At 45.5% G+C, this 284,496-nt stretch overlaps 5 protein-coding genes, 1 long non-coding RNA gene and 1 pseudogene across 26 annotated transcripts in view; 4 read left to right on the forward strand and 3 right to left on the reverse strand.

Annotated features, from left to right (window-relative positions):
* Positions 1–2,039: 2,039 nt before the first annotated feature.
* Positions 2,040–53,654, reverse strand: Mcm3ap (minichromosome maintenance complex component 3 associated protein). Of its 3 annotated transcripts, none has more exons than XM_052744629.1 (30): positions 53,438–53,654; positions 51,363–52,683; positions 50,913–51,136; positions 47,650–47,728; positions 47,321–47,465; positions 43,940–44,133; positions 41,547–41,686; positions 40,676–40,873; positions 40,111–40,379; positions 37,958–38,120; positions 32,731–32,891; positions 31,612–31,853; positions 31,103–31,302; positions 30,268–30,368; positions 29,700–29,831; positions 29,129–29,242; positions 26,044–26,196; positions 22,983–23,180; positions 19,345–19,413; positions 19,127–19,261; positions 16,604–16,757; positions 13,435–13,693; positions 13,125–13,222; positions 11,700–12,090; positions 10,829–11,086; positions 9,833–9,962; positions 8,865–8,987; positions 7,637–7,840; positions 5,502–5,658; positions 2,040–2,329 (listed from the first exon to the last, which is right to left on the reverse strand). In XM_052744629.1, the coding sequence occupies exons 2-30, from the start codon at positions 52,573–52,575 to the stop codon at positions 2,171–2,173; spliced, it is 6,063 nt and encodes a 2,020-aa protein (XP_052600589.1). In that variant the 5' UTR covers positions 52,576–52,683; positions 53,438–53,654; the 3' UTR covers positions 2,040–2,170. The 3 variants fall into 3 exon arrangements, with proteins under 3 accessions (XP_052600589.1, XP_052600588.1, XP_052600590.1); XM_052744628.1 differs by having other exon boundaries at positions 53,247–53,654; XM_052744630.1 differs by lacking the exon at positions 8,865–8,987 and having other exon boundaries at positions 53,247–53,653.
* LOC128114543 (40S ribosomal protein S24-like) lies at positions 33,673–34,529 on the forward strand (annotated as a pseudogene).
* A 655-nt stretch (positions 53,655–54,309) lies between the features above and the next one.
* On the forward strand, positions 54,310–60,021 carry Ybey (ybeY metalloendoribonuclease). 3 transcript variants are annotated; one of them, XR_008219798.1, is made up of 5 exons: positions 54,310–54,593; positions 56,307–56,435; positions 57,478–57,546; positions 58,269–58,379; positions 58,762–60,021. XR_008219798.1 is itself a non-coding variant. In XM_052744631.1 (4 exons), the coding sequence occupies exons 1-4, from the start codon at positions 54,384–54,386 to the stop codon at positions 58,846–58,848; spliced, it is 495 nt and encodes a 164-aa protein (XP_052600591.1). In that variant the 5' UTR covers positions 54,310–54,383; the 3' UTR covers positions 58,849–60,021. The 3 variants fall into 3 exon arrangements, 2 of the variants coding, with proteins under 2 accessions (XP_052600591.1, XP_052600592.1); XM_052744631.1 differs by lacking the exon at positions 58,269–58,379; XM_052744632.1 differs by lacking the exons at positions 56,307–56,435; positions 58,269–58,379.
* Positions 60,022–60,128: 107 nt separating this feature from the next.
* On the reverse strand, positions 60,129–73,137 carry CUNH21orf58 (chromosome unknown C21orf58 homolog). 2 transcript variants are annotated; one of them, XM_052744633.1, is made up of 8 exons: positions 72,949–73,137; positions 72,115–72,151; positions 70,966–71,039; positions 69,949–70,116; positions 66,945–67,056; positions 64,581–64,696; positions 64,042–64,321; positions 60,129–61,539 (listed from the first exon to the last, which is right to left on the reverse strand). In XM_052744633.1, the coding sequence occupies exons 1-7, from the start codon at positions 73,006–73,008 to the stop codon at positions 64,082–64,084; spliced, it is 807 nt and encodes a 268-aa protein (XP_052600593.1). In that variant the 5' UTR covers positions 73,009–73,137; the 3' UTR covers positions 60,129–61,539; positions 64,042–64,081. The 2 variants fall into 2 exon arrangements, 1 of the variants encoding a protein (XP_052600593.1); XR_008219799.1 differs by lacking the exons at positions 64,042–64,321; positions 64,581–64,696; positions 66,945–67,056; ... (2 more) ...; positions 72,115–72,151; positions 72,949–73,137 and adding an exon at positions 62,089–62,531.
* A 9,839-nt stretch (positions 73,138–82,976) lies between these two features.
* On the forward strand, positions 82,977–192,300 carry Pcnt (pericentrin). Of its 12 annotated transcripts, none has more exons than XM_052744634.1 (46): positions 82,977–83,169; positions 85,217–85,429; positions 90,118–90,213; positions 90,685–90,940; positions 92,683–92,738; positions 93,180–93,354; positions 93,904–94,040; positions 97,749–97,860; positions 100,132–100,372; positions 101,413–101,500; positions 105,956–106,133; positions 107,770–107,987; positions 111,430–111,887; positions 114,259–114,823; positions 116,259–116,465; positions 128,654–128,805; positions 129,271–129,422; positions 129,681–129,913; positions 132,071–132,233; positions 132,812–133,024; positions 136,997–137,029; positions 138,507–138,736; positions 139,251–139,367; positions 139,473–139,496; positions 142,245–142,448; positions 143,795–143,965; positions 148,529–149,392; positions 151,112–151,291; positions 152,737–153,420; positions 154,609–154,705; positions 155,016–155,176; positions 156,589–156,753; positions 159,239–159,406; positions 160,987–161,179; positions 162,233–162,455; positions 162,628–162,778; positions 167,934–168,614; positions 173,402–173,646; positions 174,801–174,903; positions 175,186–175,359; positions 186,412–186,531; positions 187,255–187,487; positions 188,413–188,489; positions 189,245–189,386; positions 190,323–190,450; positions 191,890–192,300. In XM_052744634.1, exons 1-46 carry the CDS (start codon positions 83,113–83,115, stop codon positions 191,928–191,930), a joined length of 9,579 nt encoding a protein of 3,192 aa, XP_052600594.1. In that variant the 5' UTR covers positions 82,977–83,112; the 3' UTR covers positions 191,931–192,300. The 12 variants fall into 12 exon arrangements, with proteins under 12 accessions (XP_052600594.1, XP_052600596.1, XP_052600595.1 ...); XM_052744636.1 differs by having other exon boundaries at positions 151,112–151,273; XM_052744635.1 differs by having other exon boundaries at positions 139,476–139,496.
* A 10,145-nt stretch (positions 192,301–202,445) lies between these two features.
* The window catches only part of Dip2a (disco interacting protein 2 homolog A), an 84,314-nt gene continuing 2,263 nt past the window's right edge, over positions 202,446–284,496 (forward strand). The window contains exons 1-38 of one of the 5 annotated variants that reach the window (XM_052744646.1): positions 202,447–202,663; positions 220,619–220,690; positions 226,567–226,683; positions 229,175–229,294; positions 231,008–231,235; positions 236,399–236,527; positions 239,194–239,313; positions 241,183–241,380; positions 244,053–244,144; positions 247,400–247,510; positions 248,767–248,890; positions 249,205–249,314; positions 249,716–249,818; positions 251,195–251,259; positions 251,409–251,502; positions 253,587–253,706; positions 255,513–255,627; positions 256,863–257,002; positions 260,045–260,181; positions 261,085–261,165; positions 261,817–261,944; positions 265,472–265,586; positions 267,441–267,642; positions 268,258–268,367; positions 268,442–268,522; positions 269,847–269,970; positions 272,087–272,208; positions 272,349–272,460; positions 273,880–273,989; positions 274,708–274,838; positions 275,840–276,008; positions 276,350–276,520; positions 277,677–277,706; positions 278,673–278,734; positions 278,938–278,995; positions 280,547–280,621; positions 283,339–283,513; positions 284,192–284,315. In XM_052744646.1, coding sequence (XP_052600606.1) covers positions 202,573–202,663; positions 220,619–220,690; positions 226,567–226,683; positions 229,175–229,294; positions 231,008–231,235; positions 236,399–236,527; positions 239,194–239,313; positions 241,183–241,380; positions 244,053–244,144; positions 247,400–247,510; positions 248,767–248,890; positions 249,205–249,314; positions 249,716–249,818; positions 251,195–251,259; positions 251,409–251,502; positions 253,587–253,706; positions 255,513–255,627; positions 256,863–257,002; positions 260,045–260,181; positions 261,085–261,165; positions 261,817–261,944; positions 265,472–265,586; positions 267,441–267,642; positions 268,258–268,367; positions 268,442–268,522; positions 269,847–269,970; positions 272,087–272,208; positions 272,349–272,460; positions 273,880–273,989; positions 274,708–274,838; positions 275,840–276,008; positions 276,350–276,520; positions 277,677–277,706; positions 278,673–278,734; positions 278,938–278,995; positions 280,547–280,621; positions 283,339–283,513; positions 284,192–284,315 — 4,466 coding nt within the window. In that variant the 5' untranslated portion in view covers positions 202,447–202,572. Of the gene's footprint in view, positions 202,664–220,618; positions 220,691–226,566; positions 226,684–229,174; positions 229,295–231,007; positions 231,236–236,398; positions 236,528–239,193; positions 239,314–241,182; positions 241,381–244,052; positions 244,145–247,399; positions 247,511–248,766; positions 248,891–249,204; positions 249,315–249,715; positions 249,819–251,194; positions 251,260–251,408; positions 251,503–253,586; positions 253,707–255,512; positions 255,628–256,862; positions 257,003–260,044; positions 260,182–261,084; positions 261,166–261,816; positions 261,945–265,471; positions 265,587–267,440; positions 267,643–268,257; positions 268,368–268,441; positions 268,523–269,846; positions 269,971–272,086; positions 272,209–272,348; positions 272,461–273,879; positions 273,990–274,676; positions 274,839–275,839; positions 276,009–276,349; positions 276,521–277,676; positions 277,707–278,672; positions 278,735–278,937; positions 278,996–280,546; positions 280,622–283,338; positions 283,514–284,191; positions 284,316–284,496 lie in introns of those variants that run through there. The other 4 variants (XM_052744647.1, XM_052744649.1, XM_052744648.1 and 1 more) reach the window with 4 other exon arrangements.
* Positions 229,829–231,175, reverse strand: LOC128114550 (uncharacterized). The gene is made up of 2 exons (XR_008219801.1): positions 231,063–231,175; positions 229,829–230,460 (listed from the first exon to the last, which is right to left on the reverse strand). It is a non-coding gene; the product is annotated as an uncharacterized LOC128114550 (long non-coding RNA).

Consider the following 284,496-nt stretch of genomic DNA (forward strand, 5'->3'; position numbering starts at 1 on the left):
TAATTTATTTTGCAATACAATTCAGTTCTACATATCAGCCACGGATTCCCTTGTTCTCCCCCCTCCCGTCCCCCTCTATAAGCTATTTTTAAGAGTAAATGTAGCTTGAGTTTTCCTGCCTGGCCCACAGTCAGGGCAAATCTCTCTCACCCGCCAGTCCCACAGCCGCCCAACCAAGTAAACACAGAGACTTATATTGGTTACAAACTGTATGGCCGTGGCAGGCTTCTTGCTAACTGTTCTTACAGCTTAAATTGATCCATTTCCATTAATCTATACCTTGCCACATGGCTCATGGCTTACCCACATCTTCACATGCTGTTTGTCATTGTGGCGGCTGGCAGTGTCTCTCTGACTCAGCCTTCCACTTCCCAGCTTTGTTCTCCTCCTTGTCCCGCCTATACTTCCTGCCTGGCCACTGGCCAATCAGTGATTTATTTATTGACCAATCAGAGCAACACATTTGACATACAGAACATCCCACAGCAAGTAAATAAGAGCAGGTCACTTCTGCCTAATGTTCTTCCACAACTGAGCCTCCTGGCCTGTTCCAACTAGTGCCTCTAGGCTTTCATCATGCCCTCTCATGTATACTACACTTTCAAAACACAATCTGCCTGCATTATGTGTACCTATACACATCTTCCAAGATGTATGTATGTATGTGTCTTAGTTAGGGGTTCTATGGCTTTGAAGAGACACTATGACCATGGCAACTCTTATAAAGGAAAATGGGGCTAGCTTTCAGTATCATAAGTTGAGTCCATTATCATCAGGGTAGGACACAGTGGTGTGCAAACAGACGTAGCACTGGAGAAGCAGCTAAAATTCTACATCTTGACTCTCAGGTAACAGGAAGTAGTCTAAATCAGTGGGTGTGGCGTGAACATATATGAGCCCTCAAAGCCTACGCGATCCACAATGACACATTTCCTCCAACAAGGTCATACCTACTCTAACAAAACCACACCTCCTAATAATGCCACTCCCTTTGGGGGCTATTTTCTTTCAAACCACAGTGTGTGTGTGTATGTGTGTGTGTGTGTGTGTGTGTGTGTGTGTGTGTGTGTGTGTGTATGACTGTTGGTTCTCCTGATGATCAGAGTTGACCTTGTCCCTGTATTTCTGATGTCTAGCACATCAGGGACAGCGACTTTACTAAGAGAATTAATCATCTATTACAAACAGTACAAGCAGTTAATGGATTACCAAGGGAGGGAGAATCCGTTTTCTCTGTGGGGCGTTTACCCACCAACCCCACAGCTCCCCAGAGTTTTCTTGAGTGTGAGCAGCAGGAAATATTAAATAGAAGGATTTATATTGCAGAGAATATTGCAGAGATAAACAGAAAATAAAGGATAGCCTCGAGAGGGCCTAGAACCTTTGCCAACGGGCCCTGTCTCTGCCCCAGGGTATTTATAGAGATGCCAAGGGGTGGAGCAAAAGACCTCCCCCCAGCACAGCCAAGTGCAGACCATCTCAGACACCTGCACTCAGGCCCGTGGTCCTAATCATTGTCCCTATGCGGACCTGCTGAGTAAAGCCACGAGGAACCTGAAAACGGGCTCCCACATTTCTCCAGGGAGTAGACCTGTAATAGGTTCTCCAATTTCAAATAGACAGCCCTAAATGCATATACATATCAGCAACATTATATCAGCAACATTAAATGGACTCAGTAAAGTGTGTGTGTGTGTGTGTGTGTGTGTGTGTGTGTGTGTGTGTGTGTGTGTATAGATAGATGGATGGATGGATGGATGGATGGATGGATAGATAGAATGATAGATAGATAGATAGATATGTAACAACAATTATAGTAGAATAGGTCATGAATTCCAGAGTGTGCAGGGGGGAGGGGTAGAAATGATGTAAATACAGTATACTTATACATGAAATTCTCAAAATGTGTTTGTATAGAAACCAGAAAGTTATAAAAACTTCCTTAGAGTATTTCCTGGGGAGTTACAGTCTAATAAGATAAAAAACCAAATACTATCAAAGACATCACACAGCCTTTCATTCAAAAACTAAGAAGGACCTCAGATGATTCAATGGTTTATTTGCATAATTAATAATCTCATTTCCAACAGGACATGAAGCATCTGAGCATAACATAATTTGAATAAAAAGAAACGATTATGAAGAAAACAACACTTCTTGTGTCAGATTGTTAAATGTCCACCATGTCCAGCAGTGCAGAAAGATGGAGCTCAGAGGCAACTTCCTCTTCCCTTGAACTTCGGATCAGCCTTTCCAGGTACTTCAGCCTTCCAGTTAGAGACATGTCCGATGCCTCCGAGAACTGCAATTGCTCTCCTGCACCTGCATTCTAGATGAATAAAAAAGAAGCCAAAAGTAGTTATCTGTGAAAACATTACATCTGATTCATGTTTACATCATTGGAGCCTGTTGGACTCAACAGAATCCCCACTTGGTATCTATCCTACATTTTTCTAGCTTCATCTACTACACATAAAGAGCCAGTATTCTATGGACTGATTGGTGAACCAGGCTCCCACCTTGGGACATTTGTTGATTATACATACAATCAATAACACAGTGAAACTTTGTACATTAAATTTTGTAATGATCTGTCAATTTCTTTAGAGAGAATTAGTGAAAGAGTATAAATAGTTTTGAAGTGTGTGTGTGTGTGTGTGTGTGTGTGTGTGTGTGTGTAGTTGAGAAAGGCTTGAATGTAGTTTGGAATAGCCTCAAACTTGCTATGTAGTAGAGGCTGGCCTTGAACTCATGATTTTCCTGCTTCCATCTCCAAAGTGCTGGGGTTACAAGTATACATCACCATGTCTCACAGTAAGTCAAAGAGAAGATTACTTTAAAGTATTAACCAAACTTACAAGTGGAAGCAGTATGTTGTCTTAATTGACCTGCCTTCCTTATTGAGATGCTTCCTAAACTACTCCAGAAACACCTCACCTGTCCCGCAGCATGTATGTTCTGTTAAGCTGCTTCTGCTTTCTTAGCCCCCAAGAAAAACATGGAGAGGCTTTGGAGCCCGGAAGATCTGGCTTTGAAAAACTATTCTAGGGTGTAATTGACTTCTGTGAGCTTACCTTCTTCATTTATTAATTTTCCTTATGAAGAGTTAAGAGCAGAATTGAGTCTGGTCAATGCCAAGGTTCAGAGTTTTGTGGTCCCACAGACAGGAATTATTGTTCCCTTTTGTGCTGGTTGGTTTTAAGCTAATGTTATCATGGAAGAGGGGACCTCAACTGAGAAAATGTCCCTTCAAGACTGGCCTACAGGCAAGCCTGTAGGATATTTTCTTATTTAGTGATTGATGGGGGAGGACCCAGCTCATTGTGGGTCCTGAGTTCTATAAGAAAGCAGGCTGAGCTGGGAGGTGGTGGCGCACGCGTTTTAATCCCAGCACTTGGGAGGCAGAGACAGGCGGATCTCTGTGAGTTTGAGGCCAGCCTGGTCTCCAAAGGGATTTCCAGGAAAGGTGCAAAGCTACAGAGAAACCCTGTCTCAAAAAAAAAAAGAAAGAAAGAAAGAAAGAAAGCAGGCTGAGCAAGCCATGGAAGCAGCCAGTAAGCAGCTTGCTTCCTCCATGGCCTCTGCATCAGGTTCCAGGTTCCTGCCCTGAGTGAGTTCTTGCACTGATTTCCTTGGATGATGAACTACAAACTGAAGAGGAAATAAATCCTTTCCTCCCCCACGTTGCTTATGGTCATGGTGTTTTATGACTGCAACCCTAATTAAGAAATTAGTTACCAGGCCTTGGGATATTGCTGTGACAGATGTGACCTTATAATTTTTGGAGAATTGTGGAAATACTCTGGGACTTGGACTAGAAAAGCCTTTGTGTTCAGAGTTTAATGAACTGCTTTGGGAACTTAGAAAATAATGCTGAGAGTAGTGCAGATGAAAGCCTGGCTTGTGAAGTTGGAGAGGGAAGTTTGTGAGTCCCTCAAATACTCTATTAGGGTTGTCTGTATGATATAGTGAAACCTTTGCTTTGCTGGGACAATGGATGCTGGTCAGCTGGGGCTGAAGAATCAGCTATGATTAAGAAAAGACCAGCTTCATTGAGAGGAAATCTGGGAAGTGTTTACTCAGGATCAGCACACAGAAGCTGTGGTCCAGAGGGAGCTGAGGCTGCATCTCATGTTGGCAGCTGAACTTGGTAGTGTAAGACTCTCCCAGGTCATACTGTTTAAAGGCATGAAGGGGTCATGAAGAGCAGCTGAGGCTTGGCACAGTGAGAGGCCGGGGCAGGCCACTGGTGCTCTCAACCACAGTAAAAGGCCCAGGATTGAAGGGGTTATGGAAAGATAAGGCTTGGTACCATGTGGCAGGGTTAGAGTCCCTGAAGAGAGCCCAAGAGAAGTTGTTGGTGAAGGAGCAGCCCGGCTGCAGTGGAGACCCAAGCACTGTGGAGATGACCACCAGGGACAGCAGCAGCTGTGGAGTGGAGCCAGCCTGAGCCTCCAAGACAAACTGCATGTGCTGTAGACAGCTGTCTAAGCACTTCCAAGGAGCTCAGAAGATTGTGAGTGAATGCCAGAAATCTGACAGCAAGCTTTCACTGTCTGTTGACTCTGGGTTCACCTGACAATTATGACTGTGCCCTTATTCTTCCTTCTTGGAATAAGGAGTACATAACTTATTTCCTACTTTATGAGTGCCCATAGTTCAGAGACTTTTTTAACTTTCAGAGACTCTGGAATTTTGAAGACTGGATATTTACAGAAACTTTGTATATTTTACAGAGATTCTGGGTATTTTAGGAGAGCCTTTGGATAGCCTTTAGATAGACAGAACTTTTAAAGGGTTTAAAAATGTTGAAATGTTTTTTGTTTGTTTGGTTTGGTGTTTGTTTGTTTGTTTGTTTGTTTGTTTTGAGACAGGGTTTCCCTGGGTAGTCCTGGCTGTCCTAGAACTCACTCTGTAAACCAGAAATCCACCAGCTATAGAAAAATAGCTAAGACCCGGCCTTGGTTACTCTCTGTTTAATGCACATCATTAGTACGCATTTTGTTCGGTTCTTTCTTTTTTTGTTTCGTTCTTTCTTTCAGTGAACTACGTAGCCAAGGATGAGCCTGAACTTCTGATCCTCCTGCCTCCAACACTGGCTTTTAGGTAAGCAGTTTATTCAGCACTAGGGAATGAACCCAAGGCTTTCTACATGTTCGGTAAGCACTACCAACTGAGCTACATTCCTAGCCCCCTATTCAGTTTATTGTGTTTAGGTCTACTCTCCATTTATTTCACAGGTAGGAACTCAGAAATAGTTGGCTCTCAGTAACACTGGCATATCAAGTTTTAAAGGTCTAACTTCCATGTGTTAATGTATCACATGATGAATCTGACAGTCTCTCAGTCTTACTGTGTAGCCCTGACTGGCCTGGAACTCATTGTGTAGACCAGGCTGGCCTCAGACTCTTGGAGTTCTGAGATTAAAGGTATGGTCCACTGAGGCTGGCACCTTCTCTCAGTCTTTAATTCTGTACATGCCAAGTGCACCCCGTTCTCACCTGAGGACTTCTTGCTGGAGATGTTTTCACAGCAGTCGGAGTTTTGATAGCGTCAGGGGAAGATATGAGTGTCTGAGGAAGGTAGAGAGGAAGGCGAGTTGACTCTGTGAAGGCCTGAGAGTCTTGAGACAACCACTGCTGAAGTTGATCTTCAAATCTGAAACAGTACGAGATCTCAAAATGAGAAACATCAGAGCACAGAAAAGCAAAACCGTAACTACCGCTCATTTTACTTTGATTAAACTTACTGCTCTGTGTGCTCATGTCATTTTACTTTGATTAAACTTACTGCTCTGTGTGTTCATGTCATTTTACTTTGATTAAACTTACTGCTCTGTGTGCTCGTGTCATTTTACTTTGATTAAACTTACTGCTGTGTGTGTTCATGTCATTTTACTTTTATTAAACTTACTGCTGTGTGTGTTCATGTCATTTTACTTTTATTAAACTTACTGCTCTGTGTGTTCATGTATAGATGTGGATATGGATGCCCACGTGGAGGTCAGAGGACAACTGTGTGGAATTTTGGGGTTTATTACAAGATTGACAGTATTTAAATACTCGTGAAACTGGATGAAATTATGGAGGAGTGGGTAGGCACACAAGCAGCAAAGATGAAGTCCAGAGAGTAGGTCTGACTGCTAAAAAACAGGAAAATCCCTGAAGGGGGCTCGAAACAAGGATGAGAAGCTAGGATGTGATCACTGACAGGGATTCAAGTGTGCGGGCTACAAAAGACAAAAGGGACAGAACAGTGACTAACACAACTGTTCTGAACGAGTCTTACTGTTAAAGGAGAAGCCCGCAGTGGTGACTAGAGACAAGGAGGCCACATCAGAGAGATGCGTCAGTATGCCTGCAGGTTCGTGTGCTGACATGCATGATGGGGGGTGGGAGGTGGCAATGTCTCAAGAGTCCTATGGGTAGAGTGCTGGGAGTAGGCTGGAGGTGAAATCGCAACCCAGGGGAGAGCAGCAGCGGGAGAGGTACGGCAGGGACACCTAAGTACTCCGCTGCTGGAAAGTGTGGCAGGCAGTGGTGGTGGGAAGACAGCCCTTACGAACTTCTGTTTCTCAGTAAAACTGAGCATCCAGTGAGGACAGAGGAGGAAGGGAGTCAGTTATGCAGAGGAGGGTCTGGACCAGCTCCTGCCCACCTAGTATGAAAAGATCCACTGAAGTCTCAGGCTCCCCGAGGGCAAAAAGGCAGTGGCCAGCCATGGTAGACTAAGCTAAGTAGACTTAGCTACACATATTTCCCTCTAGAAAACTTAACACAGACTTTTAAAATAATAAACAGTGAAGCCAATTTCAAGTGATAAAACTCGGAAACATTCTATTCTACCTAGAGCACAGACATCGTTTAAGAGTTTATTGAAAGCCTGGAAGAAGCAGAGGCGAGCTAAGCCACCAGCCAAGGGAAGCCATAGGATATGAAGCTAAATTATTTTCAGAGCCAGGTAGTGGTGACGTACGCCTTTGATCCCAGCACCTGGGAGGAAGAGGTAGGTGGATCTCTGTGAGTTCGAGGCCAGCCTGGTCTACAGAGCTAGTTCCAGGCCAGAGCTACACAAACAATCCTGTCTCGGGAAAAAAAAAAAAATCAAAAACAAAATTATTTCTAATTATGTATAGGGGTGGGTGTGTTGTGTGTGTGTATACATCTGTGAGTATGCATGAGTGCTCAGTGAAGTCAGATGTGCCAGATCCCGTGGAGCTGGAGTTACAGATAGTTATGAGCCATTTGATGTGGGTGTGGGTACCAAAACTTTTTCGAGACAGGGTTTCTCTGTGGTGTTTTGGTGCCTGTCCTGGATCTCGCCTGGCCTGGAACTCACAGAGATCCGCCTGGCTCTGCCTCCCGAGTGCTAGGATTAAAGGCGTGTGCCACCACCGCCCGGCTGCAGCAAGTGCTCTTCCTCTGAGTCATTTCTCTAGTTCCAAGCTTTTACTTCATAAATGTCTTCCTTCCTTCCTTTTCTTTTTTGAACTAAAGTCCCATCATTATAACAACCCTTGCTGGCCCAGCTGCCCCTCTCCACCCCTGGCTGTCTGACGTAACTGACCAGCAGTCCGTCTCCCTCTCCTTCAAGAAGCGGAATGAAGGGCACACACGCACAGGAAGGGGACACTCGCCTTTTGTTCTCTTCCTTCTCCTCCAGCAGAGTGCTGGACAGACACTGTGCCAGCAGCTCTTCTGCAGAAGCTCCACGCATCAGCTCCTCTGTGCTCAGCGCCCCCTCTCGGCCACTCTCTTCATTTTTCTTCCCTTTATGGAGCAGGTGAGGCAGTGGAGTAGAAAAACGGCTTGTAGGAGGATGAAAAGACTTCATCGCCGAACTGAAAGCACAAGTGTGGAGTCCTTCTGGTCAAGACAGATGCAAAGCACACAGACACAGCTGGACACGTGTTCCCTCTATGGAAAAACGCTCAAGATCCATGCACTCTATTGGGTGGTCTATGCCCATGTCAGCCCTGTGCCTGCCCTGGACTTCCCTCAAGTCAGGGAGTATGGCCACAAGACAGCAGCTCTGATACTATGTGCTACACAGTGATTCTCACACACATCAGGAGACGCTGCTGGCCAGGCGTGGTGGCGTGTGCCTTTAATCCCAACACCTGGGAAGCAGAGACACAGTTCTCTGTGTTCAAAGCCAGCTTGGTCTACATAACGAGTTCCAGGCCAGCCAGGGTTACATATTAAGACTCTGTCTCCCCCCCACCCCCCCAAAAAAAAAGGTCAGAAGAAAGACAGAGACAGAGATTATTGGTCTCAAAAGTTGCACTATCTAGAGGCACTGGGCGCTTAGAGCTGCTTCAACCTAGGGCTTTGTTTCTTATACCTGTCTGTCTGTTTCTCTCATGGGTTTATAAGATTTATTTTATGTATATGTATATTGGCCTGTGTTGAGTTTATGTATACCACAAGCATGCAGGAGCCAGAAGAGAGCATCAAATCCCCAAGAACTGGAATTCCAGGTGATTGCAGATTGTTGTAGAATATTATTTTAAGATGTGTGACATTTGCTTATGCTGTAAAACAGTTGTTTAAGATGCAAAGGTGTGCTACATTCTTTGATGTTGCATTTGTTTAACTTTGTGAAGCTGTGTTACTTTGCCTGTCTGAAACACCTGATTGGTCTAATAAAGAGTTGAATAGCCAATTGCTTTTATTTTACTGGGGTGTTTGTTTTGTCAGCTTTATGGTAGGTAGCTGTGGCGGTTAGTTTGACTGTCAGCTTGAAACAATGCAGCCTCCTCTGGGAAGAGAGTCTCAGGAAGGACTGTCTAGAACAAGTTGGTCTGTAGACATGTCTGGGGGGGGGACTGTCTTGATTCCATCAGGAGCTGTGGGAAGACTCACCCCACCATGGGCAGCACCACTCTACTGAAGGAAGGAATCAACATGCACGCATTCATTCCTAGCTCCTGACTGACTGGCTGCTTCCAGTTCCTGCTTTGACTTCCCCAAGTGATAAACTGCAATCTGGAATAGGAAGTTAAGATGACCCCTTTCTCCAAGTCTCTTTTAGTATTTTACCACAGCAATAGAAATGAAAGTAAGACAGTAGCCTAGCAAGTATCATGGTACACATGTAGACATCAGAGAACAATTCTGTGGAGTCAGTCCTCTCCTTCCAACTTGAAGTGGATACCAGGGTTCAAACTCAGGGTGCCAGGCTTAAACAGCAAGTACCTTCACCTACTGAGCATCTATCTGACCCTGAGTTTAAGTTATGAAGTTCACTTCGGGGGCCCCAGAGATGAGCTAGCAGTTGACAGCACTGGATGCTCTTCCAAAGAACCCAGGTTCTATTCCCAGCACCTGCACGTAGACCTACAACTGTCTGTAGCTTCAGTTCTAGGGAATACAACGGTGGCATGCAAGTGGTGCATTGCCATACAAGTAGGCAAAACACCCGTATGTACAAAATAAATAAAAACTTTAAAAAATTATTTCAACACTTTCTGAAATGACCACCTGCTTTTCTATTGTAGCAGCAAATTTTATTAACAGATTTCTACTGCTGAAACTGTTTATCCTGGGGCAAAGGCTACTGGGGAATGTAACTTGTGTGTCTGTGAACTAGGTTTATGAGATGAGAAACTAGCTTTTTTTTTCTGCCTTCTCCAATTAGGGTTGACCTGAGTTCATCTGATAAATGGAGGGAGGTGCCTGTAACTACTCTAAAACGTGTCTATGCTGTGGGAATGACTTGTGCTTTGCAGAGTTATCAGAACTGGTCCATAACAGGATAGGTTTAGTGTTCTCGATGTGGTACAGTATGGCTTACAACAGTGACAGAAACACACACTGAACATGGACCTCACCGTCTTGGACTCAGCTGTAGCTCCCTCTGTGTCTGCAATCTGGCTTGTTCCCATGACAGCGGAACATTATATTTTCTTAAACAATTTTTGAAAAAATATACACATATCTGACCATCTTCACTCAGCGCCTCTGAGAAAACAGCACAAAAAGAGATTAAAATGTATGTAAATATCCATACATATGTATATTCATGCATGCTTGACTATTCATTCATGCAGACTATGGAAGGGTTAGGAATAACTCTCAGAACCAGGGAACCCCTCTAAGTAATAACCTAGGATGCCATTTCAGGGAACGGAGTTTATGCTCTCCTAGAACCTTTTTTAATTTTTTTTTATTGTTTTTTGTTTTGTTTTGTTTTTTTCAAGACAGGGTTTCTCTGTGTAGCTCTGGCTGTCCTAGAACTCACTCTATAGACCAGGCTGGCCTTAAACTCAAGAGATCTAACTGCCTCTGCCTCCTAAGTGCTGGAATTAAGATGTATACTACTATGCCTGGCATTGTTTTTGTTTTTTGAGACAGGGTGTCTCTATGCAGTCCTGGATGTCCTATAACTTGCTATGTAGACCAGGCTAGCCTCAAACTCACAGAGATCCTCCTGAGTGTTGGGATTGAAGACATGGACCACCATGCCCAGTCAAACCTTAGCTCTTCCCCAAGTTAAGTCCCCTGGCAATCACTGCCCTTAAAGAGAAGTGCTAAGGAAAGGGAAGATGGGACACAGGGAAAAGAAAGAGTGTCAAGAAAACATCTTTCAGACAGTGATGGTGGTAATGCATGCCTTTAATCTCTCTACACAGGAGGCAGAAACAAGTGGATCTAAGTTCAAGGCCAGCCCAGCCTATCTACTTAGTGATTTTCTAGCTTGTCAGAGCTACATAGTGAGACCCTATTTAGAAAAAAAAGCAAACACAAACACAACTCCCTCTTTTGCTGAAATCAGAACAGGAAAGTCTCATGAAGACCCAGCCCCCAGGGCACTGAGTGACAACTACCTGCTGTGATGGGGAGCCTGGGAGGTGTCCAGTCACTCAGCTTGTGATTGATGCATAAGGTGATGATGTCATCCCACGGGATCTCAGCAACTGAAGGCCCTGACTCCTGGCCTGGAGAGAGGCTTTTGCTCTTCCACTTTTGGTATGTTCTGCACAGCAGGTTCTCCACCTGGGACTGGAGGACAGGCTGCGTCTGGCATGAGCTGGGAATCTGGGAGGTATACTGAATGACCATGGAACACACAGGGAGCCAGGGCGCTGAAGAGAAAGTTACAGGTTTGACCAAGAATCAGTGAACATGAACTATTATTAATGCTCTGTTTCCTTAGTAGAGGGCTACTGTGTAGTTAAGAAATATGGAGAATATGTACGTAAGAATCCAAGCTCTGCCAGCGAAATAGTAAGCAGGCTCCATCCTTCCCAGTGCCATTAAAATAGGAAAGAACACAGGTTTGAGCCAGCCTGGGCTACCTGTGGAGTCTGCATCAAACAGACCACAGGCCTCATCCCCCAGGCAGAGTCAGGCTTTAAAGGAACATTGACGTAAACCAGCACGTAAGTGCTGTGGCCCTAGCAGCATCAGCAGCTCAGAGCCAGTCACACAAGCCTCATAGATGTCAGCTAGCCCGTCTCTTCTGGTGAGAGGGACCTGTGGGACAGGTAGGATAGTCTCAGGACTGTCGTGGAGAAAGGCCAACAGCTCCCACTCCATAAAACCCTGTTCTCTTCTAACTCAAAGGTTGGTGTAGGCGGGTGCACAGTAGAGGTGGACTGTGAATTTCCCACTGGAACCCACCACCTGGTACAGTGTCACTAAAACAAGAAGGGAACAGGAGTAGCCCTCCACTCCTCCCGCAGAGTGGGTACATACCCCCTGCAGGTGGAAGATCCATCTGCGGAAGCTGGAACCCAAGCACAGTTTGCTTCAGCCAAGCTAGATGCTCTGGGGAGTTCCAGTGCAGATGAGGAAGCAGGTGGCTGCCCCCCACCTCGGCAAACTCCGTGACAGGCCAGGAGATGTCACACAGCTGCTCAGAGGACACCACAGAGGCCAGGAACTGCAGCACGCTATTGAACAGCTCAATGATGGTGCTAGGCTCTTGGGAGGCCAGGCCACCCAGGCGCCTCTCTCTTCTGTCGTGGAAAAACCGACCACTGAACTCACGGCTGATGCCATCCTCAACATACTGAATAAGGGTCTGGCAGCAAAGGTTCAGGGCTTGAGGGCATCGGGAGACCAGCCACTGGACTGCTCCAGAAACCTGAGGAACAAGACAATCGGGGGAGATAGTCAAACAACTCGATCATTTTAAAAAACAGTTTTCTAAAGGGGCTTAGCCTTTTTCCCATGGCTGTAGAAGAAAAGCATCACAAGAACAAAATCTCAGCCACTGCAGAGAAGGGGCACAGCCCTCTCTGCACTTGAGTTTGGATTTCTAGAGCCCTGGAGATATGCCTCACAGAGGACCAAAGAGGAGTCCCCAGTATTATCCAGCTAGTAAGGAGAGGCTGCAGAGCCCTCCTGGAAGGACCTAGGACTTCACCAGGTCTTCCTTCACCGACTGAAGCAGAGCCACACTGCCTTATTCCTAGAATTAGCAGCTTCTCGGAATTCCAGGATGCTTCACAACCTGCAGTTAGCTCTTCCTGTAGTACTTGGTTTGGTTTGGTTTTCATATAGTGCTGGAGATACAACCTAGGACCTTTGAGATGGCAAGTGGGTGTTGTACCACTGAGCTACACCCTCAGGCCATATAGTTAGTTTTACTATCCCTATACTTCTTTTCCTAAATAATTTTCAGCAGACCTTTTTAGGAAATCTCAAGTAATATTATTTCTCTATATTTTCTAAGAGCAATCACTCTAAAAAAATTAGATAAATATGACATTCAGATATAAGACATTTTAAATTCATAAAAGCAAAGTCAAAAAACTTATGTGAGCAATTTAATATATTATTGAAAGCATAACTATGGGCATTTTTAAAATTTTATTTTTATTCCTGCCTATATCTTTAGAAAGGTATATGTATGTATAAAACATGCGATTAAAATGGAAATCCCTAATAAAAGCTGGACATGATGGTGCATGCCTATAATCCCAACAGAAGAAGAATAGGCAGAATGATCAGCTCTAGATGACCCTGGCTACCTAATAAATTTGGGGCTAGCCTGCCCAACATGATACTATCTCAAAAACCAACCAACCAACCAAACCACCTACATAAACTTCAAGATAGATTAGAAGAGGGGAAAAATAAGTATGCCAATAGACATTTAAAATGATGGAATTTTACCTTCACTGTGCCTTGTAAATCATTAACAGAGTCAGGAATCTCAACAATAATGTAATCTGAAATCAGCTTAGCTGAAACCAAATCCTGTAACATCAGACCTTTAAGAGAAAAAGAGGAAGGTCCCATGTAATAACATTCACTTGCATCTGTGACACATCCCAGGGCTAGTCTTGGCCCACCATGCAGTGGACAGAACAAATTAGGTTCTAGTCTCAAAGGTTCCCAACCCTGTACTGCCTGCCATCCATCAAACTCAAGCTCCACCCACTTATTGAAAATGAACACCATGAATGAGACTTCTTTCACAAACCATCCTCTGCTTCCTTCCCCACAGAGTCTCCTTTGGAGCTGGGCACGAGAACCACCAGTGGAAGTGCAGGCTGGAAGGGCTTGGCCTGGAGGAGCTGCTTGAGCTGCAGCAGAGCCGACAGCCAGTACAGATCCTCCTCTGCTACGTCCTCACTCTTCACTCTGGGAGGAAGCAGCAGCATGAGCCCACTGGCTCCCAACAAGTCCTTCCGTTTCTTCACAGCCTCAAGGACACTGTCACTAAGGGTGCCACGGGCCACCTGCAACAGAATCAAAGACATCAGGATGACTGTACCAGAGAACAAGACATAGCAAGAACAACTAAAATGTTCCATTCACCATGCATTCACTGCACCCTGAGAATCCTTCAAAGACAAAGCGGGGCCAGGGATGGTGGCCTTTAATCCCAGCACTCAGGAGGCAGAGGCAGGCAGGAGCCCTGTGAGTTCGAGGTCAGCCTGATCTACACAGTGAATTCTACATAAAGAAACCTGCCTCAAAAAAAAAAAAAAAAAAGACACAGCTGGGCCAGCCCCCCATGAAACTGCCTAGTCAACAGATAGAAAAGCCTCCAGCTACATTTATGTTTGACCACCTAACTGTAACCTTAACAACTCTGAACAAGTATAAAGAGGTTCAATCCATAATGAAACAAGCCTGCAGCAGACAAGAGATTCAGGCATATGTCTTAACAGCAATGAGGAAATGGGACCAATCTCTGGATAAATGATGCAGAGGAAGCCACAACAAGGCTACATGGGTACTGGTCACCTCTGACCCTGACCTGAGTATTAGCAGCTTCATTGGGGAGGAATAGAATGAGGCTTTTCTAGAAACTGAATAGCCCACAGAATAGATACCCAGATCCAGACATCTGGGAATCCCCCTATAAAGGTCTGCTTACCATTCAGTGACCATCTACTCCTACACAAACAGAGCTTCTGGCAACTTTTAAGGGCCCTGTTCGGGCACAGCCAGCCAGCCTCAGCTAAGATGTCTGAAGAAAGAGATTCCAACATAAAAGAGACCCAGAGGAGACAGCTGAAGCTCTTAACATCTAGATCCTTAGAACCAAAAGCACTAGACCCCTCCAGAAATAAGGGGATTCATCTGGTGAATGTGCTATACCAAGACTATCTTTCAGAATACAGCATATAGACACAAGATAGACACAGGGTAGAAAGAATAAGATGTTCAGAGGATCGGGCTGGGGAGATGGCTCAGTAGTTAAGAACACTGGCTACTCTTCCAGAGGACCCAGGTTCAATCCCCAGCACCCACATGGCAGCTCATAACCGTATGTAACTCTAGTTCCAGGGAATCCGACATCCTCATACAGACATACATGCAGGCACAACACCAGTGCACATAAAATAAAAATAAATAAGATTTTTAAAAAAAAAAAGATGTTCAGAGGATCAATTCATGTCATTCAACATCTGTCTAATAAAAAGGTAAAGGAAAGAAGAGCAGGCATCATGAGGGACTATTAGGGAAGAGGAAGGGAGTCAAATGGGACAAATAAAAATAGTACAATGATATCTACATATAAAACGTTAAAATGACACCCATCGTTTTTTACTGCAACTTAAAAAGCAAAACAAACAAATAAACAAAAACCCATAAAATTGGCCCAGAAGTAAAATAAGTCTCCATGTCAGGAGATTACATGCCTAAAACTGGCTATAGTCAGAGCTGCTACTCAGGGGCACTGAGGCAATGAGACCACAAGTTCAAGGCAGCTCAGAAAACTCACTAAGACCCTTAAGACCTACAAACTCCTTAGAAAAGCCTGGGTGCGCAGCTCAGAGGCACAGCACTTTCCTAGCATGTATGCGGCACCAGGTTCATTTCCACCACTGCCCAAAAACGAAGTCTCCAACCTCAAGGACCTGCTAAGCTCACACAATGAATGAGGGAATTTGGCACACTTGGCACTTCAGAGAAAGTTTTCAGAACCCCATGGACAGAAAGAAAAGGTTCCCAAGGAAAATCACAACAGCAGTGGTGAATACTAACAAGAAGTAAAATAATTTTCTACTTACAATTCTACAAACCTAGCTGAGTAACAATAAAAAAGGAGAGGATAAACTAAGTGTATTTTCAGAGACGAAAGGAATCAGAAAATTTCCCTCCTACATACCCTTTCCTCAGAAGCAGTTAGAGGACACACAGTGTCAGGCAAGGGACAAAACCAAGAAACGGTATTGCTACTGCTGCCGACACCAACAGCTGACAAGCCCCAGATGTCTGCCAGGCGATGCTCTAAGCATGCTACATACACAAAGTTACTTCAAACTCAAGGGCCTGATGAGCAGAGCCACAGCATAGTAAGTACACAGTGCTGGAAAATTTAACTATTTCTCTCAGTAAAATAGACACAGTGAGAATATTGTGTTTAAGTGGCATAGGGATACTAAGACACTTCTCAAGATGAAAGAGTTATCAGAAGTAGAGTAACAGGGATAAATGATCATTAAAAAAAATTGGCTCTAAGGTATGCTATTTGGACAGAGGCGACACCTTGAGTCAAGCAAAAAATAAAATATAAAGTTATAATATAGCTTGTATCATGTTCTCAAGGAGGTCTGTGGCAGCCAGGGCTCCATGCTGTAGTCTGAATCTTGATGCCCCTTGGAAGCCCATGAATTTAAAGCTTGGTCTCCAGCCTAGGCACTATTGGGGGGTGATGGAGTCCTGAAGAATTGGTGTCTGGTGGAGATTCTAGGTCACTGGAGACATGTCAGCCTCCCTCTCTTCTCTTCTGTCTCTTGGCTGTCAAGTATACAGTCTTGCTTCCGCTGTGTGCCCCCCATCCACCCTGCTACCATGATGTGCTTCCTCAAAAGAGTAACAAGATCAGAGACTGAAACCTTCAATACTACCAGCAAAAGTCAACTTCCTCTCTTAAAAAACTGATCATCTCAGACATTTCTAAGTGACAGAAAATGAATATGCTGCTCTCTTAGAATATAAACTAAAACCTTACACAAGTGGATGGCTATAGTATATTATCAAGTGTAAAGGAAAACAGATAATGGCATTTGCTTGTGATCTTCTCAAAGGCATTTAAAACCACTTTTGAGAATAAACAGTAATTTATAATTCAGTACTGTCTGAGTAAAGGAATGAAATCATGATGATAAGTACATGAAGTGACTGTCACTCACCTTTATACACACATTGACAGAAACTGTTTGGTCCCCTTTACTACTGAATGCATTAAAAACTGTGAGTGTCTGGATATCACCAACATTATCATGTGTATTATCCACCAGGCTGTCATCTCCCGTGAACTTGATCTTTAACCAATTTTCTAGTATTCTGTAGATAAAAGAAAATACCATTTGAATGAAAGTGTAATTCTAAAATAAACTACAGAAATCTTCAGGGAAACAAGAAAAATACTATATGGATACAGAGTGAGACATCAAGTCTTGCAGTGAAGCTGACCTGGAAAAAAACAGGTTTTACTTTAAAATGGAGTTCGGACCTCTACTGAGTTATCTGAGAAAGTGGAAAGACACCGTGCAACTGGCTCGTTCTAGTGTGATCTAAAATGGTGAACCAAAAGGGAAAGGACCTGAGCAATTGAAACCACCCCTGGAGTTAAGTACCCACTGCAGCCAAGTGTGGTGGTGCAGCCTTTAATCCCAGCACTTTGGAGGCAGAGGCAGGTGGATCTCTTTGAGTTTGGGGTCAGCCTTGTCTACAGAGTGAGTTCTAGGCCAGTCAGGGTACATACATAGTGAGAACTTGCCTCAAAAGACCACCAACAACAATGAAAAACTATTGTACAGAATCAAACTTCTCACAATGGGCCTGCGATACAGCTCAGTAGATAAAGACACTTGCTGCCAAACCTTGTCAACCTGAGCTCAATCCCTAGAACCTAAATGCTGTAAGGTAGTGTTTCTCAACCTGTGGGTCACAACCTCTTTGGAACGAAATGACCCTTTCACAGGGGTCATCTAAGACCATCTGCATATCAGATATTTACATTACAATTCATAACAGTAGCAAAATTACAGTTAGGAAGTAGCAACAGAAATAATTTTATGGTTGGAGGGGGGTCACAACATGAGGAACTGTGTTAAAGGATTACAGCGTTAAAAAGGTTGAGAACCACTGTGGAAGGAGAGACCAGGTTCCTGCAAGTTTGTCCTCTGATGTCCACATGTGCCCTGTGGCACACAGGTGCACAAACAAAACAAACAAGCAAAATATTCTTCAGGGCCAGAGAGATAACTCAGTAGTTAAGAGTACTGGCTGCTCTTCCAAAGGACCTGGGTTCAATTCCCAGCAAACACAAGGCAGCTCACTCCAGTTCCAGGGGACCCAGTGCCTTCTTCTTCTGGTCCCTGTGGGCACGGCAAGCCCACGGTGCACAAACACACACGCTGGCAGAATACCTACACACACATAGTTAAAAAATTCTCATGCCTGAGTCTTTAAGAATTGCTACATGACACACATTTCCTAGGGAACTCAGCAAACAGGATGATTGTTAGTTTAAAAAATGAATCATTCAATTACTTTTAACATAGGTTTTATATTAAGAGAAAAAAATGTTCTAGAATAAGATAAAGGTGATGGTTGTAAAGCCCCAAATAAAAATCACTGTGAATAAAGTTTATAACATGTGAGTTACATTTCAATATAGCTATTAGAATAAAAATAACTTAACCTGTAGCTGGAGGGTTTCTGTTCTGTTTGGGAACTGTATATGTGAGTATGTCCACACTGACATATAGATTGTGTTATCGTGTATACATGCATGTGGAGAGCCAAAGTCAACCTTGGTTATCACTCCTCAGGGTCTTCCCACATGACCTTGGACCATGTTTGAGACAAGGGTTTGAGACAGGGTTTTTCAACATGGGCTGGGGTAAGCGGCTAGTGAGCCCCAGGAAACTGCCTTTCCAGTGCTGGGATTATAAGAGTGTGGCTACTACACTTTTTTACATGAGGTCTGGTGCCCAAACTCAGGTACTCATGCCCGCACATTTTAGTTCAGGTTTCTCCACAGCCTCTATTTGGTGTTTCTCAGAGACAGGTCTCTTAACTCTCACCCAGGCTAACTTCAAACTCATGGCAATTCTCTTCTGTCAGCCTTCAAAGTGGTGGGATTACAGGCATAAGCTACTCTATACCAGCATCATAGTTGCCTTAAGACTATAATTTCTGGAAGCTATTTGATTACAGAAAATAGTATCATGTCTGGGCAGTGGTAGCGAGGCCAGCCTGGTCTACAAAGCAAGTTCCAAGACAGCCAGAACTACACAGAGAAACTCTGTCTCGAAAATCCAAAAAGAAGATATATCATATTATTTTTCAATTTCTTAAAATGTCAAACATTTTTTCCTAAGATGAAACAGATAAAGTATAGCAGACAAAGTACAGACTAATTCCTTCCAAAATCTTAAATGTAGTAGATACGAATCAGGATACCATACCATAGATTTAAATAATCCTCAACTCTTAAAGCTTTGGGACTAAGACTATATATGGAATAATGACAAAAACCTAAATATCATGAGCGAAACAGACTAAAACATAAACCTTTAGTGTCCATACATACAATGAGACAAACAGTCCCACCAAGAACCACAATTCTGCCTGTCTACAACTCTCAATAGAGAAGTCCTTCTCCGTACTAGCATCCAAACTCTCCACTTAGAAAACTTCCTGACCTGCCAGGACTCTCTGCTGTCTGCTCTTCTCCATCAGGTAACACCAGCACCAGTTTCCAAAATACTCGATCATGTTTCACAGGGAGGTGCTCAGCCACAAAGGACGGTAGGTCCAGAGGTGCCCATGCAGCGTTACTGGAAGAAACAGATCACGGTGAGCGAGCTACTATACAGTCCCCAAGCAGGAACAATACAAACAGTGAGAACGACCGACAGACCTCAGAAGCTGCTGGTGGAAGTGCTGAACCTTCATTTGGTGAGTTGTTTTGTTTCTAAGCCGCCTCAACCTACAAAGAATACAAAAACAAAGACACCAGGACTGCAAAAGGCTATTTCAACCCACAGGAAGAAATCAGTAGTGTTTACTTCCCCCAATACCAGGAATAGATTACATCTTTTTGAGTCACTGGCCAAAGGGATCCCATAGGCCTCCCTCAAACATTATAGGCTACTGCCAATGCTATTGGTTGCCCCCACAAACCTGATGGTAAGACCCTACTGCTAAAGACACCACATACTTTTCAAACATGGAGAAACGGAGCTGGTGCTCAACTTCAAACTTCACCCCTACTGATTAGGAAAATAGTGCTGGAAGGTACTATATAAACTACAGGAGGAGAAAAAGCAATCACCAATCTTAACAAGCTACAAACTCTGTGGCTCCAAGGGCAACCTGCCTGTAAGATACATCCATGGCACGATAGTGGCGCAAATGTAGCGGCTGTAACCAATAGTTTCTGCTTGGATTTAAAGCTTGCTCCATGAGAGGGAACCCATACCCGGCACAATTAACGAGGTCAAGAACCTGAGACTACAGAGGTCATGGGCCCTTGGGGAACGTCTATTATTATTCTATAAAATGAATATAGGAATAAAATGATGACTAATGACATACTGCTATCCCCATAGATCAGTCCATCAATCAGTCCTCATCAGAGAAGCTTTCTTCGAGTAGTAGGTAGTAATTCATAGAGACCCACAACTGGACAATAAGCAGAGGGTGAGAGACTGGAACCCTCAGCTCTAAATGGGATGTCTCCATCAATTTCCTCCCCTCAAGGCTCAAGAATCTATATGCAACAGGAGGTGGGAAGACTGTTAAGAGACCAGAGGTCATGAATAACTGAGAAAACAGCAATTCTCAGGCATGGACAGGACTGATAGCAAATATAAACTCTTATAGACTGTATGTAACAGCATGCACAGGACCTACGCAAGTTGAAGCCAGACAAAATGCCAGCATAGAGAAGTGGAAGTGGGCACAATGTTCAACTCCTGATCAAGAAGCTATTTGTAATTTATAGCTAGTGGGAGAGGGAAAATTGGTTTTCTCCAATGGAGTGACACTGTAAATCAACCATGCTCCAGGGCAGGCCTCATGGTCAGGAGTAGTTGACCAATAGAAAACAGACTTCATGGGTTTTATTTTGTTATTGTTATCTTTTGTTTTGTTTTTAAGAAAAAGAAAGAACATGAAGTTGGGTGGGTGGGTGGTGGGTGGAATCAGGGAGAAGTGAGGAGAGGGGAAAGAATACGATCAAACTATACTGTACAAAAAATTAAAAATAAATAAATAAATAAATAGTATTTACTGATGTTTCTGAGTGAAGAGTAATTGTCAATGTTTCCTGGTGGAGAGCATTTAGACTCTGATAAACTAACAGGTCATACAAACCCACCAACTGTCTGATGAACTATTCACAGTGAGCTGGCTATGGGAAACAGACAAAAGTCCTACTATTCTAGAACATGCTCTCACGGGAGAGAAGAGCCTGTGATGGCTAGTGTAGTTCACAGAACACGCCTATAGGCTGGGAATGGTGGTGTACTCCTTTAATCCTAGAACTTGAGAGGCAGAGCAGGTGGATCTTTGAGTTGGAGGCCAGCCAGGACTACATACACAGTGAGACCTTATCTCAAAAAACCAAACCAAACAAAAAAACCAGAAAATGTCAATACAGTGGGCAACATAGCACGTGAGGAAGAACCATGATTGGAGCTGCTGTCTCATTCCAGTGGCCATAGAAAATGAAACATGAGCAAAGATTTGAAGAACTGAAGGCTTAACAACTTCTGGAGGGCAGCAGAAAGTGGGGATAGCCATGATACAGCTCCGCCAAGCCTGGCATGTTTGGAAAGAGCAGTGGAGTGTGGCTAAGAGGTAGTGTTTAGGGGGCTAGAATGCTGCCTCAGTGGTTAAGAGCATATACTGCTCTTGCAAAGGACCTAATTTCAGTGGCCAGCACCCACATCAGGCGGCTCACAGCCATCTGTAACTCCAGCTCCAGGGAGATCTGACACGTATGGCCTCTGTGCACACTTGCATTCAAGTACACACACAGACACATACACATAATTGAAAACAATACAAGTAATATTTTTTTAAAAATCTTCAAAGTGGGGGTAGAGTCTAGCTCAGGGTACAGAGACTTAGAAAGCATCATGGAACATTAACAAGAGGTGACACAATCAATGGGGTATATCAGAGGACCCCTTTATTATGGGTGGAGGAAGATTGCTTCTAGCCATAACCTAGGGAAAGGCTATGGCAGAAAGAGAGACCTGTTTTGACCCGAGGTACATTCCAAGATGGCACTATAGGAGGGTGGACCTTAAAAACAAAATCAAGCCTAGGATTATGACCAGCAAAGGTAAGCACCAGGCTTGCTTTTAATCCCAGTACTCGCAAGGCAGAGGTAGGTGGGTCTCTATGAGTTTGAGGCCAGCCTGGTCTACAGAGTGAGTTCTAGGACAGCCAGGGCTACACAGAGAGACTTTGTCTTGAAAAACTAAAACAAAGGAACATAGGGCAAAGTTAAGAAGGCTGGTAATACCAATGAAGACTGAAGCTGAGAAGAAAAAGCAGGATTGGGAAGGAACTCACAAGAAACAATGACTTCAGGAAGCCAGACCATGTGTCAGAGCAGCCATGGGTCGGAGTAAAGACCCTAATCCCTGACTTCAGAGTATGTGCCTGACTATCTTCCCCATTTACATACAGCACACAGAGATGACCATGGGATCTGATGAACCAGATGAAACCTTAGAAGGAAATGCTCAGAGAGAAAGAACATCCTGTGGTGACCAGAGGAAGAAGAACCAGATCCCATCCAGGCAGTGCCTATGGCACCTCCACACTGTCTCCCTAGGGCCTGCCCACTGGGAGGCAGGATGGCTTTGAAGGCCCCTAGCAAAAGATGACATCGACACTGGGCCTGAAGAGAAATACCAAGCCCAAGATGGCTATGACTGGACAATTAATTTGGAGCTTAGGAACTGGACCGCTCAAGAACTGGGAGGAGCAGCAGGGAGGGCCTGGCTGAGGGAGACACGGAAGAAAGGACACTGCCATAGAAGAATACAGAAGGTAGACTATGAAGGAAGCACAGTGGGAGCAGAGTCTAGAAGTAGAAAGTTAGGGTAGACCTAGAAATCACTGATTTCAGCTGGGCGGTGGTGGCACACACCTTTAATCCCAGCACTCAGGAGGCAGAGCCAGGCGGATCTCTGTGAGTTCGAGGCCAGCCTGGACTACAGAGTGAGTTCCAGGAAAGGCGCAAAGCTACAGAGAGAAACCCTGTCTCGAAAAACCAAAAAAAAAAAAGAAATCACTGATTTGATCTAAGTATACCAACAGAACCTGAGTCTTTCAAGGTCATGCCAGACTTAAGCCTCCTTTCCTATCGGTGGACAAGTCACACATTCCCAATCGTGGGAAACACAACCCTCAAGATGCATTCCTATGTCTGTCCTTACTTTCTGGTTCCATCCATCTTCATCCACAAATACATCAGTCTAACTCATGCTGAAACTAATTGGGGTACAGAGTCCCAAGGACATGACGCTAAGCACTGACCTGGTACAGGAGATGCCTACTTTCCCTGCATGGCCCAGGTCCAAGAGGCCCTTGGCCAGGTTCTCCTCAGCAATGGGGCACTCTGCACTGGGCACTAGTGCCTGCAGTCGGTCATTCATGTCCACACAGCATGGTGCTGCTGGGAAGGCCCGCATCTGACGCCGGAGTTTCTTCCGGGCTGCAACAGCTTCCCTCCACCTACAGACAAACCAGCATAGCGTTATTGGATGGTGTGTGTAAGGCTCATTCCATGGGGGAAAATGCAAAGTCCGTTATAATAACATGGAAACATGGTTACTGTTTGTTGTAATTTTTTTACATTGATTTAATTTTCATGTGTACGAGTATTTTGCCTGTGTACATGTATGTGCTCCTTGTGCATGACTGTGGATAGTTGTGAGCCACCATGTGGGGGCTGGGAATGGAATCCAGATCTTCTGCAAGAACAGCAAATGTTCTTAAGCACCAAGCCATCTCTCCAGCCTGGAAATGTAGTTTAACAATCTAAGTTTTTTTTTCAGCAAGAGTGCTTAAAATGAAAATTAATTTCAATTAAAATGTGGGCATGATAAAAAAAAAAAAAAAAAAAAAAAAAAGCCGTGAGCACTGAAACTGCCAGAATTAAGAATACTGACTTATCTCTAAAAGCTAATTTGGATACAAATTTAATATATAGTGACCCCTTTAGCCCAGCAAACAGGAATGTATCTACCAATAACATGCATGTGAACAGACGTGTAAAGTGTTGATACAAAGGAAGTCACTAAAGCACTGTCACAGCCACAGAGAGCCATGTGAGATTCAACAGAGGACCAGTCACTTACGGCACCAATACTCCCACCCGCACAACGCACTGCTACCAACAGTGATAGGGGAGCTTGACATGCTACCAAGGTTGGGCCTCCACCTTTTATCAGGGAGAATAAAGACTTGGATCGTTGCTGGCTGCCAAGAAGAAGTCTCCAGCCGGGTGAGTGGCGGTGACTTCTGGGGAACGGACAGGCTCTGGCCTGGGAGCTCTTCTCCTCGTGTGGTCCTCTTTATGCTGTTACCAACGTCAAGGACACTAGCACTTACTTTAAATTTCACTGTACAATGAGTCACCCTGCAACGTACATAACACCTAAACGATGAGCTTAAGTAACAAACACACAGGTGCTTCTGTGCTGCTGGGCCACTGCCTTAAATGACGACCTTTTCTGTCCCCACCACACTGAGATTATGCTCATTCTTCTCGTTGGGGTCATTACAACAGATCTGGGGTACTCTACTCTGCTTAGTTTGAATATATTCTATTTGTATATATGTCTCCATAAACTGATGATTTTCTGCTATCAAGAAACTCAAAGTTAATAGCTAGACTTAATTTTTTTTTACTTTATGACATTTCAAAAATGGTATGAGTTCAGTAAAAAAAAAAAAAAAAAGGAAGTTCAGATTTAATTTCCTAACCTAAGATTTCTTAAACTTTTTCTATTTATAATCCTTTTTCAGCCGGGCGGTGGTGGCGCACGCCTTTAATCCCAGCACTCGGGAGGCAGAGCCAGGCGGATCTCTGTGAGTTCGAGGCCAGCCTGGTCTCCAAAGCAAGTTCCAGGAAAGGCGCAAAGCTACACAGAGAAACCCTGTCTCGAAAAACCAAAAAAAAAAAAAAAAAAAAAAAAAAAAGAAAGCAAAAAGAAACTAGACGGTCTCCTTCCTACAAAATGAAAGACTTAAAGCCAACAAATAAATTTAGCCGGGCGGTGGTGGCGCACGCCTTTAATCCCAGCACTCGGGAGGCAGAGCCAGGCGGATCTCTGTGAGTTCGAGGCCAGCCTGGGCTACCAAGTGAGTTCCAGGAAAAGGCGCAAAGCTACACAGAGAAACCCTGTCTCGAAAAAAAAAAAAAAAAATCCTTTTTCACCCAAGAAATGAAACCTTCTGACTACTGCCATTATTTTATTTTTTACAGCCCTCATAGTCAGGTATACAACCCCACACTTAAGAAGTTTGCCCTAGACTAGTGACAGCTATACAATGCTTTCTCAGTATCACTAGAAAATCCTGTACAACTAGCTACTACCCAGTTAGCCGAAAGCAAACACCCAACACTGTAGCGTGTGTTATGTTGCTAGGCTATGACTGGGAAGGTCAGGAATAGTAAATGCATTTTTGTTTATTTATTTTTTTGTTTTTACACCCCAACCAAAGTTTCCCCTCCCCCCCCCTCTTTCCAGTTCCTTCTCCCACCTCTCCCCACCCCTGTAAATGCATTTTCAATTTACAGTGAATTTATCATGCGGTAACCCATCATAACAAATATCAGTGCTGGGGGCTGGAGAGTTAGTGCTGTGGTTAAGAGTACTTGTTGCTCTTGCAGAGGACTCAGGTTCAGTTCCTAGCACCATGACAGTTCCCAACTGTTTGTAACTCTAGTTCCAGAAGATGTGACACCTCTTCTGACCTCCTTGGGCACCAGGCATGCATGTGGTGCACATACATACATGCAGACAGAACACTCATATACATAAAAAATTATAAATCTAAAACCTAAGTGTTTTGTTTTTTGTTTTTTCCTAGACAGGGTTTCTCTGTGTAGCCTTGGCTGTCCTGGAACTCAAACTCAGAGATCCACCTGCCTTTTACTTAAGGGTGCTGGGATTTAAAGGTGTGCTCCACTATCGCCTGGCAAGTGTTTTTGGTTTTTTGGTTTTGTTTTTTTTTTTTTAAAGAGAGTATCAGTACTTAGGTTTGGGAGATTCATCCATGATTTATTTGTTTAACACGTATTCAGACATTTTCCTGTGTCTAGTACAGGCAATCAACATCAAGTATTGTATAAATATCCGTTCAAATACAGGACAGCCACCCTTCCCCTAATCAAATGCCTTGAGAACATAAGACACGCACGTATAACCAACTGTTTTTGAAAGTCTAAGCCTACTTCAGATACTCACTCTTTACAGAATATGCTGTGAGCCTTTCATCACAGGCTAATGGAATTGACAGCTCACAGATATTGAACCTGATACAAGACTTCCATGTGGGTAGCTAACTTCTGTAAGAACAAAGAACTCACCGTTGAAGGTACTTGCAGAAGCACTGAAGTTCCTGGAGAGTCTCTTTTGCAGCCTGGAAAATTTCCTCAGCAAGAAACAAATCCACCAGGTGTGTACAAATGGCTTCACAACAGCGGGCTGCGCGGACCTTTTGGTCTGTCTCTACTGCACTCCTGGAATACAGGGCAATTATCATAGACGCTGCTGCACCAAGGCTTACTGAAACTTAAGGGCTTGCTTTAAAAATGCAAGCGTCTAGGCTGGGAATGTGGTAGAGCATCTCTCCTGGTTAGTTTCTCAATTGAGAAAATGCCTCCATCAGATTGCCTATAGGCAAGTGTATAGAGCATTTCCTTGATTAATGATTGATGTTGAGAGCCCAGCCAAATGGAGTTGGTGCCATTTGGCTGGGCCATGTAGGACACATATTCCTGGAGTGTATAAGAAAATAGGCTGATCAAACAAGGAGGAACAAGCCAATAAACAGCATTCCTCCATGGCTTCTGTGTCAATTCCTGCCTGTAGGTTCCTGCCTTGAGTTCCTGTCCTGACTTCCTTCAGTAATGAACAGTGATGTAGCAGTGTAAGCCAAATAAACCCTTTCCTGCCCAGACTGCTTTCACTCATGGTCTTTATCACAGCAACAGAAACCCAACTAGGACAGCATCTGCCTAGCATGTGCAAGACCCTCGTTTTGACTGATGTACCCACTCCAAAAGAGCTGGAGTCTACTTTTATATGGAAATATAATTAGCATGTCCACTATAAGAGGAAGTTTAAGACTTTTATTTTTACATAAAAGTAGACATCTGAAAAGGTAAGTAAAAAAGAAAACTATCAAACAGGGTGCCGGATCAAGTTCAAATAGGCCACTGTTCCAATTGGGAAATAAACCTTTAACCCATCAAGGTATGGTAGCCTACACAAAAGTTCCTAATGCCCAGGAACCTGAGGTGAGAGCACCACCTGAACCCAGTAGTTGAACTAGCATTAGTAACAAAGCAAGAGCTTACATTCCAAGCCTACACACATACTCTATTTAATTCAGTGGGGAGGGGGATTCCAGTGCGCCACGGGTACATGTGGAGGTTACAGGACAACTTCTGGAAGTCAGTTCTCTTATTCCACTATGTGGTTCTGGAGATTGAATTCAGGTCACCAAGCTTGGCAACAAGTGCCTTTGAATTTGAATTTTTTTTTTTTTTTTTTTTTTGGTTTTTTCGAGACAGGGTTTCTCTGTGTAGCTTTGCGCCTTTCCTGGAACTCGCTTTGGAGACCAGGCTGGCCTCAAACTCACAGAGATCCGCCTGGCTCTGCCTCCCGAGTGCTGGGATTAAAGGCGTGCGCCACCACCGCCCGGCTGAATTTGAATTTTAAATGACCACTGAGACCATCCAAAGTCTCATCAGCAATATCAGGTGTCTACAATTAGATGTACCTTACATGCACCCTAAACACTAGTGGCCTAGGAATGGTTTCCCTCAGATAAATCACTCTCTCAGACGGTTCTCTTTTTTAAAGACGGAGTCTCACTAGCTAACCCAAATTGACCTAGAATTTGCTTTGTAGCCCAAGCTGGCCTCAAACCTATGATTCTCCTACCTCAGCCTCACAAGTACTGGGATGACAAGCATGTACCACTGTACTGAGACATAAAAAGAAGACAATGTTAAATGATGCATGTGTGTATGCCACACATATGTGGGTACCTGCAAAGGCCAGAAAAGGGTGTCAAGTCCCTGGAGCTGGAGTTACAAGTGACTGTGAACATCTGATGTAGATACGGGGAACTAAACATGGGTCCTCTGGAAGAACAGCAAGCAATCTTAACCACTGAGACATCTCTCTGGCCCCAAAAAGCAATTTTTAATTAAAAAAATTCAATCGAGCAAGACAACACAAAAACTATCAAGCACATAAGCCACAGAATTGAAGTAAGCTTAAATAGAGAAGACTCATTTCCAGGAACTCATCCCTGTGGTGCTAGAGACAGGTCAGGACTAAGCTAAACTCTAGGACGGCCAAACCCACGGGCACTTTCCTCATTGTCATCAAGCCCTTGGTTTTATCTATCCTAACATTTCTTCCTGGGATTGAAAATGAATCTACTAGCTGGGCATGGTGGCACACACCTTTAATTACAGCACTTGGGAGGCAGAGGCAGGTGACTTTCTCAAGTTTGAGGCTACCCTGGTCTACAGAGTGAGTTCCAGGCCAACCAAGACAACACAGTGAGATCCTGTCTCAAAACAAAAACCAACAAACAAAACAACCCAACATACTAAATTAATCCCAGTACATGGGAGGGTGATGTAGAAGAATAACCACATGTTCAAGGCCAACATGGGCTACATAGTGAGTGCTAGGCTATTCTGGGCTACTAAGTGTGACCCTGCCTCAAAGAACAGACATACTTGCCATCATTTCGTGAAATCTCTTCCTTCTAGGAACTAGAGAAACAGGATCCCAACTAGCAAGAATAGAAAGAGCCATCAACTGAAAATATACCACCTCTGGGTGGGCTCCCCACCTACTGGGAGCTGTAATGTACGCTGTGGTCTACCACCTTCATGCTATCTCAGGGAAACATAAGCACAAGGATAGGTTTTCCTTTACAACCAGCACCCTTTCCTTCCTGAAGCTCAACAGTAAAATGATTAAAACTCTTAGGTGAAAAGTCCAAAGAAATCTTAACATATACAAGTAGAAAGGTTCTCTTACTTGAAAAATAATAGCATACGGCCTGGTATAGAAGGGATTCTACTAGTAAATTTACTAACAGACACAGCCCATGCCTTATGCAGGGTCCACGATAAGGAGACTGAAGCAGAGGGCCTCCCTATTAGAACAGCATATTACATTTGGCTATCTAAAAGATAAGCTTTTCATGGGGCACGGTAGTGCATGCATTTAATGCCAGCACTTGGGAGGCCAGACAGATGCAGCTCTGCATGTCCGAGGCCAAGGCCAGCCTGTCTACAGGACAGACAGAGCTACAAAAAGTAACCCTGATATACATACACACACCACAACTGGCTTGGCCATGGTGCCTCCTTCCTCCTACCGCACTCCTGGCCCTCAGGAGGACCCCAGCATGTCACTCACTTTAACTCCTGAGAGCAGGTCTCCCACACACATTCCGTCACCATGAGCTCTGTCAGCTCTGCAGCCAGGCCCTCACTCAGCTGAGTTAACACCAGTTCTCTCTCTTGCTTCAACCTATGGGCAAAAGAAAAACAGCACAAAGGTAATACTTAAGAATAAAAATAAATGAGGGCCAAAGAGATGGTCATGGCTAAGAAGGCACAGTGCTCTTGCAGAGGACCTGAGTTCATGTCCCAACACCCACATGGAACTGTTCACAACTGCCTGTAACTACAGCTCCAGGTACCTGACACCATCTTCTGCCCTCCACAGGAATCTGCATTCACATACATATGCCATCGACCTCCCAACAGACACACACACACACACACACACACACACACACACACACACACATACACACACACACACACACCCTAGCTTTCTCTTAGTCAAATCATGAGGGTGCTGAATGGCTCATGGGTCAGATAGTGAATGGCCAGTCACACAGTGAATAGCAAGAGGGGTATCATAGGTGAGGGCTGGTACAAACTGACCTCCGGGCCCAGCTACAGGAACAGGACACACCCACCTTTCCTCTTCAGCCTGTCGCTTTTCTTCCTCTCTTCTCCGCCTTTCCATGGATACTTCTTCAGCAGCAACATGCCTCAAAATGCCTGTGGTCGCCGCTGTTATCAGATCCTCCACGGCAGCGTTAGAAACACTTAACAAAACAAAGCAGACGGCATTCAAACACAGAAAAAAGTAAGCCACCATTCACGCTTGCCAAGTGAGATCTGTTTCTGGAACGCAGAGACAGTTCAACACATGAAAGCCAATCGTACGTAAGTAGGTAGGTAGGTAGGTAGGTAGGTAGGTAGGTAGGTAGGAAGGAAGGAAGGAAGGAAGGAAGGAAGGAAGGAAGGGAAAAAGAGAGAAAAAAAGGTCAGGAACAAGAGAAACTACATCCGCCTAGAGAATAAAGGAAACATTTAGGTCTTGGAGAGGTGCGAAGCCCTTGGACTAGGCACTGTGGATCTTAATCACATAGAACTGGGTCTTGCTGATGAATGAGAACAGCTTGTAAGGAAGGGTGTGACTGTCCCCAGAGATCAAATAACAGCCGAGCAAGACAGGCTGGCAGGTCAGGTCCCACTCACCCCAGAGCTGCAGCTACGTAGGCTGCTCCAGCAGAGCTGACTTCCTCACAGTCTACTTGAAGAGCCTCCTGGATGAGCTCGTCCACCACCTGCGCCAGGTCCTAAGGAGAGACCAGCACAGGAGTTAGGCCAGGTTGTCTGCCAAGGCAGACATCTTGGGAGAAGCCTTCTCAGTGGACATTTGTGAAAGTTTTTCAGTTTTCCTGGTAAAGCACGGGGACCTTAGTGCAGGGTCTGCGCAGTTCTTCAGGGAGACCTCTGAACAACAGAAAGGTGCCTTCCAGAGGGGCTAGCTAGGGCAAGCCTGCTCATGACTGCCCTGTAGGTGGTCATAACAGCACCGTTATACATCATTTCCAGTTCACATCAAAATCCTCAAATTCTGTGACCTTTAGGCTTTCCCTCAAGACTCCCCAATCCTCCAGTAGGTCTAGTGAGACACAATCAAGTCCCCCACTTGTGCAGCAGACAAGTTCTGCTCAAAACGAAAGCCACCCTCTGTCTACAGGCACAAAGCAGTGCTGTGACCCCACAGGCCCTGGTCAGCTCAGCCACTGGTGTCACACAGTCTCAACAGTCAGAAGAGACATGCCGGGTTCAGCTCGGGATTGTGGTAGGAACCACTCAAGTGCAGTTCTGACTGCTATGATGAAGACGGGGTCCCTGCAGCTACCCTGAAGGAATGGCCTTACGTCTGCCACCCGAGGCTATGACCCTGGACAGGTCCTCTCCCGCACCTTCCTGATTCTGGCTCCTATCCAGTGAGACCAGGCAACACAGTCCCCTCACACAAATGTTTACAGACTTCATGACGCTTTACTGCGGAAGACCCTACCGACTCAGAGTACACAGGTGCAGGCTTTGGAGGCAGCAGCTCAGGCTGCATGGAGGACTGGAAAAGGCCGGGGGCCACAACTGGGGCCAGTGGTGGGACGCGAAGCACTGGTGTGGATGAGGGTGCAGGAGGAGGCTGTGCGAGGAGAGTCAACGGTGGCACATCTACCTCGGCCTCATACTCCTCTCTTCTCCCACCACCTAGAAAGAAAACACACCGGAGCTTGTTACCAGAACCACATAACTACAATCTCGACGAAAGGACCAGAGCTATCCAAACCCGAAGGAGGGGACTGCCCTCTTGACAACCATCCTAAGGGTATATGGCAGAGGATGATACATGCTTTGTGTGGAAACTGTATCATGGTATCATAAACAAGGGTGTCAAAACTCCAAACCCAGGCAAAGTGAGAACTACCTAAGCATCTGGCCAACAGCCAGGCCTCCAAACACAGAATCTTCTAATGACAGGGAGGCTTCAAGAGGGAAAATGCACTACAGTTCACTCACCTGCTGGGTCTGCACCAGATCTCTGAGTGCTGATGGGAAGCTCCGTAGCCAGGCTCTCTCCAACGTATTTATTCTGTGAGTTAAAGCTGCACACAGGTGTATGGCGAGGTACAGGAGGCAGTGGCCCTCCATTCACGACTTCTCCAACTGACACAGTCAGCTTCTGGGCAATAAACACTGACTTCCAGGACTTGGATAATCCCTCTGGTTCCAAGAATGCCGACCGATTCAGCTCAACACAGCTACCCAGACCAGGAAGAGCCCACAGAGAGAAGTCAGCAGGGAAAGAAGACAGCTATGCCTCCCCAAACCCAGCTACTGGATCCCCTGATTAGAGCAAGACTGGACAGATAAAAGAAGAGAAAGCTTCCAGCCTCGGGGAATCACCGGACCCAGAGCATTAACAGCCATGTGTGGAATGACACAAACCAGTGTGCTCCTCTTTCAGTGAAGACTTCCCTGAGGACAGAACTAGAAAGAAAACTGCAGTGGGCTGAGGAAACACAACCAAATGTCCAGTGTAATGGTGCCATTATTTGGGAAACAGTCTGTGAGCATCAAGGGCATCCAAGCCCTGATTACAGGTACAGAGTACCTTGACACAGCCTACTGGACTTCCAGCTCTGCTGCCAGGAGTGCAGGGGCCAAACAGGGGTAGACAAAGGCAATCTTCAAAGAGCAGAGGAGAAAAGTCCTAACCTTTATCTTTAGGTTTTCTGCTAACTGATGAAAAGCAATGATTTGGGAATGAAAAAGAACTTGGTCTGCTTCTTTGTATTCTCAAATCCCTGGTTGTGTACACATTTAATCATACTACTTGGGAGGCAGATCTCTGTGAGTCTGAGGCCAGCCTGGTCTACATAGCAAGTTTCAGGCCAGCCAGGGCTACATAGCAAGACCCTATCTCAAACAAAACAAAACAAAAACAAAAGAATGAACTTGGTCTGGACCCATGTGTGCCTTGGGAATATTCCCTAGGTTCACAGTAGGGAAGCAGTACACAAAATAGGCCTTCTCAAAGGCCCAACAAGTAGTCCTTTATCAGAATTTTAAAAAAAGTGTGTGTGTGTTGGGGGGCGGGGCAGAAGAGACGTGCACAGGTGCAGTCTCAGCTCTTACCCATCAGCTACAGTGAGGCCATGGTAATTGAGGAAGTTGGTTGCCTCTTCACAATCTCTGAATAACAGCATGCGTACGACACCATCCAGGGGGAAGACAGTAGAGCGTTGTGTGCTCACAGTGTATGCAACATTGAGTGCTCGGAGGGCGTCCTTACGGATCTGAAAGAAGCCATGACAATGTAGGCTCAGAGGGAAACCCAGTTCAATGAAAAGTACAGCCAGCTGGCCACACAATCACGAGCTCCTGCTACAGCTCAGTCCTATTTCCCTATCTAGTCAGAGCTCACCCTCATCTCTCAGTGCTCATATTCCCTCAGACTGCCTTTCTTCCCTACTGTACATAATTACTACTAAATGTACTTTATGCATTATCATCTTTAGCTCTGGTTTCTTTCCTAGCACATCAGTAGTGCGGAAATGGGAATTTTGTTGGTTTTGTTCCCATTGTACACTGAGCATTAAGAATACAGTCAGGCAGAAGGGCCAGGCAGTGATGGTGCACACCTTTAATACCAACACTTGGGAGGCAGAAGCAGGTGGATCTCTGTGAGTTCAAGGACAACCTGGTCTACAGAGCGAGTTACAGGACAGCCAAGGCTACACACAGAGAAACCCTGTCTCAAAATACAAAAAAAAAAAAAAAAAATCCAGGTTCTACTTATTTAAAGTTGCCTACAGCAGTCAAATTATAATAACATTACTCATTTAAAAAATAATAACAGCTGGGTGGTGGTGGCACACACCTTTAATCCCAGAACTCAGGAGGCAGAGCCAGGCGGATCTCTGTGAGTTAGAGGCCCACCAGTCTACAGAACGAGATCCAGGACAGGCACCAAAGCTACACAGAGAAACCCTGTCTAGAAAAAACCAAAATTAAATTAAAATAAAATAAAAAATAATAACTACTCTCTGCCTCCTTGGCTGCTCGAGGACCACCACCATGAATGACAGAGTAATGATCCGGACCAGGAAGTTAATGGCGAACCAACTGCTTCAGAGGAAACAAATGATCACTGATGTCCTCCCCCCTGGGAAGGCAACAGTATCAAAGACAAAAAGTCAGGAAGAGCTAGCCAAAGAGTACAAAACAACAGCAGATGTCACCACCACATTTGGATTCAAAACATCTGGGCAGTGGAAAGACAACTGACTTTGGCTTGATGAATGATTCTCTGAATTACGTAAAGAAGGTTGAGCCTATACACAGACTTGAGAGATACGGCCCTTATGAGAAGAAAAGGACCTAAAGAAAACAAGGAGGAACGTAAGAAGAGGATGAGGAAGGTCGGGGGGCTGCAAAGGCCAACAGTGGTGCTGGCAAAAAGTGACCCAGAGATTGGATAACAGCAAAAGGAGTGGAGATTCTGCAATGACTTGATCTGCTGTAATGGTGCAAATTTCTAAGGAGAGGACAAATAAACTGCAAAAAATTTAAAAAGAAAAAATTTAGTAAAAAAAAAAAAGTAACTCTAAGTTCCACTTGACAAACGCACAGAATTCCCTAAGAGGTAGGTCATTAGTAATGTTTTCATTTGTCCCAGAATTTCGGCTGTGTTGGTGACAGTCAAATCTAACAACAGCAAGCAAACTGGTCAAAGACTCCTTGCTGGAGCTAGAGTGTAGACATGTAGACAATGGAACAAGATCAAGTGCGTGTGACTTCAGCCACTGGATGTTTAAAAGAGATGCCAAAAGCACACACTGGAGAAAAGAAAGCATCTTTAACAAATGGTGTTGAGAAAACTGCATGTCCATGTGCAAAAGAATGAAATTAGACCTGTCACTATCACCTTACACACACACACACACACACACACACACACACACACACACACAAAAAAAAAAAAAAAAAAACTAGCTCCAGCTTGATCAAAGACCTAAATGTGAAACCTGAAACTGCTAGAATAAAACATAGGCAGTACCCCCTACATGTCACAGATGTAGGAAAGGACATTCTGAACAGGACTCCACCTGCCCAAGAATTAAGGCCAACTGACAAGTGGAACTTTATAAAACTAAAAGCTAAAGAAACAATCAACAGAGTGGAGAGGAAGCCACAGAATGGGAGGGATCTTCGCCAGCTGTACATCTGACAGAGGATTAATATCCAGAATACACGAAGAACTCAAAAACAACAACAACAAAATTGACCCATTAAAAAAATGGACCTGGAACATGAACAGAGTTCTCAAAAGAAGAAAAAAACATGGCTAAGAAATATCTTAAGAAATGTTCATCATTCTTAGCAATTAGGGAAATGCAAATCAAAACAACTTGGAGATTTCATCTTTCCCTAGTCAGAATGGCCAAGATCAACAAAGTAACTAATAATAAATACTGGAGGAAGTGTCGGGGGAAGGAACTGTCATTCACTGTTGGTGAGGTTGCAGATTGGTCCAGACATTATGGAAATCAGTGTGGAGAAGTCTCAAAAATAAACCTACCATACGCCCAAAGACTTGACATCACACAGATACTTATTCAGCCATGTTCAATACTAACCTATTCACAATAGCTAAGAAAAAGAAACAACCTAAATGTCCTTCAACTTGCAAATGGATAATAAAAATGTGATATATATACACTACAGAATACCATTAAGCTATAAAGGAAAATGAAATTAAGAATTCTGCAGGCAAAAGGAGGAAACTAGAAAAGATCATACTGAGTGAGGTAACCCAGACTTGGAAAGACAAGCATCGCATGTTTTCTCTCATCTGAGGAGCCCAGCTCCAAATCTTCAGGTGTGAGTACACAGCCCATAGTAACCACAGAAACCAGCAATGCAAACGAGAGCATTGCGGGAGTAGAGTGTGCAGGAGCAATAGGGAGGGGAATGGCCGGGTACAGGTACAGATGGGAGAAAAGGAAGAGAATGGGAACTCCAATTAGTGAGGAGGGAAGAAAGAGTATACAACAATAAAAATGTCTGAAAAAGCTGTAAGGAATCCAACTATCAACTATCTACCTAAAAACACCTGTAACAGCAGCTGGAGAGACGGTTCAGCAGTTAAGAGCATTGGCTGCTCTTCCAGAGGACCCAGGTTTGGTTCCCAGTACTCATGTAGCAACTCACAAACTCCAGTTCCAGGGGATCTGACCCCATTCTGCCCTCCATGAGCACTACATGCACATGGTACACAGACATACATGTATGCAAATACTCATACACTTAAAATACAAAAAGAAGTAAATCTTTAAAAAAAAAAAAAAACTTGGCAGAGAGGTGAACATCTTTAATCCCAGCACTTGGAAGGCAGTGGCAGGTAGATCTCTGTGAGTTCAAGGCCAGCCTGGTCTACATAGAGAGGTGCAGGACAGCCAGAGCTACATTGAGACCCTACTTCAATAAATAAATAAATAAATAGATAAAAAAAAAAGTAGAAATACCTATAATACACTTAAGTTAGTGTATAAACAAACATATATAGCTTAAGTAAAAATTTCCCATCTGAGCTTACAATGTTCCCTCCAAGAACCAAAGAGCACAATAGAAATGTCAGCACCAGGCATGAAAAGCCCTTCTGGGAGTTGTTGGTCAGGGTTTTCCAAGAGACTCCCAAAACATTACAAGTTATTGCTATTGCCTTTGGTTGCTCCCCAGAGGTAGAAGGTTAATTCCCTACTGCTGAAAACACCATGCAGTTTAGACACAGGACCCAGAGGTCCCTGAGCTGAAACTGACCTGAATGCTTCTTCCCTGAGAACTAGCTTTCATAGTACCAGAAGGCGCCCTTGCAAGCTTCCAAAAGCAACCAACAGTGCTACTCAGCTATGACACATATGAACCAATAACCCTAGGGTAGTAGTGTCACACACACCTTGGTGGTAACCAACAGCGCTCTAATTTGACCTAAGGCCGGCTCAGTCAGAGAGAAATCATGCCTGGTACAGGAAACCTAGCCAACTACCTAGGGCTAGTAGTCATGGATCTTGGAGGAGAACCCATAACTGCTGCTTTACTAAATATTTGTCCTGTGTAGGTAGTTCTTACCCCTCATTGAGGACACTTCTCTTTGCAGCAGACAGAGACAATTATAGAAAACCACAACCAATCAAAATGCAAAGTTGTTGAGTCCAGTCCCAAGGGGTCATCTACAATACCACTCCCACACTCAGGGAACACTGTGGAAGAAGGGGCAGAAAGGTTGTAAAAGCCAAAGGAATGGGGAGTTCGTCACAAGATTGTGTCTACTACAGATAGCAGAAGCTACATCCATGAAGTCTCCCCAACATGACTATTATACATGAGCTGAACAAGGACAACAGATACACTAATGTGAACAGGGAAAAGCCAAGGAGGCCTCAACCCTATACAAAGAACTACAGGCAACTAAAGAATGCTAAGAGTGGGAGGGAAGAAATAGTCTTCCTCAAGAAGAGCATACCAACTGATTATCTAATACCAATGATCAGCCCTGAAAACGTATATACAAGTAAAATTACCCAGACTGAGCAAGCTATCCTTATATTTAGGAGTGTGTGTGTATACAGACAATAACCTCCAGACAGCCCCTCTCCTATCATCAGAGGCCAAGCAGAATCACTCCATGCCCAACTGAAACAGTATGTTCATGAGAAGGGCACACTGGGGGAAGAGTCACAGTACCAGTTATTTCTCATTGTGCCAATATCTATATCGGTTATTTCTCACTGTGCCAATACATGTAGAACTTATAAGAAATTCCTTAATTTAAAAAATAAAATAAAGCGGTCTTCTGAATGCCTTTGTAGTCCCAAGGCAAAGCACAGAACAGAGTAGAAAAACAGGACTTGGATATTTACTGAAATGAACTCAGCATCAGCAACCTAACACTCAAAAACGGTTGGTTGGTTTTGTGTTTTCCAAACAGTCTCCCTAGGTTATCCTGGCTTTCCTCTCAAAATTTTTATTAATACCAACAATTTCAAAGTTAAGGATTTTGTACACTATAGGATTTGTGGTTTGGGGTTGGTTTTCATGAAAGATGATAGTGTTGAACTCAACCTGTCATTAAAAGATCTCTGTGAGCCACAGAACTATTCCCATTGCATGGCCGCTCTTAGTGGAGATCCATGGTAGCCCATCATCCATGGTTAAACCAGAAATACCCTGCTGGGCTGTGACAGGCTCCATGAGTTGACTGCTGCCTGCCCATTTGGAAGAGTACAGGAAAAGGGGATCATGTCAACACCTCAACAGTTACTGCTTTTGTTCCTATGTTGCTAGCAGTGGTTCGACTCACCTGATTAAAGTAACAGTGTAACAGGCATGCATTCAGGTAAGATGCAGACTGGACCAGTTTGAAAAATCTCACGAAATTATTACTGTTCAATGCAGCAAAAGCCTGGACAGCAAAGTTCACCTCGGGGGAGTTCCTAACATTAGGGTGGAACTGCTGAACTTCCCTGTAAGTTAAGGAGGCACAAGCGTTAGAATGGTGATTTAAGTCACTCTGATAAAACAACTAGATTTCAGCAATACCGAGACGGGGAGTCTAAATGGTGACAACCACCGAAATCTAAGTTCCAAAATCAGAGCTGCCACTTGCACACTCAACTGATACACACGGGGCCTCCTTCCTCTATCTTTCTTCCTCTTTTCTTTTTGAGATAGAATCATATGTATCCCAGATGGGCTTCAAATTCACTCTGCAGCCAAAGATGACCTTAAACTTCAGATAGGATTATAGCGGTTTTAAGAGCTTTTCTTTAAAAGATAATAAACTGTGAGGCTGGAGAGATGGCTCAGAGGTTAAAAGCACTTGCTATTCTTGCAAAGGACCCAAGTTCGGTTCCCAGCACCCAAGTCAGGGAGCTCTCAACTGCCTATAACTTTAGCCCCAGGATATTTGACATCCTCTTCTAGTCTCTACAGGAACCTGCATTCACATGCATATGCTTACACATAGACACACACTACACACAATTAAAAATAATAATAAACAAAGATCTTAAAAAGATGATAAACAGCTGGGTATGGTGGATGCACCTTTAATCCCAGCACTTAAGAGGCAGATCTCTGAGTTCAAGGCCAGTCTGGTATATGGAGCGAGTTCCTAGACAGCCAGCACTACATAGAGAAACCCTGTCTTGAAATAATGAAAAAAAAAAAAAGCCGGGCAGTGGTGGAGCACGCCTTTAATCAAGGGCACTCAGGAGGCAGAGGCAGGCGGATCTTTGTGAGTTTGAGGCTAGCCTGGTCTACAGAGCGAGTTCCAGGACAGGCACCAAAATTACATGGAGAAACCCTGTCTCGAAAAACCAAAAAAAAAAAAAGAAAAGAAAAAAGAAATAATGAAAAATAGCTGGGCAATGGTGGCATATGCCTTTAATCCCAGCACTTGGGAGGCAGAGCCTGGTAGATCTCTGAGTTCGAGGCCAGCCTGGTCTACAGAGCAAGATCTAGGACAGGCACCAAAGCTACACAGAGAAACTCTGTCTCGAAAAATTTTAAAAAATGAAAAATAAAATAAAATAGGGAATGGGCTATGGTGGCACATGCTGTTTGTCCTAGCACTTGAGGAACAGAGGAAGGCAGATCTCTGTGAGTTAGAGGCCAGCCTGGTCTACAGAGTGAGTTCCAGGACAGCCAGAAATAGAGAGAAACCCACCCTCAAAAAACAGCTGCCCTCCCCGACAATTTTTTTTAACTGCATTATTCAAACTGGGTACAAATGTTTGTCATATATGAAGAGACTACCAGCCAATTTCTATAACTTGTTATCTGCTGTAAAGCTTAAACCAACCATATATATAGGCCTATAACAATAGGTTCCTGTAGAAAATATTAACCAAAAAAAAATTTACAGTTAAGCATGGCAGTGCACAGATATAATCCCAGCACTCAGAAGGCAGAGGCAAGAAATCTCAAATTTGAGGCCAATTTGGGTCACACCCCACATTGAGATTATGTCAAAAGGAAGAGAGAGGAAATAAAGGAGGGGAGGAGGAAGGGAGAGAGGGAAAAAACACAAAACAACTAATTTCAATATAAATAAGGGATTTTTGCAACTGAAAGAAGGCAGTGGTTACCAGAGTTTAGCTTACCAAACATGGGTGCAGACAAATCTACAGTTTTCCTTTCTTCTCTAAAGGTCTACTGAAATATCAGCCCAGCATTTCAAATTCTCTCACTCCAGTAACTTATCCAGTTTGATTTCATTTAACTTTCCTTCTAACTGAACTGCTAACGACACTAAGGGGACTTCCTACCTCCATGTCCTAGTCTCCCAGCTGTGTCACTGAGAGGGTCCTTCTCAGAATGAACGTGAAGGGATTACACATGGCATGCTGGTCTCAGTACATGCTGGCACTCATTTACCCCTGGCTCAGTGTGGCAACTGCACCATGGACTTTCTAATACATCAAAGCCCAACTTCTAAATCTGAAAACACACCTCAAAATGTCTCCTTTGTTGAGATTGAGCAGGACATTATAGCCCTGGAACTCTGCTTCACTGGCACAGAAAACACCCTTGTTCCTCAGGTCCTGGTACATCTCCTTCAAACTCTGTAGACACTTGGTCATATTCTCATTGTTGATCTTGGCATCAAAGGAGGACATGGGCTCCTCACACATGAAGTGGGCACAATGGATATGAAACCGTGTACACTTCTCGATCAGAGACACCGTCAGGGGATCACAGAGGTGCTGCTGTGTGATGTCCTGTTCAGATTAGAGGGGAGGATTACACATGCACACATGCACTGATCACTACACACAAGCTACATACACACACGATCCATGAAAAGTCAACTTTGTTAAAAAATTATGCTGATGAGTAATTCAACATTTCAACTTGAGACTAACCCCACGTAACACAATCAAATACAGTTTGTAATGGCTCAAATAAAATTATATTTTTGTTTCAGACAAAAATAACTGTATAAAACAAAAAGTTAAACATTCAATTTGTGAATACACATGGATTTCCTAGTCATTTGACTGGGGGGAGACGATACCTTCCGTATACCCCGAGTGCGGTTCCACACGAAGTCGTACCAGTCCCGAAGGCTGCCTTCCTTTTGGTCCATGATCTGGGTCACCAAGTAGTCCATGGTCCTGCTGAGAACTGCTGAGGGCCTCAGCTCATGCGGCAGGGGCTCCTCCTGATCTGCAGAGGACCGACTGTACTCCTTCACAGCGGCTGCATGGTCCACCTGGGGGCAAGGAGTGGGGACAAACTTTCGTGGCAGGCTTTTTGACCTTAAAACGCAGGAGGAAATCACATACACACCCACGTGAGATCAATGCTTGGGAATATAGTTTTTAAATGAAAATGCTCTGTTGAAGGTGACAAACTTTAAGGATAATATAAATGCAGGTAAATATAACAAGGAGTCCAGAGTATCACAGGAGCAGGAATGTGTGAAGACCCATCTGCCTACCCCAAAGCACAGACACAACAGGGGCTTCAAGGAAGAACACATGTCAAGGTCCACATTAAAAACAAAAATAGTGCCTCTTGGTGGTGGCGCGTGCCTTCAATCCCAGCACTTGGAAGCCTGGTCACAGAACGAGTTCCAGAACAACCAAGACCATACAGAGGGACCTGTCTCAAAAAACAAAATCAGAAACAAGCAAAAAATAGAGACCCAGCGAGATAGCTCAGTATGGGTAAGGGCACTTGATGACCTGAGTTCAATCTTCAGAGCCCACATAGTGAAGGAGAGAACCAACTCCTCTAAGTTATCCTCTTACATACACGTGGCACACATGCGCATGGGCACACATACACATTTACAGAGTAATATATATATATATACATATTTTTAAAAATCAAAATCAAAACAATGAAAAAAAATAACAAAGCTCATTAGGACACAGCCCTACCTGGTCAGTCCCTGGGACCACTTCAAACACGCTTAGCTGGCTCCGGGTCTCCCGCAAGTACCGCTCCTTCTCAGGACACATATCAGGGCACGTTCCAACAAATGCCCTTGCTTTGTCCAGATCAGTCCTCTTCACCCGAGCTAAAGATAGCAAGCCAAAGGCAACAGTATATGTACCATATGAGTACTAAGAATTCACAAAAGTGTAGTTTCATAAAAGGAAAAAAGAAAACAAACAAACACACTGCCTATAACCCAGCACTCAGGAGGCTGAGGCAAGAGATTCTGTGGCCAGCCTGGGTCACATGAGTTCAGGATAGCACCTACATGGCACCTCACAACTGTCTGTGAGCTGGCTTATCAAGGGGACCTGGCCTTCTTGGGCATGAGGCATACAAGTGGTATACAGCCATACATGTAGGCAAAGCACTCATACACATAAAATAAAAACAAATTTAAAAAATTTTGAAAACAGACTGAGCATGCCATCACTTCCACTTAAAGATATATGCTCTGCCAGCATTCTGTAATTCTTATCATGGCCTCAGTAGTAAAACAGGAATTTAATCAAAGAATAAATTCGTGGGCTGGACACCACTGGCGCACACCTTTAATCCCAGTCTTTGGGAAGCAAAGGCAGATGGATCTCTTTGAGTTTGAGGATAGCCAGGGCTACATAGTGAGACTATATCTCAAAATAAATATATAAAATTTAAAAATTAAAAGAATTGTTAAATACAAATATTCAGAATATACCGGTATTCTAAGATTGTCTCAGTATTCAGAATTATATAATGTAAGTTAGCTGGGTGCCCACCTGAGTAAGTATACCATTATTTTTACTCACAGAATGAAAGGTTTTGAAGGAAACTTGACAACATACCATATACACATTTTAGTTACACTTTTAAAAACTGCAATAATTAGTATAAGTTTATTTGAAATTTTTTGTTTTTGCTTTTGTGACAGGGCACCACTACACAGCTCAGGCTATCTTGGAACTCACTGTGTAGACCAGAATGTCCTGCCTCTGCTCCAGAGGGCTGGAGTTGCAGAACAGCACAATCATCCCAGGTTATGGGAAGGCAGATATGTGCGACCCAGCCAGGCTTTCCTTGTAATAAGTGTGCTAGATATTTTTATGTCAACTTGACACAAACAAAAGTCACTGAAAGGAGGGAACCTCAATTAAGAAAATACCTCCACAAAAATCAGGCTCTAGGCAAGGCTGTAGAACATTTTCTTAATTAGTGATTAATGGGGGAGGGTCCAGTCTATTGTGGGCGGTGCCATCCCTGGGCTGGTGGTCCTGGGTTCTATTGAAAAGCAGGCTGAATAAGCCATGGGGAACAAGCCAGTAAGCAGCACCCCTCCATGGCCTCTTCATCAGCTCCTGCCTTCAGGTTCCTGTCCTGCTTGAATTCCTGTCCTGACTTCCTTCAATGATAGACAGTGATATGGAAGTGTAAGCCAAATAAACCCTTTCCTCCCCAACTTGCTTTCTGGTCATGGTGTTTCATTGCAGCAACAGAAACCTTAACTAAGACAGTAAGTTTATTAGAAATGTAAAGATCACCAATTCTATAAATTATGGCAGCAGTTTTCATTATCATCTTAAGAAAGCTCTGTGATTATTACAATTATTCTCAGCTTTTAAAAAGAAAATTCTGCCAGGTGTGATAGATATGTGTAATCCCAGTATTCAGGAGGCTGAAAGAGGAGAATTTTAAGCTCTAGGCCAGCATGGGCTATATAGCTATTAAAAAAAAAAAAATACACTTGAAAATTAAGAAAAAAATTGTAGGGGTAGAGAGATGGCTTAGAGGTTAAGAGCACTGCCTGCTCTTCCAGAGGACCCTGGGTTCAATTCCCAGCACCCATATGACAGCTCACAACTGTCTGTAACTCCAGTTCCAGGATCTGACATCATCACACAGCCAGATATGCAGGCCTAACACCAATGCACATGAAATAAAAATAAATTTTTAAAAAGAAAAAAGTTAAAAAATAAAAAGAAAAATTGTAAAGAGTACATGGATTTTCACTATATATTTGGAATGTTAATTTAACATTGTTTGAAGTAATGTATTCACAGTTGAACATTCCAAAGGGGAACAATGCCTGAAATGGAGCATCATCTCTCACTTCTGCCTTACAAACACCTTTTCCCTCTCTACCAACAATCATTGTAATTCCTCATATACTCCTATACATATGTAACATATGCACTTATCACACATTAGTACACACATAGCTCCCACCTCCAAGAAGTCATACTAGTCATAGCACAGAAGAAATCCCAAGTCTCAATGGACATGAAGCTGCTGTGGCTCCTCAGAAACTGCCTCACAACCTTGCCAGGGACTCTGGAACTTTCGTCTCTGTGCACCATACCTTGCCGCATGATTCGGTCTCTCTGGTCCAGAAGGCGGTACTTCTCCTCAGACGTCTCAGCCACAGTCCCTATCAGGATGCTAAGAGACGACACGCATGAAGAACCAAGGCCCTCGGGGCCCTCAGATCCAGAGTCAAAAGGGTCTGCCTCAAACTGGTGGATCTTTAGAAGGCTTGGTTTCTTCACTGGAGAGCTACAGAGAAAGCAACACATTCATGGCCCCTGTATCATTTCCACTTCTGAATCTTTCAAGACTTTTTGGTTCTCTAAAGCTAAGAAAGTACAGCATCAAAATCAAAGAAGCCAGCCAGGCACAGTGGCATATGACTTTAATCCCAGCACTACAGAGGCAGATTCAGGGGGATTTCTATGAGTTTGATGCCACCCTGTCTACATAGTGAGTTCTAGGACAATCAGAGCTGCAGGTAAGACCCTGTCTCAACTCTCCTCCCCTCAAATAAAACAAAATAAATAAAACAATGAAACAAAGTTGGTGATGAGATTTCTTTCATTTTTAATTAAAATAAAAAAGTAAAGCTGTTGCTCCAACAACTTAAGAAGGCTGACACAGGATTGCTTGAGCCGGTCATCTGAGGTTAGGCTGAGCAACTAGCCAGACCGACCCTAAGAAAGGGGGGGCAGTGTTGAAAACAAAGATGTTAGATTTACTGGCTCTTAATAATTCTGAAATATTTCATACTTAAAAAAAAAAATGAGACAAGGGATTAGAAATGTAACTCAGGTTGGGAGAGCCCTGGGTTCAAGCCTCAGCACTTCATACATCGGGTGTGGTGGTACATGCCTATAGTCCCATTACTGAGTAAGTGGAAGCAAGAGGTAAGGGGAGTCCAAAGTCATCTTCCACTACACAATGAATACTAGGACAGTCTGGTGTAGGTGAGACCCTGTATCAAAAAGGGGGTGGGTGGGGAAAATGATGCAATAGAAGACCCAGGCTAGTCTGAAAGAGATAAGACCATGTCTCCAAAAAAAAAAAAAAAAAAAAAAAGAGGGGAAGGGGGGAAGGGTGCCGGAGAGATGGCTCAGTGGTTAAGAGCATTTGCTGCTCTTACAGAGGACCCAGGTTTGGTTCCCAGCTCTCACACAGTGGCTAACAATTGTCTGGTTAACTCTAAATTCCAGAGGGTCTGATACCCTCTTCTGGCCACCTCCAGCACTGAATACATGTGTCATACATACAGATAAAACATGTACACATGTATACAAGCAATTAAAAACTAAAGCTAGAGAGATGTCTATTTTGAGTATTATAAATGGGTGGTGCAGAGCTTGGCACAGATCGAGCATTTCTTCCTGTGTTGAAGTTAGGAGGCTTTTATTGCACTTTTCGGATACTGTCCTTTAGATGACGGAGAACCCACTGACAGTACACTCCCATGCTCTGAGAAATGGCTCTGACCCGATCTGCTCTGTCAGTGGGTTCACAGTTAACTAATGCATTTTATTCTGGATACTAAAGGCCATGAGAGGCAGGGTGATTCTAGACAAGGAACTGCTAAGAACTAGTGGCTGTAAATGGGATCAAACCTGCATACTCATTCAGCACCAAGTTCCAAATAGCAGCTTTTATTCTATGGAATTTGACGCCCTCTTCTGACCTCTACAGGCTCCAGGCATGGACATGGTAAATAAACTTCAAACACATAAAAATAAGAAAGGTAGAGGGGGGGAGGGTTGGCGCACGCCTTTAATCCCAGCACTCAGGAGGCAGAGCCAGGCAGATCTCTGTGAGTGCGAGGCCAGCCTGGTCTACAGAGCGAGTTCCAGGAAAGGCACAAGGCTACACAGAGAAACTCTGTCTCAAAAAAAAAAAAAAAAACCCAAAGAACCAAAAAAAAGAAAGGTAGACAAAGTAATGAGCAAAAGCAGGCCAGCAACTACGCTGTAGACTACAAACCAGAATGTGAGAAAAAAAAGGTATTGGCCAAAAGACTAACAGGATTAAAAGAGACCTGTCAAAGCAGGTCCCGTGTGAAAGAGGATGTCCTGTATCTCAGACCACCTAGGGGATATGCTTCAGGGAAAGAGTTCCTTAGACAAACAAAAAGGTTATGCTGAAGCCGGGCGGTGGTGGTGCTCGCCTTTAATCCCAGCACTCGGGAGGCAGAGCCAGGCGGATCTCTGTGAGTTTGAGGCCAGCCTGGGCTACCAAGTGAGTTACAGGAAAAGGTACAAAGCTACACAGAGAAACCCTGTCTCGAAAAACCAAAAAAAAAAAAAAAAAAAAGGCTACGCTGACTGAGAAACAACCAAGCCTATACCAAGTGCCAGGGCACCACAGTCCAAAGAGAACCCATCTACTGAGATAAGCTGGGCTACCTAAAATCATGCAGAAACCATCAGAAGTGATTAGTAGGGATGTGTACTTTTTATAGCCAGTTAGACTTTCTTTTTTTTTTTGAAACAAGGTCTCACATAACCCAGGCTGGCCATCAACCTCCTGACTCAACCTAAGTGCTAGAACTACAAATATGCAGCCAGCGGTGGTGGCGCACGCCTTTAGTCCCAGCACTCAGGAGGCAGAGGCAGACGGATCTTTGCGAGTTCGAGGCCAGCTTGGTCTACAGAGTGAGTTCCAGGACAGCCAGGGCTACACAGAGAAACCCTGTCTCAAACAAACAAACAAACACTACCACAACCAGTTCAACTGGACATATAAAAGGGAAAGTTATCACGTGTGCATTTACATGCCAGGGGTGTGGGACTGAGAGAGACAGGAGAGGAGACATGAGGATAACTTGAATAGGGCACCACCACATTCTATGCTCCCTATGGAGTGGGTGGCCCTGTACAGACAGAGTATCTGTTGTGCTAAGTGGTGTATATACACACATGTAGACAAAGGCATAAAATAAAAAGAAATAATTTCTGCTTGTTTTTGAGACAGGGTTTCTCTGTGTAGTCCTGCCTATCCTGGAACTTGCTCTATAGACCAGGCTGGCCTTGAACTCCAAAATCCACCTGCCTCAGCCTCCTGAATGCTGGGACTAAAGGCATGCACTGATACCACCCAGCTAAATATTTTTTTTAAGTAAAGGACTAGGACAGAAATAGTAGCTTTGTGATAAGGCTTTCCCTGAGAAAATCTGTTTGAAGTTAGGCCTGCACCAAAGAGGGCTTTCTCAAAATCCTAGCTCCTGGGGAATATCAGAATAAAACAGAATTGCCCCTGAAGCTGGCAACTGCTCAGATTGGCTGTCCCAGAACCATCCCTCTGACCATGCTCACTGTCGGGGAGGGGATTCAAAAGCAGCTCTTCCTGTCCCTGCCCCACAGCCCCTCAGTGCCTACTTGAATGTCAGAGCTCTCCTCTACTTCTCTTCTTTTTCACGACAGTTATTAAGAAAGGTAAATCTCACCTTTTATTTAGCAGGCTGCCGGTTGCAGGCCTCACTATGGGCTTGCCAAGAGGGGAATGCTGAAAGGGGGGGTCCTCTATGCCTTGGCTGGCTTCACCGTCACCAAGCTTCTTCTCCTTCAGGGAAAAAGGTTTTTTGCTGGGACCTGAAGACACAAGGGTCAGAACAAGGTTTAGAGAAACAACGATGAGATGTAGGCTGCAGCTGGAGCTAGCCACCGCGCTGGAGCTAGCCACCGCGCTGGAGAACACCGCGCTGGAGAAGACACACTTGAACGTCAAGGGCCTGCACAGAGCATCGGACCATGGAAACGATAACTGAAAACTCACTTATTTTCTTCTTGTGCCAAAAGATAACCACGTCCTTATGCAGACCTTTCCCCTTCTTCCTAGCCAGGGCTGCAGAAGCCTGAAAAACAGTTTACAACCACCAAATATAAGGTCACGTGGAGACCAGAGAAAATGTAAGTGAAAACTCAAATGCTGCAAAGAGAACAAACTACTTAAAAAAAACCCGAAGGAGGGCCAGCAAGATGGCTGAGCAGGTAAAGGTACTTACTTGCCTCCATGCCACAAGACTGGAATTCAATCTCTTGGACCCACATAGTGGAAAGAATGGACCTCCGAAAACTGGTTCCCTGACCTCCACATGCACCCGCCATAGCACACTAATGCCCCCTGCCCACTCCCATACACACACAGGAGAGAGAATATAAATGTTAGGGGCTAGAGAGATGGCCCAGGGTTCAGAGTGCCTGCTGCTCCGCTCTTCTGGAGGACCCAAGTTGGGTTCCCAACACTATCAGATGGCTCATAACTACCTGTAATTCCAGCTCCCAAGAGATCCAGCGCCCTCCCTCTTCTGGCTTCCTTGGGCATACTCACAGACACATAAACACAAAATTTTAAAAAAAAAGGCTAGGTGTGGTGGCGCACCCCTTCATTCCAGCACGCAAAGGCAGAGGCAGCTGGATCTCTATGTGAGGCCAGCCTGGTGTACATAGTGAGTTCCAGGATAGCCAAGGATACACAGAGAAACCCTGTCTTTTAAAAAAAAAAAAAAAAAAAAAAAGAGTTCAAGGTCACCCTCAGCAACACAGCAATTTTGAGGCCAGCCTTGACTACATGTACATGAGACTGTCTCAAAAACAACAGTAATTAAAATATATGCACAGATACACATAACATTTTATTATTTTAAGGTGTTACTTTTATTCTATGAACACCAATGTTTTGCCTGCATGTATATAGGTGAATAGTTTGTATGCAGTACCTGAGGAGGCCAGAAGAGGGCACTGGATCTACTAGAACTGGAGTTCCAGACAGTTGTGAGTCACTATTTGGGTGGTGTCAACTGAACCCCAGCCTTCTCTAAGAGCAGCAAGTGCTCTTAACCACTGAGCCATTTGTCTGGCCTCAAATATACCATTTCTCAAAATGTGGATCATAAGATATAGCAACTCTGTGCCCAAGGGGGGAAAAAACTATACCCCACCCCCACCCCCACCCCCCAAAAAAATTACAGCAGGGATGCAAACAGATACCAATACACCAATCATTCACAGCAGCCCATTTTTAACAACAAAAGAATATATTAACAAAATGTGGGCAACAGAACAGTAATCACCTATCAAAAGGAATCAAGTTCTCATCCATACTACAATATGGATGAACATGCCAAGTGAAATAAGCTATATAAAAAGAAAAGTTGTATGATTCCACATACATGAAATACCTAGAAGAGGCTGTTGTTGTTAGTTTTTGCTCTACCTGGGGGCCCACCACCTAGCTCCCAAATAAATTCACACCCAGAGGCTTATTCTTATTTATGAATGTCTGGCCTTAGCTTGGCTAATTTCTTGCTAGCTTTCCTTAATGTACCCCATTTACCTTTTGCCTCTGGGCTTTTCCCATTCTGTTACTTCTGTATCTTACTCTTTCTCCGTGGCTTGCTGTGTAGCTGGGTGGCTGGCCCCTGAGTCCTCCTCCTCCTCTGGCTCCTAGATCTCTCTTCCCAGTATACATTCTCTCGGCCTGCCAGCCCCACCTATCCTTACTCTTGCCTTGCTATGGCCATACAGCTCTTTATTAGACCATCAGGTGTTTTAGACAGGCACAGTAACACAGCTTCACAGAGCTAAACAAATGCAACATAAACAAAAGTAACACACCTTAAAATAATATTCTACAACAACAGGCAAATTCATAATGACAGAAAAATAGAGGTAACCAAAGGCTGGTAAGAGAATAGAGAAATACTTAGTGATTATAGAATTTCTGCTTGGGATGATGAGAATATTCTGGAAATAGATAGTGGTATGACTGCCAGGCATGGTAGTGCACACCTTCAATCAGACCACTCAGGAAAAGGGAGAAAAAAGTCAAACATTCTAGGCCAGGGCCTGGAGCAATGCATCAGTGGTTCTGAGCACTGGCTGCTCTTCCAGAATCAATTCCCAGCACCCATATGGCAGTTTACAACCATCTGTAACTCTAGCTCTAAGGGATCAGCATCCTCTTCTGTCCTCCACAGGCACCAAGCATGCATGTAGTGCAGAGACATACATATAGGCAAAATAGTTATACACAATAATTTTTTCTGTGTAGTCCTGGCTATCCTGGAACTCACTGTGTACACCAGGTTGGCCTCAAACTCATAGAGATCCTCAGACATGCACACCCAAAGTCAGGAAAATGAACACCACCATCTCAACCTCAAGTGAAGAATGAGATACTTAAAAAATTATTTCAGCAAGCATTTCTAGTATGGGTTGTATATATAGTATATATAAATTATATATATATGTATTATATATAATATTCATTATGCCATTTCATTAACATCACATGTTCATTACCCTCTTTATTACCCCCTCCCCCTCTTCAGATATTTTCCTCTTCTTTTAGGATCCCTTTTCTAATTTCATGACCCCCCATATATATCATTTTAAACCTACAATGAGATATTTAAAGAGAAAAGAATGAGATACTTGAGTGCTTTCCCTATAGTCCATCAAGCAAACAACTTATGGATCAAAAGGGGGGAGTTTAGAAGTGACACAGTTGAAACTGGAGAGAGTCAGCAGTTAAAGAGCACTGGCTGCTCTTCCAGAGGACTGGATCTGACACACCCCAGCACCCACACGGCAGCTCACATCATCTGCAACTCCAGTCCCAGGGGATCTAATGCCCTTGTCTGGCCTCTAGGGCACCAGGCATTCGAGTGGTGCTCAGACAAACATGCAGGCAAAAGACCTATACACATAAAAATAATTTTAAAAAATTTTCAAGTTACCAAGGACTCAGAACACAGCTCAGTGGTAAAGTGTTTGTACAACATCCTCTGCACGAAGGGAAAACATGTCACAAAAGCCGGGCGGTGGTGGCATACACCTTTAATCCCAGCACTTGGGAGGCAGAGGCAGGCAGGCGGATCTCTGTGAGTTCCAGGCCAGCCTGGGCTACAGAGCGAGATCCAGGAAAGGCGCAGAGCTACACAGAGAAACCCTGTCTAGAAAAACCAAAAAGAAAGAAAAAAAAAGTGTCACAAAGTTCAAATCTGGAGCAACAAGAAGAAAGCTGGGAGTACTCACATGGTCGAAAAAATGCACCACGGCGAGCTTTTTGCTGCGCCTGGTGAAGACCCGCTGTACTTTGGCAATTTTGCTGAAGTGCTTCTCCAGGGTGGCCCTGTCATTGAGATAGTCAGGGATGTTCTTGCACTGGATGGCTGTCAGTTCGGAGGGGGACAAGCCCCCCAGGCTGTCAGTGCTCTCACTTCTTTTGCTTTGGCGCACAGATGTTCCCCTGAGAGAATCTAGGAATTCAGAAAGCAGACACGTGAGTTCCCTGGGTAGAACACTTCCAAGCAAAAGGAGTCACGACTGTGTACAAGCAAAGCAAGTGTCCACGGATGGAAGGCGGCCTCAAGGCTCTACGGTAGGATCTCTAATATCTGGTGGGGCTTTAAATCAAGCTAACACCAGGAAACACACAAGAGCTTGGCAGCAGGGTATCCTGTGTTGCACACATCTAGAACTCACCTTCTTTTTCATCTCTACCTTCTGTTTCTTCCTCTTTATTCACAGCAGGAAGCCGAGAAGGTACCAGGGTAGACTGACTTCCTCCTGAGATGGCCATGTGGTCACTTTCCCCAGACTCCACAAAGCCACTTTCCTTTTTAGATTCCTTGCTGCCCAGGCGACCTGCTTCTTTATTGCTTTTGAAGACGTCCTGAATCGTCCGACCAAATAAAGTGCCTCCCCGAGGTCTATTTAGGCGGACAGGTCGTTTATCTGGAGGATGGTCTCCCCGGGACAGAGGGTCTGAGTCTTCTGCTGCCTCATGGCAGTGTCTCCTTGGGGAGCGATCCTGGTCCTCTTTCCTTTTTAGTCCTTTCAAGGGGGTAGGAATTGGCTCCACCAGAGAGATGGCTTCCTCACATCCTTGACGGTTGCCTGTTTTGTTGCCTGGGAAGGGCTCCCCCAAAGATCCAGATGACATGGGGAAAGTGGAGAAACTACTATTGGAACTTCCAAATACTGATTTAGGTCCCCTCTTCTCTTCCTCTACATTTTGGTTAGATAAAGCAGGGGTAAGGACAGATGTCGTATTACTGTTAGCTGGTTTTGAAAAGACAAAATTTGAACTAGTCACCGAACTATTTGTCACCTGGGGAAAAGAAAAAGGGTTCAGGCCTCCAGACCCACTACTAATGGGATGGGAAAATGTGAAAAATCCAGAAGCAATTTGGCTCTGGGTTTTCTCTGGCTCTGACTCGGCGGCCCCCAGTATTGGTCTGAATACTGCATTTTCCAGAGGTTTAAACTTGAATTCTGTTTTCCTAAAACCAGAGCTTGCTACTTCTCCAGTTTCTGCCCCAAAAGCAGAGCCACTTGGGAAAACTCCAACACCAGAGGGTGATTTAAAACTAAATCCTGTATTTCCCGGCACAGATGAACTTGAAGGCCCAGAGGTAGCTGCAAAAGAAGGTGTGGATTCAAGACTAGTAAACAGTCCAGCACTTGAGGTTTGGGCGAGTCCAAATGTTGGCAATGAGGAAGAATGACTTACTCCAGAGGGTGCTGCAAAGTTTGATACCTGTGAAAATCCAAGGCTCTTTCCCAGTGTGTTTTGTCCAAAAAGAGAAGGTTGACCAAATCGAAATGGTGACTTAGTCTGAAATGTTCCTGTGGTACTAGAAGATACGGCAAAGGCACTGGACTGCTGCCCACTGAAGGGGTTCACCGGGTTCATCTTCAACCCAATTATCTTAAGTCAATAAATACACACTCTGTACACAATTAATCCACTTCCTTAAACTATCTGTTGCTTGGGGATGCTCTCCTTCATCCTCAGGATAACCTGAAAAACAAAAGTTCAGAATATGCCAGCATATTTTGCTACAAGTCTTAAAATCACAGATACTCTAAGAACACTTCTTCTTCTTGTTCTTCTTCTTTTTTTTTTTCCTCTTCAAGACAGGGTTCTCTTTATAGCTTTGAAGCCTGCCCTGGAACTCGCTCTGTAGCCCAGGCTGACCTTGAACTCACAGAGATCAGCCTGCCTCTGCCTCCCGAGAGCTGAGATTAAAGGCGTGCTCCACCACCACCCATCTTTCTAAGAATAATTTAAAAGGCAAACGCACAATGGGCCGACCACTCACAGAACCGACAGGTTCTTCCTGTTTTGGACACAGGGTAAGAGAGTACAAATCAATTACTGTGAATGGAGGTTTAAAGGTTTGTTTTGTTAAGACAATGTCTCACTTTGCCCAGGCTTGCCTCAAACTTACTACACAGTCAAGCACAGCATTACGTTCCTTTCTCCTGCCTTAGCCTCACTACCGTTGGGACAACAGGCGTGCCCCACCGGGTCTAGCTACAGCTAAAAAAATCTCAGTAATTAGACGGAAAAACATCACTTACACCAGATTCTTGCGATCTCCAAGGCCAGAGAATTACAATGTAATACTGTAAAATTGTCACTGGTTTGGTTTCCTACCATCTCATTTTTCTCCCAGTAACTCGAACTTGAGATGCCTTGCCCTGGCCTAGATCTAAGTTTTGTTTCCTACGCTTGCAATACTCAAGAAACAAGCCGTAGGGTCGACAGAGACCTTCGGGCGAAGATGGCGAAGCCAGGCCTTCAGCAACTCGGCAGGAACGCAGTGAACTGCGGAGACCGCCGCAGGAGCGGTCCCGCCAGATATCGCCCTGTCGCGAGCGCCCGTATTTATTCACAGTCAACATCCGGTCACCACCAGGCCCAACCCACTATATCAAACAGGCTACTGGCGGCCGGCCCTTAGATGTGTACGGCGGACATCAAATCCGACGGACCGACTTCCGGTCTTCAGCATCCGGCTTCCGCTCTCTGGGGTGTGCTGCTATTAATCTTCCGACAGGCGATCTGCCTGGTTCCCGGCTTCCCGCGCTACCTGCTTCGGTAAGTGTGTGGTGATTTCTTGTTGTGTGGCGTAGATGCACCATGTTCGTGCTTGGATCTACCCAGCCAAGTGTCCGAGAGACGCTGGACCCACAGAGACCCCATCTTTTCACCCACGCTCACCCTTACCTGGTCCTACACCATAGCAACCGCTCCAAAACCACCTTATTCTGCCCACTGTGCCCAGTCTACCGTGTTTCATAGTTTCCTATGGTAAATGTAAATTCCCTTAGAATTGCCGATAAATTCCATCAAATAAAGTTTTTGTATGTATATTTATTTATTTTTTATTTATTTATTAGTTTCTTGAAACAGTTTCTTTGTGTGACCCTGGCTGTCCTGAAACTAGCTCTGTAGACCAGGCTGGCCTTGAACTCAGAGATCCTCCTGCTTCTGCCTCCTGAGTGCTGGGATCAAAGGCGTGTGCCACCACAGCCCAGCAATAAAGTTGATTTATTGTGAGTACGTATGTATTTTTACATAATTTATCACTTTCTACTACTGATGGGTTCTTTTCTTGAACTCTGACTGCAGGTTCCTTCCAACCCCCCCCCCCCCCACGCTTTTTTTTTTTCCGGAGCTGAGGACTGAACCCAGGGCTGGATGTTCTTCCCAAAATGAGTTTGGTGATTAAAAATCTGCAGCGGGTGGTCCCCATCAGAAGAGTACCACTTCGCAGGAAGATGGATATGGTCCGGAGTATTTTAGGAGTGAAGAATTTTGACCTGGGGATCATCTGTATTGACAATAAGAGTATTCAGCACATTAATAGGATCTACAGGAAGAAAAACGTCCCAACTGATGTGCTTTCTTTCCCCTTTCATGAGGTAAAAGAATGTGTTCCTCACATGTAGCCTACCTTTCTTCCAGAAGGGTTCCTGTTAGTTATATTACAGATATGATTATCTCTGATTTTGGAATTTTTTGAAAATGCATTGACATCTGGCCTGGTGTACATGCCTTTATTCCCATCTATTCAGGAAGCAGAGGCAATCACATCTTTGTGAGTTCAAGGCCAGACAGGTCCACATAATAAGCCCCTATCTGCCAGGCAGTGGTGACCCATGCCTTTAATCCCAGCGCTCAGGAGGAGGAGGCAGGTGGATCTCTGAGTTCGAGCCCAGCCTGGTCTACAGAGTAAGTTCCAGGACAGCCAGGCCTACATAGAGAAACCTTGCCTCAAAAAACCTAAAAACAAAAACCTGTATTAGTCAGGGTTCTCTAGAGTCACAGATGGAATGAATATATATATAAAGGGAATTTATTGGAATGATTTAATAGGCTGCAGTCCAACTAATCCAACAGTGACTAGCCGTGAATGGAAAGTCCAAGAGTCTAGTAGTTGCCCACAAGGCTAAGTATCTCCGATGGTCTTCGAAACAGTAGGCTCCAATGACAGTGAAGGACTGGATGTACTGACAAGGTGAGGGCAAGCAGGTGAAGAACAAAACCTTCCTATTCCTAGTCCTTGTAGAGGCGTGGCCCAAATTAAAGATGGGTCTTCCCGCCTCAAGTTCTGGATCAAAGGTGTGTGTCTTCCAGCCTCAAGATCCAGATCACAGGTGTGCCCTCCATTTCTGGGTTGTAGTTCAATCCAGACATAGTCAAATTGACAACTAAGAATAGCCATCACAAGCCCCTATCTCAGAAACAAGCAAATTAAAAACAAAAGAAGTGAAGCAATATGGCCTATGACCCATGCCCATTAAGTTAGTCTGTCCCTAAACATCACAATTCCTCTATGCAGGGACCACTCTCCCTCCCTCTGTGCTATCAGGGAATTCAAATAAGGGCATCTGCAATTTTAAGTGTACCTCAGTAGTGAATGCTTGGATAGAAAAATGGAAAGTAAAAACTGGTAAACATTTTCAACAAATTACCTTGTGATAGCTATAAGTAACTACATACCTTCACCGATTGTTAGCAGCATAAATTATAATAATCCTTTTGAGCGGGCGGAGGCGGTACATGCCTTTAATCCCAGCACTGGGGAGGCAGAGGCAGGTGGATCTCTGTGAGTTCCAGGCCAGCCTGGTCTACAGAGCGAGATCCAGGAAAGGCTACAACAGAGAAACCCTGTCTTGAAAAACCAAAAAAAAAAAAAAGACTTAAAATGTGTATATGTCATAACTACCAGTATCACACCTACAGAAGTAAATCCAAAGAATAAAGAAGGTACATGTGTCTAAATGTTCACCTTATTGATTTCCTTAATGGGAGAAAAATGGAAGCAGGCAAGCAGGTAAAAAAAATGTGATTGTGTCCATATGCCAACTTAACTATATAGAATTCAACTTACTTTGGTAGGGATAATAGAAATGGAAAGTAAATAATTTGATGAGATCACAGCATGTGAGGGCCATTGTGTGTAATAACTATGTATTCCACCCCCTCGGACTCTTTGATGGTACTTAGCCTCCATCGTGTGGTTTGAGCATCCTGTGGTCAAGAGTCCTCTGTCCTCTGCTGGACAAGTGAGCCACATCCTTGTATTTGGGCTACTGTTTGAAAGGCCTCCAACTTTGTTTCCTCATTTTCAGAATCTGAAAGCAGGTGAATTTCCTCAGCCATACTCACCAGATGATTATAATTTGGGAGATGTTTTTCTAGGAGTGGAATATATCTTCCAGCAGTGCAAAGAAAATGAAGATTACTATGACATCCTAACGGTAAGCGGGGATGCAAAATTACATGTGCTTGCTAACAAAACTCAAGCCATAGAGAAGGTTGAGAAGGAGACTCCTATGTGCACACTAGTATCCACAGGTACCTTTGTATTACTGCCTCCCCTTTCTTGTATTTAGCCTCTCCTTGCTGGGTAACCTTTTTTTTTTTTTTTAAGAGATGTAGGCTCAGGCTAGAGGGATGACTCAGTGGTTCAGTGGTTAATAGGATGCACTGTTCTTCAGAGAACCTGAGTTCTAGTCCCAACACCCATGGGGTGTTTCACAGCTGCCTGTAACTCCAGCTCCAGGGAATCCAATGTCCTCTTCTGGCCTCCCAGGGCATCTGTACTCATATGCACATCCACAGACACAGGCACACAATTTTAAAATAAATAAATGAAAATATGTAGTCACTACATCGCCTAGGCTGGTCTTGAACTCTTTTTTTTTTTATTTTTTTTTTTTTTTTGGTTTTTCGAGACAGGGTTTCTCTGTGTAGCTTTGCGCCTTTTCTGGGACTCACTTGGTAGCCCAGGCTGGCCTCGAACTCACAGAGATCCGCCTGGCTCTGCCTCCCGAGTGCTGGGATTAAAGGCGTGTGCCACCACCGCCCGGCGGTCTTGAACTCTTTGGTCCAGTTAATACTTCCCCTCATCCTGCTAGATCTGGGACTACAACCATGGGCCACTCTTCCTCCCTGCTTAATTCTAATTAGATTCCCAATACTGCCTCAACAGAGATAGTCAACTCTCTTTACCTATGCCCAGGCTCAAACAGTGTTGCTCCACACTAATTAAGTGAACTGTGGGAAATGTTCCATTTTAAGATAGGAAGGAACTGAGGATAGAATGTCGCTCAATGGTGAGCACTTGCCTAGACAGGAAGGAACTGAGGTATTTTAATTTCTGCACAGTAAAGCAACTGTATGTCCTGCTCCAGTGTCCTGGCAGAGGACAACTCAGTCTTACAGGGGTAGTCTGTGACCCTGAAGGGGCAGCTTTCTGGTAGATTATCCCCTGAGCTGACTTCTCATTTACTCTAACAGGTGACAGCCACCCATGGACTCTGTCACCTTCTGGGCTTCACCCACAACTCCGAGGCTGAGTGGCAAAAGGTAAGAGCAATGCCCGTGCAAGGGGCTTCGTGCTACCCACAATGTAACCCTAACCCCTAGGCTATTGCCCAGGCCCATGCACCTCATCGCAAGAGACAGGAACTATGGCCTCCATCTGTGTGGCCTAAAAAAATGAGGTAGTAGCTGGGCAGTAGTGGTCCAGACCTTTAATCCTAGCACTAGGGGAGGGGAGGCAGAGGCAGGAGGATCTCTGTGAGTTCGAGGCTAGCCTGGTCTACAGAGTGAGTTCCAGGATAGCCAGGGCTACAAAGAGAAATCCTGTCTCAAAAACAAAACAAAAAACAAAACCAAACAAAAAAAAAAAGCTGAGGTAGTGTTTTTAAGTACCTGGTTCCTTATGATACTTGTATAGTTCCCTGCTGAAAGGCACCTGAACAGACAGATTAAAAGCTAAATTCCCTGAAATGCTTTATTGATGGGGGTCAGGAGATGCTTAATATTTAGAAGAACCTCACACATACAAAAAACAAACAAAAAAACTTACCTGTCAGTTGGCTACAGGTAATGTGAAGCAGTGGTTCTTCTTTTTCTAAAGGCCAATGAGTACTACATTTATAAAGTCCTCTACGGTGTCTAATAGGCTTAGGTTATGTTTGTAGGCAAATATTCTATTGCTCAGAATGAACTTTAAAAAAAAAAAAAAAGATTTTCTGTTTATGTGTGTGTACCTTCATGAGTTTATGTGCACCATGTGTGTGCAGGTACCTGCCGAGGCCAGAAGAGGGAGTTGATTTCCTGGAACTGGAGTTGCAGTGGTTGTGAGCTGCCTGATGTGGATGCTGGGAGCCAAACCCAGGCGATCTATAAGAGCAGTAAGTGCTCTTAATTACTAAGCTATCTCTCCAGCCCCCATGAATAAACTTTTTTTTTTCTTCAATTAAAAATAGATCCCCTTCTGGCTCTGCTACCACCCAGCTCTTTCTATGCCCACTCTCTCACTGCTCCACACTTCCCTGGTCCCCTTGGGTATCCCAGCTTCTCCCCCACCCTTTGAGGACCCACTCTCTGCTGTCCTTACTCCTTTGTCCCTCCTGTCCACCCATAGCTCTTTCCGTCTCTGTTCAGGTGCTACCCTTAGACTTGTGCAGAGCTGAGATGGGGGCTTGTGCAGAGGGTGAAATCTGGGCGGAGTCTGGCCCAGGACAAGGGTCCCAGGAGTGCCCTCTTGTCAGCTTGTGTGCTGCTGTGTTCCAGATGTACAGTCAGGAGAAGCTGGTGCTGGAGGAACTAAATCGCTGCACCGGAAGCAGGCTCCAGCCCCTGAGCAGGGGCCTCTACTAATGCTTCGATGCCCTGAGATAGCGAAGTTGATGAACAGAGTCCTGCCCCTCCAGGGCGGCTCTCTGCCGGTCATGCCATCCTGGATGACATCAGCCCACACTAAAGTTTAGTCCCGTGAGTGGAAATTGGCTTCAGAAAGTACCGAAGAGGTGTCTGACTGGTTCTTGCTCTGTTTAGAAGACTGTCTTGATTATTGTAAACAGTAGTTCTAGGCCATTTCTAAGAGAAGAAACACGTAAGTTCTGTATGCTTCTGTGGGTTTCTAGTGGCAGAGTTTGGGTGGACTGCCCTGTCTCCCTGAAGTGGAACCCACGTCTCAGAACACTGAAATCTGTTCTTCCTAGGAGACCGGGCACCTGCAAGAGAAGCAGACTCAAAAGGGCAAGGCTCCCACCCCAGCCCTCAGGAACTCTGTGACCTGAACCTTGTTTGCGCCACTCCTAAGAGCTACTATATGCCCTCACTTTTCTTAAGCCATTGGCTACAAACACCATAAGAAAGCCCAGTGACCTACAAAGCCCGTCTCCCAGGGGCCAGAGATTCAGTCAGGCCCATCTCCAATCCCCTTATCATTGTTGTTATTTTAATTTGATGTATGTGTATGTGTATGGGTGCACATATTCCACAGCATGCTATGGTGATATTTTATTTGTACTGAAATGTGATTTTATTTGTATGTTAATAAAGTTGCCTGGGGGTCAGAGCTAATAGCAAGCCATAGCAGAAGCCAGGCAGTGGTGGCACATGCCTTTAATCCCAGCACTTGAGAGACAGAACTAGGCAGATCTCTGTGTGTTCAAGGACACAGCCAGCATGGAGACATACGCCTTTAATCTCAATACCAACCTTCAAAGACCTGGAGGTCTGTTTAGACAGGCAGTGACTAGGAGGTCATGTGGTTGGGTTTACAACCAATGAGAAGGCAGAACAGAAAGTCAATAAAAGGACAGACACACAGGAGGTAGGTCTCTTTCTGAGGGAAGGACAGTGGCAGCTAAGGGTAAGAAAGGCAGTTTTAGCTGGGCGGTGGTGGTAGGCCAGCCCGGTCTACAGAGCGAGATCCAGGAAAGGCGCAAAGCTACACAGAGAAACCCTGTCTCGAAAAACAAAGAAAGGCGGTTTTAAGTCTCAGCTCTCAGCTGCTGCTCTGACCTCTTGGGCTTTTAACTGCAATTGGCTCTGTTTCTTATTTAATAAGACTGTTCATCGACAGCATGCACGTGTAGGTTAGAGGACAACTGGGCGAAGATGGCTCTCTCCTTCTATGCTGTGAGTCCACAGGTTGTCAGGCTGACAGAAAGTTTTTACGTCTGAGCCATCCCACTGCCATCGCGTTGGCCCTTGTGGTCCTGCTGCTGGGGCTCCTCCTACTGGCTGTTAGAAGCATGATACCTGCTCAAGCCCTGGAGCGTGGAATTCTGGTCAAGTTGAAGTTCAGCTTTCCTGGACATGCTGAATACCTATGCAAGTCTGGACCACTTGTCTTCCCAGCATGTAGCCAATAACCTTGGGTCTAGATAGGGTTTTCTGACCCCTCTGCTGTGTCTACCCTCATCTACCTGTGCCGGCCCATTTTCTCCTTCACAGTCATCTAACTTGTTTATCATCTTTGGACAATGCTTCTGCGTTTCTTTTTCTTCTGTTTGGTATTTCTGATCTGGTTTGGTGGGTGTTTTTTTGGTTTGGTTTGGTTTTGCAGTGCCAAGGATGGAATCCAAGGCCTTGCCATGCTTAGCAAGTGCTCCACCACATTCCCAACCCGTTGCTCTGCTGACCAAATACCTGAACCCAGCCACTCTGGGGTGGCTCCCAGCCTGTAGCGGCAGGTTCTGTCTTGCTGCTCCAGGAGGTCCTCTGTGTTACTTTGTTAGTTTGTGTTTGTTCCAGAATCAATCCCCCACTTCTGCCAAGGATCTAAGATTCTGATCAGAGTTACATGAAATCTATGGATTGGTTGCTAATGTGAAAGTTCCAGCCCATGCGTGGACCTGGTTGCTCACATCCCTGGGCCATCTTTAAAATCTCTAGGGAGTGCTGTACAGCTTCTCAGGCTACAGGTGTGCACAACGTGCCCTCAGTCCCCATCACCACAGCTAAGGGGCATGGCCAGGAAAAGCTTCTTCCCCCAGCCACTAGGGAGCCCTAAGCCCACTACAGAGAGGCTGCTCAGACTCTTCAGTCTCCCACACATGGGCCTCAAACAACTGCCTTGACGGGGACTAGGAAGACTGAATGTGAGGGTGCGTCCATGCACGCTTCCCCAAGCCCATGGTGCTCATAGAGCCAGGGTACTCGGAGTGCTGGCATCCTTCCTCCTTGTTAACCCAGCAACGCCAGGCCGTCCAAGACAAACAACATCTGTCAAATGTCTTCCCTCTATCAATAAATTAATAATTATATGAGAGAAAAATCATGTTAGAAATCATCATGAAAAAAGGAAATTGTGTGAGGTCTTTAATTGATGCTTTTAACAAAAACTAGATTCTCTGAATTCATACCCTAATGCACACTGAAAGGTGGTTCTGTAGGAAGGGGATGTCACCACCCTGAAGCTTCCTGGGGAGTGTGTTGCATTGTCTTGTTCATCCACATGGACATCTCATCACTGTCTTCACTGTGTGGAAGCCACGTCAGCCACAGGGAAGGTCCACGCAGGGTTAACTGGCAACTCGGAACCATCTTGCCTCTGACCTGTGGGGTTCCAAGGATTCAAAAGCAGAGACCAGCTTTTTTGTTGGCAATGTAGCAAATGAAAAAGCTTAACCTCAAGCAATGAAAGTTACTATAATACTTGAAAATAGCATCTGCAGAGGCAGGTGGAATGTGGCACTCCAGTGATCCCAACAACTAGAGAGGCTGAGACAGGAGAATTACAAGTTTGAGGCCAGCCTGAACAACTGGGTGAAATATTGTCTCAAAGTGGTAAAAGGGCCATGAATGTTAACATAATGGAAGAGTACTTGGCTAGTGTGCTCAAAATCCTGGGTTCAATCAAGTATCACAAAATAATAAATCTTTAAAAATAAAACATTAAGCCAGGTGTGGTGGTGCACTCCCAGCCAGCACTCAGGAGGCACAGAAAGGTGGATCCTTGTGAGCATAGGCCTGCCTGGTCTACATAGTGAGTTCCAGGACAGCCAGAGCTACATAATAGACCTCTCAAAAAAAAAAAAAAAAAAAAAAAAAAAAAAGAACAAAAGCCATTAGAACAACAAAGAAGTTAGACATGGTTAGCCTTACCCTTAGTCTCAGCACTCCGAAGTCAGAGGCAGGTGGAGCTCATGGAATTTGAGTTCAAGGTCACCCAGGACTACACGGTAAGACCCTGTCTCAACAAACAAACAGAAAAAGGAGACGGGCGTGATTGTACATGCCTGAAATCCTAGCAGCACTCAGACTGAAACAGGAAGACTTAAGTTTGTTGTCAGCCTGGGCTCGAAAACCAAGCAACAACGAAACTGAAACCAAAAGGGAACCGATTTTACCAAAACAACAGAAAAACACCAGGAAGTCAAGGAAGCATGCACACATACATGAAAAGAACCTGACAGGACCAGGGGACAGGTGGGACAAGGAAAGCCATCATCCTCCCTTTAGGAGCCAGGGTTCAGTCTGTGTGTGGCTTCTGGGAAAATGCCTTGTAAACTGTGTGCATCCATCCATATTTATATATACAGCCTGCAGGCCACACGTGTTCACACCTCATACATGTTTCTTGTGGTTTTTTTGTGTTTTTTTTTTTTTTTTTTTTTTGGTTTTTGTTTGTTTGTTTGGTGTTTTTCGAGACAGGGTTTCTCTGTCTGGCTTCGGAGCCTCGAACTCACAGAGATCCGCCTGCCTCTGCCTCCCCAGTGCTAGGATTAAAGGCGTTTCTTGTGATTTTTATATGTGTATGGGTGTTTTGCCTGAACGTGTATATGTATACCATATGTTTGCCTGATGTCCTTGGAAATCAGAAAGGACATTGAATCCCCTGGAACTGGAGTCACAGATGTACTGAGTTGCCACGTACTGGGAACTGAACCTGGGTTTTCTGCAAGAGCAACGAACGGTCTTAACTCTTAACCATTGAGCCATCTCTCTAGCCCTTTCTTGTTTGTTTGTTTGTTTGTTTGTTTGTTTTATGTGACAGAGTCTTTCTGGCTGTCCTGGAAATAACTACGTAGACCAGGCTGGCCTCGAACTTAGTCATCTGCCTGCCTCTGCCTCCCTAGTACTAGGACTAAAAATGGGTGCCACCATGCCCAGCTCCTGATTTTATTTGTCATTACATGTAATCAATCAGCCATGGAGGTGGGGTGTATGCACACCACAGTACAGTTGTGGAGGCCAGAGGGACAACCTGCAGAAGTTGGTCCTTCCCGCCACCACCCCGCCATGTCCTGGGGATAAAACTCAGTTATCAGACTTGACAGCAAGCACTTTTAGCTGCTGAGCAGACTTGTTGGCCCTGCATGTTTTAACTGAAACCACATCACACGTTCTTCAGCTTGCTTCTTTCACTTTAGAGTGAAGTGACCGTTTCAGGCATGACAATCGGGTCTTCCCCAGTTACTGTATTTGACTTTCTCCTGGTTTGTGTGTGGGCATGTGTAGCACATCAGGGCCTCACACGTGTTCAATAGACTGTCTGCTACTGAGCTCTGTCTCCGGCCTCAATTTGACTCTCATTCCAGCCTTCCATAGGAATGTTAAAGTGTGTATGTAGTTCTAATGATTTATTCTGATCTGGAACTGTTTTTCTTACAAGTCTTCCATAATAAAATGTGTTTCACCTGGGGGAGGCCTTGGTCGCCTAGCTTTCCCAGATGGCCCTGGAGAGTAATCAAGACTGGAAGACCATGATGCTTCCTGAGATAGGCAAATGGCCCGACCCACCTGGAAAGGCAGCATGGTTTTCAGTGCAGCTCCAGGGGAAAATCCAGGGTGTCAAATGAGGGGTGCCCTGGGACCTGGGCTGAGGTGAAGGTCACTCTATGGAACCAGTCCTGCTGGGCTGTCAAAAGATCTAAGACACAGCTTTCCCAGAGGGTGACATGGCTCCACATTGACGGGCAACTGGGGCTGAGACCTGCAACTGAAATTTTTTCCTGGCTCCTTCTAACTAGCCACAGTTCAGTGGTCTAACCACAGGGTGCATGTGCTCTTCAGCACACATTGAGGAGTGGTGACCAGGCCCATCTTTCCACTTACCTGCTGCAAGACACTAGCTTCCTCCCTCTAGACTTCCGTGCTAGGGGTAGCTGGGATGGGAAGTAGTCGGCTCCGTCAGGTGGCTCACAGTGGGCAAGAAGCTGGCTGCATGTGGGAGGGCAGTGGCTGCAACCACTGGAGGCCACCCCGAATATCCGGAAGGGGCGCCTGTGGAGGCAGCCTGCAGCTGGGTGGGGGGTGTATAGTGGTGGTGGTGGTGCACTGGGGGTGGCTTCTGCTTTTCAGCTCGCAAGACTCCATGGTGTGCCCATCGTTGGTCCTGACAGAATACACAGCCAGGTCAGGACTGCAGCATCCTTTCCCTATACCTGGGCCCAAACTGTTGGGAAGGGCCGCAGAATGTGATGGGAGTACAACCTGGACATAGAGTTCTCTGTGCCCCAGCTACATTGCTTATTCCTCATGCAGAGGGACTGGGGACATTGCCTTCACCACATACCCACAAGCTAGAGAAACTCTTGCACCAGTACCCAGGAGCATCCCCCAGCCAATGACTAAATCTCAGCACCCAAACCTACCTGGAGGGTAGTAGCACGTGGCCCTGTGGGCCCAGGTGGCAGAGCTTTGAGCATCATGTTCTGCATGAGGATCTGGTGCATCTGTGCATTCTGCATTAGCATCATCTCCACCATGTCTAAAAGGAGAGTCAGGTCCTTATTCATATGTTGGCACCTGATGACAGGCTCTACTCTGAAACTAACTGCCCCTTACGCTTGTTAAAAGCAGGTGTGGAGCCTGGCGGCACTGGAGAGTGTTCGGGCTAATGGGTCTGTGTTTTTATTAAGGAGGAAAGGGAAGGTTAGAGGTAGAGAAGACAAGGGAGGTCAGGTGGAATAGAAAGAAGCTGAAAAGATCTCCCAGTCTCCAGAGGGAGGGTAGCCCTGCCCAGCCCTGAAGTGATTTGTTACTACAGTACAGAGTGCGTATCACTCAATGACACACGTGCCTGGCAACATTCTAACTTTTGACAGCGTAATGGACAAACATTAGTTTTCCCCCACAGCAACTAGACTCTGTAAACAGAGTATTGGGACTCTGTCAGCCTCCCTAAAGAAACATCCCCCAGGGCCACCTTCTCAACCAAAGGAACAGCAAAGCCCTGAGTCTCAGGGTGGGGCTCAAATAGAAGCACCAGGACCTGGACAGCCCAGGCCAGGCCATAGGAGCAAGGTAGGAAGCCAGACCTCTGCTGTGACTCCCCTGCAAGACAAAGACAAGTCAAGAGGCTAAGTGACAGTCCCACTCAGAACAAAGACTCTGGGAGCTTTGGGTGAGGCCCCCACCCAGCAGTAGCAGTGGGAGGTGCTCTGGAAGGGAAGGTTGCCTAAGTCAAGCTGTTTGGACGCCCTTGTTAGAGTCTGGCAGGACTAGATAAGAGATCAGATATCATCATCCATGCTCTGTGATATCATTCAATCCATCACTGGCTACAATGTGGATACGCCTTAGGTACAGTATACTAACTACACTAAGCCAGTCACAGACAAAAATTATACGACTCCAGTTACATACTCAAACATGTCAAATTCAGAAAAACCAAGAAAAATGGTGGCTACAGAGACTGGGGGAGGGGGGATTTCAAGTGTTTAAAAAACTTGTTGGGCAGTGATGGTGCGTGCCTTTAATAGCACTTGGGAGACAGAGGCAGGCAGATCTCTGAGTTCAAAGCTAGACTGGTCTACAGAGCTAGTTCCAGGACAGCAAGAGTTACCAGAGAAACCCTGTCTTGAAAAACAAAAACTCCTTTAATTATTTGTTGTAGTACAACAATACCATTTAATTCACACCACTGAAATGTACATCTGTGGTGGTTTGAATGTAACTGGCTACCATAAGATCACAGGGAGTGGCACTATTAGGAGGTGTGAGCTTGTTGAAGTACATGTGGCCTTGTTGGAGGAAGTATGTCACTATGAGGGTTGGCTTTGGGGTCTCCTATGCTCAAGCTACACCTACTTCAGACCACTTCCTGTTGTCTATGGGATCAAGAATTAGCTACTTCTCCATTCTCAGCTCCTTCTCCATCACCACGTCTGCCTGCATGGGGCCATGTCTCGCCATGATGATAATGGACTAAACCTCTGAGGCTGTAAGGCACCCCATTAACTGTTTTCCTTTATAAGAGTCGCTGTGGTCATGGTGCCTCTTCACAGCAATAGAAACCCCAGCTAAGACAACATCTAACAAATAGTTTGTGTGTGCTTTGTTTGTTATTGTTAGTTTTGAGACAGGGTCTCTCCATGTAGCCCTGGCTATCCTGGAACTGCTAGAGATCTACCTGCTCTGCCTCCCAAGCACTGGGACTAAAGGTGTGTGCCACTAAGTCTGAAAAAGCCATTTCTTGTCTGATCTTACAGCCCTCAGTCTCTGGAAAGGGCATCTAGTTCTTTGTTAATTCAGACGAGCCTCCAGCCGATCAAAGCCCCACAGAAGCAGAAAATAAACAACTCACAAGTCTCAGGAAGTTTTTGAAACCTACCAGATATACAAAGTACCTCCTTCCACAGTTATATAAGCAGTAAGGAATGCTGAGGAGTTCAGACCAGCCAAGCCGCCTGGAAGAGTTGGCCTGTTGATTTGCAGAGCTCTGGGATTCCAGCTTTCCTGAGTCATTATCCACCCTGGGGTGGACTTTTGGTGATCTGGCTGCCTGTTGTCCTTGTTTCTGTAAGTAACCCTAATAAACTCATTGATTAACCAAGTTGGACTTTAGTGGTATTGTTACCCTTGTCTGTTACTGGTTCTCTATCTGGGATGAACAGATGTTTATGTTGCATCTCACCAGGTAAAGGGTCACCCAACACCTACTTACAAAAATATTTTCCCTTTCAGTATATAATTTCACAAACCTAAGGTAATAGCAATCTAGAACACATACGCACCTTCCTTGATACTTCCCGATCTTTGAGTGGGAAAGGCCTGAGGAGGAGAAATCTGTGCAATTAGTGGCTGCTGGGGTAGCTGCTGAATGATGGTGGCAGGAGGCTGGGGGACCTAAGAAAGGCCAGTTGATTAGTTATATGAATGTATAGTCTTCACAAGTATCCTCCATCCATCCATCTGCACACTTAACCATCTGCTGTGGGATGTTCTGTACGGCAAATGTGTTGCTCTGATTGGTCAATAAATAAATCACTGATTGGCCAGTGGCTAGGCAGGAAGTGTAGGCAGGACAAGGAGGAAAATAAAGCTGGGAAGTGGAAGGCTGAGTCAGAGAGACACTGCCAGCCGCCATGATGAGAAACAGCATTTGAAGATGCCAGTAAGCCACGAGCCATGTGGCAAGGTATAGATTTATAAAAGTGGATTAATTTAAGCTGTAAGAACAGTTAGCAAGAAGCCTGCCACGGCCATACAGTTTGAAACCAATATAAGTCTTTGTGTTTACTTGGTCGGGTCTGAGCGGTTGTGGGACTGGCGGGTGGCAGAGATTTATCCTGACTGTGGGTCAGGCAGGAAAACTCTAGCTACAACCATCCATCCACCCACCCAATCATTTATCCATCTTCATAGCTCATCCATTTATTTTGCCCTCCTATCTATCCACCTATCCATCCATCCATCCATCCCTCCATCTATCATCCTCCTGAAGAGAAATTTAAATTATTAACACTGTAAGTTAAATAAACAATTGAATAGAAAATTTTTTACATCTGGTTATCATTAGGACTTGGTCTTGTTTTTTCGTTGTTGTTTTTGAGACAAGGTCTGCCTGTGTAGCTCTGACTGGCATAGAACTCACTATGTAGACCAGACTGGCCTTGTGCTTGTGGTGGTCCTTCTGCCTCTGCCTCTGCCTCCAGAGTATAGGATGTAAGTATATACCACCGCATCCAGCATGTACATGATATTTTTAATGTTTCTCATGTTTCCTACCTTCAGGAATGTAGTTAATGTCTGGTTAACTTTGCTTTAATAGACTTAACATTTGATGTGTCTTTTAACTTTTATGCATTTAGGCAGGCGTGTAGTGGAATTTCGTGGTGTAGGGAGTCTAGGGGTAGACCTGCTTGATGCAAGTCAGGTGACAAATCTTCCAGGGTCTTGGCTATTGTAGTACCATTACCGACTCCGCTAATTACTACAGCTCTCACATATATGGCAGGACATATGTGGACCTTGTGCACAGATAACCTCTGGTTTCTCTTCTGAGGGAAGTAAATGTGCAGCAGTTTCAAGCGAACACCAGAGAGACTTTTAATCCTCCTTAAAAGTCTAGAATGAACTTGCCCCTTCTTTCTATTCATGGAGTCAGTGGCCTAGACCATACTTGGGAGCTTTCTCCACAGAGGTGTAGTGAATTGGGGCTCATGGGCCACGTGGGCTCAGTTGTTAAAAATAAGAACAGCCAGAGACAGATGTCAACATGCATCCTTATCAGTAACCATTTCATGAAAATCAAAATGCATCCTCCTGTGTTACAAGGTATTTCTCTTCTTTTTCTCTGCAAATATGTAAGAACATGAAACTGGCCAGGTTGTGGTGCATGGGTTTAATCTCAGCACTTGGGAGGCAGGGATAGGAGGCAGGATCTATATAGTGAGGTAAGCCTGAGTGAGTCCTGGCCTGCCAGGGATACATAGTGAGGCCGAGCCTGTCTTAAAAACAAACACAATGGTCCTGACAACAGGTAAAAACACAGGCTAGCCGGGCGGTGGTGGCGCACGCCTTTAATCCCAGCACTCGGGAGGCAGAGCCAGGCGGATCTCTGTGAGTTCGAGGCCAGCCTGGGCTACCAAGTGAGTCCCAGGAAAGGCGCAAAGCTACACAGAGAAACCCTGTCTCGAAAAAACCAAAAAAAAAAAAAAAAAAAAAACAACCAAAAAAAAAAAAAAAAAAAAAAACACAGGCTAGAACATCTGGAACCTGGGTACAGATAGCTCACCAGCAAAGGGAGTTCTGTGGGATCCATTCCCTCCACTAAGTGCTGCTGCCTGTTTTCCTGCCCACAGGACAGATGTCTTCCAGGTCACCAACATGTCCAGAACTTTTTCTCTTGTGCCTATTCTCCTTATTCCTGCCCTGAGTCCCAAACAAATGTCTCACCTGGGCCTCCTAAGTCCTATGCTTAAGGATATTCTTTCTGAGCCAGCGGGATGCTTAGCAGGTAAAGGTATTCACCAAGAGACTTGGCAACTTGACTTTGATCCCCAGAACCCATATAATAGTGGAAAGACAGAACCTATTCCACAGTTTTGCTCTCTGACTTCCACATATGTACTGCGGTACATGTGTCCCACATATGCATTCCATGCACACACACACACACACACACACACACACACACACACAAACAGTACATACAATTTAAAAAGTATATATCATTTGCCCAAGACGTCAGTTGATTTCTGTTGCTTGTGACTCAGAATGCTGTGTGCAGGCCACACCACATAAAGCTCTCAGAATGGTATACCCTGCTGTTTGTAACTCTGTCCCTAAGTCAAGGGCTTAAGCATCCCTGGTCACTGTGAGGGATGTGTATTAAAGGGTTGTGCTTCTCTGAATTCAGGGTCCACTGGTGCTAAACTCCCCTGATCCTTCCAATGCAGCTGTTAGATGGGTCCATCCTGAGAGTTGGCCATCCCTAAGCCAGTCCTCCATGTATTTCCCCAGATGACCCATGGTACCATGGGCAGCAAATGAAGCTGCTATTGGCTCTTAACAGATTGAACCTCTCCAGAGCTCTGGCATCCTGCTGGGACCTCCTGGAAAAGAAATGAGAGTGTCCTTGGCCTCCCTTTCTGGAAGTAGGAGGGAAGGGAGAGACACCTGTGGCCTCCCTGATTGGAAAGCCTGCTGGCAATACGGTGCACTTCTGCATGGCTATGAAGTCTCATTTCTGACCCTCCTACCCCACTAGAAGCTGCTGTTACCCAAGAGCCCTACCGGGGCCTGGATGATCCTTGGTGGCTCTGGTGGTCGGGGCAAAGGTGGGGAAGCAGCAGGGAAGGCTTTCACGGGAGGCACCTCTGGGTTCAGGGCTGGCACCGTGGTTCTCTCGTGTGTCCTCCTCCAGGCATGGGCTGGGGAGTGCTCATTCATCAGCTGCTGTTCCTAAAAGGTTGACAGCCTGTTGGTTATAAAGCCATCAGCAGAGGACCCTGATTCAACCTATGAACCTCACTGGGTGAACAGGCTCTCACCAGTATGGTTTCCCCATGCCTCACCCCTGCCAGGGACTATGGCACCCAAATGTTCAAGGCGGAGTCCCTGGAACTAGGGATCTTTTTGTCCCTCTTCCCAATGTGACCATATTGAATAAATCATTTTTTCTACTCTCCACTGTTAATTTGACTTCTAATTGACTTATTGAGAATGGGTGGCCAAACTGGACTTGGGACAAAGGTTATGACCCCAAGTTCAATAATACTCCTTAGGAAACACTTGGAAATTCTGATTCTCTTAACATGTACCAAATACTTGTAATATGTTTCTAGCTGTTATTGTTTCCCAGCCAACAATCTAATGGTTCTTCATGCTTGTAGGTAGCTATCCCACTGTGAAAAGAACAAACCTCTAGTCCTAGGGGATTGTGGGGATGACACCCATACAGATGCTTCTACACATGGCCACTTCTTGCTGCTGGCCAGTTTAGTTTATGTGAGCTCTGTGTCCTGTGGGAATGGGCCTTGACTCATTGCCTGCTCTGTGACAGTGACCTAAGCAGTTTCTAAGCTCACATACTGCCTATACCTGACATTTACCTTCTCTAATGTCCTCAGAGAAGTGATGGGCTGGGAGTATTAGTCTCTTAAACGCTCACAGTTTCAGTTACCAGCCCCCGATTTGCAAGCATTAGCTAACTGACCCCAGGAGTACAGACAAGCATTTGTTGCAGTCTCCTAGCCAATGTATTAGCCCACGGAGAGTTAGGCCCCGGGTTAGGCAGGTGGACAGGCCTACCCAGAGTTTCTGTAGAAGGTCTTTCCTTCTCCTCAAAGCACGCTGCAGGGCAGTGTCTGGCTTTTCCTGCTGTCCTGGGTGGAGAAGGCACACATCACTGAGGAGTATATCCTGGCTGGTAGCTCTGGCGGAGTGCCCCAACTTCCCGGCACCCTGGGATTCAGAGTAGTCTGGAGCCTGCTGAGCTCATATCTGTCATAAACATCCATTCCAAAGAAGGAGGGACCAGGGCTGGGGCAGGGAGAGAGGGGGCTATGGTAGAGAGGGGAGGACTTGGTTAGTCAGCCCAGTGCACTTTCTTGGTCCTGAAAGGCACTGAAAGTCAATAGAACAGCTCTCTCTTAGTGCTCCAGCATTCTGTACTACAGGAGGCCTCCACAGGCCCAGTCATGCCTCCATAGCCCTGGCCTCAAGCTGTCTGGAAAAGACAGGCATGCTCACCAACTGGAGGGAGAAGGTCTTACTCCAGAGAAAGCTCTGGAAAGAGCATGCTTGCCCTGGCATCCTAATGGAGCTGGGATTTTGATGATGCCTGGACAGCTTTACCTGGGACACCCTTTGGCACATGTGTGGCCATTGGGTTGTGTAGAGGTGCCCTGGATCATGTGGCCTGGTTTGCCAATTTCCATCTAGATTTGAGGCTCCCAGGTCTGGCCAGCTGCAGTCAGTGTTCCCAGAGTTACCCACAGTATGAATACTCCATGTTTTAAAGAATAAGGCATGTTCCTCTGGCCTTGGATCCTCATTCAGATGTCCATAAACCCATATTCTGGTCCCAGGTACTGAGAAGGATAAGACTGAGCTCCTGCCCATCCCTGGAGTCAGAGCAATATGAATCTGAATTGGTTGGGACAATTTTTGCACCAAGCAATCTGTCACATGACCCCTCTGTGCCTATATTTCCTCATTTATGAGATGTATTCCCTTTCTCTCTAAGAGTCTTTGGCGAAGGGTGCAGCATGTGTGCATGCATGTGTGCATGCCAGTGTGTGTGTGTGTGTGTGTGTGTGTGTGTGTGTGTGTGTGTGTGTGTGTGTGCTGTTTTACAGGTGAAAACAAAAGCCAAGGCCTGCTCTGTGCTCTGCCTGCCACACCTCTGATCTATTCTCCTTCCTACTTGTATGTGCCCAAGCATCTTAAAGCTCTTACCTGCTCTGTCCATGCTTTCACGTTCCTGTTCCAGCATCTGTGAGGAGGAAACTGTGATGGGGACTTGGCTCCAGATTGGTGAGTGGAGTCTGTGCTGCCCACCTGCCTGTGTAGCTGATATTCCAAAAGCTATAGGAGTGGTCAGCACCCCAAAGGAAGTAGGGAGGGCAAGAGGCACCTTCCAAGTGAGTAGATGGGGCAAGGGTCACCATTCTATTAAGGATTATTCCGGTCATGTTCTCAAACATAATGCATGCCGTCCATCTTAAACCCAAAGTGGTTTAAGGGGCCCCAAGGTGATGATCTGTTGAGACACAGTAGGACATCCTAATGTACACTGATGGACACCAAAGGGTTTCCCTGCTGGAACCCAAATGGGACATCTTGAAGGGCTCCAAGAAGGATGCTCTGGACAGATTTCTGAGTAGCAACCTTGCAGAGACAGTTGGTATCCAGGGCCAGCGGGGCCCTGAACTAGGGGTTCCAGGGTTGGTAATAGGTAGGAAGGAGAAGAGGAACAATGCAGGCAGATATGGGCCCTACGCTTCATTGCTTGCCAGGGCAGGCATGTTGGTCATTGATCACTGAGAATTTCATAGATGGTCGAAAAGGTGGAGAAGACTAGGCATGACCGGGTTTTTCCCTGGGGATGTTGGGCTCTATCTCCACAGTGAGGAGTATCCCTTTAAACACGAGCCTGGAGGTACAGGAACTTTATAGGGATATGCCCCAGAAGTACGCTTGCTGGAGGGACAGCCTGCCTCCTGACTTTGAGGCGGGAGATGAGAGCAAGCAACAGGGGTTGACAACAGCAGTGGGTAGGCTCTGTCTTACCTGTTCCAGGACTTGCAATGTCAGCCGGGTCATCTGATCTGTCACCGAGGAGTCCAGCATCCTAACAACTGTATAAGAGGCCACCGAGAAGTGCGAGGCTGAAGTCCCACTCTGCCTTGGTTACATGCAGCAAAGAGCCTCCTTAGGGGTCATGTTGCCTCAAGACAAGAAGAGAAGAGTAAATAAGAGATTGACTGTGCCTCCCTGGACTCCAGTGCCAGAGCCTGCCCTGGAGTCTGTGACAGTTGCCACTCTGTGGAAGTGAGGTCTTGGGTTGGTTGCTAGGATGCCTCTGGGAGTCCTTCCTGGGCTCTGTGTCCAGTAAATGGGTTGCCTGTAAACACTGATCCACAGGCGTGGCCAGGCACATATCAGCGGGGAGGTAAAAGGCCAGGGGGACATACTTCAGATTTCCTCCAGCACCACTTACCCAGGGAAGTAGTGCAAAGGAATGAGTGAAGGACTCCCCATCTCCCGGAGATCCACACCCACTGTTGTTACAACCAACCCCTGTTGTTGCTCTTCGCTAATCTCCTGCCTCCGCAAACTGCCAGGAGAAGTTCCTGCTTCCAGAGCAAGCCTCCCACCCCCACCCCCCACCCCCCCAAGCCCCCCCAGTCTGGCTTCTCAAGGAGGAGCTATGACTTCTTGTTTGATTTTTTTTCTACAGCGTAGAACTAACTACGTTCTAGCAGTTTCCAAAGTCGGGAGGCAGGCTGTACCTACCAGCAAGTGTACTTCTGGTGCACAGCCCTATAAAGCTGCCTCTGTGACACTTGGTCCTTACTTGGAACCTTCAAAGAATAAAGGCAGTGTGACTGGACACCAGGAGGACCATGGGAAAGGAGCCTCCTGGGGGTTTCAGGACATTTTTTTGTAGCAGAGGCTTTGGCCAGAGAGGGGTCAAGTGCACTTCCTAAGGGGGCGCCCGGCCAGAGGGTACAGACAAGAGTAAAGAAAAGGAGGTCACATATGGGGGTGGAGGCTCTAAACCAAATGGGGTGTAAATCAGTGCCTCCTCTTGAGGAAGGAGATGAAGCTAGGCCATAGCAGGGTCTAAGCCCTATGAACCTGAGAGACAATCAGGGTAGGGTCAGCACCCCCGGAACCCAGCTAACTCTGGACACCGCATCCGATTGAAGGCGAGTTAGAGGGGCAGACATAGACAAGGAAAGCAAAAGCAGGCCCCCTGAGATGGTGGCTTCTTTTCTCAGAAGACATTGCTAGGAGAAACAGCAAGGCATGGGAGTGGGTATCATAAACGGGACCGATAAGGGAAAGCAGGAACTATCCTCAGTTGGGACATCTATGATGTTTTCCCTCTGTTTGACTTGGCCTGTGGCTCTCTGGGAGTTAGTGCCTTTCTTATGACATTGTACTGAAGTCATAACCTATCAACACAACTTACCCCTGCCATGCTGACCCTAGAAGCAGCAAACCTGTTTCTCTGTTGCAAAATGCGCATCCTCTTTCTGTACTGGCCTCTCTGGTAGGAAGTTGCTAGGCACAGTAAATGTTTACAGGGTAGGGAGCCATATCCAGTGCCTGTGAGAGCATCCGTGTAACTCACTTCAATAACTTTTAATACTAAAAATAAATTGAAACAAGATCCAAGTGCTATTCTTGCAGAACTGCTTTCACGTTTATAAACGGCTTTCTGCGGCCGTTGGCTCAGGTGAACTGGGCACATGCTCCCCCATTGCCAGTAGTAAATGGATAAAAAAATAACTTTAAAACTCAAGATTCTGGTATGACTCGGGGCTTTGGTGGTTCTTGGGAAATCTGATCTTGCTGTCTTTCTGGCCCCTTCTTCTAATGAGCCTACTCTCTCATTTGCACACAACTGCCAATTCTGAATCTGGGAGTCGAGAGGATTCCACTCACCAAGGAGGACTGCCATTCGGCCCAGAGAAGAGTACTTCTTTGTGGTTTCCAAAACTTCCTCAAGTTTTGTTTACATTGCAGGCACTTAGGTGCGTGGTTTCCACTGAGGCCGCCTGACAAGTCTGTTGGTGAAGTTACTTCTTTGCGTTAAGGGAAGGAATTGTTTCTGCTTTTGTCTGAGAGGAGGGAGGAAACCCAGTCATGCAGACCTCCACAATAAACCATGTTCAGCCGGAGGTGTGGGTAAACTGAGCGGAAAGTACCCCAAACCCACTGATCTACTATCAAGAAGGCGTTCAATGCATTAAGACAGTGGGGTTTATCTGAAGAAATAAGAGAGGAAAAAGCTCAGGCCTGCCCTCCTGAGCCCCCATCTTTCTTTCGAGGTCCTCTAACTACAGAATTATAGGGGGCTGTGCTACCCTGCTCGCTTCACCAGCCAGGGCTGCAGCATGGTTGAGTTTTGTGGATGTTCACTTTTTTCCTTACCGGGAAACCATCAAAAGGTACTGAAACAGCTTAAAAAACCGTCAGTGCCCAGACTCCACCCCCGCCTGCCCTAGGAACTACACTTGCCAATGAACAAATGGCTCCCCATTCCTCTTCATAAAGTGTTTTGCAACACCAAAAGGACCCTCCTTCCCTGCTGAGAAAGGGTCCTGATATGTAAAAACAGTCTGGAGGTACGGCTTCATGTGATGTTTACAGTATCAAAGGTTACTGGTAAAGACCCCCTCAGCTGCACCAGGTGTGATGTGATTATAGACCTTTGACTTTAAAAACCATTTCCTCAGCCAGGCGGTGGTGGTGCACGCCTTTAATCCCAGCACTCGGGAGGCAGAGGCAGGAGGATCTCTGTGAGTTCCAGGCCAGCCTGGTCTACAGAGTGAGATCCAGGACAGGCACCAAAACTACACAGAGAAACCCTGTCTCGAAAAGCCAAAAAAAAAAAAAAAAAGAAAAGAAAAAAGAAAAAAAAAAAGAGGGCCTCTTTCTGTGTTGATTGTAAGGGAGGGTACAGTGAAATCACGGAACCAGGCACTGTTGGTGCAAAGAAAGGTTTATTGGGGAAATTCACGGTGTGATGGCAATCTCTTGAGAGACAGAAAACAGCAAAAGGTGGAGAAAGCTTTGCCAGTTTTAAAGGGGTGTGTTTGCAGTGGGAGGAAGCATGTAAGTGGGAACAGCCCGTAAGTTAGAATGGTGGTGGGTAGGAGGGTCTGAGGTGTTTTGTAGGCCAGAAGAGCCTTGGAGCTTGTGACACGGGTTACAGGTATGTGTTAATAGGAAACTTGATACCCCATTGCTGGAGGTATGGCTATAGGGGTGGACAAGGAAAGTAACTGCTCTCTCTGACAAACCTGCTTCACAAGTTTATGAGAAATGATTTTTTTCAGGCTCGCTCTTTCTTTTCTTTTCTTTGCTTCTTCTTCTTCTTCTTCTTCTTCTTCTTCTTCTTCTTCTTCTTCTTCTTCTTCTTCTTCTTCTTCTTTTTCTTCTTCTTCTTTTTGGTTTTTTTGAGACAGAGTTTCTCGGTGTAGTTTTGGTGCCTGTCCTGGATCTCACTCTGTAGACCAGGCTGGCCTCAAACTCACAGAGATCCACCTGCCTCTGCCTCCCAAGTGCTGGGGTTAAAGACATGTGCCACCGCTGCCCGGCTAGGCTTTTTCTTTAACTGCTAGCAATCCTTCTGTTCACCTGGTCAGAGTCCAGCCTGAGCTGAGTCTGGACTGTCATTTAGGAGATCGTGAATGGCGCTGCCATTTTGGGGGCCGACTTTGGCTCTAACAGTGATGTCATTGGAGATTCAAGTGTATGAAAAGAAGATCTTGGATGCTAGGTTTAAAACATTTGGCTGCCTTTCTGCAATTGCCTCCAGCTCTGTAGCCTCCAAATGGGTGAGAGTAAAGGCAGTGGAGGAAGATTTGATTATTAAAAACACAGATACTGCCCAGGAGCTCTGCCTTCCATCCATGAAACTGCAGCGCTCAATACCAGTGGACCCCATCAAGGCCTCCCTGGCTGATTACACACTGAAATAAGGCTCCAAGAAAGAAGAGGATGCTATGGAATAATCCTTTTATACACTGTGAAGATTTGTCACTCAAATTGGTTTAATAAAAAGCTGATTTGCTGATAACCAGGCAGGAAGTATAGGCAGGGTAACCAAACTAAGGATGCTGAGATGAAGCGGGGAGTCAAGAGAGTCATGAGGAGACACAGAGAAGCAAGATGAGCATGCCATACTGAGAAAAGGTACCGAGCCACATGGCAAAGCATAGGTAAGAAATATGTGTTAATTTAAATGTAAGCAGTAGCTAGAAACAAGCCTGAGCTATCAGCTGAGCATTTATAATTTATATTAAGTCTCCAAGTCAGTTATTTGGGAAGTGGCTGCCAGTTATTTGGGAACAGGTGGTCAGGAAAGGAAAACTCCACCTACAAGAGACAGAGAAGCAGTGAGTCCTTGGTGAAGCTCCAGCTAGTCACAGCAGCTGCTTCCTTGACATGCATTCACCTGAACATCCAGCTGCCCTCACACCATATCAAAGAACTATAAGGAATGCACAGTATCCACCATTCACATTGTTACTCTATGCAGGCAAATACACATCTAAGTAGTCTTTCTGCTCACTTGTCACCTTAATGCATTTAGTGTTTTGAATTATTTGTGTGTGGTCTCAGAACTGAAATCAATACTGAAGTCTTAAGTTTTGATAGCCTGTGGAGTGCTACATGAAGTTTGACCTAAATCTGTTTGTGGGGAAGATTGCCTGTAGAATGCCTTGTTCTGATTATTTGACAGGATAATCCTGTGTATTTAAAAGTTCTGCATATATAACAAAAGAATGTCAGGCAAAACAAAAACAGAGTGGCTGCTGCTTGATGTTGGGGTTACTTCTTCCCCTCACCCCTTGGAGGAGGAAGCTAGCCACTTCCTGCTCTCCAGCATGTGATCCTCACTTTCCTGGCTTCGAATGCTGCCCCATTCTCAAGTCTGACACTTTCGTTTTCTCCACATTGGTCTTCTTCCCAGGACATTCAATTCTTTGTCCATCCTATGGACTGAACTGAGTGGTACTCCTTGATGACCACCCCTTACCCCAGACCCCTACAACATTCTGAAAGAACAGCGAGTGCCCCAACCCCCAAGGCACTGCTCAGCCCCAATATTTTAATTTTTGATTATATCTTAAAGATTTATTTTTATCATTTCAAATTACGTTGTATACATACATTATGTGTATGTATGTGTCTATACATGAGTTAGTGCTGTTAGGATCAGAGGCATCTAATTCCTCCTGAAGCTGGTATCATATGTATGCAGTTGTGAGTTGCCTGACATGGGTGCTGGGAACCAAACTCTGGTCCTTTGCAAGAGCAGTAAGTAACCGATTCTGGCTCCTGGTTTTATGTCAACTTGGTGCAAGCTAGAGTCTTCTGAGAGAAGGGAACCCCAGTTGAGAAAATGTCTCCCTAAGATTAGGCTGTAAGCAGGAAGGTCTTTATTTTTTATTTAGATAGGGTCTCTCTATGGAGCCTGGCTGACCTCAAACTCAGAGACCCACCTGCCTTTGCTTCCCCACTGTTGGGATTAAATCATGTGCCACTACACCCAGGAAGGATTTTCTTAAGAAGTGAGTGATGGGGGAAAGCCCACCCATTGTGAGTGGGTGGGCATAGCCCTGCGTTCTATACCAGGTTGAGCAAGCCAGTAAGCAGTACTTCTCCATGACCTCTGCATCAGCTTTTGCTCCCAGGATCCACCAGTTTCAGTTGCTGCCTTGACTTCTGTTAATTGCCAGAGGCCATGTCAGAGGAGCAGTGGATGGCAGATGAGTTTAGGAGATGTCAGCCCACCGGAAGGAGCCTGCCCCCCAATCTCGGTTGGGTGGGACCTGGGCACCACAGACCCTGGATTGTCTTTCGACCTGTGGATTGTTATTGTGGAGATGGCTTGTACCATCTGATTGATAGTGGTGGTGTTGGCTTATGCAGAGTTTTGATGAGTGAAGGTGGATACAGGGAGGTGTTGCACAGCTGGGGCCTATGAGTTTCACTTAGGGAGCTGCAGGGATTGTAGCTCAAGTTGATGATTAAGAGAAACAGTTGAGTCCCCGAGCCAGGCTGCCTCAAATTCCTTTAATCTTAATGTTGAAAGACACAGTCACAGGTTTCAGTGTGCATCATTAGCTGAAACAAAGCCTTATACTAACTTGAGGTTAAATCAGATGTTTTGATAATAGCCTTAAGTGAAAAGCCTAAAAAAACAATTTAAAGTTCACAAGGATACATAGCTGAGGTCAAAAATATAAAACAGCCCAACTGTTACTAGCCGACGTATTTTCTTGCTAGGGTTGTTTGGTGATCAAAAGTTGTTGTGCCCAGGTCGCAAGACCCCCAAGCAAGTACACAGAGGTTTTCATTAAAAAAAAAAAAAAAAAAAAAAAAAAAAAAAAACAAAAAAAAAACAAGCAAGCTTGGTCTGCAGTCCAGCATCCAGCACAGCAGGTGGAGGAGAACAGCCCTGAGCACTCACTTTAAGGGGTTTATATAGGAAAAGTTTACATGCAGCTTGGGATTGGATGAGGGGGCTAGGGGTGAGGTAAGCATAAGGTTACTAATTGGTAACAGGATTCAGGGTATCTATAGGGACATAAATTTTTATTCCCTATGTCCTGCTTTTGTTGATACATTCATATTTATTGGTGCAGTCCTACTCTCCTCTAAGATCAACTTCTGGTCGGTTGAGTCCATTACTCCCCTTATCTTGTTTTGCCAAGTCCAGGATACATAGATTTATTGTCCCAGCCTTAAGTTCAACTTCTGATCACTTCTAAAGCTGCTGATCAGCAAATACCTTTGGAGGAGGGGAGGGTGAAGCATCTCTTAAGATGGCTACTGATTTTTCCCTTTCAAGGTGATGATTAATTCCTTGTACCCATTCTTGCCCTCAATCTCCTGATATAAAAAACTATTGATGAATGGGTATGCACCCTAAAGATCTAAAGTACAGCTGACTGATTTTTTTTTATGTATAAAAGTTTAGGTTTGTGATTCCTTTAAGAGTGTATAGGGTAGCCAGGCAGTGGTGGCACATGCCTTTAATCCTAGCACTCAGGAGGCAGAGCCAGGCGGATCTCTGTGAGTTCAAGGTTAGCCTGGTCTACAGAGCTAGTCCAGGACAGGCTCCAAAGCTACAGTGAAACCCTGTCTCAAAAAACCAAAAAACAAAACAAAAAACCTGTATAGATAGATATTAGAATGAACAGTTTTTTTTTTTTTTTTTAAAGAGGTGCTTTGACCTTGAGGAATCCTTACGGAAAACAGTAGTTGTTCTGCTGAAGGAGCTTTGCAGCCATCCCATGACTTTGGTCACAGGATGCCTCAGGCACACCTGAGGCTCTTGTATTTTTGTGTATTACACACGATACATAATAAAGGACTAAAGTCATGGAGACACGTGATGCTCTCCTTCAGTAAGACACGTAACTTAAGATTAGGGGTCTTGGTATGAGGAAATACTTTGTGTAACAAGCAATAAACACACCATTGTATGGCTGTTTGGGGTTCAGTCCATCAGAGAGGCTGGACCTTCCTGCTGTCACAGAGGCCTTAACATTTCATCTTGGAGTGCCTTTTTTCTTCAACCAACAATGAAAGAACAAGGAAAGAACACAAAAGAATAAAGAAGGAAACCATTGCTGGGCGGTGGTGGCGCAGGCCTTTAATCCCAGCACTCGGGAGGCAGAGGCAGGCAGATCTTTGTAAGTTTGAGGCCAGCCTGGGCTACCAAGTGAGTTCTAAGAAAGAAGCCAAAACTACACAGAGAAACCTTGTCTCAAACGAGGAAACCATCAAGAGAGAGTGTGAGTGTCTTTTTTCCTACCCCCTCAGATAGATGTCTTAGTATGTACTGATACCATGGATTCCTTTTTGAGACCTGTGCTGCTGGAGGCTGGTCCCACAGGCATCGATAGTTAATCAACTGTGTGTGATTCAGGATATGTAAGGCAAATAAACCCTTTCTTCACCAACTTGCTTTTGGTCATGGTATTTCATCATAGCAACATTAACACTAAGACACACTCTAAACCACTAAACCATTTTTCCAGCTTCCAATATTTTTATTTCCTATTATTTATTCATTTTTGAGACAGGGTCTCACTATTTAGCCCTGGCTAGCCTGGAATTCTCTATGTAGATCAGGGTGACTTGAAACTAATAGAGATCCACCTCCCTCAGTCTCTCAAGTGCTGAGGCTATTAGCCTGAGTGACCACACCCAGCTCCAGGCTACACACACACACTCACCCCGGGAACTAGAGACGGTTCAGTGGTTAAGAGCCTACTGCTCTGGCAGAGGAGCTGAATTTAGGTCCCAGAACCCACACCTGGCAACTCAAAACTGCCCTGTAACTCCAGCTTAAGGGGATCCAATACCTTGCTCTGGCTTCTGAGGGGATCTGCCATTTCCACCGAGACTCTTATTCATTTTAGGTGTTTTTTTTTTTTTTTTTTTTTTTTTTTAAGATTTTAAACTTATGTGTATGAATGTTTTGCCTACATGTATGTAAGTGCACCACATGTGTGCTTAGTGCCCTCAGAAGCTAGAGCTGAGCATCAGATCTCCTGAACTGGAGTTACAGACGATTGTGAGCTACCATCCCATGCTGGGGGTCAAACCAGGGTCCTCTGGAAGAGCAGCTAGTGCTCTTAACTGCTGAGCTCTCTCTCTAGTCCCCAGTTTTTAATATATAAAATATGATCCCCAAACATTTAAAAAATATTGCATTGCTCTGCGTGGCAGTGGTGCGCACCCCTTTAATCCCAGCACTGGGGAGGCAGAGTCAGGTGGATCTCTGAGTTTCAGGCCAATTGGCCTCGGTTAAGAAAAAAAAATTGCATTGCTCAAAGAGACCAACATATCTTGAAGGACAGGTCAGCCCAGAGGGAACACCCCACCCTACCAGCATTTCATCAGTGTGAGAAACACTTCATAAGATTCCTGGAGACTCTGAGTAAGGAAAGTGAAGCAATTTATTAAGTGAGAAGGCAAAAATGGCTGGACGCAGATTAGGTATAAAGTAGTTTTTATAGCCCTAAATGCATTTCCCTGTGTCTGAATTCTTCATTGCTAAATCCTTTAGGGAGGTACAATCTTCCAAGTGTTATCCTCTCTCCAGATTCCCCATCCTATTGATGCAGGACGCAAAGCCTTATCTAACATATATACAGGAGCTCAAGATCCCCTCCTTTTTCAAATACATTGGCTTAGTCCCATAACAGCCTGTTACTTTTCAACCTAAAGATAAAAAGTGTTCAGCAAGCAGGCACTAGCTGTTGGCTAGGGAAGACAGGACCCTAATCCTTCCTGGTTATCTGTGATGCACTGATGAGTTCTAAACGCGCCTCTTATTTAAAGTGGACCATAATTGATTTATTTTCTTACACCAGGGAGACTGTTTCCAGGTAGAGTCGCAATCAGGAGCCTCAACACAGTGATGCTGTGCATGAATACACAACGGCCCTCAGTGGCAACTCCGGGCCCACTGGGGACACCAGTCCAAGTTTTAGGTGTTATTCAGTGAATAACTCCGGTTGTACTCGGCTCTTGGGTTGAAGACAGAGGTCAGTATTTAGGAGGGGCAGAAAAGGTTAAAGCAGGGCCGAGGAGGTAGGAAGAATCTAAGCCAACCGACTGACTGACTGCACCAGTGGACCAAAAAAATTCACAGCACCCTCCCTAGGAGAATTAAAAGGGAGGCTAGCGTCCTACTAACGCTGAGGAACTGTGGGGCTTAAGGCGAGAGCGGATTCGAAAAACGACTTTTGCAAGGTCTGCGAAGAGAGTGGAAGGCGTGAGCCCGAGGCTTGGACGGCCGCTCGCGTGTGAATCCTCCTCCTGTCGGGAGGGGGCGCTAGGCAGTGCCGCCGCCGGGAAACGGTTTGCGCGAACCTTCCCGCCGGACGGTTGACGAACAGCCCCGAGTCCCGGGAATACTGCATCCCGCTTATTGGTGTTGCTGAAAAGGGTGGGAGCGTCAATGCACCAATTGGAGGCCGGAGAGAGGGCGCTCCGCCCCCGCAGCGTCACGGGCGGGCGCGTGCGCAAGTCGGCACACGGCTCCGGATTGGCGGTGCAGCGGGGCGGTGCTGACAGTTGCGTGTGTGGGGGTGGGGACGCGAGTGGGTGACGGGAGGGAGTGTAAATAGAGCGAAGGAGGGTTCGCGGCTGTCCTGCCCCCTCCGAGCGACTCTCGAGGAGCCCCAGTTGGAGATGGAAGAGGACGAACAGGAGCAGCGGCGCAGGAAAGTGGAAGCTGGGAGAGCCAAGGTAGCGTCCTTCTCTCCGCTTTGCTGTGGAGAGAAATCCTAAGGAGGTTCTAGTGCTCACACTGCCGCTTGACGAAAGCGGTGGTGGCGGAGCAGTGGAAGCTGCCGAGTGCTTGCCCTTCCCGCCGCTTCTCCAGAATACACTTCCTAGCCGCCGCCATCTTGAATCCACCGCCCTCGGTCTCGCCCCGCCCCGTTGCAGCCCCAGCCAATCAGCGTCTGAGACGCACATGCCTCGTAGGCGGGCCGAGCGCTGTGGGCGTGCCCTGATCACCTAGCATTCCTGGTTGTTGTGCTTCCGGTGGCCGGGGCGGACCTCTCCAAGGCTTTTTAAAAACTGCCTTCAGACTTCGTTTTCCCGGGAACCAAGAGCTTGTGCTCCCGTGTGGTGTTCTGGAGCTGTGTTTAGTTGTTCGCTCTCTGGCAGGGCCCTGCAGCTGCGATACTTCTGATGGTGCTCTTTTTATCTCCCTCTGCTCCAGATTTCGATTTTGTTTGATACTCTACCCTGGGAACATTTGTGGCTGTTAAGATAGTTGTTTAAAAAGTGATGGGGACCTAGAGGAATTGAAGGTGCGAAGGTTTTGGAAGTAGATCCCTGGCACCAGCCATGGCTGTGGCACCAGAGGATAGTTCCCCATTCTGTCAACCTAGGACTAGGTATAACCACCGTGAAACGGCTGTGTTGATTTTGTGATTCGCCTAGTTACCTAGTAGGAGCAATCCTTCATTTGAATCAACCTGCCCCCCCACCCCCCACCCCCACCCCCTGCGCGCGCTAACATACAAAATACATACACAGTGGAAATGATAGCACAGCAGTATCAGATAGCAGGTGACAGCCAGAAGACATAGTGGTCTTTTTCCCTCTGATAGGCGGTAGGTGTGAAGAGGGATGTAGAGATCCCCTCTTCTTTTTATAAGCCAGACACGTGACAAATGAGGGAGTACCGAGTTCAGCATTTCAACTTGGGGAACTGGTGTCTGCGCTTGAGTGGTTTGTGAACACCAGTAGATGGACTTAAGGGAGAGGGAGACTGAGGAGAAGAACCAAGACTCCACCGTTCAATGACCATAGCCAGAGAGTAGGTCTGTGCTGCAGAGGAGAACTTTGTAACAGATAGTTACATTTGATGGAAGACGGCAGTGGATGAGAACAGAGTTGGTACAGCAGGGTGTGTGGTCCTTCAGATTTCTTTTCACACAGATAAATGGCCTTGTTTATTTTCTCTGCCAATGAAATCGTGTGTTTCCGTGTTCATTGACGGGGCACATTTGCTTGTATGGCCATGGCTGTTTCTGGAGGGACTTAGGTGTTCCCCTGTGAAAAGCTCGAGCTTCCGCGCTTGCTTTTTGAGTGGGGTATGAGTGGGAGATGGTGTGTGAATGCAGTCGAAAATCTCGTATTTGAGGCACTGAGAGAAGCTAGGCTGTGCCTCTGACTGGCAGGCAACATTCCCTGATGGTCCCTAGTGCTTTGCTGAGCTGTGTCATGAAAAATAGAACATCGGATTCCATAAAGGAAGATGCTAGAGTGACCTGGCTTGATTAAGTTTTTGCTATTTCTGTACCTTGTCTCAGAATCTATGGCAAGGAAGTTTTGGCTGGGCGATATATTTCTTCGATTAGAGAAGAATGGGGGCAAAGAGGGAATGGGGGCAAGGAGGGAGCTTTATGTAATAGTACGAAGGTTTACATATTCCTTAGTTAAGCTCTCAGTGTATTAAATGGATGCATTTTTAAATTTTCTATAAACTGCCAAGTATTAGAACAGCTATTCTTCTAACCAGCCATATTTTTTTCTTTTGTCTGCATCTAGGCATAACTAATAGTCATTAGTAGACTCAGTATAATTTGGAGTTCAATGCCAAGGTCATAGATGTCAATGAAGGCAGTGTTTTATGGGAACGTGGTCCCTTGGCCTCGCGTGGCCGAGTGGACTGAGCTAGCTCAAACTCCATGCTCCCCACCAGCGTGTTGACTCTGTGGTTTTGTTACTTTTTTCTCGTCTACCTCTGTTTCTACTACTTCTCTAAATTTTTTCGCAGCTTGCTAGCTTCCGACAGAGAAAAACCAAAAGTGACTGTCCGAATTCGAAGAAGAAGACGGCGAAGAGGAAGGGGTCGGCTGTCGATGCGCCTGTCCAGGAGGAGGGTCCGGTAGCCCCTCCAAACAGTGAGCTCCCCCTCGGAGGGGCTGCCTGCGAAAGCAAGTCATGCAGTAACACCCTGGAGGGGACCAGAGGGGCCTTTGCAGCTCAGGTAGATTTACTTCTCATTATGTTAATGTGTTGTCTATCTCGTAGTTATCGCTGTAGTTAATTTACTAAAAGTGGCCTAAAGTAAATATATTATGTAAAAAGTATTATGATACGTAAATGAATGGCTTGTCTTTAAAGTTTATTTTATCTATTATGGTGTGTGTGCGGACACCCATGCCGTGCTGCTGTGCGTGAGAATGACTTCGTGGAGTAGGTCCTCTCCTTCCACCTCTGTGAGTTTTGGGGATTGAATGTAAGTTGCTTGGTTTGTACGGCAATGGCTTTACCCAACAATGGCTTTAACTCGACAGCCCCAGTGACTCACCTTTAATATGATTTTGAAGAGTTTGGACTACCGTTTAAAGACAAATGTCAGTTTGGTGCTTTGCTAAGGGACCTTTACAGGGACAGCAGTTTGTGTGTGTGTGGTGTGGTTCTGTGTGAGTTCTCTGCGTGTGACATTCCTTTACCTACTTTTGGATGCAACATGTGTTGTCTTTCTACTTTACTAACTTCCTGAAGGTAGGGTTAGGAGAAAGGGAGGGGTGTGGCAGAGATGGTGTGTAGCCAAAGGAGCTGGCCTCTGGCTGCTTAGGTCTATGAGTTGTGGGAAGCACACCCCGTGACTCCTTCATCCCTCTAGACCTCCAGACTACTCCTAGGTGGACTTTCCTTGGAACTCCTGTGCAGATTGTAAACGAGGCCGTAAACTCAACTTTCTCTTAATCAAGTAACCATATGTTTTGACTGCCGTATTTGATCATTGCCAGCACATCAGATGTGTGATCTACCTACAGATTTGAAACTTTATTTCTTTTGAGAGCTGTAAGAACTTACTTTGGTATACCCTCGTGTTCTGGCAAACTGGAACTCTCTAGGGGTTCCTGCTTGTGCCCGGGTTACCTTCTCTGCATGGTGTGTTCTGTGGGCCTGGCTTGGCTATTAGCTGCCATTCGTTGTAATTTTTCCCTAGCCTTTCTCAATGGTAGAGAAACTAGAAGCTGTGTTGACTGGCCCCTGATTACTTACTACCTGTGGTACTGTTTTGTGTGTCTCCTGTTCAGGCTCTTTGAGGAGAAGCTCCTAATGTATAGCTAACATTTTCTAGTTTTTAAAATGTTTAAATCAGGGCTGGAGAGATGGCTTAGTGGTTTGGAGTACTTGCTGCTCTTGTAGAGGACACAGGATCCTAGCACCTACGTGGTGGCTCACAACCATCTTTAAGTCCAGTTCCAAGGGATATGGCTCCCTTTTCTAATCTTCACAGGCACCAGACACACATATGGTGTATGTACATACATGTAGGGAAAATGCTTGCATACATAAAATAAAGAAATCTAAAAATTAAAAAAAAACCCTTTAAACAGAGAAACTTAAAAAAGACATAGCATACTCCTTTAATTCCATCACTTAGGAGGCAGAGACGGTGGATCTCTGTAAGTTCGAGGCCAGCCTGATCTACATATCGAGTTCCAGGATAGCCAGAGCTACATAAGAGAGACCCTATCTCAAAACAAAACAAAACACCACAACCAAATAAAAACAAACACCCCCCCCCCCCCCCATCTAAGCACAGGATACTCAGGAGCAGTCGTGTTTAAGGCCAGGCTGAGACACATAATTAAGACGCCGCCATCTCAACCAAAGCCAACAGCAACAAGTTGTGCTTTCAGTGTGCTGGAGCACACACTGAAAGAATGCTGTGAGCTAAGGAACTGTGCTCAAGTCTGCCCTCTGTCTTCCTAACACCTTTTTCTGTCCAGAACTGATTGGCGTTCTTGTATTGACTCCCTGGTCTCTTCCCATCTGTGATAATCTCCTAGTCTCATGAGACACTCTTAAGGAGCGCCAGCAGGTTATTTTGTAGAATACCTATGAAATGTCAGTTTGGATCTGTCCTCATGATTAAGTTCAGCCAGTGTTTCTGTCAAGAACATTCCTGGCAGTGTGTATCTTTTCAGGGACTGTGGGTACTTAACTCTACACCCATCTGCTAGTATTTAAAAAGAGGTTTTATTTTATCATTTTGTGTGTCATGAGTGTTTTTGCTTGGAATATGTTTGCCACATGTATGCAGTGCCCTTGGAGACCAGAAGAGGGCATCTCATCTCCTGAAACTGGAGTTAGAGTCAGTCGTGAGCCACTATGTGAGTGCTGGGGATCAAACCTGAGGTACAAAAAAAACAAAACAAAACCCAGTGCTCTTAACTGCTGAGCTACTGCTCCAGTGCCTGCCATACCAGCTCCCCCCTCACCAATAAATATGTGGCTTTTATTTCCCTGTGTTCCTGGAAGGCAGTTACAGGTACGTTATTAGACTGCAGGTTGGCGTTTCCTGCTGTGGGATTGCCGGTGTTTGCTGCCTGGTGTGGTTCCTTGCCGTGGTTACCTGAAGCCTTTCGTCTTGGTGCCCTGCACATGGTGGTGTGTGTTTTCCCTGTCTTTCCACGATCCCTTTAGCTCTGTCTAGGTTTTGAGTTTCACAGAATATGGGTGAGCCGTTCTTCTTTTCTCACTCTCTCCCTTCCTTCCTCCTTCTTCCTCTTCCTCTTCTTCTTTCTTCTGTTTGAGACAGGTTTCCTTGTGTAGCCCCCGCTGTCTTAGTACTCACTCTGTAGACCAGGCTGGCCTTGAACTTACAGAGATCCGCCTGCCTCTGCCTCCCGAGTGCTGGGATTAAAGGCGTGCGCCACCACCACCCGTCGATGCTCTCCATTTTCCTGAAAACAGAATTGTATTCTTCATTGATGAACAAAACTCCACCGTGTGTGTATACACATTTTCTTCGTTCATTGGTTGGTGGACGTTTTGACTGTTGTAAATAGTACTACCCTAAGTAAGGGTGTCCAGGCCCCTCTGTTGTTTGTGTGTTGACCATGGGTCCTATGGGTATGTACCTAGGAGTTGCATAGCTATAGTTTTCTTTGAAGACCCTCCATACCGATTTTCATAATTACTAATTTATATTCTCACCAACAAAGTAGAAAGGTTCTTCTTCCCTCACATTTTCAAGAGCATTTTTCTTTTTCTTTTCTTTTGAGATATGGTCTCTCTATGTAGCCCTGGATGTCCTAGAACGCTGTGTAGACCAAGCTGTTTTTGAACTCATAGAGATCTGCCTGCTTCTGCCTCTGGAGTGCTGGGATTAAAGATGTGGGCTACTGTCCCAGATTCTATTAATTTTATGTGTAGGAGTGTTTTGCTTTCATGTATGTCTGTGCACCATGCACATCCTGATGCCTGTGGAGGTTTGGAGAGGGCATTGGATCCCCTGGATCTATGGACGGTTGTGAGTTGCCAGGTGGCTGCTGGGAATTGAACCCAGGTGCTCTGCAAGAACAAGTGCTCTTACCTGCTAAGCTATCACTCTAGTCCCTGTTTAGTTTTTTAACTTTTCTTCCTAAGCCCAGATCTCTTCTCTTTACTAGATTTCTCATTCGGGTTGTTAGATTTCTGGTTGCTTTCTAGTTGGCTTTTAAAAAAAAATCCTTTTTGAGGTAATTCTTTTTCTCATCCTCAGTACTATTTAAAAAAAAAATATGCCAGGGGTAGGGTAGGATGGTGGTGGTGGTATACACCTTTAATCCCAGCACTCTGGAGGCAGAGGCAAGCGAATCTCTATGAGAAACCCTGTCTCAAAAAACCAAAACAAAACAAGATTTTCTGGGGCCCTGGGGGTTAGGAGAGCATGTGTGTTCGTGGCTCAGAGTGTGAGGGTCGGAGGACAGCTTTTCAGGAGTCAATTCTGTCTTTCCACCTTTGGGAGATGGTGTCACTCTTGTTTCTGCTGCTGTGCTGCCCAAGTGAGCTTCCAGCAGACTCTCTGCTTCCTGTCCTGCACAGCTGTTGGCATTACAGATGTGAGCTGCTATATCTGCCTTCATAGGTTCCAGGGATAGCACTCTTACCTTCTAAGCCGTGGTGCCGGCGCTCCCAGGTCCTCTTCTATTTTGGTACTGAGTCAGGGTTTGGCTGGCTTTGAGAGTGAGCAGCGCCCCTGCCTCAGCTCCAGAGAGCTGAGGTTGCAGGTGTGTGCTGTGCTTCGCTTTTCTTCTGATTTGCAGATTGAGTCCAGCTGTACAGCCTGTCCTGGTCCAAGCTCTGTAGCCCAGGGCGGACTTGGACTCAAGATCATCCTGTCTTTCCCTAGAACTCTGTCTTTCAGGTGGCATGTTTTCACAGTTTGCCCCTATTGTAGTATGTGTTAGTATTTTTCCTCTGTAGCTCTGTAATATTTCATTGTAGTGAAGTCAGCTTTCCACAGCAACAGATTCAACCAAATGTAGATTGAAATATTTGGGGAAAATTGCATTTGTATTGAATGGGTGCACATTTTTTTCTTTCCCAAACAACACAACAAAACTGTTTACATAGCCCTGACATTGTTAGGTGTCACAAGTAACCTAGAGAGACACCTGGAAATGATTTGTCATTTGGAGGATATAGGTAGGTCACGTGAAAATGCTGAACTATTTTGCCCATTCCTGAAGATGCCAAGAGACAACTGTAGGCTGTTTTGTTGATGTGTTCATCTATCACAGGCTGTTTCTATACTTTGTCTGTCAGGAATAGTGCTGCTGGGACTATTTATGTACTGTCTTTCTCAGTTCTCTGGTGTATTAATCATTTCTTAGATACTGTTTTCTTGTGTGAATTCTCTAGGCTACGTTCTTTGCTTTGCTTCTCTAGGAACAAGAAGACACTGAACTGGATGAGACTGACCTGCAGGCACAGCAACTACAGCAGCAAGAACAGCAGCAGGAGCTGCAGCCACAGCCACCCCAGGTGACCTGCCCCGCCTGGCTGTGGCCCTCAGCCTTCACAGGGTCGTAGCCTGTGTTCTGCTGTTCTTAACAGGGCACAGTGGGTCCTGGTTCTGGGGATGGTTGCAGGTGGGAGAGACTTTTTCCAAACTAGACAGATGGGGGCTGTGGCTAGCTGTCTCCTCTTGTTTTGTTATTTCCATGTTGTCTTTCTGAGTCCATTCCCTAAGCAACTGGAGGGTCATGTGTAGACACCTGGGGCTGGGAGTCTGTCACGGCTGTGATGTGTAAGAGATGCATTTTCTGGGCTTGCTGTCAGTCATAGTGTTTTAGCACGGAGATGGGATGGCATCTTTATTGTGTTACATGCTCCCTTTTCTTCTTTGTCTTTTTTGTTTTCTGTTTTTTTTCTTGCAATTTCTGCTTGGTGTGGCCCTTACCTCCCTGGTTTCTGACCTGGATCTCATCAGGCCTGGTTCCTCTCTGCCTGCAGACAGCCCACAGCCTTGAGCTCGAAGCTCTGCGCCTGAGCCTGAATAACATGCATACAGCACAGCTAGAGCTGACGCAGGCCAACCTGCAGAAGGAAAAGGAGACAGCGCTGAAGGAGCTGCGGGAGATGCTCAATGGCCGGCGGGCACAGGAGCTGGCGCTGCTGCAGAGCAGGCAGCAGTGTGAACTGGAGCTGATGCGAGAGCAGCATGCCCGGGAGAAGGAAGCAGTGGTGCTCCGCTGCGGGCAAGAGACAGGTACTGAGCAAGGACAGGACGGACCGTGGGTCCCCACTTTCTTGGTTTTTCTGGTTGTAGCCTAGCCTTTACCAGATGAGTCATCTTTCCAGATGACCCCGCCCCCCAACACATACACATTTGAAGCCACCTGCTGAATTTCCAAATCACTTTTACTTAAGTTCATGCTCCTGTTTTTATCGCTCAGGAGGGAGGTGAGCCATCCAGTGGTTCCTCTGTGTCGGCCAGTCCTTGATAGTGTTGGGACCCAGGCCCCTTCAAGCACAAGGAAACCTGACTGGGTCTGTGTTGCTGGCTGGGCAGTGCTTGGGTTTGGCATGGCTATTCCCCTTAGATGTGATGATGTTGCAGGTCTGCATGCTGGGTCAAATACACTCTTAGTCCGCTGTCTGCTGCCCATAGGCCAGCCCTCAGTGGACTTTTTCCTTTTAGTTAGTTAATTATATTTTGTATGTATGAGTGTTTTGCCTGCATGTATGTCTGTGAGCCACATGTATGCCTGGTGCCTGTGGAGGTCAGAAGAGGTCAACAATTGTTCCTCTAGAACTGGAATTGCAGGTGTTTCTGAGCTACCATGTGTGTCCTAGGAGTTGAACCCAGGTCCTCTGGAAGAGCAGCCAATGGTCTTAACTGTTGAGCTTTCTCTTCAGCCCTACATTTTTAAAAAAATAAATATCAGCTTTATTGAGAATTAATCCCGTGTCACATAGTCTGCGTATGTAAGCGGCATGGTTTGGTAGCCTTTGGTGTACCTGCTAAGTTCTGTAGACTTCTCCGTAGTAGAAGTTGAGAGCATTCATTACTTGGAAAGAGGGCTTACTGCCTACTGGGTGAGCTTACTTCTCTGCTTGCTGCTCCAGCTTCCTTGTGATAAACAGAAGCATCATTCCTAGCTGTGGCTCTGCTGGAGAAAGCCTCCTCCTCTGCCTGACTCTCCCCTCAGCATGAAGGACCAGTTTTCTCTTCCCGATGCCTTCTATAGACACTTTGGAACAAAATGAACGAATGTTTGTGTTTTCTTCTCTCTTTCAGTATAAGATCTTCCATGCTTTTCATTCCGGTCGCAGAGGCCGCTCTTCTCTGTGGCCTCGGGTTAGGCCTGCTGTCCCTAGGGGAGGAAAGCAGAGGACTCAGTGGTGCTCTGGGGTGTAAATCTTGCTCTCGGAGGATGGATCCCAGCCCTTCAGTCACCCTTAGAGTTGTCTACTGCCACCTTGTCCTGTCCCATGCCTCCTGTCCCTGCTCTGCTTCTCCGTCCTACCCTCCCTGACCTTTACATCTGGCTCTCCCTAGGAGCCTCCTCAGCTCCCGAGGCACTGCTGGAACCTATCGGCTTGTGCTTCTGCTTGAGTTGAGAGCTGTTGGATCATAGGACAGTTTCTCATGTCTTAATATCCAGTACCTTACTTTGACCCTGGCACAGTGGGCACATGAACTAAAACACCCCGCAGTTCTCTTGTCGGATGGTTGGCCTGGGTTTGGAGGTGTCAGTGATGGGACCCCAGCAGCTGATCTTCAGCTGTACTCTCAGAACCTGAGTGACTGGGAATTTCAATATTCTTTATTTTGATGTGAATACATTTCTTACTTAAACTATTGTCTAGACATCTTGTTGTCCAGTGTGCAATGGCAACTCTCATGAGTAAATGGCAGGTACTAGATCCCCATGTCTCCTGGGCAGTAAGGTCATGGAGAAGGTTGAGACTCTGTGGTCTGAGCAACTTGTTACGTTTGTTTTGCAGCTGAGCTGAAGGAGAAGTTACGTTCAGAAATGGAGAAAAACGTCCAGATGATAGAGGTGTGTAGTTGATTGGAAATACGGTTCATGTGTACACTATTTTACTTTCGCACTCCACTGAACTGCCTCTCACCTTGATGCAGATAAAATCAGTCCAAGGGAATTGGAATGTGCTGGTAGAAAGTGAATTCTTTGTTAACTGTGTTTTTAGCAGGCTTATTTTTCTGTCTGTGCTGATTCCTGAAATGTGAAGCTTCCCAGCCACTCTTTTACATAGTTGAACCTCTTCCCCATCTTCATGGGCTTATATCTGGGGGGTTGGGGGGAGGAAGAGGTAAATATAGCCAGAGGTGTGAGTGTGGTGGATGCACCTAGGTGCTAGCGAAGTTGCCATTGGCCCCTTGTAGGAAGATGGGTTCAGGAACCTTTGAGTGTGATTTTATGAGATACCTAACATTCAGAGATTGGTTGTACCACAATCTACTTTTCCTTTTAAATTAGACTCTGAAGCAAGATTGGGAATCTGAAAGGGAGTTATGTTTGGAAAATCTCCGCAAAGAATTGTCTGCAAAGCACCAGTCGGAAATGGAGGGATTGCAAAACCAGTTTCAGAAAGAATTATCGGAACAGAGGGCTGAGTTGGAGAAGATTTTTCAAGCCAAACAAGAGGCTGAAGGTGAGCCCCTGATTACAGTGAGCATGTCTGCGGGGCTGAGTGTCTGCTACAATGCTAGAGCGAACACCCTTGCAATGGGACTTGCCTTTCCCACCCTTGCTTTCCAGCACAAGCTGCTGAGGACATATGAGGTCACGAGTACCCAGGAGGTGTTACGGCTGCTAGCCACTGCCCAGCCTGTTTCATAGATTCCTCTTGCATATTCAATTACTAAATTATTACTGAAACAGTAGAATGGTAGCTGCTCACTTTTGATACTCCAGATGTTATGTAACATAGTGATTCTTGTGAGTTGAGATGGTATCTTCTTGTCTGGGCCTGTGTGCATCTCCCGTCCCTCCATGGGAAGAACACTGCTCAGCTTTGCCTCTGTTGTACCATCGCTGTGCCCCCCTGTTCAGACCTTCTGGGGTGCCCAGGATGGAATGTGGTGGGCACAGTAGTCTGTGTGTGAACTCTGGGTTTGATATGAAATGCTGGTCAGAACTGCTGCTGAAGAAGGAAGCATTGTCTTGTCATAAGCTAGGTGACCTCTGTGCTGCTTTCTAGTTTCCCTGAAGAACCTGGAGACTCAGCACCAGGCAGCTGTCAAGAAGTTACAGGAAGACCTGCAGTCAGAGCATTGCCAGTATTTACAAGATCTAGAGTCGAAATTCAGAGAGAAGGAAAAAGAAAAAGAGTTGGAGGTAGGCAAAAACGTAACTTCTTGGTTGTTTGATTGTATGTGGGCATGGGGTATGTGTGTTTGGGCGTTTGTAGGTGCAAACATGGGTACATGTGGCTATTCACGTGTACACAGAGGTTCATGTCAGGTGTTTCTATTGCACTCTATCTTATTTTCTGAGACAGGATCTCTCGCTGAACCTTGAGTTCACTGATTGGCTAAACTGGCTGGCTGGCAAACTGTTAGAGTCTTCCTGTCTCTGTTACCCCAGCACTGGTGTTACAGTACTTGTTGGAGATCATCTGGGTTTCCTGGTGGCTTTGCCCAGCAGAACTGCATAAAGAGGATGATTGGACCACAGGCTGAGTGCAGGTGTTTGGAAGGGTCTACACTTGGCTGTATTGAGAAGGGGGAGGTCCTTTGCTCCCCCCCTTGGCATTGCCATAAAAAGCCCTTTGGAATAAAGTTCAGGGCTGGTGGGTTGAGACCCAGGCCCTCCCAAGGCTATCCTGTGTTTCCTGTCTTTCCTCTCGTCATCTAGGTATCTCCTTTTAGCTAATATTTCTCACTTCTCCCTACTCAAGAGTACCCTGGGTCATAAAAGTGGCGGCTGGTCTGCCACAAATACTCGTATTACACTCAGGTTTTTTTTTTTTTGATTCTTCAGCTGAGACAGCGAGAAAGATGATTTATTTTACACGAATTACACTTGGCCACAAGTGAGAACAGAACTAGTCCAGAATGCCATAGGTCCAGGGCAGAGGGCCAGCGGGACTGTTTTGGTTGTAATAAAGGCAGTCAACTCTCAGGTGGTCTATGCAGGCAGATGGTGATGTTCAGGTCCATTGAGACTTATACGGACAGCAATTAGGGAAAATAAGCCAGAAGCTGAAGTTTGTAGTGGTGTGTGCAGAGATTTACGGACCTGAGGAGATGAAGTGTTGAGCCCTAAGGGCTTTAGGAGGCCTGTCTGGCCCCCTGGTGCTCCAGGGCCTGTACCCTCCTCAGGCAGAGGCCAGTCTTGTGTGTTAAACCTACCCTGACCTCACATACCCATTAGCAGGGCAGGCCCACCTCACAGTCAGTGGCAGTGTTACTGTAACCCAGAGCCTGCAAAGGCCTTGTCTTTCCATATTTGACCATGGGGCCGTGGACACATGAAGGTCGTCCTTCAACCCAGCCTTCCTGACCAGCTATTTAGCCCTGGCCCAGGGCCTCCCCACTGATTATTGGAAGTATATATTCTGGCTTAGAGAGAAAAACTGACCTGGGCAGGAACAGGAAGGAGCACATGTCTCTGAAAGGAAGGCAAAAAACCAGACTATGTGCAGACAATACTCATTTTTAAAAAAATAGAATTGCTGGGCGGTAGTGGCGCATACCTTTAATCCCAGTACTCAGGAGGCAGAGGCAGGCGGATCTCTGTGAGTTCGAGGCCAGCCTGGTCTACAGAGTGAGTTCCAGGAAAGGCACAAAGCTACACAGAGAAACCCTATCTCGAAAAACCAAAAAAAAAAAAAAGTCTTAAGTGTTAATTAAAATATATCGTCATTTTTACCCTTCCCTTTCTTCCCTCTAACCCCTCCCAAGTCCTCCTAGCCCCCCTTACTCCCTCTCAAATGTATGGTCTCTTCTTCGATTATTATTGTTATATACATACATGTATATTTTATTTATTTTTTTTAAAGATTTATTTATTTGTTTGTTTGTTTGTTTGTTGTGTATGCAGTATGCCTGTGTGTCAGAAGAGGGCACCAGATCTCACTCTAAATGGCCGTGAGCCACCATGTGGTTGCTGGGAATTGAACTCAGGACCTCTGGAAGAACAGCCAGCGCTCTTAACCACTGAGCCATCTCTCCTATATTTTATATATATACATAAATATATAAATACAACCTACTGAGTCTGTTTAGCTGACAACTTGATATTGAATAATTAAGGGTCTCAGAATTCTAAAGGCTCTCAGTAGTCATTAGTTGCCTATAGTTCTTTGTCTGGTAGTGTGGCCTTCCATGTCTGTCAGGGTTGTCATTGTTGGGTCTTGTTTAGGCAGTCATATTCATGAGACATTGAAAATGAAGCTTCCCTGTCATTTCTGGGAGACACAGTTTCACAGCAGACTCCCTGCTCTTCCCGGCTCTTCCAGTCTTTCTGCCCCTCTTCTGCGGTGGTCTCGGAGCTTCCCTCAGGTGTAGGAGTTGTGTTGTAGACGTATCTATTGGTGCTGGGTACCCTGCAAATCAGTCATCTGTGTGGACCAGTTGTGGTTTCCTGTGATGGTCTCTGCGGGAAGGAGAAGCTTCTTTGAATGGGGGATGAGAGAGACACTCACCTGGGAATATACAGATGAGTCTTTAGAATACGGTTAGGAATCACGCCGGCCTGGTAAAGTGGTGCTAGTGGTAGGTTTTCCTCTAGAGTCCATGACCTCACTAGCCGGGGTAGTTGACTTTGTTTCTAGTACCAGGCGTGTTTTCCCTCCTGTTGAGACAGTCTTACAAACAATTAGAGAGCTGCTGATTACCGCCAAGGTATGAGCACCGCTGTTGTACCTTTAGGAGTACCTTGAGGGGCTGGCCATTGTGATTCATAGGTGTCACAGCTGGGTAGGATTGTTGATTGCTTCCCCACGTTGGGAGCTTGTGTGGCGTCTTCTGGAACTATGAAAGCTAGTTCTTGGGAAGGTGGCTTTCAGGTCAGATCCAGTTGGAACGTTCTGAGTCATGGGTCCAAAGTACATGGTGTCCAACAGTAGTCTCAATCATTAGTTATTTTCTTTCTATTGTATTGGCAAGTCCTTATGCTGGTGAGGCTGCTAGAGGTGGCCGGCCACTAAGGCTCCTGCTGGGTGCAGCCATCAGCTGGTCGAGGCCTTTGTGTGGAAACTGGAGGTGCATATCAACCTGAACCAGGGCTTCACTTTGGCCTTGGTCCTGATGACAGCTTCTTTGTTCCCAACACCTGAAGATTAATTCCACAGTTAGGAAATAATTGTGCTGTGTAGATGTGTGAACTCTTTGCAGTGGTTTGTACCCATGTTTAGTATCAAAAGGTTAGGGGGAACCTACTTCATTAATGTGAAATGGGGACACCTCCTTATTTTGTGTAGGATAGGTATGTAGTTCATGCTGTTTTCTGAAACGCCTCCAGATAACTATGGAGTGGAACCCATTGAAATCTTTGCCTTGGAGTTCCACGAGTAGTTTCAAAGTGGCCCCATCGTGCTCTAAGTGGGTACCTATGGTTTCACAGTGTGTACACATGGGGTATGTGATATAGACGTTTACAACCATAGTCCAGGTAAATAAGCAGGTAGGCATGCTGTTCCTAGGGCATGTCTGGAGTTGAAGTTGCACTGTGAACAAATTTACTTACTTTTAATTTTTATTTTTGAAACAGTGTTGCTTTGTTGGCCAGGCTGGCCCTGAAGTGCTGAGCTCAAGCAATTTTTCTGCTTCAGATTCTATACTAGCTGGGATGACAGTGTGTGCAGCGCTTTTGTTTTTTAATCTTGGCCTTGTTTGGTGGAAGTTGTTCATACTGCTTTGCTTTGGTTGTTGCTTTTGCTGCCTTTTGAGCCTTAGCCGTAGGTTCAGGATCCGAGCTCTATGTAGTTCATGCTTCCTTGTGAGCTGTGAAACCCTAAGGTGGCATTTTCAGAGACAGCGACAGTAGTACAGAGCCTGTTCATCTCCTTTGCTTCCCTGTGAACGTCTCTCTTCTTCACAGTTAGAGACTCTTCAGACATCCTATGAAGACCTGAAGGCTCAGTCCCAAGAAGAAATCAGGCGCCTGTGGTCCCAGCTCGAGTCTGTGAAAACCAACAGAGAGGAACTGAATGGTGAGGAATTTTGTGGGATGTTTAGAGCCTTCGAAGCTAAGCTGTACAGATTTCCATTTCTTTCTTTCTTTCTTTCTTTCTTTCTTTCTTTCTTTCTTTCTTTCTTTCTTTCTTTCTTTCTTTCATCTATCTATCTATTCATTCATTCATTCATTTTTGAGGTGGTGTATTAGAACCTAGGGCCTTGCACATTCTTAGCAAGGACTGTACCACTGGTCAGATCCCAGCCCTGAAACTGATTTTTGATTGTTGAACCATAGAGTTTACTGATGAGAGAGAGGAGGGGGGAGGGGAAAGAGAGAGGAACGGGGGGAGAGGGAGAGAGAAGGAGGGAGGAAGAACACAAACTTGTGAACTTGCTTGTACATCTTGAAGATGATATATGCTTTATATACAAATGGAGATTTGGACTCTGGAATGCGTTTGCTCCTCTTGCAGAGAACACATCCTTAGTTCCCAGCACCTTCATGGCGGTTCACAACCGTATGTAACTCCAGTTCTAGGGAATCTGATGTCCTCTTCTGGCCTTTATGGGCACTGCATACACATACATACATGCAGACAAACACTTATAGACATAAAATAAGAATAAATCCTTAAAAAAGGAAAGGAGATTTGTATATAGAGAAGTTTCATAGGGTCCCCCCCCCCAGCACATCAGCTGAATGGTGATCACATGACTGTGCCCCTGATAGTACAGGTTCCTCTGATAAAGTGTCCCTCATGTGTCAGCCTTACCTTGCAATGTTACTGGGTGATACGACAGCAGGGTGATTTTTAGCAGGTTTTCAAACTCCAAAACGGGGTCTTTATGCTCACTAATACGTGGATCCTGTGAGCTTCCCCAGGGCAGCTGCTGTCAGATTCCTGTGGCTCTAGCTCCAGTTTGGTGAGGTAACAACTGAGTCTCCAGGGCCCAGCAACTGTGGCTGCTTTTGCTGGAGGCTTCTCTAGTCTCATCCTTCCCAGAGTCGAGTTCCCTTGCAGACCCCGGTCTCAGTTCTCTCCTTTTGTGTCAGGAACATCTCTGTGTAGCCAGGTGGACATGGCCACTCAGAGAGCAGGCAGAGTCACCTGTGTCTAAGGGTAGAGGTGGCTAGGTCCAGTTCAGGCCCAGCAGCCTTGTCCCAACTGACACTTTTTTCTTAGTGTTCATCTGTAAACAGCCTTTAAGACTGCACATTGCCCTTGAGGATAAATGTTGTTTGGATCAAGGAACAGTTATGAGAAAGGACTAGAAACAGGGACATTTGGCCAATTACCCTTTGTTGTGTGATGGCAAGTGAGGCCTGATCTCCACTTTCTAACCTTGAGCTCTGTTCATGGCCAGATATTGTAGCCAGCATGTCATTCCCTTAGGGTCCTTCTGTTTCTAGAGACTAGAGAAGAGGTGAGCTGATAGATCTAGCAGTGACACAGAGACTTCTTACTAGTTATGAATGCTCACCTTTATATTATTCTTGTTTCTTGCTAGCCCTTATAACTTAATCTGTTCCTCTTCATCCGAGCTTTTTACCTTTCTTTGTTTTTGTATGTTCTATTCCGTGTCTGCTGGCTGGCCCTGGGCATCACCCTCTCTTTCTCCCCATTCTCTTCTCTTTCTTCTTCCGGCCTAGATTCTTCCTACTTATTTTCTTTGCCCGCCAGCCCCACTTGTTCCTCAACTGCCCAGCTATTGGCTGTTCAGCTTTTTATATGACCAGTCAGGTGCCTTAGGCAGGCAAGATGAAACAGCAACACAGCTTTACATTGTTAAACAGATATAACATAAACAAAAGCAGCACACCTTTACATAATTAAACAAATGCAGCATAAACAAATGTAACACACCTTTACATAGTTAATATTCCACAACACCAGTTGGTCGCATTTGCTGGGTCGCAAGCTTACATGTGGTCTTTGTTGCTGTGCAGAAAATTATCACTTTGATAGCCTCAAAATACGAGCTCCAAGAAAGTATGGGATGCTGTGTCTGTGCTCACATCCAGATGTCAGCAGCTGTGCCTTGCTCCAAACCTGTTTGTAGAGTCACTGAGATGGTAACAAGATACAGTTCTTTGTTGCTAGGACCATGTTTCTTGCCACAGCCAGTTGCTCTGATTCTCAGTTGCTTGGCTTTTTAAGGGGTCCTGAAATGCTGAACGAGCCGTGAGGCAGGAGGCTCTTAACTATTCATGAGGGGTAGGCCCTTCTTAGAGCCTGCTCAGGGACGTTGCTGTTTCCTGCTTTGTGTGTTTCACTCGGGGTGATTATGTATTCCTCCTGTTGAAGGGTCATGGGAGCCGCTGCTGGCCCGAGACTCTCACCTGGAGGAGCTGGAGCATCTACGGTCAGACTTCGCTCAGCAGCAGCAGCAAGAGAGAGCCCAGCACGAGTCGGAACTGGAGCACCTGAGGGTCTATTTTGAGAAGAAGTTGAGGGATGCTGAGAAGACATACCAAGAAGACCTGACCTTGTTCCAACAGCGGCTGCAGGAGGCCAGGGAGGATTCTCTGGAGTCTGCAGAAATCAGGTAAAGGAAATATTATTCCTGTTCAGTGGCTTTCTGAAAGGTGGAGGGGCCTTGGGCTAAGTTTGCACCTCTTCTGGTTGTGATCTCATACTATTGGAGTACACAGAGCTGGTTTTTTTGTTGTTGTTTTGGTTTGTTGTTGTTACCTTGGCTGGCCGGGAACTCAAAGAATCCACCTGCCTGTGCTTTCCTAGTACTGAAATTAAAGGTGTGTACCACCATGCCAAACCCAGTAGAGCCAACGTGTAGTCCTGTGGTTCAGTCTCACTCTCCTGTGTTATAGTACTGGCTAAGCAGCGTTTAGACCTAGCATCATCTGGTCCTTAACTAGATACCTCTGTGTGGTTGGGCCCAGGGACAGGATGGGCAAGAAAAGGGTATACTAAAGCTTTTATTAAAAAAAAAAAAAAAAAAAAAAAAAAATTTCCCTCTCTCTCTCTCTCTCTCTCTCTTATTTTTGGTTTTTTTGAGACAGGGTTTCTCTGTGTAGTTTTGGTGCCTCTCCTGGATCTCACTCCATAGACCAGGCTGGCCTCAAACTCACAGAGATCCACCTGGCTCTGCCTCCCGAGTGCTGGGATTAAAGGCGTGTGCCACCACCACCCGGCTTAATTAGAAAAATTTTAATGTTTATTTATGTGTATGAATGTTTTTCCTGCATGTATGTATGTATACCACATACCCATGGAAGTCAGAAGAAGGTGTTGGCTCCCTTGGAACTGGAGCTACAGACGGTTGTGAGCCACCATGTGGGTGCTGGGAATTGAACTCAGGTTCTTTGCAAAAGCAACCAATGCTTTTAACCACTGAGACATCCCTCTAGCCCCCAAAGCCTTAATTGTTATTTTATTTATTTTTGTTGTTTTTGAGAAAGGGTCTCACTGTGTGGCCCTGGCTGTCCTGGAGGTCACTGTGTGGACCAGGCTGGCCTTGCACTCACAGAGATTCGCCTGCCTCTGCCTCCTGAGTGCTGAAACTCAAGGTATGTACCGCCAAGCCCAGCACACTAAAGCTTTTATATGTGTCTTCTCTCTCTTTAGTTCATCCTGTGTGTTTCCGGAGGAGACATCTGGCCGAGAAACAAAGGAGCCGCCTGACCCACTTGATCATCAGCTTGAGCAGCCACAGGTGACAGGCTGTGTGTTGAATCTGAGAGAAGGTTGAGAGTCCTTCGTTCTACCTTAGAAATCGGCTGTCTTTCGCCTCATAAAACCTGTTGTTCTGCCCTTGTTGCCTCCTCACACAGAGGAGGACTCGATTTTCCGTCTTCACAGCCTCACTCTCACCTCACGTGTGTGTCCTTCCTCCTCAGTCCTGCTGGCTTTAGTCCTCTCGTTTCCCAGCTGTCACGGGGCGGCCTCTGCCACCCTGCACACCTGTCAGCCTCCGCGTTGACATTCTGACAGGTGTGGAGTTAGCTTGTTGGGTTTTGGTTTGTTTGTTTTTCATTTTTCTTTATTAAGAACTTTTTTCTACTCACTCCACATGCTATCCACAGACTCCCCCTCCTTCCTCCTCGCCCGCTTTGTGTGTGTGTGTGTGTGTGTGTGTGTGTGTGTGTGTGTGTGTGCGCGCGCGCGTGTGTGTACCACAGAATGCCTGTGGAGGTCAGAGGACAATTTTTGTGAGTGTGATTTTACTCTTCTGTGAGCATGTGGGTCCCACAGGTAGAAACCAGGTTGTCGGGCCTGGCAACAAGCATCCCCACCTCCTGAGCCATCTTGCCGTCTTCTGGAACTGTTTTGTTCCTAGTCACGTGTTAAGTATCTTCTCAGTAGTCTGTCTTTGTTCCTGAACTGTCACCATGTTTTCATTTCTGTCATGTTGAGCCTCTGGGCTAGCCTCTGGGCTAGCACTATCTGAACATTTCCAAACAGGGCTGATGGGGCCTTCCCTGACTGCAGACCAAGCAGCGGCCTCCAGCACGTGCAGCTGTTGAATATATGCATGTAGCTGTGCACTGAGGTCGCCTGATGGTATTCCCTGATGTTCCAACAGCCCCAGAGCCTGCTGTACTGAGCAGTGCAGTCTTCAGCACAGCCCTGTCCTGGCTGCAGGCGTGCTCCGCCTTGTCTGGCACCAGCTTTTGATGTGAATGGCCACGAGTGATTGCTCTCTGTGATGCTGTGTTAGTTGGCTTGAGGCTGTTGTGACAAATCATGGGCTCGGGACTTAAAGATAACATCCAAGATCAAAGTGGTACAGCTTAGTCCTTTGTGGGATGCTGCTTCTTGACTTGCAAATGAAGTGCTTTTCCCAGTTCCTCGTGTGTGTGTGTGTGTGTGTGTGTGTGTGTGTGTGTGTGTGTGTGTGTGTGTGTGTGTATGTATGTATATGTATGTATATGTGTCTGTGTCTGTCTGTCCTGATCTTATTGATCATCATCTTTTCATCTTTTGATTTTCTTGCCTTTATCTCCCAAGTGTTAGGATTACAGGTGTGCACTGTCACACTTGGTTTTATGCAGTTCTGGGGATCAAATCTTACATTTGTTATGTTATATATGTTAGATGAGTACTCAATATAAACTGGGTTACATCTCCAGGCCCTTCATTTCATGTCCTTATAAAGCTGTAGTCAGCAGGATTATGGCCTGCTCTAATGTCCTTCTTCTTTCGTCACCCTTTACACACCCCATCTTAAACAGTCCTATCCTGAGGTCCTGGGGATTAGGACTCAATATAGCTTATGAACTTGGGAGGGAGACACAGCTCAACATATAACATGTTTTTTCCAGCCCTTGATATCATTTTTGCTATGAATAACTGGTTTCTCCTCGCTCTGGTAAACGTGACAGAGCTCCCCTGTGTTCCATCCTATACCCATTGGTGTGGCTGCATCCGGTGGCTCTTGTTAACTTTCTGTGGTGTGAGAACCTCACACCCTGCATGGACTCTTTTTCATGCTAGATGGAAGGTGAGGCCTCTGAATGTCAGGTTCTCCTTTCATGGATATTCTGCCTGGTTGGACTGTTCATTGGCCTCTGTGTTTTCTGTCATCTGTAGCTCTTGGGAGCTTCATGACTGACTTCAGAACAAAGCCCAGCGTTCTTATGTTTTCTCATTAATCCCATAGCTGTGTGGATTTTATTTTCTGGGTGGGTTTTTTGTTGTTTGTTTTCACTTTGCCAGATTTCAGGTAAACTTATTACCATTTTGATCTTATGTGTGGAGGTCAGAGGTCTGTTTGTGAGGGTCAGATCTCTCTTCACCATGTGGGTTCAGGGCAAGGCTATAAGCGCTTTTACTTCCTGAGCCATCTCTGGCCTCTCTTTAATGCTTAAAGATGTCTGCATCCTGCATTGTTTCTATTGTCGGTCTGTCTGGATCTCTGTTTGGTGTTGAAGGCGGGTGTTCCCTGTGCATGTTGGTGACTGTGACCACTTCCTTCATGTGTACTGTGAATCCCATGTATCCGAGTGAGCTCCGTGTACTAGCTCAGAGGTGCACTAAGGGGACTGGCGGCATTGGTGTCATTCCTGGGTCGTTGGACTCCTCCATTGAAGGTTCATTTGTCCCCCACTGGGGGCTTCTGCTACCTTTGTTACCCAGGGAAAGGAGCAGGAGGAAACCACCCCCTGACGCACACACACCTCTCGGCTTCTGTGCCTGGGGACCCTGGTGTATGCAAGGAAAGAGTGTGCTGTCCACTCGGTGGACTCTGCCCTGAGCCTGCCTTTCCTAGTCTGAGGCCTTCCTGTCCGCCATGAGCGTCCATCCTGGCTTGGTCCTTCTCTTTCCTGGGAGTCCCAGCTGCAGGGTCTCCTTCTGCAGTGTGACTTGACATTGATTCACCGCTCTTCTCTGCTTTTGCTTTTCATACGTTTATCAATAACATTTTTCTAAAAATTATGTTTCAGGAAGGTGTAGAGATACAAATGATGGGTTCTATGTTTAATTAATAAATAAATGCATGTAAGTATGATGTAAAATGTTGACAGGCCACAGTCCTCTGCAGTTTTCCTGACTGGTCCACCATAGCTGGGTAGTGGACATCACCAAAGTGTGATGCTCCTTGTCTGAGTGACTGTCTCTTGTGTGCACATTTCTTAGGTTATTCATGAAGCTGAGTGTCTTCTCACTTGTGTATCATCTATTATTCCACTTGTTATGACTGTATTCCATCTCTTTGCTCCTTCTTCTGGTTTGAATATTTCTAGCACTCTTCACCTTTGTCCTCTGATAGGGTGTTTTTCATTCTTTTGCTTATTGGGCCTGAGAATCTCTTTCCTCAGAGTGGGCCAAGGGATCCTCCGTGACTTCATCCTGCTTGCTTATCCCCTTGTTTACCCTTAGTGGACAACACTGTCCCACGTCTGCTTATTGTCACAGGGCCAAATCTATCTCATCAGTTTCATGATATTCATTCTCTAACAATGAGAATGTAAGTCTTGTTTTAAAAGGTAATTTGGGCTCAGTAGAAATTCAGGGTGATGACTTTTTAAGTTTTGAGGAAAATGGGTCCAATGGCTACGTTTTCAGTATGTGCTGATCCATCCGTTCTGTCATGATGCAAGAGTGCTCTGAACCTGCAGGGCAGAGCCTGTTCTTAGGGCTGGGGACTTGGCAGCAACTAGAGATCCACTTGGGTTGCCTCTTCCTTTTTGTAGGGACTGTATCCTTGCCCCACATCTGAACAAGTCCAGAATCGGGCTCTGAGAGGGATGTTCAGAGGCAGAGAGGATGCCATAGAAGTTGGAATCAGGAAGTGTGGAGGCCTGTCCTACCTCCATGTGGCTCATGGTATGTTTGAAACAGAGAAGTGACAGTTATGGATCCCAGGGGCAGTCATCAGAGATCTCAGGCCAGAGCAGGTTCTCCTGAGAGACGTGGGGGTCGGCTGCAGGAAGGTACTGATTTGAGACTGAGGCTGACACAGGAATGGGACCTGATGTCTGAGGTTGTAGGAGAAATGCCTGTGAGGGCAAAAAGTGATTGAAGTGGTGAGCTGAACTTCTGGACAGGCAGGCTAATCCTGGGAGGTAAGCAAGAGAGAACAGACTTTAGGAGGGCTCTGATCAGGCTGTGGAGGGACCGCTAAAATGGCCCTCCGTGCTGCCTTGAACTGACTCGGGCCAGGGCTCTGAATGATAGGCATCGGAATAGTCATTATTAGGTGACACATCACAGAAGTACAGAGTTCGAGAGAGGCCTAGGCTTAGGATAGGAGACTGGACACAGGAGAGATACTGAGGACAGGGAGACAACTGCACTCTAAGGGTGGAGGGAGGTGCCAACAACGGACAGTAGAGTGGACATCAATAAAGGGAGCCCATTAGATCCTGTAGGCACCTAACTGTGAGGGAAGACCCATGGGTAGGGTGGCTTCTACTTGCTGCCATGGCCTCTTGTGCATGCTGTCCTCGGGCTGTAGCCACTGCTTCTGTGGGTTCTGGAATCTGGTCTGGACAGTGGTGGATGAGAAGGAGTACTGTGGCGTGTCTGTACCAGGATCCTTGTGTGGTCTAGTGAATCTAGCTAGGTTTATGCTTTCCTTTGAACACAGCAGGAAGTGTCTCAAGAGTAGTAACAGAGAACAGGGTGATGGGGCTCACTGACTCACCTGTCCTGTGTGGTCCTTTAGGAGAACTCGACAAGTTTACAAGCAGGACTGGAAGAAGACCGCAGGCATGAAGCCGGTGTGTTGAATTCTTCCCTCGATTTCCAACTCAAGGAGGACAAGTCGCACAGCTTCCACCTGAGACCCGAGGAAGCCGAACAGGAGAGACTCCCACCTGTGCTCTCCGACCAGCACAGCCAGGGTGTGTCCCATCTGCCCCTCCAGGCTCCTTATTTTCCTGCCAATGCCAGTTCCTGGGGAGTGTCTTGGGAGAAGGCTGCTGCCTTCCTCGTGTTTTATGCCCACTGAGCACCCGCACATGTGGCTGCTTCGGCTGGAATTAGTGGTATCCATATGAAGACCATGAGCCTGCACAGTGTAATACAGACCCTTGCTGAGAGGATTCATCCCTGAGCGAGTGCTGATAGATAGGGCTGAGTTGGGAGAGGGCTGGCCTTAGCGGAGGATACCGGCCTGCTGTGGGCTTGCTCTGTCTACAGAGATGGTTTTCTCCAGCCAGGGTTGGGTCTGATGGAGCTGCACACTAGGCATAGGAATTGACATCTCGCTTTCAAGGAGAGACTTGCAGTAGCAGCATGCAGCACTGTAAGTGACTGCTCACCTAGAGGAGCTGATCTTAGCCTCTGCTCTGCTTCTTCTGGCCCAGCACGATGGCTCAGCCGGTCAGACCAAGGTTGTGGGTCACCCAGGGAGCATGAGGGAAGGAGCTCCTGTGGGGTGGCCTGGAGGGAGTAGCGTAGGAAGACTCTGGTTATTTTAGAGGTGTGGTCCCACAGGTCTGGATAGCAGTCACTCCCAGTGATTGTAGAGGGGGGCAGCAGAGGCCAGCTGGTGTGAAACATGGTGACAGTGTCTCCATTGCTGTTCAGCCTCCTGGGTACAGCCTTGAGGGGAGGGGAGGAAGCCAGGCTGAGGGCCTGGGCTCAGGCAGTGGTGGGATCAGTGTCTACACTGCTGTTGTGTGACATGAAAGCCTGCCTTGCCCTGGAGCTCCATTCATCGTTGGACAGGGCAGGGTGAGAGGGCACAGTCCCTTACTGCTCTTGTCCTTGCTGTACCAGGGACCTCCACAGATGCCATGACATGTTCTGTCACTTGTGCTGCTTGTGTCCATGCAGTCCCTATAGCATGACTTGATGACTTGTTCTTGCTCCAAACCCAGGGCTTGTGCCTTTGTTTGCATCTTCTGTAGAGGAAGATCCAGGCCTGATTTAGAGGAGTCAGTGTGCCCACCTCGCACACTCACCTCCAAGGTGCCTCAGCTCAGGCTCAGTTCCAATGCTGAAACCTTGAATAACCTGTGCCTGTCCCTGTGTGTCTGATGCTGGGCATAGGGCTCATTCTGGGTGACCAGCAGCAGATTGCACATCATGCCTGACCTTAAGAAATATCTTGGGCTACCTAGGTGTATGCTGTATAGACCCCAGGGAATGCCACAACTAAGGGTAGGCCAGGGTTGTACTCTGCAAAGAGGACACTGAAGACCTGGTTCCTCTCTAGTCTCGAGTCTGCACCAGATTTTTTTTTTTTTTTTTTTTTTTTTGGTTTTTCGAGACAGGGTTTCTCTGTGTAGCTTTGCACCTTTCCTGGGACTCACTTGGTAGCCCAGGCTGGCCTTGAACTCGCAGAGATCCACCTGGCTCTGCCTCCCGAGTGCTGGGATTAAAGGCGTGCGCCACCACCGCCCGGCTCTGCACTGGATGTTTAAAGCTGAGGTGTCCTATTAGATCAAATCTTGAAGGTTGCTGCCATTCTGTTGGTGCCTGTCTGTGGATGACACAGTCAGTGATGCTCTTCTCTCTCCCTTGTTCCCCAAGAGCTTGCACAAGTACGTCTCCAGTATGTACAGGACATGGCTTTGGAGGTCGATGCTCAGGTGGCTGCCAGAATCCTGACTTTGGAAGCTGAACACAAGGTTAAACTTTCACTTCTTCAGACTGAGCTCAAGGAAGAAATTGAACTCTTAAAAATAGAAAACAGAAACTTACAGGAGAAACTTCAGCACGAGACCCACCTGAAAGAGGACCTGGAGAGCGTGAGTAGTGACCCTCAGCAAGGCTCTGTATTCTTTCGGAAGGCTTGTGGTCTGTGTGCACAAGGCGGTCCTCAGGACACCCTGAACTATGCATGGCATTGCTATAGGAGTGTGCGCACCAGATGCCTGAGGAAAGAAATGCAAGTGGGTTTTCCAGAAAGCTTCGTTAAGGTCTGGTACCCAAGGGCAGAGCCAGTTTGGCTCCTTAAGGAAGTGGTCAGACATCCTCATGGATCCTAGGAAAGGCACTGGCAGTCTTCTGATCCTCATGCCACTGTCTTCAAAGTATGTCCAGATTCTTCACATCCTTCATGGTGATTGTTCAGATCCTGAGCCTCCCCCTAGGCATTTGTGAGTTTGAGACAGTCATTGTCATACCATTATGGGCATGGACAGAATGGGAACTGTCAGCCTCTTCCAAGTTACAAAAGGGCTTCATTATGCAGCCAGTGCAGCTCAAGGAGTGGGAACTGGTATCTCTTTGTCTTTTGCTGCTTGTATGTTAACTAAGCCGTGCTCTCTTCATCATACTTTTAACATGTCTGAGAACATGTCTGCCCTCAGACCTTCTGCCCTCCTCACGCCACTGTTCTTTGTGAATGACTTTGGATTTTCATTCTTCATCAGAAAAGAGCTTTAGAGAAGTCTTTTTGCCTTCAAGTTTGATCACCAAGTTGCCTTTAATATTAAGAAACTGGTAAGGACTTGGACAAGATAGAACTAATAGAGCCTTGTGGAAAGCTGTGTGAACCACCCAAGCCAGCAGCTATTCATGTGCTGGCATTCTGTAGTCTGTGGCCTGTGATCTTTCCAGACACTGGACTCAAGACAGGTTCTTAAACAATAGATGCTTGTTTCCCTGTTCACATTTTTATCTGAAGAATCAGTTCAAGAAAGGAATGTGGCCAGGCATGGTGGCATACGCCCTTAATCCTAGTACTCCTGAGGCAGAGACAGGCAGATCATTGAGTTTAAGGCCAGCCTGGTCTACAGAGTGAGTTCTAGGACAGTCAGGGTTCACAGAGACACCCTGTCTCAAAAAAACAAAACAAACAAACAATAATAATAAGTGGGTGTGGAATTCTCCTATGCTAATTTTGTTAAGTTTTTGCTTTAAACATTTTGAAGTTCTGTTATACACTTACTTGTTTGTGATTATAGCTTCCTGGAAGATTTACCTTTTTATTATTAAAGAAATATCTCCTGATTCTCTTTGCCTTAAAATCAATTTTCTCTCTTTATTGGTATAGTCATGCCAACCTTGATGTTCATTAAAAAAAGGTTCTGGCGTAACAGTCTTGCTAAATTATGGAGTGCTAGGATTACAGGTGTGTGCCACTATGTTGAGTAAGCATCGTGTGCTTTTCTTAGCTTTTTGTTTTTATATCTTTTTCATTTAGGTTAGTGAATGTAAAGTGTATTTCATGTAGATTGTATTATTAAATATTAACTTATTTTGATAATCTCTGCCTTTTAATTATAGTGCTGAGTCTATGAACATTTAATGCAGTTATTTGATGTGGTTAGATTTAGGTCTGCCATTTTTTTATTAATTTTCTGTATGTTCCTCTGCTCCTTTTTTCTCACCTTTTGTGCCTCAGTTTCCTCGGTGTTAACGTCCGTGTATGTTGTTACCTCAGCAATAACAATGTTACAAGATTTGCTCTGAAAAGGCAGGTATTTGAAAGAAACTAAGGGAGCTGAGTATGGTAGTGTATACCTTTAATCCCAGTATCTAGTACTCCAGAGGCCGAGGGGGGCCTGTGATCAGGAGTTCAAAGCCATTGTTGACTATATAGTAAGTTTGAGGCCAGCCTGGCTTAAATTTTGAGACCCTATCTCAGAGTAAACATAAAAACAGAACAACAACAAAACCCAAAAAAATAAATTGAGAAAACTGAAAGCTATTATGGGAAATAATAGTCTTGGGCTTTCTTAGCATTTCTGGTGCCCTTCATTCCCTCCTGAGGATCTGAGTCCATATGTACATCGTTTTTCCTTATTTTTAGAATTTTCTTAGCATTTCCTGTTTTTTGGGTCTTTTGCACAAGTTTTCTTTTATTTAAAGTCTTTTTTCCATCTTTATTCTTAATATCTTTGCTGCAGTAAAATGTCTTTGGTGACAAGTTTTGTTGTTTTGGTCAGGGTTTTAAGTATTGGTGTAGCGATAACGCCTGCACTACCACCACCTGTTCACCATGTCTGAACGAGGGGCTGTGGATCAAAAAACAGAGACAAGAGACAGCAGGTTATTCGCCTCAGCAGAATGCCGAATGCCGTTTATTGAAAGAGGGAGGAAACCTTAAATACAGGCTTACAGCACAATGGGAGAACCCCCAGAGGGCAGAAGTTCGCTACCGATGTTCTACATTCTTGCATCTAAGCTGTTAACACCCAATATGCAGGATACACCAACAAGGAACTTCCCTTAAGCGTTCAGGAGGGTGGAAACCGGCAGGGAATCAGCATAGGGAGGACATCTGGTCAAGGTCGGCAAGCAAGGCAACGGCTTTACTCAATGTGGGAGGAGACCAGGGCCCTACATATTGGTTTGCACTCTGTTCTGATGATTCTATTATCTGCCAGCTTAGGACTGTTTGGAATTGATTGTATTATCTCTAGCACGGGTCCCATTTTCTGGTTTTGTTTGCTTGTTTTATATCCTCTAGTTTTGTGTTACATCTGGATATTGTAGGGGATATCTTGTGAGATTGGATTCTATAGGCTTTTGCAATTTTGTTTCAGCAGGCAGTTATCTTGATGAACTCAGAGTCCACATGCCATCTCTATTTGGGATGAGTGTTTTGACAATTCTTTTAGCTTTAGCCTGCCTGCTCTCAGAGCCCGTTCTACGTCTGCATTAATTAGGGTCAGCCTGAGTTTGGACCATGTCTGGTGTTCTACTCAGGAGTTGGTCTAATTAAGATTTGTTTACTCATTACCAGAAAAAAGGAACATAGGCTTTAGTTTGATGGAGAATTGTAATCACTCTCACTTTCTTTTTTGACATTAATTTGCTTCTTATTAATGGTAGAGTTTATTCCATACTTTCTTCTTTAGTGAAATTTAAGGTATTTACCTATCCTCAGCTTTTTAATTTATCTTCCTATTTAAGTGACCTTTAGAATTATTTAATTTATTATAGATCAGATGACTTGCCTCTCTTGGGTCCCCCTTGCAAAGGACCTGTCGGTCCCTCTTTGCTCTAGGTGCATGTGATTGCATGCCTGTGTGCGTGGTTTCAGGAGTTGGATCTTGTGGAGGAAGAAAGCACAGTTTTACTTTTGTTTATTTTCGAGTATTTCCATTCCCATCAACCTAAGATGTATTCCCACTGCTGTGTTTTAAAATAAGTTGTAAAATCTCCATGTTCAGGGGTCCACTGGGAGTCATTGCATTCTCTCATTTCTTTCCTCTTACATGAAATCATGTCGTCTTATAGGTCAGACATAGTCTAGTTGAAGACCATCAGGTAAAACTAAAGACAGCTGAGGAGAAGATTCAACTACTGAAGCAGGAATTCCAAAAAAAGGAAGCAGAGTGGGAGCATTCACACGAGGACCTAAAGAGAGAAGCTGAAGAGAGATTAACCTCCATGTTTCTTGAGCTAAAAGAAAAGGCCGAGTCTGAGAAACAGTCCATAGTAAACAGATTTGAGCTTCGGGAGTCTAGCATGAGGCACCTGCAGGACCAGCAGGCGGCCCAGATCTTGGACCTGGAGAAATCTCTGATGGAGCAGCAGGGCCGTCTGAGGCAGCTGGAACAAGAACTCACTAGAGATGAAGTTCTGCCCTGTAGCCAGTGTGGCCAGGAGCCCCTTGTGGCCCAGGATGAGGAGCACGTCATGCTCCTCCGTGAGAAGGAAGACTGTGCCCTCCAGCTGATGATGGCCCAGAATAGGTGGGTGATGTTGTGGAGTGGTGGGTTTGGTGTGGAGCCATTTGCCCAAAGTGCTGGCAGAGGCTCAGAGGGACCCAGGAGGGTGTAGAGTAGATCTTGGTTGGGTAGAAAACCTGGAAGAAGGTGGAACAAGGTGTGCTATACCCCATTTTTACTACTAAACCAGAAGAGAAGGCTGTGCTCCATAGTAGGTATGCTGGGAGTAGTGTGGTCACGTTCTCTGCGGAGCTTGAGTGCCTTGCACGGACATGAGTATGCATGCATCCTGTGTGTCTTCCTTCTTGTTTGCTGCTTTGTTTTTGAGAAGCGGTCTCCTTTTATTGTCCAAGCTTGTCTTAAAGGTACACTACAGTCCTCTAGCCTCAGCCTCCTAAATGCTGTAATATAGGTACATCTCATCATATGTAGCTTTTATTTTGAGACACAGCCTTCTTGTGTAGGCTTTGAAGGCCTCATACTCTCTGTAGCCCTGGCTGGCCTCTGACTCCTAATCCTTCTGCCAGAGTCTTCTGCCTGCTGTGATTATAGATAGATGCACTGTGCCCATTTATGCTTTTATTCTTTGTTTGCATGTTTTAAAATTTCAGTGACAGATTTTTGTTACAATAAACTGAATTTTGTTTTTTATTATTTTTAATGTTTTCATGTATTTAAATTCTTAAAAATTATTTTCTGTGTATGGATGGTGTTCTGCCTATATGTATGTCTGTGCACTACTACCTCTGGAGGCCAGAAGAGGGCATCAGATCCTCAGGAACTGGAGTTACAGACCTTTTTGAGCGGCCATGTGGGTGCAGGGAATTGAACCTGTGTCCTGGAAGAGCAGCCGGTGCCCTTAACTCCTCAGCCATCTCTCCATTCTCTCAGTGACAGACTCTTTTTGTTTGGTTGGTTTTTTGAGACAGGGTTTCTCTGTAGCCCTGGCTGTCCTGGAACTCACTATTTAGACCATGCTGGCCTCAAATGCACCAAGATCTGCCTACCTCTGCCTCCCAAGTTCTGATTAAAGGCATTGCCACCATCCCTAGCATTCAGTAACAGAATCTTAAACCTCACTTATGAGGTCTCATGTGGACATGTCCTTCATTGAGATAAGTGTTTTGTGTGTCTTTTCAACTTAAGCATGTTGTTTTTAAAGGAAACCTTTCCTTCTCAATCACATACTTCCTGAAGCTGCAGATTTAGAATATAAACAGACTGTTCACCTCCACTGTGCCAGCTCTTCTGCAGCCCCCAGGCCTCAGGCTGCAGAGGCTGGTGTGTACTTAGGGGACTGTCGAATCTGCTGGTGGTTTGGCCCCATTTTGTTCTCCACCTTCCCCAGCTCTCAGCATCAGGGGTGCTAAAGAGTTTGAGATTCAAGTTTAGGTGACCCATTCTTGTCTGGGTCAGATCTCCAACTCCACAGGACCTTCAAGTTCCTGTCTCATAGAATCCTGCAGCAAACTACCCTGTGGAAGACCCATGGCTGAGCAAGTCAAAGCCCTTGGGCCTGGGAGATGCCTTAGTGGGGAAGAGAGCTTGTTGTGAAAGCATTAAAGACCATGAACTTGACTCCCTAGCACTCAGTGTAAAAGCTAGGCATGGCTGCACATGCCTGTAACTCCACTGCTTGGGAGTGAAGACTGATAAATCCCCAATGCTCACTGGTCAGCCATCTTAGCTAAGAGTGGGCTGGTTCAGGTTCAGTGGGATACTCCGGTTCAAGGGAATGAGACAGAGATCCATAAAGATACCCAGTGCCCTCCTCTGGCCTCTGCATGTATGTTTGTGGTACATATGTGGATAGAGACACCAACACAACACACATGTGCATGCGCACATGCTCTCTCGAAAGTCACTGCTTGTGTAGGTAAACTTAACAAACTTACCATGAAACATAGCCTTTTCCTGCCAGGGACCTCGGCACTATCTGATTGGTCACTGTTTTACAGGTGGGATCAGCTCCTCTCCTTCAATTACAGCTTCTTTCTCCCTTGGGCTTTCTGCCCTCCTTCCCCTGGCCCCTTGGACTGCCTTGTGGCCCTGTTAGGTAATAGTCTTCCCTGTCAAGGTACAGAGAAGTCTGGGGTTAAATGCTGTCACAGGTGACCTGTGTTTGAGCCTGCTGTTTGAGATCCTTCCTGTAGGGATGTGTGTGCAGTTTCCCTATGGGTGCTGCATCTTCCCACAGTCTTAAGAACTGGTAACTCCATGGCACTTGGCCTTGGAGTTACTCAGGCTTCATATGGCCCCTGGGTTTATCCTAGGGAAGGTTCAAATCCAGAACCCAGGCGTCTCTCTGTGGGAAATGTATCTTGTGGCTCCGAGGGGCTATGTACGGTGTGGCCATGTGCCCTATTGGCTGTGTTCTCCTTGAGTGTTGCCTCAGGTTTTTGGAAGAGCGCAAAGAGATAATGGAGAAGTTTGCCAAGGAACAAGATGCTTTCCTTCGAGATGCCCAGGAGAAGCACATCCATGAGCTCCAGCTCTTGCAGCAGGGACACCAGCAGCAGCTTCAGGCCCTGAGGATGGAGCTCGAGAGCAAGCACCACTCTGAGCTCGTCCAACAGCTCACCTCCCTGGAGAGCAAGCAGCAGGTACTTCTTGAGACTCACGTGGCTGAACTGCAGGTAAAACACAGCGCTGAAATTCGCGCCTTGGAGATGAGACATTTGTCAAACTTGGATGCGTTGGAATCCTGTTACTTGGCCGACGTTCAGACTCTTCGGGATGAGCACAGAAGGGCTTTGGAGCTTTTGCGAGCAGAGCTTGAGGAACAGCTCCAGAAAAAGGACTCTTCTCACAAAGAGATTTTGACACGGGAGTTGGAAAAACTGAAACTGAAACATGATGAGGAGCTTCAGTCTGCAAAAGATAGCTTGAGAATCGAGATGCATGCCAGACACACAGAGAAAGTGAAAGGCCTGGCCACTGACTTGCAAGCTCCACAACAGGTGAGATGCCGGGGACCTTCCTTGACTTGGCAAGTCTCCCTATTACTCATGTATTGGCCACATGTTATATGTGATTGGGCATTTATGGACATGCGTCTCTGTGTCTTGTTTACACATCTGAATGTGTTTGTGAATCACGTACCTATGTCTCTTGGGCCTATGTCGGCGTCCTTGTGTATATGGGTACATCTCTGTTGGCACATACATGTTTGTGTGTGTGTGTATCTGTACCTCATAGTTGGTTGATAGCAGTGGTGATTTATGGTCTCACTGTAGATGGTAGGTAACAGTCAGTTAGGGGTGTTTGGAATTCAGTTCACATTCACATTGATTGGTCTCCAGAGGTCTCAGGAGCGCCCTGAAGTTGACCAGAGTCCCTCCTAAGAATCTTAGTTTTTGAGACGACAGTAGAATGATCTGATTTTTGTGTTGTACATGCAAAGCCTTGGTTCTCTTTATTTTCTGAAATTCAATGGTTTGGGGTGTTTTTTGTTTGGTTTTTTTTTTTTTTTTTGGTATGAAGAGCAAGATGTGATGGTCCTTTTGGCTGGTACTTCAAGTTTTCTATGTGAAGAAGGAATTTCTGGCAAACTTAGAGTTGGCTTGTATGTATTTGCAGGACACAGGAGTCTGTGATCATGAATAAGCCATACCTACCAATTTAAAACCCATTTAGTGTGCTTCATACTTCCTTTGCCCTCTCTAGATGGTGGGCTCTGTCTTCCTGAAATGGATTAGGCTGTGGTAATGCATGGAGCAGCTGGGAATGCCTACTGTAGGTGTGCATCATCCTCGTGTCTAGGTTGACCTAGGGACTGCAGCCATTCTACTTCTCTGGACTGCTTTAGAGAGCTGGTTAAGGCTGCTGGGAGGTCTTCACCTCAGTCTCATACTCTGGAACTGCGACTTTGGTTTCAGTAGATTTCTGTTCTCCCTTGCCACGAGCCAGTACAAGTTAAGGGATTAGACCTTGTTCGCAGTCCTCAGATCTGAACCTGTAGGCCATAGTGATTCATTTGGTTTAAAGAAAATTGAGTTCTGGGCTGGAGAGTGGTTAGTACTTGCTGCTCTTCCAGAGGATCCAAGTTTGGTTCCCAGCACCCAACTCCAGCTCCAGGGGATTCAATACCTCTGGCCTCTGTTGATAAGCTGCTCTCTATACCTATTCCCACATGCAGACACACACTCCATACGTAATTAAGAATGGTAGAAATACATTTTAAAATAAAATTAAATTCTAAGATAATATTTTAAAAGTAGAAACATACGAATCTCACACAAATACTTACTAGAAATCATGACTGAACTTTATTGGTGGCAGAATTATAGGAAGCATTTGGAATGTTTACCACTTTCTGCAAATCTTATGCTCTTTGGGATGGGGAAATCTGGGGTATGCCATGGCTTAACACCTGTGGAAACTCTCTCTGGGCAGGAGGAATTGGCTGTGGCTCTGCACAATCAAAGGTACCCGCTAGAGAAGGATGGCAGTACAGCCTTGGGTAGCGTGGGTGCTGAGGTCCTGCTGCACCAAGCTGTGCCTCAGGAGCTGGGAGACACACACACTGTTGAAATGCAGAAGCCCCAAGCAGAGTTGGCCAAACCTCAAGAGCTGCAGGCATCTCAGGAACAGGCTGCACAGGTAAGCATTCCCATGTATAGTCCCATAGGGTGACACTTTCCAGTGAAGCTGCACTCGCTAGGGCAGGTAGTTGATGACCACCATGGAGCCACACTGGTTGTGGGTGCTAGGGTCTCTGATTGAGCTCAGCTCACCTCAGTGGGGAGTAATGTTTTGGTTTTGTTTTGTATGTATTTGTATATGCATGTGTAAATGTTTGTTTGGATGTGGATACACTTGAAGAATGTCTGTGTGTGTGTGTGTGTGTGTGTGTGTGTGTGTGTGTGTGTGTGTGTGTACATGTACATGTGGGGAGGCCAGAGGTTGATTGTCGAATGTCTTTCTTGATCACTCCCTTTTATTTATTGAAGTTGAGTCTCTTGTTTGAATCCAGAACTCACTGGTTCAGCTAGTCTAGATGGCCAGATGGCTCTGAAGATCCTGTCTTTGCCTTCTGCATCCTGGAATTATAGGCAAGCCCTCTTGCTTTTATGTGGTACTGGAGATCTGAACTCACAGTTAGGGCAAGTACTTTACCTGCTGAACCATCTCCCCTTCTTAAAAGCAGTATTTAAATGCCTGCCCACAAAGACAGGACACAGTAGGCATCAATTGAACTGCTGATTCCAAGTGGAAAGAGTAGAGAATGTGATGGAGCAAGCTGCTATGCATGGTTGTGACTGTCGACACAGTACACCTGAACACTCGTGGAAATTTGTACACACAGTATGGTTTCTTCTTCAGAAAATATCTTATGTGTCTTGTCATATCACATGACGATTTTGAGATGAACTCTTAACAAAGCAGTAGGACCCTTCTTGGACTTGTGAAGCTGACAAGAGGGGCGTGGTTGAGGTCCCTGTGATCTTTATGAAAAAATGCTCATCACCATGGTCTCCCAGTGTGTAATATGCTAAGAAGTCCTGACCCCATCAAGTCCAGTCCTACCTGCTAGGCCTATACATACAGGTCCATGTATAAACACACATGTGTACACAGTGCATACATGTTGTGTATACGTATACATAGAACACAGTGTGCACATATTCTGCATTCTGTACCTGTAGGCTCGAAACCCTCCTGGAGTCACCGAGGATCCCTAAAGCTCACCTGCCTGTGTGTTCTTAGATTTGAAAGGCTGTTGTTTCAGGATCTTCTGGGCTTGGAAAGAGAAGAGTCTGCATTGCCTCAGAAGTGATTGGATGTTTCTGTTAAATGTGCCAGTTTATTGAGATGATTTCTTTTTATAAATACTTTCTCTTGAGATGCTTTTTAAAAACAAGGGTAAAGGCTAGGGAGATAGGTCAGTGGTTAAGGGCCACTGGCTGCTCTTTCGGAAGACCTGAGTTCGATTCTTAGCATGCACATGGCAATTCACAGTGGTCTGTAACTCCAATTCCAGAGGGACCCAACACCCTATTTTGGCCTCCATAGGCATCAGGCACACAACTGATGCACAGACTTATATGCAGGCAAAACTCTTATTACATAGAAAATAAAATTTATTTAAAAATAAAAACCTAAGGAATGCTGAGAATAGGAGAAACTGTCTTCCACACAGAAGCTACACCAGTTGGTTATCCAGTACCAAACGGTCAGCCCAGAACACGGACGTACAGGTAACAGTATGCAGACTGATTAGGTTATATTTATGCGTTTAGGGGTGGGTGTGGGTGTGTGTGTACACACATACATATACGTATGTAATAACAATAAGTGAAAAAAGAGGCCATGCATTTGAAAGAGAGCAAGGAGGGGTATATGAACGAGTTTGAAGGGATGAAAGGGAAGGGGGCAGTGATATAATGATATTATAATCTCAAAAAATAAAAGATAATTTTTGAAAAACTTTAAAAAAATGTTATTATGAGCCGAGCATAGTGGCACATGCCTTTAATTCCAGCACTCAGTGGACAAACACAGGCAGATCTCTGAGTTTGAGGCCAGCCTAATCTACCTAGTGAGTTCCAGGTCAGCCAGACATAGAGAGACCCTGCTTCAAAAACAAACAAAAAATTATTATAAAAAGACCAAAGCAAGGCAACAATAATGTATGTTTTTAACTGTTAGATAAAGCCCTCAAATTTACCTGGGTTTGCTAGATTAAAAGCTCACAGTTACTGTGACATGTGGCTTGATTTCTGAAATTAGAATTTGTAATTGTTTATTTACATGAACATTCCCTGAAAGGTAATCAGAAGAGAACATAAAAGTAAAAAGAAGACTAGAAGTGAGATGCGCCCCCATTGCTTATTTAAAAATCTAGGCGCTGGTCTCCGGATCCCGCTCACGGGTTGGCGCGAAGTGGCAAGTGGTCTCCAGAAGACCAAGATCTGCAGCAGGGTAGTACCGTGGTTTGAGACCCAGAGAGATTGGATCGGGTTTGGAGGGCAGCCTTGTCTTCATCCAGAGGCTCCAGTCTGCCCACATGCTGTGGTTTCTGGGTTGATTTACACAAGCACCGTCCCTCCTGTCTTGAGGTGTTCTCCTGAGCGGCCAGTGTGCTAAGCCAGTGTCTTTGTACTGATTTGCTCTCCTGTTGCCAATAGGTAGCTCTTACCATCCTCTCTGTTGCAACACATGGAACTGGCTTTCAAAGCGATGTATGAAGTTTGTTTTCCGGTTTTCCTTGCTTGTCTTGGGTGGGAATGCTGTTGAGTGCTGGAGGCATTTGTGGTAGACCTGTCAAGTGCTTGGGGCCATCTGTGGCAGCACTGTTGAGTGCTAGGCAATATCTACAGTGATGCTGTTAGGTGCTTGAGGTATCTGATCATGTCTGGATATGCTGTAGCTTTGCACCTTCTCCTTGTCTAGGGATGTGCATAGTTGATGCCTGTTTATGAGGATGCTTGTGTACAGCTGATTTCAAAGAAAGGAGCAGTTGGGCTGTGGTGAGGTAGAGGTGCTCCTTTACCATTTTATGTTAACTTAAAAATTATTACGTTTTCTGGGCAGTGGTGGCACATGCCTTTGATCCCAGCACTCAAGAGGCAGAGGCAGGCGGATCTCTGTGAGTTGGAGGCCAGCCTGGTCTATAGAGCAAGATCCAGGGCAGCTAAGGCTGGTTTAAAAATTATTACATTTTAGTTGATCTGTGTATGTGTGTGTACAGTAGTTTGGGTGTGGAGGTCAGAGCACAAAGTCCAGAAGCCTGTGCTTGGCTTCCACTCTGGATTTCAAGGCTTGACTCAATTGTCAGACTTTATAAAGCACCCTAGTCCACCGAGCCTGTTTGTAAGCCCTTGTGTTAACTGTGTTGTTGTTTGTTTGTTTGTTTTGGAGGGGGATTTCAACATACACAACATTGAACAGTTCACTAACAATCCAGTAAACCCCTGATCCTGCTGTGCAGCAGGCTGCATGCTGGCATTGGTGTATCAGCGACCCCAGGGTAGCTTCTCCATGTTTTACTAGCTGGATAGAGCAACAGGAATTCCTCCACCCCATCCCACTTCTGGCTCTGCTTGGGTAAATTGGGGTCTGCACAGGGCCTGGTGTGCAGCGAGGCCTTTTCATTTTCATTCCTGTGAGGGTGATCAGCTCTTTACCCTTTGCCCTGGATCCTCGTGGGCAGGGCTGTAAGCAGAACCAGTCTTGTCAGGTGGTCAGACTTGCCTTGGCTGTGAGACGTTTCCTCCGGTGTCTTCTCCAGCTCTGACAGACATTTCAGAGAGCCTCTCAGAGTGCTCCCCAGGATGCCAGGGCTGGTGTCCCAAAATAGCAGGGATGGACGTGCTGTTCTTGCTGTCCTTCATGCTCTGCTGAGCCACAAATATCTTGCACCTGTCGGGAGAGCAGTCTCTTCTCTGCAGGCTCATTGACTAGAATGCCTGTTAGTGAGGCTGGAGCTTTCCAGATTGCCGCCCTTTGGAGTTAGGCGGGTGCTTTCCAGATCACCACCCTTGGGAGTTTGCTTGTGAAAAATAGTCTCTGAAAATGTAAGCTTAAGTTTGTTCCTTCTCTTTTCTTTTCGTCCCTTTCTCCCTCCCCCCTTCCTTCCTCCTTCCTTCCTTTCTTCTTCTTTTTTTTTTTTTTTTTTGTTTTTTTGAGGCAGGGTTTCTGTGTAGCCCTGCTGTCCTGGAACTCACTCTGTAGACCAGGCTGGCCTCCATCTCACAGAGATCCACCTGCCTCTGCCTCCTGAGTGCTAGGATTAATGGCGTGCACCACCACCACCCAGCTTTATTTCTTTTTGCTAGAGCTGTGTATCCCATGAAGATGTCTCCCTGGCTGTTGATACTAAGCAAGGACTGTGGTCCAGAAGTAGCTGCAGAGTGGTGATTATATAGGGCTGTTTCATATTTTCTTGTATCAAAACCAAACCTGTTTATAGGCTAATCTTAGGAAGTGGAAAGAGAGCTGTAGTCGGTTTTATGTAGTTTGAATGTCTGTATTTCACTATTAGCAATGTTTATCTTCATTTCAAGTGCTTTGTGTACCGTCTCTTCCTTTTGGTCTTTCCAAAGAGTGTTTGCTCTAGTTTCTAATATGCAATACTTTTCTGTGTGTGTGTGTTTTTTTTAGGTGTTTGGAGAAATCTAAGAGTAACTTTAAAAAAAAACATTTCTTGAAAGTTTTATTTTATTTGTGTGTGTGTGTGTGTGTATGTGTATGCCACATGTGTATGTTACCTGTGGAGCAGAAGAGGGTGTTGGAGCCTCAGGAACTGGAGTTATGAGTGGTTGCTAGCTGATTGATGGGTGCCAGGAACCGAACTCAGGTCTTCTAGCAGTACAGCAAGTGCTGAGTCGTCTCTCCTGCTCCTAACACATCCATCGTTCTTACATTGACCATACCAGCAAGTACAGTTGTTTTTTTCCCAGGCTGAAAATAAAATGGTTGTAAAGAAGGCCAAGGCAGCTCGAGGTAGGGAGAAGTTGCAGGGGTGGAACTTTTGGTACATTACCTGGTCAGATTAACTGTCGTGAAACCCTGAGATTCCAGCCGCAGACTGTGAAACTGCTCACCTGTTCTGCACATGTGCAGTTCTCCCGGCTTGTCCTGCCGCAGGCTTCCTTAGGACAGACAGTGTGTTCTGCATGATGGTTCTGTTCCTGGTGGGAGCTTGGGCTGCCTGCTTTGTGCTGGCTTCCCTTGGAAATCAAGGTCCTGTGTACGAGAAGGTGCTATGTGTGTCTCTAAACTGCCCTCAAGTTCTTCCTGAGACAGAGGGAAAGTGAAGACTGCAATGAGCCATCCTCTAGCCAAGTAGTTCCTGCAGCTCAGCTCGAAGGCCCAATGTTGGCTTTGGTTGATCTGGCTTCAGTAGGGCCCCATGCTCCATTGTTGGCTTTTCCTAATGGGATCCCATGTGAACCACTTTATTTTCTCTGTTCATGTCAGTGACAATACAAAGAGCCACAAACTGAATACAGGGGACACAGTCTGCTGGCTCTTCTGTTTTGTTGCCGAAGAAATCCAAAAACAACTTTAAAAGCCTCATTTCTTTTCCTTTTTGAAGATTTATTTTTATTTACATTGTATGTATAAATATGTAATTTACAAACTGCTCAATTTGTATAATGTTACACATACTTTATCTGCTAAGCCATCTTGCCATTTTTTAATTGACTATCTTTATAATCCGTAAAAATCTAAATGTCTTTTCATGCAGTTGATCTTTCAAAACTGAGTGCGTCACATCTCTCTTCTGATAGCTGTCATGCAGGCTTGAACTTGGTGGTACTATGGCAGGGTCAGTGTGCTGGTATGTGTTGTGTGTGACAGCATGTTCTCATTGCTGTATCTCTTGCCCTTTGCTTGTACGGTGGCCACTGGGACCAATGGGAGTTCTGTGGTTTTTGAACGCCTGTGGCTGCTAAATGTTAGAGCCACCATTCTGTTGGAGGGATTGATGGGATCAGGGCAGTGGTCTGTTGGCAGCGACAAGTCAAAGGGACATTGTCCCAACTGCGAGACCTGACTTGTGCTGGGACTAGACATGACAGTGACTGCACAGGAAGATGAGGGGCCAACAGGGCAATCAAAGCCTAGGGTGCGGCTCTGGGGACAGTCCGCTCCCAACCCGCGGGGCGATGTGAGGGAGCAATAGCCTGTCTCAGAAAGAGGAGAGGAGGGGCAGTTAGCAGAGTTAGAAATCATAAATTGTAAACTCAGAAAGACATTGTAAAGGCAATGTGTAGTGGTCCACCTTGGTAAGTGAGGATCGTAGTGTGTGTGTGTGTGTGTGTGTGTGTGTGTGTGTGTGTGTGTGTGTGTGTGTGTGGTGTGTGTGTGTGTGTGTGTGTGTGTGTGTGTGTGTGTGTGTGTGTGTGTGAGATAAGGCTAAGCGGGAAGGGCTGTGTGGGAGTACCTGCAGATGGCTGGGAGCCAGTATAGTGTGTGATCCCATGGCAGGTGCATCTGCTCTTCCGCACTGCACAGCTCCGCATGCACTAAGGGCCACCTCATTACCACGTGCACTTGGGTTACACATGTAGCTCAGTGGTTTCCCTAACTAAGAGAAGGACAGATGTTTCTTTAGGTGAACCACACTCGGAAAATTTTTGTTTTCACTGTGAAATGATATTACTAGCATCTTTAAAACTGTACGTGTTCAGGTAAAATAATATTGTGGAAAGTAATTATACCCAGATTAAGTAGCTTATAGCTTATACCTCCACAGTGTTTCTCTATGAGCTCATACCTCTTTCCTTTCCTTGGAAGCTACCATCCTGTAGTTGTTTTTTTCACTTCTTAATGCATTTCTTTTTTTCTTAATGCACTTCTGAATAATCCACTTGTGTAACTTTGTTTTTGAATTTTGTACAAGGAACATTTTTATTGCCCCCTCTCCCCCCGTTTATTTACTCTTGGGTAGGTGGGCATGCGTGTGTCACATCATGTGTGTGGAGGTCAGGGGACAACATGTGAAAGTTGGTTCTCTGCCATGTGGGAATCGGGTCTTGAGCTCAGGTGGTCAGGCTTGCCCCCAAGTGCCGTTAGCCACCGAGCCATTTTGCTGGCTTCGTGGCCTCTGTTGTGCAGCTGAGGACCAGCATGGTCTGTGAAGTGTAGTGCTTCATTTTGTGACGTTATCAAAGTAGGGCCGTTGGCGGTTTCCCTCTTTCTACTTTAATCAGTTAAGTTACTGTGATTTTTCCTTTGTGTCTCCCGTCATAAGGGTGCGAAACTTCGCAAGCTCTAACAGTGCTCAGTTAGAGCGCTCTGCACGTATCCAACATGATTAGGTCATTCTAGACTCACTCTCCTGAAAGTGCCCGTGCTCTTCCCACACTTCACACCCTCCTTGTCTGTTCAGCCCTACTTGTCCTGCTGGTTTTGTGGCTATGAAATGATGTCATGTTCCTTAATTTGCATTTCCTTATTTGCTAATAAGATGACCATCTCTTCATATGTTTATAGTAAGTTTGTGTTTTTCATATGTGAAATACCTGCTTGTATCTTTTGGTATTTTTTTCTATTTTTGAAAAGTTTTTTTTCCGTCTTACACACTTTTGTGGATTTTTTTTTCTTTTTTTTTTTTTGAGACAGGATTTCTCAGTGTGTAGTTCTGGCTGCACTAGTACTTGCTCTGTAGACCAGACTGGCCTTGAACTCACAGAGATCCACCTGCCTCTGCCTCCCAAGTGCTGGGATTAAAAGTGTGCACCACCACTGCCAGGTACTTTTGTGGATTATTTCAGATTTATGATTGTTTTGTTTTGAGCCAGGATCTGGTTTGTTGTCCATAGTGGCTTTGACTCCATAATCCTCTATGTTCTTCTGTCTCCAAGTGCTGAGATTACAGGCATGTGATACCATGCTGGACTTTCTGGGGAAGTGGGCACAGTGCTGAGGCTCATCTTGCCTGATGGACCTTCCCTATTTTATAGACATTCTCCCTCCATATGGGAGTACATGAGATTGGGGGGCTGTTTGCCAGGCAGCCAAGGTCTGGGTTCTCATGAGTGCTGGCTTCTGACCTCTCCCATCTCCCTCCCCTTGGGAACCTCTGGAGTCTTGGGGCTCCATCCCTAGTCATGGTGCTCTGCCCCTCACTCTCGTTTGGGCTAGGACTATCCCAGAAGGCCCTGATGGTTGTGATTGAATTGACTTTGACGCGTGGTTTCTTTGTGGGATGGAGGCGCCAAGACTTTGGAATGGCTCTTTGTAGTAATGTCCCTTACTGAGTTTGTAGAACTCCTGCCTGTCTTTTACTAGCTAGATTTGTGCTTAGAAATGTGGACTAGAGGTTTAGATGTTTTGTTTCTTTGTTTGAAATAGGATCTTACTTTGCAGTCTGGCCTAACCGGGAACCTGACCCTCCTGTCTCTGCCCCTAACATTGCTGACATTACCTGAGCATGTAGGCATACCTGGCTTTTTACTTGGGTGCTTGGGATTTGAACTCAGGTCCTTGTAGTGTGCAACAAGCACCTTTACTTACTGAGCCATCTCCTCAACCCTCAATTTAATTTTTTAAGTTACCACATAACTCTTTATAAAAAGTATCAAACTTATTTCAACATCCAGTTTTATTTTTTATATTAAGACTATTTGACAATTTCTGTAACTTAAATTCATTACCAGAGGTGCTGAAAACATTAATAAATGATTAAATACTGAATTGAGTAAATTTACTGGACCATGCGTGTAGAAAAGCCACGTTTAGTAGTGTAATGTCTGTTTACTATTGAAGAAACTCTGTACTTCTGCCATTTTATCCAGTTCTCACAGTTACTACTATACCATAAAGTTGTCCAAGTGTAAACAAAGGTTATCAGTTACGAAGTATAACTTAATAAATTTGAAATTGTAATTTTCACTTTGACCCTATATGAGTAAAAAGTACAGGACATCATGACATACCAGTTAAAAATAGATGGGATAAAAACAGAGCAGTATTTATGTCATCAGAAATTATCTGATAAGACATTTTAACTATTTAGAAGTTGTCGTGAGCACCAAAAATAATTTAAAAAAAAACAACTGAATCCAAGGTATTAACAGTACTTGGCACCAGGCAGTGGTGGCACACCTTTAATCCCAGCACTCATGAGGCAGAGGCGGGAGGAGCTATGAGTTCGAGGCCGGCCTGGTCTACAGAGTGAGTTCCAGGACTGCCAGAGCTACACAGAAACCCTGTCTCGAAAAACCAAATTTAAGAAAACAAAAACAAAAAGCAGCATTTGGCATTTTCACTGCTAGCTATAAATCACATTCTCCTTAGCAACTCCTTTAAGAAACTGTCAGTGTTGAAGTACAAAGACCAGAAATCATTCTATCCGGTGGGTGCTGTTCTACAGGTCGAGATAATGAGAAGCCTTCATGAAATTAGGTTTAAACATGCAGAGTGTGTTGATGATTGCCATTGGTCTCAAAGGCTCAAACATACTCATCTACTGTTTCTCTTTTAAGCCAAAGTAAACTTTTCACCTCAAAAGGTAATTCTTTTACATTCCTAATATTCTCTATCCAGAAGTATACCCCATCTTAAACCACCATTTGAATAGGATTCGTAATCTAAAGTTTTTTTTTTCCACGTGATCTTTTCATTTGAGTAAATAAAGCTCCAGAATGGCAAATTACCATTAGTTTAAAATAATTTTTACTTCAGGTTGAGGTACAAATATGCTTGGGACTAGTAACATTTTAATTTTTTTTTCAGATTTTAAAGTATTTATACAATATCTTCAGGATGGGATCCAAGTCTAAACACAAAGTTCCTTTATATTTCTCATAGCTTGAAGGTAATCTTTTATAATATTTTTAGTGCACTTATATTCTGCCTGTAACCCACTCACAGGTCAGGTGTAGAATTTCCCGCTTTGGCATCATGTCTGAACACAGATATCTGAGTTTGCAGCACTTTGAGTTTTGAATTTTCACTTTAGAGGTGCTCTACCTGCATGATAAATGCTAACTTATAATACCTGTCAGTAGGTACCAACAAACTGCTGTTTCCAGCCCTTGAGGTTACTCACTCCTGAGTCAGAACATGCTTCTTTCATGTGGTTAGATTTAATTTTCTTAATAATATTATCATGATTTTCCTCTCCCTGCAGAGCCTGTTCATTCCTTCAATCTTTTTCAGTTGTTTAGCTCTTGCTTTTTTTTTTTGGACAGGACCATGTCACATAGTCCAGACTGGCCCAGAACTCCCACAACCCCCTCAGTGCTTGGCCTTTCTTTTTAAAATTCAGTTTTTCTAAGATGTTTGCTTGTACTTCTTTTCTTGACTAATGTTGCTAGAAGGCTCTTAGCCCCCATAACCCAAATGTGAGTGAACAGAATGAGATTAGTAGGTAGACAAAGCTCCAGGAGTATGTCAGCCATTAGTCATGGGTATAGCCACACCTCCGGGGCGACTTGTAGGGTCAGACATGGATGTGCCAGGTGTCTGTTGCACACCCGACGTTGGAGAGCCACAGTTCTGCCTTAAACTGTCCAGCACATAGTTTCATGTGCTGGTAGCATTTGGTGTGTGCTGTTCATTTTCTGTCTCTTGATCGTTGTTTTCTGTCTTGAAACTTAACTTTCCTGTTTTTTAATTCCAGCTACCTATGTATTAGCCTGACTCAGCCTGTGGTTTTATGGAGTCTGGATATTTTTGTGGTCTCTACACTGACACTGCTTACAGTCAGCTTCTGTGTCGTGAGCTGATACAGAATTACACTCCTTATTCCTCTGCTCTCTGTCCTGCTGTCCTTTCTTCCTTTCTTTTTAAGTGTGTGTGTGTGTGTGTGTGTGTGCGCGCAGAAGGCCAAAAGTGTCAAATGTTCTCTTCTATCACTCTCGACCTATTCTTTTGAGGCAGGATATTTGCTTGCACCTGGGACTCATGTTTTCTGAGCTAAACGGGAAGCCACCAAGTCCCTGTGATCCTGTTGTCTCTGACTCTCTCGGAGCTGGGTTGTTACATGGGTGCCGAGAACTGAATCCAGTCTTCATGATTGCCCAAATCCTCTTAACTGCTGAGCCAGCCTCTCTAGCATAGCCTGTGTAATTTTTGTGCTTTCTAGGCTGTTTACTTCTCATGGGCCATTGGCCCAACTGTGACCTGCTGTAGCACTCTTGTGTCGTGGGTAGGTATGCTCCCAGCTTGGTGCTGTGCAGTGCGCAGCGTCTCTACCTGGAGGCCCCTTGTCTTTGGCTCCTTGTCTCTTCCTGACCTGGAGTATGTCAGCTGATCTCTGCCCTGACACAGATGTGGATGTGCATTGGGGGTGGAGAGGTGCTTCTGTTTGACCAGAGGGCATATCTGCTATGTTCTGCCTGGTGTCTCCACAGGCATGGATGGCAGTTGTGGTCTTCATACTTTTCTCTTTCATTTGAGGGTACTCATGTTCATGTCAGCAGACCTGTAGTTGGTTGTTTTCCTGTAGTGTCCCGGCCTGTCTGCGGCGGTTGGGACAAATCTTTCCCACTCGCGTCCCCCAAGTAAACACACAGAGGCTTATATTAATTAAAACTGCTCAGCCATTAGCTCAGGCCTACCACTGACTAGCTCTTACACTTAAACTCAGCCCACTTCTGTTCATCTATATGTTGCCACGTGTTCCGTGGCTTTACCTGTGTGCCATTACATGCTGCTCCCTGGACAGCAGGCTGGCACCCCCTGACTCACAGAAAAACCTTCAGTCAGCTACACAGACCCATGGACTCTTAGAAAGTCTCTGTCACTCACAGCTGGCCCAGGCCAAAGACCCTTGAATTAAGGGTGCTCTGGCTGGTGTCTTTCCCATGGAAGCTAAGCTACATCAGATTAATGGGATCTGGCTCCTGCTTAAGACAACATGGGAAGCCCATGTAACCAGCAGCGCGAAAGCGGTCTGCCTGCTACCTGTCCTGAACTGCTGAGATGCTGAGCCTCTGTTTTGTTTGTTTGGTTTTGGTTTGGTTTTATTTTTTTGAGACAGCATCTCTTTACATAGCCCTAGCTCTCCTAGAACTCATTATGTAGACCAGGCTGGCCCCAGATTCAGAGATACCTCTGCCTCTTGAGCCACCACCTCTGTTTTTTGAATTATTTGTGAGATGAATTCTATGAATCTGCCCATTCATTTCTCTAGCATCAGGAACAAGTCGAAGTTCTTTACATATACTTCTTTGCTAAGTAATAAATGATGAAGGAAAAACCAATACTTTCGCCTTCAATCAGCCTCATGGTCTTCATTTGTCAGTTTTTGTTAAATGTAATATAAAAATTGTGATGGCATTTTCTGCAGTTACTTGTTTTAACTGAGCTCTAGCACTTTTTCTCGACAGCTGAAAGGCCAGGTCTTCTCGCTGAGTCGGGAGATAGAAGAGTGCCGAGCTGAGCTGGAGAGGCTGCAGCAGCGGAGGGAGCGGGAGAACCAGGAGGGCGCCACTCTCATCTGCATGCTCAGGGCTGATGCAGACCTGGCTCGGAGCGAAGGGTCGGTGCCTCGCTGTCACACGGCTGCTCAGCTAGCAACATCGCCGCTGCCGTCTCCCAGCCCGCTGTGCTTGCTGTGGGGTTTCTGAACAGATTGACATCTGGGGTGTAGAGAGAGACACCAGCCATGTCGTTCTTGAGTCTTAAAGACTTAACATTAACTACCTGGATACCTGACACTTTGCCAGCTCTTCACATTTTATCAAACAGTAGGGAAATCCATTATTTTACTGAGGTCCTGTTTTGTTCCCTGTAACCAATCCCCCCCACCCCCCAAGAAAAAAGTAGTTTCCTTGTGTAAGCCTTTCCTGTGTTGGCTTAGTGTCAAGGTCAGAGAATGGTGACCTTTGAGACATTGTCTCAGGACTTTGGACCCTACTTGACATTTGTAGTTGGGTGGTTAGCATTTGCGAAGGGTCTGGAGGATTCCCAGGGCCAAGCCGATGACCGTTGTTTTCTATCTTAGGAAAGTACTCCGAGATGCTCTGAGGAGACTGCTTGATTTGTTTGGAGAGACACTGAAGGCAGCTGTCACCCTCAAGAGCCGGATCAGTGAGCGCGCAGGGCTCCTCCTGGACCATGTGGATGCTGCAGAGACAAGTGATGCCCGGTTAGCAGGTACATGCCCAAGATGGGTCTCCTGTTCGGGACGTATGTGCTGGGAAGGGGTCCTAGCATGTCCCCAGGAGCTGCGTTCGCTGTCAGTTCCCATGCTCTGGGAGGGCAAGGGTCAGGCCTAGGTAAAATTATCTGGTTCTCAGGGTTGGTTGCTATTTTGCTAAGGAAGTGAGTCATCCGCTACCTCTCCCTAAATTCTTTAAGTGGATGATGAGCTCGCTGAGGGAAGATGTGGGTATCTCTTTGTCTGTCTTGCAGCTGCAGCCCTTGGCGATATGTGGTCTGACGAGGCTCTACTGGAGGTAGACAGAACTTTGCCTGAAGGGGCAGAGACTTCTTCAGTGTCTGAAATTAGCAGTCATGTATGTGAAAGCTTTTTTATGAGCCCCGAGAATACACTGGAATGTGAGCAGCCGATCAGGAAAGTCTACCAGAGCCTCAGCACGGCTGTGGATGGCCTCCTGGAGATGGCCCTGGACTCCTCCAAACAGGTAAGGCCCATACCAGAGGCCAGTGGAGAGGTGGGTAGACAGGTGACACCCTGACCGAGCTGGCCGGATGGTTGTTACCGCTGTCACTGTGGTGTTTCTGATTCTCCTTCCAACCTGCAGGCTACGAAGACAATCTTCATCTTTCCCATAGATCTGAGTCCATGGCTGCTCCCGCTACCCTCTGGAACACTTAGGTGTTGAGAGGCAGAAACCCCTGACCTTTTCGGGGTGCTGTTTGCTTGCCCTTGTTGATTTTGATGTTTGTTACTACTGAGAGTGATCTCATCCATGCTGCTTTAGTCGAAGTCTTTTTTCTGAAACAAAATTCTCTCGGAAGTGTCAGTGAGAATGACAGCTAGAATCTGTGTATGTGATTGAGTTAAAACAGCTCTCTCCTGGGGTGTGGTGCAGTTGGTAAAGGCCCGGGTTGATCCTCAGCACTGTGCGAACTGGGCGTGGTGGTGCATGCCTGTAATCCTAGCATGGAGGAGGTGGGAACAGGGATTAGGAGTTCCAAGTCATCTTCTGTTTAAGAGAGTTTGAGGCCAGCCTAGGCTAAATGAGGTCCTGTCTCAAAAGCAACACAGGGCCAGGTGGGGGGCAGCACATACTTTTAATCTCAGCACTTAGGCCAGCCTGGTCTGATAGCAAGTTCCAGGCCAGTCAGGGCTGTAGTGAAACCCTATCTTTAAAAAAAAAAAAAAAATGAAGCTTGCAAATCTACTTTTTAGGCTTTACTGACTACTAATGTTTTATATTTGGAGATTATCACTAAGAAATGGTCTTTTTTGTTAATTTTTTAGAATGTTTTTAGGTAATTGGAAAAGATATTAACTAGAAACATCAGCTGGGCAGTGGCGCATGCCTTTAATCCCAGCACTTGGGCCACAGAAGCAGGCAGATCTCTATGAGTTCGAGGCCAGCCTGGTCTACAAAGTGAGTTTTAGGACAGCCAGAGCTGTTACACAGAGAAACCCTATCTTGAAAAACCCCCCAAATAAATAAATAAATGTGCAGATATGGAAAACAATGAATGAGATTCTTTTTCTGAAGTTAGCAGTTAACAAAGTAAGTGTTTTTGTGTGAAACGTTGCTGTAGAGTGAATGTTTCCTCCCCGGTGTTGAAAACTAGAGTTTCCAGTTCTTGCTTCTTCCTCACCCACCAAATCTTAAGTTCTTTAGTGGGACCTACTATCCTGTCTCAGGAACCAACATGTCTGGAATCTTACTATAATCAGATGCTTTGGATGGCCTCTGTGTGCTTCTGTAAGGAAGCCACCCATTCTGAGAGCATCTAACGGCCCAGAGGGCCGCACTTTGCAGTGAGAGTATCCTAGCAAGCACCTCATTAAGTCTTGTTTGTTGGATCTTTGAACTCAAGGACAGCCAGAGCTACAGAGAGACCCTGTCTTGAAAAACAAAATAAAAACCAAAAAAGTCTTGCCTTGTGGAGCATGTGTCTTTGGGGAAGGATTTTGGGAGATGTTAAAGGATCTATAACTCCCTGTCATGGGAACAGAGCCTTGCAGGAGGTGCAGGAGCTCTCTGAAGCTGATGCAAGGTTGGTAGCTGAAGGCCGTGGGTGGAGTTGCAGTCAGACAGGCCTCTCTTGTGGAACTGCGTTTGACCTTGGCTGCAGGAAGGGGCAGAAGCGGGAGGAAGCAGCCTGTTGGAGGGTGGGAGGATAGACACATTACAAGTGGCCTCTGGACCATTTTCAAGGAAGAAGCAAAGGACCTTAGAGGCCAGTGGACATCTTGAGCCCCAAGAAGGGCCAGAGTTGTGCTATTAGTGAGGAGCTAAGGGAGACCTGGGCCTGGACGCTCTGTTTTCTGCTGGGGGCAGTGGTGTGTAGGTGTTTTGTGTTTAGAGGCCCATTTAGTCCTGTGGATGGCCTGGATGTTCCAGCTGAGACACAAATGCTGGGAGGGGATGGTAAAGGCAGCTGACGAGGAGCTGTTAACCAGGTAGAGACTGTTGCCATGGCAATGTCACTCAGCACTGGCTCTGCTGGTGATGACCCTGGGGTCTTGGTGTACTAGAATTCTACTGATACTAACTTAAGTTCCCCACCCACCTACTCTGTTCCTCTCTCCTCCTCTTCATACCCTCTGGATTTTTTATATGTAGTTATGACGTTCAAACGTATTTCAACAGCTAGAGGAAGCACGCCAGCTCCACTGTTGTGTTGAGAAGGAGTTCCGTCATAGGAATGAGGAGATAGCGCAGGCTGTGCAGAAGCAGCAGGAGCTGTTGGAACGCCTGAGGCAGGAGAGTGCGGCCAAGGATGGGCTGGCACTGGAGTTGCACACAGCAGAGGGTGAGTGGCACACTGTGTGACTAGAGTGAGGCATCCTGCTTCACCCATGCTGGCCTGGAAGTAGATATGTCTGTCCTGCGGAAAGCATGGGAGCAGGGTCTTTAACAGCAGATTGTCTAGACAGACCTTATCAGGGCGAGGTACCAGTTTTGTCCCTCAGTCAAAGTTTTATTTGGTAAGTATCATTGACTCAGGGAACCTGTGTTGGTGATAAGTCTGTTTGTGGACTTAGAGGGCCCTGGAACGCCTGCTGTCACTTGGCACTGGGCTTTTCTGTTCTGTGGATCAGTGTCTTTCAGCCATCAGATGGTGCCCTGCTCTGCCTATGACCATCCTGTCACAGAGCTTTGGTGTCTGCACATATGAATGGGCTCACTGGTGTGCAGTTCTCTTCAGGGCTCTGGCCTTGTCTGAAGAACCAGCCCCCTTCACTGAGGGTTATTAACCCTGTGCCTCCTCACTAGGAGTGACCTGCTCTGATCTTCTAGTGCTCAGACCACAACATTTTGTACAGGCCCCGGCAGTCTCTCATCTGTCCCCATAGGTTGGCATATCTCTGCACTTGGCCTGTCTTTTAGGTCTCCTGGAAGGATTCAAGGTAGAGAAAGCTGATCTGCAGGAGGCACTGGGCAAAAAGGAGGAGTCGGAACAGCAGCTGATCCTGGAGCTTGAGAACCTGCGGAAGCAGTTGCAGCAAGCAGCCCAGGAACTGGTTTCTCTGAGGGAAGAAAATTCTGCCTTGTGGAACCAGAAGGAAACTTTCACTAATGAAGCAAAAGAAAGAGAAGCTGGTAAGAGATGGTGATGGTGGATGTTTGAACCGAATGGGGTGCATCAGCTGATGGAAGGCTGAGGGGGAGGGGGGTGGGGGATGGGGTGCAGCAACTGATCCCAGTGTCCATGTAAACTTGGTCTTTCCAGAGGTGGAAATATGAAAAGCTAGGAGGCATGTCTGTGGGATTCCATGGTTGTGTGGAATGTTTTATGGGAAGGACAGGCCACAGGAGGGACAACTGGTAGGATGCAGCATCCAGTTGCTCTGTAGTGGTCCAGAGGGAGATGGTCTTAAAGGCTGACATTGCTGATGAGCTAGTTGTGCCTCCTGGGGAAGGAAATACCTTAGGGCAGCAGGTTAATGTATCAAGTTCTGGAAAATGAACTGTCCTAAAATCATACTGAAGTAAAGTGTCTGGTACCAGTTCTGTGCGCTAGCTGGCCTGGAGCCACTATAGCGGAGTTGCCGAGATAAACAGCTTCAGGGAGGAGTTTCTTTTGCTCATGGTCTTGGAGGTTTCAGGCATGACTACTTGGCTTTAGGCCTGCAGAGAAGGCAGCGTGCGTGTCATGGTAGAAATGAGTAATAGGAGAGCTACTCATCTCACTGCAGTCAGGGAGGAAAGGGAGAGCTCTCATGTTTATAACAAAGCTCTTACCCCAGTCTGTTAGGCTGTGACTATAGCAAAGGATTCATCTGCTGTGAGATGGTCTGTATGTCAAATGTGTTGCTGATTGGTCAATAAATAAATCACTGATTGGCCCGTGGCCAGACAAGAAGTATAGACGGGACAAGGAGGAGAATAGAGCTAAAAAGTAAAAGGCTGAGGGAGAGAGACACTGCCAGCCGCCATCAGGACAAGGAAGATGTAAAGTACCGGTAAGCCACAAGCCACGTGGCAAGGTATAGACTAATAAAAATAGATTAATTTAAGCTATAAGAACAGTTAACAAGAAGCCTGCCACGGCCATACAGTTTGTAACCAATATAAGTCTCTGTGTTTACTTGATCGGGTTTGAGCGACTTGGGACTGGCGGGTGAGAGAGATTTGTCCTGACTGTGGGCCAGGCAGGAAAACTCAAACTACAAATGGCGCCCAACGTGGGGCCAAGAGTTTCCACCTAAAACCTAAAAAAAAAGATTCTAAAACAGAGCTAAACATAGTTCCTAGTTGTCTCTTTCAAGTTAGCGGCAGCCTGCCGGTTTGAGCTACTGGCGGGTTCCTAGCGTGCGTAAATGCTCGACCTACAGTATGGTGAAAATGAGACAAATGACACATTAAACTACATTGTGGATTTAGCCTTTGCTAGTACAAAACAAAAAAAAGAGGTTTCTGGACTACACGCTGCTTGGATAAAAACATAGACCCACGATGGCTCCCACAGCTGGCGGTAAGCATACCGCCGCCATGTTGAAAAGCTAAAATGGGCGGAGCCAACAGCCACAACACCAGCGCCGTTTTAGGCTTAAAAGACTACAGTTCAAAACAATAGGCTCAAACTAATATAAAAAAATAAGCCACATAAAAATGACTACCACACAAAAAATCTAGATTATGTTCTCTTTGATATTCGTAACTAAAAAAAAAACATTTGATTACAAAAGCTGTTAAGTTATGCCAAAATGTATATTTTAAAGGTACCTTAACTTCAAAATTTAGATATAAGGATATGTTACTTTAAAAAGGAGATTCTGCTTTTGTTTCCACAAAAAACAAGAGGCTATAAATTTGTTCCAGAGTAAGATACATCAGGTTTGACCAGCCAAGACCCCCTAAAAGGTCTCCAATGACACCATGGCCCAGATGATCCAACATCCAAAACCATTTCAAGACAACTGGCTCAAATGATACAGCCTCACGGACTACTCCATGATCCTAAAATTTTCTTTGTTTCCCCAAAAGATACAACGCCCCCCTCCAACAAAAAATAGTAAGAAAAGCTACGCCTAAATTCCCAAATATACCAAACTAACTTTAGAGATATGTAAAGGTTAAAACCTTCCTTTTTTTAAAAAAAAAAAAGAAAAATGCTGTGAGATGGTCTGTATGTCAAATGTATTGCTGATTGGTCAATAAATAAATCACTGATTGGCCCGTGGCCAGACAAGAAGTATAGACAGGACAAAGAAGAAAATAGAGCTAAAAAGTAAAAGGCTGAGGGAGAGAGACACTGCCAGCCGCCATCAGGACAAAAAAGATATAAAGTACCGATAAGCCACAAGCCACGTGGCAAGGTATAGACTAATAAAAATAGATTAATTTAAGCTATAAGAACAGTTAACAAAAAGCCTGCCACGGCCATACAGTTTGTAACCAATATAAGTCTCTGTGTTTACTTGATCGGGTTTGAGCGACTTGGGACTGGCGGGTGAGAGAGATTTGTCCTAACTGTGGGCCAGTCAGAAAAACTCAAACTACATTCATCCACTGGTGATGTCAGAGCCTCATGATACAGCCCCTCCCAGAGGCCCCAATTCAGAAAACAGCTTTTTGGGACCATGCCTTGTAACATAGGAGATTTTGAGGCAACATTTTCAAACCATAATATACTTTCCAAATCAGATCTTTACTTCCTGGAGGCACAGGGTCTTACTGTGTTGTGGCTAGTCCTTCAGCCACCCTCCTGTCTCAGTGTCCTGAGTGCTGGGATTATAGCATGCCACCATGTCCATCCAATTTTATATATTTAGCTGTAAATGTTTAAAATGAAAATGGATTAAACAAGAAACATACACTGCTGCATTAGCAGGTTATTTTTGACTTGTCAGCAACATTTCCACTTCTGTGTGTGCCTTGCCCTCTATATTTTCTTTTCCTGTATGTTTTTTTCCATTCCTTTATTTTCATTTTCCTTCTGTGGAACATAGTGGGCAAGCGTGACCCTTGGGCCCATTCTCCTCCTTGATACTTGAGGTCATAAGCATCACTCTGACCTCTTCACAGGTTTTCGGTAACCCCTCTGGTGCTTCCCTCTGTCCCCATCGTATGTGTAAGATGAGTTTTCTGCTCTCAGCCCATTCAGTTAAATGTTTTATTTTCTGTTAGAGAGGGCTCCTTTTCTATTCTGGAACAGTTTTCAAGGCCTGGCCCCTTCTTGTGCTTACTCTGTGCCTGAATCCTGTCCCTGAACACCTTGATGTAGTAGATAGAGTCTCAGAGCCCATGGACTATTTATTCTCAGCCTACTGATGTAGCCCACGTGCCTATCCTGAGCTGCTTTGGGAATCTTTGGGAGCTGTCAGTGCCTTTCCCCTAATTTTTGTCTCCAGCAGTCACCACAGTGTGTCCTGATGTTCTGGGCAGCACTGTGGCTGGGTAGTGCCTGTGGGTTCCAGGCAGAGACCCAGGATGAGGCTGGGCCAGTACAAGAGCATGTCTTTGGCCTTCTGGCCCCAGGAAATCTCCTCTCCGTTGGGCTTTGTCACTGCAAGGTCTCTGAGGTCTTCTCGGCTGGGATTCACTTGGGATTGTTTACACAGCTTTAGTTTTCACTCTTGTCTCTTTACCCTTCCACCCTGGGGCTGTTGTTCTGAATTGTTCATATCCAGTTGGCCTCTCTTGCCCTGAGCCAACATTGTATCTATGGCTTCCTTGGCCATAGGCTTCCTGGGATGACCTCAAGCCACCTGGGGTCCTCCTGCAAATATGGAACAACTTCCCAGGAACCTTGAGAATTCCATTCTGCCTCACTTTTCTTGGGTATTGCTTCATTTCTTTAGGTGTATGTTGTGGCTACTTTGGGGATAGTGTCATCTTTACTGTCTGTTTTCCTCTAAAATGAACTCCTGAACCCCCTGGGTACTGGACTTTATGTCCACTTGAGGGCAGTCAGTAGTGTCATGGATGTGCAGGGTCTCAATGCTGCCTGGAGTGCTGCTGGCTTTTGCTTGGTCCGGGTTCTTGGTCCGGGTTCTTGGTTCGGGTTCTAGGTCCGGGTTCTAGGTCTGGGTTCTTTCCTTCCCTGTGATGGTTTGTTTCCTGTTGTAGGCACTCCCATCTCTGCAACACACAAGGACACAGGTTTGTAAAGAGTGTGAGCTCTGCATGATGTACTGTATGTTTGCATCAGATTTTTCCAATTACTTACTAAGAGGAAAAAAGAGCTTTTGTGACAAATTACTGAATGATATTATAGTCTTAATAATCATTCATTAAAAATGGCAGCATTGTCCCATTTTGATGTTCCATTGATAATTTACTCTTTTCCCTATTGCAGAATGACTTCTGCAATTTTAAGTCCTGTTTGTGCTGTTTTGCAAGAATTGATGCTTTGTAGCCATTAGGGCGTTTGTTGGGTCAGGTCCCTGGGTGGGGCTCCTGGCAGGTGACCTGGGAGGGTCTGGGCCTGCCTGTGGCTTTATGCCTTGTTTGACTTCCCATCAGGTCCCCATCTCCAAAGCTCTACAGCCATGCCCCACTCCCAGTGAAGTGAAATGGAAGGTGGTGTCATCAGACTTTAAAGGGGCCTGTGTATTTCTTCACGATGAGGCAGTGCCAGCTGGCCAAGCTTAAACCCCCCTCCTTAATTCAAGTTTGTGAACGGCATTGTTATAACTGCATGTTTACGGACAGTGTACTGTAACTGCTACCTGCTACCTTCCCAGCATGGAAATTGGTTGAGAATGTTACATTCATGGTGCTAGTTTATCAGAAAAGATCGACAGTTTTGAGTGCGGGTGAAATGAAAGCAAGAATTTATGAAAGTCATGTTTCTGCCTTTTGATCACTCAGGATTTGTCACTAGCTCTGTGAGTGGTTCTCCAGAGCCACTGTGTCCCCTCCCCACTAGTCTGTCAGTAGGGTAGAGGCTTTACCTCATGCTGAATTCATGTTGGAGAATGCAAATACACACAGATTTTCAGAATATTGTGATTTGCCACTGATTTACCAGGACACACACACTTTTTTTTTTTTTTAAACAGGGGTGGTTGAGACAGAGTCCGTCTATGTAGCCCTGGCTGTCCTGGAACTCTATGTAGACCAGGCTGGCCTTGAACTTACGGGGCTTCACCTGCCTCTGCCTCCCAAGTGCTGGGATTAAAGGTGTGCACCACCACCCCTGACTTCAGGACACACTCATGTTAGGCTTCTAAATTTTAGCCAATTTTCACTTAAAAGATGTGATTTTTGTTTTCAGAAGTAATTTACATTTTCAGAGAATGTCTTACAGAGTTGTGGGTATGTTAGGATGTGGGCTTACAGTCTGACAGGAGACAGGCTGGCTCAGTTCCTTTGTCACAGCTCTGCAGAGGGGAAGGTATTGGAGATGGGTGATGCTTGGCTTTTTCCATGGGGGCCATGCTTGAATCTCACTCTCAGGGCAGCCGGATGTGGTGACTGCTCTTTCCTAAGTTGTCTCTGCCATTCCCCTTCCGGTTCCTATGAGCAGTCTGCCAAGGTCAGGCGCTGACAGTCACCATTCCTGTTTCATGAGCCCTGCCTGGTGCAGTCCATGCTCTGAGGTAGGACTCCATGTCTGTTTTCTTGGCATCCTTAGCTCTGCAGAAGGAAGTGGAATCTCTAACCAGAGACCAGTGGGAGGCCAGGAAGCAGTCTGAGAAGGACCGTGCCACCCTGCTCTCTCAGATGCGAGTCTTGGAGTCTGAGTTGGAGGACCAGCTTGTACAGCACCGGGGCTGTGCCCAGCTGACTGAAGAAGTGGCCACCCTGAAGCAGCAGCTAGCTGCACTGGACAAGCATTTACGTAGCCAGCGTCAGTTCATGGATGTAAGAAGTTTTTTTGTTTACATCACTTAAACTTACTCGAGCACGGGTAGCTTCTCTGCCATCATGCTGCAGGCTGGTGTGTGATATTCATCTGAATGGCCTTGTGCCTTGACCACGGTGGGTACTTGTATCTTGCCTGCATGTTGTGAAGGTGATTCTGAGTGAGTATTCTGGCATCTTCTTGACCCATATTTCTTCCCTTGGTCTTGGGAGAAATCTCTGGCAGTCCAGCTGTGTTCTCGCATCCTTGGAGGTGTCTGTAGTCTGTTTTTCTACAGAGAACAAAGCTGTCTGTGCTTAATGGTGGCTTCCTACCCAACAGCTTCAAAATGCCATGGTTTTGTCAGAGATCTCCTTTGCAATTTATCATTAGATGTCTTCTCTTAGCTCCATTTTGAAAAACTGACCATGGCGAAGGGGATGTTACAGAGTCAACAGACACGTCTGATGTGTGTGTGGTTGGAGCCTCAGTCCTTGGCTTTGTCATGTTCTCACATGTGGCTTCTTGTTCCAGGAGCAGGCTGCTGAACGTGAGCATGAGCGTGAAGAGTTCCAGCAGGAGATCCAAAGGCTGGAGGGGCAGCTCCGCCAGGCAGCCCGGCCACGGCCTCCTGGGCCCCATGACAGCCAGGTAGGTCAGCCTGTGGTGTCCAGTCAGTGTCTGTGGGTGACTGATAACTGCAACATTTTAAAGTGTTGTTTTCCTTTCCATTTTGCCTTCCATGATGTGGAACAGCAGTGTGCACAGCTAGATGAGGAGGTAGGATGACTGCGTCTCCTTTGCTTTGGTCCCTCTGTCACCTGATGGCTTGCAGCTTCTAGCATAGCTTTCCCTCACCCTGCATGGTGCTCTGGGGCTCTATGCACCGCCCTGTTGCTTACCCTTTGTGCTCTCACTTGGGGCTGTGGAGGTCTGCAACCCCTCGACTGAGGTAGCTGCAGCTGATTTGCTTATGCTCTTTTAAAAAGTAAACCTATTTTAAGGAAAGAGTGGCTTCCCATGAAGTTGGGAGGAGTAAGACCTAAATCTCTGTTGAGCTAGAGTCCTGATTTCCAATCTTGTATTGAGTGAGATACATGCAGTGAGACCGTGCAGCCTTCAGTACCGCGTGCCTCCTGATACCTTCCCGTAGTGTTGTATGTTAACTATAAAACAAGGACTGCAGTAGATGGTCCAGAAAAGAGGCTGACATAATACATAGTTCCCTTTAGGAATGAGGTTTATTAGTTTGAGCAGGCTTCAAGGCCATGATTGGGTCTCCAAGTGGGGTAGAGAGCCTTAGACAGAAATATATGGAGATAATATATGGAGACTAAGCATGATGGGACCTCAGACGGGAGGAGAAGCTTTCCTTTAAAGCATGGAGAGGACCTTCACTGGAGTGAGAATAAAGGGCTGGAAAAATGATTCGGTAGTGGAGCACGGGCTGCTTCTCCAGAGGACACAGGTTCTATTCCCAGCATCCGTATGATGGCTCACAACTAACCGTTCCTTACAGCTCCAGGGATCTGATGCCCTCTTCTGGCCTCTGGGCATGTGTGCATGTGGTACACAGACATACATAGGCAGGCACAACATCTATAAAATAATTAAATTTAAAATTCCCTTTTTCTTTTTTTTTTTTTTTGTGAAACATAGCCCTGGCTTGTCCTGGAACTTACTATGTAGACCAGGCTTGTTTCAAACTCATAGAGATCCCTCTGCCTCTGCCTCCTGAGCCCTGAGATTAAAAGCATGAGCCACCACTGCCTGGCCTTTCTTTCTTTCTATTTTTCTTTTAACTTTTTCTTTTTTTAAAATTGATTTTTATCCTTATGTACATTGGTGTTTTGCCTGCATGTGTGTCTGTGTGAGGGCGTTGGATTTCCTGGAACTGGAGTTGCGAACAGTTGTGAGCTGTCATGTGGGTGCTGGGAATTGAGTCTGGGTCCTCTAGAAGAGCAGTGCTCTTAACTGATGAGCTCTCTCTCCCTCTCTCCCCCTTTTTTTGGAGAGTGAAATTAGGAGTTGGAAAGATGCCTCAGTGGTTAAGAGCACTTGTACATGGTGGCTCATAACCATCTGTAACTCCAGTTCCAGAGGGCCAACACCCTCTTCTGACACTGGCACACCTGTGGTGTACTTACATACATGTGGGCAAAACATGCATATATACATTTAAAAAAATCTGAAAAACTTTAAAAAAGGGGCTGGAGAGATGGCTCAGAGGTTAAGAACACTGGCTGTTCTTCCAGAGGTCCTGAGTTCAATTCCCAGCACCCACATGGTGGCTCACAACTATCTGTAATGAGATCTGGTGCCCTTTTCTGGCCTGCAGGGACACATGCAAACAGAACACTGTATACGTAATAAATAAATAAATCTTTAAAAAAAAACTTAAAAAAAAAAAGAGATCAAGAATAAGCAGGTGGGGAGCCTTCCTGAGAGGGATGAGGTGGGCAGAAGAGCCTCTTAGGCTGAGCAGCCTCGCTGAAGAGTCTCTAGAGCCCCTTGAACAAAGGAAACAGTTGGTTCTTTACAGCTTTGTACGGGTGGCACAAATTTTACATCACATGATGCAGTTGGACGTGGTACATAGGACAAAAAGCATAGAAGAACTGGGTTTTATAACTGGAGAGATGCCAGGTTATAGCACTGACTACTTTGTGACCTCCAGAGAGAGCTGTAGGGAGGAGGAGGGAGCCTGATGCAGGCTGTGGGATGGAGCTAGAAGGTTCAGGCTCCTGGTCTAGCATTATGTAACTGAAATTGTGTGTCACCTCTTTTTTTTTTTTTTTTTTTTTTTTTTTTTTGGTTTTTCGAGACAGGGGTTTCTCTGTGTAGCTTTGCGCCTTTTCCTGGAACTCACTTGGTAGCCCAGGCTGGCCTCGAACTCACAGAGATCCGCCTGGCTCTGCCTCCCGAGTGCTGGGATTAAAGGCGTGCGCCACCACCGCCCGGCTGTGTGTCACCTCTTAAGACTGGTTCTTCACTCTTCTCTTAGTTCCTTTCAAGTTGTTGCACCTTTTTTATTTTAACTGCTACAGCAGTATTCCATTTTTTTTAAATACAAGTTTTTTGTTTGTTTGTTTTTAAAGATTTAATTATTTTATGTATATGGTACTCTATCTGCATATACACCTGCATTCCAGAAGAGGGCATCAGATCCCATTTAAATGGCTGTGAGCCACCATGTGGTTGCTGGAAATTGAACTCAGGACCTCTGGAAGAGCTGCTAATGCCCTTAACTGCTGAGCCATCTCTCCAGCCCCTGCAGTATTCCGTTCTTTTCAGTCAAAATAAGTTCTGTTTTACTGATATCTTTGGGGGTTATAGTCTGTTCAGTGGGGGGGTGTCTTTTTTTGTCCTCCTTAAACAACTGTGGATCTGCCTGCAGGTTGCACGGTACCCTGAGATTTGAAACAACCGAGCACTCCTTAGTTGGTTTGTTATAGACTGTTTTATTTGGAAAAAAAAAATCTTTTTAACTGTCTGTTATTTTCCTCCTACATTTGTTTTTGTGTTTAGGTGGAATTGTTACAAGAAAAATTGAGAGAAAAATTAGATGGATTTAATGAATTGGTCATAAAGAAAGATTTTGCAGATCAGCAATTGCTAATCCAAGAACAAGAAATTAAACGTCTTGAGGAGACAAATGTCAACATACAAAGACAAATGGCCCAGCTCCAGGAAGAACTGGAAAAACAGAAAAAAAACATGGAAGAATTAAAAGTAAAGTTCTGTGCGTCCTAGTCAGGGCAACACTGAGCTGGGCGTGGAGGGCTGTGGGTGGGCCATGCAGCTGTGGGGTCAGGTCGTGGCGAAGAGAAGTATAGGGTCTCTTGGGCATGTGGCATGAGACTCAAGATGGGACTTGTATTTTGGGGACCCTCTAGTAGGCCTAGACAAATGCCCCTGGTGGCTTCAGGGCCCTAGGCAAGCTTTGTCAAGATAGAGCTGTCTCATTGCCTAGAATCAGATGTGTCTTTTTTTTTTTAAGCCTCTAGTTCAGGACTTTAATTTAGTAGTTTTCTTTTTTTTTTTTTCCTGTCATCAGAAATTAAAAAGTTGCTTGAAAAGTAAGACTCAATGAGAAATATTATTCAGCAGTCAGTAGCTTGAATGAGACACGAATCCTAATTGAAGGGTGGCAGTGGAGTTCTAGCAGTTTGTCTGGTTTTCAAAAGCACTGGCGGGAGCTTGAACTCCCCGGGACACTGGCACCTGCCTGTCACCTCTCCTTGTTTTCTTGGTTCTTCTCTTTAACCTGTGCCTACAGGATTCATGCCCTGCTCCCTCACTTCCTGCAGCTCACTTCAGGGCTGTTGCAACCTAGTCTTTGACTTGACATTCACTGAGCTTATTAGCTCTTAAGGGATAGAAAATTCCCGTTGTTCTTCCCATACTGGACTACTTACTTGACATTGTATGCCAGATTCTTTATTCCCTAATATTTTGTGAGCATTATACCACAGTAAATTTCTCTCAAACTCTTCTTTTTTAAAAAAAAATTACTGCAGTGTTTTATGTGTATGGGTGTTTTGCCTACATGTACGTCTGTACACCACATGCATGCAGTGTTCTCGAGGGCCAGAAGGGAGTCAATGCTTGGATCCCCTGGAACCGGAATTAGACAGTTGTGAGCTGCCATATGGATGGTGGGAATTGACCCCGCTGAGCCATCTCTTACCCCCTTGGAAACTTGCATGCATTAGTGGTCAGCATTTGGATATGTTGCCCAGCATGTCCTGTTTTCGTCACTTTCCTAGCATTTTTAAGATTGGTACTAGCCTGGCGGACACTTAGCACTCTGTTCGGTGATTACTAGGAACCTCTTATAGTGGAGTCAGAGGCACTCCTCTGGCTTTCCTCACCTGGTGGATCTAGCATGTGCTCGGGGAGGTTCTGTCCAGCAAATGTGGTCTGGAGATCACTGGAGTGCAGGGATGTGCAGACGGACCCACTTCTGCAGGATTCCGCAGTATGGCTTAGATCTTTATGACAATTGATTCTTTAAGTCCCTGATTCCTTAATTGTTTCCTAAAATAAATATCCATTTTCTTCGCCCCCCCCAATAGGATAAAGAGGTACTAAAGCAAGAGCACGCAAGTGACTTACTGCTACCACCTGTATCACAGTGTAGGATGGATGAGGCTGGGTGTCCTATACTTCCTCAGGGCGGCTCTTCTAGGGATCCTGAAACCCCAGCAGAGGTAACAGAGAGGACACTCCTGCAGCATGAGAATGAGGTAAGTAGCATGAGCTGTATGGGACTGCCCAACTGCATCCCCATGTCCCCTCATGGCCCTGAGCACTCCTGCATAAAGGTTGGCCATCCAAAAGCAGTTAGCAGCTTTGTGACCAAGTATGTGCTTTGTAACCTCATGAAATTTATGTCATTAGAGGATAATAATACCTTCTCTTTGAGATCTTCCAAAACTACTTTAATAATTATTAAATCAGTTACACTATTAGATAATTTCCAACACTTCTTTACTTAGATGAAAGGGTTTTGGACTTGAAAGAACAGCTAGAAAAGATCAAAGATAACTCAGTAGCTGGTGTGGTGGCATGCCTTTAATCCCAGCACCCAGGAGGCAGGCAGGTCTTTTGAGTTCAAGACCACCCTGGTCTATAGAGTGAGTTCTAGGCCAGCCAGGGCTACCCAGAGAAACCCTGTGTTGAAAAACAACAACAAAACCCCACAGATGACTTAGTAAGACTGAAGAAATACTCCATCTGAACTTAAAACTAGATATACAGAACAGAACAGTGTTGCTGAACACAGCCTCCAAGGACTGAATAGGACAAGGTGGGCTTAAAGGTAAACTATGAGAGATCTACCTGGAGACATAAATGTAGGTTGGTTGTGTAAGTGCTGAGGCCACCACACAGTACCTCCAAGCCTTCCCTCCAAAGTAGAAGAGGGAACCCGTGTAGCAGAGAGCTAAAGGGCTCTGCTCTGGGTGCTGGTTGGAAAGGCTTTCTTAGGATTCTAAGTGGAGAGCCAGTGGCCCTGCCCCAGCTCCCCTTATGTTTTCATAAGGTGTGCTCAAGTCTTGAGTTCTGCATTTAGGGGAAGGCTCGTCCATCCCTGGGGTAATTACTAGGAAAGAGATAGCATCACTTGGGCCTTATAGGCACATCCTTTCCACAGATGAGTGAAAAAACCAAAAATCATGTCGTCTTCCTCATTTACATTGGAGAAAAACCAACTTTGCTGCAGAAGCAGAAGAGCTGCTCTCTGGCAGAAACCGCATGGAGAGGAAGCATAACTTAGCAGTGGGGAGCTTTGATCATGCTATTTGTCTCTAATTCCAGGGCACGGGTATCACAGTGAACTGTAACAGAGAGGCACTGGTGGGGTTGTGCTGCTCGCTGTAAATGGGTTGTGTAGGGACAGTGATGGGTAGTGTTTATATGACTGTGAGTGAATATTACAGAATCACTGGTAGACGGTGTTTGTACACCTTCATTGTATGGGTGGCTAGTATTTGTGCCAATGTGAATCATACTGTAAAGACACTGGTAAGTAAGTGGGTTTGTGCCCAGGCCTCACAAAGATGTGGAACACATGTCAGTTGGTTCACAGTTACCTGTAACTTGATCAGATCAAGTGAATCTAATAGCACCTTCATGCGAGTACTCACTCACATGTGGTGTATACACATAAACGTGAATAAAATAATCAATCTTCCCCATTTTCTTCTGAAAGTGTTTAACGTGATGTGATTTCTTCTTTGTCTTAATAATAAAGGCCATTGAAGGTCATTTAATTTGTGCAGTTTAGATTTTTTTTTTAAAGCCCTGGCTGGCCTTGAACTCAGAAATCTGCTTGCCTTTGCCTAATAAATGCTGGGATTAAAGAGATATACTACCATGCTTAGCTAATTTGGGGGAGAATTTTGATAATTTAATATCTTTAGTTGAAATACAGGTTGGATTTCTGCTTTATCTTGTGATAGTTTTGGTATGCTGTATTTTTAAAGAAATATATTTTGTTGAAGTTGTCAAACTTGTTGGCATAAGCGACTCTACAATCTTTGATTAGTAACTCTATTAGCTGATCCTTTATTTATTACTACATATCTGTAAATCTGCGTTAATAACTCTTGTTTCAGTCTCTATTAATGTATAAAAAGAGAACATTGTAATTTTCCTTACTTTTGGACTTTCTGCATAGGAGTTGATCCTCATGAGTTCTTGTGCACTAAGAGTACTGCTCAGGCATGGAAGAGACTCCCAGCTTGCACATACATTTCCTCGTTCCAACATGGTTTTAGTAGTAGGTCAGTTCCAAATGTGATTGTCACCAGGTTTTTGTGTGTAAGAGAGTTTCAGAAATGGTATCTTTTCAGTGTTTCTTTGAGTCGATACAATCCTGTCATTTTTCTCCGTTAGCCTGTTAATATAGTGGACTGCATGGTGACATTTTCAAGCATGGAATCAGACTCACATCCCAAGAGTATACTTATCTGCTTATGGTACATGCCTCTATGTGCAGACGTTTTTTGAAGTTATTCATCTGTCTCCACCAGGGATATTAGCCTTCTTTTGACCTCTTTGATTGAATTTTTTCCCCCTTTTCTATTTTCTGGAAAAGATAGTCCATGATTGGTGGTATTAATCCTTAAATGTGAAGTGGAATTTTTGTTTTATGTTTTGTTTTCTTGTTATTTGTTTTTGAGACAAGATCTTTCTGTGTAGTTCTGGCTATCCTGGAGCCCACTATTTAGACCAGGCTGGCCTTGAACTCACAGAGCTTTATACACCTCTGCCTAGGATTAAAAGCTGTGCACCATCATGCCCAGCTGTGAAGTAGAATTTTTTGGTGAAGCTGCCTTTCTTTCCATTTCCTTACTAGTTATAGAACAAGTAAAATTAATTTCCTATTGAGAAATTTAGAGCCATTCTTCCTTGAGGTTTTTTTTTTTTTTTTTTTGTCTGCCCTATTTTCTCTCTGCCTAGTGTTCCAATTACAAATACACTGTATATTTTTCATGATGTGGATAATTTAAGCCATGCACATGGTTTTGCTTTTTTTTGGGGGGACATGCTCAGAATCATCCTTAAAAATCTTTCATTGGTCTATGCCTATGTGCAGCACACAGAAAAGGTGAGCAGGATAGAGCTTTATGTGCATGAGAGGGTGTCTTAGTTACTTTTCTATTGCTGTGATTAAATGACTAAAGCGACTTTTAGAAGAAAGCATTTATTTGGGGCTCACAGTATCAGCGGGTTAGGGTCCATGACCGTTATGGCAGGAGCATGGCGGCAGGCAGGCAGGCAGGCATGGTGCTAGAGCAGTAGCTGAGAGTTTTCACTTTGATGCACAAGCAGCAGGCAGAGAGAGCCAGCTGGGAATGGCATGGACTTGAAACCTCCAACCCTGCCCCCAGTGACATACTTCCTCCAACAAGGTTACACCTCCTGATCCTTCCCAAACAATTCTACTAATTGGGACCAGACATTGAAACGTGAGTCTGTGGGGGCCATTCTCATTCAGACCACCACAGAGGGTCTTGTCTTTTGCAGGATTTGCTTACTAACTGTATAGCATGACATTCATGTGCATTGTGTATATGGTGTATGACTGACACCATCCAAACCAAAACCAAAATCAGTAGGCTTTTTTTGGTGGGGGAGTGAGTGGGTTGGGGAAGGAATGGTGGGGGAGCCATTGCTTTTTGTTTGTTTGGCTTTGTTTTTTGGTGTTTTTTTAGACCTCACTATGTCAGCCATGCTGTCCTCTGCCTCCCAAGTCCTAGAATGAGAGGTGTGCACTCCGACCCCCACTGGCTTTTCTGTTTTCATTTGTTTTATGGGCCTGGTTTATACTTGTGTTTGAACTATGAAGTAGAGCTAGTGAGACCTATGTTGTTATTGGACCCTTGACATTTTGGAAGCAAAATATGAGACATTGTTTGAAAATTGTTAGAACATAAATTGGTTAGAATTTTTGTGGTTTTGGTCATTGCATGTTATGGTATCTTCAGAGAATGGAGTTGAGCCATTTACTGTTTTTGAGGGTTTAAGAAGCTATTTTAGAGCCGGGCGGTGGTGGCACACGCCTTTAATCCCAGCACTCGGGAGGCAGAGGCAGGCGGATCTCTGTGAGTTCGAGGCCAACCTGGGCTACCAAGTGAGTTCCAGGAAAGGCGCAAAGCTACACAGAGAAACCCTGTCTCGGAAAAAAAAAAAAAAAAAGAAGCTATTTTATATCTAAGTTCTTTTAAAGTTATTGGGGATAAGTTAAAGAGCACAGTGTGAGTGCTCTCTTTCATGCCATATAGTCAGCAGTGTTAGAGCCGGCTGCCATGTACGTAGTGCTCACTCGGGCTGGGGAGCGAGGGGTGTGCTTCATTCAGCTCATCACTGCAAATCCTCTGGCCTGTGTTCTCACCTCAGTTGTTAGCATGACGCCTAGAGTCCAAATGCAGTTTCAGGAAACTCCCACAAGTGAGTTCACGGTTAACAGGGTAAGTAAGGTGTCTCAGGAGTGTAGTAGGAGGTGTGTCAGTCTCACAAGTAGGCACAGAAGAGTAAAAGGCAATAACCACCCTTAGCTGAAGAGAAGCCAGAGTTAGAGTTTCTGAGTTCAAACCCAGAACTTCAGGGTAGGGAACCTGTTGAGCTATGCTGAGGTTTGTGGGCATCCTTTCTCTGTACCTGCAGAGTGGTGTAGTGTGTTCCGACTTCCAAAGCTACCCGAGGCTGGTGCTGGGTTTCTCCGGTCTCTGTGCTTCTCTACTTCTGCACACTGGGAAGCTGCTTCATTTGTTACTACCTTATGACACATGCTTCCTCTTTAGGGTGTGCGCAGTAGAAACTCTGAGATTGAAGAGCTGAAAGCCATCATCGAAAATTTGCAGGAGAACCAAGAACAATTGCAGAAGGATAAAGCGGAAGAAATTGAGCAGCTCCATGAAGTCATTGAGAAGCTACAGAGTGAGCTGAGCCTCATGGGGCCCAAGGTGCATGAACTCAGTGATCACCAGGCTAGCAGTCTCCACAATGAGCTGTCCTGCCTCCATGCAGAAGGCCAGCGTGGACAGGCACTACGAAACGAGCTGGAAGCTGCACAGGCAGCCAAGGAGGTCTTTGGGCAGCTTCTGGCAGACCAGGCCCATGGACACAGCCAAGCCCTGGAGGCCCTGCAACATCATCTGCAAGATGCAGAGGAGGCTGCTGCAAGACGCTTGGCTGAACTGGAACGCTGTGTGGCCCTCAGAGAGGCTGAGCTTGAAGGCATGGCCTCTCGGATCCAAGAGTTTGAAGCTACCCTGAAGGCAAAGGAAGCAATCATTGTGCAGAGAGATTTAGAAATCGACACCATGAACAAGTGGAAAGCAAGCCATTCCCTTGAGCTGGAGAGCATCCTTTTGGCTTTGACACAGTTCTGCCATGCTCTGGAACAGCAGACCTTTGCCATCCCAGATGAGCCTCCTGAGCTACAGCAACTGCGAAGGCAGTGTGCTGGCCTCAGCCACCAGCTGCAAGTGCTGCACCGACGTTTCCTGAGGTGCCAGGTGGAGTTGGACCAGCAGCAGGCTCAGGTGGCACCTGTTGGCTGCTCATACCCTTGTGCAGACGCACAGGCTGAACACGGTGGTCAGTTGGAACAGGATGATGTCAGCATGGGGCTGGCCTTGGCACCCCACAGCTCAGCTCCACAGGTAGGCCTCGGCCATTGGGGGCTACAGTAGGTAGCCTTCTGTTTCTGAGCTGGAGGTGGGGGGTGCCCTGGGGCCAGGTGGGGATGCTGGGTTGCTGTCCTCGTCTCCCAGTGCTTCAGTCTTTTTAATGACTTCTTTCTATTCTGGACACTGGGCTGCTGCTGCCATTAGTGACTCCTGACAGGGCAGAGGAGAGCCTGGAGTTTGGGCCCATCGGTTCCCCTAGTGAGTCATACTGGGGCCATCATTTGTGAAACTTTAAAATTATTAGCATTTTAAGTCACTTAAGCTTTTTAAAGCAGTTCTTTTAAAGTTTTGGGTGCTGTGTATAGTGATACATAGGTCTCTTGGTATTAATTTCATGGGTTTTTTTTTGTGCTCCAATCAAATGGTTTGTTTTTAATACTCCTACCCCATGAACACCATTTTAAGCTCATTTTATTTTGGAACAGAATGCCCTACCTAAGCTACCTTTTGTCTGTCTGTCTGTCTGTCTATCTGTCTATCTATCTATATATCTATATATCTATCTATCTTTAAAGATTTATTTATTATATATACAGTGTTCTGTCCGCATATTTGCCTGCAAGCCAGAAGAGGGCACCAGATCTCATTACAGGTGGTTGTGAGCCACCATGTGGGTGCTGGGAGTTGAACTCAGGACCTCTGGAAGAGCAGCCAGTGCTCTTAACCTCTGAGCCTCTCTCTAGCCCTATTTATTATTTTTTTAAATGAACAGTTGAACACACAGGGTGCTCAGGACACTGGTAGAAGGAACCAAGGCCAGTCCGAGGACCTTGGCTATTGCTCTGCCCATACCACTGACATCCTCTTTGTTCTTTCCTTTCTTTCTTTCTTTCTTTCTTTCTTTCTTTCTTTCTTTCTTTCTTTCTTTCTTTCTTTCTTTCTTTCTTTCTTTCTTTCTTTCTTTCCTTTCTTTCTTTCTTTCTTTCTTTCTTTCTTTCTTTCTTTCTTTTTCTCCTTTCCTTTCTTCCTTCCTTCCTTCCTCCCTTTTTTTTTTTTTTTTAAAGATTTACTTATTTTATACATGAGTGCTCTATATGCATGTATGCCTGTATGCCAGAAGAGGGCAACAGATCCCACTAGAGATGGTTATGAGCCACCATGTGGTTGCTGGGAATTGAACTCAGGACCTCTGGAAGATCAGCCAGTGCTCTCAACTGCTGAGCCATCTCTCCAGCCTCCCGAGCTACCTTTTAAATGGTAGTGCATGCCTTTAGTCCCAGCACTTACTTGGGAGGCAGATCTCCCCATTCGAGGCCAGCCTGTCTACAGAGTGAGTTCCAGGATCACCAGATCTACACAGAGAAGCCCTGTCTTTAAAAGAGAGAGAGAGAGAGAGAGAGAGAGAGAGAGAGAGAGAGAGAGAGAGAGAGAGAGAGAGAGAGAAGGAAAGAAAGAAAAAAAAAGTTCCAGTTTGACTTTGAGTAGAACTTTCTGGATTAGCTGCCTGACTGCTTCTAGCTGCTCCTTTTCCCCCGCTGCTCTACTCTGTGGCTCCTGCCACAGCCGTCCTCCTAGCTGAGTCCTCAGCCTGGTGTGCCTGCTGCCCAGCTGTGGGTAGTGAGCAGCAGCAGAAGCATTTTCCCTTTGGTGCCTCTGCTGTTGCTCTGCAACACTGGTGCTCGGGGTCTGAGGAACAGTCCCTGACTAACCCAGCCCTAGCTTAGGAAGCTCTCTGTGTTTCCTCTGGTCAAGGATAATCTACAGTCTGCCAAAGTCCTTGTGACACTAAAGGATGCCAGTCTCCCCAAGGCCGAAAGTGTGATGTCAGTGCTCGCAGTCTGCCAGAGGCGGCTGGAGGCAGAGATGCTTTTAGTGAAAAACGCAATGCACTCGAGCATGGAGGATGACAGTGAGGTACTTGAAGGGACGCAGGTGCGTGGGCTAATTGGAGGTATTGGTGAATGCTGGCTTGGGGCAAGGTGCACTGGGCCTGCCTGTCCTCTGTCAGGCTAGGCTCAGTACATGGGGGTGCGTCACCACAGAGGGTTGCTCAGCCGAAGTAAGAGTATCCCATGGACTACATTCGTTTAGTGTGGAACCTCCTCTGAGTCCATACGTCCTATTAATGCTAATACTTGTTCATTCTGAAGTCTCTTACAAGCTTTATTTAAAGACACACGTTTCCTGCAGTCTGGGCAGGTATGTTTTGGTCCTGTGAAGATCAAATTGCCCCACCTTCATCCTTGAGATTTTTACCATGATCCATTTCCAGTGTCCCTGCCAGTGTCTCTCCAACTTTGAAAGTCTTGAAATTTGATTTTGAGCCTTGTTCCTCCCCCTGCTGCCCCCTCCCAATCTTTTTTACCCTATGAAAGGTCAGTTTCTACTCTGGGAAAGAAGGGTCCTTTGGGGGAACCTGGGATTGTTTCAGGGTTTAATGAGGAAGCAGGTGGCAGTGCTTTCCAGGCCCCCTGTGTCCAGCAGCCCTTGCCTCGGATCTGCCTTCAGGTAGAGGGGCTGCTTCCTGTCCTAGACATGTAGTGTATGTCACCATCAATCCCTCTCTTAGAACAAGGTCTTCCTGGTGAGTGATACCCGAGGCCTACTCACGGATGCTTACAAAACAGGCCATGACTCCTTAGCCACTGGTAGGACTCAAGTGACTCCTGAAGCTGGTTGGTCTCGTTTGTGGCACTGGAAACCTTGAAGACTGTGATGGCGCCTCTGACGGGAGTGTTGTGCACATTGCTGGAAGGTGGAGCCCAGAACTCTTGACCACTCCTGCCTGTGTTACGTGCACATTGTGTCTTAGAGCATGAAAGGTTTAGAGTTCCACAGTTGGCTGGACCCAGGCTAAGAGCAGGGCCTGGGCCTGGGCTGTGATTCTGAGAGATGTTTGTATCCGCCTCAAGAGTCTTTGGACACTCAGGGAACACACTCTGTGCAAAAACTCTCACCAGCTTGCTACAGCAGACTCTCCCTGTGCTCTTACGGTGCCTCGTCTGTGTGACTGTAAGGTGGCTTGGCTCTGGTACCACAGACAGTGCCAGGAGCGTGCTGACAAGGAAACTCCACGTTCTAGTTCCTTTTCCTCCAGTCAAAACAAAAGAAAAAAAAAGGATGAAACCTGGAGTCCTTAGTAAATCATCACAGTCCTTGGTTATGATGCTTGTCTTTTAAGCAAAAACAGAACAAGAAACTTAAATTTTAATTCTGTTTTTCATGACATTAAATAAACTTGACATCTTAAGTGTCTGGAGGGTTCGTCATGGATCCTATCCATAGGTGCTCATTGTCTGAAAATAGTTCAGAAACACCAGAGAAATAATGGTATTGTAACTCAGTCGCTTCACTTTGCATATTCTCTTCACTCCTAGGCTAAGGAAAAGCAACTGGAAGATGGTCAGCTGGGCAGTGCCAACCTCATAGTCCAGATGAAACAGCTGCAGGAGAAACTGAACCACTTGGTGCATTCCATGGCCTCCAGGGACAGCAGCATAGAAAATCCTAAGTTACATCAGCCAAACCTGTCAGAAAATGGGTCAAGTAATAATTGTCATAATGATGACGGAAGCAATGTATCACCTCCTGTTGATGTATGTAATACTGCTAGAACCACGTGGGATGTCATTGATGCTATTAAAAATCAGGATTTGTTGGTCCAAATTGAAATGCCAAGTTTTCCCACTCAAGAACCGTTAACACCACAAGGCGGACCTCTTTCCTCACAAATCAGTGTGCACAGTGACTCCCTCGACACTGAGGAGGCTGAGCCCCAGAAGGACCCAGTTAGGGCCCTGGACCTGTCTTCCTGGAGCTCCCCTGAGGTCCTCCGGAAGGACTCAAGCCTCGAGCCCCAGCACAGCCTCCCTCTGACCCCCCGCACTGGTCCAGTGAGCCTGCACAGTGTGGACACCTCCTCCCAAGACTGGACAGACCCACTGCTGCTGGCCGATGCGTCAGGGCTGCTTTGTTACCCGGGCAAGTCAGCAACAGGACAGGCCCCGCTGTGGGTGCTGGCTCCTTCGGCTGAGAACCACCATGTGGAGAGGCCAGCTACGGTAGGTGTCTCCCCACACTCCTGTTGCAGCATTTGTGGGTGGTCAGTGTTTTCGTAGCCATGCATCACAGCAAGTCTATTATTGGCTCATCTGACTGTAGGTGCCTCATAGTTGCTGAGGAGCCTGGTTTTCCAGAAGAAACCAGTCCTACATCTGACTGTTTGTAGGGACATTTAGATCATTTTAGTCATATCTGCAACATGAGGGTTGTCATGCTCAGAAATTTACGGGGTGTGTCTTAACTCATGTTGATTCTGAGTCACACACATTCTGGTGTAATTTACAAAAGGACTCGTTATTTGAAATGTTTTAGGTTGTTTTGTGTGGTGTGCGTGAATGTGGGGCCCAGAGGTCAATGTCATGGTTCCCTCACCACATTTGCTTTCTACCTTATTTTGATACGGTGTCTCTCACTGAACCAGAACTTTCTGTTTGGGCTAGACCGGCTGGCCAGCAAGCCACAGGAATCTTCCTGTCTCTACTTCCAAACACTGAGATTATAGATCTATTCCACCCTACCTGGGTTTTCATGTGAATGCTGGAGATGGGATCTCACACACACTGCTCCGTAGCCACAGCCCTAGATTTATTTATAGTAATATTCCATGTGCTTAATGCATGGCTATACATGTGATATTGATTCATTTTAAGAACACTTCAATTTATTATTTTTTAGTTTGATTACATTTTTCCATTTTGAGATATTTTTAGATGAAAATACTTTGGGAGGATACATGTTATCTAAGATACCCATATGCTATCATTTATGCTCAAATTTTAAGAATCTGGGGTATTTGCTAGTGGCTACTTATAAAGATTATTTTTTAAAGTTTTCTTAAATTACATTTTATTTATTGTATTTATGTGTGTGTGTTTGCATGTGGCACATAGAGGTCAGGGAACATCTTGTGGGAAATGTTTTCTCTCTTTACCATGTGGGCCCCATGGTTCATACTCATGCTGCAAGTGTGACCTTTACTCACTGAGCTAATTCTTCATCCCTTAAAAACATTCCCAGTGCCGATTGAGTTGCTGGCAGCACGTGTTCCAGCATGTCCAACATGTTCGCGTGTTCTGAATGTTGAGCTGGGTTCTCTGTGGGAAGCTGATATGTTCTGACTTAAGGACGTTTCCATCTGTTGTTATTTACTGTTTTGTGACCATCTAAAAATCTGCCTGTCTGAATAGGAGAAGGATGTCGAAGACTTTATCGTAACATCTTTTGATTCTCAAGAATTGTTAACATCCCCTCATGAATCAGCAAGAAGTGATGGGAGTGGGAAAAGTGAGTCAGTTGTCTTTTTCTTTTCTTATTGTGCGTGTGTGTGTGTGTGTGTGTGTGTGTGTGTGTGTGTGTGTGTGTGTGTGTGTGTGTGTAAGGAGCCAAGATAACCCTGAGGTTCAAGTTTAAGTCACAGACAGCACATCAAATGTGCAAAATAAGGTTTTTTTCCTCCTCTTCCTCCCGTTGTGTTTTATGAAAGTTGTTTAGTGCCTTTGCCTGGTGCGCACAGGTGTTTTATGTGGTGTGGGTGCTGTAACTGTAGTTGGAAATGGATGTTGTGGCTTCAGCTCCTGGCCCTGTGTGCTCCTAGACCATGGCCCAAGCAGTGCTCTGATGCTGACTTTGGGCTCAGGAGGAGCCGAGACTCCCACCACCGATCTTGCGGCTGCTGCTACTCTTCCTTTCTCTAGAAGGTTCGTCCAGTCACCAGGAGCAATGAAGGAGAAGGAAATCCACGCAAAGCACATGAAGGTAAGGTACAAGAGCTGCTGTCCCAGAGCATTGTGAGCCCACAGCGAGATGGAAAACCTGCCCTTCCTTTGCTAGCCTATACCTATCCAGGTCAGCCTTAGCCCACTGGTGGGCACACTCAGCCTGAGGCACCGCAATACCAGGAGTCCCACCTGAAGGCCATCTTCTGTGGGCCTATGCCAGTCCCACAGGTGGTGGTGTCCCCCGAGGTAGGGGCCTTGGAGCGTCTTACTTTGAGGGTCTCAGAACTGACTTGTCCTTGTGTCTGTACTCTGGGGAAGAGTACTGTTTTCTTTAGAGAGAGATGCTGCTTGCTACCATTGAACAGGTTTGCCATTTGGGTCAACATGGCTAGGTCAGTAAATGGTATCATGCCAGTATGGTGTCGTAGTCAAATAATAGTATCCCAAAACAATGTTTTTTTTTGTTTGTTTGTTTTGTTTTTTTTTGTAACTTTTGTAACATGATCTCTGCATAGTCCAGTCTGGCCTCTAACTTAACCTGTCTAATGCTGAGATTGTACATTGAGCCATCACACCTATCTGATTCAGTTGTTTCTGTGATGGGTGTTTTGCATGCCAGAAGAGGGCATCATGCCCTATTCTAGATGACTGTAAGCTGCCTGCATGCTGTTTGTATGCCACCTGTGTGCCTCTTGTCCATGGTGGCCAAAAGAGGGTGTCAGACCCCCTGGAGTTAAAGTTGCAGAGGGTTGTGAGGTGCCCTGTGGGTCCTGGGAATTGAACCTGCGTCTTCCAGTAGATCAGCCAGCACTCTTAACTGCTGAGCCAGCTCTCTAATCCCACCAGTAAATGCCACCATTTTAATGTTATTAAGAATTCTGAAATTATGTTAAAATAAAACAATTTCTTTCAGAATGGAAACCAAGGGACTGGAGGCATTATTCAGAAATTCCACAGTGGCAGGAGGGTCTGAAGGTGACCCTCACACTCACATAAACCAGGACAGGGTACCTTGTTCCTGTCATCTCAGCAGTGGGTAGTCAATGACAGGAGGTCCCTGGGGTTCGCAGGCCAGCCAGTGTAGCTGACATTCCTGCTGAGCTCCAGGTTCCGGGAGAGGTTCTGTTCTGAGTAGTAAGGGGAGGAGAGATTGAGAACACACTTGACATCAACCTCTGGTCTCTATACACTTATGTATGGGACACACACACATACACACACACACACACACACACACACACACACACACTGCGCGCATGCAAATTGGAATAACTGATCTATGTTTTATTTCTTTGTGAGAGGTTTTTAGTGTTTTCTGTTTAAGCAACCTAACAGTAAAATAATTTTTTAACTTAAGTTCACGAGTTGAGGTGGTGGTGGTGGTTCCGTGTGTGGATGATGGTTTGGGCTGATGTGTCCCCTCTTCTCAATGTGTATTTCCTGCTGTAGGCTTTGCTCCAGTTGGTCTTTGATGAGAGCCATCAGATATTGGCCTTGTCAGAGAGCCAGGACCTCCCGAATTCGCTGAGCAAGGGTGAACCACATGACCCCCTGGATGGCCTTCCAAGGGACAGGCAAGCCCTTTTGGAGGTGACAACTGACAGAGGAGAGAAGGTAGGAAATTGCTGGTTCAGTGAGTGAGAAGGAGTCAAGTCTAGCGACAGAACTACATACAGGCCTAGGACCTGCTCATAAATAACGTGGTTGTGGCGCATGTCTTTGATCAGCATACCTGCTCCTGGCCATAGCCCCAGGAAGCACAAAATACCCCAGCAGGACAGCTCCATGTAGCTTTGGGCCTTTCCAGACCAGGGCTCAGGAGGTGCAGCAGCAGGAAGACAAGGAAAGAGTGCCTGTTACATTAATGTTTCCATAGCTGTGATCAAGGACGGCAAGCAAGGCAAGCTCCAGAGGAAGAGTTTGGTTTGGCTTATGGTTCCAGAGGGTGAGAATCCTTTTTCAGGAAGCAGCAGGGGGGTGGCAGGAGCAGGCAGCTGAGAGCTCAAGTCTCAACCACAGGCATAGAGCAGGAAGTAAACTGTAAGTGGGTAAAGCAAGCCTGTCCCCAGCAAGGCCACACCTCCTGCACCTCCCCAAACAATGCCACACACACACACACACACACACACACACAGCCCATACCCCCACCACACACACACACACCCGCACCCCTGGACCAAATGTTCAAATGCCTCAGACTATGGAAGACACTTCACATTCAAACCACTACACCCAGGTTTTGCTCTATCTCACTTTACTACTTCTGCCAATATTAAAAACAAGACAAGAAAACATTTATGTGGGGAGGGATGCCACATCATCTGTATGGAGGTCAGAGTGTATGTGGGAGTTGATTTTCTCCTTCTACCGTGTGTTTCCTGAGGATTGAACTTAAGTCATCGGGATTGGCCACAAGAGCCTTTGCCTGTGGAGCCATCTTGCTCACCCCCTAATTATTAGTATTTTTTAAATTAATTTATTTTACACACATGAGTATTTTTGTCTGCATGTATGTTTGTACACTGCATGCGTGCCTCGTGCCCGCAGAGGCCAGAAAAGGTGCTGGACCCAGTGGTGCTGGAGTTAGACAGTTATGAGAGCTTCCATGTGAGTCCCGTGGAAGAGCATCCACTGCACTTTACCGCTGAGGCATCTTTCCAGTCACCAACACCAGGGTTAAGATTTTATTATTACTATTATTTGGGAATTTTATACATGTTTTGATCATTTTCACCCCCACTTCAACTCTTTTTCAGATTCATTCTATCTTTCTTTCCTACATACCCAACTGTATGTGTATGTATTTATCCTTCAAGACAAACTTTCTCCGCCTAAATATTCTTGGATGTATGGTTGTTTTAGTTAGGGTTTCTATTCCTGTGAAGAGAGATCATGACCACAGAAACGCTTGTAAGGAAAACACTTATTTGGGACTGGCGTACCACTTCAGAGGTTCAATCCATTATTGTCATGGTGGGAAGTTGGTGACACACAGGCAGGCCTGGTGCTGGAGAAGGAGCCTAGAATTCTGCATCTAGATCAGCAGGCAGGAAGAGAAAGAGCTACTGGGTCTGACTTGGAACCTCAAAGTCAAGCCGCCACACCTACTCCAACAAGGCCGAATACCTTAATCCTTTCAAATAACGCCTCTGGGGGGCCCTTTTCATTCAGAGACCAGAGTGGTCTCCGCTGGTGAGTTGTCAGCTTACCAGGGGCTGTGCTCTTAGAGAACTGCTGTCAGTATTTTGGGGATAGCGTTGCCTCTCACACCCTGAGTTATGCTGGGCAGTCTGGTTTCTGCTACTCTCCATCTACTCAGCTGCCATGGTAAACACCACAGACTGAACGGTTTAAAGTTTCTGACCTGTGTGGAGGCTCCAGGCTGACTCTGGTGAGAGTTCAGGACTCAGTTTGCAGTTGCTTCCTCCTCCTGCAGCAGAGAGAGGATGGTAGCGATAACCGTGTGTAGCTGAAGTTCTCCTGTGTCCGCCCAGTCCGCAGCCGCTCAGACCCAAGTAAACACACAGAAGCTTATATTAAAACTGCTTGGCCATTAGCTCAGGCTAACTACTGACTAGCTCTTACATGTAAACTCAGCCCATTTTTGTTAATCTGTATGTTGCCATGTGTTCTGTGGCTTTACCTGTGTGCCATTACATGCTGCTCCTTGGGACAGCGGGCTGGCATCTCCCGACTCAGCCTTCCTCTTCCCAGAATTCTTTTTGTCTGCTTATCCCACCTATACTTCCTGCCTGGCCACTGGCCAATCAGCATTTTATTTATCAACCAGTCAGAGCAACATTATATTCACAGCATACAGAAAAAATCCACAGCAACCACAGTGTTGTCAATGAAGCCCCACGTTGTGATCACGGTTAGTCATAGTGTGCTGTTCCTCACTTTGGGGATTAGGACTGAACGTATGAATTGGTGGGACACATTCAGTTCTTAGCACTTGCTGTGTACACTGGTGAGAGAGCACAGGGACTGTGTGTGTGGCAGGATGAGAGTTTAAAGCAGGCGCCTTGCACATGGGCAAGCCTCTGCCATGAAGCCTGCACCCCAGCCCAGCACTGAGTCTCTTATTTCTCATTTACAGGAGTCTTCAGAAGCACAACTTACTTGGAATGAGGAGCTTTTGCGGGCCATACAAGAAGTGTTTGCCAGGGAGCAGGAGAATGCTGAGCTGCAGCCGAGAGCCTATGGCTTAGACCTAGGGGATTATAACGCCCTATTCAAGAGGCTGGAGAAGGTTATTCAAGAGCAGGTGAGCAGCAACCTTGAATCTCGGCTTTGATTTACTGTAGCACGAATCTTAAAAGGTCTTATTAATAAAAAACAAACCTGGAGCCAGGGATTGGGGTGAACGCTGAAAGATCAGAGAAACAGAACAAGCCACAGCTAACCTCACCTTGCCAACTTCTCAGCTGATTTTGTTTCCTCAAACTGGAAGCCTCTAAGTCCTTACCCGAATGGATCTCAGCTGAACTGCTGCTCAAAAGCCTAAAAGCTTAAAAAGCCTCTAGTTCCTGGTCCTCACGCCTTATACCTTTCTGCTTCCTGCCGTCACTTCTGGGATTAAAGGCATGTGTCTTTCCCAAGCAAGGACACGAGATCTCAGGTGCTGGGATTAAAGGTGTGTGCCACCACACTTGGCTCTGTTCCTAGTGTCCCCTTGAATCACAGAAATCCGGACAATCTCTGCCTCCCAAGTGATAGGATTAAAGGCGTGTGTGCCACCATTTTCTGGCCTCTATGTCTAATCTAGTGGCTGTTCTGTTCTCTGACCCTCAGATAAGTTTATTAGGATACACAATATGAACCACAATTGACCACCTTCTGGAGGGTATAAGGCGGCAGGGGAGTGGGGTGGTCTGTCTTTTAGGAAAATTTTGGTTTACATGTTTTTCTAAACTTTGGAATGTGGTGACCACTGGCTGAGGAAACCCTGTGTAATATGCTTTCACGTGTAAGTGTGGTGCTTGACAAAATCTCAATTGTTTTACCAATAAAGACTTGGGAGCCCGATGCTGGGGTGGAATCCTGCTAGCTCAGGTGGGAAAAGCACCTTCCTCTTCCCCAACATCCCAGGAAAAGACTCCTCCAACTCAGTGTCCGACCTTCTACTTCCTGTGTCTCTCTCTCCGTCCTCCTGACTCCCTCTTACCTACTATTGTTTTTTTCTTCTTCACTTCCTGTCAACTGGTTGTTTGCTCCCCCTTTTGACCTGTGGTTGATCCTCTTTACAATATTCAAGCAGAAGATTCTTGGATTCAAAAGTGTGTGCCGGGGCTGGGCCACACCATAGCTAGAAGGAGGTTTTTCCAATAAATAACACAATTTCAGGGTTCACAGTATGATCAAATATCCTGTAACAGTTGGTACTAATGTGCTTGGTGGATTTTTCCCTTAGTCTTTCTCCCCTGGACATAACTGACCAAAAAATAAAGTAAAATAAAATAAAACAAAATAAAAATAAAACAGGCTCTCTGGGCTCGCCTGCATTGCTAAGCACGCTGCGCATGGGCCAGAGGACATTAGCATGGTAGGACGCTGGACATCCTGTTTGTGTCACTGCCTCCAGATGAGAAGTCTAGACTTGAAGTTGAGGTGCTGATGCAGCACTACACTGGGTCCAGAATGGTCAGGAAAGGGCCTTGCAGGCGAGGCCCTGGGCCACTGTGCACCTGTTACACCCTTACGTGGTCGTCGGATTTGTTAACAACAGCGCTGGAGCTTGGGTTTGAAATTGTGGAGCCGTGCAGGATGAGACGTGCCTGGCTTCCTCCTAGCCTGGGCGTTTGTCATCCAGCATTTACACCTCATCTGTTCTTCCCCATCGTCTAGGGAGACCTGCCGAAGGTCCAGGGACAACTGTGTCTGCCGGACAGGAGCAGCCTGCTGTCTGAGGTTCAGGCTCTGCGTGCTCAGCTCCGCATGACACACCTGCAGAACCAAGAGAAGCTGCAGCAGTTGTGTGCAGCACTGACGAGCACAGAGGCGCGTGGGAGCCAGCGGGAGCACCAGCTACGAAGACAAGGTGGGGGCCGCCGTCACCTCGGGCAGCTCACCCTCACCTGCCCGGCCCACTCTACTTGGGATGCTTGAGGCAAGGGGCATTGCCAGGCCCTCAGATACAAAGGCCCAGTGGCCCTGAGTGGGCGCAAGTGTTTAGATCTGTCAGTGGAATTCCGGATCTTGGTGTATGAGGTTTTCACAATTAATAGATGTTGTTAAGGAATTTTTTATAGACAGCATCTGTGAACAAACGGAACATCTCCTGTCTAGCCATTGTATTGCTGAGGCCTTAGCCTGACAACCTTCCTGACATTCAGTTGTTTACCCTTTTGTGTGGGTCAGTATCTCTGATTTTGTCTGGTTTCTTTCAAGTAATCATCCTCATGCTGGGTCATGTGCATGTCTGGGCTGTACTCAATGTTTTGTCTGTTTACAAGCGTCCTGGTCTGCAGTCTTGGACTCTTTTTGTTTGTTTGTTTGTTTGTTTTGTTTTTCGAGACAGGGTTTCTCTGTGTAGCTTTGGTGCCTGTCCTGAATCTCACTCTGTAGACCAGGCTAGCCTTGAACTCACAGAGATCCTCCTGCCTCTGCCTCCCAAGTGCTGGGATTAAAGGCGTGCGACACCACCGCCCGGCTTGGACTCTTTTTTTGATTCTCATGTTGGCAAAGCACTGGCCTTGTAAGAACCCATGTTACCTTCTGTGTTTAGAGGACTCTGCAGAACCAGGCTAGTTTCTTCCTGAGTTCTGGGAGAATTTTACAGTGAAGTCATGTGGGCCTTGACTTGTCTCTGTTGTAGGTATGTGTGTGAGGTTGGCTGGTGCTCTAGGTCTCAGGGACATGTCCTGACCAGGAGATTAGTATCTAAGGAAAAAATGGGCTCAGAAGACAAAGGGATGTGTCTCTGAGTGGCTCTGGCTCCCTTAGAGACAGTGGCTTCCAGTTCACAGAAATACCATTTCTCCCTCACAGGAACCCATCTCTACCAAATCACCATCATGTATAGTTTAACTTGGTTCATGTGGTGCATTATGGACTTCTGGCTAATGCTGTCTCATGTTTTCATCTTTCTCAGTTGAACTATTGGCATACAAAGTTGAGCAGGAAAAGTGCATAGCCCATGACTTACAGAAAACCTTGAACCAAGAACAAGAGAAGGCGAGTGATGTCCGCAAGCTCCTGATGGTGGAACAGAGTGCAGTACAGGATCTGAAGTCGGAGCTGCATGCGTGCAAGCAGGAGAACACAAGGCTGTTGGAGTCCCTGGACCAGGTGCAGCAGGAGGTCCTGCGGCTCAGGTATGGCCACGTGGTGTGACTGTGGGTAGAAGTCACCCAGTGGAACAACTTCTGCTTCGGCTGGCCGGTGCTGTGGGAGCTGTGGGGTTTAGATGTGAGAGTAACGAGAGGGGTCCCTGCCAGAACGTTCCCCTTACCCAGGGCTGGTTGCTTCCCGTTGTCTCCCTTCCAGAGCCATGCTGGACGGGAAGGAGAATGAGCTGAAGGTTGTACTGGAGGAGCTGGAGTGTGAGCGAGGAAAGGAGCGAGCTCTGCAGGCCCAGCAGGAGGAGCAGCAGCTGCGGCACCTGCAGAGGGAGGGCCAGAGCTCCAGGGCCCTGGAGGTGACTGCTTGCTTCGTCTTCTTTATGGCACCACAGCTGAAAGGAATTTAAGACAAAATAAGGCTATATTGTTATGCATTTATTTTTGGTTTTTCGAGACAGTTTTTCTGTGTAGTTTTAGTACCTACCTGTCCTGGATCTCCCTCTGTAGACCAGGCTGGCTTTGAACTCACAGAGATCTGCCTGCCTCTGCCTCCCGAGTGCTGGGATTAAAGGCGTGTGCCACCGCTGCCCTTATTATTTATTTTATTTTTGAGATGATAAAACTTATGGCCGGGCGGTGGTGGCGCACGCCTTTAATCCCAGCACTCGGGAGGCAGAGCCAGGCGGATCTCTGTGAGTTCGAGGCCAGCCTGGTCTCCAAGGCGAGTTCCAGGAAAGGCGCAAAGCTACACAGAGAAACCCTGTCTCGAAAAACCAAAAAAAAAAAAAAAAAACTTATGTCATTTCCCTGTTCCCTTCCATTGAAACCCTCCCATATAGCCTAGTTTGCTCTCTTTCAAATCCGTGGTATGAATTCAACCTGTTCATTCTGTATACTGTTACTTGTATGGATGTTTTTAGGGCTGGCCATTTGGTATTGGATAACCAGTTAAGTTCCATGGGGAAAGCTTTTCCGCCTCTGGCATTCCTTAGTTGCCTGTAGTCCTTTATGTAGGGTTGGGGCCTCAGGGTCTTTCCCTATCCACTTTGGCATGTCTGTTGGTGTCCTTGCTCAGCTCACGTTCAGGCGATCATGTTGGTGAGACTTCTTCAGTCATGCCGGTAGCTTCTGGGATTGCTCGGAGACACCGTCTCACAGTAAACTCTGATCTCTGGCTCTTACAGTCTTTCTGCCCCCTCTTACCCGATGTTTCCTGAGCCTTAGGTGTGGGAGTTGTTTTATAGACATATCCAATGGGACTGGATTCCACAGCTCTGCATTGTGATTGTTTTCTGTAATGGTCTCCATCCATTGCAAATGGAAGTTTCCTTGAGAGGTGAAGGCTACACTTACCTGTGGGTAGAAGGACATATTTAGAGCATAGTTGAGGGTTATGCTACTTAATAAAGTAGTGGGTATAGATTCTCCTCCAAGATCCATGACTTCACCAGTCCTGGGTTATTGGCTCGTTTTCCAGTACCAGGCATGATTTCCCTTTGTGAGTGGGTCTAAGTCCAGTTAGAAGAAAACTCTTGTTTACCACTACTGCACCCTTGGAGTTATTGTGCCAAACTGGTTGTCATTGTGGTTCATAGTCACTATAGCTGGCTAGGACTGTTGCCTCCCTCCTTTGGAGGCTGGCAGGGTATCTTCTAAATGGTGAACGCTAGTCCTCAAGGAGAAGACATTCAGGTCAGTTCCAATCAGTGGCCTCTGGGCCATGTGTCTGCAGTACATGGTGTTTTAGCAATAGGAACTTATCTTTGTCCCTTTGGGGAACAACCAAGGGCTATAGTAATAGCCTGTAATGTTTTGGGAGTCTCTTGGACAACCCTGACTGTCTTAGTTAGGGTTACTATTGCTGTGCTGAAACACCATGACCAAAAAGCAACTTGGGGGAGGAAATGGTTTGTTTGGCGTACACATCCATATTCATCATCGAAGGAAGCCATAGCAGAAACTCAAAGCCATGGCGGGAACCTGGAAGTAGGAGGTAGAGGCCACAGAGGAGGGCTGCTGTTAGCTCAGCCTGCTTGCTCTTTTTTTTTTTTTTCTTTTCCCCAGAGCTGAGGACTGAACCCAGGGCCTTGTGCTTGCTAGGCAAGCGCTCTACCACTGAGCTAAATCCCCAACCCCTATCAGCCTGCTTTCTTACAGCACCTGGGACCACTAGCCCGGGGTGACACCACCCACATGGTCTGGGCCCTCCCACACCAATCACTAATTAAGAAAATGCCCTATGGGCTTGTCTACAGGCCTAATCTTATGGAGGCATTTTCTCAGTTGAGGTTCCCTCCTATCTCAGATGACTTTAGCTTGTGTCAAGTTCACAAACTAGCTAGCACTCTGACCAACAACTCAAAAAAGGGCTTGTCATGCCTGGGGTTGGGTTTTTTGTGAGATAGTCATTGGCTGTTGAAGGGAGTATTGTCAACCAAGTGAGAAAATTTTGTTTAAACTATCGATGGATGTTTACATACAGACTTACATGTATAAGAGGTTTTTCATTTGTTTGGTTTTTTTGGTAGATAGTAGTTTGATTCCTTATAACTTTCTAGACATCCTTTCTGTGTTTCACCTTCCTTCTATATTTTCTTCCCTCCCCTTCATTATTACAGCCCCCCCTCCATTTCCCCTGTCAGATCCCTTGTGGCCTCCTGTGTAGATGTAACCAACCTTCTTATTAAATAAGAAACACAGAACCAATGCAAAGAAGAAAGCCAAGAGGTCAGAGCTAAAACCTTACCCTTCCTCCTGCGGTGGTCCTACCTCTCCGAACCAGAGCTACCCCTGTGTTAAAGTCTTTATATAGAGTTCCTGTTCTGCCTTCTCATTGGTTGTAAACCCAACCACATGACCGCCTCATCACGGCCTGTCTGTATAGACCTCCAGGTTTTCTATGATTGGTATTGAGATTAAAGGCATGTGTATCCAATAATGGCTGTATCCCTGAACACACAGAGACGTACCCAGCTCTGCCTACCAAGTGCTGGGATTAAAGACGTGCGCCACCACTGCCCTGCTTTCCTATGGCTTGCTAATAGCTCTGACCCCCGGGCAACTTTATTTATTAACATACAAATAACATTTTAATACAAATAAAATATCACCATACTCCTGCTCCACTCTTCCCCTCCACCCCCCCATTTCCCCTGTCAGATCCCTTGTGGCCTCCTGCTCCACTCTTCCCCTCCATCCCCCTCCATTTCCCGTGTCAGATCCCTTGTGGCCTCCTGTTCCACTCTCCCCCTCTGCCCCCCAGCGTGATCCCCTTTCCTTTGCTGGTTTCTGAAGTGACTCCAGGGTGCGTGCTCACCTCTGGCTATTTGGAGTTAGGAGCTTCAGATGATAAAGAACCTGTGAGTTGTGGTTCTTGTTACCTCAATATGTATGGTCTTTTCTGGGTCCATCTATGCCTACAAAGTGGATCTGATCCTTCTTTACAGCTGCATAGTATTTCATAGTGTAGATGTATCACATTTTCATTATCTGTTAGTCAATTGAAGGACATTTAGGTTGTTTCCATTTCCTGGCTCTTGTTAATATAGCAGCAGTGAATGTGCCTGAGCAGTATATGTGGGGTGGGATGTTGAATCCTGTGGGTATATGCCGAAGAGTGGGGTAGCTGGGTCATGTGCTAGGACTATTTTTAGCCTTTTGAGACTTTGCCACACTGATTTTCATAATGGCTGGACTACCGAAAAAAGTTTTCAAGTTGAGTTTATTGGGTTTTCCAATTCCATCTTTATTTCGGCTTGGGTCTTCTTCAGTGTTTCTGTCCCCTTATTGACTTCTTTTCTCAAGTCCTGGATTGTCTTCATTTCCACCAGCCTCTGGGTGTCACTCAGCCATTTCTTCTCAAGTTCTTCTTCTTCTTCTTCTTCTTCTTCTTCTTCTTCTTCTTCTTCTTCTTCTTCTTCTTCTTCTTCTTCTTCTTCTTCTTCTCCTTCTTCTTCTTCTTCTTCTCCTTCTTCTTCTTCTTCTTCTCCTTCTTCTTCTTCTTCTTCTTCTTCTTCTTCTTCTTCTTCTTCTTCTTCTTCTTCTTCTTCTTCTTCTTCATTTCACTGAGTTGTGTCTTCTTTAAACTCTTGGAATTCTTTTAAGAAGTTAATGCTTGTCTTTTAAAGTCTGTGTTCTGGGGTTCATCCAGATAATTCTCATCTCTCCATTTCTGGTGGGTTTGGAGAGGAGATGTTGGCGTGATCTTTCATGTTGTTATTGCTATGATGAGATCTGGGCATGTGGACTTGTTAGTTCTAAGTCTGGTGTGGTCAAAGCAGGTTGGGGCAGAAGAGAGGACGGGTAAGCACTGGGGCCTAGAGGTTGGAGATGGCTTGAGTGAAGTGGAGTCAGGGACTGGGCTGGTGTACAGGATGTGCCTCCTGGTCTAACCTTGGAGTATGGGGTAGATCTAGCTGGGTAGACAGGTTGGATGTGGTATGGAAGGGGTTTGGGAATAGGGCCCTATCAGAAGCCTAGAGATTGGTGGCCATGCAGGGTAGTCAGACTAGTTCAGGGCATTGTAGGTGGGACCTGGGTTATCCCTGGCAGGCTGGAGAGAAATTTGTTTGTAGAGAGGCTGAAAGAGACTCACTGGGCTAGACCCTAGAGAAGGATGTGTAAGAAAGATGTGTGAGACCTTCCTGGGTGGAGAGGATGCAGTGTAGAAGGGACCTCTGGGTGGTGGTGGCAGGTAAGGCAGCTCCGGGTAGAATCCTAGAAATAGCTTGCTGCTCAGGCAGGGGTGGCCAGACTAGGCCAGGACACTGGAAGTAGGACCAAGGCTGTAGTGGCAGAGGTGGATATCTGTGATACCTTGTTGATTGTTGATTGCTCCTAGATGGTCTTTGAGCATTTCCATTGATTTTTACTTACTTAGTTTTTAAAGTGTTTTAATTTAATTTTTGAAAATTTCACACAATATGTTTTGATTAGATTTTCCCCCCTACCCATCGTCATGTTCTTTCTCTTAAAAAAAAAAAAAAAAAAAAGCACACACACACACACACACACACAAAAATGGAGTCCAATTTGTTTTGGTCAGCTACTTCCGAGAACGATGCCAGCCCTGGAGTGTGGCTGATGTACCCAGTGTCACACAACCTCCTTGTGGCTATCTGGATGATGCACAGTGTCTAAGGTCCTCAGAGCAGATAAGTGTTAAGCATGTGGGGTCTGTGAGCCACAGGTTCAGCAGGTGCCCCATAGCTCAGTCTTCTGCTACGGTGTATGACTTTAAACAACACATGTCGGGTGTGTCTTTGAGCATCCTGGCGTTTGGGGATTTCTAAGAAAGGGAGAAAGGGGCCCCTGTTAATCAAGATGTGTGCACGTGCTTGCTCAATACTTCTCCCACACAGTATTTCATTTATGCAGTCCTGTGCACGGATTTACCCATAGGATAACTTTGGAAAGTTCTGATTTCTGAATGAAAGTATAAATAAGAAAACCATCTAGATCCTTTTCCTCTTGGTATTAATTGTCACAATCTTGTTTTCTCCATCAACATAGGAGTTAAAAATGTCTTTGGAGAAGCAGCGTGCTCAAAATAACCAACTGTGCGTTGCTTTAAAACATGAGCGTGCGGCCAAGGACAACCTGCAGAAGGAGCTGCAGATTGAGTCCTCCCGCTGCGAAGCCTTGCTGGCCCAGGAGAAGGGCCAGCTTTGTGAGCTGCAGAAGAGCCTAGAGGCTGAGAGGAGCCGCTCGCTAGAGCTTTCAGAGGCCTTACAGCATGAGCGGCTCTTGACGGAGCAGCTGAGCCGCAACGCGCAGGAGGCCTGTGCCCGCCAGGAGACACAAGTGCAGCATGCCTTATTGCGGAAGCTCAAAGCAGAGAAGGCTCGTGCACTGGAGCTGGAAACCATGCTTGAGAAGGTGCAGAAACAGGCTGCACACATACAGCAGCAACTGGAATCTCAGGCTCAGGAGCGCTGTGTAGAGCTCAGGAAAGAGAAGGAGGTAAGTGGCAACCTGAGATCAGCCGTGGATGCCTTGCAGACCCACAAACAGGAGCTGGGATACTGTCTGGAGAGAGAGAGGGAGAAATCAACTTGGTTACAGGCAGAATTAGAGCAGTTGTCCACCAGAGTGAAAGAGCAAGAAGGACTCGAGGATGCAAGGAGGATGGAGAGGAGGTCCAGCCGAGCAGACGTGGAGAAGAAGAAGGTGCAGAAAGACAAGGAGAAGCTGGTGAGAGCAATCCTCCAGCAGATCATAAGTCTTTACAGGTCCTAAATGACCGGAGGTCATGACAGGTCACTGGGACTTACTCCTGTCCCCCTCCGTTCCTCTTTATGCTGACACCACGCCGTGTGACTCACTCTAGCTTTGTGACAGGCTTTGGGGTTAGAAGTGTGACTGCTCTGTTGTTCTAAGTATTGCTGGGCTCTTTGGGTGCCCTGCAAGTCTTGAATTTGAAAATGATCTCTCTCGTTCTTTTTTTATTTATTTTGTTTTTTAATTTTCATCAAATTTTTAGGTTAGTGTACAAAATAATGAGTGTCATCCTGGTATTTTCATTCACGTGTGTCATTCATTATATTTTGTTCTTGTTCATTGTCCTTCACAGCTCTGCCGCTCTCTGGTTGGTTCCTTTCCCCCCTAAGGTCCCCCCGCCCCCATACACAGTCTGCTTTCATAGCACGTGCATCCCGTTATCTTCTTTACTCGCCTCCTTTAATATCTCTTCCTCTCCTTTTGTGATCCCACTTGTAGTTTCTTAGACACTTACATATAAATACATACATGTATATACACACACAGCCATATATATATATAATTGAAATTTTTCTCAGTGTGGCTTATTTCACTTAATATAATGAAGTCCAGTTTCATCCATTTCAGTTTCCTGCATTTCATTTTTCTTCATGACTGTACAGTTCTGTTGCGTATGTGGAACACATTTTATGTGTCCATTCCTCTGTTGATGTATGTCTAGGCTGGTTCCATTTCTGTGCTTGTGAAGAGTGAAGTATTTTTTACTATCTAATTTTTGCAGTTCTTTATTAGTTCTAGATGTTAATCCCTGCCTCTGTGTGGTTAGCAGGTTTTCCCTCCGTTTTCTACCCGTGTTCTGTACTCCGTTACAGCCTTTGACCGCAGAGGTTCCTGTCATGTAATCACATTGTCTGGTTTATGACTGTGGCTCTGTGGTGTAGTCTGAGGTCAGGGATTACGATCCCTCCAGCACTGTCCTTTCTGCTAAGGGTCACCGTGACCGTTTGTGCTTTCCATATGAATTTTAGGATTTTTTTTTTTCAGTTGTGTAAAGAATGTCGTTGGGTTTTGATGGGGATTATATTGAATCTGTAGACCACTGTCCACAATGGCAATTCTATCATCAGTCCATGAGCATGAAGAGTTCTTCTGTCTTATAACGTCCACTTACTGTCTTTCTTCATTGTCTTAAGGTTTTTATTGTAGAGGTCTTTAACTTCCTTCTTTATGTTTATTTCTAGGTGGTTGTGTTTTTGTTTTGGGAGGGTTTGTTTTGCGTTTTTGAAGGTATCACCCCCTCCATTTCTTTTTTGGCAAGTTCTTTATTGATAGAAAAGTTACTGAGTTTTGTGTTTGTTTTGTTTTTTTAAAATGAATCACATTTTTATTTTGATTGCATTGGTGTTTTGCTTGTATGTCTGTGAGGGTGTCTGATCCTCTGTAACTAAAGTTAGTAGACAGTTGGGAGCTGTCATGTGGTTGCTGGGCATTGAACCCGGGTCCTCTGGAAAAGTAACCAGTGTTCTTAACTACTGAGCCATCTCTCCAGCCCTATTTTGTTTTGTTTTTTATTTTTTGTATCCTGCCAGTGTTTCATGTCTGCAGGTTTGTCTTTTACTCTGTGATAGAATATTACAGTGATTGGTTTACACCAGATGACCAGCTCTTCATTCCTGTTAGAGTTCCACCTGGTCATGGTGAACAATTCTGTTCATCTGCTGTGTTCAGTTTGTTGTTCTCTTGTTAGAATGTTTGCATCTGTGTTCAGAAGGGATATTAGCCTGTAGTTTTATGTTGTCTCTGGGTTTAGATCAGAGTAGCAATGCCTTTCTGGGCTGCGCTGGGAAGTATTCTCCCCTTTATTTTATTTATTTTCCCTGAAATAGAGTCTCTCTGTGTAGCCCTGGCTATCCTGGAACTTGGTTTTTAGACCAGAACCAGTGGCTTTGTCTTTAGCAGTTACAGAAGGAACATTTGTTTCTAAAAACAAAGCTGCACGTTTCTAAATGTTCAGAAGAATAAATCAGACTAACAACATTAGCTTTGTAAATGCCCATCAGGGATGTGCTTAATATTCTACTATGAGAGGGTTCTCATACATCAAGTCCCCTGATCTAAATTGGGCCATCGGTGATGTAGAGATGCATTCTGTCAGAACAATTTAGGAAATCTATGAAAAGTGATGACACTCCAGTGGGGCTCCGTGTTTGTTGAGAAGTCACTTGCCTTTCCCCATGCCTAGCCCAGGGAATCCCTGATCTGTCTGTCTCTATGAGTGTTTAAGACACTTTGTGTTAGTGGAACCTCCCAGTATGTACGCTCTTGTGACTGGCCTGTGTGTCCGGATGACTTTAAGGTTTCCAGTGAATATATACCACATTAAAGTTTATTTTCTCAGTGTGTGTATGTGCATGCATGTACATTCAGGCTGTGCTGAGCACGTGGAGGTCAAAAGAATAAATTCGAGGATTTGGTTCTCTCCTTCCACCTGTATGTGGGTTCTGAGGATTGAACTCGGGGTGTCAGGCTTATTGGCAAGCCCCTTTACCCTCTGAGCCAGTGGTCCTCAACCTTCCTAATGCTAAGACCCTTTAATACAGTTCCTCATGCAGTTGAGCCCCCCAACCATAAAATGATTGTGCTGCTACTTCATAACTGTAATTTTGCTACTGTTACGAATTGTAATGTTAGTATCTGATATGCAGGTTATCTCTGATATGCGACCCCTGTGAAAGGGTTGTTCACCCTCCCCACCAAGGAGTCGTGACCCACGGGTTGAGAGCCACTACTTTAATCCGTTTCACTGGACCTTTTTTTGCTGCTTAAAAAAATTCTCCAGGGGGCTGGAGAGATGGCTCAGTGGTTAAGAGCGCTGGTAGCTATTCCAGAGGACCTGGGTTCAATTCCTAGCACCCACATGGCAGCTCACAATTGTTGTTAACTCTAGTTCCAGAGGATCTGACACCTTCACACCAGTTCACATAAAATAAAGTTAAAAAAAGAGCCTATAAGGGCATTAAAAAAAATTCTCCAGGTACATACTTTAATACTCAGACTCTAAATTTGTATGAAAACTTTTCTCAGTAGAAAGTCCAACTTCAGCAACAAATACCGCCTTCCAAAATAGTTATAGTATTTTTGTCACTGCACATAGTAGAAAACACAAATGGCCTTAGAGGTATGGCTCAGAGGTGTAGGCAGGTGGATCATTGTGAAGTAGTCAGGCCAGACTGGGGGTGCCCTGAAGGATGCAGCATATGGCGGGAGCCAGGACTGTATGCTGCCTTTGCCTTCCCCTGCCCCTCCCCTCCAACAAGCATCTCCAACCAGTACAGTTCCTGAAAGGTCTTCACATTCAAGAACCAGCCTGCCAAGCCATTTCCATTCTCCAGCAAACCTTTTGTTTCATTTTGATCTTTTTTTTTTTTTCTGTAAAAATGAAAGATGTCTCAGTTGCTTGGAACTAATTAAAACAAAGAGGACGTTTCCTGATGTAGTAGCAGCATTTCATGGCGGCATGTCTCAATCTCATGTGCCTCCTGCTGGAGGTATCTACCTTGCACAGGATCAGTGTGGTTGGTTCATAGCCCCATTTCCTAGCCTGACTGCCAGAGCCTGGCCCGGTCATTACAGGCCAGGACCCTCTTTTCTAAACAATGTCTACTTCGCTTTACTCACCTGGGAGATTAAGAATGATGGATCTCTGCTTGCTAATGGAGCAGAAACACTGAAGTAATGTCAGGAAGCTGGTTTCCTGTGAGCTGTGCTGGGTGTGACGCTGTAGCCCGTCTCCCCAAAGCCTTCTGTGGGCTCGGGTCTGATTCTGAACTCTCTCTCCAGCAAAGCAAGCTCATCTCTGTGTTTCTGTCTTGGGATCTTGCAATTCCACTCACACCTTTTGCACAAAAGGTCCTCTGGTACCCCTGAGAATCTGCCATGCTGTGTGATACATTAGATAAAAACGCTTCACCGCTGTGGCTTTTCTGAGGCCTTTTTTGGCCTTCCCTGAGGCACCCCTTACCCTACCTGGTAACTCGACTTCACCTCATCAGGGAGGGTCCAGGAATTGGTTGCCCTTTACCCTGTACCCAGTCAGAGTCTAGCAGCTCTACAATACCGTGGCACTGGTCACTTCCATTTTATGAGGCTAGGTTGATGACCAGTTAGGTCAGGCTCGAGGCCACAGGGCCACCCCTGGCAGGCATGATTTGTCACATGCATGTTGTTGTCCTCCTCTGCTGTGTGTGTTGGGACGTGCATAGACATAAACGAGGTTCAGCCTGTGTCAGCCGGCTCCTCTGCTGATTACCCAAGGGCTTCCCTTGGACGTGGCCGAAACCTAAGCTGAGACTGCGGTGTAGACTGTGCTGTGCGGGTTGCCTGACTGTGTTGACGGTGGTGAGTGGATTCATTGTCGGAATCTGGGTAGAGGGCCAATAAACAGAGTGTAGACACCTTCTTTAAAGGTGCTGTGGTTGGTCTGTGTTGGGTTTTTCCTGTGAGGTGCTACATGACCCTGCTGGTCTTTGGCCGGATAATTGTTGAGGACCTGTTTTGTTTTGAGATGAGGTCTTGCTATGTTGCTCTCGTTGGCTTTAGTTAGACTTACTGTGTACATCCAGGCCAGCCACCACCTCCTGATCCCCCTGCTTCCACCTCCCAGGTGCTGGCTATAGGCATGCCCCACTAAGCCCAACAGCAAACAGTTTCTTTTGGAAAACTCTGAACGGTCTTTTCCATTGTTCTTGCCGTTGTAACAGCGAGAATTAGAGTTACAGCGCCAGCGCGATGAGCATAAAATCGAGCAGCTTCAGGAGATGGTGAGAGAGCTGAGGTGGAAAGAGAAGGCGACTGAGGGGGACGGCCCTTGCCGGAGCTCCCCCCGCCTGGCTTCTCTGGGGCTGGACCGTGTTCAGGAGCAGCAACAGGAGCTGGAGAAGATACGGCAGCAGCTCCTGTGTGCAGCTGGGCTCCTCATAAGCTTCACCGACCGCACTGTGGACAGGTATGCACGCACACATGGTAGTCAGTGGCCACCAGTACCCCCACCCCCATCCATGCCGTGACAGTTTATATTATTAAGAAAATTCTGAAGTTTAGCTAATGGCATGTGCCTGTAATTCCCACACTAGGGAGCTAGAGACAAGAGTACCACCACAAGTTCAAGACTGACCTCGTCTATACAGTTCCAAGCCAACAAGGTCTATGTAGCAAAACTATTTAAGTGGAAAGAAATGAAGTGTTTGGCAGCTTTGATTTCAGGACCATGTCTTAATGGTCCCCTGTTCAATTTCTTATTCCATGAGTTTAGTTGAATTAATGGGCAAGATCTTCTAAGGAATGCAAATAAAACCATATTTTCACATTGTAATGTTACAAAAAATCTTGTTATTCATAGACTTCAAGTTGTGCTGAGATTGGTTTTTCACATGCACCTAGATGTGGAGAGTCTAGGCCTGGATGCTTCCTCAGCTTGTCCTCCTGCCGTGTCCATGCCCATCAAAGTGGGGTGCTGTTATCAGCTCGGATAGCTCCCTGTCCAGACCTGGATTTGATTCATTGGACACCATGATTTCCAGGCAGTTTCATTTAGACATCACTTCAATTTTTTTATTATTATATTTATTTATTTTGTGCATGTGTATCTGTGTGGGTGAGCGCATAGGGGTGAAAGGACAGCTTGTTAAAGTCTCTTGTCTCCTTCCACCAAGTGGATGAACAAACTCAGATGGTCAGGCCTGGCAGCAAGTGCTTTTATATGTTGAGACATCTTACTACCCAGGAGTACACTGTCGTTAGTGATCAACCCAGCAGGAAGCAGTGGGATGTTGGGATGTGGGCAGTTGGCTACTCCTGCCAACTCAAGTTTGAGGGTTTCTGAATTTCACAGATGTGTCTCTTTGCTGGTATAGTGAGTCTTCCACCACACCACTCTTGTCAGAAGAGTGCCTCCTAGGCCACTGTTATAGATAAAGATTCTGAATGAAGTGACTCACCAGCATGACAAATCGACCACATTGAAGTGTAAAGCTGGATCCCTTGCTTTCTCAGAGGAAATGCTGCACAAATGCATCTTCTTTGTGCCATTAGCAGAGAATTCTTGAACAGCTTAGGAGTGTAATCATTTGGGTATACATAAACACCTGCTTAATTTCTTAGGACAATTAAAGATTGGACATCATCAAATGAGAAGGCAGTGTCATCCTTAATGCATACTCTTGAGGAACTGAAGTCTGAACTGAGCGTGCCTACCTCCTCCAAGGTACAGTAAGCTTCTCCATGCTGTACATTTGCTCTGCCTAGATAGTGGGCTAAAACTAAGCTCCCAGCACATGGAGTCTTTGGGGATTTGGTAGAGGATGTCATGGCTTCTTTGGAGCTTGTTTGCTAACCAGCGATCCCTACTCCCTTGTTGTGTGGACAAGTGAGTGGCCATCTGCCCTGTGTGTCCTTGTGGGTGTACTATGTACTGTATTCTGTATCTTAACATCTAATCCTGACATCTTGGGGTCTCAGCTGTACCATTTGTTTACTCCTTTCCAAGAAAAAGATGGCGGCAGAGCTACAAGTCCAGCTGGTGAATGAGCTGCTGAGAGACAACGATGCCCTTTCAAAAGCCGTCAGTGCAGCAACCCGAGAGAAAGCAGATCTGTGCAGGACCATCTCCCGGCTCGAGAAGACCCTGAAGCACCACACCCAGAAGGGCTGCCTTCTCAGTGTAGGGAGTTCTGTCTCTTCCCAACATCGCGTCTGCCCACTGTCTCTATACCGTAGTGCTGGGTCAGATCTGTCCTTTCTGCTCCTCAGGGAACTGGGCTTCTTCCTAGACCTGGGCCTCTGTGCCGTTTTTTCTGGTGGTTGGCCTATGGGCTCCATCCTTTCTAGTATGCAACCTGACTCAGAATTCCAGAATCTTGCTATGCTGCCCAGGCTTATCTCACACTCCTAGGCTTAAGTATTCCTCCCCACTCAGTTTCCCAGGTACAACTGCCACACCTGGCTGATGGGTTTCATTTTGTTCTGTTTGATTAATTTTTTTTTTTTTTTTTTTTTTTTTTTTGAGGGGAGGCAGGGGCTTGAGACAGAATCCCAGGTAACCTAGGAGGGCTTCAGATTCCCGATATAACTGCAACCGACCTTGAACTTCTGATCCTCCTGCCTCAACATTCCAACTGCTGGGAATACAGTGATGTGCCATCATGCCCAGTGTTCAGTGTTTTAGGATGTGTGTGTGTGTGTGTGTGTGTGTGTGTGTGTGTGTGTGTGTGTGTGTGTGCTTGTGTGACCAGTTCAGTTGAGACCAGAAGTCAACATTAGGTGTCTCATTTGCTCTCCACCTTATCTGTTGAAACCAAGCCTCTAGTCGGATCTGGAGCCACAGTTCCAGTTAGACTGACTAGCCAGCAAGCCCCAGAAACTCTGTACCTCCCCAGTGCTGAGATCACAGATGTGCACTGCCGTGCTCATTTTCCACTCACAGCTGGGAATGCACACTCCGGTTCTCCTGTTTGTGTGGTAAGCACTTCTCCCTGCTCAGGCATCTACCCAGCACTTCGGTGTTTGATTTGATGTCGTAGCATCAGAATTTCTACTTCCGGCACATGCATGCGTTGTCCCGTATAGACCTGGCTACTACATAGTATTTGTCTGTGCCATGAAAGCGAACGTAGACTGAGACTGCAGTAACCTGTTCAGCTTAGGGTTTCATTGGTTCTTTACTAATGGTGCAAATATAGTTGTTTCCTATTTGAGGTTTTCTAGCTGGTGATTTACTTAACTTTTTATAATGAAAACTTAAATTTTAAAAATTTCTTACAGTAAAGTTTGCTGTTTTGGTATGGTATTATGTAAGTTTTCACATGGAATTCTTATCTTTCCGATAACCACATTTGCAAAATGTAGGCCAAGGCCAGCCCTCAAAAGAACAAGACTACCTGGGCCGCTCAGGGGCCAGAAAGTACTGACCTGTGACCTTCTTAAATATGTCAGGACCAGAGTGTGTCACCTTCTGATTGGATCTCTCTCACATCTCTCTGGGGGTCTGATACTTGCCCAGACTGTTGATGTACCAAAAATTGGTTTGTTTTTTGTTTTGTTTTGCTTGTTTGTTTTTTTATTGCTGAGAGTTTGTGTAATGGGTGGTCCACTGATGGACATGTGAACTGTTTTCAGTTCTGAGTGTTATAAGTACTTACGTAGTTTTATGTAGACATAGGTTTCATTTCTCTGATAAAAATACCCAGGAGTGAACTCACCATTCCTCAATGACACTGTGGTGCTCACTTTCCAAGGAAGTAAAGGGTCTAGTGATGTGAGTTTCACATGGATTGTTGTCTGGGTTTCCTGTCTGGACCAACATGTGTGACATGGTAGCTCACTGGAGTTTCAATGTCCCTATCCTTGATGACTTAGTGTATTCTGCATCTTTTCTGTCTTGTGTGTATCTTTTTGGTGAAATGACTCTTAAGGGCTTTTGCCTATTTTTTGAGTTGGATTTTTGTTTTCTTGCCTGAGTCTTGAGAGTTTTTAGATATGACTCTGATGCAGGAATTTTGGGTGTGGTAAGACCATTCTCAGCCCAGTTGTGCTTGTTCTGGAAACTCAATTAACTATCAAAAGTGAACCCAAGGCAGTGCTGTCCAGGTTGTTGTCCAACGCCAGTGAAGCTTTAGGACACAGTTGTGGGAGTAAACAAATTGCTAGCAAGCTACCCTCCCCCTTGTCCATCTCATGGCCTGTTCATGAGCTGCCTACCCTCCCCCTGGTCCATCTCATGACCTGTTCATGAGCTGCCTACCCTTCCCTTGTCCTGCTCATGAGCTGCCTACCCTCCCCCTTGTCCATCTCATGTCCTGCTCATGAGCTGCCTACCCTCCCCCTTGTCCGTCTCATGTCCTGCTCATGAGCTGCCTACCCTCCCCCTGGTCCATCTCATGTCCTGCTCATGAGCTGCCTACCCTCCCCCTTGTCCATCTCATGTCCTGCTCATGAGCTGCCTACCCTCCCCCTTGTCCGTCTCATGTCCTGCTCATGAGCTGCCTACCCTCCCCCTTGTCCTTCTCATGTCCTGCTCATGAGCTGCCTACCCTCCCCCTTGTCCGTCTCATGTCCTGCTCATGAGCTGCCTACCCTTCCCCTTGTCCGCCTCTGGCTCTTGCTGGTTGTTGACCTTGACTGTCTACTAGCTGTTTGTTCCTTCCTCCAACCTTGGAGATGTCTCAAGGCCATTAATATAGTAAATCCTCCTCATTCTTAGAACTACTAAGAAGTAGGTGCAGTTGTTCCTAGTTAACTTTGATGATGGAATGGTCTGGGATCTCTTTCTTGAAGTAGATGGAGGCAGATGCCACCTTTACTTACAGTTTATTTATTATTTTTATGTGTTTGGGTGTTTTGCCTGCCTGTATGTCTGTGCACCACTTTTATGCTTGGTGACCTTGAGGCCAGAAGAGGTCATTAGATCCCCTGCAACTGGAATTATAGACAGTTGTAAGCTGCCACATGGGTGCTGGGAATCCTGTGTTTTTATCTGCTGAGCCATTGCTCCAGCTCCCCTTACTTACAGTTTAATCTATTACAGTTAGCTACATTAGATGTAGTAATATTGTGCGTTGGTTCCTCAGAGAAGGGAGTTTGGGAAGACCAGCTGGCCTGCATGCCTTACCCAGAACCCTTTCCTTCCTCTTACCTGTTGAATCTGGTTATCTCATGCGCTGCCATAAGCCTTCTTATTCATCATCCCTACCGCCCCCAGTGTTTTAGGCTTCTAGTTCTATAACATAAAGAACTCTAATCTTTCTTATAGTCTGTTCTCATTTCAACGTATGTGAGCAACTTGCATTTTTTACCATGGGCCCCTTTACCTTACTCCCCACAGAGAGCTAGCGTCTGTGTCAGCTCCTTTCTCAGATATATGAAATGTTCTCCTGGTCTGTGCTGTATGCTTCTTTGAATGATTTCCTTTGTAAGGCTAAAGTTTCTGAATTTTGAGTCCGATATATTAATTTGTTTTTTCTGGAAAATTTTAGTTTTAGGTCTGTGATTCACCGAGTTAGCTGTCAGTGAAGTGGCGGTGAGTGGAACGTAACAGCACAGCCTGCTTGCAGTCAGGCCTGGAGCAGGCTGAGTTCACAAGTTCAGACTCTCCTAACTGTGTGTGTTGGAACTGGCTTCTGGCAGAGAGTATGGTAGCAGCACAGGTCATGGGAGTATTACCATAGCAACCAGAATTGATGGGAACTCTCGGGTACAAACTGTCCTTTTGTGCCTGCTGAAGTAGCTTTATGTTATATGTGTGCACACAGAGCCAGTGAAAGGCTACCACAGAGTGTGCAGAGCTCTGGATAGACAGACAGATAGACCTGTTGGATTGCACAATGAAAGAGGAAGTGCGAGAAGATTGCCCTCAGGATTTGCAAGAAATGTACTTGTTAGTGGTTCACTGTGTGTGAGCCTTAGGTAGGGAACTCACCAAGCCTCTCACTTCTCCAGCCCCAATACTCAGCCTGAGACTTAGCCTCCAAGACCCCATGTTTCAGCTGCAGACTGAAATACATTCCTGCTGCTATTTCTGCTCTCCAAGATTCATTGTTTCTGAGACCTGTAACTCCAGCCGCCAAGGCCTTCTGCTCTTTTTCCAAGTTCTGTTCTTCTTCAAGTTGTTTGGCAGTTCTAGTTCAGTTTAAATTTCTATATAAAACTAGAGTCTTGCTGGTTTTCTGTTTTAATTTAGATTCCATTAGATCTATAGATGAGTGTGTAAAGAATTGTGTTAGACTGTAAGATACAATTATTTTGTAAAGCAGCCTGACAGTTTCTCAAGGTCTCTCAATAAGTCCACTTTCAGGTATTTACCCATGAGAAAAAACTGAAAATGTGAGTACCTTAAAACGTGTACATAAAGCTTTACAATATCATTCTTTATCCAAAGGGTAGAAGTAATTCAAATGTCCTTCAGCTGATGAACAGATAAAGATTTATCAGAGCTAAGGTTATAACTCAGGGGTAGTTTGCCTATCAAATACAAGATCCTGTATTGCATGACTTTTCCTGGAGAGATGTCAACAAATATCTGCTCGATCCTAGATAGAAGAGATTTTGACAGACCAAAGAAACAGTTCTGAACAAGTCTAGCTTGGTGACCAGTGAGTTTATTGGGGTTAGTTATGGGAGCATGGCTGGTGACTCAAAAAGCAGCCGCCTCTCCAGGAAGCTCACCACCAAAGCTGTGTCCCTGGAACTCCTTGCATACTTACTGACAGTGTGAGATCCTCTCCCCAGAGACAGTTCTACTTACCGACAGTGTGAGATCCTCTCCCCAGCCGTTGTTTACGGATTGTTATGACCTTGGGAAGGGACTTGTGAATCTTGTAACTTTCTGAACTTCCTGAGTCTTCTAAGTTGCGTAACCCTTTTGCTAACTGGGAGGGAATGCTAGAATTTGGAAGAAATGGCTACACAGTATATTCTGCCCCTTCTTTCTACTCTTACATTCTTATGTCCCTTCTTCTCCCAAAGTTCTTCAGCATTGGCAGGAGTAATACAGATGTGTGAATTTTTTTTTCTCATTCATTGCTGTGTTTTGGGGCCACTATGCCACATCAGCAGCCACTTGTTCTTGGGAGCTGACCAGTTATGAATCTCTGCAGTTCCCACCCACTGCAAAAAATTTTTTTCCTTCATGACTGAGGCTGGCAAGAATGATCTATGGGAATTTACATAAACGTTGAAGGCAAATTGACAGGCACATCATGTCTGTTTAACAAAATAATGGCAGTGACCTTCCTTCCCAGTGGGGCCTTTGACTTCAGCCACAGATTTTTGCCCTAACTAGATATGCATGCCTTCCCGTGGAACAGGCTTTAAATCCAACTGGAAAGCAGTTGGCTGTACACACAACAGTCATGTCATTTTTGCACTAACAAGCACATCTTGCTTGGCATGTTGGTAGCGTGCAAGATCTGTAACTGGGCGGGACTAAGCACCAATTCTCCCCCAGCATCCTTTATAGCATCTCTGGCACTCCAGAAGCTAGCCAGCAGGAAGAGGCAGTTCAGTGCCAGCCTAGTATTTCCATGTCCTAGAACCAGAGTAGATGGTGTCTTCATGAATAAGGTCTTACCATCTAGTTCTGGCATACAACCAGATGTGATGGCAGTAGCATGTATGGGTTTTTGCCTTCTAGGCCAACAACTCATAGGGAAATAGCCCACCACTAATGCTGGGATTTTCATTCAACATCTTTTAGCTTATGGTAGTTCCTTGTCCAACTTAAAACTTACTGCTATTTTTCTATCCTTCTAGATACTTTTCCAAAACTGCATAATAGTAAAGGTTAGCATTATGCAATGAAACTTTTTAACAAGAGGCAGGATCTCTGAAGGCCTGTGGTTGTCTATGCCAGATTAAATAAATGCCAATTATTTTTGAGGGCAAAGGGGATACTGAAAGACAAACATTCGCAAGGAAAGATTCCATCACTTGTGTCAGTTATTTATCAAAAAAGCCATGTTTGGCATAATAGCGTTGAGGGCAGGCTCTACCTTATTTAGCTCTGAGCGCCAGACTTGTGTGTCTCTTGTTGGGGTGCCTAGGATTTCCAGTGCATTGTCAAGTAGTAATGGCCCTGGTCTGTCCTGTCTTGGTCCCTAGTCAGTCTTTCTCTGTTAAAAAGAATGTTAGCTGTGGATGGTTTTTTGAATGCCCTTTATTGATTTAAGAGTGATCCTTTTTGTTTGTTTCTTCCTTTAAAAAAGTATTTCCCCTCTTTTTTATTTTCATTTAGGTTACATGACAGCTGGTTTTTGTATGGCTGTGTTGTATTCTCTTCGGTTGCTCCTCCTGAACTTCTCCAACACCCTCATCTCCCGCCTGCCTTCCCTTCATCCCGCTTCCCTCCCAGCTTAAACCTTCCTTCCCACAGCATCCCCCTTTACTGTCTTTTTACCTACATTCTGTATCTTCCCTTGTTTAAGGCAAGTTCCCCCTGTGTTCCTTCCTGATTTCCTGGCTTCCACAGGTACTCTCTGTTACAGAACTAAAGAGTTGGAGCTAGAATCCACCAAGAGACAATGTACTGTGCTTGTCCTCTGGCCTGGGTTACCTCACTCAGTACAATTTTTTTCCAGTTCCAGCTGTTTCCCCATAAACTTCATAATTTCACCTTTTTTTAAAGCCGAATAAAATTCCATTGTGTGTATATGTCCCACACTTTTGTTATCTGCTCCTCAGCGGGTGGTCACCTGGCCATTTGCCAGCTGTTGTGACTAGAGCAGCGGTGAATGTGGATGTGCAGGTATCTGTAGTATATGATGCCCAGGAGTGTAGAGCTGGGGCAAATGGTATTTTTAGCTTTTTAAAAAACCTCCACACTAGCTAGGTGGTGGTGGTCACACCTTTGATCTCAGCCTGGGGAGGCAGAGGCAGGTGGATCTCCGAATTCAAGGCCAGTCTGGTCTACAGAGTGAGTTCTAGGACAGCCAGAGCTACACAGAGAAATCCTGTCTCAAAAAAACCAAACCAAACAAAAAACCCCTCCACACTGATGTTCAAAGTAGCTGTACTAGTGCACGCTCCCGCCACCATCGTGTAAGGGTTCCCATTTTCCTACATCCAGTATTTGTTGTTTTTGTTATTCTTGAAGATAGTCACTCAGATTGGGGTGAGATGGAATCTTAAATGGTTTTTATCTGCATTTCCCTAAGGCTAAGGATGTGGAACAGTTTTAAAAGTGTTTCCTAGCCGTTTCTATTTCTTCTCTGGGAATTTTTTGTTTAGTTCCTAGCCAATCAGTGTTTTGTTTTCTTGGTGTTTAGCTTTTGGGGTTCTGTGTCTCTTCTGGACTCTGATCTTCTTGGATCTGCAGCTGGCAGAGATTCTTCTTTCTCTTCACTTGATTGACAGTTTTAGTTGTAATACAGAAACGCTGATTTCATGAGATCCTCTTTGTTGTTCGTTTTGTTTTGTTCTTTTTCCTGTGCTAGTGAGAACAGCATTACGTATACCTGTGTGTTGAAGTGTTCTCCTACTTGTTCCTCTAGCAGCTTTAGAGTATCAGGTCTTATGTGGAGGTCTTTGATGCATTTGGAGTTAAGTTTCAGGCAAAGTGAGAGATAGCGACTTAGTTTTATTCTTCTGCATGCTGATATTAATTATTCTAGATTAACCAGTACCATTTGTTGAAGATGCTGTCATTTCTCCACTGTATACTTTTGGAATCTTTGTAAACAAAACAAAACAAAACAAGCCAAGTAGCTGTCATAGCTGTAATTGCATGGCCTTGTGTCTGGATCCTCTCTTCTGTTCCATCGATCTGAGTATCTGGTTTTGTCCCAGTGCTACTGTTACAGAAATAATATGGCTTCCCAGTGAGGAATCAGAGATGGAGGAAAAGCTCTTTATTAGTGCTTGTCCTGCTGGGGCTAAGGCTCAAAGAGAAGCTGGCCCTGAATACAAGATTTTACTAAGTTATATACATTTTAGGTTTATGCAGTCCACAAACATAAACACACCACCCTTAAGCCTCTTTCACGTCTAGGCCCAGGTTATACCTTGAAAAATGTAAATAGAGTTTGGCTGCTTTAGCAGATAGGAGATTTACACAGCATAATTAAGTACACCAGTGTTGTTTTTTTTGAGTAGTTGTTATCTGGTCATCTTGACCACCTGGCAGAATTATGTTTTTTCTGATAAGAGCTCGTAGGATTTAATTGTAGACCAGGACTTAGTTGTGCTGCCCTTGAGCTACCCTTTAGAGGTATGTCTTTTGTTATGGGAACAGTGCCTAATGGCTGGTTGTATGTCAGGGCTGTTTCCGTTGTTACAGGAGTGGAGCCTAATAGCTGGTTAATCCTGGTGAATAAACATTTATATCCTAGCATCCTAAACTTCTGTTATCGCTAACAGGCCTGGTTAGAATACTACTTATCTTTGGGGGATTTTGAAAGCAGCATTCTGTCGCTAAATTGTACTTTGAATCACTTCATGTCTCCTAAACAAGTCTATTAGTAAAGCCTTTATACTCTTCCACATCACTGTTATTTTTATTGCTGTGATTCTGTAATATAATTGGAAGTCAGGTATGGTGATACTTCCTGCTATCTTCTTGTTGTTCAAGGTTGAAATTGTTCTCTCCTGAATCTGTGAAGAGTGACACTGGGATTGTGATTGCAGCTGCATCGACTCTAGATTGCTTTTGGTAGGATGGCCAGTTTCACAGCAGAATGAGACACGAAATGAAAGGAGGAGGATGTGACTAGTCCCAAAGTCTGGAGAAGAAGGATTTTTATTGCAGAAATAAGGAGAAAACAGGCAGATGGAGGAGTCCAGGCTGAACATGGCCAGCAGACTAAACTAGACCATGAGAGGAGAGAGAGGGAGGAAGACCAAGAGAGGAGCTGCTGCCCAAGAGAGTGGTGTAGCCAAAATGGCCGAGTTATAGATGGATCAGGTGGGGGTGGGAGGGGTGGGGGGGTGTCTAGGGTGGGGGGCGGGGTGAAGGGTGCTGGGAGGAGCCACAGGTACTGAGTAAGACTTATCCTGGGTTTGAGACCTAGCAACAATATTCTTAGAATCCACAACTTTGTGTTAGGTCTCGAGTCCACTATTGTCAGAGACATATTTTGAGTAATTTAAACTCCTTTAAGCTGACCCAGTGTTTGTTCTTTCTTGCTGAGTGTCTCAGGCAAGTAGCCACCTTGGGATGGAGGAGTGCTCTACACTCCATCCAACAAACAAAGGTAGTGTTGCTTAATTTGTCCACAACCATACTGAACTTATTCCTGCTCTGTTCTGTCAGTAGTAGAGCTGTGGATAATTCTGTTTCTTCTTTCAGTTGCTGCTCTCAGGTTTTGTTGGTAGAGGAAAAGTAAAGTCAAGTCTGTTCTTTCCTTTGTGCCTGACCACCCCAGACCCAGTCTTGGTGGATGTGAGGAACTGGGAAGTGCCTGGGAGCTGATGAGAGCATCATTCCAGAGCCCTCTCACTTCTCTGCAGTGTGTGTTCTAAGGCTCCTTGTTTAAAGTGCCCCCTTGAACTTCTGTTACTAAAAGTTACATCTATTGGACAGTGATGAAACCCTTTGAGCTTTTGTGGGTTCTGGCCACAGTTAGTTAGCACAGAGATGAGGAAATGGTATCTTTACTGAGTAAACTGAAGAGGGGCTGTGAATGAACCAGTGGAGTACCTCCTTTATGTTCAGGGTGACTTGCTTTGCCAGAGCAGTTCTTTCTAGTAGCAACTGTGACATTTCATACAGATCATTCTGTCTTTTCCTTTTCCTCGTCCAGGCCTGCCATGGCCTCTGCCTCTCCCCCTGGAGAGCCATGTGTTGGCATGATAATGACTAGCTGCCTTTGATTCCTGTCCCTTGATACCTGAGCAGGTCCCAGGCATCAACTTTGGGGGCACCTCTGTCCCATCACCTTGGAGTCACCTTCCAAGTCTGTGCTCCCACGGTAGAAACTTGGAGGCCCTTGGCATATGGTGGCTATACAGGTTCCCCCACTGCTCAAAGAACAAAGCGAAAGTAATTTGGCAAGGTGACTCCTTTTTGTAAAAAGGGTGTGTGTGCCAGAATCCAAACTGGGCTAGCAAACACTTTAGCCAAAATGGTATCTATCTTTTATTCCTGATGTAGGTGGTAACTGTGTCTCATCCCATTGGTGGGAGTTCATCTTCACAACCTGACACAATTGGCTAATTGGTATGCAAAGTGGAAGGGGAGGGCCCTTGTTGGGCTAACTACTTTTGATAGAAAAAAAACAACCAAATAAAATTTCTCACATTGTTCCTCCATTCAGTTAGGCTTTTCTTGTGTGGTTTGATGGAGCTAGAACAGAAAGAACTGTGTGTTTGTTTTTGTTAGTAATCGGCATTTCTAGAATGAGGAACTGTTAAGATGATTTAAGATTTAAAGCTTTGAATTAGTAGATATTTTGCAAATATTTCTGGCTTGTTCTTATTAACATGTACCTTTTGTGCAATGATATTTCAGTAAGTGAGTGGTAATTACCCCACAGTGTTAACATTATAACGTGACTTGAGCACTACTGAAAAGGATGCCCAGTGTGACAAGGGACAGCACAGGGCATGTGATCATCGGCTGGCAAAGCCTCACTGGATCCTAGCCCTGAGACATTTTCCCAGTCCCTATGCTCGTCTGTGATAGGCTGCCCCACAGTAGTGCTGGCTAGCTGTGGTAGAATGAGGTGTCGGGTGTGACCTGTTTGAGATCGGCAGGGCAGCTGCTGTCGTCTCCTCCGTTATTCTCTGAATCTTTCCCAGGATGTTATTTAAGAACAAGTCGGTAGACGGCTGGGGAGATGGCTCAGGAGAGGTGCTTGCTTCGCAAGCATGAGGTCCTGAGCTCTGTCCCCAGCCAGATGTGAGCTGGGCATGGTGGCACACCTTTAATCCCAGCACTCGGGAGGCAGAGGCAGGCAGCTTCGAGGCCAGCCATTCTACATACCGTGTTCCAGGCTAGCAAGAGCTGCAAAGTGAGACCGTATCTCAAATACTAGCAAACCAAAATACAGGTTATAGTGGCAGATGCACTTGGAATCCCTGTGCTGGGGAAACAGAGACTGCTGGATCTCTGGGGCTACCTGGCCAACTAGCCTAGCCTAATTTGTAACTAGCCCAGACCCCAGCGAGAGACCCTGTCCTTTAAAAATAGCTGCAGCTCCTGAGGAACAACACTGAAGGTTTACTTCTGACCTACAACCCCTGAAAAGAAAAGCTCTATATTGCCAGCTGTGGTTTTTTTTTACAGAGGCAAAGCAAGTCTTCATGGAAGCAAGATGGGACAGTTTTGCAGAGTTCTCTACGGCACTCAGATCCCGAGTGGCACACATCCACCACAAGTGTGGAAACAAACACCTGCAATACCAAGGTAAGCCTTGCAGGGTTGGGTCCAGAGTGCCAGCCATGTCTTAAACCAGGGATCGTTAACTAACTGCAGGAGAAGGGTCGTCTTAATTACAGGGTTCTTGTTTGTTTGGTGTGTCTGTTGACACGTACATCAAACAGACTTCAGACAGGAGAAGACCCGCTGCCCTAGTTGTCAGATTACTGTGAGAAAGGAAGCTAGCACAAAGTGGATCTAAAGCTTGGTTTGCTTGTGTGCAGATACCATGTTTTCTCTAATGGCCGAATGAATGTGTAATGCTCAAGTCATCAGGAGGTGATTTCTATAGGTTAAGAAACTCTTTCCTGTGGTTTACTCCTGAGGGCAAAGTGCTTGTCGGGGTTTGGATCCAAGCTCTGTAGTTTCACGGTTTTCCCCATTACCCGTATCATCTGTGGAACCCATCATGATGTCCTTCCCCCCCCCCCCCCCCCCCCCCCACATAGCCAGTATAGACTGTACTTGTACTAGATAGTGGTCTTCATAGGGGCTCATTTGAGAGTGTTCTGGAGAAGATACTTCTTTCTAGATTTTGTCCGGGGCTCTTCAAGAGGAGGTTACAGATGTGCATGGGTGACTGATAATTTGTGAATTATAAACCAGTTTGATTTCTTTTTGTAATGAACAACTAACTATACCAGTATGCTGAGCAGGATCTATCAGGACTGTGTCTTTGTTCCTCTGACTCTCAGTCTGTCTTCATTTTAGATGGAAAAACTGTACCTGCACTATCTGAGAGCAGAGAGCTTTAGAAAAGCTCTGATTTATCAGAAGAAGTATCTCCTGCTGCTGATTGGCGGATTCCAGGACTCCGAACAGGAAACGCTCTCCATGATTGCTCATTTGGGGGTCTTTCCTTCCAAAGCAGATAAGAAAATTACTACATCACGTCCTTTTACAAAGTTCCGCACTGCTGTGAGGGTAGTCATCGCAGTATTGAGGTAAATGCCCTGCCTCCAAGCCAAGTAGCAATGAATATATGCTTGCTTCTCTGGTGGCCTTATTCCTTGAAACTACAGTGTTTTCTCTTTCAAAATCAGTGGCACTCGTAGCCTTAAATATCACATTTGTCTTTAAGAAGTCACTCCTGGAACCCTCATAGTCATTTCCAACCATTTGTCACCCTAGTTCATGGGGATCCCGTGCTTTCTTCTAACCTCCATGGCATTAGGCATGCATATGGTGCACATACTTATATGCAGGCAAAATATACATACAAATAAGCGAATTCATGCTGTGCCTGTGTATGGTGCCACAGGCCTGTCATCCCAGCATGCAGGTGGCAGAGATGGGGATCAAAAGTCCTAGGCTAGCCTGAACTATTTATGAGACCCAGCATCAGAATGCCTGAAAAAAAAATTTCCAGGGCCTGGTGGTCTTTTTTGGAATAATATATGGTTTGCCACACCACAAAGAGGAAAGTTCTAGTCACGCCACTTGTTAGGAGAGCCATGCTTAAAGGAGTGTGAAGCACCCATGTACTGTCACCCTGCCTGTGCCTTCCCTACGCTATTAATGCTGGTCTGTTGATGGCCCAACCAGGCAGAAGCAGTGTTTTCCCAGTTTCTGGTGATGCACACGGGCTTGCGTTTTCTAGTGTGTTAGGCTGCAGGTAAGCTGTGGTGGGTGTTTGCAGGACCAGCTGGTTGTCAAGGGTGGGGTGGTGGGGGACTCCTTTAGATGGTGATGGAGCATAGCAGTTCCTGCATGATAGGAAAGTACAGCCAGCTGCCAGCTGACTCAGCGGTGGGCAGAGAGGGTAAGATCTGGTGGTTGGGTGACATCAGGAGTGCCACTGCTTCCTGCATTCCTGTCGTCTCTTGTTTTAAATGTTTAAATGTCGTCTCTTGTCACCTTTCTGTATAGGTTGCGATTTTTGGTTAAGAAATGGCAAGAAGTGGATCGGAAAGGAGCGCTGCTACATGGCAGAAGCACCCGCCAAGGTGGGCCTTGGGTGTCACTGCCCTTCCTGCTGCTGGTGGCATTTTCTTGAGCGTTTTGGTTTTGGGGTGTGATAAAGCCCAGTAAGAAAGCCAGGAAACACAGTGCAGCCACCCTAGAGCACTGAGAACAGCACTGGCGGCCAAGGTCGGCCAGGGAGCGAGAGCTGAGCAGTGATTCTGGAGAGTGCTGAGCACACTGGTCCTTGTTGCTCCAGAGTCGCCTAGAGTTCTGCTTTATGCTGCTTGCTGTGCCTACCTGTGTGAGCACCCATGGTTGTTTTAGCCATCTCTAGAGTTGCTGCTGCTGCCTACTCATGGGAAGTGTAACAGTGGCTTCCTGGACTCTCGGGTCAGTGACAGCAAGATGCTTTGCTGGCTCTTTGTCTAGTCTCTAGGGGTGGCAGATGTGAATGGCCTTCCTACTTGGAGGACACGGAGGGTGTAGGCTCTCTACCCTCTGGGCCACTAAGCCACCACTGGCTGCCATCCTGACAGTGGCTTCAGTTCAGGTCAGCAGGCATGCTTGCCTCTTTTTTTCTGGAGCCATGGGCTGCCATGCAGTGCTGGCAGTCAGGACCAGTGTTATCCAAGTTAATGTATGTCACCAAAACTTAAAATATCACAACTTGGTATGTTTTGAAATCACCATGCAGACTCTTAAAGTTGTTTGTATAAGCTTAGATTTTAGTAGATGGCTCCTCCTAAAATGTGCATTTCTTTTCCTAACGATTTGTTGTTTGATCATTCTTGAGAAGGACATCGAATGTCCCGGAGACAGCATTCTCCATCAGAAAACAGAGCGTCTCTGCCAACCAGAGAAGTTTCCTCAGGTCATATCAAGGACTCTAGACACAGCCCCAGATCCTCGGCAGCAATCTCGCTGGGCAAAGTGGAAAGGTCAGTTGGGATGCTCCAGGCTTTTACCTAGACATCATGCCAATAAGATCCAGAAACCCATGTGGCTGCCCAGAGAAGTGTCGTTTGGAAGTACTGTCTTTGGCTGGCTCAAGAAGGCAGGGGACACAGCAGAGAGTCTTGAAGAGCTGGGGACCTTCTTCTGTTCAAGAAGGACTGAGATCACCTGTGTTAAGGAAGAGCTTTGGGAACTTGTCTCAAGGAAAGGGAAAGGGACACAGTGTCCCTGGGGACACTGGGGCCTGGGAGAAAGGATGCTCAGGATGAGAGTTAGACAAGGGTGGGATTTGCTCAGGGAAGTGGAGGCCGATAGGTAGACCATCTTGGTCACCCTGTGAAGGATGCTGAGGCATAATACAATTGGGGTGACGGGTATAATCTTAAAATTTATTGAATGAAATAATACACAATTGTTGCCACTTATTCTGACTGCAAAGTGAGATATAGAAGTTGATTTGTTTGGTTTCGTTTTGGTGCTTGTTTTATTTTGAGACAGAGTCTCTTTATGTAACCTAACTGTCCTGGAACTTACTGTGTAGACCAGCCTTGAACTCAGATGTTCTGCCCTCTTATTTTTGTATCCCAAATCCTGGGACTACAGGAGTGTACCGCTGTACTTGGCCTTAAAAATTGTTTGTTTGTTTGTTTAAGTACTATGCAGGGCTAGAGTGGATTTCAGTTGGTACAGAGCTTGCCTAGCATTCATGAGCCTCTGGAATCTAGGCAAATAAAAACATGTTTTCTTTGTGGTAAATAATGGGCATGAAGAGACTAGCCCTAGAGGAGACCCATCCCAGATCTGGTCAGCTGATCCTAGCCCTCATCTGTGCACTTTTGACTGTAACACCACCTGTTAATTTAATGTTTTTGTTTTGTTTTTTCCTTTCTTTTCTCCTTGATATGGTTCTTTGTTTGCAGATCACCTTCGTCACCAAATTCAAGGTTAGAAAGATCTCTGACTGCTTCTCAAGATCCAGAACATTCCTTGACAGAATATATTCATCATTTAGAAATGATCCAGCAAAGACTCGGGGGGTTACCACCAGGTAAAAAAGTACTTGTTAAAAATAGTATTACTGTACCTTAGAAACATAGCAACATAGACAAAAACTGCTAGTGAATTGATAAGAGTAGTACTCCTGAGTCATCCTAGCGCCAGATAGGCTCTGTCAGGAGGGTTGCCAACAGTGTGAAACCAGACTGGTCTACACAGTGAGTACTGGGCTATCCAGGGCTACAGTTATATGCTGCCTCTAAACAAAAGTCTGCTAGTGTCCGCTGAGGCATTTTTAGTTGGAGTGAATAGACTCATTACACGTGCACTTAGCAGTTTGTGGTGGGTAGGTCTGGTCCAGTCACTAGCTGGGTCTTTCTGTCCTCTTACATGGACAGGCAATGTGAGGATAATTGTGTTAATTACTGTATCATCACTGAGATCATTGAAAAGCAGTCGGCAGGGAAGGCATGGCAGCAGAAAAGGCTCCTTGTTCAGAGACAGGTGGATCAGAAAGCGGACAGGCAGCTAGCTGGTGGGCCCTAACACCTCAAGGCCTGCCCCAGTGACCCACTTCCTCCTCCAGCACAGCTCAACCTCTAGATTCTAGACTCCCAAAACAGCACCACCAACTGAGAACCAAGTGTTTAAACACGTGCTCCTGTGGGAGACTTTTCATACTGAAACCGTAACAAATGCATGACCCGGCTCCTGGTCAATCATCTCATAATGCAAAGTGACATCCAACTTCAAAAGTGTCCATGGTCCTAAGAGTTTGAAGAGTACAAACCCTCTTACTGGGCTTGTCCATTAAGCTCTGCTTCCAGCACTCTGGACTTCTCTAGCCCATGGTTCCATACTCTTCCAAATTGTTCAGGCAAAGAATTTGACCAAAGGCCTTACCAACCACATGGCCATGGTTATCACAGCAAGGGCCCCACTCTCAAGCACCCATTTTCTGTGTTAGAAAATTGATCATTGACCAAATATCTTGACAAGAGGCAACTCAGGAACGATTTGTTTTGGCTCTCTGTCTGAGAAAGTGTCCGTCACAGCAGGTGTGCCTGCTGGCTGGAGCAGCTTGAGGTGGGGGCAGGAGTGTGTGGCTGCTTGCAGGTTTGCAGGTTGGGAAGCAAGAGAAAGGACAGGAAGTGAAGACAGATTGTCAGAGCTCACTTCCTGCTTCCAGTAAACTACTTCCTTCAGCAAGGCTTCAGCTCCTAAATGGTGCACCGCCTCCTCAAACTGCCACCACCTGAAGACTGAGTGTTAAAACACATGGTCTTGTGAAGGATATTTTACATTCAATCATTACCAATTACTGTTTGGCCTGTATGTAATTTCTGTAATAGTTTCTTAAACCTAACCTTCCAATTTCATTATAACTCAGTATTTTTACCAAAGCTCTGAGGTGGTGGTGATTTGAAGTTAGTAAAAATTAAAAATTCTTAACAGGTTTTGTAACAAATTTCTATTCTGCTTTAATTTTAGATTCTACTCAGAAATCCTGCCATCAGAAGAGTAAACAATGAATAAAGTCTTGTGGCTCTTAACCTGTGACAGTTGTATCTGAGGAAAGATAGCTTTCCTAAGGAAAGCTCATGGTATGGTCTGGGACATTCTGCAGGAGTCATGCTTACCAGCCCCTAGGAGTGCCGAGCGTTTCCAAATCTCCACACTGCTATATGGAGCACTTTTCGCTCCTCCCTCCTGCCAGTGAGCAATGGCTGTGTTGTACTCTGTGCCTATGATAGAGCATCTGCCTCCAGGTCAGAAGTGGAGTGGTTCCAGTTGTTTATTTTCTTAGCGTGTAAGGATGGAAAGTTCATTTGTAAATGAACAAATAGGAAGGAAAGAATAAATTTTGGAAAGAAAGAATAAATTTTAAGTACTGTTCTCTTATGGATGGTCTTGTGTTTTTTTTAGTCCATTCAGTTAATTCTTTTTGATGTCAAACTTGTTTCTCATGGCTATAGCTATTATATAACTCACTCATATTTACACCATGCAGTGATTCTGGCTTAGAACCTTCACTCAGAATTGGATATAAGGTCAAGTGTATGTGTAAGTGTGTCACACAGACATCCACATATATATAGATTCAGTATACATGGCAAAGTCTTTCAAAACAGTAAATATAGTTAATGGATAATATTGTTTAAAACTTTTTCATACTGTAAGAGGGGCAAAATTCATCATGATCAATTAAAGTTTGCCCAGAAATACTTGAATCAAATATGTGATGTCTTATCAGTCAGATCCCAGGCTAGAAAACAAAGCAGTTCTGTTTTTCAAAGGGAATTTAATGTAAGTGTTTGGTTACTCTGATATTAGAGGAGCTTCGGCAAATGGACAAGGTAAAGCAACCCAGAGATGAACCACCATCCTGAAGCTCGAGGAACAGTGACACTGTTCCTAGGACTCTTAAGTCCCCTGTGGTAAAAGACAAGGTGTAATGAGGTACATCAGTGCGCGCGCACACACACACATACACACACACACACACACACACACCTGTGAATGAACAGTTTTTTTCATCTTTTCCCTTCTGTCCTCCACTTGAGTGCCTGGGCACTGAAGCACATAGATCCTACCCTCTGGCCACTTAGGATTTGTTCTCATCTTCCTCCCTCATTTAATCAATGAAATATAATTTAATGTGATTGCCTGATGTGAGGTATTTTCCATTAGAAGATGCTTCATCTTCTGAGAGGCTGGTGAGGTTCGTGTTCAGTAATCTAGGGTGCCCAGGTGTTACACAGATCTCTTCAGGACTAGGGCCAGCTCTGAGATCTGGCAATGACTGACTAGTTTTTAAGGCCAGTGTGCTACCAACACATAGAAGAGGAGGTGTAGGCGGAGTTTTTCATCAGGACCACCAGTCAGCTCTGTCCCACCAGCTGCTCCCAAATAACCACACAAAGACCTGTTATTAATTATAAATGCTCAGCTGATAGCTTAGGCTTGCTACTAACTAGCTCTTACATCTTAACCCATATTTCTTTTTTTTTTTTTTTTTTTTTGGTTTTTCGAGACAGGGTTTCTCTGTGTAGCTTTGCGCCTTTCCTGGAACTCACTTTGGAGACCAGGCTGGCCTCGAACTCACAGAGATCCGCCTGGCTCTGCCTCCCGAGTGCTGGGATTAAAGGCGTGCGCCACCACCGCCCGGCTATTAACCCATATTTCTTACCTACGCTCTATCACGTGGCGGTACCTTTTTTCAACATGGCATGTTCATCTTCTCTCTGCATCTCCTGGTGACTCCACCTCCTCCTACCCCATGCTCTTTTTGTCCACAAGTCCCACCTAACTTCTTTCTGCCTAGCTATTTGCTAGTCAGCTCCTTATTAGCCAATGAGAGTAATACCAAAAGATTGTTCCACAGCAAGGTCAGCAGTGGGAAGCAAAAGTTCCTCCAGCATTATTCCTGTCTTTACTCTCCAGGTTCCCAGGTTTGTGTTCCTGTGGGAGCAAGAGCAGCATGAATTGTTCACTCAAAGCATAGCCTACCTGCCATTATGTCAGCACTCCACACCAACAGGGTGCCGTCTTCACCTCTGCCTTTTCACCACCCACAGGACCAAGTGGCCACCACACCACCATGAGTCAGTCATTCTTGGCATTTTAACCAGTCCTAAGTCTCTTAAATAAATACCACACTGAAAGGAGTTTTCTTCCACTATCAGGACAGACAGTAACATCCTCCAAGGCAATTTGATAGGCATATTACACTCATTTAATAAAAAAAAAAAAAAAGCCATTGCTTCTCCACTGGGGCCTGTGACCTCACAGATTTCTGTCGAGCCTTATGATGCCAGATGTGAATCCCCTCCTTTGGAGAATGCTTTAATCCAATCAGAAAGTTGTTTGTTGTACCTATAACTGGTGTGCCACCATTTCCTCAGCACTCCAATCTTTCCTGGCATGTTGGTAGTGTAGTGTACAGTACATACAACCCAGTAGTTGTAAGCCTGCCATTTACGATAGTTCTACCTCAGCAGACTGTGTGGTAGTTTGAATGTAACTGCCCCCTATAATTCATAGGGAGTAGAGCTATTAGGAGGAAGTGTGTCACTGTGGGGGCAGGCTTTGAGGTCTCCTGTTCTCAAGATACAGCCCAGTGTCATGGTCTACTTCCTGTTGCCTGCATATCAGCATGTAGCAGCTCCTCCAGCACCATGTCTGCGTACACACTGCCATGCTCCCTGCCATAATGATGACGGACTAAACCTCTGAAACTGTAAGCTGCCACCTCAGTTAAATGTTTTCCTGTATAAGAATTGCTGTGGTCATGGTGTCTCTTCACAGCAATAGAAACCCTAACTAAGACAGCCTGCATAGTATCTTGCAAGCACTATTTAAAAGTCAGCTGAGCATAGGGGTACCTTCCAGTACAGTCCTGGCTTGATTTCCCTATGTACTACAACCAAAGCATATGGTGTCTTCAACAGTAGGGATTTACTAATCTAGGCCTGCTAGGCAGCCAGCTTCAGAGGTGGTAGCCTTTATCCAGGGGCCTCTGGATATATCAGTGGTTCATCCCCAGCAACTGGGATTGTTATTTAACAACTGTGTGGCTTCTGGAGGAGTATAGATGGCATCTTCCAAATCCATTAACTTCTGTTTGTTTAGATACCCTTACAAATCTGTAAGACATTCAGAAACCAGTACTATATCATCTATGTAATGAAGAGCCGCTGCTATCCATTCCAGGCAAGTGCCAGCTGGTCTCACAAGTTGGTGGTTAAGAGGTTACTGAAGTAAACTGTTAGCAAAGTCCAATACAGCATGAAAAGATAACATTGCTTGTATCAGTGGTCTCCTCAGAAGAGCAGTGGTAGGGACAAAGGCATGGATGGGAGGCACTGCCTTACTTAGCTCTCCATTATCCATAATTTTCTGTAAACCATTGCCTTCTTGTGGTGGTATTGTGTTCCCCAAAATATTGTGCACCCTAATAAACTTATCTGGGGTCAGAGAATGCAACAGCCACTAGATACACAGAGGCTAGAAAACGGTGGCACTCACATCTTTAATCCTAGCATTCAGAGGCAGAAATCCCTCTGGATCTCTGTGAGTTCAAGGCCACATTGGAAACAGCCAGGTATAGTGACTCACGCCTTTAATCCCAGAAAGTGAGCCTTTAATCCCAGGGAGTGATGGCAGAAGGCAGAAAGATATATAAGGCATGAGAACCAGAAAGTAGCAGCATTTGGCTGGTTAAACTTTCAGGCTTTCCAGTACCAGTTCAGCTGAGATTCATTCTGGATGAGGACTTGGAGGTATCCAGTCTGAGGAAACAGGATCAGCTGAGGAATTGGCAAGGTGAGGTAGCTGTGGCTTATTCTGCTTCTCTGATCTTCCAGCATTCAACCCAATAACTGGTCTCAGGTTTGATTTTATTAAAAGACCATTTAAGATTCATGCTACACCTTCTCATCCTGGGGCACTGCTGTGAGCTACATTTCACCTCCCCACCCTCAGGGGAGCCAGCTGCAGCTGCTTAGCAGGAGGGTATGGCTGCACCTGAAGCTGCTGCCGCCCTCAACCCCACTGGACTGCCGAGAGAGAGAGGTCCTCAAGCTGGATAAATAGTCTACTCTCTGCATATATGCTTCCCCACTCCCAGCTTAGTATGAAGTTTATCCTCCTCCAGGATAACTGCCCACCAATGATATGAGCTTAATCTTTTTTACCTGTGCCCTTTTTTTAAAAAAATCATTTATGCTGTTCGTGAATTGTTCTCACAGTAAAGCCTTATAGGCGCTCACTAGCATAGCATTTGGCTTTGCATCTCTGTCCTTGCCACAGTAATTCCAGCTTGCCAGGCATGGCAGCATATACCTTTAATCCCAGCATTTGGGAGACAGAGGCAGGCAGATCTCTGTGAGTTCAAGGTTTGACTGGTCTACAGAGTGAGCTCCAGAACTACATAGACCCTGTCTTAAAAACAAACAAAAACCAAACAAAAAATTCCAGCTCAACACAAATCTTGTCATATTTGACTTTGAGTGACCCAAATAAGACCCCTTTGCTTCTGTTCTTCTGTTGAATGCTTTAGCTCTCTGTGAATTGATTTATATGCTGGTTTCAGTCACTCAGATCCACGAGAGCATCTCCTTCATAGAGGTCATGCCTACCCTGGGGTGCGAAAAGGGCACTAAGGTACCTTACCAGTCCAGGGGTGCCTACTGAATCAACTTCCCCTCTCCTGTGAACACTGTCCTGTAGCAGGAATCTTAAAGAGTCTTATTAATAAAATCAAACCTGAGGCCAGTTATTGGGGTGAATGCTGGAAGATCAGAGAAACAGAACAAGCCACAGCTTCCTCACCTCCACAGTTCCTCAGCTGATCCTGTTTCCTCAGACTGGAAGCTTCTGTGTCCTCATCCCAATGGCTCTCAGTTGAAAGCCTGAAGCTTAACCAGCCAAATGTTTCTAGTTTCTGGTTTTCACACCTTATATACCTTTCTGCTTTCTGTCGTCACTCCCTGGGATTAAAGGCGTGAGTCACCATGCCTGGCTATTTCCAGTGTGGCCTTGAACTCACAGAGATCCATGCCTCCATGCCTCCAGAAGGCTAGGATTAAAGGTGTGAGTGCCACCATTTTTTAGCCTCTGTATCTAGTGGCTGTTCTGTTCTCTGACCCCAGATAAGTTTATTAGGGTGCACAATATTTTGGGGAACACAATACCACCACACTGTCCCCTCAAGGCCCAGTGAGCTAGCTGGGCCTCACACACTCCCATTCTCCATTCCCTTTGAATGCCTGTCCCTTCTCCACTGTCTTCCAGTCTCTGATTGTAGGTAGATTTTTCTTTGAGCCACCACCTCACAAAAAGTGACACGGAGACTTATTATTAATTATAAAAGCCTGGCCTATAGCTTAAGCTTGTCCCACTAGCTCTTACAACAAAATAACCCATTTCTAGTCATCTACGTGTTGCCACGTGACTTGTGGCTTTTACCTCTCCTCCTGCATGTCTTGCTCCCTCTGCGTCTGGCTGGCATCTCTCTGTCCAGAAGTCTCTGCTATACCTCCTGCCTAGCTATTGGTCAGTTAGCTTTTTATTGAAACCAATCAAAATGACATATCATTAACACAGTGTAATTAAATATCTCACAAAATCCGACATTCATGGAGACTTCAGCCAGTGATAACCAAGTGTCCCTAATAGCCTATGTGAGCCAAACCATCAGGATTTCTATTTTCTCATACATAATCTGTCTTTAGGAGGGATACGTAGTTACAGTACTCAATTCCTTTACTTTCACATCACTCAGACAAATCCCATCTGCCCCCTTGTTTTCCAAGCTGGGCTGTGAGATGGTCTTTCACTTCCTGCTGACAATGTCTCCCAACTCAAGCAGCACAGATAGTCTACTCCCTATCAGGGTTTCATACACTGAGCTTTGCTGAATCGTGGATTTTTCCTCTCTGTATTAAAGGTCAAACTGGAGAGCATCTTCTCTTGCTTTAGCCTCGTTTTTCTTCTCTTCACTACCTGACTTTTCCTGCGAGTTCCGAATGTTTGGATCCCAGTAGTTGCTCTCTAACACAGATATGATTTGGGCTGTCTCCCTTTTGGTATCCCAGCTGTAAAGAGCAAGCTAGCGCCTCTATATTCATCTCTTATCCAATTGTCCTAAAGTTCTTGTCTGCGGCATGTCAAGATCTTGGCTACACCTGAGTGGAGGTTTCTAGGAAGTCCTCAGGCTATTTAACAGGCAATGCCAGGCTGTGTCTCCTGCTCCTTCTGATGGCAGGGAGTGCAAGGTGTAGTAAATTTGTTACTTTGGGGTGCCCCGGAACACCCCTGATCACTAGCCCTAAGATCAGTTAGGATACAGCAAGCCTTTCAGTTCTTGCAGGGTTTATCTCTGAAACAACTGTGTATCACTAGCTTTCAGCACCTTCTCCATGTTACCCATCTGACTGGTCAATCCTAATGTAAAGTTCTTCACAAGTGAAGGGTTTCATTGCCAGGGTATTGAGGTTCATCTTAGACGATTCCTTATATGACAATGAACTCTACTGCCCAGTTTTACATTCTAGCTTGCTTCATTAAACATTCTCATTATACAACCTCATACGGTCCTCAGATTCTACCAGTATACACATGTTGGCTGTGTATTATGATTTGTGGGTTGAACTGTACCCCCACCCCAACCAAAGGGGTTAAATTAAATTAAATCCTAATATCAAATGCCTATGAATATGACCTTATTTGAAATTGGGTCTTTGCAGATGACCAAGTTAACATGAACTAATGAGAGTGTTCTCATTTTAGTATTGACTGGTGTCTACTGACAGTTGGACACACGGCCACATAAGATCACCATGTGGACATGAGGGCAGAGATTGGGGTAAAACATCTACAAGGCAAGAAACATAAAATATTAGCAGTAGCCACTAGAGGTTGGGAGATAGCTATGGGACAGATTAGCCTTTGCAGGCTCAGATGGAACTAACCCTGTCCAACACCTACATCTTAAGACTTCTGGCATCCAGAATTCTGGTATGGTAAACCATGTTGAGCTGGCTCAGTTTCCAGTAGCTAGTGATTGAATGCACAGCTTTTTGGAGGGAGAGGTGGGACTACAGAGCCCTTTTTGATCTCATTATGTTTATCTGAATTATGCTCAGAAGTAATCATAATTCTGTGTCTAGTATCTAGTAGGTATTAGGAAGGTTTATCTAGAGGAACAGAACCAGTAGACGGTATATTGAAAGAGGATTTACTAGAATGGCTTATACAATACAGTACACTTATTTGGGCATCCAAACTGGTTGTCTGCATGCTAGAGAGACCAAGACCCAATAGCTGCTCAGTCCGTGAAGCTAGATGCCTCAGCGTTCTGATCTGGTGCTAAAGGGCTGGAGGATTCCAGGATGGTCACTGGTCATTAGTCCACTTTGGAAGAAGGACCTAGTTCTGATGTCAGTGGTGGACGAGAAGGGCTGCAGCAGCAACAACAGCTTGTCTGGGCCACCACTGTAAGGTGGAGCCCACTCTGGAGCAAGATCTTCCTCTCCTGAAAATGCCCTATAGAGTCATCCAGAGGTGTGTCTCTCAGTTGATTCCAGATCATGCCAAGTTGATAATTGAAATTAATCATCACCGTGGCTAAAGGTATGAGGAGGAGTGCTAGGCTTAATTAGGAAAGGAGTCTGCGGACAGGCTACAAAGGTATCCAGGCAGTTTAAGGGGTCAAAATCTTTGAAAATATATCCACGAGTTTTCCTGTGTGTCACAGGCCCAGCTTTTCCCAACCAAGGTTCCAAACTTGGTTTTAGAGAACTGTTTCATTTCAGTCTGTGTTTGGAGTTACTCAGGGATTTCCTTCTTGGCCTTTAATCATCCTGCTGAAAAAGACTGGTTTGGTTTGGTTGGTTTTTGTTTTGGCATGCAATTTCATAGGGTTTTGGCTCTTAATTGCCTGTTGTTTGCTATCAGCTGCCCATTGTTTTTATTAAGAGGTCCAGTGGTACTGACGAATCCCATTACCTTCCTTATAGTCACTGTATATGCCTGACATTTCGCCTGCTGTGTCTCCAGTTTCACTGGTTCACCTTACATCTGTCTATCCCGATGACTGAGTCCACCTCAAACCCATGTCATTGCTGGCTTTAACTGAAGTGGCATGATCTCTCCAGAAAGGGATGCTGAGCTAGAGTTTGGGATCTATGATATTTATCTGGTATCAACACCCGTGAAAAGAAGAAGACAGGTTTGGGAGCGGAAGGGGTAAACAAAGTACACGTTTTCTAGGCAAAATTTTGTTCAGCCTGTTGAGGAGCTGTGGAGAAAGACTGACAGAGGGACCCCACTCTCTGCAGAGCCTTAAAGCAGTGGCTAAACACTAAAAAATAGGATAAATGGGGGGCTGGAGAGATGCCTCAGCAGTTAAGAGTGCTTGCTGCTCTTGAAGAAGTTCCAGGTTTGGTTCCTAACACCCATATGGTGGCTAAGAACAGTCTTACATTTGAAGAGCATCGCACGCCCTCTCTGGTCTCCTTGGGCACTGCATGCATGTGGTGCACAGACATGCATGCAGGCAAAACACTTACCCATAAAGTAAGCCTTAAAAAAAAAAATCATTGTTTAAATTCTTTAAACATTGTTAAATGCTGTTTACGATGTCCATCTTTGTGTTGAACTTTTAAGTCTTTATTGTAAACAGTTTTTGTTTCTATATGAATGAGTAAAAATTGAGGTCTTTGAAGGATAAGTAGATCTTTTCCTCATGCCTGGCAGCCTGGAGTGAGGGACTGTCAACTGGGCAGCCCCCCTCCCTAGCAACCTGCTGGCAACCCTTCAAGTCTGGCTGTTTTGCATACATTACGATCACTAGGAAAATACTCCAGCGGTGAGATAATCTAGAGCAATTGACTCCAGGATACCTGATCTAGGAAGCCTTGCTCCACTCACCTTAATCACAACCGCTCCAGACAGTCTGTACCAGCTCCGAAAGGCCAAATCCCTTGCTTTTCACAAGCTTCAATGAACTTCAGCAGCTATACTCACTCAAGACAACAGAGGAGCACTTCCTTAGGAAGAAACCAGTGATTGGAGAAATGTGAAACTATTGACCAATTTTCATGCAAAGCTTGTGGCTGGTTCCTATAGGAGCCAGTGATCGGTGTAAATAAATAGTCTATCGTTTGCATACCACACATCCTGGCTGCTGTATAACCAGATTAGTCAGCTGGCCATACCTTCCTATGCCATTTCCTGATGATGTAATATTAGGTCCAGTAAAAGCCTCCAAAATGGTCTTTTTGTTGCCTACTTGGGATTTTTAATGTCTGTAGAGAGGGCTGGATGATATGGTAGAAAGTGGCAAGAGGGTGGCCAAAGAGTGCTGGAAAGAAGTGTGTATGCAGTGGGAGAGGGGCAGGATTGAGGAAAGCAGGCATCTCTGACTGGGAGAGTTTCTGGGAGCTGCCAAGCCGTAAAGACAGTCTTCATACTCAAGGCTTGGTAACAACACTAGTAGCTGTAAAGGCCAAGGGTCCTAAAGCCCAAGGTTTAGTGAGTTCTAACTCCAGCTGGTGCTGACCTCTGTTGTTGCTATGATGATTTCATTAGCTGCTGGCCACTGGCGATTGGAACCCAGAGCATCTAACCTCTAAACCCGGGCACCTAGAGTCGCGTCTCAGGCTTTGAAGCCTTGAGCTTTTAAGTTTCCAGTTCTCAGGGCTTGAAGCCCCAAGTCTGTCAGCCTGGCTCATAAATCTTCAACACTGTAGGGCCCGCTGCTACCACCAGAAGTGAGCCTACTCACCTACTTGCAATTGCCACCTGAGGGGGAACTAAAGGATCTGGCTAGATCTTTGTAACAAAAGTACAGCTCTTGAGACGTTTAGTTTGGACTCAAAGACCAGACTTTTGTTCTCCTACCCTACTCGTTTAGGCGATGAGGTCTGCACCAGGGTAGGACCTCTGGCAAAGAACTGGAATGATACCCACTGAGGGCACCAGTCTGTCCTTGCACCATTTATATATGCCCTCAGCTCTGGGCACAGCTCTTTCAAAAATTCCACTAAGGTTCCAACATGTCATGCCTATGCTTCCACGTCCCAAGGTCATCTCAAGGTCTGAGACACTGCTGGAGATCCTTCTTGGTCAATGTCAGAGTACTTCCAGGGTTATTGTGAAAAGCCATAAGCAAACACACTTTAAGACAGGAGAAAAATGCCAGAAGGAGTTTGCTGACATCATATAGCAGGAACGCCGATAGAGTTAAGCGTGCCAGCAGGATTCCTTAGGAAGACCCAGCAGGAGGGTCACCCTGGGCGACATTGAAATCAGTTTAGTGTAGGGATCGCGCGTATCCGGAGCCGCTTCTGTCCCTCTCCCCCCCGCCCACCGCTCCTCTGGCGCCCCCTAGAGGAGTAAAGCTCCCTATTTCTCCGACGTGGCTTATTGGCCAATGGAAGCGAGTTTTTAGAGTTGCTGGGCGGGGCCCGGCCCGACGTACCCGCGCCAGCGTTGCCCCGCCCCTCAGCCGCGCACGCGCGTCTCCGGCGCGCTCCAGCCTCGGAGCCGCCCGCGCTCGTGCCCGCGTCTGCGAGAGGCAGCCCCGGCCGCGCCCCGCCTGCTGCCGGCTGCGGGCAGCCGCTGCGGGTCTGCAGGCCCCGGGGGGTGGGAACGTCTCAGCCACCGGCCATGGCCGACCGCGGATGCCCTCTGGAGGCGGCGCCGCTGCCCGCCGAGGTGCTCGAGAGCCTGGCGGAGCTGGAGCTGGAGCTGTCGGAAGGTGAGAGCAGCGGGGACCCTCGCCCGAGACCCCCGCCCAGGGACCCCCCTCTTCGGGAGCGTCACCCCGGGAACCTGCAGGGTACCCTCACGCGGGATCCCTGCCGGCCTTCCCTCGGCATCCCATGCCTGGGGGAACTCGCGCCGGTGGGCCGCTCGCTGGACACCCCCGCCAGCTTCTGCAGACTGGCGGGTGCCCGGCCTCCGAAGGACACCCGGAGGGACGGACTGGGAGGTGGGCCTAGGCGGACTCTTCCGAAAGGCCGTCTTACTGCCCAAGCTGTGGTCTGTGCTTTCGAAGCGGCAAGGCCATGGTCTGTGCTTCCCGAGTCTTCCTTGCAGCCTGTGGCCAGGCAGGAAGCCGGGGATGCAGAAGCCCAGCCCCACCCCTAGAACTCCAGACTGCCTCGTGAGCCTCAGTTTCCTCATCTATAAAACGAGGCTATAAGAACACTCGCTCTGTGGATTATGAGGCTAAAGTGCGTTAGGATAGCAGATGTAAAACGCGTTAGCCCTGAAGAGGAGGTTCGTTCCTTTATGGAATTTTGATATTTATTTTACACTTTAGGGGGCAAGCAAGGGCCACGGTGTAGGGAGGTCCGAGGTCAGTTTGCACAGAGCTGGTTCTCTCTTCCCACCGTATGGGTTCCGGGAATAAAGTCAGGTTGTCAGATTAGAGGGGAAGTGCCCGCCGAGCCACCTCATCAGCCCTCTACATGAAAAATTTAAAAGTTAGTAAGTCAAATAAGTGGTTGTTAAACACGGAATAGGGCGATAAGACAGCTTCAGAGTTGGTGAGTGGCACCCTCGATTTGGATGCTATACCTCTCAGGAGGCCTGGGAAAAGAGTTAAGTTCTCCATAAACTGCCCCCCCCTCCCAAGCCATGGAGGAAATGCATGATTCTTAACTCTGCTTTTGAGACTTAAATGCATTTTGACCTTTTAGAATCTGTTTTTTCCATAATATTGTTCTTTAACTTTAGATTGGTCTGCTTTGCTGAAGTTGGTTTAGTGAATTTTTGACCTACCTTCCCCCTCTCCCTCCTCCCTTTCCTCCCCCCTCCCACCTTTCTATGGGTATTTTCTCTGTATGTTTGTCTGGACATCACATGCATGCCTGGTGAAGCTAGAAGAGGGTGTCAGATCCGTGTGGGTGCTAGGAATTGAACCCCAGGTCCTCTGGAAGAACGGCCAGTGCCCTTAACCACCGAACCATCTCTCCAGCCCCACTTTGAGAATTCTTGATTCTCCTTGGAGGTGTGGTTAGGAATGTTTCTGGAAGAAAAAAAAAAATCTATTGTACTGGATTTGATATGGCTCCTCTGGGAAAATCACATAGTTGTAGTTTGGCTTTCACATGTCAAATGTGTTTTTGCAGATTGCTCCTAATTTCTGCTCCAGAGTATCTTTTATTTCAATTCCATGGGGTTATGTGTTTGAGTGCTTGCTAGGAGTTGACAGTGAACTAAATTATTTCCTCAAAGTAAAAACTTCATAACTTGTGACAGAACCCGACTATATCAGCTGAGGAAATATCTATTAAGTCAATTCAATCTACTTATATTGTTGCTATTTTAGACATATATAAGGGTATATATGTAAGTTAAGGGTATAAGATTGTGTGCCCTGGAGAGAATTTGAAAAAGGAAGTAGCTTAAGTGGAGAAAGGAGGCAGACAATGGAGTGTTCATAGAAGGAGATTGCAAAGTGCACTGGCAGCCCCCAGAGTTGGTATAGTCACAGCCACCCCCCACCCCCAAGACTGGCACATTTCATTTTGCCAGATAGGTTAGTGATTATCTTGGCAGAGTCACACTTGCCCTGCTCACAGAGAGCTCCCTTCCACACTGTAATATTGGATTGTATAGTTTGTGGTTGTTGATAGAGACTGTTTTAAGCAGACTTTTGGGGTTTTCACATAGAAGCTGGTGGCATCTGGCAAGTCAGTGATTTATAACATGTCTGAACTTGGGTTTGGCCAGCTGTAAAAAGGAGGTGAACGTTTTATTGACATTTCAAGGTTCTTGTAAAGATTTACTCAACGTATGAAAGTATTTTGAAACTGAAGGTGTTTTATTTATTTAAAGGAATGTGTTGTTAATGAGTCATAGTCCAAAAACTGGTGTATTTCATTATTTTTCTAACTTTAACTTTTTTGGCATATGAAATAGTTTGATTGTGACCTTTTCATACATATTTGTTATACTTTGCTTATATTCACCCCGTTATTCTCTTTTGTCCCCCCAACTTCTGTTTCCTTTTCTCTTCCCCTTCTGCATCCAGTGCCACATAAATATGTATATGTAGAGAATTAGATCTGGAGTCCACATATAAGAGAAAACTTAAACAACACTTGTCTTTCTTTGTGGCCTCTCTTATTCCTGCTCCTAACTTGTTTTCTTCACTTAGTCCCCTTCTCCTTTCAAATCTCGTGTGTGTGTGTGTGTGTGTGTGTGTGTGTGTGTGTGTGTGTGCACATATGTATTTCACATTTGCCATTATTTTTACATTTTGTTCAACCAGAGGTTGTAGGAATGGGAATCTATCTGCCCTGGGGCTTCCTTTTTCCCATATTCAGGGCAGAGAGATAGACTTCTGGTTTTGAATGGAGTAATGTCAGTTTCATAATTCTCACATTTGTCTATGTGAGAAATTCCTTAATACTTACTTGCATGTGTCCTTGCTGGGTACATTGGAGGGGATGGGAAGAACTCAATACAGACAGACACAGTGCTGCCTTGGTGGGAAGCAGTAATGAGAAACAGTACCTGGACAGTCCATAAAGCCTGTGTTTCTCCCTCAGCCACACAAACAGGGAATAGTGTCACCTGGATAATCTGGAAAATCCTGTGTGTCCCTCCTCAACTGTATATCATCAGTGACTAGATAGAAGCAATTCTCTGTCTTTTAGTCACAAAACATGGCCTCATTCTCCAACATTATCACTGGTTCTTATCATCTACCGTTCTGCTTGGGGTTGGCCCTCAGAGAAGGTTCTCGTCTTAAACGATGCCGAATTCCTCTTATAGGGCAGGTATACTGAATTGCTGCTTTGGAGTCCCCAAAACATAATAAGGCACATCTATTTTCTTGCTCCTCCTCCTCCTCCCCCTGCAAAAGTTTCCCTTCTGCATTCAAGATTATTGTTATGTGCATATATATGTTTGTGAATGTTGTGTGTGTGTGGGGGGGGTGGGGGTGGGGGATGAATATACACATGCCATGCTCTGCCCCTTGGGAGCCAGTTCTCTTCATGCCGCCATGGGTTTCAGGGGCTGAACTCAGACCGTCAGGCTTGGTTGGAAGGCACTTTTACCTGCTGAACCATCTTGTCAGCCCTGAAACTTGAACTTCTTAAAATAAATCCTAACTCCTTTTAAGTTGCTTTAGCTATTTGTCACAGCAGCAGCAGCAGCAGCAGCAGCAACCGCAAAAAATGGGTCAGCAGCAGTTCAGAGCACTTGTTGCTCTTGCAGAGGACCCTGGTTCATTTTCCAGCACCTACCTGCTGTCTCACAACTGTCCTGTAACTTCAGTTTCAGGGGATCTAACACTCTCGTCTGACCTTCGCAAAGCACCAGGCACACATGTGGTGCACACACATACATGAAGGCAAGACACTCATAAATTAAAAAAAAAAGAGTAACCAAGAAACAGTGGAACAAAAAGCAGAAAAAATTTCTCCTAAAACAATTATATACACTTTAGCCACTGTCCTAAAGAAAGGCATGGTTTTGTTTTGTTTCATTTTTTTTTTTTTTTTTGCCTTCTCTTATTTGGTAGAGAGAAGAAGGGGCTATGGGAAGTTACTGTAAAACTGGTAGACAGCTTGGGTGACAAGAGAGACATCCCAAGTAGGTGGGTTAGTTAGGTTACAAGTGGAATGGGGTAAATGGAGCCTTATAGTGAGCAGATGTTTAGCTACCAATGAGGCTGAAAAAGTAATAAAAAGTCTCCCAACTGAATAAAGCCCAAGACCAGATGGATTTGCTGCAGAACTCTACCAGAACTTTAAAGAACTGATAGCAACACTACTCAGGTTATTCTATAAAGTAGAAAAGGAAGGGAAGCGTCCAAACTCTTTTTTTTAAAATTATTCGTATTTTATGTACATTGATGTTTTGATGCAGGTATGTCTGTATGAGGGCATCAGATCCTCTGGAACAGGAGTTGTAGACAGTTGTGAGCTGCCATATGATATGAGTGCTGGGAATTAAACCCGGGTCCTCTGGAAGAGCAGCCAGTGCTCTTAACCGCTGAGCCATCTCTCCAACCTGCTTCCAAACTCTTATACAGTTAGTATTACTTTGATACCAAAACCATGTAAAGCCATCACCCAATCAAGAAAATTACAGACCCACCTCCCTGACGCAAAAAGATAAAAAATCCTCAATAAAATTCTCAAAAATGAAATTCAACTTCACATCAAAAAGATCATTTATTGTGACTAAATTTGCTTTATTCTAGCATTGAAGAGATAGTTCAGTGTACATGAATCAATAAATGTAATTCAACACATTAATGGACTAAAAGACAGAGATCACATAATCATCTCCATAGATGCAGAAAAAAAAAACTTAAAAAAAAATCCAACAATTCTTCCTGATGAAAGTCAGGGAGAGCCTGTGGATGGAGGGGTCCTACTTCAGTGTAATGAAGTTTGTATGCGGCAAGTCCACAGCAGACATCACACTAAATGGACAAAAACTCAAAGCATTCCTGCTAAGATCAAGAACAAGGCAAGAGTGCCTGCTCTCTCCACTTCTCTTCAATACAGTGCTTGAAGTGTGGCTAGGCAATATTATAAGGGATAGAAGTAGGAAAAGAAGAAGTTGATTATCCTCCTTTTTCAGAAGAAATGGTTCTTTATGTAAGAAACCCAAAATGACTCCACCAAGAAACCCTTAAGTGCTCATAAAGACATAAAGTGTCAGAGTGCAAAATCAACATACGAACATCAGTCACCCTCCCATAAACCAATGAAAGACTGGGATCAGGGGAGCAAACCTATCCACAGGACACACACACACACACACACACACACACACACACACACACATACACACACAATGAGGTACCCAGGAATAAATCTGGCCAATGAAACAGAAGACCTCTACAATGAAAAATTGGAGATGCTAAAGAAAAAAAAAAGTAAGAAAAACACTAGAAAATGGAAAGACAGCCTATGCTTATGGATTGGAAGAAGGAATATTGTGAAAACGACTATCCTACCAAAAGTAATCTACAACCTCAATGCAATTCTAATAAAAATTCCTACGCTGTTCTTCACAGACATAGAAAAAAGTTCCAGCACTTATATGGAGGCACAAAAGAACAAAGATAGCCAAAGCAACCCTGAATGAAAAGAATGCTATAGGAAGTCTGCATTTTAAAATGCAGACAAATGAAACTAGATCCTTATCCTACACAAAACTGAACTCCACATGGATCAAGGACCTCAACATAAGTTCTGATACTGTCGAGGCTGGAGAGATGGCTTAGTGGTTAAGAGCACTAGCTGCTCTTCCAGAGGACCTAGGTTCAATTCCCAGCAACCACATGGCAGCTCACAACTGTCTGTAACTCCTGTTCCAGGGGATCCAACACCTTCACACAGACATAGATGCAGGCAAAATACCAATGTACATAAAATACAAATAAAAAAAGGTTTTTTTTTTTTTTTAAAAAAATCTGATACTGCAAAATTGTTGTGGGGGAATAGGGAGTACACTTTAACTTAGAGGCACAGGTTGGGGCTCTCTGAGTAAAAGCTACTGGGCTACTCCAGTAGCACAGAAAATAAGACCAACAGTCAACAAAATGGGACCTCCTAAAGCACAGATGAAACAACTGCGAAGTGAAAGAGGAGGCAGCCCACAGAATGGAAGGAAACCTTTGCCCGCTGTCCATTCCACAGAGGAGCTGTGTCTAGAATTTAAAAAGCTAAACATTGCCGGGCAGTGGTGGCGCACGCCTTTAATCCCAGCACTCGGGAGGCAGAGGCAGGCGGATCTCTGTGAGTTCGAGGCCAGCCTGGTCTACAGCGCGAGATCCAGGAAAGGCGCAAAGCTACACAGAGAAACCCTGTCTCGAAAAACCAAAAAAAAAAAAAAAAAAAAAAAAAAAGCTAAACATTAAGAATATAAGCAACCAATTTTAAAAAAGGGCTGGAACTGAACAGAGGATTCTCACGAGAAGAAACGCAAATGTCTAGGTGACACTTAAGCATTCAGCATCTTTAGACATTTGGAAATGAAAATTAAAACTACGTTACGATCCCGTCATCTCACCCCAGTCAGAATGGCCATCATCAGAAACACGAGTGACAGTAAATGCCAGTGTGGGTGGGGCGGGGCGGGGTGGGGGACCACACCCTTATACAATTGTGATGGGATGTAAGCTAGTACAGCCATTTTGAAAATCAATGTGTAGGTTTATTGTCATATAACCCAGCTATACCACTCCTGGGCATGCACCCCAGTGGGTTTTATGCCTGCTCCAGAGATCCGTGCTCATCCATGTTCACTGCTGCTCTATTCACAACAGTTAGGAAATGGAACCAACTTAAATGTTCAGTTCCAGAAAAATGTGGTACATACCACACAATGGCATATTACTCAGGTGTAAGGAGAAGTAAAATAACACAATTTGCAGATAAATGGATGAAACTTGAAAAGAATTATATAGAGTGAGGTGGTAACTCAGTTCCAGAAAAACAAATGCCGTGTGTTCTCTCTCATATACGGTCCTAGCTTCAAATCTTTAACTTGGTGCACGATTGGAAGCCAAGAGACTAGAAAGCATCTTCTGGAGAAGGTACACTTTAAGGGAGGGAGGATAATAGGTTATAGGTAAAATTGAAGTAGAGAGGTGGAATACTGGGTGTGGAAAGGCTTAATTAAGCAAGGATGGGTGTGGGAATATGGGGGAAACCAGGGAGCAGAAGGGAGGGCTAATCCAGAGGAAGTATGTATAAAAGTTCATGTGGAAGCCTACTGTCTAATACTTCAATTAAAAAAAATAGTTGGGAAGCTAGTAGAATCCAAGCAATGAAAGAAGAGGAGAGAACATTGGTTAAAAGATGAAGTGGGGATCAGGGTGGGTGGATGAAGGAGAGGAGCAGTGGGTGGGTTAACCAAAACTAAAGATGTATGAAAAACCCTCTGGGAACCCATTAGTTAGTAAGTTAATTTCAAAATACAGCTCTTAAAAAAGTTTGAATAGAATTTCCCTACATGTGTGGACAGCATTAATTCCCAAATACGTGGATTATTAAATGAAATCATGGTGTAAGGCACAGGATACCTCCCCACTAGTTATTGATCAAGAACGTCACAGAGGTCTCCAAAATGGCACAGGTTATTTCCATTGTCCTTGGTTGCCCATTGTAACTACATGGTAAGATCACATTGCTGAAGACACTCTATACTTTGGTTGTAGGACATAGAGAAGTCAATTTCAAACTGACCAGGGAACTTTCTCCCTACTGACTGGCTTTCGTAGTTCCAGAAGGTCCTATGCAGCCTGCCGAGGAGGAAAGAGACACCAGTGGTCTTACCCAGTGCTGGACCTTGCAACACCAACTGGCCAGTCAAGATGTGTCTGTTGGTGTAATAGTGGCATGATTGGTATAGAGTAACAGTTGGATTTGGAGTGTATTCCACAGGATGAGATTCCTCGCTTGGGACTGTAATCCTGATCAAAAGCCCATGGCTGATGAGGTCACAGGTCCTTGTAGAACCAACCTGTTATTGTTAATTTGCTAAGTGGTCATACTCTTTTTTTTTTTTTTTTTTTTTTTTTGGTTTTTCGAGACAGGGTTTCTCTGTGTAGCTTTGCGCCTTTCCTGGGACTCACTTGGTAGCCCAGGCTGGCCTCGAACTCACAGAGATCCGCCTGGCTCTGCCTCCCGAGTGCTGGGATTGAAGGCGTGCGCCACCACTGTCCGGCCAAGTGGTCATACTCTTAAAGTCCTCTCAATATTCATGTTTATAGCCATAGATCCACTGCTCTTAGCTGGTCAGAGAAGCTTCTTTTTGTCGTGGGGAGCAGTCAGTGGAGAGATGTATAGCTGTCAGAGTACTGAGAATAGAAGACTGAGTTCCCCACACTAAATGGGACGTCCACAGCACAACCCCCACCCCCACCTTCTCCCATAAGGCTTGAGGAGGCAGAAAGAGTTTAGGAACTAAAAGATGAGGGGGAGTGCTTTGCAGTGCTGTCCTCTGGACATGGCCATGGCACTCATGAACCGTGCAAGTCCTGCCAGTCAGAATTCTGGCATAGAGGGGGTAGGTGATCTCCAGGCCACACCCCCTCCTGAAGGCTGTTGGAAGTTTCTAGGGGAGAAACGTCATTCTTTTTGATGATGTGTACTGATAGGATTCCTATGATCCCGTTGGTGACTCCATACCAGTGTACACCAAGGCAACAGCAATTGAACTTATTGGGTTATTAAAAAAAATGAAGTTGGAGTGGAGATTGGGGGGAGTATGGTTATAATTCATTGTATACACGTATGATCCTCAAGAAATAAGAAAAATAAAAAAAATTTGTCTGAAAACCAGTGACAACTGTTGAACACCCATCCAGTAATTTCATATAATTATCTTCTTCCTTTTCCTCTTTTTATTTATTTATTTATTTGTTTGTTTGTTTGTTTGTTTGTTTTAGACAGGATAGGTCTCACTGTGTAGCCCTGGCTGGCCTGAAATTCACTATCTAGAACAGACTGGCCTCCAGTTCAGGGAGATTGACCTGTCTCTGCCTCTGGGATTAAAGGTGTGTGTCACCACACCTGGCCTCATTTGCAAAAGTAAAACGAGAAAAACCAGCTGGGAAGTGGTGTTCCCAGATGAGGGTGGCTGCTTGGATTGAGTAGTGGCTGCAGAGGAGGCAGGCAGATTCGGACCTTCAGTGACTTCTTATGGTGGAGTTGGGGGTGCAGAGTCAGAGAGTGAGAAATGAAGACTCGAGTCCTAGGCTTTTTGACTTGCAATGCTGCATATATAATCATGAGATGGATGGGGAGAGTCGCAGATGGCAGAATTTGAGGGTAAATGTATGTGAAGACATGAGCGTTTCAAGAAAGGACCTGTCTGAACAGAACCCTGGGGGAAATGTTGTGAATTATAATGTGCCCGTCGGAATTCTAAGGAGAGGTTTGAGCCACAGACGGGTGTTTCATTCACTGTTGATGTGAACTGTGTGCTGAGGGATGGGCCCTGACATGGATGTGCCTTTTGAGGGACAGTGATATTAATAAAAGGGAATGGAGGTTTTAGGTCATGATAAGTGTTAAGAGAGATAATGGAGAACAGTTGGGTGAGGGTGAATGTGTCTGTTTAGGATCAGCAGGTCTCAGTTTCCTTGAGGCTAAACAAGAAAGGCATTTAAGAGTGATGTTTAAACGAAAATGAGAAACCATGAGGAGTTTTCGTTTAGGACTCTGCAGATGGGGAGTCCCTGTGTAGGCGAGGCCTGTTCCATAGGAGGACCATGTTCATGGAGCACAGGAAGACAGGGAGGGCCGGAAGCTCTCTACAGTCCCTCTAACCTTCTCAGGGCTGGCATTTACTTTAAGAGGAGGGGAGTAGCAGAGGAGGGTTTTCCTTTAGTAAGTGCTTCTTTCTGTCGAAGAAGCCCTATTCCCATGATGAGACTGGCCAAGCAGGAGGAGGCTGGAGGTCAAGAGTCAGGGTTAGGTTAAGGCTGACACACCTAGTCAACTTGATGGTTTTGCTGTATTGAGAGTACGTCGGTTACTGTCTCCAGTATATGTTAGTTGAATGTCCTTTGTGTACAACAAGCCAGTAAGGTTAAGAATTTGCCATCCTCCTGTTATGTCACTTGTGGTTGGTGGTTTTGAAGGTGTTTGCTCCCGTATGCCAGTTACAAAACTTTCTACTGAAGAGTGACTAGTAGGGTTGAGACCGTCTAGCCACCATTCAGCTTGCGAGTCTCCCCGTGTGACTTGTAGCACCCTCTTTTCTCCCTTTTCTTTAGTAGCACCCATGTTTATCTTCCCCACATAGCAGCACTTGGACTTGGAAGAGACTTGTGGTACTGTTCTGATGGTGTTGGCCGGGACTGTCGATGGCCTTGGTTTCTCGCATCAGGCCCTTGCTGGCAGAGAAGAAGGAATGCCTTGTTTCAGGGGCCCATCTCTTTCAGGAGAACCCTGTTGTCTGTCCAGGCCAGGCCATCAGCCCAGGTGGTAGAGTGTGGATCGGGCTGTGCACTCTGAGGGCTTCTGTTGCTCCTCTTTATCCTGAAGGTCAAACTTCGGTTCTATAGAGAGAGGTGAACCTCACCTAGGTCTTAGAAGCTTGAAAAGAGACTGAGGGATAGGGTTGCTGATCTACTGGGGTGTCGAGCCAAATGAAGCATCCTCACGGAAACCGCATGAGGGACTAGATCCCCCTTGTGCCTGTTGCCTGGCACCCCGTTCCTGCAGCGTATCCTCAGTGAGCAGCAGTCGTGTGTCGTTGCTGTGTTTCCTTCTCTCATCAGGACAGCGCTTCATCCTACAGTGTAGCTGGGACTTGGCAGGTACACCCTCCAACATCTAGCTCCCTGAGTGTATTTTGGAACACATAGAAGGTCCCAGTATTTTCCCACAGTCCACTCAGAGTGGGCTAGAGAGAGCACCCAGCAGCACAGACATTCTGAGACAGATGGGCTCAGGAAGAGAGGGAACTGAACTTACTATCATGGGCCAGGCCCACGTGACAGCTGTTGGCATGAAGTAGAGACGTCAACTGTGGACACATCATTGGAGGAAGAAGGACTATGGCACCCTGGGTTTTTCTCAAAGCCTCACTTTTACTGTATAGGTTGAAGATAGAAATGTGAAGATGATATAAACCATTAATTATAGAGTTGCTTAGGGGTCAGCAAGATGGTTATTGGATAGAGGTGCTTGCCACCTGATGTCTTGAGTTCGCATGTGGAAGGAAAGGTCAGAGAATTGGCCTGCATGTGCATGTCATGTACACACATACCTAATAAATAAATAAATGTTTGAAATTATGATTTTAGGTGGAGAGATGGCTCAGAGGTTAAGAGCACTTACTGTGTTTGCAGAAGATCCAGGTTCAGTTCCCAGCATTCACATGGCTGCATACAACCATCAATAACTCCAGTTCCAGGAGATCTTGTGTATTTACATTCATTATCCTGCTTTTTAATTAATTCATAAAACATGCTGATCATGGTTATTTCTAAATTCCATGTATTTTAGCTGCAGTTTCATACTGCTGCATATGCCTAGTCATTTCTAGGCAAATGCTAGACCTTGTACCTGTGGTACGAATTTTTACGACTAGTCAATGTCATGTTCTCTCCATAGCAGGTTTACTTTTGCCATGGCAGGTGGGTGAGCACATGCAGGCCAAGATCTCATTATCTGTTCGTGGATAAAGTGGGGTAAAGCTGGCACCGGACCTGTGGAAGCACCTTTGTTTTCTTTTTTTCAGAAAGTTATATTTGTTTCTATATATCTGTGTGTGTGTGTGTGTGTGTGTGTGTGTGTGTGTGTGTGTGTGTGTGTATGTGTGTGTGTGTGTGTGTGTGTTGCATGTATGTGTGGCTCAGGGGGATAACTTGTAGAGGTCTTCATCCACTATGTGAATTCCAGGGATCAAATTCAGGTCACCAGGCTTGATGGCAAGTGCCTTCCCCCACTGAACCATTTTGCTGGCTTGGGTCCTCTGTTTTCCATTCATGTTGAAGTATACGTTACTTCCCAGATGACCTGTGTACTTCCCAGGGCTCCTTTTCTTTGGTGAGCTCAGAGCACTGTGTGCCTCTGTTACAGTTCTGCCTGGCCCAGTGACCTGCTTTCTTCTTTTCTGTGACAGACTCTTACAGCAGAAAATTAGCCTCTGACTCTTCACTTCTTTTCTAGTTTTATGTCATCAGATTTTTAAAAAAATGCAGAAATGCAGTCTTCCTAGTTGTTTAAATGAGGGAGGGTTTTTTTTGGGAGGGGGCAGATGGCAATAATTCCGCTATTACCATAAGTGGAATCCCCTGTGTGAATATTCATTTGGTGAATATGTTTTCCATGTCTTTAAAAACTTTGAGATAAAAGAAGATGCTTGTTAAACTTAACGTGTACAAAGTCTTTTCATTAAAAATGGATGAGCTAGATCTGCAAGTGCTTCAGAAGCATACTTAATATTCACTTTTTAGTGTTGACCATAAATAACTTAAACTGTGCGGTAAGGTGATTTCTGTTTCTGTGTCCTATAATTTTATATTTAGAACATTGTATTTAGAAACAGCCCTCAGGCCACCCTTTTACAACCCCATCCCCCAACCCCAAAAACCTGCCACTATGAATGTTTTCTCCTTATCATTTTTTTTAGTGTCACAAAGACACGTCTTTTTTAAAATAGCTTCTTTCATTTGGTATAATATCTTAGAGATTTATCCATCTATTTTTTTTTAGCTGTCTGTAATTCATTCCTTTTTATTGATGAGTTGTTTTCTATGGTGTATATACCAAAGACACCAATTACCAAAATCGGAATGAAAGAGGCCATGTTGCTGCGGAGGTTCTTTATGCTAAAGAACTCCGTGTACGTTCAATAGCTTTGGTAAAATGAATCAATTTCTGATAACCAATAACTGCTCAGACTCCGTGAAATGAAGCACATAACTTGACTAGTCCCATAGCTACTAAAGAAGTTGCATTTATAATTTAAGCATCTTCTGGAAAATAAATCTTCTATACCATAGGGCAAGTATAGTTTTAAAAGGAAAGAAGAAACATGGGGCTGAGTGGGTGGCTCAGTGGCTAAGCACACTTGCTGGCCGCTGTTACCGAAGGTCTGGATTTGGTTCCCAGCACCCACATGGTGACTCATGAATGTCCTTAACTAGTTCCAGGGGATGCAGTGCCCTACTCTGGCTTCTGCAGGCATCAAGCACACACATAGCTCACATACATACATGCAGGCAAGCATTCATACGCATAAAGTCAAAGTAAATTTTAAAAAGAAAGAATGATAATTCCATACAGTTTTCCACAAATAATTTTTAACTTTTTATTTTGAAAGAAATTTAGGTTCATAAGAAGCTTCTCAGAAATAATACATAGAATTTATCTAGTTTTCTTCAATAACATCTGTGTAACCAAAGCATTGCCAAATCATCTGCCATACATTCTTACATACAAAAGGGCATGAGGATATATGCTAAAAATTAAGGAGTTCAGAAGTGTATGAAATAAAAATAGAAATCTGTCTCACACTCTGTCTGAAGCCAAATAAGCAGGATTAATGTGTTGTTCTTCTCTGCAATATTCTCTACACATGGCGCATAATTCACATCGTGTGTGTGTGTGTGTGTGTGTGTGTGTGTGTGTGTGTGTGTGTGTGTATGTTATGTCAGTGATCATCTGTATTCTGTTTTCATATGCAACCGGCTGCCATTATTTTCATATGCCTAACATGATGGACATTGGTCCCATGCACACACCATGGCACAGCCACATGGAACAGGTAGGACTCCATAATATGTATATGTATGTATGTAAACACATACATATATGCTTACTTTTTTTGGAGCAGGCCCATTCTATATTGTTATTCAGCTTGCTCTTTTACTTGGTAGGCAGTCATGAATCATGTGATATCCATCCTCAGTATGGCAAGTACCAGGATGTTTTTCATAACCAACAGATTCTGTAGTAAAGATGTATGACAGGATATTGATTTCTTTTTCTGATAGACAGTTAGGCTGTCCAGTTATTTGCTATTACCCACAACATTTACTACCTACCTTTGTAAAGTAATTCAATGCTTTTGGCGACAACTTTCTCGAAATATGTTGGTGAGTTAGTGCCTTAACAGACTTTGGGATTCTAAGAATATTTAAGTGGCGACCAGCTGAAGTTTCATGTTGTCCCTACCTGGAAGTCTGGAAGAGCAGCTACCTGCCCTGCAACCACCAGAAAAGTCTGTCCAGTGGTAGACCGGGATTCTTTGCAAAGCCCACAGATGCCTGAATGTTCAGGCATAAACCACCCTATCTGCCTCCTGACAGGGCCTCCCAGTTTTGTGCAGTGGTTGGGGAACAAGGCTCTGTTGTTTGTCTCCTTGTGTGTGTTTTATTGTTCTCTGTGAAAGAGAATTGGACTTGGGTTTAGAAAACTTGTATTTGAGTCCCTTCTTCCCTAGTGTACCAGCTTTGTGCCAGGATTCCATTATACTCCACTAAAATCCTACCTTGCTCTCTGTGGCTGTGCCTTGGTGTGTGCATGGGACCGATGTCCATCACGTTTGGCATGTGAAAATAATCGCCTCTGGTTACACATGGAAACAGAATACAGATGATCGCTGACATAATGGTTTGACTTAGCATATTTCAGCCTTATGTTGGTTTGAAAGTGATAACGTATTCAGTAGCAACCAGACCTCAAATTTTGCAGTTTGATCTTTTTCCCATGCTAATGATCAGCATTTAGAGTATCCTGTTGAAAGCTACTGTGCTGGAAGCCCAGGCTAAGGTGTAATGCTTGGAAGTCTCTGTATTAAATGAATTTTTGAATCAGGATCAAGTAACAGAGTGGGTTCGTGGGATGTATCCCCACTGTAACCTGACAGCACCGTGGATGGTCAAATGAGATTGCCTTATCTTATGGTGAGCATCAAGTGGGTGCCAGACTGTAGTGGGATTTGCTCTGCCCATGACCCTGTGCTTCTTGCTGTTGCACATGACCTCTTAAAAGGTCACGAGCCCCTTCCTCCTGCTGCCTGCTTCCTGGTCTGATTGAACGGTGAGGTGGATTCACTCCTGGTCAGAACAGAGGATGACTTCAGCTGTTTACTCAGTTCTGTATTCATGAGTGTATATCCTCAATTTATATCTTAATAAATCCCTATTACCCATTAATTAGACTCACGTGGATTGATCTTAACACCCGACATTTTTAATGTCTCTGTGCCATTTGGTACCTTCACCATCATAATCTTCATTTGAGACAGGACCCTGAGCATGATGATGTATGCCTTTAATCCAGTATTCAGGAGGCAGAGGCACATGGTTCAAGGCCAACCTCATCTGCATAGTGAGTTCCAGGGCTGCATAGTAAAACCCTATCTTAATTTTTTAAAATTTTGATTAAATTAGTCACGTTTGAATGTATCCTAGAGTAAATATAATTTTAATATGTTTAAAAATATTCAGGCTTTAACTTTGTACATAAGTTGAAATTTTAATAAGTGAAATCATGCAGTATTACCTTGAACCCAATGAGAATAGTCCCCATGACCCTATGTGTGCTGTGATGGTGGTGGTCATGGGGACTGGGGTTTGAGTAGCCAGCGAGCTAATAGTACCCATCTCGAAGGTACTGTGGATATGTTCAGATTCCAGTGCCATCCACTGATGGGTGAGATGAGGATGGCATCTCTCCAAGCATCCTAAGGTCAGAGCAGTGAATCATATTTGCTCTTCCATTGAGGATGGCCTGGTGTTAAAAATGGAGCACTTAGTGCAATAAACAATGGGAGAAACATTATTTGTGGGACAATGCCAACTCAGGTCAAGTGAAAACATACAAACACAAAGAAATACATGTGCACACGTGTGCGCACACACCTGACAGGTGATATTCTATTATGCACACACTTAAGTGCTACAGAGCAGTTGCTTGTGAGGGTCGGGGCAGAACCTCATGAGGATAGGGAGATGGGTAAAGGGACATATATGGGCACAGGACTGCCTGGTTGCCCAGGCTGTTGTCCAATAGGCTGTAGACAAAGGGCAGGCTAGTGGGAAGGGCTTTGCGGCAGCCCAGCTCGTGCTCTAGCAACTGCCTTTCTGTCCCATAGGACTGACCTTCCCTGGCTATAGGCCTTTCTTGTACAGGAGAATATATTAATGTACACCTAGAACTTTAGTGAAGCTTAATGCATATGTATATGTGTGTATATATATAATGCCAGCCACTCCAAAGTGTCTGTTTCTACACCTGACAAACCCTAGTCCAGATGAATTCTTCTGAAGGAAATACTTGGTTGGGCACTCAGCAGCAGTAGTTTTTGATACTCAGCAGCCTTCTACTTTTTTGTTTGGAAGAAAGTGGAAGATGAAGGAGGAGGGCTTAGAACCCCCCCCCCAAATGGTATAGTGAAAACTGTATTAACATATGTTTGAACTAAAATCTAGTAGTAAGAATCGTTGCAGTATACATTTCTGGTCTAAAATCTTCATAAAAACACTAAAGATCCACTGCTGGCACTCCTTTTTTGTGTAGGAACCAGGTAGCACCTGAAGACCAAGATGTGAGGTACATTTCCTACTTCATTGCCAGGTGAATTTCACCTGTGCTTGGCTGTCTTTATGGTAATTTGTTGGGACAGCAGGCCTTTTCCTGAGTCCTCATCTAAGGCACTCTGGCTGGGGAGGGCTGGGGCTATGGTCCCTTTTACTGTTGTTCTGACACTTGAACCTGTGTAGATATCACCTAAGGGTCTTGTAAATACAGTGTGGATTCTGCTGAATTGAGGTGTGACCTCAGAGTCTGCCTTTTGTTAAGATTTAATACAAAATTATGTGTACTTATCTGTATGAGTGTGTGCCACACGTGTGTGCCTGTGGAGGCTAAAAGAGGGTATTGGATCCCGTGGAGCAGGAGTTGCAGGCAGTTCTGAGCTGTGTAACATGGTTTCTGGGAACCAGACTAGGGTCCTCTGGAAGAGCAGGAAGCACTCTTAACTGCTGAGACATCTCTCCAGCCTCAGAGTCTCCTCAGACAAGTTTCTAGGAGATGTTGATCACCCTTTTCAAAAAGTTAAAGTATTATTTACATCCAGTAAGATTGTTTCCTAGTGTGTGTTCTGTAAGCTTTTGACAGGTGAGCACAGTCATGCCATTACTGCTAGAGCCAAGTCATGCAAGTCTTACACCGGATTCCTTGTCCCCTCTGGCAGTGCCCTCCCTGTCTCCTGGCACCTACCGTCTAGTTGGCTTCTGTGGTTTTGTCTTTTCCAGCGTGTCGTCATAGAGACTAATGTATATATAGTGTATAGCCTTTGAGTCAGGCTTCCTTCGCTCAACAGCTTTTACATGAGATCTGCCTGAAGTGCTACACATCAGTAGTCTGCTCCTTTTACCGCCTTCCATGGTATGGGTTCATCCCGGCTTACTTATCTAGTGACCCTCTTGAGAGGCATTAGTGTATAGTTTTTATATTATAACTCAAAAAAATCTTTGTGTGTCTGGGAGTGGGGCACAGTGCATGTGTAGAGGTCAGAGGTCAATCCCGTGAATCAGCTCCCACGTGTCTTCTTTGAGACAGGGCCTCTTGTTGCTTACTGCTGTGCACACCAGACTAGCTAGCATGTGAGCTTGCAGGGACTGTCCTGTCTCCCATTCCCATTTCATCATAGGAATGCTGGGGTCACAGATGTGCACCACTACATCAGGTGGGTTCTGGAGATCCAAAGTCAGGTTCTTGTCAATAATGTTCAGAAAGAATTTTACTCACTGAGCCGTCTCTCCAGACCAAGATTCTTTTTTTTTTTTTAATTAAAAATCTTAGAACTGGCTAGAGAGATACTCTAATTGGTAAAATGCTTGTTGCACAAGCCTGAGTTACTGAGTTTGATCCCTAGAACACACATTAAAGAGACAGGTGTAGTACTTGCTTAAAGTTCCAGTGCTGGGGAGGCAGAGAAGAAAATATCCCCTGGGGTCTCTGGGGCTCACTGGCCAGTCAACCAGCCTAGCCTTTTTGGTTAGTTCCAGGCTACTGAGAGACAGACCCTGTCTCAAAAAACAAGGTGATGGTTAGAGGCACCTAAGGTGGACCTTTGGCGTCCATGTGTACATGCATGTATAAACATGCACACACATACACACACGTGTGCACCCTTACACGTACACACAAATAGTTCTGGGACTTTACAATAATGAAATTCTCTTTTCCCATTGTTGTTTTAGGTGACATCACTCAGAAAGGATATGAGAAGAAAAGGGCGAAGCTGCTGGCTCGTTATATTCCCCTCATTCAAGGTAAGGCCAGCACCTGCTTTTGTCTTAGTAACAAATATACTGTCCTATAAAACATGATATAAAGATTGATTTTAGTGGGCTGGGGATGTGGCTTGGTGGTAGAACACTTGCCTAGCATGTGATAGATCGTGGGTACAATTCCCAGCACTGCAAACTACTAATAATAAATAAGCACTGATTTTGGATTTTAAAAATTGGTATATGTTTCATATTTTATTAAGGGCTGAATAATATGTCTGTTATTAGATAACAAAAATCCAAGGGCACAGATTATAGTTTACAGCTTTGGCTTGATACAGATCTCACTCCCAAATAGGACTTTTTTTTTTTTTGAGACAGGTTTTCTCTGTGCAACAGCTCTGGCTATCCTGGATCTCGCTCTTTAGACCAGGCTGGCCTCGAACTCACAGAGACCCATCTGCCTCTGCCCCCCGAGTTCTGGGATTAAAGGTGCGTGCCACTGCCCCAGCAACTTACTCTATTTTCGTGGTCATAGAGTGGCCCGATATAGTTCCTTACTAGATAAGGACACACATTGTAAATTTTTTAATTCTTTGCACATTATTTTGTAGATTTGGCATATTCATTATTTTGATTTTGTTTTTGTTTGTTTGTTCTTTTGGTTTATTGAGACAGGGTTTCTCTGTGTAGCAGCACTGGCTGTCCTGGAACTCGCTTTGTAGACCAGGCTAGCCTTGAATTTACAGAGATTCACTTGCCTCTCCCAAGTGCTGGGATTAGGCATGCGCCATCACATCGAGCTGCTATTTTGAATATTTTTAATGGCATTTCACAACCTAATTCTTAAATTTACGTCTTAAGTACAAAAGGTCAGGAGGTCCAAAATGTGATGGGAGGAGTTGTCTGGCGAGTTACTGAGTTATTCTAAGGCTGTCACCACCGAGAATAGATTACTTTGCAAGGGACGGTGGCTGGACGACTGGGACAGAAAGACCAGCTGAGATGCACACGTACACACATACAGACTTGGTTTAGGAGAGATGGCATGTGGCGAGGGTGCTGGCGTAGCTGCCAGTACCCATGTAAGATATATGAACTTAGACACCAGAGTTAACTGCAGGTGTGTTAGGCCCACGTGTGAGAGGAGGCAGAAACTGGAGAGCCCTTGGGAGATCTCACAGGGAAGTGTTGCCGTCTCAAGATAGGAAGGGTTTCTTGATTGCCAGATAGGCCACTACTACAACATGAAAGAAAGGACTTACAAGTCGGGATCCATTAAACTTCATAGCTTCTATTTTTAAATTCAAAAGGTTCCACAAAGAGATTGCAAAGTCCAACCACAGACTGAAGGAGGATGGTTGTCACACGGTGATTTAAGAAATGGCCCCGGAATGTCCAGACAGCACTGCCTAGTGGCTCTTCCTGCAGGAGAAGACATGCTCTCCATCTGCATGACTAGGGGGCTAGCACGAGGCCTGGGGGACAGCTGAGCACCAGGAGTCTAGCCTATGCCACCAAGAGCCCAAGTTTCCTAATGTGATAAGAAAAATGGGTGAACAGTAAACAGTAACAATAATAATAAACCGTAACCTCTCAGATGATCAGAGAAGTGCAGATTAACCAGAGCCTGACATCCATATTGGAGCCAGTGTGGGTGCATCATGTGGTACACAAGAATGTCCATTATGACCCTGAACTACCAAGTTCTCCAACCCAGACCGTGGGATACCAGAGCATCTAGACATCATCAGTGATGAACCGCAGTGAGATGATCGTTTGGAAGGACATCACAAAGCAATGTGGCCAGCATGAGCTTTAAAAACATACCAGACACTGGGGAGGCAGAGGCAGGTGGATCTCTGTGAGTTTGAGGCCAGTCTAGTCTACATATTGTGTTATAGGTTAGCCAGGGCTACACAGTGAGACCCTGACCAAAAAAGAAGTAATGATAGTAATAAATAAGTAAACCACGAAAAACTATACCAGAGGCCCTTATGAAGCTGTTAAAGAAAAGGAAAGGAATTTCTAGATTGGAGTACACCATTTCCTGGTAGAGGTGAGATAGGATAGAGTAGGCCACATGTGATCTTCAGCTACATGAAAGCTTTATTTCTTTCTCTTTAAACTTAGAGAGAGAGAGAGAGAGAGCGAGCGAGCGCGCACTCTGAGCGTATCAAGCGTGGTGTGCATGTGCTAGTTAGAGGAAAACTGGGAGTCGCTTCTCTCCTTCCGCTTTGTTGAAGCAGGGTCTCATTTCTGCTGTGCTGTGTACTCCAGTAGCTAGCCAGTGAGCTTCTAGACGATTTTCCCGTTTTTTGCTCCCCGTCTTTCCACGGGAGTGCTGGGATTACAGATGTGTGCCACCGCCCCGACTCTTTTATATGGGTTCTGAGGATCAATTTCAGCTTGTTAGGATGGCACAGTAAGCACTCTTACTTGCTGGTCCATCTTGTTCGCCCATGCTTAAATATTGCTATTATTACAAGATTGACTTTTTTATGTGTGTGTTTTGCTTATGTATTGTGTCTGTCTGTGCGAGTGTCATATCTCCTAGAACTGGCGCTAGAGATCGCTTGTGAGATGTCACATGGGTTCTGGAAACTAAACTCCGGTCCTCTGTAAGAACAGCAAGTACTGGTAACCACTGAGCCATCTTTCCACTCATGCTTTATTTCTTAAACTGTGTAGTGGCTACATTTCCCCCTATGTAATGCTTCTGAAATTGCATGAGCTTTATACTACCTGTATGGGTATATTTATAAATAACTGAAAAAGAATGTTGAAGATCCTGGTTATGTATTGGTATTTGTTCATTCAAAACAAAAACTAAAATTGCAGGTGTGATGGAGCACACCTTTAATCCCAGCATTTGGGAGGTAGAACTCTGTGAGTCGAGGCCAGTCTGATATATATAGTGAGTTCCAGGACAGCCACATCTACATAATGGAGAGACCCTGTCTCAAAAACAAACAAACAAAAGCCACACTAAAATTGGGATTGAAGGAAACTGTTAAAACATTTTAAAGCCTATTTTTCCAAAAATCACAAACAACCATTAAGCAGAACAGTTTCGTATCTTAGCCATTTCCAGTCCTAGCAAAGGTATAGAGAATTCTAGGTTGACATCATGAGGTGTGGAAACAAAACAGGGTAAATACTAGAGGATAAAAGGCAGCTATTTGTGTACAGGGACATTGTGAGTGCTTGGAAGGCTGCTTGTTTAGCTGTTGGAATTAGTAAGAGATGTTGGCTTTATTGCTATTGTAGCTTTAGAGAATATGTAGCTTTTATTTTTCAATAGTTCTATTTTGAAATACGAAAAATTCATTTAAAATGAAAATACATTGTAAAATAATTACTAATACACTTAGCAAGAAAAATACAGAACCTATATTGGGATCACAAAATATATTTAGAAGAAATAACCAATATCCAAACATATGAAAAAACATAAATTTCTTAAGTGGAAGAAAGAAATTCAAAGAATAAGAAACACAAGTAGGTAATAAACACTAAATCATGTTCAACTTTACTAGCAGATATGGAAATGCAAGTTAAAGTGAACTATCCTCTTAGATTGGAAGAATTCTTAAGCTTCCTCTAACTTAGTGCTGAGAAATGTGTGAGGATATAGCACTTACATATGTTGCTTGTGGGAGTGTGAATCACTATAACCTTACTGGAAAGTTATCTCTTGATACCTGCTAAAATTAAAAGTGTATCATGTTAGGGCTGGAGAGACGGCTCAGCAAATATGAGTGTGTCCTGCTGTGGCAGAGGACTAGAGCTCTGTTCCAGAACCACCTGTAACTGCAGCTCCAGGGGCGCCCTCTCCTGGCCTCCATGGGCACCTGCACTCACATGCACCACCACCACACCATCGCATATACATAATTTAAAAGAAAACAAACTTAAGGCTTGTATGGTCTTTAGGGTCTTTAGTCCTACTACTTAGGAGGCAGAGGCAGGTAGACCTTTGTGAGTTCAAGACCAGCCTGGTCTACATAGCATGTTCCAGACTGGCTAGGGATGCACAGTGAAACCCTGTCGCAAAAACAACCAAACCAAAACAACAACAAAAGCAAACCAGGCATGGTGGCGCACGCCTTTAATCCCAGCACTCAAGAGGCAGAGGCAGGCGGATCTCTGTGAGTTTGAGGCCAGCCTGCTCTACAGAGTGAGTTCCAGGACAGCCAGAGCTATTGCACAGAGAAACCCTGTGCAAAACAAATCAATCATACAAAAAAAAAAAAAAACAAAAACCAAAAACCCACCTTCCCCTTTATCCAGTAATTTCAGATCAGTTTTTGTTGTCTTTATTGAATATTTTATCTATCTAAAGGATAAAGGCACCCATGTTTTGGAATATATTGTGCAATGTACCACTTCATCATCCTTAATGCCTGATCCTACATGTTCTTCAGTGAAACTTTAAGTAGTTCTTTAGCCCAGTAGGGCCACTCACTGTTCAGTATTGTCATATATCTGTATATGTGTATGTATGCATGTAGTGTGTGTGTGTGTGTGTGTGTGTGTGTGTGTGTGTGTGTGTGTGTTTGCGCGCTCATATTTTGTCAAATTAAGCACAGATTTCTGGAGTCACCCTTCTCATTCTCCAGTGCTATATAACCAGCCACGCTAGACAGCACCACAGATCTATTGTGCTCATAGACCTGCAGTTTGGACCAGCTCAGAGACTAGTACTTGTGAATGCTGTCAAAGTCAAGCTATGAGTCTGAGTAGGTATCTGAGTAGGTGACCTGTGAGGGCCCCATCATTGGCTTTTGGGCTGGGAGGCCCCCCTCACCTGCCTCCCTCTCCTGTTTTCTCACCTGGCCCTTTTGATGTGGGGATCAGCACACTGGACTTCACAGGCATAGCTGAGTCAAGTAGAGAGAGTTGTGTTGCTTTGTGTGCCCAGCCTTAGAAGTCAGGTAGCACCTCTTCTGTCTCTGTTCCTGTGAGGGACACTGACCCAGTTGGAGTCAGGATGGACTCTGCTTGTACTGGGGGTGTGGTCAAGACTGGAGAAGCCAGTGAGACTGGAATCTCCGCTGGCTAGTCTTATAAGGCATTTTCAAACAAAGGCTGACAACGTCAAGCTCATTCTTACTGAGTCTCAGCTAAAGGTTTTGCTGTGCTATTCGCCGATGTTAGCAGATTAGGATTGGAATGATACCAGAGACTTTGTCTAGTGGCCACGCTGTTTGTACCCTGCTATTTCTCACTGTCTTGTATCCTAGGGGTGGCTCTGGTCAGGATGCTGTCACTGTGAGCCAGGGGCTAGCTGAGGATGTGTGGAGAATAGGTAACATGTTCTCTGTCCATCCCAGATTTGAAGACAGAGCCAACAGAGGTGCTGCTGACTAGACCAGTTTGCCAGCCTCTGAGCATTCTATGCACTGAAGTTGTTCAGTGCTGGTCTTGGTGTTTCATCCTCTGCCTCTCAACTTTTTCTTTGTATTTAAGGGACACCTAGTGATGGTCGATGGGCTGTTTCTCAGTTAATATTTGATGACACTGTAGACTGTAACAGTCACAAGCAGTACAGGCCATTTTAGATTTATGGAGCAGCCATACATTCAGGAACTAGCTCTTAGATATCTGTGACTCACATAAGACCTGAACTGATGGTGCCATGTTGCCAAGGACACCCTGAGGGTATAGTCATCATTGTGATTATGAACTAGGTCTAGGGGTATAGGGAGAAGGTAGCCTGGACGTGGACATTGCCCTGGCCCATGTTCATGGCACTTAATCCAAAACCAGAGGGTCTTTTGTGCTCTAAGAGCCAATACCAGGGGTGTGCAGCATGTGCTATATGGCCATAAAAGAGGAATGCACATTGTTGTAAATGGAGCTTTTTATCATTGGAAAAGAAAATTGTTTACACAAGGTATACAACTGTGTTTCAGGAGTAGACCCATGTCTGCAAACTGAGAATAGAATTCCTGGGCCCTTGATGACTGCAGCCACATCTAAACCACAGAAGTCTCGGGCTACCAACTCAAGGGATGAGCGCTTCCGGTCAGGTAGGTCCATAGCTCTGGAAGTGCGGGAGTAGGAGGTGGGGTTGCAGCAGGCGAGACGCTCTGTTCTGGCTACTGAGGCTTTTGGTTGGTTTTTCTTTGCTAGAATGTTCACCAGAGAACTAGTTCATTTTCAGCTGAGCATGGTGCACATGCCTTTAATCCCAGTGTGCGGAGACAGAGGCAGAGGCAGAGGCAGGCAGATCTCTGAAAGTTCCAGGCCATCCTGGTCTACAGAGCAGGTTCCAGGATAGCCAGAGCTACACAGAGGAACCCTGTCTTGAAAAACAAACAAACAAACAAACAAACAAACAAACAAAGTAGTTATTTTCACTTGAGTGATAATTTTCATCTTATTGTTCAAGAAAGCAGAACCCTATAGAGCAGTGGTGGCACACACCTTTAATCCCAGCTCTCTCAGGAGGCAGAGGCAAGTGGTTCTCCATGAGTTCGAGGCCAGCCTAGCCTACAAAGTGAGTTCCAGGACGGCCATGGCTGTTATGCAGAAAAACCCTGTCTTGATAAACTAGAAAAAGAAAAGAAAAGAAAAAAGAAAGAGAGAAAGAGAGAAAGAAAGAAAAGAAAGAAAGAAAAAGAAAGAAAGAAAGAAAGAAAAAGAAAGAAAGAAAGAAAAAGAAAGTGGAACTTTCTTTTAGTTTTTTCTTATAGTTTTGGGGTTTTTTGTTTGTTTTTGTTTTTGTTTGTTTAATAATTTTGGTTTTTCGAAAATTATTTTTCTCTGTGTAGCCCTGGCTGTCCTGGAACTCGCTCTGTAGCTCAGGCTGGCCTCGAACTCACAGAGATCCGCCTGCCTTTGCCTCCTGAGTGCTGGGATCAAAGGCGTGTGCCATTACACCTGGTTCAGATAGTTTGTTTTAATGTCTCCCTTTTTGTATATGTTAATTGCCTTAGAGGTTGCATGCTTGCAACAACTGTGTGTTTGCTCCTGTGTGTGTGTGCATGTATGCAGTACATGCAGGTGCCATCTACTCTTTTTTTATTTAAGCTTTGAGCTTAGAGTAGGCTATCCTGGCTGGCCAGGGAGCCCAGTGAGCACACACACACACACACACACACACACACACACACACACACACACACACACATTTGGTTTTTCAAGACAGGGTTTCTCAGTGTAGTTTTGGTGCCTGTTCTGGAACTCGCTTTGTAGACCAGGCTGGCCTCGAACTCACAGAGTTCTGCCTGGCTCTGCCTCCTGAGTGCTGGGATTAAAGGTGTACACCACCACTGCCCGGCCTGCACCTAGATATTTTGAAACTGTGAGTTCTGGGGGTCAAACTCAGGTCCTTGTGCGCGCAGTGCAAGCCCTTCCCTGACTAAGTGTCTCTTTAGTCTATAGAGAACCCTTCCTCTCCTGCCTACCAGGACAGCATGCTTGCTGTCTGTATCTGCTTCTCCAGCAGGAGCTCTGGGATTCTCAGTAATGCCTGTGTATATGGAAGTTGCTGTATAACTGGTGTAACTTTAAATTTCCTTTCACTTAGATTTTCCCATTTGGGAATTGTTTTTTTTTTTAAATAAATATTTAAATAATTTTAAATTTTTTATTTTACTTTTAAAAACAATTCTGCTTATTTATTTATTTTGTGTGTGTGTGTATGTGTGTGTGTGTGTGTGTATGCGTGCGTGTGTGTGTACGTGTGTGCCATGGTTCGCACATGGAGGTCAGAGAATTTGCAGGAGTTGGTTTTTCTTCTACTTTGTAGGTTCTAGGGATCAAACTTAGGTTGTCAGAATTGGTGGTCATAAATTTGCCCTCCTCCCCCATTATTTTGAGACAATCTCACATAGCCCAAGCTGGCCTGGAACTTACTATGTAGTGGAGTACGGCCTTTAACTCCTGATCCTTTCATTTCCGTCTTGGGGACTAAGAACATGGTCACGTACCAAAATGCCTGGTTTATGTGGTACTGGGGTTGGAACCCAGGGATTCATACATGCTGTGCAAGCATTCTACCAACTGAGCTATACATGTATGCCAACTGACATGTGTGTGTTCGGGTGTGCATGCATGTGGAGACCAGAGGTTGATGTTGGCCATCTTCCATAATCACAGTACACTTAATTTTTTAAAATAACAGATGAATTGATTACTGCATATGCTGCATAAACATTGAAACATCTCCAGTGGGAACTTGCTGAATTCTGAGATGCTGACATTGATTTCCTGGCTGCTGTTTTCAAAATGTGTCCATTTGATTTTTCTGTTTGTTTTGTGTACCTACTGATTAGCTAAGACGCTGGCCAGTGAATCTCTGGGGGGTCCACAGCTTTTTATTTTGTAATTTTTTATAACTGGAAGTATTTATAAAGTTCAAGAGTTGAATCCTCAAGCAAAGCAGTATGTGGAGAGAATCTGAGGTATGGGGTGAGTGGGAAGGCAGAGCATTTTTTTTTTCTGCTCAGAGTAAATGTAAAAGTAGATTGTTACCTGTGTGGTAAAACACCTATTGCTATTGTTGTTCCTGTGCAGATGTCCACACAGAAGCCGTGCAAGCAGCTTTGGCCAAATACAAAGAGAGGAAGATGCCCATGCCTTCAAAAAGACGGTCTGTCCTTGTGCATTCCTCTGTGGAAACCTATACCCCTCCAGGTATTGATAAATGGTTTCAGGATGGATTTTTATGAGTGTGTCATAGGCCTGGCGGTTAATATTTATTTTACTGAATTGGAATATCCTTGTAACCTATAATACAGGTTTGAGAAATTTAGAAATTAAAAATGTTTACATGTGTGCATATTCCTTACCTAAGAATCTACCGTATCTTTGGTTTTTTTCTTATCCAAGTGAATATTTGTATTGTAGTGGGATTTTTGTATGGATTTTACTTTTTAAAAAACTAAGGTGCAGGGTTGGGGATTTAGCTCAGTGGTAGAGCGCTTGCCTAGCAAGCACAAGGCCCTGGGTTCAGTCCTCAGCTCGCCCCCCCCCCCCCAAAAAAAACCTAAGATGCTATTTATACCTGTTAACAAAGTGATGAACCTAAGACAGGCACGTAGTGGAGTACAAACTTCTGGAGCTGAATTTTAAACTTACTCTAACCCGTGCCCTCTGTCTGTTGTACTGCTGACTACCTAGCCATGTCTCCAGTGGGGCCATTTAAGATGCTTATTTGGAGGATGTGGGTATATTTCATCATTTATTGTTTCCTCTGGAAATGAAAATATGGAGACAGGTTTCTCTCTAATGTCCTGTTAAGCCAGACTGAGGTGCTGGTGTCTGGTGGCTTCATCCATGCATTGCCACAGAGGCCTCTCAAGTTCTTAGTCAAAAAAACATTTAGGCTTGATGCGTTTGGAATCGTACAAGATTTGCAGGGTGACCTGGTAGCTTGGTAGGTGCTTCTTCCCTTTTAAGGAAAGCTTATTGTTGGAAGAAGTCTTCAGAAATTATTGCCACCTTACCGTACCTGCTAATAACACTGTAGGCACTATCCAACAATAAAAAATATCTTAATAGCTGTAATAAAATACAGGTATGCTGACTTCATGGAACCTTAGTTCACAAATAATTTCATGAGTTGAAGCAATTCTGTTGAGGAAGGAATCCTTTCCAGAGGTACTTCTCCCGCTTTCCTGTGAACATAGATGTAGCCAGGGCCGTGGTCTCCCGTAACAACCGCAGTACTGCGCCATTCACACCCAGGCTAGGATACGAGGTACGGGCTGCGCCATGCTGACGTGTGGATGTGGTGTCAGGCTGTGCAGATGGACAGCAGTGAGGGCTGGACGCTCAGAGCACATCACAGTTGGGGTTTCCTAGGTTTGGGGGACAGAAAGCTGTTTTCATTCCTAGTGTTTGATAACCTGTGGCCAAGGCCTCCGTGGGGACCTCGGCACTCATGGGATCACTTCCCAAAAGTCGGACTTCTTATGTGCCCTTCTGAAGGCGACCTTTGAGGTGCCTGATAAGTATTTTTGGACCCCCCCCCCCATGGATTTATCACTGATGCAATAAGCCAAATCGAGCCGAATTAAAAAGTAAAGGACCAGGTCTAATCTGAGCAAAGCATTCCTGGGTGATCTCGGGGGAAAGAGGGGAAATCACGTGGCAGGTCTATGGACTGGAGCTCCACTGTGCTGTAGGTGCAGTCTTGAGGAGCTCCGGGTCCGCCTGGCGGGCTTTCTGAGAGGGGGCAGGGTTTGCAATGGGGGAGAGTGAGGCTGGAACGGAGCTTCCACCTTAGACAGTGCCCACTTGTCGTACAGGGTAGAACTGTGCTTCAGGCCTGGAGACGAGTGAGAGGCCCTCTCCCTCTCTTGACCCATCTCTACATCATGCTTGTCATCGTTATTTTAATCACAGACACGTCATCTGCCTCAGAAGATGAGGGCTCTTTACGGCGACCTGGGCGACTCACCTCCGCTTTGCTCCAGAGCCATTCCGGCATCGAGCCCTGGCTCGACAGGGTCATTCAGGGCTCGTCCACTTCATCCTCTGCATCCTCCACCTCATCCCACCCGGGAGGGAGACCTGCCGCTGCTCCTAGTACCACCACAGCACTTGCGGGCCTCACGGCCCACACCCACATAGGTCAGTAACAGCTGCCTAGCCCCGCCCACTGGGAAGGGTCAGGAGTGTCCGGGACAGAGGACTACTGTCAAGTGACTGAGGTCATGAGCCAGATGTCACATGATGCCTTGTCTGCTTGAGATATCAGCTGGTTTTTTAGCTTTTAATAATCACATTTGACACAATGGGGCCACACTTGGAGAGCTTGGCATCCAGATTTAGTTGAACAAAATGGCTCTGTTGCTAAATTTTTGTCTCCATCCAGATCCACCTCTTTCTTATCTGAAATGTGTCTTTTGGGGACAGAAGCAGTCCTGTGATTCCGTGGCCTGGCAGTTCCAGGCTGATGGGGTGTGCCCCAGTCCTCAGCAACATGCTGTTCTCTTGACGTCCTGTTGTCTTTTCCTGTTTCCCAGGTGGTTGTGACGGCCGCCCTGGGCCTGGCTCTCTAGTCACTGTCTTTCCTGTGGCTCTTTGCATATGTGACTATACGGGCTGTAGGTTGTCCTGTGCACAGGTCCTGAGATGGGGGCTAAGGTCTGGCCTTTCTTCCTACAGATAGTCTTCTTCCTAAAATCAAGATGTCAATCAAAGCCAGTCTTAAAGATACAGGAGTCTTCTCAGTCAGGAGTTCTTGGATGACAGTAGTCTTACAAAGAAGTGATGTCTCGAGCCATTTGAAACCCTGCATACAAGCAGTAGTTGTGTGGTTACCTTAAAATGTGGTCTGTGTTAAAGACTTATCTCATCCCTCATTTTCCTAGATGAAGAAAGAAGACAAAAAATAATAATAATAATAAAATGAGTGAGGTAGCTTGCTGAGATCATGCACTGCTTAGTGGAGAAGAGTGCTGGTACCAGTGTTGCTGGGGCCTCTTCATTTTCTTTTCTTTTCTGCTAGACCTGGGGTGATGAGCGCTTGCCATGCATCAGGCTGGGTTGGTGGTTTCTGCAAGCCACTGTAGATGGTGCTGGGACCATGTTCCGAGTTCTTTTCAGGTCAGGTTTGGTGTGCTGGCTGGATTAAGAGTGAACAGGGATGTTTCTTCTGGTAGCCTGTGGTTTGTCCCGTGGAGCTTGTCAGTACAGCTCTTGATTTTTGTTTGTTTGAGACCCTATACAATTCCTGTATATTGCTGGACATCTGTTTCCCACTGCGATGTGTGTCGGGTGGGAACTTGTGGTTCCTCTGCCACACCGTGCTTCTTGCTCACAGAACAGCCACACGAATAGCAGTGGCAAGAGTAGATAGCCATTATAAGACAGTTGTTACCTCCAGGGTGTCTCTGGCTGCTCCTTTCCTGTGTGGCTGGAGGCTGTGGCCTACCTTTCCTCAAGGAATGTGACAGTCCAGAGCAGGCAGACAGCCAGGACTGTGCTTTCCTGTTTATCTGCAGGCTTTTATTTTGTTTTTGTTTTACACTTATTTATTTATTCAGCTGTGTGTGTGTGTGTGTGTGTGTGTGTGTGTGTATGTGTATGCACCTGTATGTAGACACACACAGACACACACACACACACACACACACACACACACACACACACACACACACCACATGCATGCCTCTGTAGGCGTATGGGGCGGCCAGACAGGAACACTGACCATCCTGCTCTATCTGCCCTTTTCCTTTAAGACTGGATCTCACTAAGCCAGGAATTAGGCTGGGTGCCAGCCAGCCCCAGCACACTCAGTGCCAGGATTGCAGTCATGCACATCCCTGCTTTTTACATGGGTCCTGGGATCCGAACTCAGGCCCTCAAGCTTGCCCAGCATGCTCTCTTTCCCACTGAGTCATGTTCAGTTACCTTGTCTCTGATATGTGAAGCTCTTTCTAAGGGGACAGGACTCAGGAGCACCCTGGATTGGAGGCCTGTCACCGCTGAGCTGTTACTGCTTGGTCACATTCAGCATGCCAGGCTAGCCATAGTTCACAGCATTTGGTCAGACAGCCTCAGGGATCTAGTGGTTGTGGCTTATGGATGTCTTAACAGGAACACTCTGGTGCGTGTTGGAGTTAGGTGTGTTCACTCTCTGGTGTTTATAAGGTAGCTCTGCTGCCTGTGTTGGCAGATGATCCATCCTGTCTCCTGCAGCTGTGTTGTGAGGCCCCTTTTCCTTTCTTTCTTTCTTTTTTTTTTTTTTTTTTTTTTTTTTTTTTTTTTTGAGACAGGGTTTCTCTGTGTAGCTTTGCGCCTTTCCTGGAACTCGCTTTGGAGACCAGGCTGGCCTCGAACTCACAGAGATCCGCCTGGCTCTGCCTCCCGAGTGCTGGGATTAAAGGCGTGCGCCACCACCGCCCGGCCCCTTTTCCTTTCTTACTTGCTTGGCCTAGCATAGATGTTTTGTGATTGATTCTACTCAGTTTCAAAAAGATCTCAACGTGATTTCTATTACCTTACTGCAAATGTAGTTTTGATATGCTTTTGAGTAATTGAAGAACACAGTTGACTTGATTTCTAAATTTTATTTATTTATTCTTTTAATTTTAAATACATTTGAAGTTATTTATTTTGTGCACATGTGTGTGGAGGCGCCATAGTGGGGGTCTCTTGTAGGAGCTGGTTCTCTCTTTCCACCATATGGGTTCTGGGGTTGTAAGGCTTGATGGTAATTGCCTTTACCTGTGGACCCCACCCACCAGGGCTTTGTTAGTGTGTGTGTGTGTGTGTGTGTGTGTGTGTGTGTGTGTGTGTGTGTGTGTATGTGTGTGGTCACAGGCGTGTGTGCGTGTGCATGTACCACGATGTGTTCCCTCCTTCTATTGTGTGCTCCAGGAATAGAACTCCGGTCAGAAGGCTTGCGTGGCCAGTGCTTCTGTCCATGGAGCCATCTCATTGGCTCTTAACTTGACTTCCAAACACAAGTTTATCTTTCTTAATCTCAAATCTGAAATTTAGAGCAGCACATTTCACGGTTTCAGTTAGGAGTGATTAACTAGTGAAGTATAAAATGTCCCAAATTTGTACTGATTTCTGAAACATAAAACTCCGAGGTCATTGGCACAGGGGATACTCAGGTTATATGCACCTTCCCTGTCCTCATTACAAGACCATCATTTTGCTTCTAACTCCAGATAGATGAACTTCAGATGAACTAAGGAAAAATACATAAGAATAATATATTAAGTAAAAATTTGGAAGTGGAACTTATTAGGTAAGGGTACTTTTTTAAGCATTAGTTTCAGTTTTTGGATTAAGGAAATAAAATACATTAAACATTTTGACATAGATACAAACTTCTGTACTCAAAAACAATGCTTTTAGGGATGGTTTTGAAAGCAGAGTTTTGTTTTTTTTTTTTAAAGACAGTTTCTCTGCCTAGGGTTGGCTAGCCTGGAACTCACTCTGTAGACCAGGCTGGCTTTGAACTCAGAGATCCACCTGCCTCTGCCTCCTGAGTGCTGAGATTAAAGGTGTGCACCACCACCACCCCTCACAAAGTTTAGTTTATGTAGCTGTTTAAAAAACTACTTCATGGTATATACATTATCTTCTTTCTACATATGCTTTTAAAATCATTCTTCTTTTTGCTAGGTTTGGAAGCACAGAGATGTTTCTTTATGAACTGAAAGATCTTCCTGATAGACAGACTTTAAAATGCTAGTGTGCTCATCACCAGGCTATTTCAAGGGTTCTGAAAACTGTCATTGAAGTTTTAGATTTTTTTTTTCCAAAAAGTATATTCTGTTTTATAAATAGTAAGTTTATGTTTCGCTCCTATGTATTTTCTTTCTTCCTTTACACTCAGGTCTTACTTTGAATTTTATCCAAGTTAATGAAATGATAGATGGTCAGAACTGAACCATCAGAGTGTAAGAATACCATAGTGAACATCATATTAATTTAAATATTGCAGATGACCAGCCTTCATCACATACAGGCCCACTGCATGAACTGGTTGCCTTCAGTGTGTGGTACAATGCCACATCCAACAGCTGCCCCATTGTTGTTCCTCTCAGTGTTAGGTCAATAGTAATGAAAATTCCTCTAGCGACTTAGAGTCAGTGTTTGGAACAGATCAAAGTCCTGCTCCATGAAAATTAAAAAAACTTTTATGTTCAGAGAATGAAAGGAATAATTGTATCTTATGTACACTCTCTTAAATGTAGCATTAATTGATTATACATTAAGTTGATGGTAGTCTCTTAATTTTTTAAATATTTTGTTCATTTGAGATGGAATTGTACCATGCAATACAGGCTGGCCTTGAACTTCTGTCTCTGCCTCCCAAGTAGTTGGACTTGTAGGTGTAAATCACTTATAGGTATGTCAGGCTCAATGCAGAAAATTTTAACTAGCATATGGGGCACTTTTAGTTTTTGTACTTAATTTTTAAAAATTCTCCAGACACAGGTTCTCATCATGTGACTCTGGCTGGCCTGGAACTTGCTATGTATAGCAGGCTAGCCTTAAATTTAGAGAGATCTTCCTGCCCCTGTCTCCTGAGTACTGCTATTAGAGGCTTATTTAATGCCTGACTGTTTTTTTTTAAATTTTTTTGAAGATTTATTTTCATTTTATGTGTTTTGCCTGCATATATGCCTTATGAGACTGCATTGCCCAAGAAGGCCAGAAGAGGGCGCTGGATTCTCTCAAACTGGAGGAGTTACAGACAGTTGCCATATGGGTGCTGGGAACCGAACCTGGGTCCTCTGCAAGAGCAACAAGTGCTCTTAACTGCTGAGCCACCACTCCATCCCCTGGCTTTTGTATTTTTATTCTTAGATCAACAAAGATGATGTCTTCATAACATCCAACCTACTTTTAGGGAAGTTACAAGGCTGGTTGTTTCATCGTAATGTAATGAAAAGCATTTAATAGCATTTTATTTCAAATTAATTTTTGTTTCCTTAAGGAAACTTTCCAACTAAGATCTTGTTAGGCTGTTATGTTAAAAGGCAAGTTTTCCGTGCACTTTGTGATATACTTGGTGGTTCTAGGTCTATCTTTTAAGGAGTTGAATTGAGACACCTCCAACACATGCACATATTTCTGCATAACACATGTAGGGGTGTGCAGGGCCCTGCATGCCTTTGTTTAGTCAGGAAAACAGAACTTTCAGGATGTCATAATTAATCCCTTGCTTAGAGCTCAGACAATAAACTTTAGATGGACAGGTTGGAATAAACACTTAATGCTTGTTGAATTAATCACTGTTACTTGGGTATGTTTTTCAAAAATCAGATCTGCACTCTGCCCCACCTGACGTTACCACTGGACTTGCGGAGCACTCACACTACGAGCGTCCACAGGTGGCATCTGTGAGAGGTATTCCTCGAGGGCACGGCAGGAACGTGCTGGAAACCGCAGATGGTAAGAAATGCTTCTCTTTCGTTTCTGAAACAACAGGTTCTCGCTATGATATTTAACATGGCCCTTGTGTATTCCCTTTCTCTAATTAAGCCAGACATCACCTATGATTCTTCTGTGCAAATAAACAGAAACCGGTGTGCAGTGAATGTTACCATAGAAAACATCATGTAGAAGAATAACTGGAAATAGCTAGGAAACGGCTCCCCCTTCCAGTTTTGGAGAAGGGAAATAAGCAGCTATGGAAAGTTCCTATACTCAGTCAGCACTGCATGCTGGGTACCATGCCTCATATCCTTGGCAGCCTTGGAGGTTGGTGCAGAATCAGTGAATGATGTTAGCAGGGGATTTAGAGCTTCAAATAATAGTATTAGAAAATAAAAATGTCTGAACTCAGTCTCCTAAGAGTTTTCTTAAGCAGAAAAAGAATGAAATAAATCTAAAATAGAAGGAAAGATATAATATATATAAGACCACAGCCTAACACCCACACACAAGGCAAGACAATCTGAAAGCTAGCTCTTTGAAAGGCCAGGACAGTTTTATAGCTTCTTGTTGTGTGGATCAAGATACAGAGCAGTGAGGCACAGCAAGGATGCCTGCTTCATCTGGGCTTCTAGTCAGCAAAGGAGTGGAGACTCTAGTCAGAGAAATCAAGCAAAGAAAAATAAACAAATAAAAAGTCATCCGGACTGCAAAGGAAGAAATAAAATTATCTCTGTTTGTAGATGATATGATCTTGTATATGCAAAACCAAAAGATAAAGATATTCACAGAAATAAAATTAATAAATGACTTCAATGAAGTAGCAAGACACACAGCCATCACAGGCAGATCAGGTTCAAATTATATTAAGTTAAATTAAGATTACTCAAAGCAGTCTGTAAATTCATAGGGACCTTAAATGGTCATAATGATCTTGAAAATGAAGAATGAAGCTGAAGATGCTCATGTTTCTAAAATGTATTACGGGGCAGGAGCAATCAGCTGTGTAGACTGGCCTGAAGACAAATCTGTACATCCATGGAATAGAACAGAAAACTCAGAAATAAGCCCTCACAGATATGATCAGATGGCTTTTGTTGTTGTTGGGGTTTTGTTTCTCTGTGTAGTACTGGCTATCCTGGAACTCACTCTGTAGACCAGGCTAGCCTCGAACTCATCACAGTGATCCGCCTGGCTCTGCCTCCCGAGCGCTGGGATTAAAGGCATGCGCCACCCTCCAGTGACTCAGTGAATTTTTTTTTTTTTTTTTTTTTTTTTTTTTTTTTGGTTTTTCGAGACAGGGTTTCTCTGTGTAGCTTTGCGCCTTTTCCTGGAACTCACTTGGTAGCCCAGGCTGGCCTCGAACTCACAGAAATCCGCCTGGCTCTGCCTCCCGAGTGCTGGGATTAAAGGCGTGCGCCACCACCGCCCGGCTCAGTGAATTTTTAAAAAGGAAAAAAGCTTATGAAGTTGGGAAGAAAAAGCAGTGATGGAGAGTTAGGGAAGATATTGGAGGGAAATAGGATAGATTTGACATGTACTTACATGTGTGCACCATATGTGTGCCTGGTACACACAGAGGCCAGAAAGGGGCCTCAGATCCCCTGAGACTGGAATTGCGGATGGTTGTGAACTGCCATGTAGGTGCTGGGAATTGAACCTGGGTCCTTTGGAAAACAGCCAGTGCTCTTAACTGTGGAGCTACCTCTTCAGCCCCAATAATCTACTTTTTAAAAACATAAAATTAAGTTGAAATCTTTTTTCTCCTCTCTTCTCTGTTCTCTTCCTTCCTTTTCTTTGTTCTTCCATCCCTCCTTCCCTCTTTTTATCCCTCCCTCCCTTCCTACCTACTTTCCTCCTTTCCTTCTGAGATAGTGTTTTATTATGAGGCCATGGCTGGCCTGGAACTCCCTATGAAGATCAGGCCGACCTTAAATTCACAGAGATCCACCTGCCTCTGCCTCCCAAATGCTGGGATTAAAAGGCATGTGTCACCATGCTGAGCTTAATTTGAAAAAGTTTTAAAAATACTAAACTCATTGCATGTTGACATAAATCGCATATACTTATAAAGGATGGATCTCTGCCACAGTAGACATTCATTGTGTCTTGTGCATGTGTCTGGCTGGCAGAAGCTTCTAAGTTCCCATATCTACTTATATGTGTCTGCTGCTCTCACACCTGTGACCTCCGCAGAAGAGCAGGAAAAATAGATTATATTCTCTTTTAAAGAATTTTTTTGAGATTTTATTTCTTTATTTTTTTATGTTTTTCTGTGCACCATGTGCATACAGTGCCCACAGAGGCCAGAAGAGGGTATTGGATCCTCCGGGATTGGTTTTAAGTTGCCATGTGGGTGCTGGGCCTTGAACCCGAGTCCTCTGGAAGAGCAGCCATTTCTCTAGTATGTATAGATTATATTCTAATAAGACCATGCAACGAGTTTGACCTCGTGTGCTCTGAAAGGATCCTAGAGTTACCTTCCTCCCCCCAGGATTTCTGGATAACTTTGTAAACTGCTATCTCCAAACAGATCCTGTTTCCTGAGAGGCAGTCAGTGTATGCTTGTCAGATGGGTTAGTACAGTCTGCAGTGACTGGTCGGTCAGCACCCGGCTGGATTTCAGGTCTGCTGCACTTAAACCCAGTGCATGCTTCAGGCCTTCTCTGCTCTTCCCTTGACAGGCGTGCCCGTGAACAGCAGAGTGTCCTCCAAAATCCAGCAGCTGCTGAACACCCTGAAGAGGCCCAAGCGCCCTCCCCTGAAGGAGTTCTTTGTGGATGATTTTGAGGAGTTATTGGAAGGTAGAGTTCTCTGACTTGGTCTTCGTGTTTTTGGATATTGTGGCTAACAAGTCTGGAAACAGGCAGCTGTGCATTTCATGGGAGTCACTCCATGTTGTGACAGAGTAAAATACTGGTCACCATGTGCAGTGGTGAGTGTGGAGCCACACTGACTACTTCCTGTACACAAGCAGGTAGGAAACTTCTGACTCCTAGTAAAGTGACTTAGCGTTCCTCTGTGCGTCCAGTCCAGTGGTTAGCGCCTCATAAAAATACTTCAGTGTTTCATTTAATTTAGATTACTTTAACTTCTCCTTCAGATTATTTAAATTTTGATTTAAACTTTAAATCCGAAGTACTTGTCATCCCATGGCTTTAAAGGATTTGATTTTTAACTTACCTTTGATTTCCTTTCCAAATGTTATCCCCTCATTTATAAATGAGTACATGTTTAGAAAAGAAAGAATATAGATTTATTTTCTCAAAAGGAAAACTAGCAAAAATAAGAGAAGGCCTATAGAGCACAGAAATAAGCCTGTGTGTGTGTGTGTGTGTGTGTGTGTGTGTGTGTGTGTGTGTGTGTGTATGTATGTATGTGTTTGTATGTGTGTCTGTGTGTGTGTCTGTCTCTGTGTGTGTGTGTGTGTGTATGTGTATGTATGTATGTATGTGTGTCTGTGTGTGTCTGTCTCTGTGTGTGTGTGTGTGTGTGTGTGTGTGTGTGTGTGTGTGTCTGTGTGTGTGCTGCAGGCAGCAGTCACTGTACAACTGACCTTCGCTACCTTGCTCTGTGCAGTACTGTCAGTATGGACATCTCCTCCATGCCTGAAGATGAACTCTGCTTTTTAGGACCTGGTTATCCTTTAAAACTAGACAGTGCCTTTTAAGTTCAGAGTTCACAGTATGTATGCTTCCTAAAGCAGTATTTCCGTCTTTGGGGGCGGAGGGATCGCCCTCGCCTGAGCTGGCTTTAAAGTTACAATCTTCCTACCTACCCCGCCTTTCCAGAGCTGGAGTTGCAGGTGGGTGCCACCATGCTCAGCCTGCAGTTTTTCTTTTTCTCTTACCTCAGAGCTATTGGAAGAGAAAAGTCCTCCCCTACCCCCAGTCTGGGCTTGGAAATTGAACCCAGGGCCTTACACATGTAGCTAAATACTCTACCACTAAGCTGTGCCCAAGAACAGTTTTATTGAACACTAGGGCAGTGTTGTTTGCATAACCCCTATAAATAAACTTCCATGTTCTCTCAAATAATGCTAATGTTTTAAAATTATTAATTATTAAGCTTATTCATTTTATGTTATGTGTGAATGTTTTGCCTGCATGTATGTATATGTACCATGTGTGTGGTTGGTGCCTGTGGAGGTCAGTAGAGGGCACCTGATTCCCTGGAACTGGAGCTAATGGATTCTGAGATTAAGAGCAACAATATTCTTAACCATCTAGCCCTCAATGCTGGTGGTTTTGATATCAGACTGCGGGGGTGGTTATGTTCAATTGATCATAAGTGAACCAGTCTCTAGGACCTGTTTCTGAGGCTCTAAGGCCTGCCTGCCCTTGCTTTGGAGCTGTGGGGGGCCACCATGCCACAGTGTATCCCCAAGGGAGGAAAGCAGACATGCTATCCTGCAGTCAGCTTTATCATAAGAGGTTGTGGTTAATAGAATGGTGAGTAGTTTCTGTCTCAAAATTATTGTCTGTAATCGACTTTCCTTTAGTCCTTTGATTAATTTGTGACTACAATGATGGAAAACAAAATCTGAGCAGATTCTTGTCACTTTTTTAATAAATTTGATCACAAAGTGAAATCACAAAGTACAGTCGTTAGTAAACAGATGTGCACATAGTACTCTGAAGTGTCGGGTTTAAAATCTTGATGTTGCTTTATAGTTCAGCAACCAGATCCAAATCAGCCCAAGCCTGAGGGAGATCAGATGGCTGTGCTGAAGGGAGAGCCTCTGTCGGTGGGCACTTCTGGGCCGCCTTCTCTGCTGGCTGCACTGCAGCTCTGGGGCACCACACAGCCCAAAGCCCCCTGTCTGACTGCCTTGGATACAGCGGGGAAAGCCACCTGCACCCTCACCTATGGCAAGTATCAGCAGAAAGCGTCGCGGGTCCTGTTTGCCTCACACCGTTGTGTATGTGTAACACGAATCTTAAAAGGTCTTATTAATTGAAAAAACCTGGTGCCAGATACCGGGGTGAAAGCTGAGAGATCAGAGGAATAGAACAAGCCGCAGCCAACCTCACCTTGTGAACTCCTCAGCTGATCCTGTTTCCACGAATCCTCAGACTGAAAGCCTCTGAATCCTCACCCCTGAGGGTCTCACTTGAACTGCTGCTAAAAGCCTCTAGTTCCTGATCCTCATGTCTTATATACCTTTCTGCTTCCTGCCATCACTCCTGGGATTAAAGACTAAGCAAAGACATGAGATCTCAAATGCAGGGATTAAAGGCATGTGCCACCACTCCTGGCTCTGTTTCCAGTGTGGCCTTGAACTCAGAGATCCAGATGGATCTCTGCCTCCCAAGTGTTAGGATTAAGGGTGTGTGCCATCACTGTCTGGCCTCTATGTCTAATCTAGTGACTGGCTCTGTCCTCTGATCCCCAGATAAGTTTTATTTGTTAGAGCACAAATAAAATATCACCACATGTATGTGCCATAATAGACATGATACTTGGTGCACAATGTAAAGCAGAAACATCCGCCCAGATGACAGACTTCCTTTTTTGTTTGTTTTTGCTTTTGAGATGGAGCCATACTATGTAGCTCAAGCTGACCTGGAACTCTCTGTAAACCAGGCTGGCCTTGAACTCATGTGATCCACCTGCCTCTGCCTCTTGAGTGCTGGGATTAAAGATGTGCGCCACCCACACCTGGCCTGACCACACTCTTGATGTCATAGCTTTCTATAACAAGTTTTGACACCTTAGAGTCTTCCTCTCTTTTCTTGGAGGGTGTCTTAGCTGTTTGCACTTTGTATTTCAGAGTCCATTTTAGAAGTAGCTTGTTGGGCATCTCTGAATCTGAGACCTTGATGGACATTGCTTTGAATCTTTTTGAGAATTAATACCTTTGCATTTTTGAGACTTTGTCCTCAATAATGTGTTATAATTTTTCTTTCTTTTTTAATGTGTGTGTACAAGCATGCAGATGCTTCTCATGGCATCCACATGGAGGACTGAGGACTACTTGTGGAAGTAATTTCTTTCCACCATGCAGGTTGTAGGGATTGAACTTGGGTTATCAGATTGGGCGACAAGTGCCTTTACCCACTGAGCCATTTTGCTGTCCCCTGATTTTTAATTTTCCATAGAGAGTCTTTTATGTTTCTTGTGACACTTAAGTCTTAAATATTTAAATAGTACTGTAACTTTGGTTCTGTCTTTAAAAATTGAGTGGTGTTTGTATGTTGATAAATCTGGCAGCCTTGCTGAATTATAAAAGATTCATGAAGTACATAGCCATAGCATCACAAACAACAGTTTTGTTTCCAATTATCTTACCCTTTCTCCCTTCTTACTGCTCTGGCTGAAGTTTTCAGTCTGCTGTTGAAGGCAAATGCCCCTGCCCTGCCCCTGCCTTCAGAGGAAGGTTGTTAGTATCTACCATGACTGTGTGAGCTCCCATCCGGTTTTATTGATACCCTTACCACATTAAAGACGTTGGTTTCCTTTCATTCCTCCTTTAAGAAGGACTTAAATCTTTTATGATCATTTAAAATTGTGAATGACTATTAATTTTCATCCACCTTTTGAGATTATTACTTCATTTTTCATTTTTGTTCTGTTAACATGGCAAATTATGCTGATAGTCTCAGATTGTATTCTTGGGGTGAAACTGACTTGATCATGAAGCATTATTTATGACAGCTAGATTCAGCTGGGAAACGTGTATGTGTTGCTAACATTCTGAATTGATCTTTTAAAGCAGGCTAAAACCATATTTGGAGTTTAGTTTTTTCTCATTGATTTCTCAGGTCTCACAGTTCACACATGTCAGCAGAGTACCTACTTTAGTGTTATTTACATATGAGCATTCATTCAGAAAGAGAACATGGCGTCTGCATTTCTTCTTTGATATAATGCATATAGTGAAGTTGAAGCTACTGTGGGTATTAACAATGGACCCTGAGATTTCTACCCATCATTACTCCTGCCTTTCTCCACAGACACACACTTCACTTCTCTCTCTCTCTCCCTCTCTCTCTCTCTTTTCTTTCTCAGTGAAGCTTTTTATTTTTGAGAACTTATCAGGGCTGGGTGCTGAACATGGCAACTGCCTACCATGATGGGCACCGTGGTCCTGGGCAGATGTCCTATTCTAGTATCAAGGGTTCTCCTAAGCAAACTGTAGAGAAGAAGATATAACTCATCTCTTGAATGTATTCTACTCGCATGATGTCATTAGTGAGCATTTAAAATTGTAAGACTACATCCACAGTGTAGCGTTAGTTGAAAAAAGCAATATGATATATGATCTTGTTCCTTAGAAATTATACATACTCTACATGTATGGCCTTTTTGTTGACAGATTTTTGTAATAAAATCCCATTTGTATAAATAAAAATAAATTGAGGTTGTTGTTTGAGAGAAAGCTGTGATGTTCCTGGCAATATTGTACTGAATAGTTAATAGTTGGAGACTGAATCTGCCAATAGAGAAATGGTATGTTATAGGACATGTGCTCACAACATTACATGTTAACTGTTTAGTTTCTTACAACCTAACATTGCTTGTTACTTTTGTTTTATTTTAGGTAAACTTTGGAGTCGGAGTTTAAAATTAGCTTATACTCTACTTAATAAGCTGACTAGTAAGAATGAACCTCTACTTAAACCTGGAGACAGAGTAAGTAGCTAGAATGCAACTTTATCGGATTGAGTCAAAATAGAGAACTAAGTATATATTTTATTGAAATTGATGTTCTATCAGTTGTTTAGAATTATGGTTTTAAGACAGGAGGTTTAACGTTAGAAATGGGAAAAATGCTTAATATGAAAAAAATTGCGATAAGAATTAAGCGATGACACACCAAGGACTCGGCAGCCAGGCACATGTGACTGAACTGGATCTGGAGCCAAGACGGAGGATTTCTGTCATTGTAGGAAGCCCTGGTGCATTGAACTGCTCCAGGCAGGCTGAACAGGGCTTACCCCTGAGTTACTAGGAGGTCAGGATGGAAGGTGAGAGAAGCTGATGAAGATGGGGTGTCCTCCTAACAAGCTGTCCAACAGGAAAGTGTCAGCTTCACAAAATCACTGCGAATTCTAAGGGGCTTTCAGTGTGATTCTTTCAGTGTGAATCTTTCGTGTGATTCTGTCCCACGAGAAGCTCTGATGAAGCTTCTGTATAAAACAGCTCAGAGACAAAGAGAGGGTGAATGTGAAAGGAAGGAGGAAAGTAGAGAAACGGGTTCAGAAAACAAGGTTCTAAACATTAATGACCCCCAAGATATGAAATGAAAATGTTTCATAACTTAGGAAAAGGATTCCTCTTAGAAAGACGAAGAAGCGGAAAGAGAGCTGGGCACGGGGCATGCCTACAGTTCTAGCACTAAAGAGGCGGAGACTTTGAACTCCAGGCTGGCCTGGTTTACAGAGTGATGCTCTGTCTTAGGAACCCAAAATGAGGGGCGCGAGAAATGATGGCTCAGTGGTAAAGAGCACTTGCTCTTCCAGAGGACCTGGGTTTAGTTCCCGGCACCCACGTGGTGGTTCATAATGGTTTGTAACTCCAGTTCCAGGGGTCTGGTGTCCTCTGCTGCACATATACATATATGCAGGCAAAACATTCATACACATAGAATAAAAATAAATAATCTTTTAACGAATGACGGAGGGAGAGTGTATGAGAGAGGTGGGAGCAGGAGAGAGAAACATTCACAGAAAGAATAGAAAGAGAAACAGGACAGAAGTCTAGATTCATTCAAGGCGCAGCACCTGACAGACACTATGAATCCAGAAAAGAGACGGAGCAGGAAGCAGAGCCACTTGACTGTCGCGGTGGCAGAATAAGCCCTGCACCCGGCCCCTGGTGCATGTGCAGACCCACCCCAGAGCCTACACCAGAGCTGTGTAACCTCAGGGACACAGAGAAGAATCTCAGAGTTTGAGGCGGGAACAGAGAATAACGTGTGTACAGAACTAGTCCTCCTGGTGGCTGTGGGACTTCTCAGTAGTGACACTGGAGGAAGTGCTTCAGCAATCCCCAGGAGATAGGACTTTTAGCCTGCACTTCCATTTCCAGACAGGTTTGAAGATTTGCAGAACGTGTGTGCATATTCATGTAGAGGACAGAGTACAACCCCAGGTGTTATTCCCCAGGAGCTCTTTACCTTGTATTTCTAGGCAGGGTCTCTCACTGGCCACTGAGCCCAGGGATTCCCCTCTCTCCACCTCCACCTGCTGGGATTACAGGCACATACCACCAAACCTGGCTTTTTAAGAGGTGGGCTCGGGTGATCCAGCTCAGGTCCTCATTCTTATGTGGCATACACTTTACCAATGGGGGCATCTCCCCAGCCCCCAGTTTATTTATCTATTCTTACAGGGACAAAGACTTCCAGATACTCTCTTGACTTGCAAGAGAGTCTATACAGAGAGGGTTATAATGAAAAGTTCAAGGCCATGGTGACCATTACCATTCAGCTGGTAAAGTCAACCTGCTGTGATATGAGCCTTATGAAGTGCGTAAAAACATCTCTGCATAGTAGATTCTGTCAAACACCTTTTTCTGTACCAAATAACTTGTCTCACAATTAATAGCTGAGGCAACCACTGTTAAATCATCTTTAGAAGGAGAGGGTTTTCTTTTCAACAGACCTGTTAGATACGCAGCTTGTAAACTGGAAGTATGGAATGAAGGTAAATAGACATAGCTTAAATTTTGTCTTAGAAGTTGAGGGTTAAGGTAAGCCACTGCTTATCTTCTCAAAGGCTCTCAGTTAAGTACTATTCTGGCCTATTACTTAGGATTACAAGACCAGTTACCTTATTTGGGTCTTGCATTTTTTTTGTGTGTTTTTTTTTTTTGTGGGGAGTTGTTTGTTTTGTTTTGTTTTTCAAGACAGAGTTTCTCTGTGTAGCACTGGCTCTCCTGGCAACTTGCTCTGTAGGTAATGCTGGCCTTGAACTCAAAGAGATCCCCCTGCCTCTGCCTCTTAAGTGCTGGGATTAAAAGCATGCACCACCACTGCTCTACACAAAATTTTATATTTTATTCCATAAGTAGGTATGAATTTGGCCAGATAGTATGGTTTTTATTTATTTATTTATTTATTTATTTATTTATTTATTTATTTATTTATTATTTTATTTTATTTTACAATACAATTCAGTTCTACATATCAGCCACGGATTCCTTTGCTCTTCTCCCTCCCGCCCCCTTCCCTTCTCCCCCTTCCCCCCAGCCTACTCCCATTCCCACCTCATCCAGGGCAAAGCCTCCCCCGAGGATTGAGATCAACCTGGTAGACTCAGGCCAGGCAGGTCCAGTCCCCTCCTCCCAGGCTGAGCCAAGCGACCCTGTATAAGCCCCAGGTTTCAAACAGCCAACTCATGATAGTATGTTTTTAATGACAGTTGAGATTATGGTGGACCCAAATAAATATTCATATCATTATAGGAAATAAAATAGACACCTAAATATTTTTTAAAATAAAATGCAAGGAAATAAGTATTTTAAAATATAAGAATTGGGCGAGCAAGATGGCTCAGTAGGTTAAGGCACTTGCCACCAAACCCGATGATGGGACTGTTCATTGACAGTGGCAGTCAGTATGGATGGATGTTAGAGCTGGCTCTCAGTCTGCATGCATTGGAAGGCCTTAACCTACAGCTCTAAATGTTCCATGTGTAGTAAAAGCTGTCACCTACAACTGTTTATTCAAAGTTATATGAATAAGGAAACTTGAGGGACAAGAATGAATTCCAACATTAGATTTTTTTGAGACAGGTTATCTCTGTGTATCCTTGATCAAAATAAGACTTTCTGAACTAAATGTGAGAAACAAAACATAAATTATCTAATTAGCAGAAATTCTAAAAGATGAACAGTCTCAGTCATTCCTGAGATCTCACAATTTTTGTTGTTTTTCTCTTGTAGGTGGCACTTGTGTTTCCAAATAGTGATCCTGTAATGTTCATGGTTGCGTTTTATGGGTGTCTCCTGGCGGAGCTGGTTCCTGTCCCTATAGAAGTTCCACTGACCAGAAAGGTAACAGACGTGGCTCAGGCCAGGATGCAGTGCCCCTGCAGTTCTCTGTAGGTGCAGTGTGACTAGCTTCCTCTTCACACTGGGGGGTTGGAGGAGGAAGTATCTGAGACCTCCCAGGACCTTAGAGAGCAACTGGGTGGAGCTTGCCCACAGACATGGATGCACTCTGCTGGGTCAGGGCTGTCACATCATCCGTTTGAATTTCCCAGAAGAAATCATGAATGTTTTGTCCTCCAGTGAACAGAATTTGTGACTCAACAAACTTTTCCGGGGTTTTATTTATTGAATTGATTATAATGTCAAATAAACGGGACAGAAGTTCTCGTTCGTGTCTTGTTCACTTGCATGGCAGGCAGCTTCTCATTCCTAGGTTGTTAATGTGAGGGACTTGGTTGCTCCAGATGGCTACACCATTTCAGATATGAATTACTATTATTCGGATTATTGAAAAGTTCTGAGCAGAATAGTCATGTGTTCTAGCAAATCAGGCTTTTCTATCGGCTTCCTTCTGTGTTCATGCAGTTGTCAACGTGGACATTGTGAATAACAAACTCTCAAGAATCCCCAAAGTAAAATACGTAAGACAGACCAGCTTATCTCCAGGACTCTAATGTGATAACCATGCATTTGAATGCAGGGAGTCTTAGAGAAAAGGCCTCTAGGTTTGTGAAGCTTGAAGGAAATGATGGGAATTGCTGAGGGACGTGCATGGGAGGTCTGAGTGAAGGCAAGTGTTTCTGTGTAGAGTGGTGATGATGAGGGCAGACCTCGTTTGTAAGTGCCCAGCATGACTCATTATAAACTGCTGTTGTGTTTAGAGTTAATCAAGATGTGTTCAAGTTTCACTTCTAAGAAGAAACTTTAGCCGGGCGGTGGCGGCGCACGCCTTTAATCCCAGCACTCGGGAGGCAGAGCCAGGCGGATCTCTGTGAGTTCGAGGCCAGCCTGGTCTACAGAGAGAGATCCAGGACAGGCACCAAAACTACACAGAGAAACCCTGTCTCGAAAAACCAAAAAAAAAAGAATAAACTTTAAGAAATTAGTCCACTATCCAGACCTGCATATATCACTCTTCTAAATTTCAAAATAATGGTCTTCTTTTCCTGAAAGTAGAACAACCTGCCGGTAAGAAGACTGGGTTGCCGTGTAAGTTTTATGAAGGTGAAAGAGAGAGCCTGAGGTCCTGTGGTCGGGCTGTGGCTCCTCCTCCCTCCCCAAGCTCTCCACTTCTGCTGCCCTTGCTCTGTCTCTTACAGGATGCAGGCAGCCAGCAGGTTGGGTTTCTCCTGGGCAGCTGTGGGGTGACCCTGGCCCTGACCACAGACGCTTGCCAGAAGGGCCTGCCCAAGGCACCAACAGGAGAGGTGGCAACTTTCAAAGGTGAGGCTCCCGGGTCTCAGGAAGTCTGTGTTCTGGCTACGGCTGGTGCTTGACTTGGCTTCGAGGCATGCTGGGCCAGAACTAACCCCACAGAGCCTGGTGGGCCTTCAGCAAAAGTGCTACTTCGTTCAAGGCTTTTGTCTGATTCAGTATCTTCACCTGTTATGCTCTATGCTTATCTGTTTAAGGGAAATGAAAATAAAACTTGACCCCCCAGCCCCTCGGGGCTGGTGACTACATGCTGGGCACAGGTTCCAGATGTGTGGAGCAAAGCCTTCTGACCGCCTTTCACCCCTTCCTGTTTGCTCTCGTAGGCTGGCCCCCCCTCGCCTGGCTGGTAATTGATGGGAAGCATCTGACCAAGCCTCCCAAGGACTGGTACCCGCTGGCCCAGGACACGGGGTCTGGGACTGCCTACATTGAAGTAAGGACATGCTTATTTGGTGCAGATATATCCCTCACAGGCTTGGGCTGGGTTTTTATAAAGATAACTACTTAATACTTTTTAGACTAAGTGTTCTTATTTTACCTCTACCCCAGGTATATAAAGTGTCATGCAGAACCTTACTTGGGTCATTTCAGGTTCACTCTGACCTAATTCATCCCTAGTTGTCCTTCCTAGGATGCAGGCAGTTACAGTGCAGCTGTGTGCACTGTTGGCCTCGAGCACTGTTTAGGTCTTTTAAGAGCTAGGCTAGGAAGGGCTTTGGGTGGTAATAGGGGAGAGATGACTTCAGCTGCTGCTTCTTCAGAGTCCTCAGCTGCCTCTGTCTGCTGTGGTTACAGAAATGTGTATCACTGTTTTTCTTCCTTGAAATTCTGCAGTATAAAACCAGCAAAGAAGGCAGCACGGTAGGGGTCACCGTATCCCATTCGTCCCTGCTGGCACAGTGCCGGGCTCTCACCCAGGCCTGCGGGTACATGGAAGGTAAGGCCATCCATTCAGGAGGGCAGCTCTTGCTGCCTGCGTGCATAGCTGACATCCCTGGTCTCACCCCAGAATCTGTTGTTGCGCATAGCACATCCGCCCTGGGCACAGCATGCTAACTTTTACTGCAGTTGCCTCAGGCAGGGGGTGTAGCTTCTACTGCATCCTTGGGAGAAGGTCTGGTCTTATACAGAGCTGGGGGGGTGTGAGTGTCCCTCTACAGAGCCCAGGCTGCCCCATTTAGGACAGTTTCAATAAAGTCATACTTACACTGATTTTATGGAATGTGAGTCTTGTGCACCAGTGATTCATTTCTGCAGAATGAGCTGGATCAGTTGTTGATGCACGAAGGGCAGTGCATTTTGCATTATAAAAAGTAGAAAATACTTGCCCTGGAACATCCTTTCCTGCTAATGTTTTCATTTTCAGTAAATGTATTTGTGGCTTGAGCAATCATGCATGTAAATGCTTATGTATAATCTTTATGATCTTAGATCATCTATGTTAAAGTAGAAGCAGCCCCCAATTTACTGTTAACATTTTAAATTAATATTATTTTATATTGATAGGTAATAATTCCATTTATTTAGGGACTCAGTATGAAATACATCATTTTAAAAACTAAAATTGGACTCATTGCCATTTTCTTACATTACAAAATTGAAATTGAAAGAAAAATTGAATGGCATACGTAAATACATAAAATATGGATGTTTAATCTCAAGGGTTAGCTTGTGAACATAATTTTAAAGACTTTGTGGAGATTTGAAGGAGAGCTTCAAGGACTTTAATGACATTTAAAAGTCAGAGCTATAAAACCAAGTCCTATGAGTTCTTTAGCACTAGTGCTAATCATTTAATTCATGGCACCTTTAATTTGGCTCTGCAGCTGATGAGGACAGGGAGATTGTCATTCATAGTGCAACAGTCTTTCTGGCATGCATGTCACTGCTTTGTGCAAGTAAGATGCAAGACTGTAGGCTGTGGGGTGAGAATTGGGGGAATCTGGGTGGGAAGCTGAGAAATAAGAGTGTCCAGGGCAGTTTCCCATCCTGCCTCTTGACTCTGAGAGGTGGCCACTCAAAATGGTGAAATCGTGAAATGACCTTTCTGTAGCTTCTCCTGTACGAAGTGCTCCTTGTGCTTTTGAATGGAAGATTGGCATGGTTCTCTGCTCCCGTCTGGAACTGTGTGTTTCCAGTCGTCTGAACAGACAGCGTAGCTTGGTGTTACCTGGTGCATGGTGTTTGGAAGTGCCGTGCCTGTTTCCCTAAGCTCCAACGTGCTGGTTATGTAGTCATCTCGGGACTGCTCTAGAAGTGTGCAGAACTTACAAAGTGCCGTTCATCAGTTTAACTTTCTGTGTCCGCTTTCAGCTGAAACATTAACGAATGTGCTGGACTTCAAAAGGGATGCTGGTTTGTGGCATGGAGTCTTAACAGTGAGTGTTGTTTGCTAGTGACTGGGGTGGGAACAAGACATGAGCCAAACCCGTGACATACTGGCATGCCAGTTTGTTGGGTTTGGTTTGCTTGTTCTGACATAGATTAATCCTGCCTTCCTCTGAGCTGGTCCGTTTCTTTTTTGCAGAGTGTCATGAATAGGATGCATGTCGTCAGCATCCCATATGCACTGATGAAGGTCAACCCACTCTCCTGGATTCAGAAAGTGTGCTCCTATAAAGGTAGCAGAAAACTGCCATTACTTGCCTCACCTTTCTTTAAAGAATTCTCTCTGAGCTGCTCTTTAGTAATTAAGGGAACATGAAGGCAACATACAGAACTGCAGGTGTGGGCTGGAGAGCCATCTTGGGATGTCTCTGTTGGCCATCCTGGGCCAGATCTGCGCAGGGCCTGGACAGCTACTTGCAGTGAAGTAGCTGGGATCATCACTGAAAAACGGGAACTCAGCCAGGTGACGGTGGCGCATGCCTTTAATCCCAGCACTTGGATGGAATGGATGAGGAAGGCCACCTGTGAGGCCTGGGCCCTGTTCTCGCTTCCCAGTGGTTGAAGTGTCTCCCAGCACCAAACAGGAATTCCTGCTCAATGGTGACTCCACAACTCCAGCGCCCTTTGTCTCTGTCCAGTAGAACTCAGCAGGTGCCAAGATTCTGACCTTCTGTACCCGGCCAGCGCCAGTGACAATATATACTTTGCAGGCATATCTTCAAATCAGCATTCCTATTACAGAGTGTCTTGCATCCTGTTCTGTGGAGGAAGACAAAGCCTGGTTGAAGGGAGTGGGATTCACTGGGCTCTGCACACTCATTGAGGTTGATTCAGTCCATTCAAGTCCTGGTTCATCAGAGCCTAGCATAATTGTCACCAGAGAGGCTTCATCCAGCAATGGATAGGAGCAGATGCAGAGACCCACGGCCAAACATTAGGTGGAACTCGTGGAATTCCATGGAAGAGAGGGAGGAAGGATTGTGGGACCCAGAGGGGTCAAGGACAGCCCCTAGAATCAACCAACCAGGGCTCATAGGGGCTCACACAGACTGGAGTAATAATTGGGGAGCCTGTAGGGGTCTGATCTAGGTCATCTACATATGTTTCGGTTCTGTAGCTTAGTGTTCTTGTGGGACTCCTAATGGTGGGAGTGAGATCTGTTTCTGACTCTTTTGCCTGCTTTTGAGACCCCTTTCCTCCTCCTGAGTTACATCATCCAGCCTTGATATGAGGGTATGCGCCTAGTCTTGTTGTAACTTGTTAATGTCATATTTAATTGATATCCCTGGGAGGCCTGCTCTTTTCTGAAAGGAAATGGAGCTTGGGGAGAGCAGAGGTGTGTGTGGGGGGACTAAGAGGAGAGGAGGGAGGGCAAACTGCGAGATGTAATATATGAGGGAAGAGTGAATAAATAAATTAATTTAAAAACAAGTCCAGGTTCATTTCCCCTTTTGACCTGGAGGCTGCCAGAGCCCTGTAGACTAAGTGGCATGATGGCTCTGGCATTGGGGCAGCACCTTGGGAAGGTACAGCCTGCAGCATGAGATAAAACAGGCAATATTCAAAGAGTAAGATAAAACCTTTAACTTAAAAACATCTGGGGAATGGAGAGATGACTCAGGAGTTGAGTACACTGCCTGCTCTTTCCAGAGGACTTGGGTTCAACTCCTTGGTGGCTCACAGCTGTATGTAACTACAGTGCCAGAGCATCCTATGTCCTCTTCTCGTCTCCAAGGGTACCAGGCACACATGTGGTACACAGACACACATGCAGGCAAAACACCCATACTTATAAAGTAACAAAATAATAAAAATTAATTTTTTAAAAGGCTGGGGCTAGAGAGATGTTTCAGGTTAAGAGCACCGACTGCTTCTCCAGAGGATCCAGGTTTGGTTCCCAGCACTCAGGTGACAGCTAACAGCTATCTATAACTTTAGTTGCAGGGAATCTTATGCTGTTGCCTGGCCTCCGTGGGCACTGCATATACATGGTACATAGACATACATGCAGGCAAAATATCCATACATGTAAAATAAAAATTTAAAAAGCGAAAGGCTGGAAAAGGGATCTGAGTATATTACATCTAAATCATATTTTAAAATTAAGTTTTAAGGAGAAAAGGAATGGAGTAGGTTAGGAAGCACATGGGATAACTGGTAATAGGTATCGATAATAGCCAAGAGTATGATCCATACAGCTGCATCCTTTGCCCTCTGTGTGTTTACCTCTGCCTAGAATGAAGTACAACAGAATTTTTGGAGTGTGAGGGTGCCTGCCCTGTGATACTGAGACATCTGTACTCCCTTCTCTTTGTAGCCCGGGCTGCTCTGGTGAAGTCCCGAGATATGCACTGGTCTCTCTTGGCACAGCGAGGTCAGAGGGATGTCTGTCTGAGCTCTCTGCGCATGTTGATTGTGGCTGATGGCGCTAACCCATGTGAGTAGACTGTGGGACCTAGGGTGGATTTATGGTGTTTGCTCCCATGATTCTTGACTTGCAAGGACTGAACAACCTGTTGAAATAGAACCTGTTGTCCAAAATTGAAGCCTTATCACTACTTTGATAAGTGATCTTATAATGAAACATAGTGTCCTATAATGTTCTGTGACATGCTGTTTCTTGTTGATGAATGTTGGTGGGTCTCATACATAATTATTAAGACACTAAATTTACAAGCAATTTTAATGCAGTTGACAAAACCTTTAATGAGAGTCATAATTTTTTAAGAGATCCCTGGATTATGCTATAAATAGGGTCCCTGATTTGCTATGATCCTCCTGCCTTTTAGTGTTAGGCCCCCACTTATTTAACACTTAGCCCCAACTTCCTTCATAGGGACCCAATTATTCATCCTCCATATGTCTCTGGCCAACCCTGAGTCCTGGAGGAATGCCTCATGGCTGCTGCCTAAGCAACGAGGACCCTCCTGTGTATAACAGTGCCTGTAGCTGCTTTTGTAGTGGCTGTGTGAGCTCCTTAGGCCCAGGACTGTCTCAGGCCCAGGTCTGGTGTTCTCTAGGGGAGCCTCAAGTGACTCGTGTTGAACAAGGGATTTATTTTGCAGCACCAATCTGTTACCCCAATCTTTTGTGTACCCCATCTTTCAGGAGAGCAGAGCAGGCACACAGTACCCCTAAAAGCCTCTCATTCTCTTGGTGCACACCTGAGACAAGCACGGCGTCTCTTCCCACATCCATGGCTATTCATTCCTGCTCAAGCCCACAGCTGCCCTAGCTCTCTGTTCGTGCACTTAGCTGCACTCAGGGATCACATCACTCCCTCCAGTATTTTCGTTCTGGGGATAAACGTTAGCCCTAATAGCTTCATCCTGTCTCCTCACTCCATCCACGTTCCTCCAGGTGCCACAGAGCTAGCTTTCCCTTCACAGGCCTTAGCTTGTAGCTCTTCTATTGGGCTGTCATGATGCTGTCTCCAGTCTTGGTAACACGGAACAATCTGATGTCTTCTTTCCTTAGGAGACACCTCTCTCCCTGAAGAAGTGAAGCCTGAGGTGGTTAGGGTTAGGGTTAAGGATAGGGTTAAGGATAGGGATGCCCCCTTTCCTTATATGTACCCTTGTGGAGAGAGGTTTATCACCAAACCCTAGGGTCACCATGGCTGTAGTTATTTGAGCCCTGAACAGGTAGAGCCTCCTTGTTGCCAAGTTTTCACATTTCCAACACCCTCTGTTAAGGCCCACCACCCCTGAATGACAGGAGTCTACCCAAAGGAGAGGACCTCGGGAGAGGCAGGACCTCCTCAGGGAGGCGTGTAGTTCACACATCTCTAAGACTACTGCTAGGAGCTGCCCTGGCTGAGCTATGGGCCTCTAGTGCCAGGCCCGGCCTTGTCGGGCTGTAGATGCTGCTCAGTTACTTGGCAGGCTCCATGCTGGTCCTGAACCTGAAGCACAGGGAAGTTGTTCTTACCACTGGTCCAGGAAAGGTACAGGAGGGCAGGACCTCAGTAGCAAACACAACACTAAAAACGGGCCTCCTCTCAGATATTTCCAGACGCTTTCTTGTTGGTGAGTTGGAAATGATCTTATGTGTTTTATGGTAATCACTCCTGCCCTAAAAGGCATTGCTTTGTCAAATCGTAGCAATGGTCTTGTTGAAACAGGCTTATGTGGAGCAGGACTCAGCATGGCTGCCAGGCCAGCATGGTGCCTTGTAGACCTTGTGCTCCGCCTCACTGGCCCCCCAGGTACCTCTTACACTCCACTTCCTTTGCTTCACACAGGGTCCATATCTTCCTGTGATGCCTTCCTCAATGTCTTCCAGTCCAGAGGTCTGAGACCAGAGGTCATCTGTCCCTGTGCCAGTTCTCCCGAGGCGCTAACAGTAGCCATCCGCAGGTAACTGAAGTGCGTGCTGTCTCCTCTGAGCTCACATTCGAGTCCTCTACATATGACAGAGTTACCTATAGCCCCAAGTTTGTGATATGTTTCTAACTGTTGGGCATCCTGAAGAATTACGTAGCACCCGCGTTCCAATCTCCCTCTGATAGCAAAGGTAGCTGCAGTACCGTGCCCCTCACCAGTCTAGGTCCATGCTGGGAGTTGGGTAGTGGGTTCCTGGAGTACACTAGATTCTCTCAATGTTATTTTCCTTACACTTCTTCCCAGTCAAGATCTTGCTGTTTCATGCCTGATCATAAGTAAAAGTTATAACTGAACAACTGTCTTATTCTGAGAGAGGTTCTTCTCGCTGTGGAGGTCTGATGAAAAGGCCCTTTAACCTGCCAGGAGAAGCATCCAGCCATCCTAACCTCTGAAGGCCCAAGCTGCTTTCATGGCTATTTCCCTTGTATCACGTCTTACAACTTGTAATAGGGAGGGGGTTGGAGGTTCCCCTGAGAGCCTCCCACCCCCATCTATAACTAGGACCCTAGGACCTGGGCCTCAGGTTCCTTCCTGTATTTCCTGCACATGCCATGTTGCTGCCAGACCACAGCTAGGCACAAAGGCGCTTTTCTTCCCTGATGATGAATCATCTGCTATCGCTGCCCTTGAGCACAATTCTGTGGGGCTTCAGGTCATAGGCTCACAGCCTGTGGACATTTTTGTTAGCTTTCTCCCCTCAACTCATTGCAATAGAACTGTCTCAGCTCTGGTCCTGTATACATTGTGCTCATAACTTAAAGGTAGTATGTGCTCACAATTATGTAAGTTTTAAGTATCTGTATTTTAATCATAGCACTAAAAACAATGCTGGAGCTAAGCCAGCCCTACACAGGCACAGTACCACAGCCCATTGCAGCACAGTGGCCTGGACCAGCCCACCTGGCTACCCTAGGGTTCCATGTGAAGGTCACAAGATGATCAGATAGACATTGAGTCACCTCTAATGACCTGTCTCAGAAGTCACAGTGTCGCTTGCCCTGCAGTCATGGGCCTGCCTCTAGTGAGAAGAGTGTTGGGGACACACTGCAGAGAGGCCTTGAGCTTTAGAACACACTGTCCCAACAAGTCCATACACAGAGCAGGTGCTCTAGTGAGGAACCGTGCCTCAGGTGAGGCTGGCCCTCAGTGCCATCTTTCCCGGAGTGATAGCCCTTGTCAACAGGCATGCTGGTACTCTTGTGCTCTAGGCCCCCAGATCTGGGAGGACCTCCTCCAAGAAAAGCTGTCCTGTCAATGAATGGCCTGAGCTACGGTGTGATCAGAGTGGACACTGAGGAGAAGCTGTCAGTCCTCACCGTTCAGGATGTCGGTCAGGTGATGCCTGGAGGTAAGAAACAATCGGAGCGCTTCCACATCCTGCGCTGACTGGCAGGACACCAAGAGCACAGGTGTGCCGGGTGGGTTAGAGTGCGCACTGCACTCCATAGAGGTGCCTCAGAAACAGCCGATGCTCTCAGTGCCTGGAGATGAGGTCCCTGAGCAGGTGGTTACAAGCACTTGTGACCGGAGATGTAGAAACTTCCCAGAAATACCTGCGGGTTAAAAAAAATCAACCCAGGTGCATCTTCCTTCTGCAAAAGTTGGTCCACCTACTGGTTTGAGGCAGGGCAGTGAGAAGGGGTGTTGGGATGGCCCTCTCAAAGAAACGAAGTGTCACTGAGGACTAGGAGCAGAGCCTGGCTCATGAGCCTTCAGTGACCCTTGGAAGCAGGGGATGCTGCAGCTCATGCTGCTCTTAGATACTTCTCTTTGCAGCTCCTGGTAGCTGCTCTACTGTCCCTCTTCCTACCACGGGCGGTGTCCTGCTCCTCTATCCTACTTTCCTTGCCCATGCCGTGATGGCGCATTCTGACCAAAAGCAGCTTAGAGGAGGAAAGGATCCATTTAGCTTACACTTTCAGGCTACTGTCCATCAGTGAGGGAAGGCAAGGCAGGAACCTAGCAGGAGCCTGGAGCAGAAACTGTGGAGGAACTCTGATTGCTGGCTCATGTTTAGTTAGTTTGTTTATGCAGTCCAGGATCACCTGCTGAAGGAATGGTACTGCCCACAGTCCTCTGCCCTCCTACATCGACTAATAAGACAGTTTATTATAGGCATGTCCACAGACCGGTCTGATATAGGCAACTCCTCAGTTGAGCCTCCTCCTCTGAGGGGACTGTAGGCTGTGTCAAGTTGGCAATTCAGGCTAATCAGGGCACCCTGTTGATGACTTTCAGAGGTAGGGTGCTATGTCTCATACCCAGTCACCCCCAACATCAGTGTTCTCCTCTTCTGCCAGAGGTGCGTGGCCTGCTGGCTGCCTGGCATCCTGGATTTGAGCTTCAACCTGTCTCGTAGGTGGCAGGTGCTAAACTCCTGACACAAAAGCTCCAGGTAGACTGGCCCCTGGGTGTAGGCAGAGTCCTGATGGGAATGAACATAGAAGTTTAAATTATAGTTTCTAGCTCTGTCTTTTAATTCGTGTGAGTTGTATTTCTTACTGCAATTCTGCTCCTTCATAGAAACATTAGTCTTGTAGAATGCTTGAATTTGTGGTTAAATACTTTCAAAAGCACTGTAACTGACATCGGTAATCTCAGCACTTAGGAGGCTGAAGCAGAGGAATCTTGTGTTTGAGGCCTGCCTGGGCTACATAGTAAGACCTTGTCTCAACAGCAACAAAGCAATAAAATCAAAGCAGATAATGGAGTAAGGATTTTTACTTGTTATAACAAAGTACAAGTAGGTTGTAAATTGTGGGGCAAATTGTGAGTGGTACTTATTTTGTATATACCTTTATATATGGAGGAGGATACATGTGTATGCTGACTTGTATACATGTATGTGCATGTGTACACGGGGCCTGAGGACAACCTCCGGTGGTGTTTCTTAGGGACTCTAAGCATTATTTAGAGATAGTGTCTCATTAGCCTGTAGTTCTCTGATTGGACAAACCTCAAGGAGCCATCTGTCCCTGTCTCCCCAACACTAGAACATAAAATGTCACCATGCATGGCCTTTTAACATGGGTTCTGGGGATTTAACTCAGGACTCCCTGCTTATGTGACATGCACTGCACTAACAGCCATCTCCCCATCCTTGCTGTTTATTTTGAATACATAAGAGTACTCAGAGTTACGCTCATTTGTCTTTATAATCCATGCAAACCTGTCTCATGTCTGTTCATTCCCCAGTCATATATCTGTACACATACTTCTATACATCTATACATGTGCTACCAGGTGTTTGTCAGGTGTGTGTATGTGACACTATCTTGGGGAAGCATGAACACACGCCTCCTCACCTCAGATAGGGAACCATAACAGACCAAAGTCCAACTTTGGACCAGTGAGCTTTATTGGGGCTAGTTACAGGAGCAGAAATGACGCAGAGACAGTTGTGCCACCAAAGGCCATAGATGACTGCTCACAAGAGCTGGAGACCTGAAGCACACTGTACAAACTGCAGGCAGTTTGACAGCTCGGAGAACAACTAACTTGTCCAGGCAGCTCAGGTGGTCCGAGCCTCTTCTAGGTAGCTTGTCTTGTCTGAGAGTGTATTTCTGAGTCCCTGCAGGTTATGTATATGCTTTGGGAAAAGAGGGCTTAGTGAATCTGGTGAGTTTCAGGGATTTTCTGAGGCTTTTGAGTTGTTTACTTCCTGGATTTAATAGTTTCCTTGCAGGATGGAATGCTTCACTTCCCTTTAAAACATGTTGCGTCTTGACAAGCTTCAGTCCAAAACATGTTTTTTACCTCCGACAAAATTACCTCACAATGAGTGTGCGTGCTCTTCCTGGCATTCTTCCTGGGGTTTGAGCCCTTCCGCAGCATTTGGCTGTCGCTTAGTTGAATGGGCTTATGGGCATAGTCAAACCCAGCAGCGTCTCACACCAGCACTGATGCTGCCTGTGTTGGCCTCCAAGCATTAGTACTTACCGCAGCATCAAGTGGATGTGTAGTAATTTGTGCTGTTTTGTGACTTTTAATCTTTGTGCACACCTGAGACTGTTACTGTGGGGCTGAAAAACAAACACTCATCTCCTCGTACTTAAGAAAATGAGATTCTGTTGGTCAAGAGCATATTACATAGATGTAGTTTACTTTTTAATCATCTCTGAGCCTCCCCCCAATTCCTGCATGTGTGTGTGTACGTGTGTGCGTGCGTGCGTGCGTGCGTGCGTGTGTGTGTGTGTGTGTGTGTGTGTGTGTGTGTGTGTGTGTTGGTCTACCTAGAGAGTTCTGGGCCAGCCAGAGGTACATAGTGAGACCCAGTCTCAAAAATAACAATGCGAACAAACAACACCCCACAAATATATGAGCAAGTAAACCTTTGTGAGTGGTCTATTTAAATATACCTTGATGACTTTGAATCATTTTCTCTGTTTAGCTAGTGCATGTGTTGTGAAGGTAGATGGTGCCCCTTACCTTTGTAAAACTGATGAAATTGGAGAAATCTGTGTCAATTCTATTGCAACTGGGACAGCATATTATGGACTACTTGGAATCACAAAGAATATCTTTGAGGTTTGTATCCTTTTCCTGATCTTTACCTTGAAATCAAATCCCATGAATGTTGATGGGCCCAAGGGTACAGGGTGGAGTGGAGGCCTATGAGACGCTGCTGGGACTTGAGTGATTCATGTGCTCCATAGGTCTAGATGGCTATGGCTATCAAGAAGGTCTTAACAGGACCTCAGCTGGGTTCACATTATGATCCTTGTTATTCATGAGTCTTGTAAGGACAGGTGCTGCCAGGAACTAGGCATACAAATACATGAGGGTGGTTCGGGTCCTGCTTAGGTGGTATATCCACTCAGTAGAGCAGTCAAAAGGAGAGAATGGGCTGTGAAGGGCCCGGTGCCCTGGGAGTCCTTTTTTCTATGGAACACTAAACCCTGGGCCGCAGGCGGTTTGTGGTATTTGAAATGACTAATGAAATGATTAAGGTAGTGCCATCTTGTCCTAGCTCTATTTTGTATCTGCTTAGGCAGTTCTCAGCCTTCCACCCCCAATAGCCACATCTACCTTGGCAGTGCTTTTGGAAGTGTCCATGACCCAGACTGTGGTCCAAATGTATTAACCAAAACAATTAATGTTTGTGCAAACTACAAAACTGAAATAACTAAGAGGAAGTATAAATAAAAGCAGTTGCCGTGTAGTGTTTGGAAACTACTGCCAAGCTCTGCAAGAAGACAGACGCTACCAGGCTGCTCTAGCTCCCTTACTGATGCCTTCCCCCTTGAGTACTGATAGAATTGTGGGTTTTGTCTTTAAAACCCTGCACCCCTGAGCTTCATCACCAAGGGACGTTTGAATCATGCGCCACTCCTGGTCTGGCTGTTGCTGAGTTCTACTGCTTGTCGACCTTCCCTTTCTAGTAGTCATTGAGTTGTCTGCTGCCTGATACCCTCTTCCCTGTCCTGGCAGACTGTCCCAGTCACTGCGGATGGAGTCCCCGTGTCTGACCGGCCTTTCACCAGGACGGGCCTTCTGGGATTTATTGGGCCTGTGAGTATGACCCCCGTACCCGTCCATGGGCAGAGGTGTTGGTGGAGAAAAGGAACGCTTCATTGCAGATGTGCTCTTGTCCCTGGTGCCCTGGGTTTTCTGTGCAGCCTTGGTCATTCATGCTGACCACCCTGACCTGTTCTTTACCTGCATGTAGTGCATATCCAGCCACAGGCGTTTTCGTTTTTAGCATTTGATGTTTAAAATACGTCAAAACGAATACATTCTTGGCCCACCTTTTCTCAGGTAGATGATTTTATTTATCCTTTCCCAGCAACAGTGGTTGTCTCAGCTCAGGGAGGGGAGTGCTCCCCTGGTGGGTGTCTGCAGTCGAGGACTGCGTAGTATCGGCAGCATAATGTGGCCCTGTCTGTAGCTGCAGCTAGCTCACGGGCTAGCTCACAGGCCACACAACACACCGGGAGCCTTGCCTTGCTGCAGCCTCAGAGGCCTTTACCTACTCACCCACAGCTTTCTAGCCCTTTTGTCTTGACACCCTTTCCCCACCCTTCAATGCTACTGTTAACCCACATAGTCTGTTCCACCTGACTGAGTACTGAAGTGCAATTACTTTTTTGACCCTGTGTGAGGTGCTGGATTCTTTGTCCTGTCAAATTCTTCTCATGAGGCCTGACCACACCCTTTTCTCAGGACAACCTGGTCTTCGTCGTGGGCAAGCTGGACGGGCTGATGGTTGTAGGAGTACGCAGACATAATGCAGATGACATTGTAGCTACCGCCCTGGCTGTGGAGCCCATGAAGTTTGTCTACAGAGGCAGGTGAAGCGCTGCAGACCCGCACCTGGGTTCAGATCTCATCTGTACTAAAGTCTGGGAAGTCCGTGTAGCAGAGAAAAGCCAGTAAACCTGAGTTTACAAATATATCAGGAAAGTTACCCAAAGAGAGAGAAAACTGTTTGCATTAGTGATAGCAGAGCTAAATGTCCTCGTTTTCCATTTTGTTCAGTTCCTTAAGAGAGTAAAGTCTGGGATGGAGAGGTGTCTCAGAGATTAAGAGCACTGTGTTCGATTCTAGCACCACTAGGAAGGTGTAATTCCAGTTCCAGGGTATCTGACACCCTATTCTGGCCTCCTCAGGCACTAGGCACACACATGGAACATAGGTGTATATGCCCGCAAAACATCCACATTCAACAAACAAACAAGTTAATTAAAATTTCAAAAGGAGGCTGGGTGGTGGTGGCAGCACATGCCTCTAATCCCACACCTGAGGGTGGGGCAGAGGCAGGTGGATCTCTGTGAGTTCGAGGCCAGCCTAGCCTGCAGAGTGAGTTCCAGGACAGTCAGGGCTACACAGGGAAACCCTCTCTCAAAAAAACAAAACAAAACAAAACAAAAATGTATTCAGAAGGAGGGTAAGATCCAAATACGTGACTGGCTAAAAGGACGAAGGCCTGTCGGCTGCTGGGAAGCGAGGAGCTGCCAGCTTCCACATTGTCTCGGGAACAGCGCTACCCTGTGACTACTGAGGGCAGACTCTTCTTTCTAGCAGGATTTTGGAAGACACAACGTATTCGTTGCTCCTGGAAAAAAATGTCCTCAGCTTTGCTGTATTTATTAAGCGAAGACGTTAAAGACTCTCATGTCTCTTAAGCAGATGACAGTACCTCTAGGCCTGTGACATAGCAGGGAAAGGGCTGAGAAGGGATTTTGTCTAGCTCCTCCCGCTCCTGAGTTCTTTGTCCTTTTGGTCTTTCCAGTCAACTGCCTTTAAATTTTTATTCTTCTCAAAAGAATGTGTGCATGCCTTTTTTTTTTTTAACTTTAGTTATTGTACCTGTGAGCCAGGGTAGGCCCTGCCTTTGAACATGCACTGAAGAAATAATTAGGGAGTCATAGCAAGTGAGCAAAAGGTGGTAGTGGTCTGGGGCACAAATACCTTGCCAATGGTTTGTCCCCTGAAGCAGAAACTCAGATGCTATAGGTAGAGATGCCCATGGAGATGCTCATTAGGGATGTATACTCCCTGGTTTTGAGTGAGCTGGGGAGACTGCTTCTTCACATCCTACTGGACCTGAGCAAGTGCCTTGATAAGGTCAGGCCAGCCCAAGTGACTTACTGATGTGGGGTGATTTTGTTCTGCAAACAGGGTAGCCTGCTTGCTTCTTCTTGGGACCTGAGTAATAAAGGCATCTCAGTGAGTGGACATTCTGGATAATGTAGAAAATGAGATTAAGAAACTACTCCAGAATAAAGAAATAGAAAGTTGAAAGGAATTAGGAAAAGGGGTAGGAGAGAGGAAGGGAATCCAGTTAGCAACTCAGGAGGAAGGTGTGCATGAAGCTGAAGAGCTGTCTGCAGATTCGGGAAGCTGGCACACTCGACTCAGAGGCCAGCTGTTCTTACTTGGAAAGCTGTGGGGATGCTGAACAGAATGTGACAGACTTCCACACAGTGGAACTGATTTGCTGAGATGGCAGAGGAATGTTCTCAAGTTCTAACCTAAATTTTCTGCCTGTCCTAGTTGTTTTTGTGATAAACACCATGACCAAAAACAACTTGGGGAGCAAATGGTTTATTTCATCTGATACCTTACAGTTCATCACAGAGGGAAGTCAGGGCAAGAGCTCAAGGAAGGGACCTGGAGACAGCAACTGGAGCAGAGGCCACAGAGGACCGCTGCTGATGGGCTTGCTGTCCGTGTCTTGCTCAGCTTGCTTTCTTATATAACCTAGAACCTCATGCCTAGGGTTGGTACCACCCACAGTGGGCTGGACCCTCTCACATCAATCATTAATCAAGAAAATGTTCAACAGACTTGACTTCAAGCCAGTGTAGTGGTAGAGACCTTTTCTTAATTAAGGTTCCCTCTTCCCAGATAACCCTAGCCTGTAACAAGCTGACAAAACACTAAACAGCATAGTGCCTATCTATATTGTCCCTTAACTTGTGGAATCTCGGGCATATGGATTTCGGGAATTTGTCGCAATGAATTCTGTATTGAAAAACTTAGACAGCATATTAGGGAAGTAAATTTAGGAATGCTACAAGAAGAATGACAGGAAGACAGCACTGAGGAAAGCTTGCCGGATAAAACAATGTGTGAGTGGGGTGTAGATGCTGTGTTACAGAACACGTGGGCATGCTAGCTAAAGGAGAAGGTAAGAAAACATCTGTCTGTGATGACACAGAATTAGAGTGGTAGACATTCTCACATAAGGGGTTTGGTGGGGAAACCCGACTTTTTAACTTTGATGGAAGAAGACAGAGATAACCTTGCTAATCCAAAACAGTAAGAAAGGTGCTTATGCACACACAGGCAAATACATACACAAACAAGAACAGGCACACAAACACAAGAAAAAAAGGAAGGAAGGGAGGAAGGAAGCGAGTTCAACCCTGGAACCCACATTGTGGACAGTGAGAACTGACTCCTGAAGGTTTTCCTCTGACCACACAGGAGCTGCCAGGTGCACATGCTGTAGGAAAACAGAAAAAATTACATTTGTTTATTTTTATGTTATGTGCATGGGTATTTTGCATATATACCTGTGTACCATATGTATGCCTGGTGCCCACGGAGTCCAGAAAAGGGCATCAGGTCACTAGCTACCATGTAGTTGCTTGGAATCAAACCTAGGTCTTCCAGAAGAGCAGCCAGTGCTTGTAACCTCTGGACCATCTCTTCAGTCCTTAGGGAGAGAAATGTAAATGGAAGAGGACTTGTTGAAATCTGTAAAGTTGGATAGTAGAAATAAGTCCAAATAAATCAGTCACAATTAGTATTAATCAACTCATTATTGAAGGATTTGATCTTTTGTTTACAAAGTAAAACTTTTAAAGTTATTCACAAGGAAATGTTACATTAACATAGAATTAAGAAATTTTCCCCTTCACAGTGAGATTCATGTGTCCTAGTCCAGCCTTAATATGAGAGGAGGTGCCTAGTCTCACTGCAACTTGATATACCATGGCAGTTGATACATCCATGGGAGACTTGCCCTTTTTGAAGGGAAACGGAGGAGGAAGAGTGGAGTGGGAGGAGGAAGAATGGGGTGGGTGGGGTGGGTGGGGTGGGTGGGGGAGAGAGACTGGAAGGAGAGGAGGGAGGGAAAACTGCAGTTGGGATGTAAAAACAAAAAAAAAGTAAATACAAAAAAAGCTTTTAAAGTTTGTGCTTAGTACTACAATCTTTTCATTTTGTGAGTTGAATGACAGGTCACTTCGTGCATTTACAATAAGTAATGTGTTTACTACACAGAACTTGGCATCTTTCATGTAGCCCTCGTTGAGAGAGGGAGAACACCACACTTCTGTATAGCCACTTTGCCTTTGCCTTCTCTCAGGATCGCTGTGTTCTCCGTGACTGTGCTGCACGATGACCGGATTGTCTTGGTGGCTGAACAGCGGCCTGACGCTTCAGAGGAAGACAGCTTCCAGTGGATGAGCCGTGTGCTACAGGTGGGCGTACGGGCATGGTCACTGTTCCCAGCACACGTTTATAGATGACAGACAGTTAAAGGGGAAACAGACACCTACGCCACGAGAGTCAGAGAGGCCACGCTTTGTTTTGTTATAGAGCATTTCAGATTTGTCAAGTATAAACAAAACATAGTAGCCCCCCATTTCCATCACACTGCTTCATGTGTACCTCCATAAATACTATTAACATACCTTAAAATTAACAGTTCAAATTTCCTTAGCTGTCTAGTGATTATTTGGTATGACACTGTCACGACATAGGTAGGGACAAGTTCTTTTTAGTCTGTAGATGACCCCGTCATTTTTGTGGCAGTTTTGAGGAAAACAGGTTGTGGAGTGGCATTTCCTCAGTCTGACCTGACCATGCTTTTATAGTCATGTCTTGTGTCTCTGTGTCTGGCTCCTGTTCAGTGGATCTGGAGGCTTGACTGGAATAGGCCAGTTTTTTGGCCAGACTCCTGTTGAAGGTGGTTCAGGGAGCCTGGGGCTCCCCTTTGTTGGTACTCATATGTCCTGTGCTTGTGATCTATTGATTTTGTGGCAGTCACACTGTGACTTTTTCATCCATCCTTCATCATTCACTAGAACATACAGGAAGGAAAGATGGTGAATGGATTTCAGAGTCTGACTCCTTTGGGGTGACCCCTGAGTTGACTTGTTTGTTTCCTCATGAACTATGTCTGGGTTTCAGTGTGTTGTAGCTATGACTGTTGCCCTTCAGAGGTCAATGGGAATCTCTTGACACAGCCTGAGGTCTCTGAGGCCACAGTAGGAACAGGTAGGCCAGACACAAGGGTGCCTGTCCTATGCAGTCTTGAGTGGGATATTGGGGGCCACTGTCTGTGAACTTGACCTTACTCCGGTTATCACTTAGTCATTACTGGTTATTGCTTAGTCATGACCTTGGGCCCTTTTCAGAAGACAGAATAGAAAATGTTTGTAAGATTCTCTATATTCTGAATTTATGCTGAGAGTTCTTATTCAAACTCAAGACCATACGGTTTCCTCTTACGTCAGTGTCCTCCTGTCAATGTATTGGCCAACAGCTAGGCAGTATCACCCAGTGACTTCTGGCCACTGGGCTCCAGTGTCCCACAGTGTGGTCTCCGTGCTGGCCCAGACAGGAAAGCTGGGAACAGCTCACATGATTTTGCAATTCTCTTCCTTTGAGCACTTCTCCCTGAGGATCAACTATCAAGACTGTTTAAAGCCACACTAAATTGAGCCTCTGAACTATGCTGCTAGCTAAATTTTGGTTGAGTACATTCTTTTTACTTTCAGTTATTAGGGGCTGCTTTTTACACTTCAATGGTTGTGTTTGAAATATAAACATAATTCCAAGTTTAGGATGTCCAGCTTCTGTCATTTTTGGTTCACCTCATCCCAGCTAGAGGCCTCACTATGTTTTTGTGGCTACTGAGCTTTATGTTTTTTGTTTTTTTTTTTTTGGTTTTTCGAGACAGGGTTTCTCTGTGTAGCTTTGCACCTTTTCCTGGAACTCACTTGGTAGCCCAGGCTGGCCTTGAACTCACAGAGATCCGCCTGGCTCTGCCTCCCGAGTGCTGGGATTAAAGGCGTGCGCCACCACCACCCGGCCGAGCTTTATGTTTTTAATAAAAGCAGTTACATAGGTTTATGTGTTTGTGTCTGTAAACGCTGTATCTTATGGTAGAAATAGGCACGTTCTCCATCTTCTTTGCATAACAAGATGTTTCAGAGGTCGCTCGGCCTCCTGGACCTCAGCACTTCAGTTTTCTGTTCTGTGTGGTGTCCCCTTCCAGTTCTCGCCCCCGTGGGCTGGCAGCATTGCTCAGCAGAGTTCTTGCCTTGCAGGCCATCGACAGCATCCACCAGGTGGGTGTGTACTGTTTGGCCCTGGTACCTGCCAACACCTTGCCCAAGGCTCCTCTTGGAGGAATTCACATTTCCGAAACCAAGCAGCGCTTTCTGGAAGGGATGCTACACCCATGTAACGTGTTGATGTGCCCTCACACCTGTGTTACCAACCTTCCCAAGCCTCGCCAGAAGCAGCCAGGTTAGTTGTACCCAATAATAAGACTTAATAAGTCTGGCTTTAAAATTGATGTTGACTTCTGTCCTGGCTGGGGGTACAGCTGCATTCAATCTTGCAATAGTAAGTACCCACCTCTCTGGTCCTGGGGTTAAGGATCAGAGTATGTATGCACCAGCTCCTAGTTCACAAAAGGGGATGTTGCTGGTGCATCTGCCTGTTGGTTTCTATCTGCTTGTTAGGAACCAGTTTTAATGGTAAATTTAAGGGTGGCTCCTTGGAGGTAGAAATGATGTCTATAAGCAGATGTGGGCTCTGGAATCCAAGGAGCCTCTGGTGGCCATTAGGTTGCCAGAATGGAAGTTTCTCAAGGGCCAATTTCCTGTGTCTGATTTAACACAAAACTAAGTGTAAAGGCCAGTTTAACTATTATATTCAGTTTGTCATTGCTTTGGTTATATAAATAGGAAAAGCTAACTTTATTTTACTGATTGTATTTAAGAGTGATTCTGAATATTTTTATTTTAAGAAAAGAGTCAAATACCCAATTCAGGTATGTTTCAAAAGTATCAAGTGTTATATATAAGTGATATTTATGCATCAGAAGTTCCCAACTTGTCATTTGGAATATGTTTATAGAAGTTGGACCAGCCTCAATGATCGTTGGGAACCTAGTTGCTGGAAAAAGGATTGCGCAGGCCTCTGGGAGAGAGCTGGCCCACCTGGAGGACAGTGACCAGGCCCGGAAGGTACTGGGTGGCTCCTAGGGTGTGTGTGGCATCCCAGATACTGTGCAGGTGCCGAACATCCTTTCTCTGTGCAGTTCCTGTTCCTGGCGGATGTGCTGCAGTGGCGAGCTCATACCACTCCCGACCACCCACTCTTCTTGTTGCTGAATGCCAAGGTAAGAGCAGGACTTTGGGGGTCTTTCCACTTTGTCATTTCCAAGTCTTCCTTATTTTTGTCAGGACAATAGAATGCTATTAGGTTTTGATCCCTTCTGTGGCAGGGTTCTCTCTGCCTGTTGCTTTTCTTGTAGAGACCTGTGCTTTGTGCAGTTGACACAAAGTCTTTCTGTTTGACTTTGTATTTATCTGGAAAATTTTTGTCAGTTCCATTTTCTTATTAGGAACTGTATCTGCGTAAATACTTGGGTTTATGAGCTAAAAGGAAATGTTTATGTGATAAAACATTTGCGTAGATCTTTGAAATGGCAAATACTATTGGCTGCTCCACACTGCTTCTCCTTTGTGGCTGAGAAATTCACTGTTGTGTGGTCTGAATACCTGTTAATGCTCTACACCATACTCAGAATGCCTGGAATCTAAAGGAGATTCTATATCCCTCACATTGCAAGATTATAGAAACAAGCATTGTGAAGACCTTGTGTGACTCCCCTGCCAGCTACATCAAACATGCTTTAAGAGACCTTGATTTTTGTCACAAAGGGCAGGTACCAAGATATCAGAAAATGCAAGAAGTTAGACCTTGGTACTCTTTGCTCATCCGGAGATTTGCTTTTTTATTTAATTTTATCTGACAGGATCTTATTGTATATCCCAGGCTGGCTTTCAACTCTCCATCTTCCTTTCTCAGCCTCAAGGGTAGCACAGGGCTACATGCTCAAGTCATTCAGAGTGTTTATTGATGCCCACTGTGATTAAACAACAGACAATCTTCTTCGTTAAAAGCTGAAGTTTCTTATGTGAGAGGCTGTCTTGCTTTGTGGTGTGTCTCCATAAATGTCTATCTGATAGTTGAATTCTAAGTTATGCCGGCAGATAGTGATTGTGAGTGAAGATGTAGTCAGCTTGTAGGGAGGGCCTCCAGATGAGTGGAGAGAAGTGGAAATGTGAACACTGGCTCTGGACAGGGACCAGAGGGCAATGTCCTGTGGGCTCGAAGTGGGGAAGCCAGTGAGCAGGTCTCAGGGAAAGGGTTCAGGATTCAGATGGGTCCCAGGCATGGGTATTCTGGCTTTTTACACTCTTTGGCTCTGTCAGGTATAAGTGAAGTATTTACCTTTCTAGGCTCAGGTTGGGCCACTCAGAGATGCCCAGCCCTCTGCTCCAAGCATCTGTACTACAGAGCCCAGTATTGCCTAGCATTGACATAATTTGATTCCTGACTACAGGAGCCCCGTGTGCAGAAGGATGCACAGAGGTACCAGAGCAGGCACTCTTCTGTCTGAAAATGCCAGCATACCAATGAACTTGATTCTTCTCCAGGGCACAGTCACCAGCACTGCAACCTGTATCCAGCTGCACAAAAGGGCTGAGAGAGTGGCCGCGGCTCTGATGGAGAAGGGGCGCCTGGATGCTGGGGACCATGTGGCTTTAGTCTATCCCCCAGGTAAATGCACCCAAGACCCTCTCCTGGCCTTTGGAAGCTGAGCTCTGCCCCTCCGTACTCTTGTGATGCCAGTGCCACCAGAACCCTCTGGGGGGGACCTCTGTCCCTAGTGGTCTTGGTAGCTTTTTTGCTGTCAGGGTGACAGGTTCTCAGGCTTGTCCTGTGTGTCTCACTCTATAGCTGGACTCTCACCCGTCCAGGCACAATGTCTCAGAACAAGGGATGGGGGTGAGGGGCAGCTATTGCTGCTGGCTGCTGTGAGCAGAGCTAGACTTTGACGTGTAGTTGTGTTTCTTAGAGAGTTCCTGGTTCATACTGGCTCTTCCTACTCAAGTTCGAACCACAGGGTTTTACTAAACCTCTTCCCTAAGATCGCTTTCCCACTCTAAAGCCCCTGGTTCTTTAGGACGGTTGTTCTAATGCTGCAGACCTTTAGTCCCTCATGTTGTGGTGGTGACCACCAGCCATGAAGTTATTCTCATTGTTAATGCATTCATAACTGTAATTTTGCTACTGTTATGAATCATGATACAAATATCTGATCTTCAGGAGATCTGATATGTGACCCCTACGAGAAGGTCATCCAACCCCCAAAGAGCCCAAGACCCACAGGTTGAGAACCACTGCTTTAGGACATAGCAAGATTGGAATGTCCTATTATTACACATTTTTTTGGTATCCTTCATTACATGCCACATTCTCAAAATAATTATGACAGTACCTCAGGCACCTTGGTGATTTTTTTTAAAGAACAAGTTGAACTTTTTGGCATGTGTTCACTTGTACCCCACCCACTTTTTTCATGGAGAAGTGAAGCCAGGACCTTGCACACGCTGGGCAGGTGCTCTGTCTCACCCTCTTATTAGGGCTGCGGCACACGGCAGATGCTATTCACAGACAGTGGCTGCCACAGCTTCATTCTCCCTTCACACTGTCCCGTGTCTACAGTTCTGTACCAGCTGTGTGTGTGTCCCCTTAGCGCATCTGTCTCGGCCCCTGGGAAGTGATTTTCTAGATCTCCTCTCCTGGAGGACTCCTTAGGGAGCTGTGTGGGATCAGCACTCCCTTTATGCTCCGTGAAAACCCCCGGTGTATATGATCAACCACTGCTGTCCTCAGCCATTGCTCCATTGTTCCTAGCAAAGCAAAGGCAGTGCCATCTCCCCCGAAACAGTCCCATTGCTCTAGTGGGTGAAATCTTTTACTGTGTTTCCCCGTCTTCAAAGTCTAGTATGTCACAGGGTTAATGTTGGTTATTAACTCAGTACTCTCATGTCCAGGGTCTTTCCAAATGTGGGTCTTCATGTCTTTTAATTGAAGAGAGTTTCTTGAACGTCATCTTCCCACTGTGCCCTCTGACCCCTTGCTTCTCTCCATGGACTTCTGCTCCTTCCATCTGTGGGTCCTTATCTGCCTTTAGTAACTGACATTTCCTCTTCTCTTATCTCTTTCCCACTCAGAGTTTTAAATGTCATCCTTATCTTTTATCTTAAGATTCTGTTGTCTTGTGTTCCTTCAAGCTGCATCTTTATCATGAAATGAATTTTTAATATTTCTATTCATGTCTGATTTTTTTAAAATTCTGGTTTCTATTAATATTATTCTCTAATGCATTTTAATACATTTTGAGATAGACTGTTAAGTTTTCATAGGTGTCTGAAGGAGTGGCTCCTCTTGATGTGGTGGCTGGGGAAACTCCACTGCAAGCAGTTTGTCGCAAAGGTTGTCCTCTGAGGTCTGTGTATGCAGACTTGTCCAGCCCTTGTAGCACCTGGGTCTGGTGGACCAAAGGTCTACTACTGCTGTACAGGGCAAGGATCTTCCCACTACAGTATGTGAGCACCTGGTGTACCCCCAGCCCCACGTCTTCATGGCCCTTCCTGAGACCCCCTCCCAGGGTGGAGGGGTGCCCTCCTTTCTGTACATACTATCAGTGCTAGGTTTGGTGAACTCCAACCTTATCATTTGGAGTTAACCATGGCTGTATCAAAAGGAAATCTTGCCTGCTTGTTCCTTTTCTATCTGTGGACAAATATTCTAGGTTGTCCTTATCAGACCTGAAATTGTATGCCTACACTCTTGAACCCAGTGTTAACCATGCGCCCTGTCTTCCCAGGGGTTGATCTTATCGCTGCATTCTATGGCTGCCTGTACTGTGGCTGTGTGCCTGTCACTGTGCGACCCCCACACCCCCAGAACCTTGGCACCACATTGCCCACTGTGAAGATGATTGTAGAGGTACGCACTCCCAACTGGCGGGCCATGTCCTCTTGGGCGGGGTCACGGTGCTTGTCATGCATGCTCTTCTCTGCAGAGTGGTGTGCAGACGAGGGGCTAGGCTTACAGCTTACTTGGGTTCTTGCTTCCATGTGACACAGGTCAGCAAATCTGCGTGTGTCCTTAGCACGCAGGCCATTACACGGCTGCTCAGGTCCAAAGAAGCGGCTGCCGCTGTAGATGTCAGGACCTGGCCCACCATCCTAGATACAGGTATGTGTCTCCAGCAGCTGCCCTGCAGAGACAGACTGTTGCTTTCTTTCCTGAAGGCTTTCTGTTGATGGTGTTACGCTGTTGACATGAAAACAAAAACATGAGGGAGCTGGAGAGAGGACTCAGTGGTTAAGAGCACTCGTTGCTCCTGCAGAGGACTGGGATGTGGTTGTCAGCACCCATGTGGAAGCTTGCAACTGCCTGTAACTCTAGTACCAAGGGATCCAATGTTCTTTTGTGACCTCTGCACGTATATAGTGCATATATATACATGTATATATATGCACACACACTCAGAAATACATATATACACATAAAATAAAATAACATTGAAAAAATAAATGTTCAGATAAATAGATCAGCTTTGTTAATGACTAGATGCCTGTTTGGGTTTACCTGGTAGAGCAGGCACAGTGTTAGTGGGGCATTGGATGCCACTGTTGCAGGCATGGCCTGGATCCCTGTCTAGGATATGAGGTCTTCTCCACTCTGGGCCTATCATGAGCAGTCCCCATGCTCATGTTGGGGGCTGAAATCCTGTTCCCCACTGCCTCCTGCCGACATAGTTAGCTGGCAGTTGTCTACATGTTTTTGCTGATTTCTTGGGGGCACAGTTTTCACTGTGTACCCCCTAGAACCCCTGTCATTATCACTGGTGAATGCCGTCATGCCCCTTGAGATGCCATCACACCAGCTGGGAAGAAGCTATGTCTTATGGTTGAGTCGCCAGGGCGGGCTAAGGGCAGCTCTGCTTTGCAGATGTAAACTGCTCGGCCTAACAGACACCCAGCACCACTAGGGACCGAGGACTGGCTTCTGAGTGGCAGGAACCTCCTTTTCCATCATACCCTTGCATTCTGAAGTTCTGCTTTATATGGAAACCAGAGACTAATGTAGCTGTGTGCCTGATACTGTGGCAGGCAAGAGGAACTAGTACTGGAGCAGCTGATACGGGCCAGGGGTCAGGCTCTGTGCTCCAGCTGGCCAGAATCCTTCAGTCTCAAGAGCTCAGCCTTGCCCTTCTTGAACCTGTGCCCGTTTGTACAGCAGACAGTAGCAGTGTTTACCTCATGAACTTGAAGCACACAGACCCCAAGAGTCTGTCTGCCTGGCTAGTCTTGTAGCTCTGCCGCAGCTTCTGCAATATTGGTGTATCCTCAGCACCCGGGCCTTCCCCATTTAGCAGTGAAGTGCTTTCTTCTCCTGTTCCCTTCAGCATCCAGACTCCACACCCACAGAAAGGACATGGTGAGCCTGCACCATTGAGCTCTCCTGAAAGAGTGAGCTTCCCCACATGCCAACACAATACACCCCCGGCTCTCCGGTAGCCTGTCTTTGTGGCACATCTGTCTCCGGGGAAGTTGAAGCTTTTACTTGTACAGGCTGTGACGTTAGTCACTGGTATCTTCTGTTTAACAGACGACATTCCAAAAAAGAAGGTCGCTAGCATTTTCAGACCACCCTCCCCAGATGTGCTTGCGTACTTGGACTTCAGTGTGTCGACTACAGGAATCTTAGCTGGAGTAAAGGTAGGACCTCACGGGTTCCTGTTGGCTTCAACCTCATGGGAACACTGAGGGAGTGGGCAGGGGTGAGGCTACAAATAGGAAGGGTGTGTGTGGTCGCCTTAGGCAGATGTTTCTTATCCAAAGCACAAACCAGCAATATTGTGTCTTAAAATTTATGTTAAACATTGGTGAAAGCCAAAATCAGACACCTGAGAATATTGCACATCTTGCTGTTTGTAGCTGTGTCTGGACTCTGGATTGAGGTGACTTTGCTGAGTTTATTTCATGTGAGTCAAGAGTACACTTAAAGCGACTGGTATGAGAGCTCAGCATTAAGAGCGCTGGCTGCCCTTGCGGAGGACCCAGGCTCCTGCACCTGTTTCAGGCGGCTTGCGGCCACGTGTAATTCCAGTTCCAGGGGATCTGACAGCCTCTTCTGGCCTCCACTGACACCAGCCATGCACATGGTGTACATGAACTCATACACATAAATAAAACAAATACATCATTTTGTAATGGTGCAGTTAGAATGTTATTTACTGGCATAGGATCTTGTTTCAGAGATTTCTGTGTGCAATTTTTGTGGATATTATTCAGGTTCTATGGGGGCATGAGCCACCCATCTTCTTAGAAAGTGATGTGGAGCTGCATGCCCAGCCAACCTTGGTGCATAGCAGACATGGCCTCTAACCCTTTCTTCCTTCACAGCCCTGAGCAGGCCTTTTCTTCACTCCTGCAGATGTCACATGCAGCCACAAGTGCCTTGTGCCGCTCCATAAAGCTTCAGTGTGAGCTGTACCCCTCACGGCAGATTGCCATCTGCCTGGACCCTTACTGTGGCCTCGGCTTTGCACTGTGGTGTCTGTGCAGGTGAGGGCATGCACCCATGGCTCCTGGGGCCTGTGTGGCTTGTGTGATTCTTTAGAACTTAAGACCCTTAAATAGTTTTTTGAGTGTCTAGCAATCTTAAGTGTGAATGGGTTTGTTTGCTGGTTAGAATCTGGCTTTACAACTTAATAAAAGAATAAAAATAGTCAGGCATGGTGAAATGTGCCTTTATTCACAGCACTTGCTATTCAGAAGTAGGTGGACCTCTGAGTTTGAGGTCAGACTAGTCTACATAGCAAGTTCCAGGCCAGCTCAGCCTGTATAGTAAGACCCTGTCTCAAAAAAAAAAAAAAAAGAAAAGAAAAGAAAAGAAAAGACAAAGAAATGAAGGCCAGCATGGTGGCTCAGAAGGTAAAGACACTTGCTGTGCAAATCTGAGAACCTGAGTTCAACCCCTGAACCCACATCAAAGTGAGAGGAGAAAGACTGTGAAGATGCCCCCGACCTGTACTAATGCACCCTGGAATATGCACCCTACATAGATGCCTCACACACACACGATCATTTGAAAAAAAGGAAAAGACTAAAAGTGCTTTTCATTAAATACAAACACTACCCATCATTAGTGATTGGTAAGAGGGGGTGGTAGTGCACTCCTTTAATCCCAGCACTCGGGAGGCAGAGGCAGGAGGATCTCTGTGAGTTGGAAGCCAGCCTGGTCTACAGAGTGAGTTCCAGGTCTACACAGAGAAACCGTGTCTCGAAGGAAAAAAAAAAAAGTGATTGGGAAGAATCTTCTGGTCATTCAAATGCTAAAAATTAGTGACCCCCTCTGTACTCAGGAAGCCTCTTCCATACATTGTTCCTGATGCTTTGGATTGATGGGGTAGAGTGCAGGACCACACTGCACAGTGTGTTTCTGCGAAACTCCCACTGAACTTCAGAACAGATTTGTGCCCATTCAGGGTGGAGAAACGGTCTATGTGAGGAAGGAGCCTAGGGCTCGGCGCACTGGCTCCTTCCAACTGTCTTTCTCCTCACAGTGTCTATTCTGGACACCAGTCAGTGCTCGTCCCCCCACTGGAGCTGGAGAGCAACGTGTCCCTCTGGCTGTCTGCTGTCAGCCAGTACAAGGCCCGTGTTACCTTCTGTTCCTACTCAGTGATGGAGATGTGCACCAAGGGTCTGGGTGCACAGACTGGTGCCCTTAGGGTAAGTGCCATGCTGGGCTACACAGCCATGGTGGTTCTTCCGAGCACACATACATCTGCCAAGGTCTCTTCCCCAGCTACACATCCAGGGGAGAGGAGAGTGTATGAGGAGGCAGGACAGGGGTTGGTCATAGACTTTCAGGGTCCTCACCAGTGCTTCTCTGCTTAGAATTCCCTAGATGAAGGCAGAACTAGAAGAAATGGGTTTGTGTTCAAACCTGCCTTTATGTGCCCAGATCTGCAGCCAGACCCCATGGGTATCCCACAGAAATTCCTTTGGACAGTCAGTGCTGAGGGCCCCAGACTGTGTGTGTTGTCGAATGACTTCTTGCTCTTCTGCAGATGAAGGGGGTGAACCTGTCCTGTGTGCGCACGTGCATGGTCGTGGCTGAGGAGCGGCCCCGGATCTCATTGACACAGTCCTTTTCCAAGCTGTTCAAAGACCTGGGCCTCCCTGCACGCGCTGTGAGCACCACCTTTGGGTGCAGGGTCAATGTGGCCATCTGTCTCCAGGTAAGCTGGTTGCACCTAGGATCACTGACACCTGCACCAGAGAGTAACGTGTTCATAGACTGACACTAGAACATAGCTTTATCTCTCTCTCCACCTTGGAGTTGTGGATGTTACATTTCCACTTAACCATTCAGCTTTGAGAACTATGAGGACTTTGTTTAGAAAGACACACTATTCTTCATGATGAACAGGACTGTTTAGATAGGAAAAAAGTTTGTTTTTGAGCAGTGACTATTGTATCTATGAGCATTTCTAAGTCAAATATTATATGCAGATAATCTTTAAAAGCAAGATTGAACTTGCTTTCCTAAGAAATCCATAGTAAATTGCGAATCTTTTGTGAGTTTGAGCCTAGCCTGGTCTACACGGTGAATTCCAAATTGCTTTTAAAAAACAAACATATATATATATATGTATATATATACATATATACATATATATATACACACACACGTATATATGTATATGTACATATATACGCACATACATACATACATGTTATACATGCACAGATTTTAAATTGGAGCACTAATAAGGGTGATCATTTGTATTGTCCACGTTAGTTTAGGACTGTCACTAAAGTAGTAACCTAAGAAGTTTCAGAATTGACATGAGTATCACGAGGCTTTTTCAGTAGCTATCCCTGTTTTCTGATTTTTATACTAGTCTCTATTTCACTTCTTTCTAAGCATGTCTTAAAGCCAAATACTGATCAGCTATCTGACATATCATATGCTGAAATCTCCACAAAGTACCCTTTCTGGGTTCCTGAAGCATGTGCTCGGCATGTACCCTATTCTCTTGGTGGCTCGTGTGCAGGGCAGGTCTTGGCTCCAGAGTCTACACCTGTCTAGAAGGTGTCACCCCGCTTCCCACCTCCTTTTGCTGATGCCCTCTCAACCATGAAAAGGCTCTGCTCTCACTGTCGTGAGTTCCAGATGACGGTGTAGCCAGAAGGGACTAGGGGTACCGCTGTCGGCTTGTGAGCGCCACGTTCAGTGACAGAACTTGTAACATAGATCTGTGTTTGCTCTTTAAGATACAGTGATGTGCTCTTCTCTCTCACGGTGTTTCTCATGTGGCCTGGGGCCTTCTGTTTGTTTCCTGTGCTATTTCCTCCCTGTCTCCCTCTGCTGGCCGCCCTGGCCTCTGTCAGCCCAACAGGCTGGGAAAACTAGCTGAGCAGGTAGGACCTTGCCCCAGCCCTCAACCTTGCTAGCGTCTCCATGTCTGTCACCCCCACTTCCTGCTCCTTACCCCCACCCCGCTTCTATGAGTTCATGTGATCTTCTGGTGGATTCCAGAATACATGTTTCTTTTATTGTCTTAGTTTATTCACGATGAGAATTATTTGACTTTACAAGAGCTCCTTTGTAACCGAATGTAAAGGAAAGTTTTCAGAGGTTACGGAGAGGTTAGTCTGTCTAGACTCTTCAGGGAATGATGTGGACCAAGGTATCCATTTAATTTGATGTTCCTCATCAATAAAATAGCAATCCTAGGCCAATGGGGTGGGATGGCTCAGCAGGTAAAGGGGCTTGCTACCAAGCCTGATGACCTGGGTTCAGCCCCTGGGACCTACAAGGTAGAAGAAGAGAATTGACTCCCCAGGTTGTCCTCTGACCTCCACATACATGCTGCAGACATGTGGATGTGCCTACAATTAAATAAATGTAATAATAAACCTCGTTAAGTGACGGTACTGTCCGGCGCATCCTGCCAGTGTGACACTCCAGTTGTCTGGCTCACCTGAGCATCCGCTGCACTTGGTCCTGAGTAGAGTAAGTGACACTCCAGGCCCTGACTTGACGCTGGGTGGAAATGTCCCCAATCTGCAGTGTCATCTCAACACAGCAGAGGCTAGCAGGGACAGAAACTAATCAGAACTGACGTAAACATTCCAGGATTTGAAGTTTGCATTCACAGTTCCTGAGCGTTTTGCTCACTATCATCTAGCCAAGTAGCTGTTTGGTTGGACAGCATCAGTTCTGCCCTGGGGACCGTGAGCCCTTGTGCAGACTGGTTGCAAGATGCACGGCTTCTCTTCTGGGTGTCCTAAACAGCCTGGGAGGAGCTACCACATGGCCCCGCTTGTGAAACTGGGCGGAACACAAGAATTCTGAAGGAAATTCCTCTGTTCTTCTCCTTCCAGGGCACAACAGGCCCAGATCCCACGACTGTCTATGTGGACATGCGGGCACTGCGTCACGACAGGTACTGCCCCTCCCCCTCTGCAGACTGGGTTTGTCCGAATTGCGTATCTCCAGTGTCCGGTGTGGTGATGATGCTGGCCAAGGCAGGGACACTTGCACCCATGAGGTGACATTGTGGGCTCACTCGGGCACGTGTGATTTGCCTTTTTAGAAATGACTGTGGAGCAAATTTTATTGAGAGTTTTTTTCTTTGTCAATTTTTAGAGTTCGTCTGGTGGAACGGGGTTCTCCGCATAGCCTGCCATTGATGGAGTCTGGAAAGGTAGTAGAAGTTGGTGTGGACGGTGCTGGGATGCATGTTCCTAGTGAATCTGATATCATCTGGGGAGTGGGATTAGCCACTCAAGAGCCTAGAAATGTGAAATTAGAGATTTGAATGCTCAGAGCTTAGAGCCCATGGTTGGAGCACCAGGAACAGAAGCAGAGAAGGGACTGCCTCTTTGCAGACAGTGGCAGGGCGTGAGGTGGGTAGGCTGCGGGTCAAGGGCCCTCCCTCATGCTTCCAGTCACAAAGGGCAGCCCTGATCCAGGACTGGAAGTGACAGGAACATGTGCTCTTCCATGGTGACAGTAGAGAAGAGGCCCCGCCAGGGCACAACCAGAGGAGATTTGCCATCTAAGCCAGTCTTGGCCTAGTGAGGCCCCCAGAAACCTCCAGGGTTGGGAGGTGCTGAATCTGCCTGAGAATGCGCACATAGGAATATGAGCCAATGTGGGGTCAGTAGAGCAAACCCTGGAAGACGGGCGTCCTCAGAAGCAAGGAGAGGCCAAGGAAGGATGACTAGGCAGGGAGAGAGTCAGACAGGCCAGCGGAGTGGGCACATGCTGCCTGCCCACCTGCACAGCAGCCTCTTTGTAGCCAGGTTTATCAGAGGTTCCCAGGGCTGCTTCTACATGTACTTTAGCCCCAGAGGCAGGAACTGGAGCTTGGCCACCCCAAACCTCTGGCTACTGCCCTGGCCACGGCTGTCCTTTAGGAGGGAAGGCAGGTGATCAGAGAGAACTATTTGACATGTTTTCCCCTCCTCACTACCTTTAGGAATCCTCTTTATACCTGTACCCACCTTGTCCGTGTATGGCTGCTCCATAATTACTTTACACACTGCTTTTCAGGAGTAACATGGGCCTGGTGGGTTTGTGTTCTGAGTCCTTTGGTTTCAGGATTTGGGTGGACCACAGAGAGAGCAGAGTATAGAGTCTGCACCAGTGCATCAGGAGACAGAACGACTCAGCAGTGTAGAACAAGGAGACTCCTGCTGTCTATGATTAGTCCATGCATTCCTGCAGTCCCTCCTCCACTTTTCTGAGGACCACATTGTCGTCCTCTGTTTCATTCATGAGGAGACTGGGGACACAAAGCAGGTGGCAGGACTTCCAAAGCAGGGTGATCTGATCCACGTACAGAGAGGACTCAGAACTGAGTGTGGTGACTGAGCAGGGCACATGGCCCTCGGCTGCCTGTCGGCACAGAGTAGCTCACAGGTTCAGGACTTCCCTGGGAAGAGTTACAGTTGACTCTCTGCAGGGAGAAGCACCTGTAGGATGGGTAGAGGATCCCCAGCATGCCCTCCCAATAAAGAAGACAGGGCCCGCCCGTTTTCAGGACCAGGGCCATTTTGTTCAGATTCGCAGTGTATTCTGTTAGGGCCTCATCTTTTAAAATGCTACTAAACTCCCTGGTCTGTAGTCAGTCCTGCTGATCAGCTTCCTCAGCTTCAGTGGCAGAAAGGGAAGGCTGTGTGAGGAGTGGGACTTGCTGGTGCTGCTGAGTTGGAAGTCTAGGAGGTTTCTTTAACAGCTTTCCTCCTGGCAGATCCTCCCGGGAGTGAAGGTCATCATTGCACATACTGAGACCAAAGGGCCCCTCGGAGACTCACATCTAGGTGAGGTAAGTGCTGCCGGGGGCGGGGTGTGGACCAGTGTAACAGCCTCCTCTCTCCTCCATTCAGAATTCCCTTAGAATTCAGGAATTCTAAACCTTTTGGGACTCCATATGCCTTTTTGAAAAGATCTATTTTTATTTGTGTGTGTGTGTGTGTGTGTGTGTGTGTTCTGTGGGTGTGCACACAAGTTCAGGTGTCTGTAGATGCCAGAGGCTGGCATCTCTCCTGGAGCTGGAGCTCCAGGTGGTTGTGAGCCACCGGAGGTGGGTGCTGGAAACCAAACTCAGGTCCTCTGGAGAGCAGCGAGTGTTCTCAACTGCTTTCCAACTTCCATATGTCTTTTGAGAATCTGGAAGTCGTCTCTTTCTTACCTCTTCTGAACTCTTAGACTCTGCTGGTATATAGGGCTTCACAGTATATGGGGAAAGATGCCTCTCCTCTCACTGGGTTACCCCACCAATCAAGTTATGAGGGCACTGGGGTACCAGGAGAGTCACATGGGACCATCAGCAGCCCAGGGGACAGGAACAGCTGCTTTGGGCAGAACTGGTCAGCCACTCCTTAAAACTTGGTATTGCATCAGAGCCAAGGTCACAGACCCAGTATCAATCAAACACTGGCCAGGTTCAAGGCCACACAGGACTTTATTCCAGGCTAAGGATCCTTGGTGTCCCAAAGACTCAGCCATATATGAGGCAACTATGGCACACAGAGGCTATCATAGGTTTTAGGTAGATAGGTTATCTTGCTCACAGGGGCAGGAGAGTCCCTCACTTCCAGGTAATAGGTAGGTATACCATTCACGCATGGGCAGTGAACAGATGTTCTTCCTCAGTCATGAAGAGTAGGCCAGTGGAGCTTGTCACAGACAGTGGGAAAGTGGGGTCCATCATTCATGGGTAGTAGAGTACTTCACTCACCAAAGCGGGGAACTAACAAGGCAACTCCACGTAGTTTATCTGGTAGTTAAAAGAGGTTTATACAACCAGTAAAGGGGTCAGTTACAGGATCTGAGAGAGGTGAGGTGCAGTCCAATGTGGTTCTCTGGAGAACTCTGACTTGGTCTGCCATCCAGCATCCAGGATCATGAGGAGCCAAGAGAGCTGGCATGTACACATCTTGGGTCTTAAGGGCTCCTGTCTCATCCACACCCCAGGGGCAGGTACTGACTGCCTCACTAGGGGCAGTGCTTCAAGGTCAAAGCTGGAACAGCTACCCACTACAACTCAAAGGGAGTGGGCATGTGGGGCCCTCACCCAGAGGCAATGGGCAAATAAGGCTCTTTACTCACAGTAGTGAACAGGTTGCGGGGTCCCCTCAGTTGTGTTCAATGGGAAGATAGGGCCCCCTCACTTATGGGCAGTGGCCAAGTAGGTCCCCAATTCACGGGCACTAGGTAAGGGCAAGGAGAGCCTGCAAGGGAGTGCCCACAAGACATGGGGGTCCGAGCTGAATGGGGGACCTACTCCTCCTGGGGGCTGCCCTCCTTTGTGCTTGTCTTTTTGGAAGTTGGTGTATGACATTGTTTGTGTGGGCAGCTTCATGGGGTCTGGGTGGGCTCTGTCTAGGAGGCCCCTTGGCACTTTGAGGACTGTGGGCACACACCTATAGACTTTGGTCTATCCATGGATGCATATCAACTCATACGTGATTATCTTGCACGAATGCACTTGACAACAGGTGCACAGGGGTGTTGTGGACACCAGTGTGCCATTCACATGGTTTAGGCATGAGTGAGTGAGCAGCTGTGTGTTCTCCACACACAGCGCACGTGAACAACACACTACCCTCATTCTCTCTCACTTCACTGTCATTTGATATGTGAAAGTGGAAACATATCCAGATAGGACAGAGCCATACAGATACCATTCCTGGAACAAAGAAACAATTTATTCTAGAAGAGGTTATGCTGGGCTCATACACGTGTACGCGCGCTCATACATGTGTGCACGCGCGCACATACACGCATGAGCGCGCGCACACACACACACACACACACACACACACACACACACACACACACACTTCTAGTAATCAGGAAGCTAAAGTAGGAGGATTATGAATTGGATGCCAGCCTGAGCTATATAGCAAGACCCTGTGTGGCCAGAAGATTTCGTGGGTCCCGGCCTGCCAGTGGTCGGTACAAATCTCTCCCACTCGAGTTCCCCAAGTAAACACACAGAGGCTTATATTAATTATAACTGCATGGTCATGGTCATGGCTCAGGCTTTTATCTAGCTAGCTCTGTATCTTAAATTAGCCCATAACTATTAATCTATGTATCGCCACATGTTCCATGACTTTACCTGTGTCCCATTACATGTTGCTCCTTGGGTGTCTCCCTCACCTTCCTCCTGTCTCTCTCTCTTTGAATTTCCCACCTGCCTCTAAGCTGCCTTTCCATAGGCCAAATGGTTTTATTAATCAACCAATCAGAGCAACACAAATTCACAGTGTACAGAAAGACGTTCCCCCATCAACCCTGTCTAAAAGGAGGAGGAGGATTGGGTAGAGGGAGGAAGGAAGAAAAAGAATAATAGTAATTAGTCATATTTGTGTTTGCTCTCTATGCTTCTAGTTATATTCAGTTCACAAAATAAGACATTGGAAATGCTCCCCTTGCCTTTTTGGTGTTATCAAGAGGTCATCTTGGGCCATAGACTGCAGGACAGAATCAGTACTCAGTGGTTTGCTTGTCTTCTTGACTACTCCTGTCCACTAGATCTGGGTGAGCAGTCCCCACAATGCCACTGGATATTACACTGTCTATGGGGAGGAGACACTTCATGCTGACCACTTCAGTGCCCGGCTGAGCTTTGGAGATACCCAGACGATTTGGGCAAGGACTGGCTACCTTGGCTTTCTTCGTAGGACAGAGCTGACTGATGCCAGTGGAGGTAAGAGCTCTTTGGTGAAGGGCTTGCCCCAGCACTACAGGGGTTGGGAGTTCTGTTGCTATAGCTTGGGAGCCTTACCTCCCCTTTGGGAGCCCTTAATTACCCGAAACAACCCCCACCCACATACACCACTGGCCATAACTTGTGTTGTTCAGTGTGGGGTAAAGAATAGGCACCAATACACTTTGCTCTGTTCCTCTTCCTATTGCTGCCCCTCACAGTCTCAGACTGTGACAGCTGTTGGCCATACGCTGTGAGCTTCCTCCCAAGTGACATAGCCATCCCAGAAACTCCATTCTTTATCGGTATGGTGTGCTCTGCGTGGCTCTTCAGTCATATGTGGTGCCCTTTCCACCCTGATGAGGCCAAGCTGTGATGGTTGCCCAAAGGTCTGGCCCTTGCAGGCCTAACATCTGGGTCAGAACTTTGTAGCCTGTGGTTGCCATAAAACATATTAACCTACACTGCTGTCACTACTGAGATTGTCGGCCACTGCACAGGTAAGACTTAAGTTGTTGACATCTCCACCAGTCCTCTTGGCTTGAAGCACAAGAACCAAGAGATATTGGTGTCGTGGCCTCCACGTGGCACAGGGCATCTGGCAGGGTTCATGCACAGAGGGTAGGCAGACTCACTGTGTAACTTGCTTCCTAAGCATGCACATACTCATGTTCACAGAGCGACATGATGCGCTGTATGTTGTTGGGTCTCTGGATGAAACGCTAGAACTGAGAGGCATGCGGTACCACCCCATCGACATAGAAACCTCTGTGATCCGTGCACACAGGAGCATTGCAGAATGGTAAGAGCTGATGGAGGGATTTCCTGTGCTGCTCTTCCAGCCTCTCCTTGGGCATGAGCACTGCACACAGGGCAGCACCAGGCACTATTCCTGGTGAACTGAATTGCCTTCACCTTTCTCCCAGAAGGACCTGCACCTCTTAACTATTCTAGATACATTTCTACAAAACAGCACCAGAGAA

This window comes from Peromyscus californicus, unplaced genomic scaffold, assembly GCF_007827085.1.
Source record: "Peromyscus californicus insignis strain IS unplaced genomic scaffold, ASM782708v3 Scaffold_19__1_contigs__length_69161282, whole genome shotgun sequence".
NCBI lineage: Eukaryota > Metazoa > Chordata > Mammalia > Rodentia > Cricetidae > Peromyscus > Peromyscus californicus.

Bases quoted from the DNA above. Each gene is read 5' to 3' on its own strand.
- Mcm3ap (XM_052744629.1), bottom strand. From the start codon at position 52,575: ATGAACCCGGTGAACCCCTTCAGTGGGCAGCAGTCCAGTGCCTTTGCC. The intron at 23,181-26,043 runs GTGAGTTCTTTG...GTTTGTCTGTAG, and splicing joins TTCTGCAAGTACCTTCAACG to GTGGAGGGAAGCTGTTGCAG. The intron at 19,262-19,344 runs GTCTGTCGGTCG...TGTTTCTTCCAG, and splicing joins TTCCACCAGCAGCTTCTGAG to TAACGCTGCATGGGCACCTC.
- Ybey (XM_052744631.1), top strand. From the start codon at position 54,384: ATGAGTTTGGTGATTAAAAATCTGCAGCGGGTGGTCCCCATCAGAAGA. The intron at 54,594-56,306 runs GTAAAAGAATGT...CCTCATTTTCAG, and splicing joins TTTCTTTCCCCTTTCATGAG to AATCTGAAAGCAGGTGAATT. The intron at 57,547-58,761 runs GTAAGAGCAATG...GCTGTGTTCCAG, and splicing joins CCGAGGCTGAGTGGCAAAAG to ATGTACAGTCAGGAGAAGCT.
- Pcnt (XM_052744634.1), top strand. From the start codon at position 83,113: ATGGAAGAGGACGAACAGGAGCAGCGGCGCAGGAAAGTGGAAGCTGGG. The intron at 101,501-105,955 runs GTGACAGGCTGT...GTGGTCCTTTAG, and splicing joins ATCAGCTTGAGCAGCCACAG to GAGAACTCGACAAGTTTACA. The intron at 156,754-159,238 runs GTAGGAAATTGC...TCTCATTTACAG, and splicing joins CAACTGACAGAGGAGAGAAG to GAGTCTTCAGAAGCACAACT.
- CUNH21orf58 (XM_052744633.1), bottom strand. From the start codon at position 73,008: ATGCTGGACTCCTCGGTGACAGATCAGATGACCCGGCTGACATTGCAA. The intron at 72,152-72,948 runs GTAAGACAGAGC...TCCTCCTCACAG, and splicing joins CATTGCAAGTCCTGGAACAG to ATGCTGGAACAGGAACGTGA. The intron at 64,697-66,944 runs GTGCGTATGTGT...CTCTCCTTTTAG, and splicing joins ATCGGGAAGTATCAAGGAAG to ACATGGTGGAGATGATGCTA.